Consider the following 288,358-nt stretch of genomic DNA (forward strand, 5'->3'; position numbering starts at 1 on the left):
TTGTACCGGGCCCGCCGCTTTGCCACCTCCGCACTCCAGTCCTGGTAGACCCTCACCGTCGAATTCTCCCACTTGCTGCTCCTTTCCCTCTTGGCCCACTCCAGCACTCTCTCACGGTCGCTGAGTCGCTGGAAACCGCACCAGCACCGCCCTCGGGGGCTCATTTGCTCTTGGCCTCCTAGCCATGACCCTGTAGGCCTCTTCCAGCTCCAGGGGCGAAGGGACGGCCCCTGCCCCCATCAGGGAGCTCAGCATTTCTGCTACATATCCCGGGAGGTCTGACCCCTCCAGGCCTTCTGCCAGGCCCAAGATCCTCAGGTTCTTCCGCCTCATTCGGGTATCCAGCTCCTCAAAACGGCTCTGCCATTTCAGGTGGAGTGCCTCGTGCACCTCTACCTTTCCCACGAGGACCGTGGCCTCCTCCTCCCTCACAGTCATCTCCTGTTGCAGCTCCCGAATCGACGCCTCTTGGGTCGCCTGGGCTCCCATCAGCCTGGTGGTCGTCGCATTCATTGACTCCAAGAGCTCCATTTTCAGCTCCGTAAAGAAGCGCAGGAGAGCGGCCTGCTGCTCCTCCGCCCATTTCCTCCATTCCTCGGGTGCTCCACCGGCCGCCATTTTGGTCTTCTTCCCCCGCTTTTTTTTGGGAGCTGCTGTTGCTTTCTTTACCACCCCACTCCGGGTACCGACCATAAAGTTGGTCTGGTTCTCTTCAGGGAGCCTTCCCCCACCGGGATTTGTCCTTACAGCGCCGTTGGGGCCCTCCAATCGGCCCGAAAACACCTTTGTAGCAGGAGCAGCCAAACGTGCGACTTAGCTGGTCATAGCCGCAACCGGAAGTTCCCATAACCCTTAATCAATTTATTCTTCGAAAAACTATCTATCTTTATCTTAAAAAGATTTAATGAAGGAGCCTCTACTGCTTCATTGGGCAAGGAATTCCATAGATGCACAACCCTTTGGGTGAAGAAGTTCCTCCTAAACTCAGTCCTAAATCTACTTCCCTTTATTTTGATGCTGACGTGTATTCAAAGACCGAGACCTCAAACCCAACACAAAGCTCATTGTCTACAGAGCAGCCATGATCCCCACCCTCTTCTATGCATCAGAAACATGGACAATTTACAGAAGACACCTCAAATCCTTGGAGAGATATCAGCAACGCTGCCTCCACAAAATTCTGCAAGATAGGCGTACCAACATGAGTATTCTCTCTGAGGCCAATATCCCCAGTATCGAGGCACTGGTCAAGCTCAGCCAGCTGTGATGGCCAGGCTACATTGTCTACGTGCCCGACACAAGACTCCCAAAACAAGTGCTCTACTCCGAGCTCTGCAATGTCAAGCGATCACTAGGAGGGCGGAGGAAACGCTACAAGGACACTCTGAAAGCCTCCGTAAACAAATGCAACATCCCCATTGACACGTGGGAATCGCTTGCCTTAGAACTGGAGAAAAGGCATCAGAAGTGACACCGATCACCTCGAGCCTCAAAGGGTAGAGCACGTGGAGGCCAAGCGTAAACAGTGGAAGGAAAGTGCGGCCTTTGTTTTTCAACTAACTTTTTTTTTCGGAGTTGTTTTGTTTGCGTCAGAGCAGCAGGAAATCGGAAGTCAGCCGTGGGGATTTCTGGGAAGGTGTGTAGTACCTGTATATAAGTTGGGCGGTTGCTAAACCCAAGACACTACACTTGTAGTGTCCCCCACCCTTCCACCTCCTCTAACCTAAGGGGTTGAGTGAATATCAGGTAAGCTCTTCCTTTCTTTTTCTTGCTTTATCTAGAGGTGATGTCAGGGAAGGCAATGCAATATTCCTCCAGCAGAATGTTTGAGGTGAGGGACGCCGTCAGTGTCCCTGCTGATTTCACCTGTGGGAAGTGCACCCAGCTCCAGCTCCTCGGAAACCGTGTCAGGGAACTGGAGCTGGAGTTAGATGAACTTCAGATCATTCGGGAAGCAGAGGTAGTCATAGATAGAAGTTTCAGGGAGGTAGTTACTCCGAAGAATGAAGATAGATGGGTGATGGTGAGAGGGGCTGGGAGGAAGCAGTCAGTACAGGGATCCCCTGTGGTCGTTCCCCTTAGTAACAAGTATACCGCATTGGATACTGGTGGGGGAATGACTTACTCGGGGTAAGCCATGGGGTACAGGTCTTTAGCACAGAGTCTGTCCCTGTTGCTCAGAAGGGAAGGTGGGAGAGGAGTAGAGCATTAGTCATTGGAGACTCCATAGTTAGGAGGATAGATAGGAGATTCTGTGGGAATGAGAGAGACTCGCGGTTGGTGTGCTGCCTCCCAGGTGCCAGGGTCCATGATGTCTCGGATCGTGTTTTCTAGATCCTTAAGGGGGAGGGGCAGCAGCCCCACGTCGTGGTCCACATAAGGACCAACGACATAGGTAGGAAAAGGGATGGGGATGTAAGGCAGGAATTCAGGGAGCTAGGGTGGAAACTTAGAGCTAGAACAAACAGAGTTAGTATCACTGTCTTGTTACCCGTGCCACGTGGTCGCGAGACGAGAAGTAGGGAGAGAGAACAGTTGAACACATGGCTACAGGGATGGTGCAGGAGGGAGGGCTTCTCATACCTGGATAATTGGGGCTCATTCTGGGGTAGGTGAGACCTCTACAAACGGGATGGTGTACACTGGAACAGAGGGGTACCAGTATCCTAGGGGGGAAATTTGCTAATGTTCTTTGGGAGGGTTTAAACTAATTCAGCAGGGGGTTGGGAACCTGAATTGTAGCTCCAGTATACAGGACGTTGAGAGTAGTGAGGTCATGAGTAAGATTTCAAGGTTGCAGGAGTGTACCGGCAGGCGGGAAGGTGGTTTAAAGTGTGTCTACTTCAATGCCAGGAGCATCCGGAATAAGGTGGGTGAGCTTGCGGCATGGGTCGGTACCTGGGACTTCGATGTTGTGGCCATTTCAGAGACATGGCTAGAGCAGGGACAGGAATGGTTGTTGCAGGTTCTGGATTTGGATATTTTAGTAAGCTCAGGGAAGGTGGTAAAAGAGGGGGAGGGGTGGCATTATTAGTCAAGGACAACATTACGGTGGCAGAAAGGACGTTTGATGAGGACTCGTCTATTGTGGTAGTATGGGTTGAGGTTAGAAACAGGAACGGAGAGGTCACCCTGTTGGGGGTTTTAAATAGGCCTCCGAAAAGTTCCAGAGATGTAGAGGAAAGGATTGCAAAGATGATTCTGGATAGGAGCGAAAGTAACAGGATAGTTGTTATGGGGGACTTTAACTTTCCAAATATTGACTGGAAACGCTATAGATCGAGTACTTTAGATGGGTCCGTTTTTGTCCAATGTGTGCAGGAGGGTTTCCTGACACAGTATGTAGATAGTCCAACAAGAGGCAAGGCCACATTGGATTTGGTACTGGGTAATGAACCAGGACAGGTGCTAAATTTGGAGGTAGGTGAGCACTTTAGTGATAGTGACCACAATTCAGCAATTAACAATTTACTTTAGCGATGGAAAGGGATAGGTATATACGGCAGGGCAAGAGTTATAGCTGGGGGAAAGGCAATTATGATGCGATGAGGCAAGACTTAGGATGCATAGGGTGGGGAAGGAAACTGCAGGGGATGGGCACAATTGAAATGTGGAGCTCGTTCAAGGAACAGCTACTGCGTATCCTTGATAAGTATGTACCTGTCAGGCAGGGAGGAAGTGGTTGAGTGAGGAAACCGTGGTTTACGAAAGTAGTTGAGTCACTTGTCAAGAGGTAGAAGGGGGCTTATGTAAAGATGCGACGTGAAGGTTCCGTTAGGGCACTCGAGAGTTACAAGTTAGCTAGGAAGGACCTAAAGATTGAGCTAAGAAGAGCCAGGAGGGGACATGAGAAGTCTTTGGCAGGTAGGATCAAGGATAACCCTAAAGCTTTCTATACGTATGTCAGGAATAAAAGAATGACTAGGGTATGTGTCGGGCCAGTCAAGGACAGTAGTGGGACAGTGGGAAGTTGTGCGTAGAGTCCGAGGAGATAGGAGATGTGCTGAATGAATATTTTTCGTCAGTATTCATGCAGGAAAAAGACAATGGTGTCAAGGAGAATACTGAGATACAGGCTACTGGACAGAAGGGTTCATAAGAAGGAGGTGTTAGCAATTCTGGAAAGTGTGAAAGTACTGTATGCTCAGAGACCAAACTGCACAGGGTCTGAGTGATGCAAAACTCAAACAATCACTATCAGAACAGAAAGGGTTCAGTCTAGAAATTGCGAGTGAAAAGTCCAGATCGGAAGGAAAAAGTAATTTTAACTTTTCACAAACACAAACGCTGAAATCCAGTCCAGATCGAAAGGGAAAAATAACTTGAACTTTTTAGAAAGAAAAAATGCTGAAATCCACTGTAAAATGGCGTCTGAGCACATTTCAGTCTCTGGGGAACAAAGGACGGAAATCTGCGTCTGCGCATGCACAGGAGACAGAAGCCGCGCAAGCGCAGTTAAAATCAGCCGTTTTGCGTTCTGTGCATGCGCAAGCCGCGCATGCGCAGTGGACACAAAACCGCACAGCAAAGGAAGACCATTTTGCGCATGCACAATCGATTCCTACACATGACGTCACGAGCGTCATGACGTCTGAGGACCCGGACCACGCTCACTTAAAAGGGAAATGCCCGAAAATTAAAAACAAGAAACTTTTTACCTCAAAAGACAGAAAAACGCCTGAACTTACACCAGCAGTTGAAAATAACTCTCACAACACCCTGGAACAATCAGTCTGCACCACCCAAAGTGAAGCGAACAAAAACAATTCCAAAACAAAAAAAGATGAAGGAAACGATAACAAATCCGAAACAAAAAAAGATGATTTTTCGAACAATACTACTCAGGCATGGCTGAGTTATTCAGATATGCTGATCACAGCATCAGCAACACGGTCACAAAGCTCAACACGACTCTACTCATGGTAGCTGAATCCAACACCATGGTCCCATGGCAGATCGTCGATACATTGAGTGACAGAAATACCCAAGATGAAGACGATGCCACACGGAGAGCACAGAAAGACTCCACAGAGAGAGCGATGACAGGCTCCACAGAGAGAGCGATGAAAGACTCTACAAAGAGAGTGATGCGAGCCTCTACAGACAGCTCGTTGAAAGACTCCGAAATAGGATCAGGATCAAGGAAAACCCTAAGGCTTTCTATAGGTATATCAGGAACAAAAGAATGAGGTTTTATGGGTCGGTCTTCACAGTGGAAGACACAAATAACATGCCAGTGACTGATAGAAATGAGGCTATGACAGGTGAGGACCTTGAGACGATTGTTATCACTAAGGAGGGAGTGATGGGCAAGCTAATGGGGCTAAAGGTAGACAAGTCTCCTGGCCCTGATGGAATGCATCCCAGAGTGCTAAAAGAGATGGCTAGGGAAATTGCAGATGCACTAGTGATAATTTACCGAAATTCACTAGACTCTGGGGTGGTCCCGGTGGATTGGAAATTAGCAAACGTGACGCCACTGTTTAAAAAAGGAGGTAGGCAGAAAGCAGGAAATTATAGGCCAGTGAGTTTAACTTCGGTAATAGGGAAGATGCTGGAATCTATCATCAAGGAAGAAATTGCGAGGCATCTGGATAGAAATTGTCCCATTGGGCAGACGCAGCATGGGTTCGTAAAAGGCAGGTCGTGCCTAACTAATTTAGTGGAATTTTTTGAGGACATTACCAGTGCAGTAGATAACGGGGAGCCGATGGATGTGGTATATCTGGATTTCCAGAAAGCCTTTGACAAGGTGCCACACAAAAGGTTGCTGCATAAGATAAAGATGCATGGCATTAAGGGTAAAGTAGTAGCATGGATAGAGGATTGGTTAATTAATAGAAAGCAAAGAGTTGGGATAAATGGGTGTTTCTCTGGTTGGCAATCAGTAGCTAGTGGTGTCCCTCAGGGATCCGTGTTGGGCCCACAATTGTTCACAATTTACATTGATGATTTGGAGTTGGGGACCAAGGGCAATGTGTCCAAGTTTGCAGATGACACTAAGATGAGTGGTAAAGCGAAAAGTGCAGAGGATACTGGAAGTCTGCAGAGGGATTTGGATAGGTTAAGTGAATGGGCTCGGGTCTGGCAGATGGAATACAATGTTGACAAATGTGAGGTTATCCATTTTGGTAGGAATAACAGCAAACGGGATTATTATTTAAACGATAAAATATTAAAGCATGCCGCTGTTCAGAGAGACTTGGGTGTGCTAGTGCATGAGTCACAGAAGGTTGGTTTTCAAGTGCAACAGGTGATTAAGAAGGCAAATGGAATTTTGTCCTTCATTGCTAGAGGGATGGAGTTTAAGACTAGGGAGGTTATGTTGCAATTGTATAAGGTGTTAGTGCGGCCACACCTGGAGTATTGTGTTCAGTTTTGGTCTCCTTACTTGAGAAAGGACGTACTGGCGCTGGAGGGTGTGCAGAGGAGATTCACTAGGTTAATCCCAGAGCTGAAGGGGTTGGATTATGAGGAGAGGTTGAGTAGACTGGGACTGTACTCGTTGGAATTTAGAAGGATGAGGGGGGATCTTATAGAAACATTTAAAATTATGAAGGGAATAGATAGGATAGATGCGGGCAGGTTGTTTCCACTGGCGGGTGACAGCAGAACTAGGGGGCATAGCCTCAAAATAAGGGGAAGTAGATTTAGAACTGAGTTTAGGAGGAACTTCTTCACCCAAAGGGTTGTGAATCTATGGAATTCCTTGCCCAGTGAAGCAGTTGAGGCTCCTTCATTACATGATTTTAAGGTAAAGATAGATAGTTTTTTGAAGAATAAAGGGATTAAGGGTTATGGTGTTCGGGCCGGAAAGTGGAGCTGAGTCCACAAAAGATCAGCCATGATCTCATTGAATGGCAGAGCAGGCCCGAGGGGCCAGATGGCCTCCACCTGCTCCTAGTTCTTATGTTCTTATGTTCTTATGACTAGAGTAAGATTAGGGCCAATCAAAGATAGTAGTGGAAAGTTGTGTGTGGAATCAGAGGAGATAGGGGAAGCGTTAAATGGATATTTTTCGTCAGTGTTTACACTGGAGAAAGACAATGTTGTCGAGGAGAATGCTCAGGTACAGTCGGCCAGGCTAGATGGGATTGAGGTTCACAAGGAGGAGGTGTTAGCAATTTTGGAAAGTGTAAAAATAGATAAGTCCCCTGGGCCAGATGGGATTTATCCTAGGATTCTCTGGGAAGCCAGGGAGGAGATTGCAGAGCCTTTGCCCTTGATCTTTATGTCACCTTTGTCGACAGGAATAGTGCTGGAAGACTGGAGGATAGCAAATGTTGTCCCCTTGTTCAAGAAGGGGAGTAGAGACAACCCTGGTAATTATAGACCTGTGAGCCTTACTTCAGTTGTGGGTAAAATGTTGGAAAAGGTTATGAGAGATAGGGTTTATAATTATCTTGAAAAGAACAAGTTGATTAGCGATACTCAACACGGTTTTGTGACGGGTAGGTCATGCCTCACAAACCTTGTTGAGTTTTTTGAGAAGGTGACCAAACAGGTGGATGAGGGTAAAGCAGTTGATGTGGTGTATATGGATTTCAGTAAGGCGTTTGATAAGGTTCCCCACGGTAGGCTATTGCAGAAAATACGGAAGTATGGGATTGAAGGTTATTTAGCGGTTTGGATCAGTAATTGGCTAGCTGAAAGAAGACAGAGGGTGGTGGTTGATGGCAAATGTTCATCCTGGAGTTCAGTTACTAGTGGTGTACCGCAAGGATCTGTTTTGGGGCCACTGCTGTTTGTCATTTTTATAAATGACCTGGAAGAGGGTGTAGAAGGATGGGTTAGTAAATTTGCAGATGACACGAAGGTCGGTGGAGTTGTGGATAGTGCTGAAGGATGTTATAGGATACAGAGGGACATAGATAAGCTGCAGAGCTGGGCTGAGAGGTGGCAGATGGCGTTTAATGCGGAGAAGTGTGAGGTGGTTCACTTTGGAAGGAGTAGCAGGAATGCAGAGTACTGGGCTAATGGCAAGATTCTTGGTAGTGTAGATGAACAGAGAGATCTCGGCATCCAGGTACATAAATCCCTGAAAGTTGCCACCTAGGTTAATAGGGCTGTTAAGAAGGCATATGGTGTGCTAGCCTTCATCAGTAGGGGGAATGAGTTTCGGAACCACGAGGTCATGCTGCAGCTGCACAATACTCTGGTGCGGCCGCACCTGGAGTACTGCGTGCAGTTCTGGTCACCACATTATAGGAAGGATGTGGAAGCTTTGGAAATGGTTCAGAGGAGATTTACTAGGATGTTGCCTGGTATGGAGGGAAGGTCTTACGAGGAAAGGCTTAGGGACTTGAAGTTGTTTTCGTTAGAGAGGAGAAGGCTGAGTGGTGACTTAATAGAGACATATAAGATAATCAGAGGGTTAGATAGGGTGGACAGTGAGAGTCTTTTTCCTCGGATGGTGATGACCAACACGAGGTGACATTGCTTTAAATTGAGGGGTAGTAGATATAGGACAGATGTCAGAGGCAGTTTCTTTACTCAGAATGCAGTGTGGGTGTGGAACACCCTGCCTGCAACAGTAGTAGACTCGCCAAATTTAAGGGCATTTAAGTGGTCACTGGATAGACATATGGATGAAAATGGAATAGTGTAGGTCAGATAGGCTTCAGATGGTTTCACGGGTAGGCGCAACATCGAGGGCCGAAGGGCCCATACTGCGCTGTAATGTTCTATGTAATGTTCTATGTTCTATGAAATGGAAGCATGCAAACACTCCCTAGTGAACACCATGAAGGTGTTGACCATGAAGGTCAACCCACCATATCTGACCAACCACAAGCGGACTATGAAAGTCTACAAAGCTCACATAATCAAGAAGAAGACAATGTAAATCTACACACTGTATGCAAAAACAGTGACAATGTGATCACACTCAACATACAGGAGGTGCAGGATCATAGCGAGACTGACAGATTTCAGTTTGTCTGTAGAGGAGCACAGAGTAGGGCTACCCAAGAGTCCAGAGAGACCACGTCAATTGAAATCGTGAAGATTTTGACTCCATAAGAGGAGCACCAAGAGTTTAGAGAGACCACGTCAATAGAAATCATGAAGATTTTGACTCCAGAAGAGGAGCACCAAGTGTCCAGAGAGACCACGTCAACAGAAATCGTGAAGATTTTGACTCCAGAAGAGCAGCACCAAGACCAACAAGAAAATGAAATCGTGAAGAATTTGACTCCAGAAGAGGAGCAGCAATGAAGCAAAGAAGAGGAATTAAATCCACCACAAATGACTCCAGAAGAGGAGTACAAAGGAAGCAAAGAAGAGGAATTAAATCCACCACAAATGACTGATGTCACCAGCATCAATGCAACATCAATCATTCTCACCATTCTCTAGACGAAATGTTCAATGTCACAGATACCACAAGGGACACTCGCACAAATAACTGTGACAATGACTCAAATTATCCACACGGGACACTCATTGAGCACAACAAGAAAAACAAAAACCACAAGAAGCACAGCAGAAACGAGAACAACAGCAAGAACAAAAGCACATGAAGCGCAACAAGAACAAAAATCGCAAGAAGCACTGCAGAAAATGAACAGCAACAACAAAAACTACAAGCACAACAACAAAAATTACAAGAAGAACAACAAAAACAACAAGAAGCATAACAAAAACAACAACAAGAACGACAATGAAAACAACAAAGACAGAAACGACAAAAACAGCAGCCAGAACAACAACGAAAACAACAAAGACAGAAATGACAGAAACAACAAAAATGAAACAACGACTTGTACAAAATGGTACAACTCTGCACAGGAAGGACAATGCCACAGCACACTGCAAAACAATGACAAGACTACAAACATGCCGTGGAATGAATCTCACAAACTCACATCTGCTCCAGAACAAGCAAACACACCAGCTTTCAAGGCAGATGACACACTAAATCGACACCACAAGCACAGAAAAAAAGTCCATGTCAGTCAACATCAGTGGTTCGACCATTCAAACACCTCGGGATGACGTATTGGTTACTTAAAAAACAAGAACACCGACAACATTCAAAACGTAGTTGCAATATCAATATCACCACGTCAACAACGAAAAAGAAAAAACTCAACAAACAAATTCATCAAGTTTGGACTCATAAATGTTTTTATTAAGATTGGACTCATAAATATAAATTGGCTCTGTAAAATATCCAATATCACCATCACTTGTATATATACACATATCATAAGTAATCTAACTTTTTTGGACAATTTTCTTTAACAATGTACAGAAAATATGTGAAGAAAAAAGGGGGAGGTGGTGATTGTATATCTGTGTAGATGCAATACAACTGAGCAAGCACTAGAGGGAGCACGGGAGAGATATAAATACACACGAAGAGGAAGTCAGGACCCTTCACAGGAACGGGAACTGGTAGCAAGACATAGACAAGCAGCATGGATGTAACCTTAAGTTAAGCACTGAAGAGAGAACGAACTTACAATAAAGCATCTACTTCAACTTTAAGACTATGAGCTTTATTAAGACACAAGGAACAACACAGTTCAAGAATGGGAATAGAGACGACCCCGGTAACTATAGACCAGTGAGCCTTACTTCTGTTGTGGGCAAAGTCTTGGAAAGGTTTATAAGAGATAGGATTTATAATCATCTATAAAGGAATAATTTGATTAGAGATAGTCAACACGGTTTTGTGAAGGGCAGGTCATGCCTCACAAACCTTATTGAGTTATTTGAGAAGATGACCAAACAAGTGGACGAGGGTAAAGCAGTTGATGTGGTGTATATGGATTTCAGTAAAGCATTTGATAAGGTTCCCCACGGTAGGCTATTGCAGAAAATACAGAGGCGTGGGATTCAGGGTGATTTAGCAGTTTGGATCAGAAATTGGCTCGCTGTAAGAAGACAGAGGATGGTGGTTGTTGGGAAATGTTCAGCCTGGCGTTCAGTTACTAGTGGTGTACCACAAGGATCTGTTTTGGGCCACTGCTGTTTGTCATTTTTATAAATGACCTGGAGGAGGGCGTAGAAGGATGGGTGAGTAAATTTGCAGATGGCACTAAAGCCGGTGGAGTTGTGGACAGTGCGAAAGGATGTTGCAGGTTACAGAGGGACATAGATAAGCTGCAGAGCTGGGCTGAGGTAGCAAATGGAGTTTAATGCAGAAAAGTGTGAGGTGATTCATTTTGGAAGGAGTAACATGAAGACAGAGTACTGGGCTAATGGTAAGATTCTTGGCAGTGTGGATGAGCAGAGAGATCTCGGTGTTCATGTACATAGATCCCTGAAAGTTGCCACCCAAGTTGATAGGGTTGTTAAAAAGGCATGCGGTGTGTTAGCTTTTATTGGTAGAGGGACTGAGTTTCAGAGCCATGAGGTCATGTTACAGCTGTACAAATCTCTGGTGCGGCCGCATTTGGAGTATTGTGTGCAGTTCTGGTCGCTGCATTATAGGAAGGATGTGGAAGCATTGAAAAGGGTGCAGAGGAGATTTACCAGGATGTTGACTGGTATGGAGGGAAGATCTTATGAGGAAAGGCTGAGGGACTTGAGGCTGTTTTCGTTTGAGAGAAGAAGGTTAAGAGGTGACTTAATTGAGGCATGCAAGATGATCAGAGGATTAGATAGGGTGGACAGTGAAAGCCTTTTTCCTTGGATGGTGATGGATAGCACGAGGGGACATAGTTTTAAATTGAGGGGAGATAGATATAGGACAGATGTCAGAGGCAGGTTCTTTACTCAGATAAAGATCCCCTGGGCCGGATGGGATTTATCCTAGCATTCTAGTAAGGGCGTGGAATGCCCTGCCTGCAACAGTAGTGGACTCACCAAAATTAAGGGCATATAAACGGTTATTGGATAAACATATGGATGATAAGGGAATAGTGCAGATGGGCTTTCGAGTGGTTTCACAGGTCGGCGCAACATCGAGGGCCGAAGGGCGTGTACTGCGCTGTAATGTTCTATGTTCTATGAATCTGCACTGACCCTCTGAAAGAGCACCCGACCTAGACCTACTCCCCTGCCCTGTCTCTGTAGCCCCACCTAATGTTTGAACACTGAGGGGCAATTTATCATGGCCAATCCACTAACCTGCCCATCTTTGGACTGTGGGGGGAAACCAGAGCACCCAAAGGAAACCCACACAGACATGGGGAGAACGTGCAGACTCCACACAGACAGTTGCTCAAGGTCAAAACTGAACCTGGGTCCCTGGCACTGTGAGTTAATAGTGCTAACCACTGTGCTACCATGCCCCCCCCCCCCCCCCCCCACCAGCTTCAGGTATCCGATAATGTAGTTGAAAACTGGCAGCTCTTCAAGCAACAGTTCAAACTCTATGTTTCGGCCCTGTAAGATCTTCGCTTTCCTGTAGAGATGTGGATCAGAAATTGGCTAGTTGAAAGTTATCGTGGGCTGGTATGCGTTTTATCGAGTGCTTGTACGATAATTCCTTCTTTCGAAAGAAGACAGAGAGTGGTAGTTGATGGGAAATGTTCAGAATGGAGTTCAGTTACGAGTGGTGTACCACAAGGATCTGTTCTGGGGCCGTTGCTGTTTGTCATTTTTATAAATGACCTAGAGGAGGGCGCAGAAGGATGGGTGAGTAAATTTGCAGACGACACTAAAGTCGGTGGAGTTGTAGACAGTGCGGAAGGATGTTGCAGGTTACAGAGGGACATAGATAAGCTGCAGAGCTGGGCTGAGAGGTGGCAAATGGAGTTTAATGTGGAGAAGTGTGAGGTGATTCACTTTGGAAAGAATAACAGGAATGCGGAATATTTGGCTAATGGTAAAATTCTTGGTAGTGTGGATGAGCAGAGGGATCTCGGTGTCCATGTACATAGATCCCTGAAAGTTGCCACCCAGGTTGATAGGGTTGTGAAGAAGGCCTATGGTGTGTTGGCCTTTATTGGTAGAGGGATTGAGTTCCGGAGCCATGAGGTCATGATGCAGCTGTACCAAACTCTGGTACGGCCGCATTTGGAGTATTGCGTACAGTTCTGGTCGCCTCATTATAGGAAGGACGTGGAAGCTTTGGAACGGGTGCAGAGGAGATTTACCAGGATGTTGCCTGGTATGGAGGGAAAATCTTATGAGGAAAGGCTGATGGACTTGAGGTTGTTTTCGTTAGAGAGAAGAAGGTTAAGAGGTGACTTAATAGAGGCATACAAAATGATCAGAGGGTTAGATAGGGTGGACAGCGAGAGCCTTCTCCCGCGGATGGAGGAGGCTAGCACGAGGAGACATAGCCTTAAATTGAGGGGTAATAGATATAGGACAGAGGTCAGAGGTGGGTTTTTTACGCAAAGAGTGGTGAGGCCGTGGAATGCCCTACCTGCAACAGTAGTGAACTCGCCAACATTGAGGGCATTTAAAAATTTATTGGATAAGCATATGGATGATAAGGGCATAGTGTAGGTTAGATGGCCTTTAGTTTTTTTTTCTCCATGTCGGTGCAACATCGAGGGCCGAAGGGCCTGTACTGCGCTGTATCGTTCTATGTTCTATGTTCCTGTTATTGCATATATTAAGTAACGCCAACCATGCAACTAACAATGCAGAATCTTGTCTATCTGTTTCGGGTACAAAGTAATTTTATTTGGTATCTATTGATTGATTATAAAATAAATTCTTGTTGCAGAATTTACAAGGTTCTCAGTTCAGCACTTGCCTGCAAAAGACTGCTTTGAGAATCAAATTATCCGTAGTAACATACAGATGACTTGAATTCACAATACAGTAACAGTAACGGTTTCTTTGCATGAAGCAAGACAGCTGCGTAGGTTAAAATAAATCGTAGAATATAGACTGCTAGATATTCGATAGAAGATAGCATCTCGGCAAAAGTAAAGGATGATTCATGAATAGAAAATATGGTCTAAGACCATGGCTTTTTAAGAAATTTGTTATCAATCTAAATCAACCTATTCCTTGCCCCTGTAACGCGTTGATTGATTTGAGTCAATTTTTAATGCTTTTGATTTGACCTTTAAGTTGTCAATCCATCATATGCAACATTATTTCGTCGAACTTTAAAGTAAATTTTAATGTTGCATCTATAAATTCTTTAGTAGGGTTTTATTGCAAATTGGTATGTGACTTTGGTGTTATCGTGGGCTGGTATGCGTTTTATCGAGTGCTTGTACGATAATTCCTTCTTTCGGACAATGGATAGCTCATATGAACTCTAATGTCAACCTGACCTTCAGTAGAAATGTTGCATTTGCTTAGTTTGTTGCAAGCTGCTCCTTGCAAACAGACATTCATTTTGCAGAGGCAAACAATATTAATTTTGCACAGTCATGATGGAATCCATTTTAAATGGTTTCTGGTTGAGGTTTTTAAATCAATTATTAATTCAACTTATTAATTAACCCTCTTTTACATAAATGAAATAGCTAGTTTCTTTCAGTCCCTTAGGCTGCAGGCTCAGACTGATGAAAGGCGAATTGTGTTGCTGCTCACGGTGGTAGGTCCACAAGCAATTGAACTGTATAACTCATTTGCATTCAACAATAAGGATGTTAGCAAGAGATGCAATGAAGTTGTGAGACACTATGATCGGCATTGCTCCCCCAAAAGGAATGTGACTTTTGAGCGATACTTGTGAATAAGGGCAGCACGGTGGAAGGGCAGCACAGTGGCGCAGTGGGTTCGCCCTGCTCCCTCATGGCGCCACGGTCCCAGATTCGATCCCGGCTCTGGGTCACCGTCTGTGTGAAGTTTACACATTCTCCCCATGTTTAAGTGGGTTTCACCAAAAGATGTGCAGGCTAGGTGGATTGGCCAGGGGCTGGTTTAACACAGTGGGCTAAACAGCTGGCTTGTAATGCAGAACAATGCCAGCAGCGTGGGTTCAATTCCTGTACCGGCCTCCTCGAACAGGTGCTGGAATGTGGCAACTAGGGCTTTTCACAGTAACTTCATTGAAGTCTACTTGTGACAGTAAGCGATTATTATTATTATTATTATCCTTTGATAGTTTTGTCACTGACTTGAGGCTGAAGGCCCAGTCATGCTATTTCAGCAGCCTGAAATCCATGACTAAATTGTCTTTGGTGTAGCTAATGATAAGCTCTGGGAGATGTTGGTGTGGGAGGAGGATTTGGTGCTGGAACAAGCAGTGAAGATTTACCAGGCGAGTGAGAGGGCTGCACAGCAAATCAGCACACTCTGCTTGAAACAATTTGGTGCCAACTCAAAAGAAGATGCCTGTGCCATTAATGCCGTGACGCACGTCATGAAGAAATGTGGTCTCAGTGCGGATGGCCATTTTAAGCAGCTGACAGGAGCTGCCACCTTGTGCCAAAAGTGTGACACTCGGCATGGCACATTGCAATATCCGGCCTTTGGAAAAGTCTACTTTCGATGCAGCTGTATTGGGCATTTTGCAAAACAACGTTTTGCGCATCCTAAAATGGACCATTTAAGGTCAGTAAATGTAGATAAATACTGAAGAACATTTGTTCGTCGATCTCATCTCAATCAAGGACCAGAACAAAATGATGAAAACAAAATTTTAAGAAAGAGTGAAGCGAGTAAGAACTCTCCGGAAACATCAAAACTGGATGGAAATCGATGGTGTTCATGAATAACACATAATTTCGATAAGACTTTGACATGATAATGATACCCAAGCTCCTCAGTCGGTCTGCTCTACAAAAGATGAACACGCAGCTGAAAGCCTCTGATCGTCCAGGGCTGCCGGTGCACTTCAGAATAAGAACAATAGAGACCTTCAGTGCATGTGAACTTGAGCTCTCTGTGGACGACATGAGGTATATGTCACTGTTTCATATTGTAGACATGGTCTTTGAGTCCATTACAGGAGCAGATTCATGTGAATCCCTGAATTTAGTTGTGTGACTGGGTGTCCCAGAAGACGGTGGCCAGCTGAATACTACCAATCCCTACAAGATATTAGTGCATGGCTGATAAGTATTCAGAAGAAATCCAGGTGGAGGACGACAAATCAGATAAAGAGACGGAACAGCCAGCGAGCATTCTGCAATTCTAGTTAACAGTCTTCAAGCACATGCATGTACTCAGTGGCGTGAAACAAGAGTAATAAAGCATCTGCAAGATGAGAATATGAAATGGACAGAGCATGAAAAGCCTTGGAGTTTCACCCTGGAGTTTAAATTTGAGCCCAATGAGGCGATCACAAAAATAAAAGATTCCCAGCTGCTTAAATCATTCTTAGATGAACCAGAAATCATCGGGTGCACAGGCTGCAAGATAGTCTTGAGGGAGGGCAAAAATGTGACGTTGAAAACAATTAAAATGAAACCAAAGCACAAAGGTCGAAGCACTTGCAAGAACAGTTACGAACACTACCAATTGATTTGTTCTTTAATTTCTTCAGTCCTCCTGAAGTTCCACAGCGTGGAATGTTAAGCAAATGTTTGGTAGCCAAACCTAAGGCTGATTTTGAAATTAGCAGGCTACTGCATGAACACATAATACCGTGTGCAATGTTATATTTTACAGAGAAATAATTGCAGATGGTGTTGAATCCGATGATGACTACTACGAATATATGTTTGAAAATTTTGAAGATGATGCAGAAAGGAATGGTGTGGAAGGTGAGACAGACGAAGACCAACATGAACTACTTGTGGATCTTTCTTGCAGGAGCAAAGACATGCTCAATGAGAAGGCTCAAGAAGTGCTACTCCGGTGGTTTTGACGGAATGACGAGGTGGTCATGGGGGATGCCTGGACCATGCTGGACACTGAGAAAAGCAGGAGCTCTGAGGTGGTGCACTCAAAAATAGAAGCTGCAATCAAAGCTGCTGATACCACAGAGGACCAGCCACTTGTAGTTAATATTTTCCCCTCTTCTGGACTGTGATTGAAAGATTCAACAATTTTCGTTAGGTAAGCAAAACAAAGCTTTATTTACGAACTACAACTGCAAGCAGAAATGGCTGAAACTTGGATTCGGAAGGCAGTCAAATACAAACTGCTGGTTCCTTCCCAAGTCTGCGCTGTTACAGAGAAATAGGACAATATTTATACAGTATATGAATCAAGATTAGTGAATACAGCTTGGTCAGGAATTTGATCAGAAGTAAAACATAAACAATATCATAAAACTGGCATCACCTTGCTGACCTTTGAGGACTCGGGGTCTCATATCATTATCTTGTCTTTTGATCGCATATTTAAGAAATGGAGCAGACTTGTTTAAGTATTGTGCAAGACGAGTTCTGGCCTATCTTGTCATATTTAGACTGCTTTGGGTTATGACGAGTTAGTTTTATCAAGTTTAAAGAGCCAGCCAGTTTTCGGGACAACTTGACTTTTTCTGCTTTAAATGCAGGCTTTAGGTTATGAGAGCTTGGCTTTTCTTACATTGTACCAAAAGTTGACCGGTTTTCCCAGAATGCCATTAGTTACTTCGTACACCATCACATTCCCTCCTTTCGTCATATCATGACAACGAGCTAAATAGGTATGTCCATGATACGATTGAAAATGCATTTACACAAGCAGCCAAGCAATCCTATCCCTAGTAGCATTAGTAGTAGTAGAATGAAGGCCTTAAAAATCCAATCAAATAATCCATGACCCAACCATGAAATTCACTGCCAATCTCTTGAATTTGAGCAGCCTGTCTCTTAATATGGTCGGCCAGGTTAGTGATATTTTCAGAGCCATCTGGAATATAAGTACAGCACTCCTGACCTACGATAGCGCATGTTCCTCCCTGCGAGGCTAACAGATAGTCCAAAGCCAGTCGATTTTGTAATGCCACGGTCCGACAGCCACTAGCTCAGCTGAGACCTCGGCCTGTGCCTGTCCAGTGTCCCTGGCTTCTGTTGCCGTTACGTTTGCCAGATGTTCCAATGCTGAGGCCATGTTGATCAGTTCATTGGATGCCTTGCCCGTTCCGTACAAGGGAAAGGCCATCATAAGGAACTGTTCCGTTTTAGAAATAGTCCTTTTTGCTCGCGAGGGGGAGTGCTTAAGGGTGGGTAGGTGACGCATTTGGGGTACGACATATCCCAAAAAGCAGGATCCTGTCCAATCAATGGGGAGCCACGGATATGCTTTAGTGCCGCATATGAAATAGGTTCCATTGTAGGCTGTAAAATCATCAGCTGATGCCATCCAGGGGATTGGGGATGTCTGTCCCCATGAACTGTTAGACATTATATTCCATACCCTGGACCAATCACAGTTAAACATGCCCGTGTTGGAAATGCCTGGTACCGGTCTTATTCAATCAAGTAAGGTTGCACCTACTTTGCCCCATTAATTTTCCTTTCCCTGATTTATTAAAACATATGGAACCTTGAACATTATATGAGTGGACAGTAAGGGAGGGTGGAGTCAAGGCATGATTATAGGTAGGTTGATACGAAGCTGAAAATTTAGTCATGTCATAGCCAGCAGATCTCCATATTTCCATATCCCCCCTATCTCCCCTGATCCCTGTTTGATTTTGTCATAAAATCCATTCAACTGTTTCTGTGGTATGAAAGGGGAGGGATTGGAGAGGTATTCCTTCCCTCGAATGGACGGGGATGTGGGTACAAACCCAACACTTGCTTATATTCAATTTTTCGGCATAAAGATATGACATATGTAAATAGGTATTGGAAGGCAGGTATCGTTTAGTTCCTTTTTTTACTACCGAGTGGCTATTAAGGCTAAATAGTCCAGAGAGTCCAAAAATTATACTGGAGATCTTCATCCTGTGTTCTCGTCTGGGTTGGAGACTATCTTCTTGCAATCGGATAGATGTATCCAACTGGAACGTCCTTCAAGCTTGACCGAAGTTGGTGTCGTCAGTAGTACGAGGAAGGGTCCGCTCCAGCGTTGCCCTAGTTTCATTCTGTCCCAGTTTTTCACCAACACGTGGTCTCCGGGTTTGATCACTGGATATCGAGGGACGGCTGTCCCTGTCGTTACTGGGAGATGTGCCTGGTTTACCTGTGAGTGGAGAAACTTCAGAGAAAGTGTTAATTGCTTCAAATAGTTCTGCATTTGTTCCCCCATCACATGGAGGTCTATTCCCTCTAGGGGTTTTTCATGGGCATCCCAGGGAGTCCTCATTGGCCGACCATTGACTATCTCTGCAGCTGACAGTCCGGTCCGCGAATGGGGAGTCACTCGCATGTGAACCAGTGCCAAGGGTAATACTTTTAGCCAATTTAACATAGTTTCTTCAGTTAATTTAGATAATTTTTCTTTTAAAGTTCCGTTGGCTCTTTCCACAATTCCTGCTGCCTGCGGGTGATATGCGCAGTGCAGTTGCTGTTTAATTACGAGTGCATCGCACAATTCAGTATTGATCCGAGCTACAAAATGTGGTCCATTGTCTGAGCTCACCATTTTGGGTACCCCAAAACGAGGAATGACTTCCGTTAACAACAACTTTACTACCGTATGTGCCGTACAATTAGTGGTGGGGAAGGCTTCAATCCATTTACTAAACACATCGATTATTACTAAACAATATTTATAGCACTGTGCTTTTGGAAATTCGATAAAATCAAGCTGTATACAAGCAAAAGGACCATCTGGCAAGGGAGTGGTTCCTGGAGGGCATTTAATACCTTTACCCTTATTATGTTTCATGCAAATGATGCATCGATCCAGCCGCGTTTGCGCTGCTGTATTCAAATCTGGGTGCCACCAAGTTTTTAGGAGTAGCTGTACCACTCCCTCCTTGCCAAGATGGGTACAAGAATGCAAATAATCAACAAGTACCGGCAATAAAGAATTTGGAATACAAACTTGACCAACTGGAGTAAGCCAGAGGTCTCGTGTCAAGGAGTGTGAACACCCCATTGACTTCCATAATGTTCGCTCAGAATCAGAGGCGTCCCTCTGTAAATTTTGAACTTCAGTTATCTCTGGCATGCCCTTCGTCCTTAGTGCAGGTACCTGGTTTAGAGCCTGATTAGCCCCACTGGGAACAATTAAAGAGGTTGATGAAGCTGCAGCTTTAGCAGCTGAATCAGCACGGGCATTCCCTAATGTGAGTGGCCAGGAGTGGCCACCTTCGTGTGCGCAACACATTTAATAATTGCCAATTGGCGGGGAAGCTGAATAGCATCAAGGAGATTTTTAACCCAAAGAGCATTTTGAATGGGAGTTCCCGCAGAGGTGAGAAAGCCTCGCTGTTGCTAGAGGCAGCCGAAATCGTGGGTTACGTCAAAGGCATACCTAGAATCAGTGTAACCATTAGTACTTTTATCTGTGGCCAAAATACATGCTCGAGTAAGGGCGAATAGCTCGGCTTTTTGTCCGGAGACAGGGGTCTGGAAGGCTGCTGCTTCCTGCACGTCAGTGTCGGTTACCACGGCATATCCCGACTGTGGGATGCCAAATGGGGAAATGGAGGAACTGCCATCAACATAAAAAATTAGATCTGGATTATCAATAGGGCGGTCCGTTAAATCCGGGCGAGGCGCGGTAAGGAAGTGATTCCGAAGAAAACAATCGTGTGGTGGGTCCGCAAAGTTATCGGGGGGCTGTTCGAGGAACACAGCAGGATTTAAGGTTGAACAATAATGAAAAGAGAGGTAGGGGTTTTGCAATAGTGAAACCTCATAGCAGCTCAAGCGCGCTTGAGTCAGATGCTGGGTTTGCTGAGAGGTTAGGAGACCCACAATAGAGTGCGAAGTATGCACTTGTACTGGCTGGTGAAGGGTCAGATTAGAGGCTGCCTGTGCTAACAAATGGACAGCCGTAAGAATTTGGGTGCAGGGAGGTAGACCGCAAGCTACAGGATCTAATTTCGTAGAATAGTAGGCAACCGGGCAACGCCGGTCACCGTGTTCTTGTGTAAGAACTCCAGTGGCACATTTATCAAGAACATCAACGTACAGCTGAAAGGGCCTGTCATACATAGATCGTCCTAGCACTGGGGTGGTAGCAAGGGCATTTTTCAGAGTAATGAAAGATTGCTTTGCTGAATCAGGTAGTTCAAACTTAAGAGGAGCATTTTGAGAGGAGTACGGAGTTAATTCTTTAGTATGTACAGTAACATTCGGAATCCATTGTCTGCAAAAGTTCACTAATCCTAAAAAGGCTCGCACCTGCTTGGGTGATGTAGGAAATGGGGTCTGCAGTATAGGAGTAATGCGTTCCTGAGTAAGCGAGCGATCCGTAGCACTTATTAGGACCCCTAAAAATTTGACCTGTTGTTGGCCTTGATGAACTTTAGCGGGCGGGATTACATACCCCCATGAATGGAGATGGATGAGCAGGTAAACGGTGTCACGCTGGTTAGCGATGAAATCAGGGCTGGCAAGGAGTAAGTCATCAACATATTGGATGATGGTGGAGCCACCAGGAGGTGCTAATGTCGCTAACTGGGAGTGCAATGCCTGTGAGAAAAGGGTTGGAGAATGAATGAAGCCCTGTGGGAGCCTAGTCCAAGTGTATTGCTTACCCTTAAATGTAAAGGCAAATGTAAAGGTGATTCAGGGGCGAGGGGTATCGCAAAAAAGGCATGTTGTAAATCAACAAGGGTGAAAATAGTCGCTTCCAGTGGGACATTACTAAGGATTGTCGCCGGGTTTGGGACAATAGGATGTAAGAGTTCCACTATCTGATTAATACGCCGGAGGTCTTGAACCAAACGCCATTCAGATGGTCTTCCTATCTTAGGAACTGGAAGAATCGGGGTGTTACAGGACGATTGGCATGGTATCAAAATGCCCTGTTGAAGGAACGATTGAATTATGACCGAGACTCCTTCTTCAGCCTCGGGGCGCAAAGGGTACTGCAAAATAGAGGGCAAGGGCATATCAGGCTTGACTTTAATAACAATGGGAGGGACATTAGTGAGACCAACTTCGTGTTTAGATGCTGCCCATAAATCAGGAGTCATAGATTGGACTGAACGATGGTGGTGCAGTGTGCCAATGAGGACAAATGGGCGTTTAAAATATTCTAAAGTGCCTGTAGGTAGGGTTTGACTTCCATTAAGGAAAGGATCAGCTTGCCCTCGTAGTGCAGCTGCCAGAAATCCCAAGGACTTGGCATTGTAGCCTTCGTTGACAGAAAGGGTCACGTGGGGTGACACAAGTCTCGACTGATGCCAGAGGCCGTGGAGTAAATTGACAACAAAGGCAGACCCTTCTTTTCCCTTAGCGAGGCCAACAAAGGAAATGGATTGTAGAGAACCGAGGGCGTCTTGGTAAATGCTCTCCAAATCGGGCGAGCATCCTGTATGATCGTAGCAAAGAGTGACATGTGGATTGGGAATATCTAAGGGAGGTGAAAAGTGTGAGGGATCAAAATCAATCGACCACCACTGTGGAGTAGTGAATAGGGGAAAATATCGAAGCTGGGCCTGTGGGATAGGTGATATAGTAATGCCGTTATCAAGGCAAACTATCTCCTCCTGTAAGGGACACAGCAAATCACGCCCGGCCTGGTTGACACCGAGGACGCGAGTAACCGTGAAGGGAATGCAACATTCCCGGCCTTCAAATTGAACTGAGAGTGGCTTCGTAAGTGGGTAAACAGCATCTTCCCCCATGAAACCAGCAAGTTTCACATGCTTATCAGAAAGGGGAAAGCTATGGTTCTGAATTAATGTCCAGTCTAATGTAGAAAAAGTAGCACCTGTGTCAATCAAAAAGGAGATGGGCACGCCTTCTATGTAAATCGTTGCTGTGGGCTTGTCAGAGTGGTCTGTTGAGAGGACCAGAAAGTTCGATCGGGCTAGTCAGTAGGGGTTGAAATCTACCTTGTCATCGGGTTGCTGGACGATCCCTAGCGTAGTGGCCTATACGTTGACAGTTGAAGAATGTGACATTATATTTATAAATTGTATGCGTGCAAATACCAAGCCGTGCAATGGGTCACTATATTCTCTCATCTGGACTCTATCAGGTGTTTTAGTAGCTGTGCCCAAGGATCATTAATCTTTTGTAAGACTTCCTGCAGTTTTTAGATTTTTTTTTAACAGTGGTACTAACGTTCAGCTGCCAGCGTAGAACAGAGCGATCAGGCGCAGGCTCAGAAGTTATTACATTTTGCAGCTGGTGAGCTCGTATCTGAGACAGTTCTATAAACATTCCATTATCAATGCGATGTATTACCGCTCCCAAATTGCAGAGTGTCTGTCTGCCTAATAGGGTCAGGTGTTGCTAGTTGCGGTACATCCTTCCTGGGAAGGGGCTATGAATAGCACATATTTTAAGTCAATTTCCAATGATTGATTTTGTAGGCATTAGCTATTCTTAGAGACGTATATTTTTTGTTTGTCAATTCAGAAAAGATCAACTGTCTGCTGAAATGGTTAATGTTTCCTGCAGAATCTAAGGGACGGAGAACTTGGCATGATGCCATTTACGTCATTTCACGTAATGTAAAAACTTATTCATATTCAATTACTTTTGTTCGTAAAGACACTGTGAAAGGCACTTTCTTTTAAACTGATATAGTGGGAACTAAACAACTTTGAAGAGATACAGCTTGGGAACATTTGCAAGAGGAAATATGAATGTTTTACCCTTGGTTTAAAAACAATTCGAGTATGCATTTTGTTGTCCTTCAGAAGAACCGCTTGTTATCATAATAAGGCCAGTACAACATACCAAGCAGTATTTAGTTTACATGATCTAACCTACTAAAAATCACTCAAAAGCAGTGTTAAAACATAGTCAATATTCCCAGCATGCTACTAAATTGGTAACTCATTAACTTCCCTTCCACAATTCTCTTCTTGTGGATCTTTTAATCAACACCTTTTAGTAAATTATCATGTCCTCCGTAGAGAAGGGTGGTTTATAACGTAGGGAGAACGGACATTATGTTATGAACCTGGCAGCAAGGAGGCAAGGTCAAGGTGGCTAGGGCTGTTTCACAGAATTCACAGAATTTACAGTGCAGAAGGAGGCCATTCGGCCCATCGAGTCTGCACCAGCTCTTGGAAAGAGCACCCTACCCAAGGTCAACACCTCCACCCTATCCCCATAACACAGTCACCCCACCCAACACTAAGGGCAATTTTGGACACTAAGGGCAATTTATCACGGCCAATCCACTTAACCTGCACATCTTTGGACTGTGGGAGGAAACCAGAGCACCCAGAGGAAACCCACGCACACACGGGGAGGATGTGCAGACTCCGCACAGACAGTGACCCAAGCCGGAATCGAACCTGGGACCCTGGAGCTGTGAAGCAATTGTGCTATCCACAATGCTACCGTGCTGCCCCGCGTTGTTCTCCCGTGTCAGTATAACATCACAAGGGAGAGGCTGGACTTGGGGCGGCTGCACTGACGGAGCGAGGAGTACGGGACATAGGGGAGGTCTAGGGGTCAACTCTTCCTCCTCCTCTTCCGTATCGCCTGAATCGGGAAACATCGGCATGCCAGAGCAACTGGGAGGATCTTCCTTTTGTTTAATCTTATGGGTCCTATTTGTCTGGTGAGAGGAGGTTTCTTATTGCCAAATTGCTTTTTATTGTTTTGATATTTCCTATCCCAAAGCTCACATTCCAATTTTAAAGTCTCCCAATCTTTCGCTTTACCATTCACATAATCATCAATATCTCTTTTGCTGGCGTTATCTCTCAAACTCATTAATAGTGATTGTTTGTGGCGTTTAGCGGATTTCTTTTTCGATTGTGAAATTAAACATTTCCATTTGAAACCAGCGTTTTTGTGCCAAATGGCTTCTTCTGCAGCAATGCAGTTATCAAGGTTCCAAGTTCCCCCTAGTGGCCAAATGTCGTTACCCAATTTATTGTTCAGCGCTGCAGACAATCTTCGAAAATTACGTTCTTGAGAAGGGGTTTCTGAACACATGAAAAATAGAGGGGAATTGCCCCCGGTTTCGTCTAAACATTGTCCCATAATGTCAGTTAAATGTGCCCCTGGCAAAAAAAATGTTTTAAAAAAAATCCCTGGTACATAATTAAATTGAAGGGTCCCTGACCCAAAGCTTAAGCCTGTATAAACCTGATCCAGATTAAAAATGTGATCAAGAGGTCCCTGACCTGAGGCTGACCACAATCGGGTCCCTGACCCTAAACACTCTACGCACAGTCAAATTTAGATTCGAGCACCGTCACCTGTTTAGTTACTTCCGTCAGGGATGAGGGGTCAAGCCAGCAATCCTAGATAGAGAGAAAGACCAAGGTGAATCATACCTTGTGCCGGCGTCTATCTCCTCCCTCCTGCTCGTGGCTCGAACACTTTTTTCAGTCCCCCACGGAAATTCACTCAGGGTATTGGTTTTTTGCTCGCTGCGCCAAATGTTGTAGTTAATATTTTCCCCGCTTCTGGACTGTGATAGAAAGATTCAACAATGTTTGTTAGGTAAGCAAAACAAGACTTCCGGTGGCGTAATGCGGAGCTAAGCCACACGTTCTGGCAGCTCCCGCTTTTTTTGGACTTTCGGGCTCTTTTAAGAGCCCGCAACGGCGCTGTTTCGACTTTTCCCCCGGGGGGAAACACAGCCAGTGTGCCCAGCAGCCGGTGAATGGACTGGACTCGCAGTGGAGTGGTCCAAAAATCGGTTTTACCTCAGAGAACGGCGAGAGGCAGAAAAGACAAGATGGTGGTGGGCGGGGAAGCAGCAGCGGCGTGGCAGCTGTGGGCGCAGTTGCTGCTTCAGCGCTCCTTCAAGGAGCTCAAAGCCGAGATTTTGGAGCCGTTTAAGGCCTCACTGGACAAACTGGTGGCGACTCAGACGGCTCAGGCCGGGGAGATTCGGGAGCTGCGGCACAAGGCTTCTGAGAATGAGGATGAGCTTTTGGGCCTGGCAGTGAAAGTGGTGTCGCACGAGGCACTGCACAAGAAATGGCAGGCGAGGATGGAGGAGATAGAGAACTGCTCCCGCCGAAGAATCTACGGATTTTGGGCCTTTCGGAGGGGCTGGAAGGTTCGGATTTGGCGGCCTATGTGGTCCTAATGTTAAACTCGCTGATGGGTGCGGGGTCGTTTCGTGGTCCCCTGGAGCTGGAAGGCGCCCATGATGCAGCGGAAGCCCAGGCCGAACGAACCGCCCAGGGTGGTGCTGGTCCGTTTTCACTGCTTGGTTGACCGGGAGTGCGTGTTGAGGTGGGCGAAGAAGGAGAGAAGCAGCAGGTGGGAGAACACGGACGTTTGGATTTTTCAGTGCGGAGGTGGCGAGGAGAAGGGCTGGCTTCAATCGAGCGAAGGGAGTGCTCCACAGGAAGGGGGTGAAGTTTGGCCTTCTACAGCCGGCTCGCCTCTGGGTCACGTACAAGGACCGCCAGCTCTATTTTGACTCTCCGGTGGAGGCCTGGGCTTTTGTCCAGGCTGAGAACTTGGATTCGGACTGACGACTGGGGAGTGGGGGGGGAAATGTACTTTGCTTGGAGGCTTTTGCCCATAGTGGCTGTGTTTGCTGATGGTTGTTTCCTGTTTGTTTTCACCCTTTTTGCTATTTTAGTTTTTGAGTTCTTTTGCGGTTTCTTTGGGGCTGTTGGTTATTAATTGTTGTGGTTATTTTTGTTTTTCCCACTGGTGGGTTGGGGAGTAGTTTGGGGTCCCGATGGGTCATGTGTCCGTCTTTTTCCCACGTGTTAGAACATAGAACAGAACAGTACAGCACAGAACAGGCCCTTCGGCCCTCGATGTTGTGCCGAGCAATGATCACCCCACTCAAACCCACGTATCCACCCTATACCCGTAACCCAACAACCCCCCCCCCCCCCCCCCACCTTACTTTTTAGGACACTACGGGCAATTTATCATGGCCAATCCACCTAACCCGCACATCTTTGGATTGTGGGAGGAAACCGGAGCACCCGGAGGAAACCCACGCACACACGGGGAGGACGTGCAGACTCCGCACAGACAGTGACCCAGCCGGGAACCGAACCTGGGACCCTGGAGCTGTGAAGCATTTATGCTAACCACCATGCTACCGTGCTGCCCCACGGTATTGGGCCGTGCTGGGTCGAGGGAGGGATTGGCGGCTGTGTTGCATCGGGCGGGGGGGGGTTGTGGTTATGGCGGGAGTAGCCGGGGTCAGCAGAAGTCAGCTGACTCACGGAAGCATAATGTTGGGGATAACGCAGCTAGGGGGGGGGGGCCTAGCTTGGGGGGGGGGGGGTTTGGGGGGGAGGAGGGGGGGTGCCGGGTTGTTGCTGCAGGGACTGTGAGGGAATGGATGGTGAAGGGATGGGGGTTTGCCACCATGGGGAGCGCGCTTGGGGGGTTCCCTGGGCATGTGGTGAGTTGAGGAAGGGCTATGGCTGATCGGCGCAGAGGGAAGGGGACGGCCCCTCGGGTTCGGTTGGTCACATGGAACGTGAGGGGGCTGAATGATCCGGTGAAGCGATCCCGGGTCTTGGCTCACTTGAGGGGACTGGGAGCGGATGTGGCTATGCTCCAGGAGACGCACCTCAGGGTTACGGATCAGGTGAGGCTAAGAAAGAGTTGGGTGGGACAGGTGTTTCACTCGGGGCTTGATGCAAAGAACCGTGGGGTGGCAATTTTGGTGGGTAAGAGCCTGTCGCTTGTCGCGTCCAAAGTGGTGGCGGATAGTGCAGGTCGATATGTGATGGTGAGTGGGAGACTTCAGGGGAGCGGGTGGTCTTGGTTAATGTTTATGTCCCCAACTGGGATGATGCGGGCTTCATGCGGCGTATGCTGGGCCTGATCCCGGACTGGAGACAGGGGGATTGATTCTGGGTGGGGACTTTAACACGGTGCTGGATCCGGCTCTGGATCGCTCGAAGTCTAGGACGGGCAGGAGGCCGGCAGCGGCCTCGGTGCTGAGGAGGTTCATGGATCAGATGGGAGGGGTGGACCCTTGGAGGTTTTTGGAGCCGGGGGGTAGGGAGTTCTCCTTTTTCTCCCATGTTCATAAGGCGTACTCCCGGATTGACTTTTTCGTGCTTAGCAGGGCGCTGATCCCGAGATTGGTGGGGGAGAAGTATTCGGCGATAGCCATTTCTGATCATGCTCCACATTTGGTGGACCTGGAGCTGGGGGAGGGGAAGCATCAAAGCCCGATGTGGAGGTTGGATATGGGGCTTTTGGCAGAGGAGGAAGTGTGCGGGCGGATCCGTAGGGATATAGAGGGGTATCTGGAAACCAATGACAATGGGTTGGTGCAGGTTGGGATGGTTTGGGAAGCGCTAAAGGCAGTAGTTAGAGGGGAGCTGATATCTATTCAAGCGCACAGGGAGAGGGGGTGGAGAGGGAGAGGCTGGTGGAGGAGATGGTCAGGGTGGATAGGAGATATCCAGATACCCCGGAGGAGGGGCTTCTGAGGGAGCAGCACAATCTCCAAGCGGAGTTTGACATTTTTTTTAATATAATTTTTATTGGAATTTTTTACAGAAAATATAAAACATAATGACAAACAATGAAATGCAACAAAATAACCCATAATAACTGTGACACCCCCAGACCGTATCGACGCATGTATCACATCACCCCACCCCCCCCAACCCCAATGAACAACAAAAGAACTTAAAATATATTAAAATTAAATAAACAAACATAGTCATTGTCCGCCGCCCCCCCCCTTTTCCCTCCCCCTTCCCCCCCTCACCCCCCCGGGTTGCTGCTGCTACTGTCCCTGTACCCTATCGTTGAGCCAGAAAGTCGAGAAAAGGTTGCCACCGCCTAAAGAACCCTTGTACCGACCCTCTCAGGGCGAATTTGACCTTCTCTAGCTTAATGAAACCCGCCATGTCATTGATCCAGGTCTCCACGCTTGGGGGCCTCGCGTCCTTCCACTGTAGCAAGATCCTTCGCCGGGCTACTAGGGACGCAAAGGCCAGCACATCGGCCTCTTTCGCCAACTGCACTCCCGGCTCCACCCCAACCCCAAAAATCGCGAGTCCCCATCCTGGCTTGACCCTGGATCCCACCACCCTCGACACCGTCCTCGCCACCCCCTTCCAGAACTCCTCCAGTGCCGGGCATGCCCAGAACATATGGGCATGGTTCGCTGGACTCCCCGAGCACCTGACACACCTGTCTTCACCCCCAAAGAACCTACTCACCCTCGTCCCAGTCACGTGGGCCCGGTGCAGCACCTTGAATTGGATGAGGCTAAGCCGCGCACACGAGGAGGAAGAATTAACCCTCTCCAGAGCATCAGCCCATGTCCCGTCTTCGATCTGTTCCCCCAGTTCCCCCTCCCACTTAGCTTTCAGCTCCTCTACTGACGCCTCCTCCGCCTCCTGCATAACCTTGTAGATATCAGATATCTTCCCCTCTCCGACCCAGACCCCCGAAAGCACCCTGTCACTCACCCCCCTCGCGGGAAGCGAAGGGAATCCCTCCATCTGCCGCCTAGCAAATGCCTTTACCTGCAGATACCTGAACATGTTCCCCGGGGGAGCCCAAATTTCTCCTCCAACTCCCCAAGACTCGCAAACCTCCCATCAATAAACAGGTCCCTCAGCTGTCTGATGCCCGCTCTGTGCCAACCCTGAAATCCCCCATCAATGTTCCCCAGGACGAACCTATGGTTCCCCCTTAACGGAGCCTCCATCGAGCCCCCCACTTCTCCCCTATGTCGCCTCCACTGCCTCCAAATCTTGAGGGTAGCCGCCACCACCGGACTCGTGGTATACCTCATAGGAGGGAGCGGCCACGGCGCCGTTACCAGGACCCCCAGGCTTGTATCGCCACAGGACGCCCTCTCCATCCGTTTCCATGCTGCCCCCTCCCCCTCCATTACCCACTTGCGCACCATCGACACATTGGCCGCCCAATAATACACCGAGAGATTGGGTAACGCCAGCCCCCCCCCCCCCCCCCCCATCTCTACCCCGCTCCAAGAAGACCCTCTTCACCCTCGGGGTCCCATGCGCCCAAACAAAGCTCATGATGCTGCTAGTCACCCTTCTAAAAAAGGCCCTAGGGATAAAGATGGGCAAACACTGAAAAAGGAACAAGAACCTCGGGAGAACCGTCATTTTGACGGACTGCACTCTACCCGCCAACGATAGCGGCACCATGTCCCACCTTTTAAATTCCTCCTCCATCTGCTCCACCAGCTTGGTAAAATTAAGCTTATGGAGAGTCCCCCAACTCCTGGCCACCTGCACCCCCAGGTATCTGAAACTCTTCACTGCCCTCTTAAATGGGAGTCTCCCAATTCCCTCTTCCTGATCACCCGGGTGTACTAAAAATACCTCACTCTTGCCTAAATTTAACTTATAGCCCGAGAAGCCCCCAAATTCTGCTAACAGCTCCATCACCCCCGGCATTCCCTCCTCTGGATCCGCCACATACAACAGCAGGTCGTCCGCATACAGCGATACACGATGTTCCTCCCCACCCCGCACCAGACCCCTCCATCTACCTGACTCCCTCAACGCCATAGCCAAAGGTTCAATCGCCAGTGCAAAGAGCAAGGGGGACAGGTGGCACCCCTGCCTGGTCCCACGGTAGAGCCTAAGGTACTCCGATCTCCTTCCATTGGTAACTACACTTGCCATCGGAGCCGTGTAGAGCAGCCTCACCCATTTGATGAATCACTCCCCGAATCCGAACCGCTCCAGCACCTCCCACAGGTACCCCCACTCAACTCTATCAAACGCTTTCTCCGTATCCAGCGCCACCACTATCTCAGCCTCCCCCTCCACTGCCGGCATCATAATAACAATTAGCAGTCTCCGCACATTCGCGTTGAGGTGCCGTCCCTTGACAAATCCTGTCTGATCCTCGTGTATCACCCCTGGCACAGAGTCCTCTATCCTGGTGGCCAGGATCTTCGCCAGCAACTTAGCGTCAACATTGAGGAGCGAGATAGGCCTGTATGATCCACACTGCAAGGGGTCCTTATCCCGCTTCAGGATCAGAGAGATCAGTGCCCGCGACATCGTCGGGGGCAAAGCACCCCCCTCCCATGCCTCATTGAAGGCTCGCACCAACAGGGGGCCCACCAGATCCGCATACTTTTTATAAAATTCCACCGGGAACCCGTCCGGCCCCGGCGCCTTACCTGATTGCATTTGTCCAATCCCCCTGACTAGCTCCTCCAACTCTATCGGCGCCCCCAGCCCCTCTACCAGCTCCTCTTGAACCCTTGGGAAACATAGCCTGTTCATGAAGCTCTCCAACCCCCCTCTCCCCATCGGAGGTTCTGACCGGTACAGTTCCTCGTAGAAGTCCCTAAAGACCCCATTTACTTCTGTCCCCTTCTGCACTACATTCCCACCCCTATCCGTCACTCCACCAATTTCCCTAACCGCATCCCGCCTGCGGAGCTGATGCACCAACATCCTGCTCGCCTTCTCCCCATACTCATATACCGTGCCCTGCGATCTCCTCCACTGTGTCTCCGCCTTTCTGGTGGTCAACAAGACAAATTTGGCCTGCAAACTACGCCGTTCCCCCAGCAACCCCTCCTCCGGTGCCTCCGCGTATCTCCTGTCCACATCCATGAGCTCCCTCACCAGTCTCTCCCTCGCCTTCCTCTCCCTCCTTTCCCTATGGGCCCGGATGGAGATCAGCTCCCCCCCGGATCACTGCTTTCAGAGCCTCCCACACCATCCCCACCCGGACCTCCCCCGTGTCGTTGGTATCCAGATACCCCTCAATACTTCCCCGGACCCTCCTACACACCTCCTCATCAGCCAGCATCCCCACATCCAGGCGCCAGAGCGGGCGCTGGTCCCGCGCCTCCCCCATCTCCAGATCAACCCAGTGCGGAGCATGGTCTGAAATCGCTATGGCCGAATACTCTGCATCCTGCACCTTCGGGATCAATCCCCTGCTCAGGACGAAAAAATCTATTCGGGAATAGACCCTATGGACATGGGAGAAAAAGGAATACTCCCGCGCTCTCGGCCTCCCAAACCTCCAGGGATCCACCCCTCCCATCTGGTTCATAAACCCCCTCAGCACTTTGGCCGCCGCCGGTCTCCTACCCATCCTTGAACTGGACCAGTCCAGTGGGGGATCCAGCACTGTGTTAAAGTTTCCCCCCATGATCAGGCCCCCGCCTCCAGGTCCGGAATGCGGCCCAACAAGCGCCTCATGAAGCCGGCATCATCCCAATTCGGGGCATATACATTAACCAGCACCACCTTCTCTCCCTGCAGCCTATCCTTCACCATAATATATCTGCCCTCCTTGTCCGACACCACCTCAGCCGCCTCGGACGCCACCCTCTTCCCCACCAGAATCGCCACCCCCTGGTTCTTCGCGTCCAATCCTGAGTGAAAAACCTGCCCCACCCACCCCTTCCTCAGACAAACCTGGTCTGCCACCTTCAAGTGGGTCTCCTGGAGCATAGCCACGTCCGCCTTCAGCCCCTTCAGCTGAGAAAATACCCTAGTTCTCTTAACCGGCCCATTCAGTCCCCTCACGTTCCAGGTAATCAGCCGGATCAGAGGGCAACCTGCCCCTCTCCCCCGCCGGCTAGCCATAGCTTATCGACTGCTCGCCCCAGGCCAGCTCGCCCCGCCTGACCCGTTCCCCATGGCGATAACGCCTCTCCTCTACCCCCCGGCCCACACCAGCTCCTTCCTGGCCATTCCAGCAGCAACCCGGTATCCCCCCCCCCCCCCCACCCCCCCCCCCAACCCCCCAGGCTAGGACCCCTCCTAGATGCGACGCACCCTCCATGGTACTTCCGTGAGTCAGCCGACTTCTGCTGACCCGGCAGCTCCCGCCAAACCCACCTCTTCCCGGCATGGGGTCATCCCCCTCTTGCCACACCTCCTTGGCACCGCTTCAGCGGGGGGGAAAAAAACCAATGAAGGCCACGCCCCCACCTCCGGCTCCGCCCCCCCGCCCCGCAGCGCGGACATCCAGAGGAAAGCCCGCGCTTTCATACTGCCACACCCCACCCTTCTGACGCAGCTCCTCAAAATCCAGTTTCACCCCAACCCCCAGCCCCGTACAGAAGAGAACATATAAAGCACATGCCCCCAACGTTCCCCACATACCCCACACCCACACCCAACAGACAAACCAACCCGGAAACAGAGCAAAAAGAAAACCAGCATAAAAATAACACCTGTCAAAATTGAAGAACAGCAACAGCGAAAACAGCAACGGCCATAGTGTGTCCCCAGACCCTAGTTCGAGTCCAGCTTCTCCGCCTGTACAAAGGCCCACGCCTCCTCCGGGGACTCGAAGTAGTGGTGCCGGTCCTTATATGTCACCCACAGACGCGCAGGCTGCAGCATTCCAAATCTGACCAGCTTGGCATGCAGCACCGCCTTCGTCCGGTTGAACCCAGCCCGCCGCTTTGCCACCTCCGCACTCCAGTCCTGGTAGATTCGCACCACCGAATTCTCCCACTTGCTGCTCCTCTCTTTCTTGGCCCAGCGTAGCACACACTCCCGGTCACTAAATCGATGGAACCGCACCAGCACCGACCGCGGGGGTTCATTTCCTTAGGCCTCCTGGCCAGCACTCTGTGAGCTCCCTCAAGCTCCAGGGGCAAATGGAAGGACCCCGCTCCCATCAACGAGCTCAACATCGTGGTCACGTACAACGGGAGATCCGACCCCTCCAGCCCCTCCGCCAGGCCCAGGATCCTCAAATTCTTTCGCCTCGTGCGAACGTCCAGCTCCTCCAAGCGGTCTTGCCACTTCTTGTGAAGTGCCTCGTGCAACTCCACTTTCCCCACGAGGACCACGGCCTCCTCCTCCCTCTCAGCGGCCTGCTGCTGCAACTCCCGGATAGACACCTCCTGGGCCGCCTGGGTCCCAAGCAGCTTGTTGGTAGTCGCATTCAGGGAGTCCAGCAACTCAGCCTTCAGCTCCGCAAAACAGCGCAGAAGAGAGGCCTGCTGCTCCTGCGCCCACTTCTACCAGTCCTCGGGTGTTCCGCCGGCCGCCATTTTGTCTTTCTTCCCCTGCTTTTCTTGGGGAGCTGCTGCAGCTTTTTCCTTTGCCCCACTCCGGGTGAGCACCATAAATTATAGGGAATGCTCCTCTAGACACCTTCCCCCACTGGGATTCGTCGGGACAACGTCGACTGCTGCTAGAATTCAGCTTTCATAAAGGCCCTCAAGTCAGCTTGAGACCTATAAGCTGGCCCTTCCCCCGCTTGCCTGCTTGCAGAGGCTTTTGTTTGCTGCTGCTTCCGCCCAATCTTGCACTGTTTCTGAGGGTCTGATAACCAAGAAACATACTATTCCTGGGGGAAAGTACTCCTTGAACCTTCACCTACGCCTTTTCATCGAAATTCCAACTCATGCCGCCGAAAAAAGAGCTCTTTTCTGTAACCTTGGGCAGGAGCTGTCTCTGTGTGCACACTCACTCCATGCTGCACACCGGAAGTCCTGAGTTTGACATTTTAACCACCCGTAAGGCGGAGGTGCAGTGGAGGAGGGCACAGGGGGCGGTGTATGAGTACGGGGAGAAGGCAAGTCGGATGTTGGGTCACCAGCTCCAGAAGCGGAGGCAGTTAGAGAAATTGGGGGAGCCACGGATGCAGGTGGGAACTTGGTGCGGGGTGGAAAGGACATCAATAGGGTGTTCATACCGCTGTCACTGGCGGGGAGGGTGCAGTCCGTTAAGATGACGGTGCTCCCGAGGTTTTTTTCCTGTTCCAGTGCCTCCCCATCCTTAACCCGAAGGCCTTTTTTAGGAGGGTCAACAGGAGTATTACGGCATTTGTGTGGGCGCATGGGACTCCGAGGGTGAGAAGGGTGTTCCTGGAACGGGGCAGGGATAGGGGGGGCTGGCGTTGCCCAACCTCTGTGGGTACTATTGGGCTGCCAACGCAGTGATGGTGCGTAAGTGGGTAATGGACGGGGAAGGGGCAGCATGGAAGAGGATGGAGGTGGCATCCTGTGTGGGCACGAGCCTGGAGGCGCTGGTAACGGCGCCGTTGCCGCTCCCTCCAACGAGGTATACCACGAGTGGTGGTGGCGGCTACCCTCAAAATTTGGGGGCAATGGAGACGACATAGGGGAGAAGTGGGGGGCTCGATGGAGGCCCCGATACGGGGGAACCATCGGTTTGTCCCAGGGAGCATTGATGGCAGATTTCTGGGCTGGCACAGGGCAGGGGTTAGGAGGTTGAGGGACCTGTTTGTGGACGGGAGGTTCGCGAGCTTGGGGGAGTTAGAGGGGAAGTTTGGGCTCCCCCCGGGGAACATGGTTAGGTACATGCAGGTGATGGCGTTTAGCAGGCAGCAGGTGGAGGGGTTCCCCTTGCTGCCCCCACGAGGGGTGCGGGATCGGTTGCTCTTGGGGGTGTAGATTGGAGGAGGGAGGATTTCGGACATATACCGGGTAATGCAGGAGGTAGACGAGGCCTCGGTGGAGGAACTGAAGGGTAAATGGGAAGAGGAGCTGGGTGAGGAGATTGAGGAGAGGACGTGGGCGGATGCCTGGAGAGAGTGAATTCCTCCTCTTCCTGTGAGAGGCTTAGCCTCATACAGTTCAAGGTGCTGCATAGGGCCCACATGACTGGGGCGAGGATGAGTAGGTTTGTCGGGGGCGAGGATAGGTGTGCTAGGTGCTCGGGGAGCCCAACGAACCACGCCCATATGTTTTGGGCGTGCCCAGCGCTGGGGGAGTTTTGGAAGGGGGTAGCAAGGACGGTGTCGAGGGTGGTGGGATCCAGAGTCAAGCCAGGCTGGGACTCACAATTTTTGGGGTTGCAGTGGAGCCGGGAGTGCAGGAGGTGAAAGAGGCCGGTGTTCTGGCATTTGCTTCCCTAGTAGCCCGGCGGAGGATCTTGATCTAATGGAAGGATGCGAGGCCCCCAAGCGTGGAGGCCTGGATCAATGATATGGCGGGGTTCATTAAATTGGAGAAGGTGAAATTTGCCCTGAGGGGATCAGTACAAGGGTTCTTTAGGCGGTGGCAGCCTTTCCTGGACTTCCTGGCGGAGCAGTAGGGAAATAGGCCGGCAGCAGCAGCAACCCGGGGGGCGGGGGGGGGAGAGGGGTGGGGGGGGGGAGAGGGGCGGGGGGGGGGAGGGGCGGGAGGGGGGAGAGGGGCGGGGGGAGAGGGGCGGGGGGGGAGAGGGGCGGGAGGGGGGGAGAGGGGCGGGGGGAGAGGGGCGGGGGGGGAGAGAGGGGGAGGGGGGAGGAAGGGGGGGTTTGAATCGGTGGGAGGAAGAACTGTGTACATGGGTTTGTGGGATGTGGCGGGTGTTATCTCTTTCCCATTTGTTGTTTGGGTGTTCTTTTGTTTTTTTCTTTTGTTTCTAGTTGCTTTTGAAGTTGGGTGGGTATTGTTCTTGGGGTGTTACCGCAGTTGTGTTGTTAATAGAGTTGAGATGTTTATATTTTGTAAAAATTTCAATAAAAATTATTATTTTTTTAAAAATTCAATGGGGTGTTCAGATCCTTTTATGAGGGGCTGAACCGGGCGGTACCCCCCGGGGAAGCAGGCGGGATGGACCGCTTTGTGGATAAGCTGGAGTTCCCAAGAGTAGGGGACGAGCGGGTGGAGGGTTTGGGGGGCCCCAGTTGAGTTGGAGGAGCTGGTGGAGGTGCTGGGAAGCATGCAGACAGGGAAAGCGCCGGGGCCTGACGGGTTCCCGGTGGAATTTTATAAGAAATTTTCAGATTTGCTGGGCCCGCTGCTGGTGAGGACCCTGAATGAGGCTAGGTAGGGGGGGACTCTGCCCCCGACGATGTCCAGGGCAATTATCTCTTTGCTCCTGAAGCGAGACAAGGATCCCCTTCAGTGTGGGTCTTATAGGCCGATCTCGCTCCTTAACGTAGATGTCAAGTTGTTGGCAAAGGTGCTGTCCAGGAGGGTGGAGGATGTGGTCCCCACGGTGATTCATGAGGACCAAACGGGGTTTGTGAAGGGGAGACAATTGAATGCCAACGTGCGGAAGCTCCTGAATGTTATGATGCTGGCGCCGGTGGCTGGGGAGTCAGAAATAGTGGCGTCCATGGATGCGGAGAAAGCTTTTGATAGGGTGGAGTGGAGTTACCTGTGGGAGGTGTTGCGGAGGTTTGGGTTTGGTGAGGGGTTCATTAGCTGGGTGAGGTTGCTGTACAGCACCCTGGTGGCGAGTGTGGTGATGAATGGGAGGACGTCAGAGGACTTTCGGCTTTCCAGAGGAACGAGGCAGGGGAGCCCCTTGTCTCCTCTGCTCTTTGCGTTAGCAATTGAGCCCCTGGCCATGGCGCTGAGGGACTCGAAGGGTTGGAGGGGGATTGTGCGGGGTTGGGGGGGGGGGGGGGGGGGGGGAGCACCGGTTGTCGCTGTATGCAGATGATCTGCTGCTGTACGTCGCGGACCCGGCTGAGGGGATGCCAGAGGTGCTGAGGATACTTGAGGAGTTTGGGGACTTTTCGGGATATAAGCTAAATGTGTGGAAAAGCGAGCTGTTTGTCCTGCATCCGGGGGGCCAGGAGAGGGAGATAGGGGAACTCCCGTTGAGGAGGGCTGAGAGGAGCTTTAGGTATCTTGGGGTCCACGTGGCTAGGACCTGGGGGGCTATGCATAGGCTTAACTTTTCGAGGCTGGTGGGGCACATGGAGGAGGAGTTCAGGAGGTGGGATGCGCTGCCGTTCTCGTTGGCGGGCAGGGTCCAGTCGGTTAAAATGACGGTGCTCCTGAGGTTTTTGTTTCTTTTCCATTGCCTCCCCATGTTGATCCCGAAGGCTTTTTTTAGAACGGTGAATAAGTCAATTTTGGGGTTTGTGTGGGCGCGGAAGGCCCCGAGAGTAAGGAGGGTATTTTTGGAGTGAAGAAGGGAGGTAGGGGGCCTGGCACTGCCCAACCTGTGTGGATATTATTGGGCTGCAAACGTGGCGATAATTCGCAGGTGGGTGACGGAAGGGGAGGGTGACGCATGGAAGAGACTGGTGGCATGCTGCGCGGGTACGAGTCTGGAGGCCTTGGTGACTGCCCCACTTCCACTCCCCCCGGCAAAGTACTCCACGAGTCCGGTGGTGGTTGCGTCTCTCAAAATCTTTGGACATTGGAGGCGGCATAGGGGGAAGTGAAGGCCTCAGTTTGGGCCCCGATACGGGGCAATCACCGTTTTACGCCAGGGAGAACGGGTGGGGGATTTGGGAGTTGGCACAGGGCAGGCATCAGACAGTTTGGGGACCTCTTCCTGGATGGGAAGTTCGCGACTCTGGAGGAGCTGGTGGGGAAGTGGAACCTCCTCCCTGGGAACGCTTTTAGGTATATGCAGGTCAGGGACTTTGTTAAGAAGCAGGTGGAGGAGTTTCTGCGGCTGCCGCCAAGGGGGGTGCAGGGCAGGGTGCTCTCGGGGATGTGGGTCGGGGAAGGGAAGATCTCGGCTATTTACCAACTGATGCATGAGGAGGAGGAGGCCTCAGTAGATGCGCTCAAAGCGAAATGGGAGGAAGAGCTAGGGGAAGAGATTGAGGATGGGATGTGGTCGGATGCCCTGGAGAGGGTGAATTCTTCCTCCTCTTGCGCACGGCTCAGCCTAATTCAGCTGAAGGTGCTGCACAGGGCTCACATGACGGGGGCAAGGATGAGCCGGTTTTGGTTTGGTGATGGTTGGGGGGGGGGGGGGGGGTTTGCGGCGGTGGGTTTGTTTTGTTATTTTCTTCTTTCTTGTATTGCTATTTGTTATTATTTATTTTGGGGGGAGAGTTCTTTTCTTGTTTTGTTTTAAATTGCGGGGAGAAAATTTGTTATTGTTATTAAAAAACTTGAATAAAAAATTTTTTTTTAAAAAGGTAAACAAAACAAAGCTTTATTTACGAACTACAACTGCAAGCAGAAATGGCTGAAACTTGGAGTCGGAAGGTAGTCAAATACAAACTGCTTGTTCCTTCCCAAGTCTGCGCTGTTACAGAGAAATAGGACAATATTTATACAGCATATGAATCAAGATTAGTGAATACAGCTTGGTCAGGAATTTGATCAGAAGTAAAACATAAACAATATCATAAAACTGGCGTCACCCTTGCTGACCTTTGAGGACTCGGGTCTCATATCATTATCTTGTCTTTTGATCGCATGTTTAAGAAACGGAGCAGACTTGTTTAAGTATTGTACGAGACGAGTTCTGGCCTATCTTGTCATATTTAGACTGCTTTGAGTTATGACGAGTTAGTTTTATCAAGTTTACAGAGCCAGCCAGTTTTCGGGACAACTTGACCTTTTCTGCTTTAAATGCAGGCTTTAGGTTATGAGAGCTTGGCTTTTATTACATTGTACCAAAAGTTGACTGGTTTTCCCAGAATGCCATTAGTTACTTCGTACACCATCACACTCTGACCCAGCTAGAAACAGAAGAAATCATCCCAATATGAGAGAAACTGTCTCAAGAGGTACGTGGTGACTCATTCCAGGTCTTTGAAATGAGTCCTGTAGTCAATTCCCAGATCACCGAGAACACTGAGGATGAGTAGGAACAGCAAGAAATCTTACAACACCAGGTTAAAGTCCAACAAGTTTGTTTCGAATCACTAGCTTTCGGAGCACAGCTCCTTCATCAGGTGGAGTCACCTGAGGAACGAGCTGTGCTCCGAAAGCTAGTGATTTGAAACATACATACCTATTGGACTTTAACCTGGTGTTATAAGACTTCTTACTGTGCCGACCCCAGTCCAACACCGTCAACACCACATCATAGATGAGTGGGAAGATATTGATGATGCAGACGATGACAGCAACTCTGATGTTGGAGAGTTTGACGGCTACAAGATTGAAGCAGTAGAGAACTTTGAGGACATTGACGATGAATGGGAAGAATTTGTTGATGAAGATGATGACAACAATTCAGATATTGAAGCGCTTGGCAACTTTGGAGTGACCCAGGGGAGGAGCTGATGACAATCTCATTATGCAGCTCTGTGGATCACTCATACATGCTTGAATTTGACCAAGATGACCAAATGTTAGATCATTATGACAAGACAGCATCATAATCTCCAGTGTAGGAGAACAACTGAGTGATGCTCCAGTCAGCCAGAAAGGCTGTACTGTACTGTTCTATGTTCTATGTTCTAAAGGGGCGGCACCTGTTGCCGCAGCTCCAACCTCCACCCAGGCACCAGAAAGCAAGGTGCTTCAACATTCCGTTGAGGCTGCAGAAGTGGGTGTGGTCACACAACCCAGTGATGATGTGTCAGCCCCTCAGGGTCCACCTGAAATTCTGCAGAGCTCCGAGCACAAGGTGAAGACAGTGCCATACCAGAGACTGCTAAGCCTCTACACAAACAAAGAAACTTCATCATTCCATTCTTTGAACAAAAAGAAGAAAAAGGAGAAGACTGGGAGGACTAATTCATCCCACAAACAAACTAGAAATAGACTCAAAGAGAAGCAGCAAACAGCATCATGGTAGGAAGTGCAAAAGAAAGAGGCTGGTAACGCAAGTTTGGCAATCATGGACACAGGCCTTCTAAAGGCACAGAGCAAAGAGGAGAAGAAGCAAGAGGCTGGCACGTAAATAAGTCTTTGAAGGGGCTGGCAACAGCCCAAATGATCACAGAGATGATCCCGTGAAGGAGGCACACTGACCTGTGCAAAAGAGATGGATACTCCCAGGCATTTCATGTTTACGGACACCGAGTTAAACGTATTCACATTGTTAGACATATCATGAATGTATAAAGTTAAAAGGTTAATGTTGGTTGTAAACAAATCTTAATGTTTCCTGAGGAAGAGGGATGTGGTGATATGCCTGTAAGCAATATCATAGTTGGCTGGTGGTGAGACCTCCAACCAGCAGCTGGCAATACAGACAATTATGCGGTATCAAGACAGTGGCCATGTGACAAGGCACTCCAATATAAGTGGAGGGCACATCCGGCCATGAGGAAATGGTTGTAAGACGTACAAGTGAATAGTCATGCTAGGTGTAGTTCCAGAGGAGTACAAAGAAACTCCATAATAACTTGCTCTGTAACAGATGTAATTACCATGTGTAATTCATTAAAAATCCTGGTTTGGACAAATCAAGTTGTTTGATAGATTCCTTGCTAGACATCGAACACCAAACACAACATGGTTAAACAGCTGACCTCCGGTGGTGCTCGCGAGCGGAGCGGCCCCATTGAGAAGAGGCTCCCGCTGGTCCGTGATATTTTGGCCTTTTTCGGGGGTTTCCCTGTTCTTTTTTCGAACCCGATTTCTTCGGCCTTTGGGGCCTGAGGGACGGGCATCAGGTCGGCGAGTAGCCCCGGGGGAGTGTCTGGCGGCTGGAGGAGCAGGGGGCATCGAGCCCAAAGTGAGCGGCGGGGTGAAGCTTGGCACGAGGCAATACCCGAATCCAGGACGCAATGTAGAGGAGGAGCAGAGCACATTGGGTGGCCCCCGCTGAAAATGAATGTTTGATGATATGTTTGAAGTCTGGTACTGGGGGCAAGAGAATTTTTTATTCTTGAAATTTATTTTCAAATAATTTTTTTTATTTATTTAATTTTTAATTTTTATTTTATTTATTTTATTATTATTTGTTTATTTTAAGATTGAAGAAAGAAGGAGAAAAATAATAAGTCGTTAAAGGATGTCAAAAACAGCTGTGAAGAAAGGCGAAAACGCGGGTTTGCCGTTGAATGAGAGGACCAGTAAAAGTGCTGCCAAGGTGGCGGATGCCGGACCGTGTGGTGAGGCCACACTACTTACTGTGAAAAAGATGACTGAAGTGATGGCTGTAGAGCTGGAGAAGCAGTTTGCGAGCCACATGGAGGCATTGAGGAAAGAGATGGTGGTCGCACCGAAATCATTGGTGAAGGAGGCAATCGCCACGGTGAGGGTAGCTGTGGCAAAGACATCGGCTGAGGTGAGAGAACAAGGTGAAAAGATGAAGGACGTGGAGGAGGCCATGACACAGCACAGAGACCAGTTCACCTCGATGGGGGGCAAGCTGCAGAGGGTGGTGGAGGCCAACAGAGGACTCTGAGCAAATTTTGAGGACTTGGACAACTGCTCAAGGCGGCACAATCTGAGAATTGCGGGCTTGCCCGAAGGAGCAGAGGACTCATCACTAAGATGCTGGCAGAGTTGATGGGGGAGAGCGAAGACCCCTCCCGGTATGAACTGGACCGAGTCGTTAAGGCCGAAACCCAAAGTAAATAAGCTGCCAAGAGCAGTAATTATCTTCTTCCATAAATACAACATGAAGGAGAAGGTGTTAAGCTGGGCAAAGCAGAAACGGGAGGTGCAGTGGGATGCTGAGGAATTGGTTAAGAGACATTCCAATTAGATTTTGCATTGATGTTAAGTATCCAATAATTGACACTGATTATGTAAAGGGGTTGCAGGTGGCGCTTGTGGCATGTGATGTGGTGGTAGAGTTTTGTATAGAGTGTGTTCAAGGAAAATAAAAGTGTGTGTGAAAAGGAGCAGAACTCTTGACTCTTTACCCAACAGCAGACAGAAGCTAACAGTGTTGGAGAGGATGGTTGCTGTGCAAATGTAAAGGGTTGAAAGATACAACTTTTCCAGATGAAAAAAAAATTCCGAATCAACCAAGTAGTGAGTGAGAAGGAAACAACAAATATATATGGCTGAATATAGAATAAAGATGTCTGGATATGACTATCCACCATTATTTTCTGAAAGGGGATCATACGACCAATAGAAAAGTGCAGTTGTTATGTGGAAAGAGGAAACAAGGTATGGCATTGGCTCTTTCTCTAACTTTTGAGAGTAAAATCTGAAGCAAAGTGTTTTCTAAACTGAAATTGGAAGAGTTAGACTCAGAAAAAGGTCTGGAGATTATATTGCGTTTTACGGATAAGATTTAGCCAAAGGATGACTTGTTAAGTGAACATGAAGCCGGGTGAGAATTTGATAAATTCCGTAAAACAGAGGATATCTCTATTGAGGGCTACATAATGGAATTTAGCAGACGATGCAAAAGGCAGCACAAGCACCACCTGGAATTTCCACCGTCCGTGTTGGCATTTAAGTTACTGGACTGTGCTAGAGTGACCAATATGGACAGGCTCCTAGATTTGACAGGAATTAAGTTTGCAAATGATACCTTAATCGATCAGATGATAGAAGCCTTAAAAGAAAGTTCTGGGGAAACAATCAATTCCTGTGGCTCTTATGACAAAAATGGGTCAGTCAGCAATAAAGCAGCCTATGAAAGATACACTACTGACAGGTTGGCGAAATCGTACAGCTACAAACAGGTTGTGAGAGTATGGAAGGAGATCAGACCTGGAAATTATGACAACAGAAACCTATTTAAAAACAAGAGGAGGGACATGAAGTATGGTAATAGGAAAATGAACCCCAGAAATGCCCGGGATATGATAAATCGATGTTTTCGGTGTGACTTTCAATACAATTATACTTTCAACTGTCCAACAGACAGCAGAGGGCAGCAGAGCAGAGCTAATGATAGGCTGTTCCGGGGAAATTTGCATACGTGCAGTGCGGTCAGCCTAATTTGAAGGTGGTTTGTGGAGGGGCTGTTGTCAAGTGACAGTTAAACCCGAAACACTTCCTCAGTGTTTCCCCCCCTACCTCCTCCTCTAACCAAAGAAAACCACGGTCGTTGGGAAGCGGGAGCTGGGCCTATCGTGAAGGTGAGTGAGTGCCTTTAAATTTGCTTACCTTTCAGTGGGAGCAGCCTCCGGATTCTCGGTGGGAGCAGGGGCCTGTCAGGAAGGTGAGTGAGTGCCTTTAAATCTGCTTACCTTCCAGCGGGAGCGGCCTCCGGATTTTCAGTGGGAGCAGGGGCCTGTCGGGAAGGTGAGTGCCTGTCACAAGTCGGGTGGTTGCTCAACCCGAGACAATACACTTGCAGTGTCCCCCACCCTTCCACCTCCTCTAACCTAAGGGTTTGAGGGAATATCAGGTAAGCTCTTCCTTTCTTTTTCTTGTTTTTTTTTAAATCTAGAGGTGATGTCAGGGAAGGCAGTACAATGCTCCTCCTGCAGAATGTTTGAGGTGAGGAACACGGTCAGTGTCCCTTCTGATTTCATCTGTGGGAAGTCACCCAACTCCAGCTCCTCAAAAACTGTGTTAGGGAACTGGAGCTGGAGCTGGATGAACTTCGGAACATTTGGGAGGCAGACGGGGTCATAGATAGAAGCTTCAGGGAGGTAGTTACGCCAAAGAATAAAGATAGACAGGTGATGGTGAGAGGGGCTGGGGGTAAGCAGTCAGTACAGGGATCCCCTGTGGTCGTTCCCCTTAGTAACAGGTATACCGCTTTGGATACTGTTGGGGGGGGGGACTTACCAGGGGTCAGACATGGGGTACAGGTCTCTGGCACAGAGTCTGTCCCTGTTGCTCAGAAGGGAAGGGGGGGAAGGAGTAGAACATTAGTCATTGGAGACTCCATAGTTAGGGGGATAGATAGGAGATTCTGCGGGAACGAGAGAGACTTGCGTTTGGTGTGTTGCCTCCCAGGTGCCAGGGTCAGCGATGTCTCAGATCGTGTTTTTGGGATCCTTAAGGGGGAGGGGGAGCAGCCCCAAGTCGTGGTCCACAGAGGTACCAACGACATAGGTAGGAAAAGGGATAGGGATGTAAGGCAGGAATTCAGGGAGCTAGGGTGGAAACTTAGAGCTAGAACAAACAGAGTTATTATCTCTGGGTTGTTACCCATGCCACGTACTAGCGAGTCGAGGAATAGGGAGAGAGAGCAGTTGAACACGTGGCTGCAGGGGTGGTGCAGGAGGGAGGGTTTCAGATTCCTGGACAATTGGGGCTCATTCTGGGGTAGGTGGGACCTCTACAAACGGGATGGTCTACACCTGGACCAGAGGGGTACTAATATCCTCGGGGGGAGGTTTGCTAATGCTCTTCGGGAGGGTTTAAACTAGTTCAGCAGGGGATTGGGAACCTGAATTATAGCTCCAGTACACAAGAAGATGAGAGTAGTGAGGTCATGACTAGGTTTCAAAGTTGCAGGAGTGTACCAGCAGGAAGGAAGGTGGTCTAAAGTGTGTCTACTTCAATGCCAGGAGCATCCGGAATAAGGTGGGTGAGCTTGCGGTATGGGTTAGTACCTGGGACTTCGATGTTGTGGCCATTTCGGAGACATGGATAGAGCAGGGCGAGGAATGATTGTTGCAGATGCCGGGATTTAGATATTTCAGTAAGCTCAGGGAAGGTGGTAAGAGAGGGGGAGGGGTGGCATTGTTAGTCAAGGACAGTATTACGGTGGCTGAGAGGACATTTGATGAGGACTCGAATACTGAGGTAGTATGGGCTGAGTTAAGAAACAGGAAAGGAGAGGTCACCCTGTTAGGGCTTTTCTATAGGCCTCCAAAAAGTTCCAGAGATGTAGAGGAAAGGATTACAAAGATGATTCTGGATAGGAGCGAAAATAACAGGGTAGTTGTTATGGGGGACTTTAACTTTCCAAATATTGACTGGAAACACTATAGTTCGAGTACTTTAGATGGATCCGTTTTTGTCCAATGTGTGCAGGAGGGTTTCCTGATGCAGTATGTAGATAGACCAACAAGAGGCGAGGCCGTATTGGATTTGGTACTGGGTAATGAACCAGGACAGGTGTTAGATTTGGAGGTAGGTGAGCATTTTGGTGATAGTGACCACAATTCGATTACGTTTACTTTAGCGATGGAAAGGGATAGGTATAAACCGCAGGGCAAGAGTTATTGCTGGGGGAAAGGCAATTATGATGCGATGAGGCAAGACTTAGGATGCATCGCCTGGAGAGGAAAACTGCAGGGGATGGACAGAATGGAAATGTGGAGCATGTTCAAGGAACAGCTACTGCGTGTCATTGATAAGTATGTACCTGTTAGGCAGGGAGGAAGTGGTCGAGTGAGGGAACCATGGTTTACTAAAGCAGTTGACACACTTGTCAAGAGGAAGAAGGAGGCTTATGTGAAGATGAGACGTGATGGTTCAGTTGAGTCGCTTGAGAGTTACAAGTTAGCTTGGAAGGCTCTAAAGAGAGTGCTAAGAAGAGCCAAGCGAGGACATGAGAAGTCTTTGGCAGGTAGGATCACGGATAACCCTAAAGCTTTCTATAGGTATGTCAGGAATAAAAGAATGACTAAGGTAAGAGTAGGGCCAGTCAAGGACAGTAGTGGGAAGTTGTGCGTAGAGTCCGAGGAGATAGGAGAGGTGCTAAATGAGTATTTTTCGTCAGTATTCACACACGAAAAAGACAAAGTTGTCGAGGAGAATACTGAGATACAGGCTAATGGACTAGAAGGGCTTGAGGTTCATAAGGAGGAGTTGTTAGCGATTCTGGAAAGTGTGAAAATAGATAAGTCCCCTGGGCCGGATGGGATTTATCCTAGGATTCTCTGGGAAGCTAGGGAGGAGATTGCTGAGCCTTTGGCTTTGATCTTTAAGCCATCTTTGTCTACAGGAATAGTGCCAGAGGACTGGAGGATAGCAAATGTTGTCCCCTTGTACAAGAAGGGGAGTAGAGATAACCCCGGTAACTATAGACCAGTGAGCCTTACTTCTGTTGTGGGAAAAGTCTTGGAAAGGATTATAAGAGATAGGATGTATAATCATCTGGAAAGGAATAATTTGATTTGAGATAGTCAACATGGTTTTGTGAAGGGTAGGTCGTGCCTCACAAACCTCATTGAGTTCTTCGAGAAGGTGACCAAACAGGTGGATGAGGGTAAAGCAGTTGATGTGGTGTATATGGATTTCAGTAAAGCGTTTGATAAGGTTCCCCACGGTAGGTTATTGCAGAAAATACAGAGGCATGGGATTCAGGGTGATTTAGCAGTTTGGATCAGAAATTGGCTAGCTGATAGAAGACAAAGAGTGGTGGCTGATGGGAAATGCTCTGACTGGTGTCCAGTTACTAGTGGTGTACCACAAGGATCTGTTCTGGGGCAGTTGCTGTTTGTTATTTTTATAAATGACCTGGAGGAGGGCGTAGAAGGATGGGTGAGTAAATTTGCAGATGACACTAAAGTTGGTGGCGTTGTGGACAGTGCAGAAGGATGTTACAGGTTACAGAGGGACATAGATAAGCTGCAGAGCTGGGCTGACAGGTGGCAAGTGGAGTTTCATGCAGAAAAGTGTGAGGTGATTCATTTTGGAAGGAATAACAGGAAGGCAGAGTACTGGGCTAATGGTAAGATTCTTGGTAGTGTGGACGAGCAGAGAGATCTCGGTGTCCATGTCCATAGATCCCTGAAAGTTGCCACCCAGGTTGAGCGGGTTGTTAAGAAGGCGTACGGTGTGTTAGCTTTTATTGGTAGAGGAATTGAGTTTCGGAGCCATGAGGTCATGTTGCAGTTGTACAAAACTCTGGTGCGGCCGCATTTGGAGTATTGTGTGCAGTTCTGGTCGCCACATTATAGGAAGGATGTGGAAGCATTGGAAAGTGTACAGAGGAGATTTACATGAATGTTGCCTGGTATGGAGGGAAGATCATATGAGGAAAGGCTGAAGGACTTGAGGCTGTTTTCGTTAGAGAGAAGAAGGTTAAGAGGGGACTTAATTGAGGCATACAAGATGATCAGAGGATTAGATAGGGTGGACATCGAGAGCCTTTTTCCTCGGATGGTGATGTTCAGCACGAGGGGACATAGCTTTAAATTGAGGGGAGATAGATATAGGACAGATGTCAGAGGTAGGTTCTTTACTCAGAGAGTAGTAAGGGCGTGGAATGCCCTGCCTGCAACAGTAGTGGACTCGTCAACACTAAACGCATTCAAATGGTTATTGGATAGGCATATGGACGCCAAGGGAATAGTGTAGAGGGACTTTAGAAGGGTTTCACAGGACGGTGCAACATCGTGGGCCAAAGGGCCTGGACTGCGCTGTAATGTTCTATGTTCTGACACATTATAATAGAGTGTTTGAAGCTACACATGACATGGAAAAGTCAGAAGAGGAAAAAGGTAGAGGCCGGAAAGAAGGCATTGTCCCATTAACGAGCAGTTTTCCGCCGGTAATTAGAGTGTTGGTTGCAGAATCCTTCAATTGTGCTGTATTGGACAGTGGCTGCACATCTGCTGTGTGTGGAATTGACTGGTTAAAATGCTATCTGGACTCTTTGAATGCTGAAAATCTTAACAAGGTTAAGGAATTTGAAAGTTCCACAAGTTTCAGGTTTGGGGATGATAATACTCTGTCGCTGAAAAGAGTGGTGATCCCTTGCAATATTGCCGGAGTGAATCATGTGAATCATTTTGTTAGCACAAATGTTGTATCAAGTGAGATACCTTTGCTTCTGAGCAGACCGTTAATTAAGAAAGTACACATGAAACTGGATATGGAACAGAACAAGGCAACAGTTTTTGGAACGGTGGTGGACTTACAATTTACACAGTTAGGACACTATTGTATTCCATTACTGGCAAATAATATTTCAGGTGCAGCTGTAAAGGATGTGTTATTGGCAGCTGAAAATGGGACTTTAGCTGATAAAAAGCTTGTTATATTAAAACAGCATAGGCAATTTGTGCATCTGTCTCCTCGGAGGCTGAAAAATGTATTAAAGGATGCAGGGGATGGAGACTATACTAAGCTGATAGAACAGGTTAGTGATCACTGTGAGGCTTGTAGGAAATACAGAAGGACACCATCACAACCGATAGTAACCCTACCTTTGGCCAGGGATTTAATGGCATTGTGGCCATGGCTCTTAAGATCTGGGATAGAACATAGAACATAGAACATAGAACACTACAGCGCAGTACGGGCCCTTCGGCCCTCGATGTTGCGCCGACCTGTGAAACCATCTGAAGCCTATCTGACCTACACTATTCCATATTCATCCATATGTCTATCCAGTGACCACTTAAATACCCTTAAAGTTGGCGAGTCTACTACTATTGCAGGCAGGGCGTTCCACACCCCTACTACTCTCTGAGTAAAGAAACTGCCTCTGACATCTGTCCTATATCTCTCACCCCTCAATTTAAAGCTATGTCCCCTCGTGTTGGTCATCACCATCCGAGGAAAAAGACTCTCACTGTCCACCCTATCTAACCCTCTGACTATCTTATATGTCTCTATTAAGTCACCTCTCAGCCTTCTCCTCTCTAACGAAAACAACCTCAATTCCCTGAGCCTTTCCTCGTAAGACCTTCCCTCCATACCAGGCAACATCCTAGTAAATCTCCTCTGAACCCTTTCCAAAGCTTCCACATCCTTCCTATAATGTGGTGACCAGAACTGCACGCAGTACTCCAGGTGTGGCCGCACCAGAGTTATGTACAGCTGCAGCATGACCTTGTGGTTCCGAAACTCAATCCCCCTGCTTATAAAGGCTAGCACACCATATGCCTTCTTAACAGCCCTATTAACCTGGGTGGCAACTTTCAGGGATTTATGTACCTGGATGCCGAGATCTCTCTGTTCATCTACACTACCAAGAATCTTGCCATTAGCCCAGTACTCTGCATTCCTGTTACTCCTTCCAAAGTGAACCACCTCACACTTTTCCGCATTAAACTCCATCTGCCACCTCTCAGCCCAGCTCTGCAGCTTATCTATGTCCCTCTGTATCCTATAACATCCTTCAGCACTATCCACAACTCCACCGACCTTCGTGTCATCTGCAAATTTACTAACCCATCCTTCTACACCCTCTTCCAGGTCATTTATAAAAATGACAAACAGCAGTGGCCCCAAAACAGATCCTTGCGGTACACCACTAGTAACTGAACTCCAGGATGAACATTTGCCATCAACCACCACCCTCTGTCTTCTTTCAGCTAGCCAATTACTGATCCAAACCGCTAAATCACCTTCAATTCCATACTTCCTTATTTTCTGCAATAGCCTACCGTGGGGAACCTTATCAAACGCCTTACTAAAATCCATATACACCACATCAACAGCTTTACCCTGATCCACCTGTTTGGTCACCTTCTCAAAAAACTCAATAAGGTTTGTGAGACATGACCTACCCCTCACAAAACCGTGTTGAGTATCGCTAATCAACTTGTTCTTTTCAAGATGATTATAAACCCTATCTCTTATAACCTTTTCCAACATTTTACCCACAACCGAAGTAAGGCTCACAGGTCTATAATTACCAGGGTTGTCTCTACTCCCCTTCTTGAACAAGGGGACAACATTTGCTATCCTCCAGTCTTCCGGCACTATTCCTGTCGACAAAGACGACATAAAGATCAAGGACAAAGGCTCAGCAATCTCCTCCCTGGCTTCCCAGAGAATCCTAGGATAAATCCCATCTGGCCCAGGGGACTTATCTATTTTGACATTTTCTAAAATTGCTAACACCTCCTCCTTTTGAACCTCAATTCCATCTAGCCTGGTCGACTGAACCTGAGTGTTCTCCTCGACAACATTGTCTTTCTCCAGTGTAAACACTGACGAAAAATATCCATTTAATGCTTCCCCTATCTCCTCTGATTCCACACACAACTTTCCACTACTATACTTGATTGGCCCTAATCTTACTCGAGTCATTCTTTTGTTCCTGATATACCTATAGAAAGCCTTAGGGTTTTCCTTGATCCTATCCGCCAACGACTTTTCGTGTCCTCTCCTCGCTCTTCTTAACTCTCCCTTTAGGTCCTTCCTGGCTAACTTGTAACTCTCAAGTGCCCTAACTGAGCCTTCATGTCTCATCCTAACATAAGCCTTCTTCTTCCTCTTGACAAGTGCTTCAACTTCCTTAGTAAACCACGGCTCCCTTGCTCCGTTTAATTTATTTATTTTGCATTTTGTAGACTTAGCAACCAAATTTAGTTAATCAACTATTGTACGAAGTAAAGAGAAGAGAGTAATTCTGGATGAGCTCGTGGAAAAATGGATAGGGTCAGGAATGGGACCACCCACAAAATTCCTTACAGACAAGGGGGAAAATTTGCTAATGATGAGTTTAGGGATAGGTGTGAAAACATAAATATCACAGTTATGAATACTGCTGCGGAAATCCCATTTATTAATGGTGTGTGTGAAAGAAACCATGCTGTAATAGATGACATGCTCTGGAAAATTTTGGCAGATAGACCAAATTGCAAGTTAAATTCGGCCTTAGCATGGGCGGTACATGCAAAGAATTAATTGCAGATGGTTGCGGGCTATAGTCCCTATCAATTAGTGTTTGGTAGAAATCCTCAAATTCCGTCCATTTTGGATGACCAGCCTCCAGCTTGGGAAAGGACTACAACTAACTCTGCCTTTGCTGAGCATTTAAATGCCTGTGCGGAGTCTGCACGTTCTCCCCATGTCTGTGTGGGTTTTCTCTGGGTGCTCCGGTTCCCTCCCAGAAGTCCTGAAAGATGTGCTATTAGGTAATTTGGACATTCTGAATTCTCCCTCAGTGTACTTGAACAGGTGCCAGAGTGTGGCGACTAGGAGCTCTTCACAGTAAATTCATTGCAATGTAAGTCTACTTGTGACAATAAAGATTATTTTTTAAATTACATAGCTCTAGAAAAGCTTTTTTGGAAGCAGAAGTCTCTGAAAGAATTCACAGAGCTTTAAGGCATAATGTACGGCCATCAAATACCGTTTTTCAGCAAGGAAACTTAGTATACAATAAAAGAGACAATTGTAATGAATGGAAAGGCATAGGCATAGATGGCAAAACAATTGTTTTGTAACATGGCAATCAGACTATTAGGGTACATTCATCAAGGATAATGGGTACAGATTACAAACTTTCAAATTTAGGCAGGGCAGACAGATATGATGAGGAACCAGGGTCATCTGGTGTGCACGTGTCACAGAACTATTAGGATCAGTTAAAGATATAGACACGGTTTCTGCAGAGGAACACAATACTTCTGGTAAATTAGAACGGGCCATTTTTCCAAAAGGACAACTGCCAAAAGTTAGTACAAAAGTGACATACTTGCCTAATGGGGAAATACTCAAGGAGTCCGGTAGTCATAGTTTCGTTGAGAATTTGGGGGCAGTTTCGGCAGCATATCGGGTTGGGGGCAGGGTCAAGGGAAATGCCGATTCGGGGGAACCATAGATTTGAGCCAGGGAAGTGGGATGAAAATTCTCGGAGATGGGAGGAGAAAGGAATTAGGACACTAAAAGATTTGTTTCTTGGGGGTCGGTTTGCAGGATTGAAGGAGTTGGGAGTGAAGTATGGGCTGGAGCAGGGGGGAAATATTTAGATACATGCAGGTTCGAGCTTTTGCCAGAAAGGAGATACCGCATTCATATGTTTTAGTCCAGTCCAGAGCTGGAGGATTACTGGAAGGAGGTTTTTAGGGTAATTTCTAAAGTGGTGCACGTGAAACTGGACCCGGGCCCTCGGGAGGCTATATTTAGGGTGTCGGACCAGCCGGGGTTGGAAAGGGGTGCGGAAGCAGATGTTGTAGCCTTCACCTCATTGATTACCCGAAGGCGGATCCTGTTGGGACGGAGAGCAACCTCTCCACCCTGTGCCCTGGCGTGGCGGAGGGACCTGCTGGAATTCTTGACACTTGAGAATGTTTAATCTGAACTGAGGGGAAGGATGGTGGGGTTCTGCAATTCATGTGCATTATTCATTATGCACTTTAGAGTATTGGACTGCATCGAACATTAGTGGGGGTTTGGCAGAGTTGGGGGGAGGGGGACTGTATGTGTCAATGGTAACGATGGTTGATTCCTGATTCATTTTTGTTATTTTTTTGTGTTGACATGTTTGGGGGTTTGGAGGATGGCATTGTTGTTATTGATATGGGGATTGACATTGCATTCATTACTGATTATTATTTATTGTTGGTGTGTGTGAATTTGGGAGAAAATCTGAAAAAGGAGGAGAATAAAAATATTTTTTGAGAGCTTATTTTCTGTGGTCAATTCAATCTGCAGAAGGACCTAGTCCAGCGGCACCTGCAGGAAGACAAGGTTGTTTAAAAACCTAATGAAATCTTCAGGTGAGGAGTTCTAATATTATCTAAGTTGGTCTGAGGATTCCATATTCCATATTCTAATTGAAGACAAGCATCAGGAATGACAAACCAACTGGATAGTTCAACCCTTGGTAGATCGTGGACTACAAAAACCACAAGCTCAGCAGTAGGGATCGTCAAATCGCTTATACCTCTTAATCCCTGTTATTTGTGAACTTTTCCTACCGTTCACCATGTGTCTGTCTTATGTGTGTGTTATAAGTTCAACTTTTAATCTTGTTCTAAATAACTAGTTTGTTCATGTTTTACTTATAAATCTGGTGCCTGTAACTCATTTGAGCAGTCAGGGGTTAAAGATTTCAGAGAAATTACAAATTATTGGTTAATTCACTTCTGTTAGGACCCCTTAGAACAGCATGTTTTGTCGCCAACCAGAGAACAGGCTATACTAGACCTGGTATTGTACAATGAGATAGGATTGATTAATGGTCTGAAAGTGATAGCGACCCCCAGTAGCAATGGTCAAAATATGATCAAATTGTACACTTTAGTTTGAGGGAGAGAAGAGTGCATTTGTTTAAATTTAAATAAGGACAATAATGAGAACATGAAATGGAGCTTAAATGAATTGGCAAATGAGGTTAAGATATACTGGTTCAGTGGCAGACATTTAAAGGTAGAGTTCAGAATATATGGATTCCAATGAGAATGAAAAATTCCAAGGAAAGGGCCCACTATCTGTGATTCAATAAAAATGATAAAGCCTATCAACCTTAAAAAAACAGAGGTGAGGTGGTAAGATGGATACAGAACTGGCTGGGTCACTGAACGCAGAGAGAATCAGTAGAAGGGTGCTTTTCTGAATGGAAGGTTGTGACTAGTGGTGTTCCACAGGGATCTGTGCTGGAGCCTTTGTTTTTTGTAGTATACATAAACGATTTGGAGGAAAATGTAGCTGCTCTGATTAGTAAGTTCGCGGATGACACCAAAATTGGTGGAGTGACAGATGGTGTTGAGGATTGTCAGAGGATACAGCAGGACATGGATAGGTTGGAAACTTGGGCAGAGAGATGGAGTTTAATCCAGACAAATGTGAGGTAATGCATTTTGGTTGGTCTAACATAGAGGGGAAATATACCATAAGTGGCAAAATTCTTAGGAATATAGGAAGACAGAGACCAGGGCATGCAGGTCCTCAGATATTTGAAAGTGGCAACAGACGTGGACAAGGTAGTCAAGAAAGCATACGGAATGCTTGCTTTCATTGGACGAAGCATTGAGTATAAAAACTGGCAAGTCATGCTCAGGCCGCACTTGGAATATTGCACATAATTCTCGTTGCCACACTATCAGAAGGATATGTAGGCTTAGGAGAGGGTGCAGAGGAGGTTTACCAGGATGTTGCCTGGTCTGGGGGGTGTTAGCTATGCAGAGAAGCTGATTGGACTCGGACTGTTTCCATTAGAACAACGGAGGTTGAGGGGTGACCGAATGGAGGTCTAGAAGATTATGAGGTCCATGGATAGAGTGAAAGGACAGGCACTTTTTCCCGGGGGGAGGGATCAGTCACCATAGGTTTAAGGTCCGTGGGGCAATGTTTAGAGGAGATGTGCGCGGCAGATTTTTTTCTACAGAGGTTGGTGAGTGCTGGAACGTGTTTCCAGGGGAGGTTGTGGAAGCAGAAACATTAACAGTGTTCAAAAGGCACCTTGACAAATCATGGATAGGATGGGTATTGAGGGATACAGATATTGAGGAATCTAAAGGTCCCTGGTTCAATCCCAGGTTTCGGCATCCCACCGGGTGCTGTGATTCCAGGGGCTGTTTAGCACAGGGCTAAGTCGCTGGCTTTGAAAGCACACCAAGCAGGTCAGCAGCACGGTTCAATTCCCGTAACAGCCTCCCCGAACAGGCGCCGGAATGTGGCGACTAGGGGCTTTTCACAGTAACTTCATTGAAGCCTACTCGTGACAATAAGCGATTTTCATTTAATTTCATTTTCATACAGCACAATGAAGTGCTGAGAGTTTTGGCCTGGGTTGGTATCATGACCTGTACAGGCTTGGAGGGCTGAAGGGCATGTTCCTGTGCTTTGTTCTTTGAGATTTTATAAACACCTTTAAGATCCTGAGGGATGTTGACTTGGTGGATGTTGGAGAATATAGAACTAGGGATCACTGTTAAAAATAAGGGGTCGTTAATTTAAGAAAAAGATGAGGAGACATTTTATTCTGAGGGCTTTAAGTCTTTAGAATTATCTTCCTCAAAAGGCAGTGGAAGCAGAGCCTTTTTTATTTTTACGGCATAGTTAGATTCTTGGTTAACGAGAGGCTGAAAACTTATTGAGGACAGGCAGGAATGTGGGGTTCCAATCAGATCTACCTGAATGGCAGAGCAGACTTGAGGGGCCGAGTGACCGACTCCTCTTATTTTTATTGTTCATATAGTTCAGCTCTAGCTTCCAGCTCTTTCTGAAGATTATTTACTTTGCTCTGAGTCTGCACACAGGCAGTCAATCAAGCATAGTGGGCACCAATAGTATGCACATAATCACACACAGAACAATTGAACACTGCACCTCAACCCCTCCAACTGTATGATTCATAATATTTCCATCCTTCTTCTGTTCTGAAGAGGTCCCATGGACTCAAAACGTTAACTCTGTTTCTCGCTCCATAGATGCTGCCAGACCTGCTGAGTTTATCCAGCATTTTCTGATTTTACCTCCGTTCCATTGTTAGGTTTCCGTGTGCCTCAGTAAACCCATGCAAGGGATATGAATTTCAAATCACCTCCAGAATCTCTGGAACACAGCCTTATTTAAACATTATAATTATGAATCCATCTCTTGGTTACTTGGTTGTCTCAATATCAGTAGCGGGTGAAAAAGGAACAAACACATATGTGTCAGATTGAGGTCTGGCTCTTTGAATTTGTTGATTTAATCCCCACAAATTCTTTCTTGCCCGCACGTTCTCCCCATGTCTGCATGGGTTTCCTCCGGGTGCTCCGCAAGTCCCAAAAGATTTGCTGTTAAGTAATTTGGACATTCTGAATGGTAACTTCATTTCAGGGTTAATGTCATATTTAATCGAGTAGTATTTCTCCTCGAGTGAAATTATTTTTCTATCTCTACCTTATCAAACGTCTTCATCACTCTATGGACCTCGAATAGGCCAATCAGGCACGAGAAGAAAAGTGATGAAGATTCGGTCAACCCTCGGTCTTCTCCTTTCTGAACAAAATATCTCAGTGTGGTAATCAACACTGTTGTGTATATTAGGAGAGGTGTGGTAAGGCCCTGTACTAAAGGTATGGGGATAGTCCCTGCCTGCTGGCTCTGCCCAGTAGGCGGAGTATAAATATGTGTGCTCCCTGTACAGCAGCCATTTCGCCAGCTGCTGTAGGAGGCACACATCTTAGAGTAATAAAGCCTCAATTGTATTCAACTCTCGTCTTTGTGCAATTGATCGTGCATCAATTTATTACTCTAAGATTTTCAGAAGATGGATCTCCTCATCGAGCCGGATCGCCTGCAGCTGGATCCGCAATCAAGCGATGCCAAAAAGGACTTTCAACATTGGCTTACATCAGTTCTGCACCAGACCCAATTCCAGAAGCTCAGAAGATCCAGATACTCTACTCACGGCTGAGCTCCAACACATTTCCTCTTATCCAGGACGTGCCGACCTACGATGAAGCCATCGTGCTACTGAAAGGGAATTATGCCCAGCGGACGAACATGCTCTTCGCCAGACACGTACTCTCTACTCGTAGACAACTCCCAGGTGAGTCCGGAGAAGATTTCTGGCGTGCTTTAATTCCCCTGGTCAGAGATTGTGACTGTCAGGCCGTCACGGCCACGGAACATTCAAACCGCCTCATGCGGGACGCTTTCGTTACGGGGATAGGATCAGGCCTCGTACGCCTGCGGCTTTTAGAGGGGGCCACGCTCGACCTCGCAGAAACCAAAAAGCTGGCGGTATCGATGACGGTCGCCTCTCGCAATCTTCAGGCCTACACCACCAGCCCCACCGCCCACCCCTCCTACGCATCGTGGACTCCACAGTCGGCCGCCCCACCGGGGACCCCACTCAGCCAACCCTACACCTGTGCCAGGCGCCAGGAGGCCAACCCCGGAGGCCCCCGATGTTATTTCTGCGGGTAACAGAAACACCCCCGCCAACGTTGCCCGGCCCGCAGCGCCCTTTGCAAGACCTGCGGCAAAAAGGGGCACTTCACTGCGGTGTGCTACGTCCACGCAGTCGCTGCTATTGCCCCGACCCCCCTCGCGTGCGGACAGTGGACGCCGCCATCTTCCCCTCCTCGGACCACGTGCGGCCAGTGGGCACTGTCATCTTCCCTTCCTCGGACCACGTGCGGCCAATGGGCGCCGCCATCTTTGTCAACCCCCGACACGTGTGGCCCGTGGGCGCCGCCACCTTGTCCACCCCAAGATCATCGGGCACCGCCATCTTGTCTCCCTCCACGGCACATGGGCGCCACCATTGTTCCAGGACCCGTGCCCCCAGGGCACCCCATCGTTCGACACCAGTGACAACCAGCTGCAACTCGCCTCGGTCATGATTGACCAGTCTCGTCCGCACCATCTAGCCACCGCCTCGACAAACATGAAGATCGATGGGCAGGAGACCTCTTGTCTGCTGGACTCCGGGAGTACTGAAAGCTTCATCCATACAGATACCGTAAGGCGCTGCCCCTCACAGTACACCCCGCCAATCAGAGAATCTCCTGGCCTCCGGGTCCCACTCCGTGGCGATCTGGGGGTACTGTATAGCCACGCTCATGGTCCAGGACGTAGAATTCAGAGGCTTCCGCCTCTACGTCCTCCCCAACCTCTGCGCTGTCCTGCGACTCGGCCTGGACTTCCAGTGTAACCTCCAGAGCCTAACACTGAACTACAACCCCTTACTGTTTGCGGCTTCGCGACCCTAAAGGTCAACCCACCTTCCCTATTTACAAACTTAACTCCGGATTGCAACCCGTCGCCACCAGGATCAGACGGTACAGCACCCAGGACAGGACCTTCATCAGGTCCGAAGTCCAGCGACTGCTTCGGGAAGGCATTATCGAGGCCAGCAACAGCCCCTGCAGAGCCCAAGTGGTAGTGGTGAAAACTGGGGAGAAACAGGATGATCGTGGACTACAGCCAGACAATCAACAGGTATACGCAGCTCGATGCGTACCCCCTCCCATGCATATCTGATATGGTCAATCAGATTGCACAGTACTGGGTCTTCTCCACTGTAGACCTAAATCCGCCTACCACCAGCTCCCCATCCGTAAGGCAGACCGCCCATAAACTGCCTTCGAGGCAGATGGCCGCCTCTACCACTTTCTCAGTGTTCCCTTCGGCGTCACCAACGGGGTCTCGGTCTTCCAAAGGGAGATGGACCGAATGGTCGACCGGTACGGGCTGCGGGCCACTTTCCCATACCTAGATAATGTCATCATCTGTGGCCACGGTCAGCAGGTCCACGATGCCAACCTTGCCAAAGTTCTCCACACCGCCTCTCTCCTAAACCTCACCTGTAACAAGGAGAAGTGTGTATTTAGCATGCACCGCTTAGCCATCCTCGGCTATGTGGTCCAGAACGGAGTTCTGGGGCCCGATCCCAACTACATGTGCCCCCTCATGGAGCTCCCTCTTCCCCACTCAAGTGCTGCCTCGGGTTCTTTTCTTACTAAGCCCAGTGGTTCCCAAACTATGCTGAGAAGACCCGCCCACTCATCCAGTCCTCCCTTTTTCCCCTGACGGCCAAGGCTCAACAGGCCTTCAACCGTATTAGAGCCGACATCGCCAAGGCCGCGATGCACGCAGTCGACGAGATGTTGCCCTTTCAAGTGGAGAGCAACGCATCAGACATCGATCTAGCTGACACGCTCAATCAGGCAGGCAGGCCCGGGGCATTCTTTTCCGCACCCTTCATGCCTCTGAAATTCGTCACTCTTCTGTCGAAAAAGAGGCCCAAGCCATCATTGAATCTGTGCAGCATTGGAGGCATTACCTGGCCGGCAGGAGATTCACTCTCCTCACTGACCAACGGTCGGTAGCCTTCATGTTTAACAACACACAATGGGGCAAGATCAAGAACGATAAAACCTTGAGGTGGAGGATCAAGCTCTCCACCTACAACTAAGAGATTTTGTATCGCCCCGGTAAGCTCAACAAGCCCCCAGATGCCCTATCCCGAGGTACATGTGCCAGCGCACAAGTAGACCGACTCCGGACCCTGCACGACAACCTTTGTCACCTGGGAGTCACACGGTTATACGACTCCATAAAGGCCCGAAATCTGCCCTACTCCGTCGAGGAAGTAAGGGCAATCACCAGAGACTGCCAGGTCTGTGCGGAGTGCAAACCGCACTTCTACCAGCCAGACCGCGTGCGCCTTGTGAAGGCCTCCCACCCCTTTGAACGCCTCAGCGTGGATTTCAAAGGGCCCCTCCCCTCCACTGAGCGTAACACGTACTTCCTCAGTGTGGTCGATGAGTACTCCAGATTCCCCTTCGCCATCTCGTGCCCCGACATGATGTCTGCCGCCATCATCAAAGCCCTCAACACAATCTTCGCTCTGTTCGGCTTCCCCGCCTACATCCACAGTGGCAGGGGATCCTCATTCATGAGTGATTAGCTGCATCAGTTCCTGCTCAGCAGGGGGTATCACCTCCAGCAGGACGACCAGCTATAACCCCCGGGGAAACGGGCAGGCGGAGAGGGGGAACGGTACGGTCTGGAGGGCCGTCCAGCTGGCCCCACGGTCCAGAAATCTCCCGGCCTCACGCTGGCAGGAGGTCCTCCCCGATGCACTGCACTCCATTCGGTCACTCCTATGCAATGCGACTAACGTCACACCCCATGAATGTCTCCCCCAGTCCACATCTGGGGTGTCGCTCCCGACTTGGCTTGCAGCTCCAGTACCCATACTCCTCTGTAAGCATGTACGACTCCACAAGGCGGACCCATTGGTTGAAAGGGTGCAGTTACTCCACGCTAACCCCCAGTACGCGTGGCGTACCCCAACGACCGCCAGGATACTGTCTCCCTCAGGGACCTGGCACCAGCAGGTTCCACACACACACCCCTCCAGCCTGGCGCCACCCTCCCCTCCCCCCGTGCATCCAGCAGCACCCCACAAGGACCATCCGCCCTTCCCCTGCCCACGCCCGAGGATGAAGAGGATTTCAGCATGCTCCCGGAGTCACCGAGGATCAGACCACCACCGGAATCATCGCCACCACTGCATCACTCCCAATGTCAGATCAAGGCCCCGGACCGGCTAAACCTGTAATTGGTTTGGGTCTGTTAAAGCACTTTGTACTGGACTTCAAAAAAATGTTTTTGCCTCTGTATATTAAACTTGTATATAGTTCTCCGCCACCCCCGCCGGACTCAATTTTAACAGAGGGTGAATGTGGTAATCACCACTGTTATGTATATTAGAAGATGTGTGGTAAGACCCTGTACTACAGGTACGGCGGTAGTCCCTGCCTGCTGGTTCCACCCAGTAGGCGGAATATAAATATGTGTGCTCCCTGTACAGCAGCCATTTCGCAAGCTGTTGTAGGAGGCCATACATCTTAGAGTAATAAAGCCTCAGTTGTATTCAACTCTCGTCTTTGTGCAATTGATCATGCATCACTCAGTTTATTTAGTTTTTTCTGATTTTTATAACCTTTCAATTCTGGCAATCTTTGTGAATATTTTTTGCACCTTTGCTGGGGTTTCAATAATGTTGATCCTCTAAATTAGGATAACGACTAAGCTAAAGAAAGATGCTCAAAGGTTGATTTTAAAGGCTTAAGATTGTGTTAAAATTAATTTTTTTTGTAACATTCCTGATAATGCACGATGTATTCCTTGAAAAACACCAGTGGCATTTCAGTTGATTAACAGTGATGTGATATAATGCAATGCCATTCTACATCAAGACAACAGGAGATTTAGTGAGGAGTATTTCAAGCCCAGGAACATAGCTTACAGCCATAGTCTTTAAAAGAAATGGTAAAGACAAAGTCTCCTCCTTCCAGACACCTGTGAAGATTCAAAACATTATTAATTGTGAACTCTGCAGAAAAAAACCTTACTGGGAACTATTATGCAAAGCTCAAATCTTTATGTATTGTCAATCGGTGCAATCGAATTAATAAACTGCAATTGTTGCAAAGCACATAAAAAATCTGACAGTGAATAAAAGCACCATGCCAGATTAATTATCAATCATAAAAAAGATGCCTTCTGCCGTGCCTAATTTTTGACATCTGACTTAAATCCCCAGGGCAATATTTGTGCAGCAGTGTTGGTATTTTACCTGAACTATGACATTTTATAGAAACCAAAGCAGCAGAGCTGATTAAAATTATGCTAAATTTAAGTGACATTTGTTTTTAGACAAACCATAATCTTCTGTTTTAACATAAGCGCAGTCTGAATACTAGTTCCAATGTTTAACAAGCTTATGTAGGATCCCTTTGTGCACTACTTTAGCAAGTGTTTACTTCACATAATTTAGTGAAGCACCAGGCAAAGAAATACGTTAAACGTTCATTTGGTGATATATATAACCCAAATTGAATATATGGATATCAATATTTTGGAGGTTTAATTTTTCCAGTTCTTTGTTTACTTTTCTCCATTCTCTGCTTTCACAAACTCTTATGAGTATATTTTCCGAGTTCTGCCCTCCATCCCAAAACCATCTTTTGGACAATCTCAGAGACATAGCTGCTACTTTTGAATCTTGTGCACTGAATGATATTCTGACAGGCCTCTGATGGCTCAGGCCAGTAATATAGAAGAGAAAAGATGGCTGGGTTATGGTTTCACAGGCAGTAGATGCGCATTGCCAATTTACTATTATTTGTTTGTGTGTTGACAATTGTGACCTCACCTAAAATATATACACACATATACATGTCTGGAGGGTTCTTTGGGATTGGACAAAGAGAATCTTATGATGTGACATTTTTGGATCAGTCAATAGAATCACTCCAGTCAAATAGAAAATGCTAAATTAGTTAAGTTGGTCAAGAATGGATCGTCAATGAGGATTCCTAGGAAATATTCTGGAAAAGATGCCGCCACGATCACCATTAAGGAAACATGCTATCAAGCATGCATTATTGTAACTAACATACACAAAGCACACACAGTTCTCTTGAAATATTTGTATGTAAAATAAAATGAAAAAAAAGCATCTTAAAGGCATCTTTCTGGATTCAATATTGTAGAATTTTAAAAATGAACCAAGAAACCTGCTTCAGCTATGCAGAAGTAAAGAACAGTTGCGATCCAATATAGACAAACAACATAACGGGCTACAAAGCGAAGCCGAGCAGTATCTCTGGCAGCAGCGCACCCATCCCCGATGAACTTAATGCATTCTATGCTCGGTTTGAGCAGGTAACCAACAATCCGCTGTCGAGTGCCCCAGCAGCCCATAATTCACCCATACCCACCATCACAGTTTCCGAAGTCAGATCGGCCTTCCTGAAAGTGAACCCACGGAAGGCGATGGGCCCGGACGGGATCCCTGGTTGTGCACTCAGAGCCTGCGCATACCAGCTGGCAGAGGTATGGCACAGACATCTTTAACCTATCCCTACTCCACTCCGAGGTCCCCACCTGCTTCAAGAAGACCACCATCATACCGGTACCAAAGAAGAACCAGGCAACATGCCTCAATGACTACCGCCCGGTGGCCCTGACGTCAGTTGTAATGAAGTGCTTTGAGAGGCTGATCATGAACCGCATCACCTCCATACTCCCGGAACGCCTTGACCCACTTCAATTCGCATACCGTTGCAACCGGTCCACATCAGACACCATTTCCCTGGCCCTACACTCATCCCTCGAGCATCTCGAAAACAAGGACTCCTACATCAGACTCCTATTTATTGACTACAGCTCCGCCTTCAACACCATAATCCCAGCCAAGCTCATATCAAAGCTCCAAAACCTTGGACTTGGCTCTCCACTCTGCAACTGGATCCTGGACTTTCTGACCAACAGACCACAGTCAGTAAGAATGAACACCAACATCTCCTCCACAATAGTCCTCAATACCGGTGCCCCGCAAGGCTGCGTACTCTACTCCCTGTACACACACGACTGCGTGGCAAAACTTGGTTCCAACTCCATCTACAAGTTTGCTGACGATACGACCATAGTGGGCCGGATCTCGAATAACGACGAGTCCGAATATAGGAGGGAGATAGAGAACTTAGTGGAGTGGTGTAACGACAACAATCTCTCCCTCAATGCCAGCAAAACTAAAGAGCTGGTCATCGACTTCAGGAAGCAAAGTACTGTACACACCCCTGTCAGCATCAACGGAGCCGAGGTGGAGATGGTGAGCAGTTTCAAATTCCTAGGGGTGCACATCACCAAAAATCTATCCTAGTCCACTCACGTCGACGCTATCACCAAGAAAGCACAACAGCGCCAATACTTCCTCAGGAAACTAAGGAAATTCGGCATGTCCACATTAACGCTTACAACTTTTACAGATGCACTATAGAAAGCATCCTATCGGGCTGCATCACAGCCTGGTATGGCAACTGCTCGGCCCAGGACCGCAAGGAACTTCAGAGAGTCGTGAATACCGCCCAGTCCATCACACAAACCTGCCTCCCATCCATTGATTCCATCTACACCTCCCGCTGCCTGGGGAAAGTGGGCAGCATAATCAAGGATCCCTCCCACCCGGCTAACTCACTTTTCCAAATTCCTCCATCGGGCAGGAGATTCAGAAGTCTGAGAACACGCACGAACAGACTCAAAAACAGCTTCTTCCCCACTGTCACCAGACTCCTAAATGACCCTCTTATTGACTGACCTCATTAACACTACATCCTGTATGCTTCAGTCGATGCCAATGCTTATGTAGTTACATTGTATATCTTGTGTTGCCCTATTATGTATTCTCATGTATTTTCTTGATTTGTTTAATTCCCTTTTCTTCCATGTACTGAATGATCTGTTGAGCTGCTTGCAGAAAAATACTTTTCACTGTACCTCGGTACACGTGACAATAAACAAATCCAATCCAATCCAATCCACTATGTTGGCCTTTGATGACAAATCTGTGTTAAATGCTAATGATGACAAACAAACTGAAATCCATAACAAGGCATTTCTCTGTTATTGTACTGATGTTTGTGGTAAAAATAATTGGAGTTTACTTATGGTAAAATGATGCTGATGATAAAATTTTAAAAGGATACATGTACATTCCCAATGGACATTCTGAATTCTCCCTCTGTGTACACGAACAGGCACCGGAGTGTGGCGACTAGGGGATTTTCACAGTAACTTCAGTTACAGGGTTAATGTAAGCCTACTTGTAACAATAATAAAGATTAGATTAGACTACATAAATAATTGAAGGTGATAGGACAGGTGGCGAGGGCAGTCAAATGCAGCATATAGTATTCAGGGTTTTATCAATAGGGGCATAGAGTATAGGAGCATAGAGTCATAGAGTCATAGATGTTAAGAGCATGGAAACAGACCCTTCGGCCCAGCTTGTCCATGCAGCCCAGTTTCTCTCACTAAGCTAGTCCCACTTGCCCACATTTGGCCCATATCCCTCTAAACCCACACGGTACATGTAGGGGCTGTTTAGTACAGGGCTAAATCGCTGGCTTTGAAAGCAGACCAAGCAGGCCAGCAGCATGGTTCGATTCCCCGAACAGGCGCCGGAATGTGGTGACTAGGGGCTTTTCACAGTAACTTCATTTGAAGCCTACTCGTGACAATAAGCGATTTTCATTTCATTTCATGTAACTGTCTAACTGCTTTTTAAAAGACAAAGTCATACCTGTCTCCAGCCCGTTCCAGATGCTCACCATCCTCACTGTGAAGAAATTTCCCCTCTGGTCTCTTTTGTATCTCTCTCCTCTCACCTTAAACCTATGCCCTCTAGTTCTAGACTCCTCTATCTTTGGGAAAAGATGTCAACTATCTACTTGATCTATGTTCCTCATTATTTATAGAAAGGAGGCTATGCTAATCTTATGCAGGGAACTAGTTAAGACTTCAGATTCAATATTGTATTCAGTTCTGGGTACCACCTTTGAATTCATTTACAGGATGTAGGCATTGCTGGCTAGGCCAGCATTTATTGCTCATACCTTGTTGTTCTTCAGAAGGTATCTTCTTGAACCGCTGTAGTCAGAATGGAGGAGAGTTGTGCAGGGGGTCGGGATTGAAGGCGCCAGCAACAGTGCCGCTCTCGATGGGATTGTTGTTGTTGATATGGGGATTGACATTATATTCATTCCTGCTTGTTGTTTATTGTTGGTGGGTGCAAATTTGGGAGAAAATGTAAAAAAGGAGTTAAAAAAAACTCCATATTAACTATTCAAACCAGATCCAGCCTTGCACAGGACAGCCTGCACAAATACCACCTCCAAGGGGATCTATCACACCACCCTCACAGCCGACCCAACCCCTCCACACCTTCCAGCCCAACCCGGCCCAACATTCCTCCTGGTGCGGCCCAGTCCAACCTCCACCCCAGCCCCCTCCTGGACTTATCTCCTCCTTCCCAGATTGAGCCACATCCCGGACTGATCCCCTCTTCCAGACTGAACCCCCTCCCTCCTCGACTGAACCCCGAGCTGGACAGGCCCCACTCCCAACTTGCCTCCCAGACTAAGCCCCATCCTGGACTGACTCTCTCTCCTGGACTGAATGTCCTCCCTCCTTCCTGGACCATCCCACCAAGTCTGGCATGTCCCCCCCCCCCCCCACCCCCCAATAAAAAGAGGAAATGACTTACCTCTCGGCAAACCAGTTACTCCACGGTGGTCATGTAGGGGTCCAACTTCGCTGCTCCTGTCTCACCAGTCCCCATTACAAAAGGTTGGGTGAGACAGGAGCTTAGGAATCACAGCGATATTAAGTCTGGCGAAAGTGGCGATTCGCTAGAGCTTGCCACTCTGTGGAAGTAAGGGGCCAGTGTATAGTAATGATTAAGATGACGGAACTAAAAGCAATATCTCCAAATTTGCAGATGCCATAAAACTGGGTGGGTGGGTGAGCTGTGAGGAGGATGCGGAGATGCTTCAGTCTGATTTGGACAAATTGAGTGAGTGAGCAAATGCATGGCAGATCCCGGATAATGTGGATAAATGTGAGGTTATCCACTTTGGTAGCAAAAACAGAAAGACAGACTATTATCTGAGTGGCTATAGATTGCGATAGGGGAATGTGCAATGAAACTTGGTTGTCCTTGTACACCAGTTGCTGAAAGTAAGCAGCAGGCAGTGACGAAGGTATGTTGGACTTCAGAGTGAGTGAATACAAGTGCAGGAGCAGGGATGCCTTGCTGCAATTATACAGGGCCTGGGTGAGACCACACCTGAAATATTGTGTGCAGTTTTGATCTCCTTATCTGAGAAAGGATGTTCTTGCTATAGAAGGAGTGCAGTAAAGGTATACCAAACTGATTCCTAGGATGGCGGAACTGATGTATGAGAAAAGATTGCGATGGTTAGGATTATATTAGGAGTCAGAAGAATGAGGGGGAATCTCAGAGAAACCTATAAAATTCTAACAGGACTAGACAGGGTTGATCTGGGAAGAATGTTCCCGATGTTGGAAGTGGCCAGAACCAGGGATCACTGTCTAAGAATAAGGGTTTAACTATTGAGGACTGAGATGAGGAGAAATGTCTTCACTCAGAGAGTGGTGAGTCTGTGGAATTCTCTACCTCAGAGAGCAGCTGTAGCCAAAACATCGTGGGCAGGATTCTCTGTTGTCTGACGCCAAAATCAGGAAACGTGATCGGGCAGAGAATAGGTTCTGACCAAAATCGCAGTGGGCGCCCATTTGACGCCAAATCATAATTTTCTACCACCTCGACAGTGGCGTCAATGCAGCCCACAAAGCACGTACAATAAACACAATTCTCCGCTTCCAATGGGCTGAGTTCCTAACTGCGTTAAGCACTGTGCCACCAAACTACCTACATAATTTGGATGTGCTCCTGTTGCAAGGTGCATTGTCCACATTCTGGCTGCCTTTCCATTAGTCTTCAACCTTATCCTCCCTGGTGGCAAATTTTGACAGAAGGATGAGGGAGTGGCAAAACAAACTTCATTGCATAACTTTAAAGAGTGTTCAGGAACAGAGGGACCTGGGATTTGTATTCATGTACTCAGTCCATCAGTCTACCAGCCACATGGAGAGCAGCAAGAAAAACACTTGACAAAGCTCTAGCTTTTTTTACTATAAAATGTGTATATTTCTCAGAAGACATAACACACAACTGACTGCAACAGTCAAGGTGGTGCTCACCAACACCTTCTCAAATGCTATTAAGGATGGGCCTTGCCAGCACTAACCACGTCCCATTAATGAATAAAAGAAAATCACAGCTTTCCATTTAAGCCCAACATTATTATCTGAACACATATGAACGTTTTTCACTTCAGTGTAAGGGAATGCTGAATTGTTGAATCTGCTATATTTCAGATGAGTAAAAATTTACCAAGTAAATCGGAGCAAAAGGATTGAAACGTCATTTTACACTTCCATTAATTTCATTATGAATATGTACATTTTAACTTACTGTAAAATTCAGGCACAAATCACATGAGTTTATAAAGAAAACAATTTATTCCTTATTCTTCATTCACCCAGAAATTGACCTGAGAATTTAAATAAATCTTGGATTTGCACAATTTAAAATTATTTTAACAACAATACAACACCATCTGAATTCCAAAAGTGAATATCCTTTCGGAGATCAAATATCTACTTTAGACTGAAACTCATGGTTATCTCGAGCTTTTCAGGGAACATTTCAAGTATTTGTATAAATACAGTTGTATGTAGCGTGGCTCTCGGAGCCAAACTATCTGCTTCACAGGCAATCTGTAAACCTGCACAGGCATGAAACTTGTGAGGTAGAGAGCAGCCAGGAAGATTCCAAGTGTAGTGATGCTGCCAGGAAGTGAAAAGTGAGGTTGGGTCATTTGCAGTGGAGCTTTATCTCTTCAAACTCTTCCTCACTTTAAAAGTCCTTTCTGGCACAGAACCACACCTCTGGAGCTGTGGCTTGTCAACAATACATTGCCGCAAATAAATCCCATAATTCATCGAGACTTGTTTTCTTTCTGTCTCCAATGTAAAGTATGCAGGTATTCAACACATCCTGCAACCAGTCTGGACTTGTTCTTGTTGCTATGCTGTGCTATTCACAGATGTGTAGTTTTTTACAAGGTGTCTTTTAAGAGCTTTTTCTTCAAATATGTTGGAAAACCGTTTCAGGCTTCTGTCTGTTTGATAAATGTTCACTGCAATAACAACTCAAAAACATTGGGAGAGGAACAGGGTGCCCAGGCTACATTCATGCAAAAAGAGATTAACTGACCATCAGTGTTATGTGCAAATGAAGTATTACATTTGCCCTCCAATTCTGAAGGTAATTTGCGACCAAATGTTGAGACAAATGTATTTCGAGAGAGGTTTGATACGGGGTGGCACAGTTAGCACTGTTGCTTCATAGCGCCAGGGTCCTGGGTTTTATTCCCTTGTGGGTCACTGCCTGTGCGAAGTCGGCACATTCTCCCCATGTCTGCGTGGTTTCCTCCAAATGCTCCGGTTTCCTCCCACAAGACCCGAAAGACGTGATTGTTAGGTGAATTGACATTCTGAATTCTTCCTCAGTGTACCCGAACAGGCACCGGAGTGTGGCGACTAGGGGATTTTCACAGTAACTTCATTGTAGCATTAATGTAAGCCTATTTGTGATAATAATAAAGATGGAATAAAGATTAAATTAAATATATATATATCAAAAAGAAGAGATATAAAGGATATGCTGATGGTATCAATTGATGGGAGGATGTTTGTCTGGAACAAAAATATCAACAAAGACCAGTTGGGCAAATGGCTTGTTTAGAACATAGAACATAGAAGGGAAGGAGGGAGAGCAGGAGAGCTATAGTTATTGGGGACTCGATAGTTAGAGGGACAGGTAGACGGTTCTGTGGCAGCGAAAGAGACTCACGGATGGCATGTTGCCTCCCGGGTGCCACGGTCCGTGACGTCTCGGACCGTGTTTTCAGAATCCTTAAGGGGGAGGGGGAACAGTCACAAGTCGTGGGTCACATCGGTACCAACGACATAGGTAAGAGAAGGGACGGGGATTTAAAACAGGAATTTAGGGAGCTAGGGTGGAAGCTGAGAGCTAGGACAAACCATGTTGTCATCTCTGGTTTGTTGCCGGTGCCACGTGCTAGTGAGGTGAGGGACAGGGAGAGAGTGCAGATAAACACGTGGCTGCAGGGATGGTGTAGGAGGGAGGGTTTCAGGTACGTGGATAATTGGAGCACATTCTGGGGAAGATGGGACCTGCACAGACAGGACGGTTTGCACCTGAACCAGAGGGGCACCAATATCCTGGGAGGGAAATTTGCTATGACTCTCCGCAGGGGTTTAAACTAATTTGTCAGGGGGCTGGGAAAATTAGCTGTAGTCCAGAAGCCAGTGTTGAGAGTAGTGAGGTACTGAGGAGGGTATCAAGGTCCCAGGAGTGTCACCGGCAGACAGAAAGGTGGGTTGAAGTGTGACTACTTCAATGCAAGGAGCATCCGGAATTAGGTAGGTGAACTTGAAGCGTGGATTGGTACTTAGGACTACGATGTTGTGGCCATTACGGAGACATGGTTAGAACAGGGACAGGAATGGTTGTTGGAAGTTGCGGGGTATAGATGTTTCAGTAAGAGTAGGGAAGGTGGTAAAAGAGGTGGAGGAGTTACATTGTCAAGGATAGTTTAACAGCTGCAGAAAGGCAGTTTGAGGGGGATCTGCCTACTGAGGTAATATGGGCCGAAGTTAGAATTAGGAAAGGAGCGGTCACATTGTTAGGAGTTTTCTATAGGCCCCCAAATAGTAATAGAAATGTGGAGGACAAAATTGCAAAACAGATTTTGGATAGGTGTGGAGGTCTCAGGTTCGTTGTCATGGGTGACTTTAACTTTCCAAATATTGATTGGAACCTCTATAGGTCGAACAGTTCGGATGGGGCAGTTTTTGTACAGTGTGTGCAGGAGGGTTTCCTGACACAATATGTGGATAGACCGACAAGAGGGGTGGCACATTGGATTTGGTACTGGGTAATGAACCGGGCAAAGTGTTAGATTTGTTTCTGGGAGAGCACTTTGGAGATAGTGACCACAAGTCGGTGTCTTTTACTATTGCAATGGAGAGGGATAGGGCAATAAGGCAGGGCAAGGTTTATAATTGGGGGAGGGGTAATTATGATGTGATTAGGCAAGAATTAGGGAGCATAAGATGGGAACAGAAACTGACAGGGAAAGACACAAATGAAAAGTGGAGCTTGTTCAAGGAACAAATACCGCGTGTCCTTGATAGGTATGTCCCTGTCAGGCAAGGATGAAATGGCTCTGTGAGTGAACCATGGTTCACAAAAGAGGTTGAATGTCTTGTCAAGAGGAAAAAGGAAGCGTATGTAAGGATGAGAAAACAAGGTTCAGTTGGGTCGCTTGAGGTTACAAGGTAGCAAGGAATGAGCTAAAAAAAAGGGCTTAGGAGAGCTAGGAGGGGGCATGAGAAGTCCTTGGTGGGTTGGATCAAGGAAAACCCCAAGGATTTTTACTCTTATGTGAGAAATAAAAGAATGACCAGGATGAGGGTAGGGCCGGTCAAGGACAGTCGTGGGAACTTGTGCATGGAGTCAGAAGAAATAGGAGGCGTTGAATTAATACTTTTCTTCAGTGTTCACCAAGGAGAGGGGCCGTGTTTTTGAGGATGAGAGTATGATACAGGCGTGGGAGGTAAATGTTCTGAGGAAGGATGTATTAGCAATTTTGAAAAACCTGGGGGTCGACAAGTCCCCTGGGCCAGATGGGATATATCCAAGGATTCTTTGGGAGGCAAGGGATGAGATTGCAGAGCCTTTGGCTTTGATCTTTGGGTCCTCACTATCTACGGGGATAGTGTCAGAGGACTGGAGAGTGGCGAATGTTGTTCCTCTGTTCAAGAAAGGGAATTGGAATAACCCTGGTATTATAGGCCAGTTAGTCTTACTTCGGTGGTCGGTAAGTTAATGGAAAAGGTCCTGAACGATAGGATTCATGATCATTTGGAAAGATGCAGCTTAATCCAGGATAGTCAACACGGATTCGTGAGTCTTGCCTCACAAATTTGATTGAATTCTTTGAGGAGGTATCTAAGTGTGTAGAGGAAGGTAGAGCAGTTGATGTCGTATACATGGATTTTAGTAAGGCGTTTGATAAGGTTCCCCATGGTCGGCTCATGAAGAAAGTAAGGAGGTGTGGAATGGAGGGAAATTTGGCCAATTGGATACGTAACTGGCTATCACATGGTGGTGGATGGAAAATTTTCAGACTGGAGACCAGTTACCAGCGGTGTACCACAGGGATCAGTGCTGGGTCCTCTGCTATTTGTGATTTTTATCAATGACTTGGAGGAGGGGGCTGAAGGGTTGTTCAGTAAATTTGCTGATGACACCAAAATTGGTGGAGTAGTGGATGAGGTGGAGGGCTGTTGTGGGCTGCAAAGAGACATTGATAGGATGCAGAGCTGGGCCGAAAAATGGCAGGTGGAGTTTAACCCTGTTAAGTGCGAGATGATTCATTTTGATAGAGAAAATTTGAATGCGGATTACAGGGTCAACGGCAGGATTCTGAGGAATGTGGAGGAACAGAGAGATCTTGGGGTTCATGTCAACAGATCTCTGAAGGTTGCCACTGAAGTGGATAGAGCCGTGAAGAAGGCCTGTAGTGTGTTAGCGTTTATTAACGTTAAGAGTTTAAGAGCCGCGGGGTTATGCTGCAATTATACATGACCCTGGTGAGACCACATTTGGAGTATTGTGTGCAGTTCTGGTCACCTCATTATAGGAAGGATGTGGAAACATTGGAAAGGGTGCAAAGGAGATTTACCAGGATGCTGCCTGGTTTGCAGGATAGGTCTTATGAGGAAAGGTTGAGGGAGCTAGGGCTTTTCTCTTTGGAGCGGAGGAGGATGAGTGGCGACTTAATAGAGGTTTATGAGATGATGAGGGGATAGATAGAGTGGACGTTCAGAGACTATTTCCTCGGGTGGATGTAGCTGTTACAAGAGGGCATAACTATAAGATTCAGGGTGGGAGCTATATGGGGGATATCCGAGGTAGGTTCTTTACTCAGAGAGTGGTTAGGGTGTGGAATGGACTGCCTGCTGTGATAGTGGAGTCGGACACTTTAGGAACTTTCAAGCGGTTATTGGATAGGCACATGGAGCACACCAGAATGACAGGGAGTGTGATAGCTTGATCTTGGTTTCGGACAATGCTCGGCCCAACATCGAGTGCCGAAGGGCCTGTTCTGTGCTGTACTGTTTTTGCTTTGTAAATTCGATGTAATTCTAGGTAGAAGTCTTTTCAAATTGAATCATCTTTTCAAAGGTTTTCAATTTGATGAGGCTGCAGGTGCAAGAATCTTCTTGCATGGCCTAGTGGCTGACTCAAAAATCCTGGTGTACAAAGGTATTTTAATCGAAGAATAAAATGTGAAAGTGTTATGCATTAAATACATCCCTGCTGGTAAAATGTCATGTGATCTGTAATGACATCAGCAAAGTGTTTGCCCATGCTTTACAGTTCTCCATCTTGGATTGTTTGTGAAACACCTCTTAATAAACCTCACATCGTGTTTGAAAGAATCCAGAGTGTGGGCATCTCCGTACCTTTTCCCTTGTCCTGCTATCGAGCATAATGAACAGGATACTGAACGTGTCACCTTGGACCTTATACTTTTCACCTGTGTTGTCTTATTATTATTATTTATTTTTATCATCATTTATATGTATAAATATTATAATTATTTTTATCAGACAAACTTTCCCCATCTGATGTCCGGGACCTGAAATTTACACATACCGAAGACAGGCCGAATGCAGGTAAAATTGCGCAAAATTACATTGGGGGGGCATTCCAATGCCATCGCACATGCATGCAATTTTGAGGTTGGCAGGCACAGCAGAAGCCAGAGCCACGCCCGTTGACAATTAAATGGCCATTTAAAAGATTTTTGACTGTGATTTTACGTTGCCAGAGTAATTTGTCACTCATCGCACAGGCAAAATGAGTAGGCGGGCAATTTTTTAGAAAATTGCCACGCAAGGGAGGGGTAACAGGCCCGGAGCATAAGCACTTTCACTTTATTTGTTAATTTGTTGCTGCCTTGGTTCAGCGTTTTTCCAGATTTCCTTTTGATTTCTATAGCTTTTTGAGGCTGCTGGCTGTATCTGAGGACCTCATCTTCTCTGGAAGCTTTGTCTGAGGATTGCAAAGGACTCAGCCCCTTGCGCATCTCATCTAATGGGGATAGCATACTCAGGTGATTGGATCTCATCTGATGAGGAAGAGAGGGCAGGTTGGAGAATGGGAAACTTCACTTCCTTTGGGTGGAGAGGCACAGGCTCAGTTGGTGCAGGGCCAACAGTAAGGTCAAGGCAATAGGGCCCACAGGAAATGCCATGATCCTGTGGCTAGAGTCTACAGGCAGTGCTCTGACTACCTCCGAATGTGTGATATCCAGTGCACATAGTTTCATCACTGACATTCTCTTCAGACACGTCCTCTCATTTATCCATTACTGGTCAGATGTGATCAGCCAGGCAGACATTGCAGGAGGCTTTGCGACAGTTGCTGAATTCCCCTACATTCAGGGTGCCATAGACTGCACTCATGTGGTTCTGAAGATGCCAGCAGGTGAGCGAAGAGCCTTTTGTGAATTGAAAGGATTTTCACTGCAGATCGTCTGTGATCACTGGGTACAGATTCTCCAAGTCTGTGTCCATTACCCTCGTAGCTCACTTGATGCTGACATCTAGTGACACAGGTATCAAGGCTATTTTTGACTCCTGCACAATTGCATGCATGGTTACTAGGTGACAAGGGCTACCCCTTATAAAAAATTGGCTCATGACCCTATTCTGTCACTCAAGAACAGAGGCAGAGAAGAGATACAGCAGATATATCTCCACAAGGGCGGAGGTGGGATGACCATCATGACTGCTCAAGATGTGCTTTGGATGCTTGAAACAATCAGGGAAGCATGATAGTATCCTCCAGAATGTGTCATTTATAGTCATATCAGGTTCTGGCATTGGGGAAGCTTGCTGGAGCTAAGGAAAGTGAGGTAGCTCCATGGCCAGGGAGGATGACTACAGTGATAGATCTGATGAAGAGCCCAGGGAGGAACAGTGTGACAAATGGAGACAGGCAAGAGGAACCTTCAGTGAGGCGGGGACAGCAGGGACAGCTTGATATTCCCAGCGCCATGGCTGGGAATTCCTCAGTCATTGTGGCATAGAACAAAGAACAAAGAAAATTACAGCACAGGAACAGGCCCTTCGGCCCTCCCAGCCTGCGCCGATCCAGAACCTTTATCGAAACCTGTCGCCTATTTTCCAAGGATCTACTTCCCTCTGTTCCCCGCCCATTCATATTTCTGTCTAGATGCAACTTAAATTATGCTATCGTACCTGCCTCTGCCACCTCCGCTGGCAAAGCGTTTCAGGCACCCACCACCCTCTGCGTAAAAAACGTTCCACGCACATCTCCCTTAAACTTTCCCCCTCTCACCTTGAAATTGTGACCCCTTGTAATTGGCACCCCCACACTTGGAAGAAGCTTGTCGCTATCTACCCTGTTCAATCCTCTCCTAATTTTGTAGACCTCAATCAGGTGCCCCCTCAACCTCTGACTTTCCTAATCTACTCAACCTTTCTTCATAGCTAGCACCCTCCGTACCAGGCAACATCCTGTTGAACCTCCTCTGCACCCTCTCTAAAGCATCCACATGCGGTAGAAAGGACGTTTGAGGACTCGCCTACTGAGGTAGTATGGGCCGACAGGAGCGAGAGTAACAGGGTAGTTGTTATGGGGGACTTTAACTTTCCAAATATTGACTGGAAATACTATAGTTCGAGTACTATAGATGGGTCAGTTTTTGTACAGTGTGTGCAGGAGGGTTTTCTGACACAATATGTAGATAGGCCAACAAGGGGCGAGGCCACATTGGATTTGGTACTGGGTAATGAACCCGGCCAGTGTTAGATTTAGATGTAGGTGAGCACTTTGGTGATAGTGATCACAACTCGGTTATGTTTACTTTAGCAATGGGCAGGGATAGGTATATACCACAAGGCAAGAATTATAGCTGGGGGAAAGGCAATTATGATGCTATTCAGCAAGATTTAGGATGTATAGGATGGGGAAGGAAACTGCAGGGGATGGGTACAATCGAAATGTGGAGCTTTTTCAAGGAACAGCTACTGCGTGTCCTTGATAAGTATGTACCTGTCAGGCAGGGAGGAAGTTGTCGAGCAAGGGAACCGTGGTTTACTAAGGAAGTTGAAGCGCTTGTCAAGAGGAAGAAGAAGGCTTATGTTAGGATGAGACATGAAGGCTCAGTTAGGGCACTTGAGAGTTACAAGTTAGCCAGGAAGGACCTAAAGGGAGAGTTAAGAAGAGCGAGGAGAGGACACGAAAAGTCGTTGGCGGATAGGATCAAGGAAAACCCTAAGGCTTTCTATAGGTATATCAGGAACAAAAGAATGACTAGAGTAAGATTAGGGTCAATCAAGGATAGTATGGATAGTAGTGTGTGTGGAATCAGAGGAGATAGGGGAAGCGTTAAATGGATATTTTTCATCAGTGTTTACACTGGAGAAAGACAATGTTGTCGAGGAGAACACTCAGGTTCAGTCGACCAGGCTAGATGGAATTGAGGTTCAAAAGGGAGGTGTTAGCAATTTTGGAAAATGTCAAAATAGATAAGTCCCCTGGGCCAGATGGGATTTATCCTAGGATTCTCTGGGAAGCCAGGGAGGAGATTGCAGAGCCTTTGTCCTTGATCTTTATAGAATATAGAATATAGAATATATAGAACGATACAGCGCAGTACAGGCCCTTCGGCCCTCGATGTTGCACCGACATGGAAAAAAAAAAACTAAAGGCCATCTAACCTACACTATGCCCTTATCATCCATATGCTTATCCAATAAATTTTTAAATGCCCTCAATGTTGGCGAGTTCACTACTGTTGCAGGTAGGGCATTCCACGGCCTCACCACTCTTTGCGTAAAAAACCCACCTCTGACCTCTGCCCTATATCTATTACCCCTCAATTTAAGGCTATGTCCCCTCGTGCTAGCCACCTCCATCCGCGGGAGAAGGCTCTCGCTGTCCACCCTATCTAACCCTCTGATCATTTTGTATGCCTCTATTAAGTCACCTCTTAACCTTCTTCTCTCTAACGAAAACAACCTCAAGTCCATCAGCCTTTCCTCATAAGATTTTCCCTCCATACCAGGCAACATCCTGGTAAATCTCCTCTGCACCCGTTCCAAAGCTTCCACGTCCTTCCTATAATGAGGCGCCCAGAACTGTACGCAATACTCCAAATGCGGCCGTACCAGAGTTTGGTACAGCTGCATCATGACCTCATGGCTCCGGAACTCAATCCCTCTACCAATAAAGGCCAACACACCATAGGCCTTCTTCACAACCCTATCAACCTGGGTGGCAACTTTCAGGGATCTATGTACATGGACACCGAGATCCCTCTGCTCATCCACACTACCAAGAATTTTACCATTAGCCAAATATTCCGCATTCCTGTTATTCTTTCCAAAGTGAATCACCTCACACTTCTCCACATTAAACTCCATTTGCCACCTCTCAGCCCAGCTCTGCAGCTTATCTATGTCCCTCTGTAACCTGCAACATCCTTCCGCACTGTCTACAACTCCACCGACTTTAGTGTCGTCTGCAAATTTACTCACCCATCCTTCTGCGCCCTCCTCTAGGTCATTTATAAAAATGACAAACAGCAACGGCCCCAGAACAGATCCTTGTGGTACGCCACTCGTAACTGAACTCCATTCTGAACATTTCCCATCAACTACCACTCTCTGTCTTCTTTCAACTAGCCAAATTCTGATCCACATCTCTAAATCACCCTCAATCCCCAGCCTCCGTATTTTCTGCAATAGCCGACCGTGGGGAACCTTATCAAACGCTTTACTGAAATCCATATACACCACATCAACTGCTCTACCCTCGTCTACCTGTTCAGTCACCTTCTCAAAGAACTCGATAAGGTTTGTGAGGCATGACCTACCCTTCACAAAACCATGCTGACTATCCCTAATCATATTATTCCTATCTAGATGATTATAAATCGTATCTTTTATAATCCTCTCCAAGACTTTACCCACCACAGACGTTAGGCTCACCGGCCTATAGTTACCGGGTTATCTCTACTCCCCTTCTTGAACAAAGGGACCACATTTGCTATCCTCCAGTCCTCTGGCACTATTCCTGTAGCCAATGATGACCTAAAAATCAAAGCCAAAGGCTCAGCAATCTCTTCCCTGGCTTCCCAGAGAATCCTAGGATAAATCCCATCCGGCCCCGGGGACTTATCTATTTTCACCTTGTCCAGAATTGCCAACACTTCTTCCCTACGCACCTCAATGCCATCTATTCTAATAGCCTGGGTCTCAGCATTCTCCTCCTCAATATTATCTTTTTCTTGAGTGAATACTGACGAAAAGTATTCATTTAGTATCTCGCTTATCTCCTCAGCCTCCACACACAACTTCCCACCACTGTCCTTGACTGGCCCTACTCTTACCCTAGTCATTCTTTTATTCCTGACATACCTATAGAAAGCTTTTGGGTTTTCCTTGATCCTACCTGCCAAAGACTTCTCATGTCCCCTCCTTGCTCGTCTCAGCTCTCTCTTTAGATCCTTCCTCGCTTCCTTGTAACTATCAAGCGCCCCAACTGAAACTTCACGCCTCATCTTCACATAGGCCTCCTTCTTCCTCTTAACAAGAGATTCCACTTCTTTGGTAAACCACGGTTCCCTCGCTCGACCCCTTCCTCCCTGCCTGACTGGTACGTACTTATCAAGAACATGTAATAGCTGTTCCTTGAACAAGCTCCACATATCCAGTGTGCCCAACCCTTGCAGCCTACTTCTCCAACCAACACATCCTAAGTCATGTCTAATGGCATCATAATTGCCCTTCCCCCAGCTATAACTCTTGCTCTGCGGGGTATACTTATCCCTTTCCATCACTAACATAAAGGTCACCGAATTGTGGTCACTGTCTCCAAAGTGTTCACCTACCTCCAGATCTAACTCCTGGCCTGGTTCATTACCCAAAACCAAATCCAAAGTGGCCTCACCTCTTGTTGGCCTGACAACATATTGTGTCAGAAAACCCTCCTGCACACATTGTACAAAGAACGACCCATCCAATGTACTCGAACTATATCTTTTCCAGTCAATATTAGGAAAGTTAAAGTCTCCCATAACAACTACCCTGTTACTTTCGCTCTTTTCCAGAATCATCTTCGCCATCCTTTCCTCTACATCCCAAAAACTATTAGGTGGCCTATAGAAAACTCCCAACAGGGTGACCTCTCCTTTCCTGTTTCTAACCTCAGCCCATACTACCTCGGAAGAAGAGTCCCCATCTTGCATCCTTTCTACCACCGTAATACTGTCCTTGACTAGCAGCGCCACACCTCCCCCTCTTTTGCCCCCTTCTCTGACCTTACTAAAGCACCTAAACCCCGGAACCTGCAACAACCATTCCTGTCCCTGCTCTATCCATGTCTCCGAAATGGCCACAACATCGAAGTCCCAGGTACCAACCCATGCTGCCAGTTCCCCTACCTTATTTCGTATACTCCTGGCATTGAAATAGACACACTTCAAACCACAGACCTGAACACTGCCGCCCTCCTGCGAAGTCAAAACTGTGCTCCTGACCTCTCTACTCTCAATCTCTCGCACCCCAAAACTACAATCCAGGTTCCCATGCCCCTGCTGAATTAGTTTAAACCCCCCCCAAAGAGTACTAACAAATCTCCCCCCCAGGATATTGGTGCCCCTCAGGTTCAGATGTAGACCATCCTGTCTATAGAGGTCCCACCTTCCCCAGAAAGAGCCCCAGTTATCCAGAAATCTGAATCCCTCCCGCCTGCACCATCCCTGTAGCCACGTGTTTAATTGCTCTCTCTCCCTATTCCTCATCTCACTATCACGTGGCACGGGCAACAACCCAGAGATAACAACTCTGTTTGTTCTCGCTCTGAGCTTCCATCCTAGCTCCCTAAAGGCCTGCCTGACATCCTTGTCCCCTTTCCTACCTATGTCGTTAGTGCCAATGTGGACTACGACTTGGGGCTGCTCCCTCTCCCCCTTAAGGACCCGGAAAACACGATCCGAGACATCACGTACCCTTGCACCTGGGAGGCAACATACCAAACGTGAGTCTCTCTCGCTCCCACAAAATCTCCTATCTGTGCCCCTGACTATTGAGTCCCCAATTACTAATGTTCTACTCCTTTCCCCCCTTCCCTTCTGAGCAACAGGGACAGACTCCGTGCCAGAGGCCCGTACCCCATGGCTTACCCCTGGTAAGTCGTCCCCCCCACAAGTATCCAAAACGGTATACTTGTTACTCAGGGGAACGACCGCAGGGGGTCCCTGCACTGACTGCTTCTTCCCAGTCCCTCTTACAGTTACCCATCTATCTCCAGTCTTTGGTGTAACTACTTCCCTGAAGCTCCTATCTATGACCCCCTCTGCCTCCCGAATGATCCGAAGTTCATCCAGCTCAAGCTCCAGGTCCCTAACACGGTTTTTGAGGAGCTGGAGTTGGGTGCACTTCCCACACTTGCCAACAGCCCCTCCACAAACCACCTTCAACTTAGGCTGACCGCACTGCACGTATGCAAATTTCCCCAGAACAGCTGATCAGTAGCTCTGTTCTGCTGCCCTCTGCTGGTTGCTTGCCTTTACTCAAACTCCTTGGGTCTTCTTCGCAGGTTCACCTTCAACTTAGGCTGACCGCACTGCACGTATGCAAATTTCCCCAGAACAGCTGATCAGTAGCTCTGTTCTGCTGCCCTCTGCTGGTTGCTTGCCTTTACTCAAACTCCTTGGGTCTTCTTCGCAGGTTCACCTTCAACTTAGGCTGACCGCACTGCACGTATGCAAATTTCCCCAGAACAGCTGATCAGTAGCTCTGTTCTGCTGCCCTCTGCTGGTTGCTTGCCTTTACTCAAACTCCTTGGGTCTTCTTCGCAGGTTCACCTTCAACTTAGGCTGACCGCACTGCACGTATGCAAATTTCCCCAGAACAGCTGATCAGTAGCTCTGTTCTGCTGCCCTCTGCTGGTTGCTTGCCTTTACTCAAACTCCTTGGGTCTTCTTCGCAGGTTCACCTTCAACTTAGGCTGACCGCACTGCACGTATGCAAATTTCCCCAGAACAGCTGATCAGTAGCTCTGTTCTGCTGCCCTCTGCTGGTTGCTTGCCTTTACTCAAACTCCTTGGGTCTTCTTCGCAGGTTCACCTTCAACTTAGGCTGACCGCACTGCACGTATGCAAATTTCCCCAGAACAGCTGATCAGTAGCTCTGTTCTGCTGCCCTCTGCTGGTTGCTTGCCTTTACTCAAACTCCTTGGGTCTTCTTCGCAGGTTCACCTTCAACTTAGGCTGACCGCACTGCACGTATGCAAATTTCCCCAGAACAGCTGATCAGTAGCTCTGTTCTGCTGCCCTCTGCTGGTTGCTTGCCTTTACTCAAACTCCTTGGGTCTTCTTCGCAGGTTCACCTTCAACTTAGGCTGACCGCACTGCACGTATGCAAATTTCCCCAGAACAGCTGATCAGTAGCTCTGCTCTGCTGCCCTCTGCTGGTTGCTTGCCTTTACTCAAACTCCTTGGGTCTTCTTCGCAGGTTCACCTTCAACTTAGGCTGACCGCACTGCACGTATGCAAATTTCCCCAGAACAGCTGATCAGTAGCTCTGTTCTGCTGCCCTCTGCTGGTTGCTTGCCTTTACTCAAACTCCTTGGGTCTTCTTCGCAGGTTCACCTTCAACTTAGGCTGACCGCACTGCACGTATGCAAATTTCCCCAGAACAGCTGATCAGTAGCTCTGTTCTGCTGCCCTCTGCTGGTTGCTTGCCTTTACTCAAACTCCTTGGGTCTTCTTCGCAGGTTCACCTTCAACTTAGGCTGACCGCACTGCACGTATGCAAATTTCCCCAGAACAGCTGATCAGTAGCTCTGTTCTGCTGCCCTCTGCTGGTTGCTTGCCTTTACTCAAACTCCTTGGGTCTTCTTCGCAGGTTCACCTTCAACTTAGGCTGACCGCACTGCACGTATGCAAATTTCCCCAGAACAGCTGATCAGTAGCTCTGTTCTGCTGCCCTCTGCTGGTTGCTTGCCTTTACTCAAACTCCTTGGGTCTTCTTCGCAGGTTCACCTTCAACTTAGGCTGACCGCACTGCACGTATGCAAATTTCCCCAGAACAGCTGATCAGTAGCTCTGTTCTGCTGCCCTCTGCTGGTTGCTTGCCTTTACTCAAACTCCTTGGGTCTTCTTCGCAGGTTCACCTTCAACTTAGGCTGACCGCACTGCACGTATGCAAATTTCCCCAGAACAGCTGATCAGTAGCTCTGTTCTGCTGCCCTCTGCTGGTTGCTTGCCTTTACTCAAACTCCTTGGGTCTTCTTCGCAGGTTCACCTTCAACTTAGGCTGACCGCACTGCACGTATGCAAATTTCCCCAGAACAGCTGATCAGTAGCTCTGCTCTGCTGCCCTCTGCTGGTTGCTTGCCTTTACTCAAACTCCTTGGGTCTTCTTCGCAGGTTCACCTTCAACTTAGGCTGACCGCACTGCACGTATGCAAATTTCCCCAGAACAGCTGATCAGTAGCTCTGCTCTGCTGCCCTCTGCTGGTTGCTTGCCTTTACTCAAACTCCTTGGGTCTTCTTCGCAGGTTCACCTTCAACTTAGGCTGACCGCACTGCACGTATGCAAATTTCCCCAGAACAGCTGATCAGTAGCTCTGCTCTGCTGCCCTCTGCTGGTTGCTTGCCTTTACTCAAACTCCTTGGGTCTTCTTCGCAGGTTCACCTTCAACTTAGGCTGACCGCACTGCACGTATGCAAATTTCCCCAGAACAGCTGATCAGTAGCTCTGCTCTGCTGCCCTCTGCTGGTTGCTTGCCTTTACTCAAACTCCTTGGGTCTTCTTCGCAGGTTCACCTTCAACTTAGGCTGACCGCACTGCACGTATGCAAATTTCCCCAGAACAGCTGATCAGTAGCTCTGCTCTGCTGCCCTCTGCTGGTTGCTTGCCTTTACTCAAACTCCTTGGGTCTTCTTCGCAGGTTCACCTTCAACTTAGGCTGACCGCACTGCACGTAGTCAAATTTCCCCAGAACAGCTGATCAGTAGCTCTGCTCTGCTGCCCTCTGCTGGTTGCTTGCCTTTACTCAAACTCCTTGGGTCTTCTTCGCAGGTTCACCTTCAACTTAGGCTGACCGCACTGCACGTATGCAAATTTCCCCAGAACAGCTGATCAGTAGCTCTGTTCTGCTGCCCTCTGCTGGTTGCTTGCCTTTACTCAAACTCCTTGGGTCTTCTTCGCAGGTTCACCTTCAACTTAGGCTGACCGCACTGCACGTATGCAAATTTCCCCAGAACAGCTGATCAGTAGCTCTGCTCTGCTGCCCTCTGCTGGTTGCTTGCCTTTACTCAAACTCCTTGGGTCTTCTTCGCAGGTTCACCTTCAACTTAGGCTGACCTCACTGCACGTATGCAAATTTCCCCAGAACAGCTGATCAGTAGCTCTGCTCTGCTGCCCTCTGCTGGTTGCTTGCCTTTACTCAAACTCCTTGGGTCTTCTTCGCAGGTTCACCTTCAACTTAGGCTGACCGCACTGCACGTAGTCAAATTTCCCCAGAACAGCTGATCAGTAGCTCTGCTCTGCTGCCCTCTGCTGGTTGCTTGCCTTTACTCAAACTCCTTGGGTCTTCTTCGCAGGTTCACCTTCAACTTAGGCTGACCGCACTGCACGTATGCAAATTTCCCCAGAACAGCTGATCAGTAGCTCTGTTCTGCTGCCCTCTGCTGGTTGCTTGCCTTTACTCAAACTCCTTGGGTCTTCTTCGCAGGTTCACCTTCAACTTAGGCTGACCGCACTGCACGTATGCAAATTTCCCCAGAACAGCTGATCAGTAGCTCTGCTCTGCTGCCCTCTGCTGGTTGCTTGCCTTTACTCAAACTCCTTGGGTCTTCTTCGCAGGTTCACCTTCAACTTAGGCTGACCTCACTGCACGTATGCAAATTTCCCCAGAACAGCTGATCAGTAGCTCTGCTCTGCTGCCCTCTGCTGGTTGCTTGCCTTTACTCAAACTCCTTGGGTCTTCTTCGCAGGTTCACCTTCAACTTAGGCTGACCGCACTGCACGTATGCAAATTTCCCCAGAACAGCTGATCAGTAGCTCTGCTCTGCTGCCCTCTGCTGGTCGTCTTTGTTGACAGGAATAGTGCCGGAAGACTGGAGGATAGCAAATGTTGTCCCCTTGTTCAAGAATGGGAGTAGAGACAACCCTGGTAATTATAGACCTGTGAGCCTTACTTCGGTTGTGGGTAAAATGTTGGAAAAGGTTATAAGAGATAGGGTTTATAATCATCTTGAAAAGAACAAGTTGATTAGCGATAGTCAACACGGTTTTGTGAATGGTAGGTCATGCCTCACAAACCTTATTGAGTTTTTTGAGAAGGTGACCAAACCTTCTCAAAGTTTGGATCAGGTGGATCAGGGTAAAGCGGTTGATGTGGTGTATATGGATTTCAGTAAGGCGTTTGATAAGGTTCCCCACAGTAGGCTATTGCAGAAAATAAGGAAGTATGGGATTGAAGGTGATTTAGCGGTTTGGATCAGTAATTGGCTAGCTGAAAGAAGACAGAGGGTGGTGGTTGATGGCAAATGTTCATCCTGGAGTTCAGTTACTAGTGGTGTACTGCAAGGATCTGTTTTGGGGCCACTGCTGTTTGTCATTTTTATAAATGACCTGGAAGAGGGTGTAGAAGGATGGGTTAGTAAATTTGCAGATGACACGAAGGTCGGTGGAGTTGTGGATAGTGCTGAAGGATGTTATAGGATACAGAGGGACATAGATAAGCTGCAGAGCTGGGCTGAGAGGTGGCAGATGGAGTTTAATGCGGAAAAGTGTGAGGTGGTTCACTTTGGAAGGAGTAACAGGAATGCAGAGTACTGGGCTAATGGCAAGATTCTTGGTAGTGTAGATGAACAGAGAGATCTCGGCATCCAGGTACATAAATCCCTGAAAGTTGCCACCCAGGTTAATAGGGCTGTTAAGAAGGCATATGGTGTGCTAGCCTTTATCAGCAGGGGGATTGAGTTTCGGAGCCACAAGGTCATGCTGCAGCTGTACATAACTCTGGTGCGGCCGCACCTGGAGTACTGCGTGCAGTTCTGGTCACCACATTATAGGAAGGATGTGGAAGCTTTGGAAAGGGTTCAGAGGAGATTTACTAGGATGTTGCCTGGTATGGAGGGAAGGTTTTACGAGGAAAGGCTCAGGGACTTGAGGTTGTTTTCGTTAGAGAGGAGAAGGCTGAGAGGTGACTTAATAGAGACATATAAGATAGTCAGAGGGTTAGATAGGGTGGACAGTGAGAGCCTTTTTCCTCGGATGGTGATGACCAACACGAGGGGACATAGCTTTAAATTGAGGGGTGATAGATTTAGGACAGATGTCAGAGGCAGTTTCTTTACTCAGAGAGTAGTAGGGGTGTGGAACGCCCTGCCTGCAACAGTAGTAGACTCGCCAACTTTAAGGGCATTTAAGTGGTCACTGGATAGACATATGGATGAAAATGGAATAGTGTAGGTCAGATAGGCTTCAGATGGTTTCACAGGTCGGCGCCACATCGAGGGCCGAAGGGCCCGTACTGCGCTGTAGTGTTCTATGTTCTATGTTCTGGTAATGTAGCGACCAGAACTGCACGCAGTATTCCAAATGTGGCCTAACCAAAGTCCTTTACAACTGTAACATGACCTGCCAACCCTTGTACTCAATACCCCGTCTGATGAAGGCAAGCATGCTGTATGCCTTCTTGACCACTCTATCGACCTGCGTTGCCATCTTCAGGGTACAATGGACCTGAACTCCTAGATCTCTCTGAACATCAATTTTCCCCAGGACTCTTCCATTGACCGTATAGTGGTAGTGAATTCCTGAAGTCACAGCCGGTGTGTTAGATTGCAGATCTGAGCATGACCCTCTGATTATGTACCTGAAGCTGCCTCTCCATTTCAGTTGCCACTCGGTCAGTGCTGAGGGTCAATGCAATGTTCAGGCTCCACATGGACATTCATGAATCTCTGCCAGATCGCCCCACACATCCTGCTAGACACCCAGCATTTGCTACCGATGGATAACTCCAGAGATTCATCATCTGCTTTGGACTCGGGCAGCACGATGGTGCAGTGGTTAGCACTGCTGCCTCACAGGGCTGAGGTCCAAGGTTTGATCCCGGCCCTGGCCACTGCCCTTGTGGAGTGTGCACATTGCACACTGTGTTTGCATGGGTTTCGCCCCCACAACCCAAAGATGTGTCGGGTAGGTGGATTGGCCACACTAACTTGCCCCTTAATTGGAAAAAATGAATTGGGTACTCTAAATCTATTTTTTGAAAACCTGCCTTTGACTCAACATGGTCAATCAGGGTTCGATCACCCTGATCAATAAAGTGCAATCAAGGTCCGCCACCTTCATGGTAGGGCATGTCGTTACTGCCCATGTCCGCAGGTGTCCAGGGCACGGAAGCCCTTGCAAATAAAGAAAGTAGGCACTTTTGTGTCTTTTAGCTGAGTGAAATTAACATGCAAGTACTATTGTCCCGGGATGGTTCTTTTCCTGGGTTTTGCAAGAGTCTGGGCTGCTTTTTTTCTGTTTATTCTGAGCTGCAGCCTGCTTGTCCTTGATGTTGGTTACTGTCCCAAGCATCCCTTGCCGAACACCATTTTAGGTGGCCACAATACTAACTTTCAATATGCTACAATTTTGCAATCTTTGTTTAACCAAAATAATCTGTTTACATCTACATTCATACTGTTCACTATTTTTAAGAGCTCCATTATGTTTCCTCATAATACACTTATCCCAATTTAAATATGTTTAGTTACAACTGATAAGTTGGATTGAAGAAGAATGTTTCAATATTATGTAGAAGTATAATGCAGTATTATATAGAATGCTACATAGGAGAATTAGGCAATTCAGTGTGGAGGCTAATTAACATGTTGGATGTCATTTTTGTCTCCTCGTGTAGCAATGTAGTTAAAATGTAGAGGTGGGGTAATGAATTTTCTCCCTCTTACCCAATTTTACATTCTATTCCTCAATCTAGCCTCAAGGTTAAGAGCTATGGAATGCTTCCATTAAGCACTAAATTAATTAATTCCATTATGAAATGTACTGTCAGCTGCAGCAACAAGGAATATAAATCAGAAAGTTTCTCTTCCAATGTTCAATGAGGACACTCTCAGCTCTGCGTTATGAAGTGGGTTGGCACGGTGGCAGAATGGTTAACACTGTTGCCTCACAGTGCCAGGGACCGGGGCTCAATTCCGACCTTGGGTGTGGAGCTTGCAGGTTCTCCCCATGTCTACATGGTGAATTTAAATCACCACTTTTATTAGAAATCTCCCTCTAAATCAAAAAGGGTCAAAAAGACTTTCATTCCTTGACTCTTTTGCAGACTGAAGTGTGTGCAATTCAGGTCAAACTAATATTTCAAGTTATTCCCGGTATAACCTTTATCTACAAAGAAGGTTTTATCTACTTACCACTCAGTAGCTTCGATCCTTGCTGAGGTACAGTAAAGTAGACTTTGACAATTTTGCAATAACCACTATTTCAGGTTAGAATAAATTTTTAAATATGCATGTTAAATTTTTGTGTTTTCTTTTTTTCTCTCTAATAATTTGTAATTTGTCATATATAAAATATGAAAACTCAATAAAAAACATTTATAAAAAAAAAACTTACTTTATTTTACTTCAAAAGATAACATCACACTGTCTTTACAACAAGTAAAAAAGATCTTGCTTCTGGATTTTCCATTCCGGTTTTTCGGAAATTTGTGGCCTACTTGATCATCTCTCTTTTTATCTGTGGGTGTTCTCAGTAACTTTAGAACATAGAACAGTACAGCACAGAACAGGCCCTTCGGCCCTCGATGTTGTGCCGAGCAATGATCACCCTACTCAAACCCACGTATCCACCCTATACCCATAACCCAACAACCCCCCCTTAACCTTACTTTTTTTTGGGACACTACGGGCAATTTAGCATGGCCAATCCACCTAACCTGCACATCTTTGGACTGTGGGAGGAAACCGGAGCACCCGGAGGAAACCCACGCACACACGGGGAGGACGTGCAGACTCCGCACAGACAGTGACCCAGCCGGGAATCGAACCTGGGACCCTGGAGCTATGAAGCATTTATGCTAACCACCATGCTACCGTGCTGCCCCTTTGGTCCCCTGTTCGGCTCCTGCATTCAGTCATTCCCATCTACCGAAGCAGCTCTGAGAGCTGGAAGTGATGATGGCTCTTAGCGACCCTATTTATGGACACTCTATTTATTACCCTTCTCACAGCCGTGCTGGTTACATTTTATTATCTTCAAGTAATATCTTCTGCTTATTTATTTAATTTGTTTGTCCATTGCATTAATCTAGTTTCCATCATGTTCAACAAGAGGATGTTTTAATGATAAGCACTGGTAAAAAATGCTTTGATGCTTGTCAAATCTTCGAGGAGTGATACATGTGCTTCGTCATGTTTAACCTGATTCCTGCTTGGTGTTAATTTATACCTTAGTAGACTCAACCGTTATCTTCAGACTTCCACTTTTAACTGATCATGTGAAGTTTCTGTTATTCACAAATGTACATTATTTCAGGTAATTCACTTAAGATTCTGGCAATTCTAATCAATTGTTTGCTAAACTAACTAACTTCTATAGCACGGTAGCATGGTGGTTAGCAGCAGCACTTATGCTAAATGCTTCACAGCTCCAGGGTCCCAGGTTCGATTCCCGGCTGGGTCACTGTCTGTGCGGAGTCTGCACGTCCTCCCCGTGTGTGCGTGGGTTTCCTCCGGGTGCTCCGGTTTCCTCCCACAGTCCAAAGATGTGCGGGTTAGGTGGATTGGCCATGCTAAATTGCCCGTAGTGTCCTAAAAAGTAAGGTTAGGAGGGGTTTGTTGGGTTACGGGTGTAGGGTGGATACGTGGGTTTGAGTAGGGTGATCATGGCTCGGCACAACATTGAGGGCCGAAGGGCCTGTTCTGTGCTGTACTGTTATATGTTCTAAAAGGGCAGAATACTGTTCCCTTTATGTAACTAAAAACTTAATTTGCTAAAATTTCTCTAATTTGAAAGAAAAGTGTCAGATTACAGAATAACTGTTTTAGAGCTGTTCTCTTAATGCCTGTGTGATAAAGGCTGTCAGCATTTCAAACCCTCTTTTCTGAATGCTGTTAACCCTTTGTGGGATTTGTGCTTCACAATCCAAAAATGTGTAGGTTAGGTGGGTTGGCCATGTGAAAATTGCCCCTTCGTGTCCAAATTAGGTGGGACTATGGGTATAGCCCAGGAGAGTGGGCCAAGGTAAGTCCAGACTCAATGGGACGAATGGTCTCCTTCAGCACTCTAAGGATTCTATGGTTCTAAAGGAATAGGTTCAAGTCCCAGTCTGGATTGTCACTGATGGATGCTTCACTAAAGCTGGTGCCATGTAAAAGCTGAGGCCCTATCTTTATCCTTAGGAGGAATAAAAGGGTCCCATTAAACTATCAGGAAAGGAGCAAGAGTGGTGCCCTGGACAATATTTATCTTTCAACCCATACCAATTTACCTGATCACTGTTCATGGAACCTTGTTGTGAGCAAATTGGCTGCTGTATTTCCCTGGATTACAAACAGTACTTAATTTGCTGTGGCATGCTTTTGGCCTTCTGCTGTTGTGAAAGGCAATATATAAATTCAGGTTCTTTATTATTGGTGCTGAGTTAGTTACCACAGTGCACCTCAGTACCCTGGCTGTGGAGCTAAAAAAAAATTCAACCAAGTGTTCTCTTTCCTTCTGGTAACACCTTCTGGAAAATGCCTGAGAGTGTGGTGGAGGCAGATTTAATTGAGGTTTTAAAAAGAGAATTGGATTGTTATCTTAAAAGAAAGAATGTGCAAGGAAATGGGGAGAAGGTGGAAAATGCCACTGGATAAATAATTGCTCCAACGGAGTGCTGTGGCAGATACAATGGGCCGAATGACCTTTGAGAAACACTGAATGAAAACATGATCCAGCTTAATAGTAATGCCATTCATCTAAAAGTTTGCCGAAACACTCACTGACTGTTCTCACTAATGAAGAATGTTAAACAATTGAGGCACCATAAATAATTACTAATACGTAACAAACTCTACCTCAGGAGAAGTTGGCACCTACCAAAGAAAAACAAACGGTAATTTCTGTTTCTTTCCACAGAGCTGCCTGACCTATAGAGTGCTGCCAGCATTTTCTGTTTTTATTCCAGTAAATTTTCTGGTGTTCAATTTCTACCATTTATGCTTCCTCCCTCATGCCTTGGAGAACACACAGCAGGGTCTCAAAAATTGTGTCTCTACCTGCATTTTCATGGCGTATTTTCATGTATGTCTGCCAAATCCCACACATTATTTTGCAACAAACAATTACATGACAAATGATTAATCTTTAAAAAAGGTTTAATGCCTCAATTTGGAACACAATTTCATGGGCGTTGCCAAAGCCAAATACCATGCTGTGTCTGTATGCTGCATCTAATGTTAAGTTCAATTTCATCAGTTAAGTTGTGCAGCTAATTCTGATAAATTTACTTGATTTAAAAAAAAATATTTTTATTGGTTTTCACATTATCATGTTACACATTTTGTTTGTATGTTAACTTACAAGTGTCATAACCATGCGTAATGTCAAACAAAAGCAACCGAGAAATGAAAGTTGCAGAAGGGTGATAAACCAAAGAACGAGAAAAACAAAACACAAACGAGCAAGGGTCCCTATCGTTACATTTACATGTGTTTCCCGCCCCCGCCCACCACCTGTGGTTGTGGACCCCAATTGGCCAATCTGCCTCAATTGCACTGTCGAGTGTTGGCCCTAGCGCGTATTACCCTGCATATTGCTGCTCCCTCTGGCTTTCCGTTTGCCCTTGAGCCTGTCTCCTGCAGCTATGCCCCTTGTGCCCGTAATCATTTTTAAAAATAGGCTTTTGCCCCCTCCCCCGTCCCTCTTATTTCCCCCTCCTCTTCTTCCCTTTCCTTTACGATCCGTGGCTCATCTGTGTATCACCCCCGCTCCTCCCCCCCCCCCCCCCCCCCCCCCCGTCGCTCTATTGGTTTCTGGCTGCAAACATGTTTTGGAACAAGTTGGTGCATGGTTTCCACGTTCTGCAGAAGCCCTCTTCTGACCTACGGCTGGTGAATTTTTCCTTCTCCAATTGGAGGAATTCCGACAGGTCAAACAGCTGGCCTGCAGTTTTGGGTGGTGCTGCCGATTTTCAGCCAAGCACAATTCTTTGACAGGTGATCAGGGAGGAAAAGGCTAATGAGTCGGCCAGGAGAGGGCAGCAGAGCGGAGCCGCTGATTGGCTGTTGCGGGGAAAATTTGCATCAGTGCATTGCGATCACTGTATCCAGAAGGTGTACCTGTGCAAGACACCCTGCGTGTTCAAGTGAAGGCAAGTATCCAGCAGAGGGCAGCAGAGTGGAGCCACTGATTGGCTGTTGCAGGAGAATTTGCATCAGTGCATTGCGGTCACTATATCCAGACAAGTGACAGTTAAACCCCAAACACTTCTTCAGTGTTTCCCTCCCTACCTCCTTCTCATTCCAAACAAAAGCAATCACTGTAAGGATCCCAGCCGAGTAAAGATCAAGAGGGAGATTCGAGGGTAGATAGAAGTATAAAGAACTTGAACCGTGACATCACAGCCAGCAGGTAAGTGATTGGCTGGTGACTGGTCAGTAGTTTTTCATTTCCCTGAGGTGTGTTGATCAGATAAGGTTTTTCTATTTCTAGTTTTTTATCGTGTGATTAGTAACAATTTTTCTTATTTTCCGTCTTTTTTATTTATCTATTATTTGATGTTATAGTTGGACTAAATTAAGCTTAAGATTAAAAATGGCAGGAGATCTCAGACCCATGTTATGCTCCTCTTGCTCAATGTGGGAGCTCAGGGACGTGGCTGATGCCCTGGCTCCTTCACATGTGGGACGTGTGTCCAGCTGCAGCTCTTGTTAGACCGCATGACGGCTCTAGAGCTGCGGGTGGATTCACTTTGGAGCATCCGCGATGCTGAGGAGGTCATGGATAGCATGTTTCGCGAATTGGTCACACCACAGATTAGGATTGCTGAGGGAGAAAGGGAATGGGTGACCAAAAGGCAAGGAAAGAGCAGGAAGGCAGTGCAGGTGTCCCCTGCGGTCATCTCCCTCCAAAACAGCTATACCATTTTGGATACTGTTGGGGGAGATGGCTCACCAGGGGAAGGCAGCAGTAGCCAGGTTCATGGCACCGTGGGTGCAGGGCAGGAAAAAGAGTGGAAGGGCTATAGTCATAGGGGATTAAATTGTAAGGGGAGTAGATAGGCAGTTCTGTGGTTGAAAACGAGACTCCCGAATGGTGTGTTGCCTCCCAGGTGCACGGGTCAGGGATGTCTCAGATCGGCTGCAGAACATTCTGAAGGGGGAGGGTGAACAACCAGTTGTCGTGTTGCATATAGGCACCAATGATATAGGTTTTAAAAAATGCGACGAGGTCCTCCAAGCAGAATTTAGGCAGTTAGAAGCCAAGTTAAAAAGTCGGACCTCAGAGGTAGTAATCCTGAGATTACCTCAGAAATTACATTGTAGAAATTAAAGAATAGGCAGGATGAATGCGTGGCTTGAGAGATGGTGCAGGAGGGAAGGGTTCAGATTTTTGGGACATTGGGACTGGTTCTGGGGGAGGTGGGACTACTACAAATTGGACGGTCTACACCTGGGCCGGACTGGAACCAATGTCGTTGGGGGTGCTTTTGCTAACGCTGTTGGGGAGGGTTTAAACTAATGTGGCAGGGGGATGGGAACCAAATGAGGAGGTTAGTGGACAGTAAGGAGGTAGTAACTGAATAGGCAGGGAGCAGATGATGAACGCAAAGGGACTGCTGGTCTGAATGCATTTGTTTTAATGCACAAAGTGTAGTAGGTAAGGCAGATGAACGTCGGGCTTGGATTAGTACCTGGGAGTATGAAATGAAATGAAATGAAAATCGCTTATTGACATGAGTAGGCTTCAATTAAGTTACTGTGAAAAGCCCCTAGTCGCCACATTCCGGCGCCTGTCCGGGGAGGCTGGTACGGGAATCGAACTGTGCTGCTGGCCTGCTTTAAAAGCCAGAAATTTAGCTGAGTGAGCTAAACCAGCCCCGAGTATGATGTTATTGCTATTACTGAGATTTAGTTGAGGGAAGGGCATGATTGGCAACTAAATATCCCAGAATATCAATGCTTCAGGCGGGATAGAGAGGGACCAGAATTGTGCGCAATATTCCAAGTACGGTCTTACCAACGTTCTATACAACTGCAACATGACTTGCCAGTTATTATACTCAATGCCCAGTCCAACGAAGGCAAACATTCTGTCAGCTTTCTTTCCTACCTTGTCCACTTGTGTTGCCACTTTCCAAGGTCTGTGGACCTTTATGCCCAGTCTCTCTGATTTTGCCATTTACTGTGTATTTCCTCTCTGTGTTAGACCAACCAAAATGCATTACCTCACAATTGTCCGGATTAAACTCAATTTTCCATTCCTCTGTCCAAGTCTCCAACTTATCTATGTCTTGCTGTATACTCTGACAATCCTCAATACTATCTGCCACTCCACCAATCTTGGTCTCATCCGCGAATGTATAATCAGACCAGCTACATTTTCCTCCAAATCGTTTATTATTACTACAAACAACAGAGGCCCCAGCACAGATCCCTATGGAACACCACTAGTCAAAACCTTCCATTCAGAAAAGCACCCTTCGACTTCCGGTGATGACGATATGCTGAGCAGACGCACGTTAGGTGACTCTCCTCCTGCAGACCTGAAAAACAGCCACTTTTCAACATAAAGACGCAACAATCCATTCCCCAACCTTAACAGGACAGAGGAAGGGAGAAAGCGATGAATTAGAAGCAAAAGTGCCAAAGGAAACCAATCTAGAGGCAGAACAGACACCAGGAAGAGAACAGGCCAGTGGCGGACACACTCAGAACGAACCAACCGGCGCATGAGGTGCCGGAGCGAAAGTTTCACCAAAACGAAAAGAGCAGGACAGACAGGAGCAAATACCTCCGATACCGGTGGGGGGAGAGGGGGGACTGAAAGGCATCCTTCACCAAGGCACTGAGGGAGCACCAGCAAGAAACAAAGACGGATGTAAAAGTGGACATTGAGGCCACAGTGAAGGCAGCGGTGGCCAAGACCCTGGCTCAAATACATCTCGCCCTATGCAGAGCAGAGAAGAGACTGGAAGCCCAAGAGGCAACCATCAAATAGTTGGAAAAGGCCGCAACGGACGAGAGTGATCAGATCATGGCACAGGAAAAGGAGGTGGTGAGGTTGGTCTCAACGCAAAGAATCTTTTTTTTTATAAATACGTTTTATTGAAATTTTTACAAAATACAAAATATAAACATCTTAACTCTATTAACGCCCATAAACAATGCCCCCCAGCTTCAAGAGCAACTTCAAACAAAAGGAAGAAACAAAAACAAAGAAAAAGTGAAAAGAAAAAAAAAACAAAGGAGAGAGCACCCTCCAGAAACCCTTGTACACAGTTCTCCCTCCCCCAATACTTACCCCCCTCCCCCCTCCCCTCGCCCTCTTCCCCCTCCCCTCGCCCTCCCCCCCTTGCCCCCTCACCCCTCCCCCCCCTCCCCCCCCCTCCCCCCTCCCCTCCTCTCCCCCCCTCCCCCCTCCCCTCCCCCTCTCCCCTCCCCTCCCCCCCCTCTCCCCTCCCTCCCTCCCCCCTCCCTCCCTCCCCCTCCCCTCTCCTCCCCCCTCCCCCCCTCCCATCTCCCCCCTCCCCCCTCTCCCCTCCCTCCCCCCCTCCCTCCCCTCCCCCCCTCCCCCCCTCCCTCCCCTCCCCCCCCTCCCCCCTCCCTCCGTCCCCCCTCCCCCCCTCCCCCCCTCCCCCCCCTCCCATCTCCCCCCCCTCCCCCTCCCCCCCTCCCCCTCCCCCCCATCCTCCCCCCATCCCCCCCCGTCCTCCCCCCCTCCCCCCCTCCCCCCCCCTCCCCCCTCCCCCCCCTCCCCCCCCGTCCTCCCCCCCCGTCCTCCCCCCCTCCCCCCCCCCCCCCCCCCCCCCGTCCTCCCCCCCTCCCCCCCCGTCCTCCCCCCCCCCCGTCCTCCCCCCCTCCCCCCCCGTCCTCCCCCCCTCCCCTCCCCTCCCCCCCCTCCCCTCCCCCCCTCCCCTCCCCCCCTCCCTCCTCCCTCCTCCCCCCTCCCCCCTCCCCCCCTCCCCCTCCCCCCCCTCCCCTCCCTCCACTCCCCCTCCCCCTCCCCCCCCTCCCCTCCCTCCACCCCCCCCCCCTCCGCCGGGCTACTAGGGACGCAAAGGCCAGGACCCCAGCCTCTATCGCCTCCTGCACTCCCGGATCCACTGCAACCCCAAAAATTGCGAGTCCCCAGCCTGGTTCGACCCTGGATCCCACCACCCTCGACACCGTCTTTGCTACCCCCTTCCAAAACTCCCACAACGCTGGGCACGCCCAAAACATATGGGCGTGGTTCGCTGGGCTCCCCGAGCACCTAGCACACCTGTCCTCGCCCCCGAAAAACCTACTCATCCTTGTCCCAGTCATGTGGGCCCTATGCAGCACCTTGAACTGTATGAGGCTAAGCCTCGCACAGGAAGAGGAGGAATTCACTCTCTCCAGGGCATCCGCCCACGTCCCTTACCTCCTCTTCCCACTTCCCCTTCAGTTCCTCCACCGAGGCCTCGTCTACCTCCTGCATTACCCAGTATATGTCCGAGATCCTCCCTCCTCTGACCCACACCCCCGAGAGCACACTATCCCGCACCCCTCGTGGGGGCAGCAAGGGGAACCCCTCCACCTGCTGCCTGGCAAACGCCCTCACCTGGATGTACCTAAACATGTTCCCCGGGGGGAGCCCAAACTTCCCCTCTAACTCCCCCAAGCTTGCGAACCTCCCCTCCACAAACAGGTCCCTCAACCTCCTAACCCCTGCCCTGTGCCAGCCCAGAAATCTGCCATCAATGCTCCCTGGGGCGAACCGATGGTTCCCCCTTATCGGGGCCTCCATCGAGCCCCCCATTTCTCCCCTGTGCCGTCTCCATTGCCCCCAAATTTTGAGGGTAGCCGCCACCACCACTCGTGGTATACCTCGTTGGAGGGAGCGGCAACTGCGCCGTTACTAGCACTTCCAGGCTCGTGCCCACACAAGACGCCGCCTCCATCCTCTTCCATGCTGCCCCCTCCTTGTCCATTACCCACTTACGCACCAGTTGGCCGCCCAGTAGTACCCACAGAGGTTGGGCAACGCCAGCCCCCCCTATCCCTGCCTCGTTCCAGAAACACTCTTCGAACCCTTGGAGTCCCATGCGCCCACACAAAACCCGTGATACTGCTGTTGACCCTCCTGAAAAAGGCCTTTGGGATAAAGATGGGGAGGCACTGGAACAAGAACAAAAACCTCGGGAGCACCGTCAACTTAACGGACTGCACCCTCCCCGCCAGTGACAGCGGTAACATATCCCACCTCTTAAACTCCTCCTCCATCTGCTCCACCAACATTGTGAGGTTGAGCTTGTGCAGGGCCCCCCAACGGGCCCCCCAACTTCCAGCCACCTGGACCCCTAGGTACCTGAAGCTCTTCCCTGCCTGCTTCAGTGGGAGCCTACCAATCCCCTCCTCTTGATTCCCCCGGATGCACCACAAACACCTCGCTCTTGCCCAGGTTCAGCTTATACCCCGAGAAACCCCCGAATTCCCCAAGGATCCTCATCACCTCCGGCACCGGGTCCGCCACATACAGCAGCAGGTCGTCCGCGTACAGTGACACTCGATGCTCCTCCCCACCCCGCACCATGCCCCTCCAGTTCCCTGACTCCCTCAATGCCATGGCCAGGGGCTCAATTGCCAACGCGAAGAGCAAGGGGGACAGGGGGCACCCCTGTCTCGTCCCCCGATGCAGCCGAAAGTACTCCGACCTCCTCCTATTCGTGGCTACACTTGCCATCGGGGCCTCGTAGAGCAGCCTCACCCACCGAATAAACCCCTCCCCAAACCCAAACCTCTCCAACACCTCCCACAAGTACTCCCACTCCACCCTATCGAAGGCCTTCTCCGCGTCCAACGCCACCACTATCTCCGCCTCCCCTTCCACCGCCGGCATCATAATGACATTGAGGAGTCTTCGCACATTTGTGTTCAGCTGCCTTCCCTTCACAAACCCCGTCTGGTCCTCATGTATGACCCCCGGCACACAATCCTCTATTCTAGTGGCCAGGATCTTTGCCAGCAGCTTGGCATCGGCGTTAAGCACCGAAATCGGCCTATATGATCCACACTGCAGAGGGTCCTTGTCCCGCTTCAGGATCAAGGAAATCAGCGCCCGCGACATAGTTGGGGGCAAAGCCCCTCCCCTCCCATGCCTCGTTAAAGGTCCGAACCAACAGGGGGCCCAACAGGTCCAAATACTTTTTATAAAATTCCGCCGGAAACCCGTCCGGCCCCGGCGCCTTCCCCGACTGCATGTTCCCTATCCCTTTGACAACCTCCTCCAACTCAATCGGTGCCCCGAGTCCCTCCACCCGCTCCTCTTCCACCCTCGGGAAACGCAACCTGTCCAGGAAGCGCCCCATTCCACCCTTCTCCACCGGGGGCTCAGAGCGGTACAGTTCCCCATAAAAGTCCCTGAAGACCCCATTGACCTCTACCCCCCTCCGCACCACCTTCCCAGCGCTATCCCTCACTCCCCCAATCTCCCTGGCCGCGTCTCGCTTCCGGAGCTGGTGCGCTAGCATTCTGCTCGCCTTCTCCCCGTGTTCATACACCGCCCCTGTGCTTTCCTCCACTGGGCTTCCGCCTTTCTGGTTGTCAGTCGGTCAAATCTGGCCTGTAGGCTACTCCTCTCCCCCAGCAATCCCTCCTCCGGGGCCTCCGCATATCTCCTATCCACCTGCACCATCTCCCCAATCAGTCTTTCCCTTTCCCTCTGCTCCCCCCTCTCCCTATGGGCTCGGATGGAGATCAATTCCCTCCTCATCACCGCCTTCAATGCCTCCCAGACCGTCCCCACCCGAACCTCCCCGTTATCATTGGCCTCGAGGTATCTCTCAATACACCCCCGGACCCTCCCGGCCACCTCCTCCTCTGCCAGCAGCCCCACCTCCATGCGCCAGAGCGGACGTTGGTCCCTCTCTTCCCCCAGCCCGAGGTCCATCCAGTGCGGGGCATGGTCCGAAATGGCAATGGCGGAGTATTCCACTTCCTCCACCTTCGGCACCAGCCCCCTGCTCAGGAAAAAAAAGTCAATCCTCGAGTAGGCCTTATGTACATGGGAGAAAAACGAGTATTCCCTGGCCCTTGGCCTCTCAAACCTCCAAGGGTCCACCCCCCCCATCTGGTCCATAAATCCCCTCAGCACCTTCGCCGCCGCCGACCTCCTACCCGTCCGGGACTTGGATCGATCCAATGGGGGATCCATCACAGTGTTAAAATCTCCCCCCATGATCAGGCCCCCCACCTCCAGGTCCGGAATGCGGCCCAGCATACGCCGCATGAACCCCGCATCGTCCCAATTTGGGGCATAAACATTCACCAACACTACCCGCTCCCCCTGCAGCTTGCCACTCACCATCACGTACCTCCCACCACTGTCAGCCACCACCTTCAACGCCTCAAACGACACCTTCTTCCCCACCAGGATCGCCACCCCTTTACTCTTCTCGTCCAGCCCTGAGTGGAATACCTGGCCCACCCACCCCTTTCTCAGCCGGACCTGGTCCACACTCTCAGGTGTGTCTCCTGGAGCATGGCCACATCCGCCTTCAGTCCCTTCAGGTGCGCAACTACTCGAGCCCTTTTGACCGGCCCATTCAGCCCCCTCACATTCCAGGTTATCAGCCGGATCCAAGGGCCCCCTGCCCCCTTCCCCTGCCAATTAGCCATACCCCATCCCTTGCCCACCCCCGGCCAGCGTCCCACGCTCTGCCAGTTTCCCACGGCGGCACCTCCCCCCCTCCAGCACTCCCTGCGTCCTCCAGCTCCTTCCTGACCGTTTCAGCAGCAACCCGGTAACCCCCCCCCCCCCTCAGGCTAGGACCCCTCCTAGCCGCGCCCCCCCCCCCCCCCCCCCCCCTCTACAGCACCCCCGTGAGCCAGCTATCTTCTGCTGACCCCGACGGCTCCCGCCCTACTTTCGGCTCCTCCCAATGTGGCACTGCCCCTCCCCCATAGTGCCCATCAACCAGTCCACCCTCCCCCGCTCCTGCGCGGGAAAATAAAACCCCGCCCCCTCCCTCTCCCAGCGCGGGGACCCTGCAGAAAGCCCGCGCTTTCGCCCTGCCGGGCCCCGCCTCCTCCCGGGCCACTCCCATTGTCAGTCCCCCCCACCAGCTCCCCAAACACCCCGTTTACCCCTCAGTCCAAACCCGTCCACCCAACTCCTGCTAGAAAACCAATAAAGAAAACACCCGTACGGCATCACCCCACCCACCCAACGGCCACCCCACATCATACCCTAAACCCCGCAGATACACATACAGTATAAATAAATACAGTATTCTACAGCATCTCCCATCCGGGGGACCCTCAGTTTGTGTCCAGTTTCTCGGCTTGCATGAAGGCCCACGCCTCCTCCGGGGACTCAAAATAGTGGTGCCGATCCTGGTAGGTGACCCACAGACGCGCCGGCTGCAGCATTCCAAACTTCACCTTCCGTCTATGGAGCACCGCCTTCGTCCGGTTAAACCCGGCCCTCCACCTCGCCACCTCCGCACTCCAGTCCTGGAAGATCCGCACCTCCGTGTTCTCCCATTTGCTGCTCCGCTCCTTCTTGGCCCACGGGAGCACACACTCACGATCCACAAACCGGTGGAACCTTACCAACACCGCCCGCGGCGGCTCGTTCGGCTTGGGCCTCCTAGCCAGAATTCTGTGGGCCTCCTCCAACTCCAGGGGCCCCTGGAAGGACCCAGCCCCCATCAGCGTGTTCAGCATCATCACCACATAGGCCGCTAGGTCCGACCCCTCCAGCCCCTCCGTGAGGCCCAGGATCCGTAAATTCTTCCTCCTCGACCGGTTGTCCAACTCCTCGAACCGCTCCTGCCATCTTTTATGGAGCGCCTCGTGCACCTCCACCTTCCCCACCACGGCCACGACCTCGTCCTCCCTCTCGGCGGCTTGCTGCTGCAGTTCCCGGATCGCAGCCCCCTGGGCTGTCTGGGTCTCCATCAGTTCCCTGTTGGTTACCTTGATGGACTCCAGCAGCTCCACTTTCAGATCCTGGAAGAGGCTCAGCAGAGTCATCTGGACCCACTGCTTCAGTTCTTCAAAACTTTCGCCGGCCGCCATTTTGTCCTGCGGGTCCCGATTTTTTTCAAAAGTTTTTCCTCCCGATTCTCTCCCTGCTCCGCTCCTGGTCTGCACCATGGGACCTCTGGGGAAACTCCTGGCCTCTTCCCCCGTCGGGATTTGCCTCTTAAGCTCTGTTGGGGGCCTTTAAAAAAGCCCTGAAGTCCGTTTTTTTCGGGAGCCTCCGAACGTGCGGCTCAGCTGGTTATTGCCGCTACCGGAAGTCTCGACGCAAGGGAATCTGAAGAGCAAAGTGGAAGATCAAGGGAACCGCTCGAGAATGCAAAATGTGTGGACTGTGGGCCTACCAGAGGGAATCAAAGGCAGGGTTCCCACGGTATACGTGGCCGAGATGCTGGGTAACTTAGTGGGGAGGGAAGCCTTCCCCAATCCACCAGAAATGGACAGGGCACACGAAATCCAAAGCCGGGGAGCAACCAAGGGCTGGAATAGCCATACTGCACCAGTACCAAGACATGGAAAGAATTCTGCGCTGGGCCAGGCAGACCAAGACATGGGAAGGACATAGTATTACCAAGACAGTGGGGTGGAGCTGGCCAGGAAACGGGCTGAGTTTAACAGGGCAAAAGCAGCCCTGTATAAGAATGGCGAATGCTTTGGTGAAAGAGCGAACGCAGCGGAGAAGGAAAAGCGAAGTGACAAGCGAGAGGTGTGCAGGGTAAGACGGGGAAAGAACGGGCAGTAACCACAGAGAGTGGGTGAGGGAGAAGCGAGACAGTAACTCCCGGGTGAGGGGTCACCGCACAAGCGGGAAAACTAGCACCAAGGGTATGCAGCAGAGAAGGACCACGGCACAACCCCAGCAGGGGGGATGGCGCCAGGAAGGTGGTGGTGGGGGGGGGGGGGGGGGGGGGGGGGGAATTACACAACAAGGAAGGGGGAGCAAACAGGGATAGGAGCCAGGGAAAGGGGGACAAAAGAGGGGAAAACAGGAGGGAGTAGATAAGGGGCAGATCGGGGGGGTGGGGCACATGGAGGGAGGGAAAATAGGATGAGAACGAGTAGCAGCAAACAATCCTGCTACAGGAAAAGGGCCAGGGCTATACTGATCAGCAAAAGGATGATGTTTGAGGCGACAAAGACAGCTATGGACCCAGGGGGACGGTACGTCATGGTCAGGTAGCACCAGTAGTACTCGTAAACGTGTACCCTCCCAACTGGGACACGGAATTCATTACAAAGACCATGGCAGAAATCCCCGACATAGCGACACACCGACTGATGATGGGGGGGGGGGAATTAAACTGTGTACAGGAGCCAATGACAGACAGGTCAAATCCCAAAACAGGGAAGACCTCAAACATGGTGAAGGAACTTGGTCGTTTTATGGAGCAGATGGGGGTGGTGGACCCTTGAGGGGGTGGTGGACACTTGGAGGTTCACCCACCCGGGTGAGAAGGAGTTCTCTTTCTTCTCCCAGGACGCAGCATATATACCAGGATTGAGTTCTTTGTGGTGGGGAAAACGGTGCTTCCAGGGCTGGTTAAAACGGAATACTCCGCAATTGTAATCTCCGACCACATTCCACATTACATGGAGGCTGGACACTGCCCTACTAGCTGACAAGGCTTTCAGCGAAAGGGTATCACAGGCCATAGCGTAGTCTAACCAAAATGGGGAGATCTCACCCCCACATTCTGGGAGGTGCTAAAGGTCGTGATTAGAGGGAAAATTATCACCTTCAAAACGTGAAGAGACGGAAAGGACGGCGAGGCAGCAGCTTGTCAACTCCATACTGGAGGTAGACCGTAAATACTCTGAGACCCCAACCGTAGAACTCCTGGCGGAGAGGAAAAAGCTACAAATGGACTTTGACCTGCTCTCCACGAGGAAAGCAGTGCACCAACTCCGCCAGGCATGGGGACCCTATAAGAACACAGAGGCAAAGCCAGCCGCCTGCTGGCACGCCAGCTAACATCGAACATAGACAGCTAACATCAAACATCAGGCGCCTGCTGAACGTGATAATGACCCCATCCGGGTCATTACCCAAGAGATCACCTGAGCTAATCATCTCCCTGGATGCAGAAAAGGCCTTTGACAGAGTCGAGTGGAAGTACCTCATAGAGGTACTGAAGTGGTTTGGGCTTGGAACAGGTGAAGCTCCTATGCAACGCTCCCATGGCGAGCGTACGGACAAACAACACCAACTCTCAGTACTTCCAGGTGCAGAGGGGAACCAGGCAGGGATGCCCGCTGTCCCCACTGCTGTTCGGCCGAGTGATCGAACCACTAATGATCGCTCTCAGAACAGAAAAAAACTGGAGGGGGATCCGAAGGGGAGGCAGAGAGCACAGAGTCTCACTCTATGCAGATGACCTGCTCCTCTATATCTCGGACCCACAAAGCAGCATGGAAGGAATCATCGTGCTCCTGAAAGCGTTTGGTGCCTTCTTGGGTGACAAACTCAACATGAGCAAAAGCAAGATCTTCATGGTGAACCTGCAAGGGGGAGGGGCAGCACTGGCGGGACTTCCGGTGAAACAAGCCTGACACAAATTTCGCCACCTGGGGATCTAAATTGCTAATGACTGGACGGGAATCCACAAATGGAACCTGACCAGCCTGACAGATGCAAAGATGGAACACACTTCCACTCTCCCTCGCGGGAGAGTGCTGACGATCAAAATGAACATACTGCCGAGGTACCTCTTCCTACTTAGATCTATCTCGATCTATGTCCCCAAGGCCTTTTTCAACTCCCTGGACAAACTAATCTTGGCGTTTATATAGGAAGGCGGGGGGGTGGAAGAAGGATCCAAAAGAAGGTCGTACAGAAAACAAAGTCCGGGGAGCGGGGGCTAGCATTCCCAAACCTACAACTGTACCACTGGGCGGCGACAGCAGAACGAGTAACGGGATGGATTAAGGAGCCAAAAGCACGCGGTGGAGGCCTCCTGCAGGGTGACCTCGCTCTGGGCCCCTATCCAAAAAACACTCCAACAGCCCAGTGGTGTAATCACCCTCCAGACCTGGAACCAACAACGGCAGCAATTCGGCCTGACCAAATTGTCAGACAGAGCCCCCATCTGCTCACTGACACCACCTTTAAAAGGGTGGAGACAGGAAGGGGGCGGACACTGACAGTCAGGGTCCTATACACCGACAGCAGGGTCACAACACTGACGGAAATATTTCAGCTAGTTAAGGGTAACAAACTACGGTATCTGCAGCTTAAAAACTTCCTACGGAAGGAGACAAGGTTGTACACACGACAACCACAACAGACAAAACTAAAGGAGTTACTTGGCGCAAACATTCCAGGTGAAGGAAAGTGTAGAGACATGTACGAATGACTTGTAGAGAGGGCCGGCACCATACTGGACGCAATGAGGACAAAATGGGAGGAAGACCTGAGGCTCGAAATACGGTGGGGACTGTCATGTGACAGTACCTTTAAGAAATGGGTGTTTATTACTGCAGTGATGTCAGAGAGTGGGTGGATCTGGGCTGTCTGTCAGCTTTATACTTTTCATTTAGGTTGTTTGCTGCAGGGTGCATTTTACTTTCGTTTTCAGAGCTGGATAGCTGCAGTCACAGCCAGAAGGTGTATTAGAGTCTCTCTCTATAATCTGAAGAATGTAAATCGATCCTTTGGTGTTTTAAAACTAATAACTGCTTGCAGTAGTAACTTTAACTTGATGTGCTTCTGTTTAAAGTTTAAAAAAAGAATCTTCTGGATGTTAAAAGGACAGCTTACGGATTGCTTAGTGTTGTATTCTTTGGGGGTTGTATTTGAATTAATGGTTGCTAAGATGTTCACTGTTAACTTGAATTCATAGAATAAACATTGTTTTGCTTAAAAAAAAAACTTTTCCATTTCTGCTGTACCACACCTGTAGAGTGGGCCGTGTGCTCCCCATACCACAATCTATTAAACGTTGTGGGTCAGGTGAACTCCATGATACACTTTGGGGTACTCTAATCCCTGGCCCGTAACAGGACTCTGGAAGTGAAGCACTGCATAGGGTCAACTCCACCTCCACGTGTACAAAACTCAACCTAACGCAACTAAAGGTGGTACATAGAGCCCACTTAACAAGAATCCAAATGAGCATTTTCTTCCCGGAGCTGGAGGATAGATTTGAACGGTGCCATGGGGGCCTGGCCAACCACGCCCACATGTTCTGGTCTTGCCCCAGACTTGCTGTGTGCTGGACAGCCTTCTTTGAGGCAATGTCTAAAGTGGTAGGGATGAGGGTGGAGCCATGCCCGAAAGGAGAGGCCTTCGGGGTATCAGACCAGCCAGATCTATTCATGGGGAAGAGGGCGGACGCCCTTGCCTTTGCCTCGCTAATTGCCTGCTGTAGTATTCTGCCTGGCTGACGGTCAGCAGCATCATCCAAAGCTGCAGACTGGCTGTCCGACCTCTCAGAATATCTCCAAATGGAGAAAATCAAATTCGCCATTCGCGGGTCGGACGATGGTTTCCACAGAAAGTGGGAGCCATTCACCCAACTGTTCTGGGACCTGTTTGCGGCCAACACAGGCTAAAGAATGATTAAGTAGCCAAGAGCCAGGGATAAGTAGCCAAAACATGAGAAACGAGAAGGAAGAAAGGGGTGGGGAGCAGTGCAGGGAGGTAGCTAAACTAAAATAAACGTGAACTGCAGGGAGGGAGAGGGGAAAGACAGAAGGCAAAGAACAATGTGGGGGGGGGGGGGGGGGGGGAGGGAACACAAACTGAAAGGAGAGCACAGGAAACAACAAAGCCCATAGCAAACACAACAGAGAGTAAGAAAGTACAGAAGGAAGCAACGACAAACGGCCGAAGCAGAGGCAAACGCGCAACAGCGAAAACTGACCTGGAGAAGCAAGCAACACCGGGGGCGCCACTAGGGGCTGGATGCAAATTGAATGTCACTACCAGATCATCCATGATCTAATGAAATGGCAGACTCCAGGGGCCGAATGGTCCACAACTGCTGTTCCTAAATATGATTTCCCGCTCCTGGCTGAAACAGAAATGTGCAAAGTCGCGTCTCCCGTCTAACATCAGCAAATGGAGTAGAGTCAAGGGAAGGAGAGGGCATAAATATTATGGGCCAAATTTTACCTTGAAGTAGAAGAAATTGTTACAAAATCGTTCAGACTAGAATAGTCCAATATGATTCAATCATTCACATTTCTGCCTCGCCGTATTATTCACGTACACTTTACTATATCTCCGTTTCTGCGTGTTAAAATTGCCCTGCCGAACATGAGAGATTGTGTGTGAGGCTCCGCCCCGATACCTGCACCAGACAGCCTTGGCGCTGATTGGCTGAACGTCTGGCACAAGGTGAAGACAGGAAATGAGAGCAAATCTCAGCAGATTGGGTCATCTGGGTGTAGAGGGAAAACAAAGCAGTGAGAAAGTGGGCAGGTGAGAAAGCAAGAAGAGCGGGCCGATGGAGGGCGCGCGTGAGGAAAAGTCAGAGTGAGTCGGTGCAGAGGCAAAGTTGGGAATGAGTGAGTGAAAGGCCCGGCGATAGGCTGGCAGGACAGCAGCCGTCAGGGCTGGTTGCAGGATCGTGAGGCACGGCCAAAGTAACCGGTGACTTCAAAAGATGGCGAAGTGGTTGAAGGAGTACTTTAATTTTGGAAATCACAAGACAAAAAATCCCCCTCAGCCGACCAAACCGGACTACAGCAAGAAGAAAGACAGCAACGCGTCGGCCTATCAGGAGAGCGATTTAATGAGATCTTATCGGCTGCAAAAAGAAAAGGACTTTGAAGACCCTTACAACAATGGGCCGGGCTCCAGCCTCCGCAGGCTGAGAGACATGTGCAGGGAGCAGGCAGAAGAGGACAAAAGCGCCGAGAAGCGGATCATTACGCACGCGAACCCGCTCCTATACAGGAGCCACAGTGAGAGGAAAGCGGGCTCCTCTCCCACTGCCAGGTACACATCGCCAAAACATCGGCTCGTCAAAGTAGATCGCACCCCTGATGGAGATAAGAACATCACCTGGAGCCCGAGCACCAACTCCAAGAAATTGCACACATCGGATGAGAAGAGCTTAAAGAATGACATCGTAAGCAAATATTTTACTAAGCGGCTTGCTGAAAACCGAGATTAGTTTAATCGTTCCCCCTTCATGCCAGTACGCGTCCAAATTCTGAAGTAATTAGAAAATGAGAATGTAACAATGACTGTGACTTAATTTACTGCCCCAGGTTAAAGTCCAGGGTTGTTTCGAATCACTAGCTTTCGGAGCGCAGCTCCATCATTCACCTGAGGAAGGAGCAGTGCTCCGAAAGCTAGTGATTTGAAACAAACCTGTTCTTTAAACTGGTGTTGTAAGACTTCTTACTTCATTTGCTGCGACTTTGACACAGCGATGATGTGACTTCCTGTAAATCCTTTAAGAAACGATGAATCATATTTTTTAAGCTGATATTTTATTTGGCAGTTGTGAGCGACCTTTGTGCCAACCCATCCCCTCTTACGCAATGTTTCCATGTGTTCTTGATATTACTTGGTGATTTACGTAATGTAAGTAATGTACAACAGAGGTTTCCCGCGGTAATAATAACATAGTTATTGAGGTTCAGAATTGCTAGCTCAAGTTAGGGAGTTGTGTGTGACTGATCAAGATTTTGTAAACGTTTGCCTGGATAGCGGTGCAGACTTTTCGCAGCAAGAATTATTTCGTTTTGGTTGTCAAGCTGAAGAATTTTGGATGAACTGGGAACCATATTTGTTGTTTGAAGAATCCTACGGCAGTGATCATCTTACATATTTGATTTTAATGAATGATACCAAGACCTTGAATTGTCAAAATTTCCCAAAGTACTTAAGAGGCAAAAATCACTTTTATCGTCAGCAGCCGTTAGTTCTGCGGGTGGTGACCAGAGTTCCGATGAGGACGCAACAACGTGGAGTGGTTGTTGGCAGAATATTTGAATGTGGGACCGAAACTGAAGCCTCTGTGTGGGGTGGGGCGGGGTGGCGAAGCAAAGGAGCCTGAGTCAGGACGGTAGAGAGTACATCCAGGAACGTAAGTGTGAGTGAGTGACAAGGCTATGGGGTAACGCGTTGTTCCTTGTGAAAGTTACGATTTTGTTCACCACGCAGTGTGGCAGGAAAATTCTGTTCACAACAGGTACAATTTATTTTCTTCAGCGAACTATGCTGTTGCCTTAACATTTTAGCCAGAAAAGGCTATCTTTCTTGATGGCAATCTAAAGCATCAAGGTTGCGAGTAATTCCAGGGAACTTTGTTTGCTGAAAGTTTTTGTTTTACAGCAAATAGATGTTTTATCTAATGTTAATGGTTGTGTGACATCATAATAATAATCTATTATTGTCACAAGTAGGCTTGCATTAACACTGCAATGAAGTTACTGTGAAAAGCCCCTAGTTGCCACATTCCGCCGCCTGTTCGGGTACACAGAGGGAGATTCAGAATGTCCAAATTACCAAACAGCACGTCTTTCGGGACTTGTGGGAGGAAACTGGAGCACCCAGAGGAAACCACGCAGACACGGGGAGAATGTGCAGACTCCGCAAAGACAGTGACTCAAGCCGGGAATCAAACCTGGGATCCTGGTGTACGGCCATGCTGCCCCATGGGTATCCCTGTGAGCAGCAACAGAAACCTTCTTTACAATTTGGACTGCAGCAGTTCAGGAAGGCAGCTCACCATCCTTGTTTCAAGGATAATTGGGGATGGGTAATAAAAATGCTGGCCCAGCCAGTGATGCCCACACCCCGTGAAAGGATAAAAACATATGTGTCAGTTTCACTTTGTGCCATCAGATTAAGATGGAAAACAAAGTTCCTGGCAGTCGTGAAGGTAAATAATGTTTTTGTAACATCCTTCTGGTTGCATTCACACCATGGCCCTTATTTTAATTGGGAAAAAAACTGAAATGGGCAGGGATGCTTGAGGCGAATTCCACAGAGAGCTCAGGATCAGGACTGGGCCTTATTTGAATATTCCAACACTTATTCCACCCAAAACCAATGGGACTGACATTGGGATAATTGATTCAGGATTCTTAGGTCTCTAGCATCTCAAAGGAATGGTCCATGGCATGATTCGAGCACTGGATAAAGGCTTTGGCACCAATTATAGTGTATAGAGAGAGGCAAGACTGGGGGGATCTTGAGCAGACCTTGTAGGGTCTGCTGGAAGAAGCTGTGCTCCTCCTGGCTCACCAGGAATCCTCAGAAAATGAATTGTACTTTTGCATGGGTCTCCTCCCATAATGCTCCAATTAGTGCATTCTAGACAATGTAAGCAACCCAACTTCATGTTAAATCCTGTCGCATCATTGACTTTATTGCAACATAACTTTAAAATTCAAACCAAGTTTGTCTGTAATTGGAGCATCAGCCAACTCAAAAGACTGGTGAAACCTGGTAGGAATGTATAGTGTCAGGCTGAAAAATCACAGAATTGTTATGGTGTAAAAGGAGGCCATTTAGCCCATTGTGTTGAATGAGCATTATGCCTTAGTGCCATCCTTCTCCCTGTACTCTTGCACATTGTTTCTATTCAGATAATCATCTGCTACCCTCTTGAATGCCTCGATTGAACGCCTTGATTTTACCTTGAACGACTCGATTGATTGAACCTATCTCCACCACACTTATCAGGCAGGCAGTGCATTCCAGACTTGAACCACTCACTGTGTGTAAACCTTTTTCTCACATCATATTTGCTTCCTTTGCAAATCACATAAATCTGTGCCCTTTTACCAACAAGAACAGTTTCTCCCTATCTGTCCAGCCCCTTCATGATTTTGAACACCTCTGTCAAATCTCCTCTTAGCCGCTTTTTCTCCAAGGAGAGCAGTCCCAACCACTCCATTCTATCCTCATAACAGAAGTTTTTCAACCCGGTAACTATTCTTGGAAGTCTTTTGCACTTTCTCTGATGTGTTCACATCCTTCATGCACATTGGATTGGATTGGTTTATTGTCACATGTACCAAGGTACAGTGAAAAGTATTTTTCTGCAAGCAGCTCAACAGATCATTCAGTACATGGGAAGAAAAGGGAATTAAACACAATTCAAGAAAATACATAATAGGGCAACACAAGATATACAATGTAACTACATAAGCATTGGCATCGGATGAAGCATACAGGGTGTAGTGTTAATGAGGTCAGTCAATAAGAGGGTCATTTAGGAGTCTGCTGACGGTGGGGAAGAAGCTGTTTTTGAGTCTGTTCGCGCGTGTTCTCAGATCTGTATCTACTGCCCGATGGAAGAAGTTGGAAAAGTGAGTTAGCCGGGTGGGAGGGATCCTTGATTATGCTGCCTGCTTTCCCCAGGCAGCGGGAGGTGTAGATGGAGTCCATGGATGGAAGGCAGGTTTGTGAGATGGACTGGGCGCTATTCACGACTCTCTGAAGTTCCTTGTGGTCCTGGGCCGAGCAGTTGCCATACCAGGCTGTGATGCAGCCCGATAGGATGCTTTCTATGGTGCATCTGTAAAAGTTGGTAATGGTTAATGTGGACATGCCGAATTTCCTTAGCTTCCTGAGGAAATATAGGCGCTGTTGTGCTTTCTTGGTGATAGCGTCGATGTGAGTGGACCAGGACAGATTTTTGGTAATGTGCACCCCTAGGAATTTGAAACTGCTAACCATCTCCACCTCGGCGCCGTTGATGCTGACAGGGGTGTGTACAGTACTTTTCTTCCTGAAGTCAATGACCAGCTCCTTAGATTTGCTGGCATTGAGGGAGAGATTGTTGTTGTTACACCACTCCACCAGGTTCTCTATCTCCCTCCTGTCTTCTGACTCGTTGTTATTCGAGATCCGGCCCACTATGGTCGTTTCATCAGCAAACTTGTAGATGGAGTTAGAACCAAGTTTTGCCACGCAGTCGTGTGTGTACAGGGAATAGAGTAGGGGGTTCACAGTACACAGCCTTGCGGGGCACCAGTATTGAGGACTACTGTGGAGGAGGTGTTGGTGTTCATTCTTACTGATTGTGGTCTGTTGGTTAGAAAATCGAGGATCCAGTTGCAGAGTGGAGAGCCAAGTCCTATGTTTTGGAGCTTTGATATGAGCTTGGCTGGGTTTATGGTGTTGAAGGCAGAGCTGTAGTCAATAAATAGGAGTCTGATGTAGGAGTCCTTGTTTTCGAGATGCTCTAGGGATGAGTGTAGGGCCAGGGAAATGGCGTCTGATGTTGACCGGTTGCGACGGTATGCAAATTGAAGTGGGTCAAGGTGTTCCGGGAGTATGAAGGTGCTGCGCTTCATGATCAGCCTCTCGAAGCACTTCATTACAACTGACGTCAGGGCCACCGGGCGGTAGTCATTGAGGCACGTTGCCTGGTTCTTCTTTGGTACCGGTATGATGGTGGTCTTCTTGAAGCAGGTGGGGACCTCTGAGTGGAGTAGGGACAGGTTAAAGATGTCTGTGAATACCTCTGTCAGCTGGTCTGCGCAGGCTCTGAGTGCACGACCAGGGATCCCGCCCAGGCCTGTTGCCTTCCGCGGGTTCACTTTCAGGAAGGCCGATCTGACTTCGGAAGCTGTGATGGTGGGTATGGGTGAATTATGGGCTGCTGGGGCCCTCGCCAGCAGATTGTTGGTTACCTGCTCGAACCGAGCATAGAATGCATTAAGTTCATCGGGGCGGGGTGTGCTGCTGCCAGCGATACTGTTCGGCTTCGCTCTGTAGCCCGTTATGTTGTTTAGTCCTTGCCACAACCATGGGCAGCACGGTAGCATAGTCGTTAGCACAATTGCTTCACAGCTCCAGGGTGTTGCTCTGTTTATTTGCTATAAATATGGCAGTTAATAAGGTCGCCTTTCTTAATCCTAATTATGAGTATGCTTTCAAAGTCGCCAGGTATCTCTTGATACCGCCACAAGATTTTAACCGAATACCGATCAAAGACCCAATATACCACTTAGTTAGTTCAAAGTCAATGCGACTTTATTACACACAGTTTGATCTACTCATGCACAATAACAATACAAGTTAAACTATATCTATCACTAACACCTGTACTTAACTTCGGGTGCCCACTTAGGTCAGAGGAACAATGGCCGTTGTTTGGATCTGAGGCTATTTGGTTAGAAGAGGTAACAGGAGTACAGCTAATGTCGTCTGTCTGGTAGCGAGCGTTGAACTTGAACTTACTTGTGTCTGGTGGTGCTGGTGGGAGGGTCTCTCCACTTGAGAGTCAAATCCAAGAGGCTGAACCTTTCGTGGGGGTTCCTTCTTATATTTGGAGGGGCTTCGCGCACTTTTAGGCGAGCCTTAAACTTGGTCCCAATTAATTGGGCAGCTTCTCGATTGCTGCGATCGGTCTAAGCCAATAAAAGGATGGGTGCCTTGATGGCTGGGCATGTCCTAAGTGGCCGTTGGCCTTGCTTTGTTTGTGTCTTCTTGTTGGGGTAGTGGCGCCGGACTGTCTGGGACAGTGTCAGCTACCTGAGCACTCGTTCTTTGTTTCTCGGAGATGGGCCATCAATATCTAAATCGACCCAGAGTTTTGTTTTCCGTCTGCAGACTGCCTTCCAAATATACATTCAGGCTCTGTGCCTGCTTGTTTGCAATTCATTGTCCATTTTTCCCTATAGGCTCTGCGATTTTGTATACTGAAGGTGGCCATCCCAGACTGCTACAAGGGTCCCAGGTTCGATCCCGGCTTGGGCCACTGTCTGCGGAGTCTGGACGTTCTCACCGTGTGTGAATGGGCTTCCTCCAGGTGCTCCGGTTTCTTCCCACAGTCCAAAGATGTACTGGTTATATGGATTGGCCATGCTAAATTGCCCTTAGTATCCAAAATTGCCCTTTTGTGTTGGGTGGGGTTGCTGGGTTATGGGGATAGGGTGGAGGAGTGGGCTTGGGTAGGGTGCAGACTTCTACAAATATTCGAAAAACTGTATGAGAGGCATATGCACTTTTCCAGTGTTGTGAATTATTTTGGGAAATTTTAAATCTGTAAATTATATTTTTTCTTGCTGTTCATTTGTCTCCTTCAAAATTTTATTTTCCTCTCATTCTTTCTGTAACTGATTTGACATTTAAATGTCACTATAACTCACCATTTATCACAGTCCAAATCTTCAATTCTGGTTAAGGAGAAGGTTGGTTACCTTTTCATTCATCTAAATTCCTTGTTTCCTCCACTGGGGTGTTGTTAGCTTTCAGTTTTGGGACTAATTGGGTAAAAATATTCCAAAATTCTTGACCTAAAGAGTACAGCGTTCAACTCATGATAAGCTACCACTAAGCTGCCCTGCTACAAAAAATCTGTCCAAATCTGTTTCATGCATGATCATTTAATTTTGCTTTCAAAAATGCATACGCATCAGATTTATTATTTCACATTGGTATTATTTGACTGTCAAATGTTTTACTTCATTGAGCACATATAGTAGGCTCATACTTCAGCATACGTCATAAAACAATTTTCCAGTTGATGAAAAGAATCCCAAGTCCCTTTCCAACTTGTTGCTTTTTTAAAAGTTTGTTGCATGCAAATTGGTAGTTCTGTTGTGGTGAGACTTGGAAAATAATTAATTTGTTGTAAAATGGTTCAGGGAAATCGTGAAATATTTTAATGAATTAGTGGCATCCCCACTATTGTCATCACCGTGAAGACTGATGCAAAGTAACTATTCAGTTAGTCTGCCATTTCTTGTTTCCTATTCTTACTTCTCCAGCCACATTTCCTAGTGGTCCAATGTCTATTTTTTGCCCCTCTCTTACCTTTCTATATATTGAAAAAAGCTCTTCCTATCTTTTATATTACTCGGTAGTTTGCACTCATATTTCATCTTCGGCCCCCTTATTGCTTTTGTAGTTGTCCTCTGCTCACTTTTAAAGGCTTCCCAATCTTCCTAGCTTCGCACTAATCCTCACCACATTTTATGCTTTTTCTTTAGCCTTTATGCTGTCCTTGACTTCCCTCATCAGCCATGGATGCCTTGTCCTCCCCTTGGCATGTTTCCTCCTCCTCGGGATGAATTTCTGTTGTGCCTCCCTCATAACCCAACAAAACTCCTGCCATTGCTGGTCCACTGTCTTCCCTGCTCCCATTCCAATCAACTCTGGCCGGCAAATCCCTCCTGTCTTTGTAGTTACACTTATTTAATTGTAATACCATCGGGTGTCCTTGTATGCAGATGACCTGTTTCTTTGTATTAAGGACCCAGTATCCACTATTGATGAGATAATAAAGCTACTAGGGAGTTTTGGCTCCTTCTCTGCGTACAAGTTGAATTTTGATAATAGTGAATGCTTCCCGGTTAATCCCCCTCAATGACAATTTCCCATTCACCAGCAGATCTATACATTACATTCCCAGCAAGACAAAATTAAGTCACCGCAAAATATATTTTTTCCAATTTAAATGTAAGCAGAAAAAAAATACGGTCCCTGGCAATCTGATCCAGCAATGCTAACCAGCGTGTTGCCACAGAAATTGAAATTGAGTGTCGGTTAGAATAAGAGTCCGAGAGGAATTTGAAAGACAGAGTAAAGAATGAGATGGCGAGGAATCAGTTGCAACATAACGAGAAAGGGAAATATAGGCGAACAGATTTTGAGGATTAGGAAAGTAATTATATGGGGGTAGCAGAGCTGTTGTATTAGAGTTTTCAATCCCCCGTAGATAGTTGGGCACAGAGTGTATCATGTGGGCAAATTAGTAGAATCAATCCTGAGAGGTGTGATTAACTGTCACCGAGAAGGACATGGACTAGTCAAGGATAGTCAGCATGGATTTGTTAAAGGAAGGTCTTGCCTCATAAATTTCATTGAATTCTTTGAGGAAGTGACAAGCAGGGTTGATGAAGGTAGTGCAGTGGATGTTGTGCACATGCATTTTAGCAAGGTGTTTGACAAAGTACCACATGGCAGATTGGTCAAAAAAGTGAAAGCCCATGGGATACAGGGCAAAATGGCCAACTGGATAAAATGTTGGCTTGGTAACAGCAAACAAACGGTAATAGTCGATGGCTGCCCTTGCAATTGGAAAGCTGTTTCAAGTGGTGTTCCCAATGTTTGATGTTGAGACCCTTACTGTTTGTGTTATATATTAACAATTTGGACGTGAACATGGAGCGCACAATTGGGAAATATGCAGATGAGACAAAGATTGACCAAGTGGTGGAGAGTACAGAGGATGGTTGTATTCTCCAAAATGATATCGATGGGTGGTTAAGTGGCGGATGGAATTTAACACCAAGAAGTGTGAGGTCATGCACCTAGGGAGGTCAAACAGTTATAGGGAGTACACAATAAATGGGAATATACTGAGAGGGGTAGATAAAATGAGAGATCTTGGCTTACAAGAGAGATCTTGGCTTACAAGTACGCTGGTCCCTAACGTCAGCAGTTTAAGAAGACAAGGTTGTAAAGAATGCTCTCCTCAATTGGCAGAGATATAGAATATGAAAGTAAGGATATAATGTTGGAATTGTACAAAACACTGGTGAGGCCACAACTGGAATAGTGTGCAGTTCTGGTCACCATTTTACAGGAAGGACATAATTGCTCTGGACAAGACTGCTGCCAGGGCTGGAAAGATGTAGCTGCGAGGAGAGATTGGATAGGTTGATTTTCCTTGGAACAACGAAGGATGAGGAGACTTAATTGAGGTGTATAAATCTATGAAGGGAAGAGACAGAGTGAACAGAATAAAATTGTTTCTCTTGGTGGAGAATTCCAGAACCAAGGACTTGGATTCAAGATAAGTGGCAGAAGGTGTAGAGCGGACATGAAGAAGAACCTTTTTACGCAGAGGATAGTGGGAGTCTGGAATTCGCTGCCTGAGTTTCTAGTGGAGGCAGTGACTCGAAACTCTTTTTAAAGAGTACCTGAATCTGCACCAGTGCTGTAAGATACAGTGTGATGGACCAGGTGCAGGAAGGTGGTATTAGAAAGGGCGCCCACGGGTGTCCTTGTGGACAATATGATTCTATGACATACAGATCACATTTCTTCCTTGATAATTTGTACTTGATGAGGATATCAGTAACCTTACTGGTAAGCTATATTTAAAACATGTGGCTTTATGGCTCTTCAGCTTTTAAATATTTGGAACAGTTCAGATATTTCATTTTGCTTTACTTGGCTCAGTTGGGCTGGTCACAGGTATCAAGTGTCAGCTGGAAGTGTAAATAATTAGCTTGTTAGAGCTCGGTTTCTGTCAAAATATCAGATGTAAATTTCCTCCTGTGAATTAAACTTTGGAAAGCTGCCCTCTGTACGTAGCTACTGTATAAATGACGTACACACCAATTATTTTCACAAGTGTGTGCACGTTTGTTCGTACAGTCTCTTTCTTCTCAAAGCCCCACCTTCTTGGATGCAAATGAATGAGACATCCTGAAAATTTTTACAAAGTTCACAGCATTTATTTTCTTCAAATAGCCAAATTCATGCACTGAGAGGAAAACGACTACTCAGCTTGCTCTCTGTGATATTGTCCCTATTTTTGTACACATCTGGTGTGGTTTGAGGCGTGTTGTCCTGAATTGCATTAGAATTTAATAATGGATCTCCACTAAATGTTACTGTAGTCCATACATAACCATGACTTTAAAATCTTGGATAATCCTGGACAGATAGTTAAATGTGAGGTCATGCATTTTGGAAGATCAAAGACAGGTGGGAAATATACGATAAATGACAGAACCCTTGAAAGTATTGACAGGCGGCGGGATCTAAGTATACAGGTTCACAGGTCACTGAAAGTGGAGAAGGTAGACAAGAATGCCTTCATCAGATGGGGCTTTGAGTATAAAATTTGGCAAGTCATGCTGCAGCTGTATCGAACCTTAGTTAGGTTACGCTTGGAATATAGTGTTCAATTCAGGGTACAGAAGAGGTTTACCAGGATGTTGTCTGGTATGGAGGGCATTAGCTATGAGGAGAGGTTGGATAAACTCAGTTTGTTCTCACTGGAAAAACGAAGTTGAGGGATGACATAACAGAAGTCTACAAAATTATGAGGGGCAGAGACCAAGTGGATAGTCGGGAGCCTTTTCCTAGGGTGGAAGAGTAAATGACTAGGGGACATAGATTTAAGGAGCAAGGGGAAAAGTTAGCGGAGATGTGCGAGGGGAAACTTTTTACAGGGAGGGTAGCGGGTTCCTGGAACACACTGCCGGAGGAGGTGGTGGAAGCAGGTATGATAGTGACGTTTAAGAAGCATGTTGACAAATACATGAATAGGAGGGAAGAGAGAGGTATGGACCCCAGAAACATAGGTTTTAGGTTAGATGTGCAGCACAGTCGGCACAGGCTTAGAGGGCCAATCTATCCAATCTAGCTACATCTATCGTAGCTACACTTTTCTAGCGCTGGCAACAGTCTTGTAAACCTGCTCTGCATTCTCTCCAGAACAATTATGTCCTTGTACAACCTCCGAAGTACATCCTGAACATAAATAAGACAACTTATTGAAATGTCTCTTAACCCATTACTTAACAGTCTCCCCTTCCTTGGAGGAAAAAAATAATTAGGTGAAACAAAGTTACAAGACTCAAACACACATGCAATTTCCCCCCCCTTTTTTTTTTCATTTTTGGATGAAGAAAAAAAAACAGTCACAGAAACAAGCGCACTTCTTTAACAATACCAAAATGTTTCTGTGAACTAGCCTCTCTTTTTGTCAAACAGTCTGACAATTGATAGTTACTGTCAACCCATTTAATTTTTGCCATCTCCCCTCTGTTCAACATCTGCTTCAAACTTGCGATGTCTATCCTTAACCTTTTTTCATTGACACTTTTTGTAGAGTGCACATTTTCCCACAGGGATTTATTGTCAATGTGACATTCAATAGGTATATTTCCCAAATCCCGTAATCCCAAAATTTCTGTCAGTGTCTGAGATATATAAAAAGCCGTATCCACTGCCTCAACAAGGCTTAATGTCTCAGCAGCTAAAGTGCTTTTGACCACTCTCTCCTTATTTTCTTTGTTTCCCCCACAAGAGGGCAACATTTGCCATTGTTCCCCAAAAGGAAAATTATAAAACCTCCTGCGCTTGAAACTGAGGAGCATCGCCAAGGGCGTCGACATGATGGTGCAGGATTTTTGTACAACACATTACACCTTTTTGCACAACCATTATGACGCCTCTGGTCAATTTTTTCAGCAATGTGGACTGACCTCGGGACCCTCTGCCCATCTCGCCTCAGTCGGGACCCCCAGCCTCTAAACCAGGTCCTCTTCCACCCTCGGAAACCTCAACTGATCTAGGAATTGCCTCATCCCTTCACCTCCAGCCGGGGGTTCAGAATCATATAATTTGCTGTAAAAGTCTTTAAAAATGTCGTGTCTCCTCCCCCCCCACCCCCCCCCCCCCCCCCCCCCCCGGTCCGAGACCATGTTACCCTCCCTATTCCTTACTCTACCAATCTCCCTGGCCGCCTCTCTCTTCCTACAAAGGAGGAGTTGTTGATGGAGAGGAAGAGTCTCCAGGTGGAGTTCGAATTGGTATCGTCAGGGAAAGCATTTGGCCAGTTGCATCATGTACTAGGGGCATTCTATGAGCATAGGGAGAAGGCCAACGGGTTACTGGCTTTAACAGTTGAGGCGTCAGGCTGCCTTGAGGGAGATAGTGAAAATAAAGGACCCGGGGTGGAGTAGTTTCTGATCCAGAAAGGTAAATGAGGTGTTTGAGACCTTTTACCCAGGGTTCTACACATCAGAGTGATATGACACAATTCTTGGATGGTTTGGACTTCCTGGTGGTGGAGAGGGAGAAATTGCATGGGGTGGATTCTCCATTTCGGCTGGAGGAAATTGAGCTGTATTTGCTCAATCCAGTCGAGGAAGGCTCCGGGCTCAGACGGATTCCCGTGGAATCTAATTTAAAATTTGCAACGGAGCTGGGACCACATCCATTGGAGATGTTCCGGATAGAGTGGCCGATCATACTGACCCAGGCTTCCATCCTCTCTAATCCTGAAAAAGGATAAGGATCCAGAGGGTGTGGGTATTATGGCCCATAGCTCTGTTGAATGCAAGTTATTGGCCAAGGTGTTGGCAATTCGCTTGGAGGAATGTCTGCTACTGGCAGTAGCTGAGGATCAAATGGGGTTTGTGAAGGGGCGACAATTGTCGACCAATATAAGGATACTACTGAATGTGGTGATGGCATCCCCATTGGGTTCACAGCTAGTTATAATAATAAAATTATTACAATTTCCATGGACGTGGAGAAAACATTCAATCGAGTGAAATGGAACTGAGAAGGTTCACTTCTTTGATCAGATTGCTGTATGAGGCCCTCGCTGTGTGCATTCGCCTGATAGCCCAAAGGAGGATACTGCTGGGGTGGTGGGCTCCGAAGCTGCCTCGGGCAAAGAGGTAAGTGGGACATGGTGTTGGAGTTTCTGCATCCGGAGAAAATTAAGTGTGCAATTAGGAGGTGATGAGTGATTCTATTCGTGGTGGATGCTGTTTATCTCCTTTAAGAATTGATAGTCATCAGCAAATAAATATTCATTTTTTGCAGTTCTTACAACTTTGGGAGAGATATAAAGAATAGCAATCTGCAGGTTTTTCATTATTGTTGTGTTTTTGTACTCTGTTTCGTTTTGATTTATCGGCTTTTAATATCACAACCAAAGTTCTTGCCTTTTAAGGATATATATAAAAATCTTACACCAAATACTTTTCGAACACCTCTCGCTGTGTTCATCTGCCAGTTTCTGCCCAATCTAACCCGCACATCTTTGGGCTGTGGGAGGAAACCGGAGCACCCGGAGGAAACCCACGCACACACGGGGAGGACGTGCAGACTCCGCACAGACAGTGACCCAGCCGGGAATCGAACCTGGGACCCTGGAGCTGTGAAGCATTTAGCTAACCACCATGCTACCGTGCTGCCCATGTAGATCATCTATGTAGAGAGCTTTATTTTAAATGTTTTTATTTCCAAGGAAGCCATTCGGCCATTGAGTCTGTACCAACCCTTTGAAAGAGAACCCTGGCTAAGTCCATTCTCCTGCAACCTACTAACCCCACCTAACAATTTCCAGTGCTTTTAAAACAATTGGCTACGGCAGTAAGATTGAGAAGGAACACAATCCATGCATTAAAATGCTAAGATGCTCAAATTATCATAACTATCACTTTGTACTTCTCCCTCCTCCTCGATCATTCATTGCAAAGTGGACGATGACCAATGTGATGAAATATTTCGACAATCAACAGATTATAAATAGAAAAGAATTATCCACAGTCCATTGTCTTGTGGATCTTCTCAGTCAGCTGTATCCTAACACTGGCAAACAGAAAACATCATCAATATTCGTGCTTACTGATTTAGCAAAGCGTTTGACTGTGTTAATCAAAAATCACAATCAGCTATCTCCTTCAATTAGGAGTGAGCCTGTCATTTGTACACTGGTTCTCTAACTTTCTTAACAGTCAACAACAAATGTGCTCAAGTACTTCCAGTTCAATAATGGCAAAGGCGCCAATCGCTCATAATGGATCGGGTAAGCATGTTGTGGGCAGCACGGTAGCATGGTGGTTAGCATAACTACCTGTTCTGTACTGTTCTAAAGTTGTTAATTTATTTGTTAAATCTGGGCACATATGAATGGGTATACATAGATAAAAAGCTTAAAGACATTAGAGCTGCAGAGCTGCGTCTGTGTGCTGAAGTGAAAGTAAAAATGTCTAGACTTCCTTTCTACTGATGTTGTGTTGAAATCACTTAAAGACATATCACAACAAAGTCTGTGGTGATTGTGTATCAGTGTAGATGCAATACAACTGAGCAAGCACTAGAGGGAGCACGGGAGAGCTATAAACACACTTCACAGAAGGGGGACTGGGAGCAGGGTACAGACATAAGAACATAATAACTAGGAGCAGGAGTAGGCCATCTGGCCCCTCGAGCCTGTTCCGCCATTCAATTAGATCATGGCTGATCTTTTGTGGACTCAGCTCCACTTTCCGGCCCGAACACCATAACCCTTAATCCCTTTATTCTTCAAAAAACTATCTATCTTTACCTTAAAAACATGTAATGAAGGAGCCTCAACTGCTTCACTGGGCAAGGAATTCCATAGATTCACAACCCTTTGGGTGAAGAAGTTCCTCCTAAACTCAGTTCTAAATCTACTTCCCCTTATTTTGAGGCTATGCCCCCTAGTTCTGCTGTCACCCGCCAGTGGAAACAACCTGCCCGCATCTATCCTATCTATTCCCTTCATAATTTAAATGTTTCTATAAGATCCCCCCTCATCCTTCTAATTCAACGAGTACAGTCCCAGTCTACTCAACCTCTCCTCATAATCCAACCCCTTCAGCTCTGGGATTAACCTAGTGAATCTCCTCTGCACACCCTCCAGCGCCAGTACGTCCTTTCTCAAGTAAGGAGACCAAAACTGAACACAATACTCCAGGTGTGGCCGCACTAACACCTTATACAATTGCAACATAACCTCCCTAGTCTTAAACTCCATCCCTCTAGCAATGAAGGACAAAATTCCATTTGCCTTCTTAATCACCTGTTGCACTTGTAAACCAACCTTCTGTGACTCATGCACTAGCACACCCAAGTCTCTCTGAACAGCGGCATGCTTTAATATTTTATCGTTTAAATAATAATCCCGTTTGCTGTTATTCCTACCAAAATGGATAACCTCACATTTGTCAACATTGTATTCCATCTGCCAGACCCGAGCCCATTCACTTAACCTATCCAAATCCCTCTGCAGACTTCCAGTATCCTCTGCACTTTTCGCTTTACCACTCATCTTAGTGTCATCTGCAAACTTGGACACATTGCCCTTGGTCCCCAACTCCAAATCATCAATGTAAATTGTGAACAATTGTGGGCCCAACACGGATCCCTGAGGGACACCACTAGCTACTGATTGCCAACCAGAGAAACACCCATTTATCCCAACTCTTTGCTTTCTATTAATTAACCAATCCTCTATCCATGCTACTACTTTACCCTTAATGCCATGCATCTTTATCTTATGCAGCAACCTTTTGTGTGGCACCTTGTCAAAGGCTTTCTGGAAATCCAGATATACCACATCCATCGGCTCCCCGTTATCTACTGCACTGGTAATGTCCTCAAAAAATTCCACTAAATTAGTTAGGCATGACCTGCCTTTAACGAACCCATGCTGCGTCTGCCCAATGGGACAATTTCTATCCAGATGCCTCGCAATTTCTTCCTTGATGATAGATTCCAGCATCTTCCCTATTACCGAAGTTAAACTCACTGGCCTATAATTTCCTGCTTTCTGCCTACCTCCTTTTTTAAACAGTGGCGTCACGTTTGCTCATTTCCAATCCACCGGGGCCACCCCAGAGTCTAGTGAATTTCGGTAAATTATCACTAGTGCATCTGCAATTTCCCTAGCCATCTCTTTTAGCACTCTGGGATGCATTCCATCAGGGCCAGGAGACTTGTCTACCTTTAGCCCCATTAGCTTGCCCATCACTCCCTCCTTAGTGATAACAATCCTCTCAAGGTCCTCACCTGTCATAGCCTCATTTCTATCAGTCACTGGCATGTTATTTGTGTCTTCCACTGTGAAGACCGACCCAAAAAACCTGTTCAGTTCCTCAGCCATTTCCTCATTTCCCATTATTAAAAACTCCCTTCTCATCTCTAAAGGACCAATGTTTACCTTAGCCACTCTTTTTGTCTTATATATTTGTAAAAACTTTTACTGTCTGTTTTATATTCTGAGCAAGTTACTCTCATACTCTATCTTACTCTTCTTTATAGCTTTTTTAGTAGCTTTCTGTTGCCCCCTAAAGATTTCCCAGTCCTCTAATCTCCCAGCAATCTTTGCCACTTTATATGCTTTTTCCTTCAATTTGATACTCTCCCTTATTTCCTTAGATATCCACGGTCGATTTTCCCTCTTTCTTCCGTCCTTCCTTTTTGTTGGTATAAACCTTTGCTGAGCACTGTGAGAAATCGCTTGGAAGGTTCTCCACTGTTCCTCAACTGTTCCACCATAAAGTCTTAGCTCCCAGTCTACCTTAGCTAGTTCTTCTCTCATCCCCTTGTAATCTCCTTTGTTTAAACACAAAACACTAGTATTTGATTTACTTTCTCACCCTCCATCTGTATTTTAAATTCCACCATATTGTGATCGCTCCTTCCGAGAGGATCCCTAACTATGAGATCATGAAATCAATCCTGTCTCATTACACAGGACAAGATCTAGGACCGCTTGTTCCCTCGTAGGTTCCATTACATACTGTTCTAGGAAACTATCGCGGATACATTCTATAAACTCCTCCTCACGGTTGCCTTGACCGACCTGGTTAAACCAATCGACATGTAGATTAAAATCCCCCATGATAACTGCTGTACCATTTCTACATGCATCAGTTATTTCTTTGTTTATTGCCTGCCCCACCATCTCGTTACTATTTGGTGGCTGATAGACTACTCCTATCAGTGACTTTTTCGCCTTACTATTCCTGATTTCCACCCAAATGGATTCAACCTTATCCTCCATAGCACCGATGTCATCCCTTACTATTGCCCGGATGTCATCCTTGAATAACAGAGCAACACCACCTCCCTTACCATCCACTCTGTCCTTCCGAATAGTTTGATACCCACGGATATTTAACTCCCAGTCGTGACCATCCTTTAACCATGTTTCAGTAATGGCCACTAAATCATAGTCATTTACGATGATTTGTGCCATCAACAAATTTACTTTATTCCGAATACTACGAGCATTCAGGTAAAGTACACTTATGTTGGTTTTTTTACCTCTGTTTTGAATCTTAACATCTCCAGTTTTATTCCTTTTGTTATTACTGGGCCTATTCACTGTGCTCCCCTCAGTCACTGGACCTTGTACTGTCGCCCTTATGGATTTCTGACTATGTCTTCTCTGCCTTGCACTTTTCCCCTTACTTCCTTTTGTTTCTGTCCCTGTTTTACTACCTTCCAACTTCCAGCATTGGTTCCCATCCCCAGACACAGGCAGGCAGCATTTGAGGTAGCCGTAAGAAGCTCTGAAGACAGAACAAATTCACAATAAAGCATCTTCTCCACCTTTTGAGACTACGAGCTTTATTAAGACACGAGGAACAACACATGGGTACCAAGGAGTGATTTCAGATGCTTACTACAAGACAACTCAGCTGCAGACACAGAAAGACCAAAATGGCAAGAAAAAGACATTCGACTTGGGAAGACATCGCTTATTCGAGGATGTGGCTTGGAGCCCCACCTCAGCTGGACACGACCGGCAATGTCAGAAATGTCTGGAAAAATATTTAAACAAATGTTCGATTTTTTATATCGTAGCTAATGATGTAGCAGCAGCCTCAGACGAAATTAAAATAGCAATGCTCATCGCAGGACATGAAGCTAGGAAGTATATCATGATTTAAATACTCAAAAGATGAAGACAGCAACAACTTACAAAATAACACTAAAAACATTTGAAGAGTACTGGATGGAATTTGAACAGCACGGTATGCTCAGAGCCAAACTGCACAGAGACTGAGTGATGCAAAACTCAAACAATCAAAATTAGAACCAGAAAGAGTCAGTCAAGAAATCGCGAGTGAAAAGTACAAATCAAAAGAAGAAATAACTTGAATTTTTCACAAAGCCAAAACGCTGAGGTCCGGTTCAGATCGAAAGGAAAGGTTTTTTCAAAGGTAAAGAACGCTGAAATCCCTGTAAACTGGCTGTCGGAGCACATTTTGCAGTCTCGGGGCCACAACGTAAGAAAATCTGATCTGGCGGCATGCGCAGAAACAGAAGCGCGCGCATGCGCAGTTACAATCACCCCGTTTTGCGTTCTGCGCATGCGCAAGCCGTGCATACGACAGTGGACACAAAACCGCACGTAAAGGAAGACTGATTTACGCATGCGCAATTGATTCCTACGCATGACGTCACGAGCGTCATGACGTCTGAGCATCCGGACCACGCCTACTTAAAAGGGAAAATGCCACCGAAAATTGAAAACATACGTAAAGCTGTAAAACCACATTGTTCTTGCCTCAGAACACAGAAAAAAACGCCTGAACTTAAACCAGCAGTTGAAAATAACTCTCAACACCCTGGAGCCAAGCAGTCGCACCACCCAAATGAAGAGAACAAAAAGAAATCCGAAACAAAAAAAGATGATTTGTTTTTCGAACAATACTACTCAGACATGGCTGAGTTATTCAGATATGCAAAACAATGGGATAGGGTGGAGGTGTTGACCTTGGGTAGGGGTGCTCTTTCCAAGAGCCGGTGGCAGACTCGATGTGCTGAATGGCCTCCTTCTGCACTGTAAATTCTATGTAAATCTATGTAAATCCGAAGCAAAAAAAGATGATTTGGTTTTCGAAGAATACTACTCAGATATAGAACATAGAACATAGAACAGTACAGCACAGAACAGGCCCTTCGGCCCTCGATGTTGTGCCGAGCCATGATCACCCTACTCAAACCCACGTATCCACCTATACCCAACAACCCCCCCCCCCCCCCCAACCTTACTTTTTTATTAGGACACTAACGGGCAATTTAGCATGGCCAATCCACCTAACCCGCACATCTTTGACTGTGGGAGGGAAACCGAGCACCCGGAGGAAACCCACGCACACACGGGAGGACGTGCAGACTCCACACAGACAGTGACCCAGCCGGGAATCGAACCTGGGACCCTGGAGCTGTGAAGCATTCATGCTAACCACCATGCTACCCTGCTGCCCCCGCTGAGTTATGGCTGAGTTATTTGGATATGCTGATCGCAGCATCAGCGACACGGTCGCAAAGCTCAACACAAATCTACTCGTGGTAGACGAATCCAACACCATGGTGCCATGGCAGATCGTCGATACATTGGATGACAGCAATACCCAAGATGAAGACGATGCCACACAGAGAGCACAGAAAGACTCCACAGAGAGAGCGATGACAGGCTCCACAGTGAGACTGATGAAAGACTCCAAAAGGGAAGCAAGCAAACACTCCCTGGCGAACACCATGCATGAACAAGACCATGAAGGTCAACCCGCCATATCTGAGCAACCCCAAGCAGACTATGAAAGTCTACCAAGCTCACATAATCAAGCAGAAGACAATGTACATCTACCCACTGCATGAGAAAACAGTGACAAGGTGATCACACTCGACGTACAGGATCACAGTGAGACTGACAGTTCTCAGCTTGTCTGTACAGAAGCACAGAGTAGGGCCACCCAAGAGTCCAGAGAGACCGCGTCAAATTAAATCGTGAAGAATTTGACTCCAGAAGAGGAGCACCAAGAAAGCAAAGACGACGAATCAAATCCACCACAAATGACTGATGTCACCAGCATCAATGAAAGATCAGTTCATTCTCACCATTCTCGAGACGAAACGTTCAATGTAACAGATTCCACAAAGGACACTCGCACCAATAACTGTGACAATGACTCAAATTATCCACACGGGGCACTCATTGAGCATAACAAGAAAAACAAAAGCCACAAGAAGCACAGCAGAAACGAGAACAACAATAGCAGAACAAAGCAACATGAAGCGCGATAAGAACAACAAAAATCGCAAGAAGCACTGCAGAAACAAGAACAACAGCATCAACCAAAAACTACAAGCACAACAACAAAAACTACAAGAAGAACAACAAAACCAACAAGAAGCATAACAAAGATAGCGACAAACAAAGACAGAACGACAGAAGCAGCAACAAGAACGGCAACAAAAACAACAAAGACAGGAACGACAGAAACAACAGCAATGAAACAACGACTTGTACAAAATGGAACAACTCTGCACATGAAGGACAATGCCACAGCACACTGCAAAACAATGACAAGACTACAAACATGCCATGGGATGACAACGAATCGCACAAACTCGCATCTGCTCCAGAACAAGCAAGCACACCATCTTTCAAGGAAGATGACATACTAAAATCGATACCACAAGCACAGAAAAAGTCCATGTCAGTCAACATCAGTGGTTCCACCATGCAAACACCTCGGGATGACGTATTGGTTACTTACAATAACAAGAACACTGAGAACATTCACCACGTCAACAACGAAAAAGAAAAAACTCAATGAACAAATTCATCAAGTATGGACTCATAAATATTTTTATTACGATTGGACTCATAAATATAAATTGGCTTTGTAAAATATGCAATAGCACCATCACTTGTATAGATACACATATCATAAGTAACTGTTTTGTACAATTTTCTTTAACGATGTACAGAAAATATGTAAAGAAACAAGGGGGGATGTGGTGATTGTGTATCAATGTAGATGCAATACAACTGAGCAAGCACTAGAGGGAGCACGGGAGAGCTATAAATACACAGGGACAGGAAGTGAGGACACACTTCACAGAAGGGGGACTGGGAGCAGGACACGGACACAGGCAGGCAGCATTTGAGGTAGCTGATGTTGAGGACTCTCAGGTCAACTCTCTCCTGACTGTATACCACTGTGCTGCCACCTCTGCTGAGTCGGTCCTGCAGTGAGACAGGACAATCCCAGGAATGGTGATAGTGGTACCTGGGACATTGTCAGATGAGAGTATTATGTGAGTTTGACTATGACAGGTTTGTAGCTCAGTGGGTAGCACTATTGCTTCACAACTCTAGGGTCCCAGGTTCGATTCCTGGCTTGGGTCACTGTCTGTGTGGAGCCTGCACGTTCTCCCTGTGTCTGCATGGGTTTCTTCCGGGTTACTCCGTTTTCCTCCCACAGGTCCTGAAAGATGTGCAGTTAGGTAATTTGGACATTCTGAATTCTCCCTCTGTGCACCCGAACGGTCGGCGGAATGTGGTGACTACGGGCTTTTCACAGTAACTGTAAGCCTACTTGTGACAATAAAAGATTATTAATATTAAAAGGTGAAGGTGCTAAATTGGGGGAAGGCTAATTAAAACAATATTAGGCAGGAACTGAAGAATCTGGATTGGGGGTGGATGTTTGAGGGTAAATCAATATCTGGCATGTGGGAGGCTTTTAAATGTTAATTGATAGGAATTCAAGACAAACATGTTCCTGTGAGGAAGAAGGATAAATATGGCAAGTTTCAGGAATTGTGGATGGCTAGGGATATTGTAAGCCTAGTCCAAAAGAAAACAGATGCATTTGTAAGGGCTTGAAGGCTGGGAACAGATGAAGCCCATGAGGAATTCAAGGAAAGTAGGAAGTAACTTGAGTCAAAAGGGTTAACAAGACTTTTTACACGTATATAAAGAGCAAGAGGGTGGCTAGGGAAAGGGTTGGCCCAGTCAAGTACAGGGGAGGGAATCTATGCATGGAGCCAGAGGAAATGGACGAGGTACTAAATGATACTTTTCATCAGTATTCAACGAAGAGAAGGATCTTGTGGATGATGAGTCTGGAGAAGGGTGTGTAGATAGTTTGGGACATGTTGAGATCAAAAAGGAGAGGTGTTGGGCGTCTTGAAAAACATTTAAGGTAGATAGGTCCCCAGGGCTGATGGGGATCTATCCCAGAATACCGAGGGAGGGAATTGCTGGGGCTTAATCCGAATCTTTGTATCCTCACTGGCAACAGGTGAGGTTTCAGAGCACTGGAGAATAGCTAATGTTGTTGCTTTGTTAAGAAGGGCAGTAAGGATAATCCAGGAAATTACAAGCCTTACATCAATAGTAGAGAAATTATTGGAAAGGATTCTTCGAGATAGGATTACATTTGGAAAGCAAGTGGATGTATTAGTGATGAGCCAACATGGTTTTGTGATGAGGAGGTCATAGAACATACAGTGCAGAAGGAGGCCATTCGGCCCAATCGAGTCTGCACCGACCCACTTAAGCCCTCACTTCCACCCTATACCCATAACCCAATAACCTCTTCTGAACATTTTGGAAACGAAGGCCAATTTTCATGGCCAATCCACCTAACCTGCATGTCTTTGGACTTGTGGGAGGAAACTGGAGCACCCCAGAGGAAACCCACGCAGACAAGGGGAGAACGTGCAGACTCCGCACAGTGACCCAGTGGGAAATTGAACTTGGGACCCCTGGCGCTGTGAAGCCACAGCTTAGTCATGGGCTGGATTCTCGATTTTTAGGCTATGTGAAGAGGATCCATGACGTTTTACGTGGGAAAGGGGCAGAGCATACGCAACCTGCGTAAAACAGGCATTTTGGTCGTAATAATGGATTCTCTGCCCGATCGCTGATTATGAAATCGGCGTCGGGAAACGGAGAATCCCGCCCCATATCTCACTAACTTGATTGAGGGTTTTCGAGGAAATGACGATGATGATTAATGAAGGTAGGGCAGTGGATGTCATCTACATGGACTTCAGTAAGACCTTTGATAAGATTCCTCATGGCAGACTGCTACAGAAAGTGAAGACGCGTGGGATCGGTAATGGCAAGATGGATACAGAACTGACTCAGTCATAGAATTGATGTGGATTTACCTGAGGAAGGAACATAAGAACATAAGAACTAGAGCAGGAGTAGGCCATCTGGCCCCTCGAGCCTGCTCCACCATTCAATGAGATCATGGCTGATCTTTTGTGGACTCAGCTCCACTTTCCGGCCTGAAACACCATAACCCTTAATCCCTTTATTCTTCAAAAAAACTATCTGTCAGCCAGTTGCTCCGAAAGCTAGTGATTTGAAACAAACCTGTTGGACTTTAACCTGGTGTTGTAAGGCTTCGGTCATCGGAAGACAGAGGTGCTTTTTCTTAATGGAAGGCTGTGACTAGAGGTGTTCCACAGGGACCAGTGCTGGGACCTTTGCTATTTGTAATACGTTTTCCTCCAAATTATTTATATAGAGCTGGTCTGATTAGTAACTTTGCGGAGGATACAAAGGTGAGTGGAATTGCGGATAGCAATGGAGCTTGTCAGAGAATATCACGGGATACAGATCGGTTGGAGACTTGGGTAGAGAGATGTCCAATGGAGTTCAATCTGGAACATGTAAGGTATGCATTTGGAAAGTGTGGTTACAGGTGGGAAATATACAGTAAATTGCAGAACCCTTAAGAGTATTGACCGGCAGAGGGACCTGGGTGTACAGGTCCACAGGTCACTGAAAGGGGGCAAAATAGGTTGAGAAGGTAGTCAAGAAGGCATGTGGCATGCTTGCCTTCATCAGAAGGGGCATTGAGTATAAAATTGGCAAGTCATGCTGCAACTGTACGGAACCTTAGGCTACACTTGGAGTATAGTTTCAATTTTGGTTGCCATACTATCAGAAGGATGTGGAGGCGTTAGATAAAGTAGAGAAAAGGTTGACCATGATGTTGCCTGGGCTATGAAGGCCATTAGTTATGAGGAGGGGCTGGATAAACTCGATTTGTTCTCACTGGAACAACAGAAGTTGAAGGGCGACCTGATAGCGGTCTACAAAATTATGAGGGGCATGGATAGAGTGGATAGTCAGAAATCTTTCTCAAAGGGCAGCACAGTGGCACAGTGGTTAGCATTGCTGCCTACGGCGCTGAAGACCCGGGTTCGAATCCTGGCCGTGGGTCACTGTCTTGTGGAGTTTGCACATTCTCCCCGTGTTGCGTGGGTTTCACCCCCCACAACCCAAAAGATGTGCAGGATAGGTGGATTGGCCATGCTAAATTGCCCCTTAATTGGAAAAAATAATTGGGTACTCTGAATTATTTTAAAAAAGAAATATTCTCAGGGGTGGAAGAGTCAATTACTAGAGGACATGGGTTTAAGGTGTGAGGGGCAATGTTTAGAGGAGATGTGTGAGGGAATTGTTTTTACACAGCAGGGGCAGCAGGGTAGCATGGTGGTTAGCATAAATGCTTCACAGCTCCAGGGTCCCAGGTTCGATTCCCAGCTGGGTCACTGTCTGTGTGGAGGTCTGCACATCCTCCCCCTGTGTGCGTGGGTTTCCTCCGGGTGCTCCGGTTCTCCTCCCACAGTCCAAAGAATGGTGCGGGTAGGTGGATTGGCCATGCTAAATTGCCCGTAGTGTTCTAATAAAAAAGTAAGGTTAAGGGGGGGGGGGTTGTTGGGTACGGGTATAGGATGGATACGTGGGTTTGAGTAGGGTGATCATGGATCGGCACAACATTGAGGGCCGAAGGCCTGTTCTGTGCTGTACTGTTCTATGTTCTATGTTCTATGTACAGGGTAGTGGGGCCTGGAACTCACTGATGGATGAGGTGGGAAGCAGGTACGATAATGACGTTTAAGCGGTGTCTTGACAAATACACGATTACCATGGAATAGAGGGATAAGCGCCCCAGAAGTGTAGAAGGTTTTAGGTTCGAAGGGCAGCATGGTCAGCGCAGGGTTGAAGGGTCCCTTCCTGTGCTGTAACTTTCTTTGTTCTTGTTCATTTCTGTGGGCTGGAGTCACATGTAGGCCAGATGAGGTAAGGACAGTGTCAGGAAGCAGTGTTATTTGTATCCTGGTCTTCTTAAATATTAGAAATAAGGTTTAGATTTAAGTGAGTAAATTTAGTCTTTTTTGTGTAAGAAAGGGTAAAACTCTAGTTAGATTAAGTAAATCAAAGCTATTCGTAGGTATGGGATTTTGGTTTCAGTTCAAACTGTCTCTATTGTGCTGAGAGTGTTTATAATGGGTAAAGTAAACAAGAGTTTGGGAAAGAATGAGATGTCGCTTTACAACCAGGGAACGTGATTGTTGGGTTTAACTGAAAAAAGCAGTTGGAGCTAGGAAGCTAGAGAATGAACAGCTCAGAGTCCTGCTGGACGTTGAAAGCCAAAAAATGGAGTAATGTGCAAGTCCCTGAAACTAAAGGACAGTTTGTTTAAAAACCTGAGAATGATGAGAAATTGCCAGGAATATTGAAATAAAAAGGAACAAGGAGGAACTGCAATTGGAACAGGTACTGTTGGTTGAAGATATCTCAAATTGGGAAGAGCAGAGCTGATGAGGTTGGCTGGAGAAAAGCCACATACCTGAAGCAATTGTAAGGTTTGCTGTCCTTATTTCCGGTCTTTGAAACAGCAGGGACTGAGTACCTTAGGGTTTCTGTGGCAGTTTAGATGCACGTGGCAATTCAAAACAAAGGAATGCTGAAAGGAGAATTTGGAAAGCCTGGGAGATTCTTACTCTGAAAGCTGAGAGAAAGCCTTTTTGAAAGAAGATTTTGAAGCATGTCTTTTTGAGAGTGGAGTGTGGAACATTTGTTTGATAGTTGGGGATTTAAGTACGATTGGGTGGAATCTACCACTTGATTTCAGAGTGGGATTTGTATGGCTGCATTTATCCTGGTGATTTACAGGGGCTGTATTTACCAACAACATTCTTGTGCAAGATATATTGTGCAAACCTTTTTTGGTTGTTGCAATTTATACACATTTGTGAAGATAAATGGAAGTTCAGGAGCATTGTATTAAAATCAAACTTCCATGCTTAATGGATTATTTCCCTGATTGTTAAAAGCTAATTGTCAGTCCTGTGACTCTGTTCCTCGATGTTTTTCCCAAACAAGTAGAAGTTACAGGGCAGGATTCTCCGGTGGAATCTGGAAACACAATTGGGTGGAGAATCGTTTCTGCTGCCGAAATCGCGGCATGCACCGATTTCACACCAAATCGCAATTTCCATTCAGGTAGTAATCTGCCTTCCTGTTTTTGCCTCCAAAGTGAATAACCTCAGACTTGTCCAAATATACTGCATCTGTCATTGATTTGCCCACTCGTCCAACCTGTCCAGATCATGCTGTAGGATCCCTACATCCTCGTCACAGTTCACCCTCCCACCTAACTTGGTATCATCTGCAAACTTTGAGATGTTACATTTTGTTCCTTCATCCGAATCATTAATATATATTGTGAATAGCTGGGGTCCCAGCACCGATCTCTGTGGCACCCGACTAGTTACTGCCTGCCAATTTGAAAAGGACCCATTAATTCTTACTCTTTGTTTCCTCTCTGCCAACCAGTTTTCTATCCATCTCAATACATTTCCCATGGTCCCAATTTTGCACAATAACCTTTTATGTGGGACTTTGTCTAAAGCCTTCTGAAAGTACAAATATACCACATCGACTGACTCCCCCTTGTCAACTGTACTGGTTACGAGGGCGGCACGGTGGCACAGTGGGTTAGCCCTGCCGCCTCACAGCACCGAGGTCCCAGGTTCGATCCCAGCTCTGGGTCACTGCCCATGTGAAGTTTGCACATTCTCCCCGTGTTTGTGTGGGTTTCGCCCCCACATCCCAAAGATGTGCAGTGTAGGTGAATTGGCCACACTAAATTGCCCCTTAATTGAAAAAAATGAATTGGGCACTCAAAAAAATTTTTTTTTTTAAACTACTGGTTACATCTTCAACAGAATTTTCAAGCATGATTTCCCCTTCATAGATCCATGCTGACTCTGACTGATCCTGCCACTGCTTTCCAAATGTTCCGCTATAAAGTGTTCCGCCATAAAGTCCTTGATAATGGATAGACATATGGATGATGAGGGAATAGTGTAGATGGCTTTAGAGTGGTTTCACAGGTCGGCGCAACATCGAGGGCTGAAGGGCCTGTACTGCGCTGTAATGTTCTATGTTCTATAATGGATTCAAGAATTTTCCTCACTGCCAGTGGTAGGCTTACTGGCCTATAATTCCCTGCTTTCTCTCTACCTCCCTTTTTGAATATTGGAGTGATGTGAGCTACCCTCCAATCTGCAAGGACTGTTCCAGAGTCTATAGAATCCTAAAAGATGACCACCAATGCATCCACTATTTCCAGAGCCACCTCCTTAAGCACTCTGGGATGCAGATTCTCAGGCCGTGAGGATTTATCCGCCTTCAATCCCATCAATTTTCCCAGCACCACTTCTCTACTAATTTTGATATCCCTCAGTTCTTCCCTCTCACTAAACCTTTCATTCTTCAACATTTCTGGTGTTTGATTTATATCCTCTTTTGTGAAGACAGAACCAAAGTATGTCTTCAATTGCTCAGTCATTTCTTTCCCCCGTATTATGCATTCCCCTGTTTCTGTCTGTAGGGGGCCTACATTTCTCTTTCCCAATCTCTTTCTCTTCACATATCTATAGAAACTCTTAGTGTCAGTCTTTATGTTTCCTGCAAGCTTCCTTTCGTACTGTGCTTTCCCCTTCATCTTTCTTTGCTGAATTCTAAACTGCTGCCAATCCTCAGACCTATTATTCTTCTTGGCCAATGTATGCTTCCTTGGATCGGATCCTATTTCTAATTTCCTTTGTAAGCCATGGATTGGCCCCCTTACCCATTTTGCTTTTGTGCCAGACATGTGATGCCAGTGTTAGCCTCATAACAGTCACTGACTCGGTCCGGGTGTGGCGCCAGTTTTGCTGCCGTGGAAGTCTACGAATCCTGTCCCGGGGGCAACACTTAGTCTCAGGAATGGAGAATCTACCCACCAGTCTTTCGAGCCAGGGTTCCATCAACTGGAATTGGAACTTAAGATTTCTTTCCCTAAAGGACAACAGTGAGCCAGATGGCTTTTTACAGCAATCAAAAATGGTTTCATGGCCATCATTAGACATTTGATTCCAGATATTTATTACATTCAAATTTAAATATTGGGATTTCAACCCAGCTCCATTACACTGGGTTACCAGTACAGTGAGAATACCACTGCACCACTCCCACCTCTGCCTTCCATCTGTTTTCACTTTTTTGAAACATTGCGGAAAGTTTTACTTCATTGAAGGCACTATATGAGTTTAACTGGGCAGCACGGTAGCACAAGTGGATAGCACTGTGGCTTCACAGCGCCAGGGTACCAGGCTTGATTCCCTGCTGGGTCACTGTCTGTAGGGAGTCTGCACATTCTCCCCGTGTCTGCATGGGTTTCCTCCCGGGTGCTCCAGTTTTTCCCACAGTCCAAAGACGTGCAGGTTCAGTGGATTGGCCATGTTAAATTGCCCTAAGTGTCCAAAAAGGTTAGGAGGGGTTATTGGGTTGTGGGGATAGGGTGGAAGTGAGGGCTTAAGTGGGTCAGTGCAGACTTGATGGGTCAAATGGCCTCCTTCTGAACTGTATATTCTATGTTCTGCCCATGGCAGTTCTGCCATATCAGTTACAGATATGCTAATAATTTGCATCACTTTTTGATTGTTTCAGGTTGCCATTAGAGATGACTACTCTGACCCATTTGATGCCAGAAATGAGTTGAAGAATAAAATTACCAGAAAGCGAGAAGTAGAAAATAATGGTTACATGGAACCTTATGAGGCACAGAAGATGATGGCAGGTAAGGTTAGTGTGTCCAAACTCTGCACAACAGAATAGCTTTATTTCAATGTATTTTTGTCTTCTATAGTCACCTGAGCTCCATTAAAGATTGATGCTGGCTCTTTGGTAGAGCTATCCAATTAACCCCATTCCAATGTTCTTTCTCCATATTCCTATGATTTTGTTCCTTCAGTGATTCATTTATTCTTTTTTTTTTGCATGTTACATTGAATCTGCTCCACCAATATTTTAAACATTGTGTTCCAGTTCAAAGTGGCTCACGTGTAAAACAAACAATAAAAACCTTCACAAGTCGATTCTGACTCTTTGCCAATTATCTTAAATGTATGCGTGTCCTCTGGTTAATGACACAGCTGACACTGAAAACAGTTGTTTGCTTGTCTTGAATTTGAATTCTATTAAATCTCTCCACAGTAATATTCCGATGAAAGCAAATTACTGCGGAAAGTGGAATCTGTAACCAAAAGTTGAAATGCTGGAAAATCTCAGCAGGTCTGGCAGCATCTGTAGGGACAGAAAAGAGCTAACATTTTGAGTCTAGATGATCCTTTGTTGAAGCGAAAAGACCTAGAAAGTGGGAGATATTTATAGTGTGGGGTGAGAGAATGAAAGATGAGTCATAGCCACAGAAGCCAAGGGAAAAGAGTGCCAGGATTCCATCAACTGGAATTGTAACTTAAGATTTCTTTCCCTCAAGGACAACAGTGAGCCAAACGGCTTTTTACAGCAATCAAAATGGTTTCCACAGAAACCAAGGGATTTGTGGAAAGTGAAACAAAGTTAACGTTTCCAGTACAATGTGACTCTTCTTCAGGTCTGAACATGGAACAAAGGAAAGTACAGCACAGGAACAGGCCCTTTGGCCTTCCAAGCCTGCGCCTCACCTAAAACCTTCTATACTTTATGGGTCCTTCTATTCTCATCCAATTCATGCATTTGTCAAGACACCCCTTGAATGTCATTATTGTACTTGCTGCCACCGCCTCCGGCAGCGTGTTCCAGGCACCCACTACCCTCTGTTAAAAAAACAAAAAAAAACAAAAGCAAACTCCCCTCTCGCATCTCCTCTAAACTTTGCCCCTCGCACCTTAAACCTATGTCCCCCAGTAATTGACACCCTGGGAAAAAGCTTCTGACTATCCACTCTGTCCATGTCCTTAATCATTTTGTAGACTCCTATCAAGTCTCCCTGCAACCTCCCCTAGTTCCAACAAACCCATTTATCCAACCTCTCCTTGTAGCTAATGCCCTCCAAAGCAGGCAACATCCTGTATCCTCTCCAAAGCCTCTACATTTTTCTGGTAATGTGGCAACCAGAATTGAACACTCTATTCCAAATGTGGCCGAAGTAAGGTCCTCTGCAGCTGCGGCATGACTCACCAATTTTTATACTCCCCCGGCCGATGAAGGCAAGCATGTAAGTCACCTTCTCCACCTACTTTGCCACTTTCAGTGGCCTGTAGTCCCTCTGCCTGTCACACAGTCCAAAGATGTGCGGGTTAGGTGGATTGGCCATGCTAAATTGCCCGTAGTGTAAGGTTAATGGGGGGATTGTTGGGTTACGGGTTACGTGGGTTTAAGTAGGGTGATCATTGCTCGGCACAACATCGAGGGCCGAAGGGCCTGTTCTGTGCTGTACTGTTCTAAGTCTAAGTCTAAGCATTGTTACCTGCCACAGATGCTAAACTTCAGACAATCCAGGCAGAAACCCTACGAGATGCGACACTTCAGCAAGTGATACAATGTTTACTCACTGACTGGCCATCCTGGAAACCCCTCAGGAAGATCAACACACTTGCTGAATTCCTTCACTTGGAAAAGATTAAGTTTGCCATTAGGGTTGAGGGGTTCTCCATGAGGTGGAAGGTGTTCATCGAATTTTTCAAGAAGTACTAAAACGTCAGTGGGGGTGGAGGAGAAGGCGGGCGTGGTTGGTTGTGAGATATTTAATTTGAGGAAGTGGAGGGTTATTTTGATTCAAAAACTCACTGGGGGAGTAAGTGGCGGTGTGGGACAGGAGATATGGTTGGTTACTATCATGTTACATTATTATAGTGTTATATATGTTGTTATGGGCCAGGGTTTAGAGAACCCCAAAGAGTATCATAGAATTTACAGTGCAGAAGGAGGCCATTTGGCCCATCGAGTCTGCACAGGCTCCTGGAAAGAGCACCCTACCCAAGGTCAACACCTCCACTCTATCCCCATAACCCAGTAACCCCACCCAACACTAAGGGCAGTTTTGGACACTAAGGGCAATTTAGCATGGCCAATCCACCTCACCTGCACATCTTTGGATTGTGGGAAGAAACCGGAGCACCCGGAGGAAACCCACGCACACACGGGGAGGAAGTGCAGACTCCGCACAGACAGTAACCCAAGCCGGATTCGAACCTTGGACCCTGGAGCTGTGAAGCAATTGTGCTATCCACAATGCTACCGTGCTGCCCCTAACTCCCCTATCATGGAGTTCACCTGACCCACAATTTTAATAGATTGTGGTATGGGGAGCACACGGCCCACTCTACAGGTGTGGTACAGCAGAAATGGAAAAGTATTTTTTAAAGCAAAACAATATTTATTCTATGAACTCAAGTTAACCTTTTTAAAACATACAGTGAACATCTCAGCAACCATCAATTCAAATGCAACCCCCAAAGAAAACAACACAAAATAATCCTTGAGCTTTACTTTTAACATCCATAAGACTTAAAACAAAACCTTTAAAGAGAAGCACCTCAGGTTTAAATTCACTATGAGAGCAGTTATCATATTGAAATCAGCAAATGGACATTCATAAGCTTGCAGAGATTCACACATCCTGCTGTGATTGCAGCTTCTCCAAAACTAAAATGAAACCAAACCCACCCTGCAGCAAAAAGCCTAAAGCGAAAGTAAAAAGCTGACAGCCCAGCTCCACCCACTCTCTGACATCACTGCAGTAATAAACACCCATTTATTAAAGGTACTCTCACTACAGATATTTATATACACACCCATTTCTTAAAGGTACTTTTACATGGCACCTCCCCCCAAGAAAAAAAACCCGTCAACTTCAAGGTGGCTTCATTTTCCATCTTTTCACTTTAAGAAATACACACAGTAAATATACTTTTTCATTTTAAAAAAAACCACACGCAAACAGGTATAATAATATATTCCATTTTTGTTCTTCTTCCTCCAACTGGAATCCTTCTCGATTGACAGTCTCTTTGAGCTAGAAGGTCTTTGCATGATCCGTCCATTTCTCTACGCCTTGGCATTTCTCTTTGAAAGTCAGATACTTTAGTTCAATCTGATCACAGAGTCCCTTGTAATTCTCCAACACAGGAGCATTGGTTATCACAGCTTTCAGGCAGAAAATGCCTGTGGAAACTCTGCTGTCCACTGAAACTTTTGTCATTTCTTCAGCAAGTCCATCAGTGGAGCAATCGCGCTACAAAGAATTTTCACTGAGGTTCAATCAAATCCACTCGTGCCAAGAAAACAAATGAGTTCCCTTCACCTTGAGGGTGTCGGAAACTCCTCAAGGAAAATGACTTGGGCTTTTCCAAATTCACTTTTGGCGAGGTTTACCACCAAACCCACCTTCTGAAGTCGATCGAATAACTCCATCAGATGTTTCAATGTTCTTTCCATGTCTGGCTGAAAATTACCAGATCGTCGATGTATACCGCACAATTGGGTAATCCTGAAACGACTTTGTTAGTTAACCGTTGAAATGTGGCTGGGGCGTTTTCATACCAAATGGCATAACTTTGAATTGGTATATACCATCTGGAGTCACAAAAGCTGAAATCTCCTTGGTCCTTTTGGAGAAAGGTACCTGCCAGTAACCTTTAAGTTTAGAAATTAAAGCTGATTGTCCCACTTTCTCAATGCAATCCGTTCTTGTAACTGCATTAACCTTTCTATAGTCCACACACAATGTTGGGTACCGTCTGGTTTCGGTACCATCACTATGGGTGAGCTCCATTGGTTGCAACCCACTTCAATTATGCCATTGTTAAGCAATCAATCTCTTTGTTAACTTGTGCCAATTTTAAAGGGTTAAGTCTATGGGAACGTTGTTTGATTGGAACAGCATTTCCCACATCTACATCATGTATAGCCATTTCGGTACTTCCCAATTTATCTCCACAGACTTGCCCATATGATATCAATAACTCTTTCAGGTCAGTTTGTTTTTCCTCTGGAAGGTAACTTAACAATTTATCCCAATTTTTAAGAGCATCCTCATTTTCCAATTTAATTTGAGGTATGTCAAATTCACAGTCATCTGGATTTGGTTCGTTACTTTGAGTTGGAATCATTAAAACCTCCTATTTCTCTCCTTCCCTTTCAAAGTACCTTTTAAGCATATTCACATGACACACTCGGTGAGTCTTCCTTCTGTCTGGTGTTTTTAACCACGTAATTCACCTCACTTGATTTCCTTTCAATCTAATAAGGTTCACTACCTTGCTTTCAAAGGTTCACCTACCACTGGTAACAATACTCAAACTTTATGTCCACAGGCAAAACTACAAACTTTGGATTTCCTGTTGGCTACCCGTTTCATCACATTTTGTGCAACTTTTAAATATTGTCCAGCCAATTCACCTGCTCTATTTAATCGTTCCCTAAAATTGGACAAGTCATCCAATAATGTAATTTCCGTTTTCTCACCCACCAGTTTTTCCTTAGTCAATTTATGTGGTCCTCTTACCTCCTGACCAAAAATTAGTTCAAAAGGACTGAATTTGGTTGACTCATTAGGTGATCCCTAATTGCAAACAGTACGAATGGAATTCCTTTATCCCAATCCTCTGGATAATCGTGACAATAAGCCCTCAACATTGTCTTTAATGTCTGACGCCATCTTTTTAACACTCCCTGTGATTCTGGATGCTATGCAGTTGATTTAAATTATTTTTTTCCTAAACTATTCATAACTTCTTTGAATAACCTTGAGGTAAAATTTGACCCTTGATCCACTTGTATTTCTGTGGGTAGTCCATATCTAGTAAAGAATTGAAGTAACTCCTCCATAATCTTTTTAGCTGTAATATTACGCACTAGAATGGCCTCTGGAAACCTAGTAGACACATCCATTATCGTCAAAAGATATTGATTCCCACTTTTCATTTTAGGAAGCGGTCCTATGCAATCAATTAGGACCCTTGTAAAAGGTTCCTCAAATGCTGGAATGGGTATTAAGGGCGCTGGTTTTATCACTGCTTGAGGTTTCCCTCTCACTTGACATGTGTGACATGATTGACAAAATTTAACTACATTTTTATGTAGTCCAGGCCAATAAAAATGTTTTTGTATTTTAGCTTGCGTTTTCCTTATTCCCATACGATCTCCCACTGGTACCTCATGTGCAACTTGCAACACCTCCTTTCTATACCCTACCGGCAATACTACTTGATGAACTTCTGCCCACTTTTCATCCGCCTGCATATGTAAAGGTCTCAATTATCTCATCAAGATATCACTTTTACGGTAAAAGCACTCTGGTATACACTCAGATTCCTCTTCCGTGAATGCTTTCTGATACATCCGGTTTATTTCTCCATCTTTCTGTTGGAACTTCGTCAATTTTCGTGAACTAAAAATGTCCGCCTCATCCTCCAACTGTTCTTGTTCTTTTTCAACTATCTGATGAAAAATCGTTTCTGATAATTGCACTTCAACTTCATCTTCACTCTTTGATTTCTCTTCTTGTCTTGACCTGTGACTTTGTGACCTTGTTACTACATAATCTGGAAAAATCCCAGGATAGGCGTCTTTCAACGCTTCAGTTGTCTGATTTTCCACTGGCTTACCAATCACAGTAGGCATCACCCCCACCTGTGATTCACCCCCACCTGTGATCCAGCTATATATCATTACCCAAGATAAACTGTATTCCTGGACAAGATAGTTTCTCTATTACTCCTACTACCACTTCACCACTCTTCACTGGACTTTTCAACCTTACCTGACATAATGGAACACTACTCCTCTCACCCTGAATTCCACATATTACCACCTTTTCTGGCAACATTCTTCCCAAACTACATAACTCCTCATCTCTTACCATTAAAGATTGACTAGCTCCCATATCTCTTAAAATTGTGACTTCTTTACCTGCTCCTCCTGATACACATGAGTAAACTTTACCCACACAAGTAAATTCGTTAAAGAGATCTGTCACCTTATCAATCACCTCTTGATTAGGTTGTACAATCTTTTGCACCTCCTTCTCTTCACTTGGGCTTTCCTTTACCACTTTAACAAACCCCACTGTCTTATCCTGCTTTACCACATCAGCCTTCCCAATGCTTTTCTTCAACCACCAACACTGATTTTACATGGCCTAGAACATAGAACATAGAACAGTACAGCACAGAACAGGCCCTTCGGCCCTCGATGTTGTGCCGAGCAATGATCACCCTACTCAAACCCACGTATCCACCCTATACCCGGAACCCAACAACCCCCCCCCCCCCCTTAACCTTACTTTTTAGGACACTACGGGCAATTTAGCATGGCCAATCCACCTAACCCGCACATCTTTGGACTGTGGGAGGAAACCGGAGCACCCGGAGGAAACCCACGCACACACGGGGAGGACGTGCAGACTCCGCGCAGACAGTGACACAGCCGGGAATCGAACCTGGGACCCTGGAGCTGTGAAGCATTCATGCTAACCACCATGCTACCGTGCTGCCTAGTTTTATTACAGTGAAAACATTTGAAATTTTTCATTTATTTTCCACCGTCCTGGATTTCTTTTTTAGGCTGAGGTACACTCTCCTTATTATGTCCAATCAGATCACCTTTACCTTTACCACTTATCCCCAGTTTCTGCCCCTCATGGGCTGAAACTGATGTCGGAAACCAAGCTTTGATTGACAAAGTAATTCATAATCATCTGCCATTTCTGCTGCTAATCTCGCAGTTTTAACCCTCTGCTCTTCCACATGTGTTCTCACTACATCAGGAATTGAATTTTTAAACTCATCCAAAGGTATAATTTCTCTGAGAGCTTCATACTTTTAGTCTATTTTCAAAGCCCTTATTCACCGATCAAAATTATTCTGTTTGAGCCTTTCAAACTCCATGTGTGTTTGACCAAATTCTTTCCTTATATTTCGAAACCTTTTGTCCGTAAGCTTTAGGCACTAGTTGATATGCACCTAAGATGGATTTTTTCACCTCCTCATATATGTCCCAGATACCTCCTCCGGTTGTGATGCAAACACTTCACTAGCCCTACCTATAAGCTTTGTTTGAATCAGTAAAACCCACATGTCCTGTGGAAATTTCATTTGTTTGTCTACCTTCTCAAATGAAGTGAAAAATGCTTCTACCTTCTCGTCAAATGTTGGCAAAGCTTGGGCATATTTAAATAGATCCCCACCAAGCCTTTGACTTTGATGCTCTTTCTCACTATCATCCAACTGTACGTTTCCCTTTACGTCTGCCAATTTTAACTGACTGTCATGTTCCATGGCCATTTACTAAAGTTCAAACTCTCTCTCTTTATCTTTTTCCTTGACCTGTATCTCCCTTTCTCTTTCTTTTTGTTCTGCTAGGGCTATTCTTTCTTTTCTCCTTTCTTCTCTTTTCTTTTTCCACTCTCTCTTTTTCTCTATCTCTTTCTTTTTCTTTTACCGCTCCCTCTCTTTCGTATTCAAGCTGCTTTAATTCTTTCTCATGTTCTATTAGTTTAATTTGTAACTGAATTTTTCCCATTTCCAATGAGTCAAACTGTATCTCAGGCAACTTTAAATGCTTAGCTACCACCATAACTACCTCATCTTTTTGCATTTTGTCAGGTAATGTTAACTGCAATGTTCTTGCCAAATCTAACCGTCTGCTTTTAGTCTCTGTTCGTAAGGTACTGCGTGTGACCGTCTCCACCCCCAAAAACTGCACAGTCTCTGAAAGAGCCATTCTCCACAACATACTTTAACGAGAATACCACACCTGAAAAGCAACCACAATATGCTCACCCCTCACTGTCTTTAAGTTCACTAAACCAATGTCCCTCGAGCTCCCAATTTGTTATGGGCCACGGTTTGGAGAAGCCCAAAGTGTACTGTTGCTCATTATGCTTTCCCTTAATTTGCTCTGTTTTAATTACCTTTGCTCTATAGTCGCCAGGTATATTTCTGATACCACAGGGTTCAAAGCCAAGTACTGATCAATAACTCAATACACCAGTTAGTAAGTTTGAAATCAATACACATTTATTTACACACACACAGTCAATTATTACTCATGCATAAACTCTACTCGCTAAACTACAACTATTACTAAAGCCTATACTTAGCTTCGAGTGGCCCACCAGCTCAGAGGAACAATGGCCGTTGTCCGGTTCTGATACTGCTGGCTTCGAACTGGTACGGAATAGTAGCTAGGAGCATCTATCTTGTAGCGTGCGTTGACCTTAGACTTACTTGGTTGATGCAGCTGTTAGGCAGGTCTCTCCTCGCTGAGAGCCAAGGCCAAGAGAGCGAACTGAACTTGGGAACGCTATCTTATAGTCCCTGGGGGTTTTGCGCCTTTTTGGGCGGACCCCGGACTTGGTCCCAATTAATTGGACCATGTCGCAATCGTTCCTATTTTCTCCAATACCGGAGTTGTTCCCTGATCGTTGGGTGGGCCCTATGTGGCCGTTGGCCTGCCTTTGTTTTAGCTCCCACTGGCACCGGGGAGTCTGTCCTGGTCTCGATTGTTTCAATGTTTCTTTTTGTCCCTGGAGATAGCTCATTAATATGTTAATGGCTATTGGTTTCAGTTCTGTCTGGGTTCTGCAAATCTTAAACACAGGAAACCTTGCACCTGCTTGTTTTCTCTGGTGTTGTCCATTTTTCCCTGCATTCCTTGCGAGTGTCCATTTTGAATTGGGACGTGGCCACCCCAGGTGGCTACACTAGCATGGAGTTCACCTGACCCACAACTTTTAGTAGATTGTGGTATGGGGAGCACACAGCCCACTCTACAGGTGTGGTACAGCAGAAGTGGAAAAGTATTTTTTTTTAAAGCGAAACAATGTTTATTCTGTGATCACAAGTTAACCTTTTTAAAACATACAGTGAACATCTTAGCAAACATCAATTCAAATACAACCCCCTAAGAATACAACACTAACTAATCCTTGAGCTTTCCTTTTAACATCCATAAGACCTTTAAATAGAACCTTTAAACAGAAGCACCTCAGGTTTAAATTGACGACGAGAGCAGTTACCACGTTGAAATCAGCAAATGGACATTCATAAGCTTGCAGAGATTCACACGCATCCTGCTGCGATTGCAGCTTCTCCAAAATTAAAATGAATGCAAACCCACCCTGCAGCAAAAAGCCTAAAGCGAAAGTAAAAAGCTGACAGCCCAGCTCCACCCACTCTCTGACATCACTGCAGTAATAAACACCCATTTATTAAAGGTACTCTCACTACAGATATTTATATACACACCCATTTATAAAAAAACATGTCTTAAAGGTACTCTCATATGACAATGTTACTTGATGTGTTGGGTAAGCTGGGTCTGCGAGGGCTGCTTTTACTGTGGTGGTGAGAGAGACAGGCTTCCAGCACTTGAAGAAATGCAACTCGATTTTATTGAACACTTAACTATCCATACATGCTTTAACTGTGGGTTAACACTATGCTGACTTGACTGGAGTCCCGAGGCTAACCTGACCAGACTATCTTACTACCACATGGTGTTTGTTCGAGTTGCTGCTCACAAGCTCTGACTGTCTCAGAGGCAGGATCCCGACAGAGCTGGAAAACTAGTGCCCTCTGGCTTTATAGTGGTCGTGTCCTGTCTGGTGATTGGCTGCTGTGTTCTGTGTGTTCACTGGTCATCCTGTGTGTCAATCACTGCCTGTCACAGTTTGTTTATTATTGCTCTGATTGTTTTTGTTTCTGTACCTTTTTGATATACCTTTAACAATCTCTTTTTAAAAAGATTACTTGACTGTCTTTCAAAGAATAAAGAACCAAGAAAAGTACAACACAGGAACAGGCACTTTGACTCTCCAAGCCAGCGCTGACCATGCTGCCTGTCTTGGCTAAAACCTTCTACAATGCCAGGGTCCGTATCCCACAATTCCTATCCTATTCATGTATTTGTCAAGATGCCCTTAAACGCCACTATCATACTTGCTTCCACCAACTTCTCTGGCACGTGTTCCAGTCACCCACTACCCTCTGTGTAAAAACAAAAAACTTCCCTCGCACATCTCTTCTAAACATTGCCCCTTGCACCTTCAACATCTGTCCCCTCGTAATTGACTCTTCCACTCTGGGGAAAAAGCTTCTGACTGTCCACTCTTTTCATGCCACTCAAAATTGTGTACACTTCTTTCTCAGGTCACCCCTCAACCTCTGTTGTTCCAGTGCGACCAAACTGAGTTTATCCAACCTCTCCCCATAGCTAATGCCCTACAAACCAGGCAACATCCTGGTAAACCTCTTCTGTACCCTCTCCACATCCTTCTGGTCGTGTGGCGACCAGAATTAAACACTATATTCCAAGTGTGGCCCAACTAAGATTCTCGATATCTGAAGCATGACTTGCCAATTTTTATACTCAATACTCTGGCCGATGAAATCAAGGGGCAGCACGGTAGCATTGTGGATAGCATAATTGCTTCACAGCTCCAGGGTCCCAGGTTCAATTCCAGCTTGGGTCACTGCACATCCTACCCGTGTGTGCGTGGGTTTCCTCCGGGTGCCCCGGTTTCCTCCCACAGTCCAAAGATGTGCAGGTTAGGTGGATTGGCCATGATAAATTGCCCTTCGTGTCCAGAATTGCCCTTAGTGTTGGGTGGGTTATGGGGATAGGGTGGAGGTGTTGACCTTGGGTAGGGTGCTCTTTCCAAGGGCTGGTGCAGACTCGATGTGCCGTATGGCCTCCTTCTGCACTGTAAATCCTATGATACCTTCTACCTCTTGACTACCTTCTCCACCTGCGTTGCCACTTGCAGTGACCTGTGGACCTGTACACCCAGATCCCTCTGCCTGTCAGTATTCTTGCCATTTACTGTATATTTCCCTCGTATATTAGACCTTCCAAAATACATTACCTCTCGTTTGTCTGGATTAAATTCCATCTGCCATCTCTCCGCCCAATTCTCCAACCGATGTATAACCTGCTGTATCCCCTTGACTTTCCTCATTGCTATCTGTTGAGTTAGTTTATGATGTCATCTGCACACATTCAATCAAATATGTGACATTCATCAAGAGTGCAAGATTCTACGTTTCAATGAATCCATCCTGCATTAACGAGACATTGTTCCTTTCTGTATTTATGTACTGTGTGGTGTTCAGACCTTTGCTGATTTAGCTGATGTGCCGATTTAGGGCAACAAAAAGTGGATTACAGTTGGCCTCAAATGTGCGCAGGATGTAAAACAGGAAAATTATCTACAGTTGCACACTACTTTTTCATTCTATTCGAAAGTGCACTTGCATCAATGCTCAAAAAGACAGAATTAAGGTTGGTTGTGATACCTTATGAGACTGAACAACCTATTGTGGTCAGAGATTAAAACCATTCAGGTCTGTAAGTTGCAGCAACAAAGACTTTTAATTCGAGCATACTAGGGAGACCGAGCTTGTTCTTCAACATGCCTCTCTGGTTCAAAGATATTTATATCTTTTGGTTATGATATTTCACGAAATGAGCAGCCCATACAAGTTGCAGATGTTCGCTGTTATCTCACTGGCTTGATGGCTCAAGGCTGCGGTTAAATCCTTCCAATCTGTGTTTATTGCACTTTTACTTACCCATTGCCGAAAGGCCATTAAGTGTTGTGCTTGTCAGTTCCTCACACTATCATGCCCATGTGTTGGCTTTATTTCCCATCATGTTGGGAAAGAGCTCTAACAACTACTCAAGCCTACATTGAAAGCTTATAACTACATTCACCTACTTTAAAGCTATTAATGTTCATTTCAGCATCAACCCTAATGTTGAATGATTTCAATTATCCCACACAATTAACACCTCAGAATCTCTATTTGGGTCAGGTGTACCTCTCAACAGGCATCACTGGCTTTAATATTAAAAGAGAAAGAGGAAATAATCAAATCGGAAAAAGATAGACCAATTTATTTTCTGTTTGTGGTTTTATTTCCATTTTTCTAGCCTGAATTTGTAGCTATTTGCATTAAATCACACGAGCTTCGAACAGTATGCTTGGCAGAAATTTATTTTTTTCTCTGGCTGCTTGTCTTCTTTTGCGCTCATAAGATTCCTTTCTGATTGCCAGAGATTCACAAGCAAGACAGCCAGAAGAAAGTAATTCAGCTATATGACACACCGTATGAACACGAAGGAAATTTGGTAGCCTCAGAAACAGAGAGAAATGCTGGTTACCCAAGTGAAAGCAAGTTGCCACAAGACGACACAAGGCCTGCACAGGAATATGACCAGCCATGGGAGTGGAATAAAGTTATAGTCCCAACCCTTTCAGGTACCTGTTCTGGTTGAATTTAAGATATGCCAATCAGCTGGGGGCAAGTGATCGCTTTTTCTCCCTCGCTTCTCCTGCCAAGGAGTGAACCAGTTTTGGGGACTATTGTGTCAATGCAGTTGGGTTAAATTTGAAAATACCATAAGGTTTATGTTGGTTCTGAAGAAGAGTCACAGTGGATTTGAAATGTTACCTCTGCCTCTTTCTCCATAGGGGAGATCTGGCACCATAGTTTGCCAACATTTTAGATCAAGGTTATATTAGATTAAGGAGCATCCAATCTTGTCATCATCAGAGCCACCAAGAATGAAGGATCATAAATATTTTTTTCTTGTGTACTCCATTAGAATATTGTCCAGGTATTTTCACCATGAATTAAAACAACCTTCCAGTGTTCTATGTAATTTAAACTGGGGACTAATTCATTCTTCAGTTATAGAGGTCATAGAATTTACAGTGCAGAAGAAGGACGTTCGGCCCATCGAGCCTGCACCGACCCTTGGAAAGAGCACCCGACCTAAGAGCACAACCCACACCCTATGCCCGTAACCCAGTAACCCCATTCAACCTTTTTGGACACTAAGGGCAATTTAGCAGGCCAATCCATCTTGCCTGCACATCTTTGGACTGTGGAAGGAATCCGGAGCACCCGGAAGAAGCCCACGCAGACATGGGTAGAAAGTGCAAACCCCACACAGACAGTGACCCACGCTGGGAATCGAACCTGGGACCCTGGAGCTGTGAAGCAACTGTGCTAACCACTGGGCTACCATGCCCCGCTATGAGTGTGCATGTGTATCTGTGCGGATATATAAGGATTATTTGGCAATGTTCTGCTGCTAATGTGAATAGTAATGAAGAGATGTTGGCGTTGGACTGTGATGAGTACAGTAAGAAGTTTCACAACACCAGGTTACAGTCCAACAAGTTTGTTTCAAACACTAGCTTTCGGAGCACTGCTCCTTCCTCAGGTGAATGAAGAGGTATGTTCCAGAAACATATAGACAAAGTCAAAGATGCAAGACAATGCTTTGAATGCGAGCATTTGCAGGCAATTAAGTCTTTACAGATCCAGAGATAGGGGTAACCCCAGGTTAAAGAGGTGTGAATTGTCTCTAGCCAGGACAGTTGGTAGGATTTTGAAAACTCAGGCCAGATGGTGGGGGATGAATGTAATGCGACATGAATCCAAGGTCCCGGTTGAGGCTGTACTCGCGTGTCCGGAACTTGGCTATAAGTTTCTGCGTGGCGGATTTTGCATTGTTGGACGTCCTGAAGGCCGCCTTAGAGAACGCTTACCCGGAGATCAGTGGCTGAATGCCCTTGACTGCTGAAGTGTTCCCCGACTGGAAGGGAACATTCCTGCCTAGCGATTGTCGCGCGATGTCCGTTCATCCATTGTCTGATTAGTCTCGCCAATGTACCACGCTTCATAGAATTTACAGTGCAGAAGGAGGCCATTCGGCCTCGGGATTCGGCTTCGGAATATCCTTTCCTGCACCTTATGAGGTAGACAACGCTGGCCGAGTCGCACGTGTATGTACCGCGTACCTGGTGGGTGGTGTTCTCGCGTGTAATGGTGGTACCCGTGTCGATGATCTGGCACGTCTTGCAGAAATTGCCATGGTAGGGTTGCGTGGTGTCGTGATCGCTGTTCTGAAGGCTGGGTAGTTTGCTGCAAACAATGGTTTGTTTGAGGTTGCGCGGTTGTTTGAAGTAGTAGGGGTGTGGGGATGACCTTGGCAAGATGTTCATCTTCATCGATGACGTGTTGAAGGCTGCGAAGAAGATGGCGTAGTTTCTCCGCTCTGTGGAAGTCCTGGACGATGATGGGTACTCTGTCGGTTGTGTCTCGTGTTTGTCTTCTGAGGAGGTCGGTGCAGTTTTTTGCTGTGGCGCATTGGAACTGTCGCTCGATGAGTCGAGCGCCATATCCCCTTCGTATGAGGGCATCTTTCAGCGCCTGTAGATGTCTGTTACTCTCGTGTCCTCATGTTGCTCTCCTGGTGGACCACCCACCAGGTACGCGGTACATACTCGTGCGACTCAGCCAATGTTGTCTACCTCGTACGCTGCAGGAAAGGATGCCCCGAAACGTGGTACATTGGCGAGAGCATGCAGACGCTGTGACAACGGATGAACGGACATCGCACATCAATAACCAGGCAGGAATGTTCCCTAATGAACACTTCAGCAGTCAAGGGCATTCAGCCTCTGATCTCTGGGCAAGCGTTCTCCATGTGACCGTTCTCTAAGGAGGCCTTCAGGACATGCAACAAGGTAAAATCGCCAAGCAGAAACTTATAGCCAAGTTCCGCACACATGAGTATGGCCTCAACCGGGACCTTGGATTCATGTTGCATTACATTCATCCCCCACCAGCTGGACTGGCCTTGCAAAATCATAGAATCATAGAACTCCTACTAACTGTCCTGGCTTGAGACAATTCACACCTCTTTAACCTTGCAACCATGCAAATGCTCGCATTCAAAGCATTGTCTTGCATCTTTGACTTTATCTATATATATATATATATATATATATATGTATGTTTCTGGAACATACCTCTTCATTCACCTGACGAAGGAGCAGTGCTCTGAAAGCTAGTGTTTGAAACAAACCTGTTGGACTTTAACCTGGTGTTGTAAAACTACTTACAATGTGAATAATCACCAACAAGGAACATTAATCAATAGTAGGAGATTATGTAACAGGAGCAGTCTATTGAGAACAAAGAGCGAAGAACAGTACAGCACAGGAATAGGCAATCCGGCCCTCCAAGCCTGTGCCTGTCTAAACTAAACCCTTTTGCACTTCTGGGGTCCATATCCCTCTATTCCGACCCTATTGATGTGTTCATCAACATGTCTCTTACCATTCCCATACCCCTTTGTCTCATTGATATTTAGAAATCTGCCAATTTCTGCTTTAAACATACTCAATAAATAATTCCAAAGATTAACACCCTGTGAGGAAATCTATTTCTCCTCATCTCTGTCCAAAGAGGCTTTCCCCTTATTTTGAGATTGTGTCCCTTGGTTTTAGTAACCCAACCAGGGGAAACATCTTGGCTGTCTGACCTTTTAGATATTTTGTATGTTTCAATCAGATCGTCTCTCATTCTTCGAAATTCTGGAGAATGCATGCCCAATTTCCCCAATTTCTATTTGTAAGGCAGTTCCGTAATCCTGGGAGCAATCTGGTGAATCTTCATTGTCTATGGCAATAGTGCCACAGCACTGCTGCCACCTGGGTTCAATTCTAGCCTTGTGTGACCTCTGTATTGTGTTTGCACATTATGCCCGTTTCTGTGTGGTTTTCTCCCACAGTCCAAAGATGGGCAGGTTAGGTGGATTGGCCATGTGAAATTGCCCCTTAGTGTCCAAAAGATGTTCAGGTTAGGTGGGGCATTGGGGATGGGGTGGGGGAGTGGGCCCAGGTGGGGTGCTCTTTTGGAGGGTTGGTGCAAACTTGATGGGCTGAATGGCCTCCTTCTACACTGGAGGGAATTCTATGAACGTCCATTCTTGGGTAAGGAGACAAAAACTGCACGCACGACTGCAGGTGGGTCTAACCAAGGTTCCATATAATTGAAGCAAGACTTCACTGCTCATGTGCTCATGCCCTTTTTAAACTAAAAGTGAATATTCCTAATTGCTTGCTGCATCTGCCTATCTGCTTTCAGTGAAGTATTGGTGCCTTTGTAAATCTAAATTTTCGAAATCTTAACCATTGAAGAAATATGTTGCACATCTGTTCCTTCTACCAAAGTAGATAACCTCACACTTTTCCCACATTATAGTCCATCTGCCATGTTGTTGCCCACTAACCACATCAGTCCAAATTTCATTGAAGCCTCTTTGCATCTTGCCCACAACAAACAATTGCCACCTATCCTTCTGTCATCCACAAAATTGGAAATATTACATTTGGTCCCCACATCCAAATCAGAGATATAGATTCTAAACCCCTGGGGCTCAAATACTGATTCTTGTTGTCCCTCACTAGTCACTGCAAATGCGAGAATACTTAGTTTTCTAACTGTTAACCAATCCTTGATCCATGCCATATATATTACCTCTCTCCCATATGCTTTAATTTTGCTTAAAAAAACCCTCCAGTAGGGCCTTTATCAAAAGCCTATTGAAAATCCAAGTGCACTATGTCCGCTGGCTCCCTCAGATTAATTATGTTAGTAAGATGCTCAAAAAGCTCCAACAGGGTCGTCAAACATGATTTCCCATTTATAAATCCCTGTTGACTGTTCCAAATCAGCTCATTATTATCGAAGATCTATTTATCACATCCTTTAGAATAACATTTAGCATTTTACCTATTACTGATGTCGGACCTCACTCTTTTCTCTCTCCCTTAAATAGTGAGGTGACATTTGCTACCTTCCAATCTGCAGGAACTATTCCAGAATCTATAGAATTTTGACATTCAGTCCCATTACTTTCTCCAATACACTTTTCTTACAATACAAATTTATTTCAATTCCTCATTCTCCCACGTCCCCTGCATCTCTAATTCTGGGTGATTTTTTGTATCTTCCTCAATGAAGACCGACACAAAGTAATCCTTTCTTTTTGGGTTTGTGTGCATTAAAGTAATCTACTGGATTCTCCCCAGGCCTCTGCCAGCAGCAGAGTTCCTGATGCGGCAAAATTGACCCATTTACATCTTATTAACGGGTTGGGCACTGGATTCGCCAAGCCTGCATGATTCTCTGGTCCTCTGGGCTGGGATTCATCTGGATGGAAATTGGTTCCGGTATTTCCTGCATGGCGTGGTGGGACAAGGGAGTAACGCATAAAGAACTTTACCCCAAAGCCCACCAGAGGCCCCCCTTGCAATGCAAATCTTGCCCACCCCACCAGCCCCCACCCCACACTAGAATCTCCTCCATTACAGAGACCCCCACCAGAAAACACCAGTGCTCTCACTTCCTTGTTTTCTCTGCAGAAAGCACTTAACTGCTTTTTATATGGTACAATAACTGCTATAGCTCGATGTTTATAAACATTGTGGTTAGTTTCACCATAGGGTACATGAGGTCTGGACAGGCATGGGGTGATGCAGAGAGTAAAGTGGTTCAGAGGGAGGGGTCAGTGGGGTTAGTTGTGGATTCCTGGGGTGACGTACTGAGGGTACAGATTCACTGAGGGTCGGAGGTGATGTTGACCGTTAAAGACAACAGTGGGAGTCGGGAGGATGGGGTGCAGCAATGTTGAGTGAATGAGTGCAGAGGGTTGTTGGAAGGGTTACAGCATGTGACATGGATTTGCGGTTCAGCAATGAGGGGGACATATCTATCATTATGGGGTGGGATTTCCAGGAAGTAACGGTATCTCTACATTTACCTGGATGGAACGGATGTTGATGCAGAAGTTTTATAGGGAGCTCAAAAGTGTTTCCTGGGGGCGGTCAATTATTATTCGGTGGGTGGGGACAGGTGCGGTGGGGGAGGTGTTAGACTCTACTTTAAATGTTACTATCACCATTGCTGCTCACAGCTATGCAGAGCTTCATGATAGAGATCTCAAGAATTGTTTCATCAGGGTGTGTGGAGATGCATGTCAGCACAACTGGACAACTGAAGGGGAATCCCAGCGTGTAGAACTTCCAATATTTGGGCCTTGTGACAGATGAGAAAGGCAAAGGTTCAGCATATGCATGAGACTTCTTGCACATTGTTCAGAAGGGCCCTGACTCTACATGCATCAATCTGGCAGGCAAGAGCTTTCACTCGGAAGATAGTGGGGGAGGGATGGAAGGCGAAGTGGTTTTACGGACAAATAAAAAAAACCCACATCAAACACGATTAAAAGTGCAAGAGAATTATGCTTACAGCAGTGTGATATGTGTAACAATCATTGTGTACCTGTGCAACCTCCTGTAAATGCAGACCTTATTAATTTTTATTTTGCACTTCTATGAAGTGTAGTGGAGAAGGCAGCCAGCTGACCACTTTGTTTTGTTGTTGGTAGCCATCTGGAGAGCCAAGGCCTGGAGGGCACTGGCTTACTTTGACTGATCTGCTGTGAGGTACCTGCTCCCTCTGCGGTCACAACGGGAGGATCCCATTGACATGGTCCATGTAGGTACTTGTCCCAGCAGGCAAAATGAGAAGAGATTTTGCAGAGGGAGTTTGAGGAATGAGGCACTAAATTACAACAATAGAACCTCCAAGGCTATAATCTCAAGATTATTACCTGAGCTGCATGCAAATTGGCATAGAGTACATAAAATGTGAGAGATACAAACGTGGCTCCAAACCTGGTGTGGGAGGAGTGGGTTTCAGTTCATGGGACACTGACATTAGTACGGGGGAAATGAGGGCTGCACCATTGGGATGCTGAGACCAGAATTCTTGCAAATTGCGTATCTTGGTAAATAGGGAGAGTTTTAAACTTAATATAGGGAGGAGGGAGGATACCGAGAGTGTGACAGGAAGGGACAGAGTGTACTAACATTAACGGGCCTCACGGTAGCATGGTGGTTAGCATCAATGCTTCACAGCTCCAGGGTCCCAGGTTCGATTCCCGGCTGGGTCACTGTCTGTGTGGAGTCTGCACGCCCTTCCCGTGTGTGCGTGGGTTTCCTCCGGGTGCTCCGGTTTCCTCCCACAGTCCAAAGATGTGCGGGTTAGGTGGATTGGCTATGCTAAATTGCCCGTAGTGTAAGGTTAATGGGGGGATTGTTGGGTTACGGGTATACGGGTTACGTGGGTTTAAGTAGGGTGATCATTGCTCGGCACAACATCGAGGGCCGAAGGGCCTGTTCTGTGCTGTACTGTTCTATTCTATGATTCTATAATAAAAAACAGAAAATCAGAATAAAGGGGGTAAAATGGTTTCAAAAAAAGCAAAATTACTGGTTCTTTACTTAACTGTGCAAATCATTCAGCACAAAACAAATGAATTAATGGCATAAATCGATACGATCTTATAAAACCTAGGAGCATGAGTAGGCTATCTGGCCCTTCGATCCTGTTCTGCCATTCAATATGATCATGGCTGAGCATCCATCTCAATGCCATATTATCACTTTCTCCCCATACCTCTTGATGCAATTAAAATCTTTAAAAGAAACTCTTAAATACATTTAGTGACTTGACCTCCACAGCCTTTTGTGGAAGAAAATTCCACAGGCCTTTGAAGAAATGTTTTCCCATCTCAGTCCTAAATGGTCTGCACTATTGAGACTGCCCCCTGGTTTGAGATTCCACAACCAGTAGAAACATCTTCCACACATCTTGTCTGTCCAGCCTTGTTAATTTTTTGTACTTTTTGATTAGATCTCCTCTCATCCTTTCTAAACACTAGTGAATTCAAAGAACAAAGAAAAGTGCAGCACAGGAATAGGCCCTTTGGCCCTCCAAGCCTGCACTGACCATGCTGCCCATCAACAGACCCAGGTGAAGCAATCTCTCCTCATTGGACAGTACTGCCAACTCCAAAATCAGATAGTGAACCTCCGGTGCACTCCCTCTATGGCAAGTATATCCTTTCTTGGGTAGAAAGACCATAACTGCACACAATACTCCAGGTGTGGTCTCATCAAGGCCCTGAATAACTACAACTACTTCTGAATTCAAATTGTCTTGCAAATACCATTTGCCATCCTAATTGCTTGCTGCACCTGCCTCTGCAATTTCATTGACTGATGGATAAAGACACCCAGATCCATTTGTACATCCACATGTCCCAATATATCATCCTTAAAATGATACTCTTCCTTTCTGTTTTTCACAGTGAAGTGTATAACTTCACATTTAGCCACATTGTTCTGCATCTGCCATGTGTTTGTCCACTCACGCAACTTGTCTAAATAACCTTGAAGCCTCCTTGCATCCTCCTCACAATTCCGTCCAGTTTTATGTCCTCAGCAAACTTGGAAAAGTTACATTTGGCTTCCTCGTCCAGGTCATTTATATATATATTGTGAACAGCTGCGGCCCAAGCACTGGTCCCTGCGGTACCTTGCTAATCACTGCCAGCAACTCAGAAAAAGATCCATTTATTGCCACTTTTTGCTTCCTATGTGTCAACCAATTCTTGATCCATGCCAAAATATTACTCCATCCCATGTGCTTTAATTTTGCCGAATAGCGTCTTGAAGCCTTCTGAAGTCTAAAAACACCACATCTGCAGGTCACACATAACCATTACAGAGATCTGGTTACAAGGACATCAAAGCTGGGAACTAAATATTCTGGAATATGACTTTTTAGAAGGACGGGCAGGAAGGAAAAGACAGTCGGTTAGTCTTGTTAGAACGAGACAGAAGAAATAGCAAGAAATGATCTTGAATCTGAAATTATGGATGGAGGGACAAAATAACAAGGGAAACAAAGAGTAATCTATAGGTCCCCAAACTGTAGTCCTACTGTAGGATGGAGAATAAATCGGGAGGCAATGAAGGAATTTAAGAAAGACGGTACATTAACCATGAGTGACTTTAATCTTCTTATGAATTTGGAAAATCAAATTGGCAGAGTTAGCCATGAGAACGAAATCATAGTGTATTCAGGGCAATTTCCTGGAACAATATGTTGTGGATCCAACCAGGGATCAGGGTATTTTCAGTCTGGTAATGTGTAATGAGGCAGGTTTAATAAACAATCCAAGTAAAAGAGCTCCTCTGAAATAGTGGCCATAACATGGCAGAATTTGCCATTCAGTTTGAAAGTGAAAATTTGGGTCAGAAACAACTGTGCTAAACTTAAATAAAATAATTTCAAAAGGAATGAGGGCAGCATTGGCTGGAGTGGACAAGGAAAGGTGTTTAGCAGAAAAGATGGTTGATCAGCAAAAGCAGAAGTTTATGAAAATGGCTCATGACTCACAAAGAAAATATATCCCAGTGAGGAAGAAGGAATCTGGAAAGGGGATAAATCAACGCTGGTTAACCAAGGAAGTTGAGGAAAGTATTAACCGGAAAGAAAAAACATAAAATGTGGCAAAGATTAGTGATAAACCAGAGAATTTGGAAAGTTTTAAAAACCATAAAAAGGGTGAAGACAAACTCTGGGTAAGCTAGCAAGTAATATAAAAACTTATATTAGGAAGGGTTTCTTGTGAAGCACGGTAGCATAGTTGCTTCACAACTCCAGGGTCCCAGGTTCGATTCCCGGCTTGGGTCAAATGTCTGTGTGGAGTCTGCACGTTCTCTCTCTGGGTTTCCTCGAGGTGCTCCAGTTTCCTCCCACAGTCCAAAGATGCGCAGGAGATATGGATTGGCCATGCTAAATTGCCCTTAATATCCAAAAAGGTTAGGTGGGGTTACGGGGATAGGATGGAGGCATGGGCTTAAATTGACTGCTCTTTCCAAGAGCTGGTGCAGACTCGATGGGCTGAATTGCCTCCTTCTGCACTGTAAATTCTATTCTATTGTTTAGTATATAGAAAGGAAGAGAGAACCCAAAGTGAACCCTTAGAATGGCACTAGGGAAATAATAATGGCAAACCAGGGAATGGCAGAGAGGTTAAATAAAAATGTTACATCAACCTTCACAGCAGAAGACGAAGCGAAAAGGAGAAGGCTTTTTGAAGTATGGATTTTAAAGTATGGTTATTTTATCATCTTGTCTCCTTGTAGCTCAGTTCAATGGAATTGAGAAAAGACAATCCTCTCCATTATGTGACAGACGCAGGCAATTGACGACCCCAGATCTGATTAAAAATGGTGGTCTGGAGTTCTATGAGATTATAGGAGAGAGAGTAAATCCAAACACACCACTGGAGAAACAAGTGTAAGTCAACGTTTTCTACTTCTGTGTTCTAAGCAGCCCAGTGTGTGTTTTAACCCTCCGATCAGAGAGAATGATTCAATGTACTAAAGATGCACTGCCTATATTTGCAAGGAGAGAAAATAACTTTGACTGTGGTATAGTACATTGTAGCTGTCGACATACAGTTAGCATTTGACTCCATTTATGCTGCCTGTGTTTTAGCAGGAACGGCACAGTGGCACAGTAGTTAAAACTGTTGCCTCAGTGCCAGGGACCCAGGTTCAGTTCCAACCTTGGGTAACTGTCTGTATGTGGAGTTTGCACTTTCTCCCTGTGTAGGATCTCTCATTTTCTAATAAGAGTTGAAGAGTAGGTTTAGATTGAGTTAATTGAAAAACGTAGTTGGTACAAATTCAGATATAAAAACAAAGGAGCAAAGAAAAACTAACGCCGCACTGAAGGTCAAACTTTCTTACACATGTCCACTTTTGGTAACACTCCGCCCCCCCCCCCCCCCCCCCCCCACCCCCCACCCCCCACCCCCCTCTTTGTTTCCCATTAGCTTAGTAATCCCAAGTTGTGAATCCTGATTTGGCGCACCATCTATATATTTTATAGCAGCAATTTCAGTCTGTAGTTTGTGGACCTGTTTAGCTTCTAATTGGCTTAGTGGCCTCTGCATTTTATGTCAGACATTTATATGACTTGCTGCCGGCTGCACTTACATTGTCACATTTGCGGTTTGGTTTAAAAGCCGATGTGTCACTCTGAAGTGCCACACAAGAGCCTATTCTTCTAAAGGTTAAAAGATAATGCATCACTAAGAGCAAGCAAGCGGAAAGCAGAACAGAGGGACACATTCACAGATGCCTTTGATGGTCCCTTTGTTTAGGAACAGCCTTCAACACTGGAAGCTGATACAATCCTTTAAATATAGGAAACATGCCTATTAGGTTGGGAAATCTTGAGAGGCATTGCCTTAGGAGGGGCTTGAAAAGGCTCTCGATGTCCACCCTATCTAATCCTCTGATCATCTTGTATGCCTCATTAAGTCCCCTCTTAACCTTCTTCTCTCTAACGAAAACAGCCTCAAGTCCTTCAGCCTTTCCTCATATGATCTTCCCTCCATACCAGGCAACATTCTTGTAAAACTCCTCTGTACCCTTTCCAATGCTTCCACACCCTTCCTATAATGTGGCGACCAGAACTGCACACAATACTCCAAATGCGGCCACACCAGAGTTTTGTACAACTGCAACATGACCTCATGGCTCCAAAACTCAATTCCTCTACCAATAAAAGCTAACACACCGTACGCCTTCTTAACAACCCTCTCAACCTGGGTGGCAACTTTCAGGGATCTATGGACATGGACACCGAGATCTCTCTGCTTGTCCACACGACCAAGAATCTTACCATTAGCCCAGTACTCTGCCTTCCTGTTATTCCTTCCAAAATGAATCACCTCACACTTTTCTGCATGAAACTCCATTTGCCACCTGTCAGCCCAGCTCTGCAGCTTATCTATGTCCCTCTGTAACTTGTAACATCCTTCTGCACTGTCCACAACTCCACCGACTTTAGTGTCATTTGCAAATTTACTCACCCATCCTTCTACGCCCTCCTCCAGGTCATTTATAAAAATGACAAACAGCAACGGCCTCAAAACAGATCCTTGTGGTACACCACTAGTAACTGGACACCAGTCAGAGCATTTCCCATCAACCACCACTCTTTGTCTTCTATCAGCTAGCCAATTTCTGATCCAAACTGCTAAATCACCCTGAATCCCATGCCTCTGTATTTTCTGCAATAGCCTACCGTGGGGAACCTTATCAAACGCTTTACTGAAATCCATATACACCACATCAACTGCTTTACCCTCATCCACCTGTTTGGTCACCTTCTCAAAGAACTCAATGAGGTTTGTGAGGCACGACCTACCTTTCACAAAACCATGTTGACTATCTCTAATCAAATTATTCCTTTCCAGATGATTATACATCCTATCTCTTATAAACCTTTCCAAGACTTTTCCCACAACTGAAGTAAGGCTCACTGGTCTATAGTTACCGGGGTTATCTCTACTCCCCTTCTTCTACAAGGGGACAACATTTGCTATCCTCCAGTCTTCTGGCACTATTCCTGTCGGCAAAGATGACTTAAAGATCAAAGCCAAAGGCTCAGCAATCTCCTCCCAAGCTTCCCAGAGAATCCTAGGATAAATCCCATCCGGCCCAGGGGACTTATCTATTTTCACACTTTCCAGAATTGCTAACACCTCCTCCTTATGAACCTCAAGCCCTTCTAGTCTAGTAGCCTGTATCTCAGTATTCTCCTCGACAACATTGTCTTTCTCCTGTGTGAATACTGACGTAAAATACTCATTTAGCACCTCTCCTATCTCCTCGGACTCTACGCACAACTTCCCACTACTGTCCTTGACTGGCCCTACTCTTACCTTAGTCATTCTTTTATTCCTGACATACCTATAGAAAGCTTTAGGGTTATCCTTGATCCTACCTGCCAAAGACTTCTCATGTCCTCGCTTGGCTCTTCTTAGCTCTCTCTTTAGAGCCTTCCTAGATAACTTGTAACTCAAGTAACCCAACTGTACCATCACGGCTCATCTTCATATAAGCCTCCTTCTTCCTCTTGACAAGTGTTTCAACTGCTTTAGTAACCCATGGTTCCCTCACTCGACCACTTCCTCCCTGCCTAACAGGTACATACTTATCAAGGACACGCAGCAGCTGATCCTTGAACATGCTCCACATTTCCATGGTGTCCATCCCCTGCAGTTTTCCTCTCCAGGCGATGCATCCTAAGTCTTGCCTCATCGCATCATAATTGCCTTTCCCCCAGCAATAACTCTTGCCCTGCGGTTTATACCTATCCCTTTCCATCGCTAGAGTAAACGTAATCGAATTGTGGTCACTATCACCAAAATGCTCACCTACCTCCAAATCTAACACCTGTCCTGGTTCATTACCCAGTACCAAATCCAATACGGCCTCGCCTCTTGTTGGTCTATCTACATACTGCATCAGGAAACCCTCCTGCAGGCATTGGACAAAAACGGATCCATCTAAAGTACTCGAACTATAGTGTTTCCAGTCAATATTTGGAAAGTTAAAGTCCCCCATAACAACTACCCTGTTATTTTCGCTCCTATCCAGAATCACCTTTGCAATCTTTTCCTCTACATCTCTGGAACTTTTCGGAGGCCTATAGAAAAGCCCTAACAGGGTGACCTCTCCTTTCCTGTTTCCTAACTCAGCCCATACTACCTCAGTATTCGAGTCCTCATCAAATGTCCTCTCAGCCACCGTAATACTATCCTTGACTAACAATGCCACCCCTCCCCCTCTCTTACCACCTTCCCTGAGCTTACTGAAATATCTAAACCCCAGCACCTGCAACAACCATTCCTCGCCCTGCTCTATCCATGTCTCCGAAATGGCTACAACATCGAAGTCCAAGGTACTAACCCATGCCGCAAGCTCACCCACCTTATTCCGGATGCTCCTGGCATTGAAGTAGACGCACTTTAGACCACCTTCCTTCCTGCCGGTACACTCCTGCAACTTTGAAACCTTACTCATGACCTCACTACTCTCAGCTTCTTGTGTACTGGAGCTACAATTCAGGTTCCCAATCCCCTGCTGAACTAGTTTAAGCCCTCCCGAAGAGCATTAGCAAACCTCCCCCCGAGGATATTAGTACCCCTCTGGTCCAGGTGTAGACCATCCCGTTTGTTGAGGTCCCACCTACCCCAGAATGAGCCCCAATTGTCCAGGAATCTGACGCCCTCCCTCCTGCACCATCCCTGCTCTCTCTCCCTATTCCTCGACTCGCTAGCACGTGGCACGGGTAACAACCCAGAGATAATAACTCTGTTTGTTGAAGCTCTAAGTTTCCACCCTAGCTCCCTGAATTCCTGCCTTACATCCCTATCCCTTTTCCTACCTATGTCGTTGGTACCTATGTGGACCACGACTTGGGGCTGCTCCCCCTCCCCCTTAAGGATCCCGAAAACACGATCTGAAACATAGCTGACCCTGGCACCTGTTCCCACAGAATCTAACTATGGAGTCTCCAATGACTAATGTTCTACTCCTTTCCCCCCTTCCCTTCTGTGCCAGAGACCTGTACCCCATGGCTGACCCCTGGTAAGTCGTCCCTCCCAACAGTATCCAAAGGGAACGACCACAGGGGATCCCTGTACTGACTGCTTACCCCCAGCCCCTTTCACCGTCACCTGTCTATCTTTATTCTTTGGCGTAACTACCTCCCTGAAGCTTCTATCTATGACACCCTCTGCCTCCCGAATGATCCGAAGTTCATCCAGCTCCAGCTCCAGTTCCCGAACACAGTTTTTGAGGAGCTGGAGTTGGGTGCACTTCCCACAGATGAGATCAGCAGGGACACTGACGGCGTCCCTCACCTCAAACATTCTGCAGGAGGAGCATTGTACTGCCTTCCCTGACATCACCTCTAGATTTAAAAAAAACAAGAAAAAGAAAGGAAGAGCTTACTTGATATTCCCTCAAACCCTTGGGTTAGAGGAGGTGGAAGGGTGGGGGACACTGCAAGTGTATTGTCTCGGGTTTAGCAACCACCCGACTTGTTAAAGGCACTCACCTTCCCGACAGGCCCCTGCTCCCGCCGAAAGTCCGGAGGCCGCTCTCGCTGGAAGGTAAGCAAATTTAAAGGCACTCACTCACTCACAAATGGTCAAAAGATAACCCACTGACTGCCATGTCTCAGTGTCACCAGTTATGTTGATCAGATAGTTACCCTCTCCACGTGAGGTCGTTCCCTCACAGAAGGAGAATGAATGGGAGGTGTTCTGGAAGATATACCACTCGGGCATTTCAGACGCGTTAAAGGGGATAGGTCTAAAGGGAATGCATCCCTTAGAGTGGATGGGAATGTAAGCACATACCAACAGCTGGAGAGATTGGAGTCTTTTGGCATACGTATCGGACATGTAAAGGAAGGTGTTGACATTCAACTCCTTGGGAACTTGTCGGGGCACAGCATAGCTGGTATGGTTCGTCAGGGAAAGCAAGGAATGCAAAAATGTTAAAGGCAAGCAACGGATATAACAATAATCTTAAACATATTGGCAAATAAGAATGATCCTTTTAACAGAAAGGAGTTTTAATCACAGTGTGCTTGTTTAATGTGAGATGCGTGAATCCAAGCTTTCTTCCCCTGGACTTTAACAGCTGCTTGGGTGGTCAGTAGCACCTGAAAGGGCACTTCCAACTTGGCATCCAGAGGTCCTTTATGTATTTTCTCAGATGTTATTGTGTCCTCCTTCTTGTGGATCTCCCCAGGTTGCCAATACCTATTGAGAAGCACAGCTAATAGCATTTTTTAGATTCTGACAATATTCTAGTGACAATCGGCTTTTCGCAAATCAATGGTTCCTGGCAGAGACATGGGTCTCCCTGTTACAATTTCAAATGGACTTAGACCCGTAGTTCTATTCGGAGTTCCCCTAATACTGCACAGGACTATTGATCGTGCCTGGGGCTACGGTATTTCTTCCTGATGATATTTGACAAGTAATTGCGTCAGAGTTTGGTTCATTTGTTCCACTTGCCCTGACAAAAGTTGGTGATGAGGACAATGCAAGTCCCAGGTAATGCTTCGTAATCTATTGGCAGACTACACCTGTAACGTGAGATTCCTGGTCAGGGTCAATGCTTGTCAGGGAATATAATCTTACATAGGGCCATGGCCATATGATTGGCTGTGGCCCTTCTAGTTGAGACATCTTCCATCGATCGTGAGAACTTGTCGACCATCACAAGGACGTTGGTGTATCCTTGAAATGGAGGGATGGCGGAAGGGAGAGAAAGTCGACCTGCAAATGGTGGAATAATTTGGCAGGGGGCTCCGTTGGGGCATTACGGTAGCACAGTGGTTAACACAGTTGCTTCACAGCTCCAGGGTCCCAGGTTCGATTCCCGGCTTGGGTCACTGTCTGTGCAGAGTCTGCACGTTCTCCCCGTGTCTGCGTGGGTTTCCTCCGGGTGCTTTGGTTTCCACCCACAGTCCAAAGAATGCAGGTTAGGCGGATTGGCCATGCTAAATTGCCCTCAGTGTCCAAAAAGGTAAAGTGGGGTTACTGGGATAGGTTGGAGGTGTGGGCTTAAATTGGCTGCTTTTTCCAAGGGCCGGTGCAGACTCGATGGGCTGAATGGCCTCCTTCTGCACTCTAAATTCTATCAGTCTATGATTACCGTGATAGGTCAGGGGTTATTTTTCTGGCCGATCACACAGCGGTCTGCGACAAACTGGGTGTGTTTTTTGAATCCCCGACCCCACCAGTTTTTCTGGAACCATGTCGTCATTTGATGCCGGGCCAAGTGCCCCATGAGTGCATCTGTTGTGCTAAAAAGGGCATCAATGCTTGTGGCGCGACTGGCTTGTCAGTACCTCTTTGTCTCCAGATGCCTTCATCACATGCTTAATTTTTGGCTCAATCCATGTCCACTGTTGCTCTTGAGAGCAGTTGCCTTGCATTGTCTGTCGGTCTCGAGTTAGACTGATTGCTCCCAGTCTGCATATTTGTGTTGGTTGCTCCGGGGAAGTGCATTGTGAGGCGGCTTCTTTGGCTGCCTGCTTGGCTCAGGCATTTCCTTGTGCTTCTGTAGTATTTTCCTTCGTAAGGGCCTTGCACTTCAAAATGGAAACTTCGTGGGGCAATTGAATGGCTTCGAGTAAGTCTTGTACCTCTTTCCCATTTTGAACAGTGAGAAATCCTCTTCTCCGCTCTAACTGGCCAAAGTCGTGAGCAACTGAAAGCTGTACCTTGAGTCTGTACAGATGTTAGCTGTCTGCCCTTTTGTTATCCGGCATTCCTCCACCAGGACCCATAACTCAACCCTTTGCCACAATTTCATGCAGACTTGTGACCGACCATCCTGCTTTTCGGATGCCATTGTCAACAAAGGAGGAGCCGTCTGTAAACAGGATCAGGTCTGGTTTGTGCAATAGTTCCTCTGCTGCCAAGCTCGACTCCTCTATTTTGTTCATGATCTCCAGACAGTCATGCTCCTCTCCTCCCCCCTCTTGCTCCTCAGGAAGCGGGAGCATAGATGATGGGTTTGCTGGGCTAGCCCGGACAATGTGGAGATGAGGGGCTTCCAGGATCGCCATCCATCTTGTCTATCTGGCTGCAGTAACCTGGGATACCCTGTTAATTGGCAGCAAAGTGTGTATGGCATGGGGGGACTTGACGGTAAGCTTTTATTAATCTTTATTATTGTCACAAGTAGGCGTACATAAACACTGCAATGAAGTTAGTGTGAAAAACCCCTAGTCATCACATTCCGGCGCCTGTTTGAGTACACGGAGGGAGAATTCAGAATGTCCAATTCACCTAACAAGCACTTTCGGGACTTGTGGGAGGAAACCGGAGCACCCGGAGGAAACCCACGCAAACACGGGGAGAACGTACAGACTCCGCACAAATCAGTACCATATCCACAGTGGCCATCACAGTCCAACACATGGCTTCCATGACTCGAAGGCAACTTTCCCATCCGAGGGCCACTGCGTCCAGTTTTCCCGAATAGTACTCAATGGGTCTCTGCTGAATCCCATGTTCTTGAGCCAGTATTGCGGTCATAGAGCCTTCTTTCTCATGGACAAACAAAGTAAATAGCTTCCCTCGTTAGGGCTTCCCAGAGCCTGTGCCAAATATGCCTTTTTCAGATTTGTGAAGGCCTCTAGTTCTGCTATGAGGGCGACTGCTTCCTGATGTCAGCTTCTCCTTTAAGAGGTCATTCAATGGCTGAGCAAGCTGTGAGCAGCAGTAGATCTAATTTTGCTTAAAGTTACACCCACCCAAAAAGAACCTGAATTCTTGGATAGCAGTGAGCTGTTTGGCAGCCCGAATGGCTATGGTCTTATCCTGGGTAAGTTCTCTCTTTCCTTTCAAAATCTTTTGCCCCAGGTGCACAACCTTTTCTTGGGCAATTTGTGCTTTGGCGATGTTGGTTTTATGTCCTTTCAGGTGGAGGTGCAGCATAGTATGTAGGTCTTGTTTGTGTTGTTCTTCCATGTTGGACAGAGGGGAGGAGCCCAGTGGTAATAGCTATGCTCCAGATGTGGTACCAAATAAGGCAACATTTCGACCTAACCAAAATGTCCAACGTGACCCCCATCTCCAACAACCACAGCTTCACACCTGCACTAACAGACAGCACCTTCAAAAGGTGGAGACAGGACAAGAGGACTCAGATGGTTAGGGAAATGTACACAGACAATAGTTAGCAACCCTAGGGAACTCATGGAGAGAGGCTCCAGCTTCCAAGAGGTAATCACCTGAGAGACATTCAGGTCAAAAGGTTCCTCTGCAAGGAAACAACAATATATCTCCAGATACCAGGATACTCATTAGTAGAAGAACTGTGGAGATAGGGGGAGGACTGTGGATCGAAACACTGTGAAGGGCGAACTCACCTGCACATGCTGAACCTATTGCAGCAAAAAGTGGTGCACAGAGAGCACCTAAGCAGAATTCGAATGATTGGATTCTTTCCAGAAGTGGAGGACAAATGCGAGTGGTGCCAAGCACACCCACATGTTCTGGTCCTTCCTTGTGGGTTTCTGAATGACCTTCTTGAATCAATGTCCAAGTGTGAGAACATAAGAACATAAGAACTAGGAGCAGGAGTAGGCCTCTGGCCCCTCGAGCATGCTCCACCATTCAATGAGATCATGGCTGATCTTTTGTGGACTCAGCTTCACTTTCCGGCCCGATCACCATAACCCTTAATCCCTTTATTCTTCAAAAAACTATCTATCTTTACCTTAAAAACATTTAATGAAGGAGCCTCAACTGCTTCTCTGGGCAAGGAATTCCATAGATTCACAACCCTTTGGGTGAAGAAGTTCCGCCTAGACTCAGTCCTAAATGTACTTCTCCTTATTTTGAGGCTATGCCCCCTAGTTCTGCTTTCACCCGCCAATGGAAACAACCTGCCCGCATCTATCCTATCTATTCCCTTCATAATTTTATATGTTTCTATAAGATCCCCCCCGCATCCTTCTAAATTCCAATGAGTACAGTCCCAGTCTACTCAACCTCCTCGTAATCCAACCCCTTCAGCTCTGGGATTAACCTAGTGAATCTCCTCTGCACACCCTCCAGCGCTAGTACATCCTTTCTCAAGTAAGGAGACCAAAATTGAACACAATACTCCAGGTGTGGCCTCACTAACACCTTATAAAATTGCAGCACAACCTCCCTAGTCTTAAACTCCATCCCTCTAGCAATGAAGGACAAAATTCCATTTGCCTTCTTAATCACCTGTTGCACCTGTAAACCAACTTTCTGTGACTTATGCATGAGCACACCCAGGTCTCTGCACAGCAGCATGCTTTAATATTTTATCATTTAAATAATAATCCCATTTACTGTTATTCCTACCAAAATGGATAACCTCACATTTGTCAACATTATATTCCATCTGCCAGACACTAGCCCATTCACCTAACCTATCCAAATCCCTCTGCAGACTTCCAGTATCCTCTACACTTTTCGCTTTACCACTCATCTTAGTGTCATCTGCAAACTTGGACACATTGCCCTTGGTCCCCAACTCCAAATCATCAATGTAAATTGTGAACAATTGTGGGCCCAATGCGGATCCCTGAGGGACACCACCAGCTACTGATTGCCAACCAGAGAAACACCCATTAATCCCCACTCTTTGCTTTCTATTAATTAACCAATCCTCTATCCATGCTGTGACTTTACCCTTAATGCCATGTATCTTTATCTCAACCTTTTGTGTCACCTTGTCAATGGCTTTCTGGAAATTCAGATATACCACATCCATTGGCTCCCTGTTATCTACCGCACTGGTAATGTCCGCAAAAAATTCCACTAAATTAGTTAGGCACGACCTGCCCTTTATGAACCCAGGCTGCATCTGCCCAATGGGACAATTTCTATCCAGATGCCTCACTATTTCATCCTTGATGATAGATTCCAGCATCTTCCCTACTACTGAAGTTAAGCTCACTGGCCTATAATTACCTGCTCTCTGCCTACCTCCTTTTTTAAACAGTGGTTTCACGTTTGCTAATTTCCAATCAACCGGGACCACCCCAGAGTCTAGTTAATTTTGGTAAATTATCACTGCATTTGCAATTTCCCTAGCCATCTCTTTTAGCACTCTGGGATGCATTCCATCAGGGCCAGGAGACTTGTCTACTTTTAGCCCCATTAGCTTGTCCATCACTACCTCCTTGGTGATAACAATCCTCTCAAGGTCCTTACCTGTCATAGCCTCATTCCTGTCAGTCACTGGCATGTTATTTGTGTCTTCCACTGTGAAGACCGACCCAAAAATCCTGTTCAGTTCCTCAGCCATTTCCTCCGCTCCCATTATTAAAACTCCCTTCTCATCCTCTAAAGGACCAATATTTATCTTAGCCACTCTTGGTTTACCCTTGCACCAGGGAGGCAACAGACCATCCTGGAGTCTCAATTGCATCCGCAGAACCGCGTGTCTATTCCCCTTATGATTGAGTCCCCTATCACTATAGCCCTGCGATTTTTCTTCCTGCCCTGCTGCGCAGCAGAGCCAGCCATGGTGCCATGAACCTGGCTGCTGCTGCCTTCTCCTGATGAGCCATCTCCCTCAACAGTATCTAAAGCGGTATATTAGTTTTGCAGATAGATGACCGCAGGGGACACCTGCACTGCCTTCCTACTCTTGCTCTGTCTTTTGGTCACCCATTTTCTATCTCCCTCAGTAACTTTCACCTTCGGTGTGACCAACTCACTAAACCTGCTATCCACGACCTCCTCAGCATCGCGGATGCTCCAAAGTGAGTCCATCCGCAGCTCCAGAGCCGTCAAGCGGTCTTAACAGGAGCTGCAACTGATCACACTTCTTGCACGTGAAAGAGCCAGGGACAGTGGACGTGTTCCTGAGCTCCCACATCACACACGAGGAGCATGACACGGTTCTGGGACCGCCTGCCATGTCTTAAACCTTAGGTAAACTTATACAACTACAATTTCAAAAAACGAAAGAAAAATAAATAAATTAGACAATGAAAAGAAAATTACTTAACAGTCACTTACCAGGGTTAAAAGCACCTCCTCCCCACACAGCTTCGAATTCCCACCTAGCTTCAAATTCCCAAACTCACTCTTGGTTGTGCCTCACTCTGGCTGTGTCTTCTCTGGCTCACTGGGAGAACTCACCCAGGGTCTCAGATGCTCCCTGGTTCTCTCCCTTTCCTCAGCAGAATTAGACTTGCCACTTACCTTTCCTGATTACCTCACTGCACCAAATTACTAAATTCCAACTTCCCACTCTGGATGTGCTCACTCCGGCTGTGTCTTCTCGACTTGCGCAAAGCTTACTGAGTGCGCTTTCTGTCTGTCTTTTATACAGACCTCAGCTAACCAGCATGACCCACACTACCTAAACTTCAAAGAGAAGACTACAATGTGCACCTTTGTGCCCCTAAGCAGGCCTCAGGTGACTGACAGATAATTGCCTCTCAGCAATTAGGGTGGAGGCAGCTTCAGCCAATCAGACACTAATCTACACACTGCACTTTTAACTGAAAAACAGCAGAATTAGACTTGCCACTTACCTTTCCTGATTACCTCACTGCACCAAATTACCAAGTTCCAACTTCCCACTCTGGATGTGCCTCACTCCGGCTGTGTCTTCTCGACTTGCGCAAAGCTTCAGAGGGTGGAGCCATGCCCAAAAGTGATGGTCTTTGGGGTCTTAAGAGTCTCAGAGCAGCCAGAACTCTTTATGGACAGTGGAGCAATGCCATGGGACAGAACAGAAAAGGAGAGGGGGGCAAGGCGGAGGAAGGGGGCAAAAGCACGCAAAAGGAACGCGAGGGAGAAACAGGAGGGTCTGAGGGCAATCTAAGACCCAAAACAAGCTGTAAATAGACGCTTGGATTTGATTCATTGTCACATCTACCGAAGTACAGTGAAAAGTATTTTCCTGCGGCCGAGGGAACGTACACATTATATACATAGTAAACAAAAAAGATTAATTGACAGAATACATTGACAAATGGCACATCGGCAAACAGTGATTGGTTACAGTGCGGAACAAGGGGTCAAACAAAGCAAATACATGAGCAAGAGCAGCATATGGTGTCGTGAATAGTGTTCTTCCAGGGAACAGATCCGTCCGAGAGAGAGTCGTTGAGGAGTCTAGTAGCTGTCGGGAGGAAACTGTTCCTATGTCTGGATGTGCGGGTCTTCAGGTACCTTCTGCCTGATGGAAGGGTCTGGAAGAACGCAAATTCCTGAGGCAACGGGAGATGTATACGGAATCAATGTGAGGGTGGCAAGCTTGTGTGATGTGTTGGGCTGAGTTCACTACACTCTGCAGTTTATTGCGATCTTGGGCCGAGCAATTTCCCATACCAAGTTGTGATGCAGCCGGATCGGATGCACTCTATTGCACATCTATAGAAGTTTGTGCGAGTCGATGCGGGCATACCGAATTTCTTTCGTCTCCATAGGAAGTAGGGACGTTGGGAATACATGTGTTGGCCATATTGGCGAATGTAAACTATGCATGTTGACTACACATCTACCACAGATCTACAGAAGATGCTTGTGAATTTTGGCGTTGTTTTGCAATTTATAACTGATCAATTGTTGGATAAAAAATATGAAAACTCAGTAAAAGAATTTCAAACAACCTTTATTTCAAATGCACCCTCAGCCCCCAATGAGTTATTGTTCTTTTTTTGGAGATTTTGCCTGAACTCTATCCTCCAGGCTAAATTCGGGAAAATGAGGCTAAGTCTGTTTTGCAAACGACAGCCCATCAATAGTTCCGCCAGAGCAACGCCGTCGTGGAATGTGGAGTAATCCTACATGACAAAAGAAATGTGAAATCTTGGTATCCGAGGAGGCCGGCGACTGTTTCCTCATTCTGGCTTTTAATGTCTGCACAGCGTGCTCCGCCAAACCCATTCATTGACGGGTGATATGGTGCCAATTTTATATGTCTAATCCCTTTGAAAGATGGAACTTCTGGAATTCCATGCTGGTATATGTGGTACCGTTGTTTGAAACAAGGACCATGAACACAAAACATTAGCGTAATTGCTTGACGGTCGCAAAAGATGTAGTGGAATGCACTCCACAGCTACTGCGCTGAATTCCCCACAGGTAAAGCCATGAGAGTCCCACGCCGTCGGGAACTCAGCCGGTCGGGTGCGGAGCATCGGGGGGGGGGGGGGACCTCCGGCAACGTCCTGAGGCCGTCGATGCAGCGTACTGCTGGTAGTACACTGCTTTGGAGGGGACAGAGCATTGCAAAAGAGCGCCGCCCCCCCCCCGATTTCGTCGGAAACTGGGATTCTTCGGCTGATCACCGAACACGATTTAGCCGTTGGCGACAAGAGAATCCTGCCCCATACGTTTAGTTTTTGACAGAATAGGGTATTTTTGTGTCCAAGACCTGATTTGTCTTACGGACACCAGTAATGTCTCCAAGACGTTTGCCATCACAACTTCCTTGGGTACCAGAGGGGATTAGAGTTAATCGATAATGGGAATGGCATATCTAGAGTAATAGCTAATCATCCCCAAGCAGGACTTCAATTCCATAGTGTTTTTCAGGGTGGACATTTCTCTGATGGTCTTTATCTTCTCCATTAGGTGCAACTCTTTTGCAACAACCCTGTAGCCCAAAGAGGTCATTTTTCCCTTTGCAAGTGTATGCCAGTGTTCGAGAACGGTAGCACAATGGTTAGCACTGTTGCTTCACAGTGCCAGGAATCCAGGTTCGATTCCCGGCGTGGGTCACTGTGTGGAGTCTGCACGTTCTTCCCTTGTCTGCGTGGGTTTCCTCCGGATGCTCCGGTTTCGTCCCACAAGTCCTGAAAGACACAATGTTAGGTAATTTGGACATTCTGAGTTCTCCCTCCATGCACCCAAACAGGCGCCGGAGTCTGGCGACCAGGGATTTTCACTGTAACTTAATTGCAGTGTTAATGTAAGCCTATTTGTGACATTAAAGATTATTATTACAAGTTGACTCATGTTCTTATCCCAAGGAACTGGTAATCAGGACATCATCTAAATAAACGGCACCTTTGGGCAGTCCCTGAAACAGATTTTCCATGGTGCGTTGAAAAATTGGGTATGCTGATTATACCTCAAAGACACCACACAGCTTCAGTAATCAATGTATAACACTTAATGAATTCCCCCTTTCAACTGTTCCAATTCAACAACAAAATCCAATAAACCAAACACCCCTATTCAAGGGTGTGGCCCAGCACGCTGTATTCTCACTTGAATGGGACTGGTCTTTTTTCCGAAATTCTGAACCAGTCTCTGAACCAGCAGATTCACACTCCTTCCGGAAAGCAAACTATATATTTTAAGTTACCAAAGCAGGTACCCACGACCTGTTTACTTCTGGAAACATTTTTAAAATGAAAATATAGAAAGACAGGGAATACTTCTTTCTCCTCGAGTTCACAGCAGTCACAGCAAATGAAACCAAAACATCTGACACAGCCACAGCCCAGCTCCACCCACACAATGGCATCACTGAAGCCATGTGATAAGACGAAAACCTTTATTGAAGGGACACTCACATGACAATAATCATACAAATCTTTCAGCATGTTGATGGGTAAGGCACTCGGAACGCCTCATCTAACTTCAGTTGCAAGTAAGCATGGCTCATGTCCATAAGACCACAAAGACATAGGAGCAGAATTAGGCCACTCGGCCCATCAAGTCTTCTCCGCCATTCAATCATGGCTGATATTTTTCTCATCCCCATTCTCCTGTGTTCTCCCCATAACCCTTTAGTTATGGATCGTCCCTTTAGTTTGAGATGGTTTTAGTTTTTCCTACAAGTGGAAACATCCTCTCTACAACCACTCTATCCAGGCCTCGCAGTATCCTGTAAGTTTCAATAAGATCACCCATCATCCTTCGAAACTCCCAACGAGTACAGACCCGGAGTCCTCATACGACAAGCTCTTCATTCCAGGGATCATTCTTGTGAACCTCCTCTGGACCCTTTCCAAGGCCAGCACATTCTTCCTTGGGGACGGGGCACAAAACTGCTTTATCTTCCCCAGTTTGTCCCGGAAGACCTCTGAAAACTTTTGGATAACTTCATACAATGCCCCCTTGCCCAGTTTGAATAGTTTCACCCAATTAAATGTTATGTTTGGAGTCAGTCACATTGAACTTGGACTATGTCCATTTATGACAAGTGGGAGCCAGGCTGACTGCCACCCATAAGCTACTGGGGGCACCGTAGTCCCCTTGATTTTTAGCACCTCTCCTGTATCAATGGCTAATTGGGACGCAGTGTTCTTCAACCCAAAGGTTGGACCTCGTCCTGTAAGTAATGATAAATTTGTTCACCTGTAACGGTTGCTGAAGCCCTGGTGTCTACTTCCATCTTTAAAGAGCATCCTTGACAAATAGTATTACAGTTATTGCAGCAACTCTACCAACGTTGACATGGTTCAACATCAACATTCAACATCATGATCAGTTGACTGGTATTCCCCCATACTGTAATCAGCTGCCAATTTGTTTTTGTCCCCTTCCTGGCTGGCAGACTCTGTTTGTCTCTGTATCAATGCCTCAAGTGGCCTCTTTTACCATATCGGAAACACTCGGCCTCTAGGATCCTGCACCTGTCTGGGGCGTGACTACTCCACAATGAAAACACTCAGTAAAATTTGTTGTCCAATCAAGGTTGCGGCTCCAGCACCAGTTCGCTCCACGGGTGAAGCTTCCCCTATCTTAATTGTAAGCTTTGTTCCTGGTGCTACTATTTGTGGCCCCTTGCTGCAGCTGTGAATCTCGTCCCCAGGTACGCTTTGCAAGTCCTGGGCACCTTTCTTGGCCCCTTCCCTGGATAAATTATTTCCGTTGCCCTTTTTAAGTCCAGCTCTGATTCCGCCAGAAATTATTTCTGAATAGCCACTTGTTCACCCCACATACCAGCCTGTCGCATAACGTGTCATTCAAATACATCCCAAAATCACAATATTTCGCTAACTTCCTCAAGCTGGTCATAAAAACTGCAAATGGATTCTCCTGGAGCCCTCCTGAACTTATACCGCTGAAGGATGATAGAGCATTTCGAGCGATAATGACCTTTAATTCCAAAAGATCATTAAATGATTTAGACTCGGGGGGTGGGGCCTCGGAGATGTCAAGCGAGTTTTTACACTAGACATTTGGGTGTCACAGGCCATGAGCAAAATAATTATTTGGCTTTTGTCCCCTTCTATGCCGTTTTCTCTGAAAAAATAACGTATACGCTCCACAATTGCACACAATCTGCATTGAAAGACTCGAGCTTACAAAAAGTGGCATAATGGTGCTCCTCCTGCTGTGCTCTGGAAATAACTAGGCACCAGATCTGGAAACCTTAATGTAGTTGTCCTGCAATCGGGTCCCTTTTATAAAAATGTTTTTTATTGGTTTTCACATTTTATGTTGCCCATTTCAGTTTGTAAGTTAAATTACAAGCCACCCCCCTCCCACCTGCTCTACTGGTTACTGGCTAGGTCTTGAAAAAAGTTGGTGAATGGCTTCTACGAACTGTGGAAGCCCTCTTCTGACCCGTGGTTGTCAAATTTTGGGTCTTCTCCATTTGGAGGAATTCCAACAGGTCGGACAGCCAGTCTGCAGCTTTGGGTGGTGCTGCCAATACACCAGTCGGGCAGGATTCTCTGACAGACGATTATGGAGGCAAAGGCTAGGGTGTTGGCCCCCTCCCCATAAAGTGTTCTGGCTGCTGTGAGACCCCGAAGACTGCCAATTTCTGGCATGGCTCCAACCTCACCCCGAGAAGGCTCTGAACTTCTTTAGGAGCTTCCTGATCCCTTCCATGCTGGCCTGGGGGTATAGAACATAGAACATACAGTGCAGAAGGAGGCCTTTCAGCCTATCAAGTCTGCACCAACCCACTTAAACCCTCACTTCCACCCTATCCACATAACCCAATAATCCAGAAGGATGTGGAGGCTTTATAGAGGGTGCAGAAGAAATTTACCAGGATATTGCCTGGTACAGAGGGCATTAGCTATGAGAAGAGGTTGAATACACTTTGTCCGTTCTCACTGGAACGAAGGAGATTGAGGGGCGACCTGATCGAGGAGTACAAAATTATGAGGAGCATAGACAGAGTGGATAGTCAGAGTCTTTTTCCCAGAGTAGATGCGTCAATTACTCGGGGGAATAGGTTTAAGGTGTGAGGGGCAAGGTTTAGAGGAGATGCATGAGGCAAGTTTTTTTACACCGAGAATAGTGGGTGCCTGGAACCTGCTGCCGGAGGAGGTGGTCGAAGCAGGGACGTTTAAGGGGCATCTTGACAAATACATGAATAGGATGGGAATACAGGGATACAGACCCCGGAAGTGTAGAAGATTTTAGTTTAGACGGGCAGCATGGTCGGTGCAGGCTTGGAGGGCTGAAGGGCCTGTTCCCGTGCTGTAATTTTCTTTGTTCTTTGTACAATCTCTCCTAACCTTTTTGGACACTAAGGGCAATTTCGTTTGGCCAATCCACCTAACCTGCACATATTTGGAGTGTGGGAGGAAACCAGAGCACCCGGAGGAAACCCACGCAGACACTGGGACAACGTGCAGACTCTGCTCAGTAAGTGGCCCAGTGGGGAATTGAACCTGGGACCCTGGCGCTGTGAAGCCACAGTGCCAGCCACTTGTGCGACCGTGCTGTAGATGTGGAGGAGGAGATCATCCACGAAGAGTGACACCCTGATGTTCTTTGTCTCCCCTCTGGATACCTCTTCAGCCTTTCACCATTCTGAGAGTGATTGCTAGTGACTCGATTGCCAGAGTGAACAACAGCGGGGACTCCTGTCTCATGCCTTTGAGCTGGAAGTACTCGGAGCTGGTGGCGTTAGTCCATAGGCTTGCCATGGAGTGTTGTACAGGTGTTTCACCCAAGCAGTGAACCCTGACTCAAGCCCAAACTGCTCCAGTACCTCTATGGTGCTTTCACTCAACTCTGTCAAAGGCCTTTTCTACGTCCAGGGAGATGATTACTTCTGTGTTCTCTTCCCGGATGGGGTCACTATCTCGTTCAGCAGGAGCCTGATGCTTGATGTTAACTGCCTGCCCTTGACCAAGCTCATCTGGTCCTCCGTGACCATCTCTGGGACGCAGCTCTCCAGCCACTTAGCTAGGGTTTTTGCCAGGATTTCTACATCTTCGTTTAGTAGCGAGGTGGGCCTGTAGGACCCCTACTCAGTAAGGTTGTTGTCCTTTTTAGGTATCAGCGATACTGAGGCTTATGCTAGTCTGGGCGCCAGGGGGGCCCTAACCAGCGAGTCTGCGAACATCTCCCACAAGTGCAGGGCCGGTGCTGTTGCAGATTCTATTATAGAAGTCTGCTGAGAATCCATCTGGCCCCGGTGCCTCCGCTGCCTGCAAGGAGTTGGTACTCTCCATGACCAATGGTGCTTCCAGATCCCGTCTCCTATATTCCCCCTCGACCGACATGTCCAGTCCATTGAGGAACTGCTTCATCCCCGAGTCTCCCTCTGGGGGCTCGAAAGTTGTAACCCTCACTCGAAGGCCTCGTTGACTTTTTCAGCTGGGCGACTAGCCTGCGGTTATTGCCCCTAACCTCAGTAGTTCCCATGTGGCGGCCTGCTTTCTCAGCGGGTGGGCCAACAGGTGGCTGGCTTTGTCTCTATGTTCGTAAAAGGACTCCTGTGTTTGATGGAGTTGGTGCACTACTTTCCTCGTGGAGAGCGAGTCAAAGTCCATTTGTAGGTTCCTCCGCTGTACGGTCGGGGCTGCAGAATACCGCCAGTCCACGTCCAGTCTGAAGCCAACCATGTTTTGCCTGCTGTTTTCTCCTTCCTATCTCTGCATACTTTGTAAGCAATAAATTCTCCCCTTCTTACTGCCTTCATCACATTCCAGAACGTGCCGGGCGAGACCTCCCCTTTCTGGTTGTTGGTAATATAGCCGTTTATGGCCTGTGACATCCTTCAGCAGAATACCTTATTGGCATGGAATACCTTATTTGGGCAGCACGGATAGCACCGTGGCCTCATAGCGCCAGGTTCACAGGTTCGATTCCCCGCTGGGCCATTGTCTGTGCGGAGTCTGCACGTTCTCCACGTGTCTGCATGGGTTTCCTCCGGGTGCTCCGGTTTCCTCCCACAGTCCAAAGACGTGCAGGTTAGGTGGATTGGCCATGCTAAATTGCCCTTAGTGTCCAAACGGTTAGAAGGGGTTATTGGGTTAAGGGGATAGGGTGGAAGTAAGGGCTTAAGTGGGTCGGTGCAGGCTCGATGGGCCGAATGGCCTCCTTCCGCACTGTGTGTTCTCTGGACGGCCGTGTCTATCCTCCATGGTGGGTGTTGGGCCCGGCCCATCTCCAAACTCATAACAAAATCACAGAATTCTACAGTGCAGAAGAGGCCCTTTGGCCCATCAAGTCTGCACCAACGCATGAAAGGTGCTGATCTGCATACCTAATCGCACTTGCCAGCACTTGGCCTACAGCTTTGAATATTTGGCTGCCAAGTACTCATCCTGGTACTTTGTAAAGGATGTGAGACATCCTTGCCTGGTATGGAGGGCATTAGCTATGAGGAGAGGTTGAATAAACTTGGTTTGTTCTCACTGGAACGAAGAAGGTTGAGGGACGACCTGATAGAGGTCTACAAAATTATGAGGAGCAGAGACAGAGTGGATAGTCAGAGACTTTTTCCCAGGGTAGAGGGGTCAATTACTAGGGGGCATAGGTTTCTGGTGCGAGGGGCAGGGTTTAGAGGAGATGTGCGCTGCAAGATTTTTTACACAAAGGGTAGTGGGTGCCTGGAACTCGCTGCCGGAGGAGGTGGTGGAAGCAGGGACGATAGTGATGTTTAAGGGGCACCTTGACAAATACATGAATAGGATAGGAAGAGAGGGATACGGACCCTGGAAGTGCAGAGGATTTTAGTTTAGACGGGCAGCATGGTCAGCGCTGGCTTGGAAGGGCCTGTTCCTGTGCTGTACTTTTCTTTGTTCTTTGTTTATCCCACCACTACCACCCTCCCAGGCAGTGCTTTCCAGGCCGTTTCCACTCTAGGTAAAAATGTCCTCATGCCCCCGAAACCTTCTACCCCTCACTTTGAACATGTTCCCTCGTAACTAACCCTTCATCTAAGGGGAACAGCTGCTTCCTATCCATCTTGTCCATGCCCCTCATAATCTTGTACACCTCAATCAGGTCAACCCTCAGTCTTCTCTGCTCCAGAGAAAACAAGCCTGTCCAACCTCTCTTTTTATAACTTAAATGTTCCACCCCAGGCAACATTCTGGTGAATCATTTCTGCACCCCCTCCAGTGCAATTGCATCCTTCCTATAATGTGGCAACATGAATTGCACACAGTAGTCCAGCTGTGGTTTCACTAAAGTTCTATACAGCCCCATCATGACCTCTCTGCTTTTGTAATCTATGCCCTGATTGATAAAGGCAAGTGTCCCATATGCCTTTATCACCATCCTATTAACATGCCCTTCTGCCTTCAGAGACCTAGGGGCAAACATGCCAAAGTCCCTTTGTTCTTCGGAACCTCCCAATGTCAGACTTTTCATAGTATATATATTTCCAAAGTTTGTCACCTCTCACTTTTCAGGGTTAAATTCTATCTGCCAATTAGCCACCCATTTAACAATCCCGTCTATATCTTCCTGTAACCCAAGACACTCAACCTCACTGTTAATCACCCGGCCCATTTTTGTGTCATCCACAAACCTACTGATCGTACCCCCACATAGTCATCTGTGTAATTTATTTAAATGACAAACAATAGGGGGTCCAGCACGGATCCCTGTGGTCTGCCACTGGACACTGGCTTCCACACTAAAGCAGCTGTCTATCATCACCCTCTGTCTCCTATTGCTAAGCTAATTATGAATCCACTTTGTCAAATCCCCCATGTCTCTTAATAAGCCTCCCATGTGGGACCTTATCAAAGGCTTTGCTGAAATCAGTGAAAATGACATCAACTGCACTACCCTCATCTACACACCTGGTTACATGCTCAAAAATTTCAATCCAATTTGTTAGGCATGACCACCTTCTGGCAAAGCCATGCTGACTATCAAATCTTGCCTCTCCAAATGGAGATAGATTCTCTCTTTCAGAATCTTCTCCAGTAGTTTACCAACTACTGACTTGAGAATCAGTGATCTGTAGTTGCCTGGCTTCTCTCTGCAACCTTTCTTAAATAGTGGGACCACATTAGCTGCTGGTCTCTGCACCCCCTCCAGTGCAATTGCATCCTTCCTATAATGTGGCAACATGAATTGCACACAGTAGTCCAGCTGTGGTTTCACTAAAGTTCTATACAGCCCCGCATCAGTTCTCTGGCCAGAGAGGAATTAAAAATTTGGGTCAGAGCACCGGCAATCTCCTCCTTCGCCTCCCACAGAAGTCTGGTACATAATTCATCCAGACCTGGAGATTTGTCCACTTTTAAGCCCGTCAATACCTCCAGTACCTTGTCACTCCCTATGACAGTTTGCTGAAGAACCTCACAATCTCTCTCACAGAGTTCCATAACTACCTCCTCATTCTCTTGGGTGAAGACAGATGTGAAATATTCGTACAACACCCTATCAATGTAGGATGTTGAACACCCATAGATGCCCCCTTGGTCCTTTCCCTCTTTATCCTCTTCCCTTTGATATACTTATAGATTACCTTGGGATTTTCCCTACTTTTACCAGCCAGAGCTTTCATATATCCCTTCTTTGCTCTCCATCCTGCTCCATTCGGCACTTTTTGTACTCCAGTAATGCCTCTGCGGAGTTTATCCCTTGAAAGCCTCTCTTTTCCTTCTTATTGTATCCTGAATGTCTCTGGTCATCGATGGTTCTTTTGGTTTGTTACACCTTTTTATTACCCTACCCCGTTTCATCTTTGAATATTCCCCCAATTGCTCTTCTATAGGTTTCCCCACAATTACGTCTTTCCAGTCTACCTTGGCCAGGTATAATTTTGTTAAAATCTCTTTTCCCCCAATCCAAAACCTTTTTTTGCAACTTGTCTATTTCTTTGTCCATAACAAATTTAAATTGAACCATGTTGTGGTCGCTATCACTAAAATGCTCCCCCACCAACACATCAACCAACTATCTGGCTTCATTCCTCAGAATTAGGTCCAGACTGCACCATCCCTTGTTGGATCCTCTACCTATTGAGCTAAAAGGTTCTCCTGTATACATAATAATAATATTTATTGTCACAAGTAGGCGTCAATGAAGTTACTATGAAAAGCCCCCGGTCGCCACATTCTGGCGCCTGTTCGGGGAGGCTGGTACGGGAATTGAACCCGCGCTGCTACCTTACAAGCCAACTGTTTAGGCCAGTGTGCTAAATCAGCCCCTCTGTGCTAAACCAGCCCCTCATTCCAAGAACTCCACTCCATCAAAGCCTTAACATGATGGCTATCCCAATTAATTTTGGGCAAGTTGAAATCACCGAATATAATTACCCTCTTATTATTTTTATAGCCCTCCACGAATAGCACGCATATGTGCTCCTCAATTTCCCGCTGACTGTCTGGGGGTCTATAATAAACACCTCTCAACGTAGCTGTCCTTTTTTATTCCTAACCTCTACCCACAAAGCTTCATTTGATGCCCTTTCCAAGATATCATATCTCCTTACTGCAGTAACTGCCTCCTTAATTCATATTAATGCAATGCCTCCTCCTCCTCTGTCTTGCCGCTTGCCTCCGCTACTTTTTTTTAAAATTTAGAGTATCCAGTTCTTTGTTTTCAGATTAAGGGGCAATTTAGCGTGGCCAGTCCACCTAGCCTGCACATCCCCCACACACGGGAAGAATGTGTAAACTGCATTCAGTGATCCGGAGCCAGGATCGAACACAGGATGGCCGTGAGGCACCAGTGCTACCCATTGCACCACCGTGCCGCCCTGCTACCACCACTTTAACCATAGAACATAGAACATAGAACATAGAACAGTACAGCACAGAACAGGCCCTTCGGCCCTCGATGTTGTGCCGAGCAATGATCACCCCACTTAACCCACGTAACCCGTATACCCGTAACCCAATAATCCCCCCATTAACCTTACACTACGGGCAATTTAGCATGGCCAATCCACCTAACCCGCACATCTTTGGACTGTGGGAGGAAACCGGAGCACCCGGAGGAAACCCACGCACACACGGGGAGGACGTGCAGACTCCACACAGACAGTGACCCAGCCGGGAATCGAACCTGGGACCCTGGAGCTGTGAAGCATTGATGCTAACCACCATGCTACCGTGAGGCCCCATGGCTATCAACTTTATGGATTTCTTGAGCTACTGGAGTTCCTGTGTTAGGGACTCCCTCCATTCATCTATTGGGGTGAGGGGGTCCCGCTTATGGTCTTGTTGTCCATCCTGTTCAGGTGCGGCTGGGACCATGTCATCCCATGTGTTTGCCATCCCCTCGGTCCTTCTCTCCAAGTTTTTGCTGCCTTTGCCGTCTTTTTGGCTCCTGGAGTTGCTGCCACTTGGCATGTCATGTCCTTATGGTGTTGGAGAAGGTGAAGGGTTTTTCTCTTGGTTTTAGAGGGCTATTTCAGGTTTAAAGCGCCTAAATTCGAGTGTCCAGGAGGAGAGCCACCTTTCGTGCATCCGCTCAGTACATCCCCGTCACCGGAAGTCCAATTGGGTAGTTCTACCTCATTGCCAATATAGTCACAGGAATTCTAGGCAACCATCAGTGGATAGCAGCTACAGACAGTTTATTTAGACCCAAAAACTATTTACAAAAAGTAGACAGGAACATTACAATACTAGTTAGCGACTCCAACTCTTCTCCCAGACTGGACCTGTTCTTCAGGTTTTAAAGGCTCCAGCCTGCTGGAATCAAGCATGCTTTTCCCCGATTCGTCAGTGTATCACGTGGTCTCCAATGTTTGCCAAGGCCTCAGTCGGCGGGGTTACGTGACCCTCGAAATTTGCCCTAAAAGTTGCATTCTATAATATGTAAGGAAGTAGCGAGAGAGGTGGTGGATGCACTGGCAGTAAAATCTCCCAACAATCCTTAAATTCTAGAAAAGTCTCAGAGCATCGGAAAACTGCCAGTGTAATACCCTCCTCAAAAAGAGATGGAGGTAAAAACAGGTTACTGTAGGCCAGTTGGATTAACATCATTGGGAAAACATTTCAGTCCATTATAAAGGGCGCCATAGCAAAGTATTTGGAAATACGTAGTATAATCAAGCAGAGTCAGCACGTCTTCATGAAGGGGAAATCATGCCTGATTTTATATACTTTGATTTCCCAAAGTAATTTGGTAATATACTGCACAAAAGGCGACTTACTAAGATAAGAGCCCACGGTGTTGCGGTAGTATATTAATATGGATAGAGGATTGGCTAGAGGAGGGGAATTATTAGGATGGCAAACTGTAACTATTGGAGTGCCACAGGGATCAGTGCTGGGGCCGCAATTATTTACAGTAAATTAGTGTACTATTGCCAAGTTTGCTAATGACACAAAAATAAGTGGGAAAGCACTGGTGAGGATGATATAAAGAGTCGATGGTGGGATATAGACAGGTTAAGTGAGTGGAAAAAAAACTTGGCATATGGATATCACAATTAGGAGAATGTGAATACCTTAAACCAAGGGTTTCTCCTTTGGCAGTAATGTTTTGCCCATTTTCTCTCATAGATGGTATCATGGGGCCATTGGCAGAACAGATGCAGAAAATCTTCTACGGCTGTGTAAAGAGTGCAGCTATCTCATCCGAAAGAGTCAAAGCAACAAGAATGATTACTCTCTTTCACTGAAGTAAGAATGGAATCATGCCAAAAAATTGACTGTAATTGCAGATCAGGTTAGACACAGGTACAAATGACTGTGATATGGCCAGTGATATGGCCAAAGTGTGTGGTCGGGAATCAGACCAGAATTTGGGGTCTGTCTGGATTCATAACAGATTGGGAGCCCTTTGTTTTTTGAATTCATCAACGGATACAAGTGCTAGTAATTGCTAAAGTTAAGGCTAACCCGATTTAACAGTGAATTTTATTATACTTATTGATGCTTTGTCAAAGCTACAACTTTTTTGGAGATGGGTAATCTCCCCATGTATGATTTGTACCAATTAACCAAGGTTAATAATGTCAGCAAATACATTGTGATTAAAAGGAGAGAGCAGATATAATTCAAGTAATAGCACAGCATCTGACATTGGCAGAGGAAAAGATTACCCAAGTAGTATGCAGCTTAAGTTGGCTAGAATCATAGAATCCCGATAGTGCAAAAGGAGGCCATTTGGCACATCAAGTCTGCACTGACTCTCCGAAAGCCTACCTAGGCCCATCCTATCCCCTTAATCCCTTAACTTTTTGGACACCAGGGATAAGTTAGCATGGCTAATTCACCTAACCTGCACATCTTTGGACAGTGGGAGGAAACTGATGTACCCAGAGGTAACCCATACAGACACGGGGAGAATGTGCAAACTTCATACAGTCAGCCAAGGTCAGAATTTAACCTGGGTCCCTAGCTCTGTGAGGCAGCAGAGCTAACCACTGTGCCAATGTGCCATTTGTTCAAATTCAGTTACAAATAAAGCAGCTTGAGATAGAAATGGGAGAGAAAAACACTCAAACTTTAAACTGAGGAAATTGATCAAAAGGGGACGAGGGGACATAGCCTTAAATTGAGGGGTAATAGATATAGGACAGAGGTCAGAGGTGGGTTTTTTACGCAAAGAGTGGTGAGGCCGTGGAATGCCCTACCTGCAACAGTAGTGAACACGCCAACATTGAGGGCATTTAAAAATTTATTGGATAAGCATATGGATGATAAGGGCATAGTGTAGGTTAGATGGCCTTTAGATTTTTTCCATGTCGGTGCAACATCGAGGGCCGAAGGGCCTGTACTGCGCTGTATCGTTCTATGTTCTATGTTCTAAAAGACATGGAAAATGAAAATGTAAAACTTCAAACTAAGCCGCAGAGAGAGATGTTAGCACGGGAGGAAAGAGAAAAGGAAGTAGAGAAATAATATCTTTGGTAACAGGATGAAATAGATATTATAATAGTTGGGTGATGTAGCAAGTCCCACTTGGTGCTTTGATATAGCTAATAATCTTTGTCTGGTGCCCAAATGCACTGAGCACAGAGTTGAGAGATTTTTTATCTTGTCTGGAAAAACGACTGCACAGCTAAAGTGGCAAAAGGGCACATGGACTTTATTTGACAGAGCATTTTGGAGGGGAAAGCAATTAATGTTTATTCTAGCCTTTCAGAAGAGCATCCTCAAATTATGAGACAGTTTAAACTCTGATGCTAAATTCTTCGGAGCATATTAATTAAAATTTCAGGCTTGGAAAAAAAAACAAATTAGTGTTTGTAGAAATTGTCAGGGAGAAAGAAATGTTGCAGCACTGGTGGTTTTGAGTACAAAAACTTGGAACAGAACTCTCAAATAAAAATAGAAGATTTCCAAATTAGCATCCCAACCACCATTGGGTAACGCCTGGAAAACTACAAGGTTTCTAAAGCAGCAGTTCTGGAAGGTGAGTATGATGATCATGTAGGCAGCTCGTGGGGGTATTGTATTTGTATTTGTAATCTCAGAGGGAATCTGGAGGAATAGAACTGAACCTGGCTTTAGGAAATAAGATAAAAACTATCCGGTCAATAAAAATTGAATTCCAAGCATAAAAGCGAGCAGAAAACCAGTATGCTTTTATTGCTCTGTAAAAGCAAATTGTTGGAAACTCCACGTCTGTGACAGCCAGAGGGACACTTGAGGATCGAAAGGGGCAGCACGGTAGCATGGTGGTTAGCATAAATGCTTCACAGCTCCAGGGTCCCAGGTTCAATTCCCGGCTGGGTCACTGTCTGTGCAGAGTCTGCACGTCCTCCCTGTGTGTGCGTGGGTTTCCTCTGGGTGCTCCGGTTTCCTCCCACAGTCCAAAGATGTGCGGGTTAGGTGGATTGGCCATGCTAAATTGCCCGTTGTTTCCTAAAAAGTAAGGTTAAGGTTAAGGGGGGGGGTTGTTGGGTTATGGGTATAGGGTGGATACATGGGTTTGAGTAGGGTGATCATTGCTCGGCACAACATCGAGGGCCGAAGGGCCTGTTCTGTGCTGTACTGTTCTATGTTCTATGAAAGAAAAAACTTGTGATAAAATGATAGCAATTGTGCAATTGCAAAGTGTTCCCGCAGTAATAATATAATAATAATATTGTATTATTATTAGTGAGGGAACACTTTGCAATTGCTATCATTTTATCACATGTTTCCTTTACTGGTGTAGTCTATTCTTTATTCTTTGTTATTAAAATGATAGCAATTGTGCAATTGCAAAGTGTTTCCTCAGTGCCTACTACAAAATGCCACTCTCTGGAAATAACAGGTCTTAGTATCTACAGTAGAAGGATTCCCTTACTCCTCCAACAAAACAAGAAAACAAATTAATATTTTGCTGATATGATTTGTGTTCCAGATGGTTTGGTAAGAGAAAATATATTGATCAGGGTATTTCATGGGACTTACTCATGGGAGTTATGAACATGTTCCCTTGGATAAGCTGAGGAAACTTTTGACAATCTAATGAGCATATTGAAAAAATCTTAAGGAACATTCAGCAACCAGGGAGGAAAGATTCCAAAGTAACCGGCATTCCTATGAGGAGCTGATGAATTTGTATATGTTGTCACGGCACATTGGGCTAGTACCTCATCTCCAGCTTGGAGTTTCCTGGACCTGGCATGTTTATCTGCCCACATTTAATTCTTCCTCCCAAAATCTTTAAATGCTCCTGGACTACCTGACAAGCTCCTGTGAGTCTTTCCACAAACGTGGACATGTAATCCAATATTGAGGACTCATCTTTTTGTCTTAGAAACTTCTCGCTCATCAACTTTAATACTTCATGGTCATGGACCAATACAAATGAGTGAAAACCAAATAGTTTCTTTCAGAGAATCCCTGCTGGCTAATAGTAAATACAACCAATCCCTTGTCCCAATCTCTTGGATATTCATTTAAAAAAAAAAAATTTTATTGGCATTTTCAATATTTATAAACAATTATATACATTGTTGGCTGTGTTTATTTACTGTATTATACAGAAAGGTTTATTCATGGGACTTAATCTAGAAAGGTCCTTCCCTTAATTTCCCCTATGCACATTCTGCTGCCCTCTGGCTCGGCGTGTGGTCCCTCCCTCCCTCTTTTCCCCTCCCCTTGTGTCTCCTCTAGTCATTTTTTTAGGAGGGAGGGTGTTTTCTCCCCTTCCTTTTATTCCCCTGTCAACTTCCTCCCTCCCTCCCTCCCACATTGTCCCTTTTGTGTCCCCCCAGCCTTTTTTCCTCTTTTCCCCTTCCCCCGGGTTGCACGCTATGGTTCCCCCCATCTTTATTTTTTTTCCTCTCCCTTTTCTTTCTAGCTTTCCCGTTTTCCCCATCTTATTCATTGCTGATGGCCTCAAACAGGTTCTGGAACAGGTCAACAAACTACCCCATGCGTTTAGGAAGCCTTCCTCCGACCTTCGGATGGCATACTTAATCTTCTCTAGGTGGAGAAATTCCGAAAGGTCAGCAAGCCAGTGTGCCGCTGTGGGTGGTGCTACTGATCACCAGCCGAGCAGGATTCTCCAGCGTGTGATTGGGGAAGCAAAAGCTAGGGCATCAGCTCTCTTCCCCTTGTGTAGCTCTGGCTGCTCTGATCCCCTGAAGGTTGCCACATTTGGGCATGGCTTCACCCTCACATCTTTGGGCATTGCCTTGGAGAAGGCTGTCCAGAGTCCAGCAAGTTTGCGACATGCCCAGAACATGTGGGTGTGGTTGGCCGGACCCCTCTGGCACCGTTCACATTTTTCCTCCACCTCCAGGAAGAACCTGCTCATTTGGGTTCTGGTCAGGTGTGCTCTGCACTCCACTTTGAACTGCATTAGGCTTAGCCTTGTGCAGGAGGAGGTGGGAGTTGGCCCTGCTCAGTGCTTCGCTCCACTTCTGTCCCCAGTTTATCCTCCCATTTTCTGTCTGGTCTCGTCCAGTGGTGAATTGGCTCCGTCCAGTAGCTGTCCATACATTTTCCCACATAGTCCCCCTTCTTTACTGTCCGTGTTTATCAGGTCCTCTAATAGTGTAGTTTCTGGGGCCTCGTGGTACACTCCTGTCTCTTTGCGGAGGAAGTGCTTTATTTGCAGATATCTCATCTCCTGTCATGTCGGCAGTTTCCACTCCTCCATCAGTTCGTCCAGTGTCGTTAGTCTGTGACCTACGTAAAAGTCCCTAACTGTCAGTGTGTCCCCATCCAGTCTCCATTGCCTGAAGGTAGAGTCTAGCATGGCTGGGGAATTTGTGATTGCCGCAGATGAGAGCTGTGGGGGACATCCTAGTCAGCCGAAGTGCTGTCTTAATTGGGCCCACGTTTTCAGTGTGGCCACTACCACTGGGCTTGATGTGTATTTTTACCGAAGGGGATGGGATGCTGCTGTAGCCAAGGCGCGGAGGGTCGTCCCCTTGCAGGAGGCCTCCTCCGTCTGTACCCACTCTGAGTTGGGTTCGTTTAGCCATCCCCGCATGCTTTCCATTTGTAGTACTGCACATTTGGTAAAGCCAAGCCACCTTTGATTTTCCTCATTTGCAGTCAGTTTGGGGACTCTCGGGTTCTTACCCCCCCCCCCCCCCCCCCCCCACCCCCCCCACACACACACACACACACACACAGACAAACGCCATGATTAGACTGTCAATGCTTTGGAAAAATGCTTTGGGATAAAGATTGGTATGGATCTAAAAAGGAAGAGGAACCTCGGCAGCACGTTCATCTTGATTCTCTTGGATATTCATGGGAATGTGTCCTAAATGGGCAGTATTTTCCGTCAGCCGACGCTAAAATTGGGAAAGGCGAATGGGCGGAGAATCGTTTTTGACGCCAAAATTATGGTGGGCGCCTGGTTCATGCCAAGTCACAATTCTACGGTGCCTCGACAGTGGCATCAATGCATTCCACTCCGCACGTACAGTAAAGAGTGTTTGCCTATCATTAGCGGGCCTGACCTGGTATTATCTGTGGCCTCCGTGATGCACCATCTCCACTGGGGGGAATTCCCAATGGCGGGGTTCACTTTTGCTTTTAAAAATTGTGGAACAGGCGCCGAGGTTCATGACAGAGCGAGAGGAGAGAGGACACAGAGAGGAGTGACTGTGGATTGCTGGTCCTGACACTTGCTGGGCTAGTGGAGGTGGGCCCTGCCAGGGTTTGGTCATGGGCCGGGTTGAACCCCCCTTCCCCTATACCAAAGCCCCAGCCGTCTGCCACCTGCCGGCAGGGCATCATGCTGCCCGCTCAAGGATAACACCCTACAGGGGGCGCCATGCGGGGACTGCAGAGCGTACCACTGGCAAGGGCCTTGCAAGCCAATGGTCAATGGTACTCTTGGCAGCAGGGACGGGCACCAGGGCCAGAGGCCCCCAGACTGCTGGCCGCTGACGGTGGGGGGTGGGGTACATGACGAGGCAGAGTTCGCAGTGCCGACCGGCGCCACCGTGTTGATGGACCTGGTTGGGCACGGGTGTATGCACCATGCTAACATCAACCCCTGCAGACAATGGATATTGAAATACAGCCAGCAATGGCGGCCTCCCTCCTCGTCGCCGCAGCTCTGGGAGATGCTCTGCCGCTGTACAAGCTGGAACTACTCGATCAAGAGGAAGCTGCGACAGCGGAGCCTGCCCCAGAGGAACAGGAGGCAGCTGCTGAGGGTGGAGAGCCAGCCGCCCAACAGACTGAGGAGGAGGAGGAAGTGCAAATGAGGTGCCGCAAGAGGCCTCGCTTGTACCGGCAGTGCCTTTCATTCGAGGACCTGCCGGGCAGGGTGACAATGTGACATATCTGCAAGATCATGGCCCACCCGGCACAGCGGGGGACTGGAGGACACCCGCTCCCACTGGCCGTCAAGGTGACGGTCACCCTGAGCTTTTACGTTTTCCAGGCGCCGAGTGGGGACTTGTCGGGGATCTCACAGAGGTCGGTGCATCCGAGTCCTCATGAGCAGCCTATATCCCAGTCAGCACAATACATTCATTTTAATGTGGACCGAACCCACCAGGATGGCCGGGCATGGGGGTTTCTGCCATCGCCAAGATGCCCCGGGTCCAGGGGGTGATTGACGGGATGCACGTCACCCTTTGAGCACCTGCAGATGCCGGTCCACTCTTCACAAATCGAACGGGGTTGCACTCGATCAACGTGCAGCTGGTGTGTGACCATGAGATGCGTATCATGCACGTCTGCACCAGATACCCGGGCAGTGTGCATGGCGCGTTCATCCTGGCACATTCTACGGTTCCATGCCTCTTCGAGACACCTTACCCGAGCTGTGGTCATGGCTGATGACGCCTATCCCAAAGCCACAGACCTATGCGGAGACCCCCGCTACAACAACGCCATGCAGCGACCAGGAGCATGATGGAGCATTACTTCGGCATCCTGAAGATGCACTTCAGGTGCCTGGACCACTCTGGTGGGGCCCTCCAGTATGGCGCTGGGACGGTCAGTCACATCCTGCTGCGTCCTCCACAACATGGTGCAGCAGAGGGGCAACGTGATGGAGGAGGAGGATGAACTCAAAGTATCATCCGATGAGGAGGATGCGGGGGAAGGGCGAGGATGGCTGGGACATGGGGCCTGGGCAGGCACGGAAGACCGCACAGGCCGCACAACTTGTGTGCCAGGGCCAACATAGACTGAACGCTTGGATTGCCTCCAGATTCGCTGTCTAGAGGGGGTCTGGCCAGAGGCATGGACACTGAACCCAGCTCCATCCCACCCGCCCCTGCCTGCTACTCCTCCGTGATAGATTTGTCCCACAGCACGGGCTGTTGGCTCTGGGTTGGCTGTAACTGCAGTTATGGTCCATGGATGGAGGATGATGACAACCCGCTCTGTGATGAGCTCTGGTTTGACAATGTCTGACCCCTTGCCCATGGTAGCACTTTCCAACATCGAACTGGGTGATCCCTTCATGTGAGCTGATCATTCCAGCACATGGTCCCATCGAATCCCTGGGGTGCTTGGAGGGCGGGGTTGGGGGAGGGGAGGTTGGTTGAGCAGTGGGCGCTGGCTGTACTGCAGTCCCTGGGCCAAGCCAGCTACCAACTTCCGCTTACTCCACACCCCCTCCGTGGCCAGCCCGTTCCAGCCTACCCCTCATACCCATCTGACAGAGCACCAAGGCAGTTTGTAACATTGTGCACAGGTGTTTAGTGTGAAAATATATATACAGATTCATGCCCCAGCTCCCTAACACTGAGCCGTACCCTGCACCCGTGCCAACCTAACTGTTGTCTAATTTTCTGGCCTTACGGGCCCAACACTACACCTAAGAGGATCCCTAGACGGTACATCGGGAGTGGAAGCTGCCTGCTATGATTCCCGTCATGTGATCTGGGTCCCTTTGGCGGCCATCTTCTGGGGCAACCAGGCATGAATGGCTCTGGATGCTGCTCGGGTGTCCAGGTAGCGTGATGACACCCTGTTCAGCCTGCTGCCGATGTGTTGTGCCAGGGACAGGAGGGAGGGGGAGGGGGTTTCCGAGGTGCTACAGTGTTCCGGCACCTCCGCTGCAGGAGTCACCGGCACGGGCCCCAACATCACCTCCTCCCCCGGGATGCCCGATGGCCCCGGGTTACTCCATGGGACAGAGGTGCAAGCAGAGCTAACGCCTGAGGCTACCCCGCCAAATGGCACTGCCAGTCCTGGAGGTTCGCTGGCATCTCGGCCAGGCTGTGCATGCTCATGGCCATGGAGCACAGGGCGTGGACCACATCAGCCAGTGACTGTGCCACCTCCCTCTAGGAATGGACCACCTCCCTTTGTGTCTGCTACGTGCCTGGGCAATGCTGATGCTCTTGGCCATGGTCCACTATGATTGGGTATGCTCAGGAGCGTCGCTGCAATGTCCATGTGGCCCTGGCACATGGCTGCTTGTCCTGTCTCTCTGCCACCGCCTGCACAGAATGCCCAGACTTAGACATGCTGATCCATGTCCAAAACCCTCTCCTCCAAGGCCTCCACCGCAGATGCCATCCGTGCGGTGTTAGCCTGGGTGGCACGCATGGCCGGCACCACTTCCTGCTCCTGCATGCGGTTGGACCCCTCCAACTGCACCTGAAGGTACTGGTTGGTTGCCGGCAATCACTCATGTAGTCTCTGGTTCTGTGACTGCATCTCCACGATTGATGGGACTGTCTGTTCCAGAAAACCGAAACCCGTGTGGACAGCAGCTAGTCCATGGTGTCGACTCGCCCTCCTACCTCCACCTGCTGTACCAGAGCATGTGTATGGTACGTACCAGATAGTGCCCCAGGAGCTTCTTAACTAACATGCCCAACCAAGGTAAATTTCTCTGGGATGTGGAGTGTGTTGGAGACAGCTGTGACGGGAAATCTGTGTCATTCCCGGACTTGAACTCCAGGGTGTCTGGGGATTTGGGTCGATGGCTCCCATCCATGTCTGTTTCATCCATGTCGCTGGTTCGCTCCTGGGGTCCGGCAGTGGGGGGAGGGGGACACCAGAAGGACCCGCCCCAACACCAGCTCCTGCAAGACACAAGAGAACATAGAACATAGAACAGTACAGCACAGAACAGGCCCTTCGGCCCTCAATGTTGTGCCGAGCCATGATCACCCTACTCAAACCCACGTATCCACCCTATACCCGTAACCCAACAACCCCCCCCTTAGCCTTACAGAAGGCATATGATTATACCAATGTTTGGGAGGGGGGGGTGGGGAGTAGGGGTGGGTGTGTGGGTGCAGTGGGGTGGTGGTGGGTGACATGTACCTTCAAAAACCGCAACTCAGCGTGGTCTCACTACTTCGCCCGATGCAGACCTCTACCCTGGCGACTGCCCTTTCCTTAGGCCCGCCGACCAGGTATAATAATAATCGCTTGTTGTCACAAGTAGGCGTCAATGAAGTTACTGTGAAAAGTCCCTAATCGCCACATTCTGGCGCCTGTTCGGGGAGGCCGGTATGGGAATTGAACCCGCGCTGCAGGCATTGTTCTGCATTTCAAGCTAGCTGTTTAGGCAGTCCCTGTGCTAAACCAGCACCTGCAGGTACATTGCCCTCTGCAGCGGTGAGAGGCTACAAGTCCAGCAGTCCCCCTCCAGTCTTCTCCTGTGCCCAGCGGTTACGGGCGCCCTTCACCTGGGTTGAGGACAGGGAGGAGAAAACCGAAAACGCACAGTGTTAGACAGTCCAATGCATGCAGCCCAGAGTGTGGGTAGCTGGTGGCTTCAGTGGCCAGGACAGCTGGCCATGGCGCCTGGTATGGATGCCGGCATGTGGCACAGTGTGGGGGTTTGTCTGCCCACTGGGTGGGGGCGGGGGGGGGGGGGGGGGGGGGGGGGGGTGTAGGGATGCGGGTAGTGTAACATATTATGGGCCAGGGTTTAGAGGACCTTAAAGTGGATTGTGGAGTTCACCTGACCCACAACTTTGAATAGACTGTGGTTATGGGGAGCACCTTATAGGTGTGATGTAACAGAGATTTACAGTACAAAGAAAAGTACAGCACAGGAACAGGCCCTTCGGCCCTCCAAGCCTGTTCTGACCATGCTGCCCATCTAAACTAAAATCTTCTACACTTCTGGGATCCGTACCCCTCTATTCCCATCCTATTCATGTATTTGTCAAGATGCCCCTTAAACGTCACTATCGTCCCTGCTTCCACCACCTCCTCCGGCAGTGAGTTCCAGGCACCCACTACCCTCTGTGTAAAAAACATTTGCCTCGCACATCTCCTCTAAACCTTGCCCCTCGAACTTTAAACCTATGCTCCATAGTAATTGACCCCTCTACCCTGGGAAAAAGTCCAGGCAACATCCTGGTAAATCTCGTCTGCACCCTCTCTAAAGCCTCCACATCCTTCTGGTAGTGTGGCGACCAGAATTGAACACTGTACTCTAAGTGTGACTTATCTAAGGTTCTATACAGCTGCAACATGACTTGCCAATTTTTATGCTCAATGCCCCGGTCAATGAAGGCAAGCATGCCGTATGCCTTCTTGACTACCTTCTACACCTGTGTTGCCCTTTCAGTGGCCTGTGGACCTGTACACCTAGATCTCTCTGACTGTCAATAGTCTTGAGGGTTCTACCATTCACGTATCCCTACCTGTATTAGACCTTCCAAAATGCATCACCTCACATTTGTCCGAACTAAACTCCATCTGCCATCTCGCCGCCCAAGTCTCCAAACGATCTAAATCCTGCTCTATCCTCTGACAGTCCTCATCGCTATCCGCAATTCCACCTACCTCTGTGTCGTCTGCAAACTTACTAATCAGACCAGTTACGTTTTCCTCCAAATCATTTATATATTCTACGAACAGCAAAGGTCCCAGCACTGATCCCTGCGGAACACCACTAGTCACAGCCCTCCAATCAGAAAAGCACCCTTCCATTGCTACTCTCTGCCTTCTATGACCTAGCCAGTTCTGTATCCACCTTGCCAGCTCACCTCTGATCCCGTGTGACTTCACCAATCTGCCATGAGAGACCTTGTCAAAGGCCTTACTGAGGTCCATATGGACAACAACCACTGCCCTACCTGCATCAATCATTTTTGTGACCTCCTCGAAAAACTCTCTCAAGTTAGCGAGACACAACCTCCCCTTCACTAAACCGTGCTGCCTCTCGCTAATATGACCCCTTGATTCCAAATGGGAGTAGATCCTGTCTCGAAGAATTCTGCCCAATAATTTCCCTACCACCTACGACCACTAAGGACCACTACGGCCTGTAGTTCCCTGGATTATCCTTGCTACCATTCTTCAACAAAGGAATAACTTTGGCTAAATTAAAACAATGTTTATTTATGAAACTAGCTAACACTTTATAAACCCACAGTAAACATCTTAACAACCAATAAATTCCACAAAGAATAGAGTACCCGAGAAGTAACTCTTAATCTTGCCTTCCAATATCCATAAGACAAAAAAAAGAACCCTTTTACAGAAAGACATCAGGTTTAACTTCTCTGCTGAGTCATGTACCACTTTGAAATCCCCAAATGAATTGAAGTCAGTCTGCAGCCTGCAGAAGGAGTTCCTTACAGCTGCGTGCTTTGCCTGCAGCTATCTAGCTCTCAAAACAAAACTAAAACACACCCTGTAGCTGCAAGTCCAAAGCGAAAGTAAAAGCTGACAGACAGCCCAGCTCCACCCACACTCTGGCATCACTGCAGTTCTTAAAGGTATATCCACTACAGCTATTCTATAAAAACACCCATTTCTTAAAGGTACTCTCAGATGACAAATGGGTATGTGGGACAGGGGCTGGGGACAGGGGCTGGTGCCAGGGGTACTGTGCTACCTGGCCGCCCGAAGGAAATCATGCAGTTTTTTTTTGCACTGCTGGTCGCTTCGGATGGTGTTGCTCACAACACTGGCAACCTCCGCCACCTGCGTCCAGGCACAGTGAATGGCGGCAGCTGGCAGCCTCCTTCCCTGCCCAGGGTATAGGGTTGCATGCCTGTCTTCCACAGCATCTAGCAGGGTCTCGAGCTCGGCATCCATTAAATGGGGTGCTGCTCTTCTTACTGCTCTCTGTTGGGTGCAATGGTGCGTGTGTGGGGAATTAAGTGTGTATATGGGTCGACAGCTTGTCAGCCTCCTGAGTGTTAATCACTAACCCGGCAAATCCCTTCCCGTATCTCATTGGAATTGATTTTCCTGACCACGAAAAACGCATGTTGATTGATGCCTGAGTTTTCCAAATGTCCTGCCATTGTTATCTTGTGCTATCCTGGAACCCTGTAATTCCACGGTTCCCAAACTTACTTTTGGGGGTTTCCAGCTGAATCCGGTCGGAGTGAGGACAGAGTGACTGCTGGGTAAGTAGTAAAGATTTAAATTGTTTGCGCGGTCCCATAACAGCTGATTGCTGTTATAGTGCGGAGCGCAGTGGTTGCTGGTTAAGTGTTGTATTTTTACCTGTATTTAAGTTGGGTGGTTCCTAAATCCGAGACACTCCACTTGTAGTGACCCCACCCTTCCACCTCCTCTAACCTAAGGGGTTGAGTGAATATTAGGTAAACTCTTTCTTTCTTTTTCTTGTTTTATCAGCAAGCTATCCTAGAGGGGATGGCAGGGAAGGCAGTGCAGTGTTCCTCCTGCAGAATGTTTGAGGTGAGGGATGCCATCAGTGTCCCTGCTGATTTCACCTGTGGGAAGTGCACCCATCTCCAGCTCCTCAGAAACCGCATTAAGGAACTGGAGCTGGAGCTGCCTACTGAGGTAATATGGGCTGAAGTTAGAAATAGGAAAGGAGCGGTCACGTTGTTCGAAATTTTCTATCGGGCCCCAAATAGTAATAGAAATGTGGAGGAAGAAATTGCAAAACAGATGATGGATAGGTGTGGAGGTCTCAAGGTAGTTGTCATGGGTGGCTTTAACTTTCCAAATATTGATTGGAACCTCTATAGGTCGAACAGTTCGGATGGGGCAGTTTTTGTACAGTGTGTGCAGGGGGGTTTCCTGACACAGTGGATTGGCCGACAAGAGGGGGTGCCACATTGGATTTGGTACTGGGTAATGAACCGGGCCAAGTGTTAGATTTGGATGTGGGAGAGCACTTTGGAGATAGTGACCACAATTCGGTGTCTTTCGCTATTGCAATGGAGAGGGATAGGACCATATGGCAGGGCAAGGTTTATAATGGGGGGAGGGGTAATTATGATGCGATTAGGCAAGAATTAGGGAGCATAAGATGGGAACAGAAACTGTCAGGGAAAGGCACAAATGAAAAGTGGAGCTTGTTCAAGGAACAAATACTGTGTGTCCTTGTTAGGTTAGTCCCTGTCAAGCAGGGAGGAAGTGTGAGGGGACCATGGTTCACAAAAGAAGTTGAATGTCTTGTCAAGAGGAAAAAGGAAGCGTATGTAAGGATGAGAAAACAAGATTCAGTTGGGTCACTTGAGGGTGACAAGGTAGCAAGGAATGAGCTGAAAAAGGGCTTGGGAGAGCTACGAGGGGGCATGAGACATCATTGGCGGGTAGGATCCAGGAAAACCTCAAGGCTTTTTACTCTTATGTGAGAAATAAAAGAATAGTAAGAAGTCTTACAACACCAGGTTAAAGTCCAACAGGTTTGTTTCAAACACGAGCTTTCGTAGCACTGCTCCTTCCTCAGGTGAATGGAGATGCCAGACAATGCTTGGAATGCGAGCATTTGCGGGTAATCAAATCATTACAGATCTAGAGATAACGGGTGATCCCAAGTTAAAGAGGTGTGAATTGTCTCAAGCCAGGACAGTTGGTAGGATTTTGCAAGTCCAGGCCGGATGGTGGGGGGTGAATGTAATGCGACATGAATCCAAGATCCCGGTTGAGGCCGCACTCATGCTTGCGGAACTTAGCTATAAGTTTTCGCTCGGCAATTCTGCGTTGTCGCGTGTCCTGAAGACCGCCTTGGAGAACGCTTACCCGGAGATCAGAGGCTGAATGCCCTTCACTGCTGAAGTGTTCCCTGACTGGAAGGGAACATTCCTGCCTGGTGATTTTCGCACGATGCCCGTTCATTCGTTGTCTGGCATCTCTGACTTTGTCTATATAAATGTTTCTGGAACATATCTCTCCATTCACCTGAGGAAGGCAGCACGATAGCATGGTGGTTAGCACAATTGCTTCACAGCTCCAGGGTCCCAGGTTCGATTCCCGGCTTGGGTCACTGTCTGTGCGGAGTCTGCAAGTTCTCCCCGTGTGTGCGTGGGTTTCCTCCGGGTGCTCCGGTTTCCTCCCACAGTCCAAAGATGTGCAGGTTAGGTGGATTGGTCATGCTAAATTGCCCTTAGTGTCCAAAATTGCCCTTAGTGTTGGGTCGGGTTACTGGGTTATGGGGCTAGGGTGGAGGTGTGGGTTTGGTTAGGGTGCTCTTTCCAAGAGCCAGTGCAGACTCGATAGGCCGAATGGCCTCCTTCTGCACTGTAAATTCTATGACAAAGAAATTCTATGAAGGAACAGTGCTCCGAAAGCTCGTGTTTGAAACAAACCTGTTGGACTTTAACCTGGTGTTGTAAGACTTCTTACTGTGCTCACCCCAGTCCAACGCCGGCATCTCCACATCACAAATAATAGAATGACCAGGGTGAAGTTAGGGCCGGTCAAGGACAGTAGTGGGAACTTGTGCATGGAGTCAGAAGAGATAGGAGAGGCATTGAATGAATACGTTTCTTCAGTGTTCACCAAAGAGGGGGGCCATGATTTTGAGGATTGTGTGATACAGGCGGGTAGGCTGGAGGAAGTAGATGTTCTGAGGGAGGATGTATTAGCAATTTTGAAAAACATTAGGGTCGACAAGTCCCCTGGGCCAGATGGGATATATACTAGGATTCTTTGGGAGGCAAGCGATGAGATTGCAGAGCCTTTGGCTTTGATCTTTGGGTCCTCACTGTCCACGGGGATAGTGCCAGAAGACTGGAGAGAGGTGAATGTTGTTCCTCTGTTCAAAAAAGGGAATAGGAATGACACTGGTAATTATAGGCCGGTTAATCTTTCTTCAGTGGTCGGTAAATTAATGGAAAAGGTCCTGAAGGATAGGATTTATGACCATTTGGAAAGATGCAGCTTAATCCGGGATAGTCAACACGGATTCGTGAAGGGTAAATCTTGCCTTACAAATTTGATTGAATTATTTGAGGAGGTAACTAAGTGCGTCGATGAAGGTAGATGATGTCGCATACATGGATTTCAGTAAGGGGTTTGATAAGGTTTCCCATGGTCAGCTTATGAAGAAAGTAAGGAGGTGTGAGATAGAGGGAAATTTGGCCGATTGGATAAGTAACTGGCTATCACATAGAAGGTGGTGGTGGATGGAAAATTTTCAGACTGGAGACCAGTTACCAGCAGTGTATCACAGGGATCAGTGCTGGGTCCTCTGCTATTTGTGATTTTTATCAATGACTTGGATGGGGGTTGAAGGGTGGGTCAGTAAATTTGCTAATGACACCAAGATTGGTGGAGTAGTGGATGAGGTGGAGGGCTGTTGTAAGCTGCAAAGAGACATTGATAGGATGCAGAGCTGGGCCGAAAAATGGCAGATGGACTTGAACCCTGATAAGTGTGAGGTGATTCATTTTGGTAAGAATAATTTGAATGCGATTACAGGGTCAATGGTAGGGTTCTGAGGAATGTGGAGGAACAGAGAGATCCTAGGGTTCATGTCCACAGATCTCTGAAGATTGCCACGCAAGTGGATAGAGCCGTGAAGAAGGCCTATAGTGTGTTAGCGTTTATTAACAGGGGGCTTGGGTTTAAGAGCCGTGGGGTTATGCTGCAACTGTATGTGACCCTGGTGAGACCACATTTGAAGTATTGTGTGCAGTTCTCGTCACCTCACTATAGCAAGGATGTGGAAGCATTGGAAAGGATGCAAAGGAGATTTACCAGGATGCGGCCTGGTTTGGAGGATAGGTCTTATGATGAAAGGTTGAGGGAGCTAGGGCTTTTCTCTTTGGAGCGGAGGAGGATGAGAAGTGACTCAATAGAGGTTTATAAGATGATGAGGCGGATAGATAGAGTGGACGTTCAGAGAGTATTTCCTCGGGTGGATGTCGCTGTGACAATGGGGCATAACTATAAGGTTCAGGGTGGGAGATATAGGAGGGATATCTGAGGTGGTTCTTTACTCAGAGAGCGGTTAGGGTGTGGAATGGACTGCCTGCTGTGATAGTGGAGTCGGACACTTTAGGAACTTTCAAGCGGTTATTGGATAGGCACATGGAGCACACCCGAATGACAGAGAGTGGGATAACTTGATCTTGGTTTTGGACAAGGCTCGGCACAACATCGAGGGCCTAAAAGCCTGTTCTGTGCTGTACTGTTCTATGTTAACCCCTACAATGCAGAAGGAGGCCATTCGGCCCATTGAGTCTGTACCGACCCTTGAAAGAGCACCCTACCTTGTTCCACTCCCCCACCCCATTTATGTAACCCTATCTAACTTCACATCAAATCAATAATAAATCAAATCAAATCATCTTTGCACACTAAGGACCATTTAGCATGGTCAGTCCACCTAACCTACACACCTTTGAATTGTGGGAGGAAATCTGAACACCCAGAGGAAACCCACGCAGACACACTCCACATAGATAGTCATCCAAAGCTGGAATTGAACCTGTGTCCCTGGCACTACGAGGCAGCTGTACTAACCACTGCACTATCCTCAGCATTTCCCTTCGATATTCGGGGGTACCACTATCTGATGCTAACTGTCCACAGACCTATGAGGATGTCTCCACTTCCTTATCAGTACTCTGTTCTTAATGTTATAGCACTCCCCTTCAGCCTCAACTTCTGTGAGAGCTCACTGTGCAATTCTGTAACTTTGGGTCTGCCTCCTGGGCCTCAATGAAGTCCTACCAAAGGCTTCCTCTGAATTTCCATCATCCTCAAGGATAGTTTTGGCTATTTAACCATCAGATGGTGGCATGAATTCAATCTCTGATGCTGGACTTTGTTTCGCCATTGGCCTGGTCACCACCCATGATGGAGAAGTATCTGGAAATTGTTTCTGTAACTGTTTTGTCTCCTCATCTTCCCTCAGACTCTGTAATCAAGAATGAACTACAACCTTCACTCCTGCCAAATTGTTCCCCAAAAGTAAGTCCACTCCATCAACTGGTAAATTCTTAACCACTCCAACAATGCCTGGACCTCCAATTGTACTTTATACAATGGCTATATTCTCCACTTATCCCATTCATTACACCTTAGCTTTCATTGATTTCTCTAGAGGGAAAACCAAATCCCTCCAGTTAGACAGTTTGCATAGCATCTGTGTTCCTTAAAATAGTTCAGAGTTTGGTTGCATAATTGAATGAAAATGGGGTGATCGTCCCTGAGACAAAAGCCCTGCATGATTACAATTTATCATCTACCTCAGTCGCCACACCTGCGCCTTCAGTAGTGTTTACCTCAGGCCTGTTAGTTCTAACTAGAGCTACAGTCTACCCTTTAGTTTTATCCACTTTTCTTCTCTTTTCCGAATCCTCCTCATGAACCCCAGCAAGTCTGATGGGCTTTCCTCACAACTTTCAAAATGCTGAACGAACGAGTCCTAATTTATTTTAATGATAACATTTCGGCCTTCGAGCCCCCCCCCCCCCCCCCCCCCCCCCCCCCCCCCACCCCCCCACCCTCAGTGCCTTTCTTCCTGTCTGAGCAGGGAATCTCAGAATATTGCGAGTTACCCATTCCTTACCTTGGCTACATGCTTTCCTTTCACTCTCCCATTTACTATCCTTTTCAAAATTATGAGGGTGACGGAACAAACCTTCAAATTATTTATGGATCAGCTGATAATCATCAGCCATCATTGCTCTTTGTCTGGGAGGCACGATGGCGCAGTGGTTAGCACTGCTGCCTCACTGCGCCGAGGACCCGGGTTCGATCCTGGCCCCGAGTTATTGTCCATGTGGGGTTTGTTCATTCTCCCCATGTCTGTGTGGGTCTCACCCCCACAAACCAAAGATGTGCAGGGTAGATGGATTGGCCACACTAAATTGATCCTTGATTGAATTTTTTTTTTTTAATTGCTTTTGTCTCGCTTGTCATAACCCTTTGGACTTTAACACGGTTATTATCACAGAAAGTAGGTTATCCTTAAATTCTTCCAGGAGAATGATTTCTCTGAACCTCAGATGTGGTTTCAGCTCCCAGTGCTCGTGTGCACCGATTAAACTTCTGCCTAACCCAGTCAAACTCAACACAAGTCTGTTCCAGCAGTTTCCTTTAATTCTGAAACTTTTTCCGATAATCCTCTGGAACAAATACATATACACCTCGAAATAACCTTTTTTACCTCATCATAATCTTAAACACCCCCTCTGACAGGGATGCACAAACCTCCTGTGCCTGCCCTGTCAATTTACTTTGCGTGGATAATGTCCACTTTTCTCTTGTCCACTCCATTCCTTCAAGAATGCATGTACACCCCTTTCCTTATACTTTGGTAGAGACTGTACACATTTAAACATATCCCCATTTGGACTTTCGTCAACTTCTGCTTTAACTTCCCTCCCTCCATTTCCCCTCCCTTCCTAATCGTTCATTTCCCCACCCAATTTCCTCATTTCAATGTCCCTTTGAAAAGCGGTTTCTTCCTCTTCTTCCCACATCTTTACTTTAAAAAATTCCTTCTCGTGCTCGAACAGCAGCTGTATTATCCAGATTGGTTTCCCCAACAGAAAGTGCTTCAGGACTACTTGTGCGTTGGGCTCTCCTACCTTTCTAAAAAGCCCAAGCACTCAACTAATATATCATATATCTCTGTCTTCCTAGCTTTAGCCTCTACTTTTAATTCACTTGCCATTCAATTAACTTGTCTTTTCATAGGCCTTATAAATAAGGGGATCAGGGGTTATGGGGAGAAGGCAGGAGAATGGGGATGAGAAAATATCAGCCATGATTGAATGGCGGAGCAGACTCGATGGGCCGAGTGGCCTAATTCTGCTCCTATGTCTTATAAATCAAAGACCGGTTGTCCAACTAAAGAAAGGCCTGAGCAACTTTCAGAGTCATCCTGTCAGGCTATTACAAACCTGGTGCCTCTTTAAGATATATTGTACCCCAAATTGTCATTGTCTATGATTCCAAACATCCCTGAGACTGAGCCCTCAGATTATTTCTGGATACCGGAGGCAGTCAATTCCAGCCTCACTGACCTGGCGTCACAACACAGGTGAAATTAGATTTTATATTAATACCCATGGCTTTGGTTGAGATAAATTGACTACAGGTCCCCAGGTTTGTCAATTTAACACAAATAACTTTTATTAACAGTAATTATAATTAAATAGGCAGAAAATGCAACTGGCTATCTACTATCCGATTCCCAACTTTCCCTTTCTAACTCGTCCCACTCTCTCTCTATTATATACACACGCACCAACAAACCTCACAGGAGGAAAGGGGTGGTTGAGAGGTAAGGAAAATGTCAAACAAAACTATAAGGATCTTTGATTCAGGTGAATGTCTTCCAGTTTATTTCTTCCTCAAGGTTTAGGCCTTCAGTAGGTTCTTTCTTTTCCTTCAGCTTGTAATGATCTTCATTGCAGACTCAGAGACAGCTAGCAACCAGTAGCACAGAGAGGGAGAAAACAAAGCTCCTCTTCTTTTATAAGACTGCAACAGGATCTTGACCAATTGGAAAATCTCAGCAGGTCTGGCAGCACCTGCAGGGAGAGAAAAGAGCAAACATTTCATAGAATTTACGGTGCAGAAGGAGGCCATCCGGCCCATCGAGTCTGCACCGGTTCCCGGAAAGAGCACCCCAACCAAGCCCACACCCTATCCCCATAACTCAGTAACCCCACCCAACACTAAGGGCAATTTTGGACACTAAGGGCAATTTAGCATGGCCAACCCACCTAACTTGCACATCTTTGGACTGTGGGAGAAAACCGGAGCAACCGGATGAAACCCACGCACACACGGGGAGAACGTGCAGACTCCGCACAGTGAACCAAGCCGGGAATCGAACCTGGGACCCTGGAGCTGTGAAGCAATTGTGCTAACCACTAAGCTAACGTTTTGCCCGGTTTCGAGTCCAGATGACCCTTTGTCAAAGCTATAATACAGAGAAAGTGGATAATATTTATACTGTGGAGTGAGAAAGAGTCATAGCCACAGAAACAAAGGGAAATGGGGTGCTAATAGCCACAGAAACCATGGGGAAAGAGTGATAATGGCAGTCCCCAGAGAGAACAAAAGATGTGAAAGGCCAAACAGCAGGGAAACTAACATCAGAGGGTAAACTGTGACTGATGTAGATGTGGGGGGAGGGGAAGGGGGAAGCAAAGGAGAGAAAGGGAAAGGAAAGGTGGATAAGATGGGGGAGGGGGGAGTTAAATATAAATAAAGAAAGGCAAGAGAGAAATAAATGGTAAAAGACAGGTAAAATGAGATGGATGAAAACAAATGGGTCGAGGTTGGGCAGAGCTAATTATCTGAAGTTGTTGAATTCAGTGTTGTACAGGACATTGGTGAATAAATATTAGGAACTGATTTTGGAGGAAGTTGGTTCGATTGGCTAACTGGCAACTGGTGGGTTGCCTGGCCAAAACCAGTTCCTAATATTTATTCTGTGCTGACAAGTCTTCACTCCAAAGTACAGAACCTAGGCATATGCTCTTCTGCTTAAAGGCACATTCTGATTATGGGTCCACGGACCACAAATAATAAAAGAAAAGAAATGGGAACCATAAGACATAGAAGCAGAATTAAGCCACTTGGCCCATCGAGTCTCCTCCACCATTCAATCATAGCTGATATTTTTCTCACCCCCATTCTCCTGCCTTCTCCACATAACCCCTGATCCCCTTATTAATCAAGAACGTATCTATCTCTGTCTCAAAGACACTCAGTGATTTGGCTTCTGTGGCAAAGAGTAGTTCCACAGATTCACCACCCTCTGGTGGAAGATATTCCTCCTCATCTAAAGGAATCTTTAGTCTGAGATTGTGTCCTCTGGTGCTAGTTTTTCCACCAAGTGGAAACATCCTCTCCATATCCACTCTACAGGCCTCGCAGTATCCTGTAAGATTTACTAAGATCCCCCCTCATCCATCTAAACTCCAATGACTACAGACCCAGAGTCCTCAACCATTCCTCATATGACAAGCTCTTCATTCCAGGGATCATTCTTGTGAACGTCCTCTGGACCCATTCCAAGGCCAGCACATCTTTCCTGAGATATGCGCCCCAAAACTGCTCACAAAACTCCAAATGGGGTCTGACCAGAGCCAAAGACAGCCTCGGAAGTACATCCCTGGTCTTGTATTCTAGCCTTCTTGACATGAATGCTAACATAGTATTTGCCTTCCTAACTGCCGAATGAACCTGTATGTTAACCTTAAGAGAATCATGAACAAAGGACTCCCAAGTCCCTTTGTGCTTCTGATTTCCTAAGCATTTCCCCATTTAGAAAATAATCTATGCCTAAATTCCTCCTTCCAAAGTCTCTCACTTTTCCACATTGTATTCAATCTGCCACTTCATTTCCCACTCTCCTAGCCTGTCCAAATCCTTCTGCAGCCCCCTTCTTCAATACTACCTGTCCCTCTACAGATCTTTGTATCATATGCAAACTTAGCAACCATGCCTTCAGTTCACTCTTCCAGGTCATTAATTTATATTGTGAAAAATTGTGGTCCCAGCACAGATCCGAGGCACACCACTAGTCACTGGCTGCCATCCTGAAAAAGACCCTAAAAGGCCCTTGTGGGCAGCATGGTAGCACAGTGGTAAGCACAGTTGCTTCACATCTGTGGGCTTCACATTAGGGGCAGCAGGGTAGCATGGTGGTTAGCATAAATGCTTCACAGCTCCAGGGTCCCAGGTTCGATTCCCGGCTGGGTCACTGTCTGTGTGGAGTCTGCACGTCCTCCCCCTGTGTGCGTGGGTTTCCTCCGGGTGCTCCGGTTTCCTCCCACAGTCCAAAGATGTGCGGGTTAGGTGGATTGGCCATGCTAAATTGCCCATAGTGTCCTAATAAAAGTAAGGTTAAGGGGGGGGTTGTTGGGTTACGGGTATAGGGTGGATACGTGGGTTGGAGTAGGGTGATCATGGCTCGGCACAACATTGAGGGCCGAAGGGCCTGTTCTGTGCTGTACTGTTCTATGTTCTATGTTCTATCTCCAGGGTCCCAGGTTCGATTCCTGGCCTGGGTCACTGTCTGGTGGATTGGCCATGATAAATTGCCCATGGTGTCCAAAAAGGTTAGGTGGGGTTACTGGGTTATGGGGATAGGGTGGAGGCGAGGGTGCTCTTTCCAAGGGCCAATGCTGACTCAATGGGCCGAATGGCCTCCTGCACTGTAAGTTCTATGGTACTCTATCCCCACTCTCTGCCTTCTGCCAGTCAGCCAATCCTCTATCCATGCCAGATCTTACCCTTAACATCATGGGCTCTTAACTTATTTAACAATCTTCCAAGCGCCACCTTGTCAAAGGCCTTCTGGAAATCTAAATAAATCACGTCCACTGGTTCTCCTTTGTCTAACTTCCTAATTACCTCCTCAAAGAACTCAAACAGACATGTCCTCCCTTTGACAAAGCTGTGCTGACTCAGTCCTATTTTATAATGCACTTCCAAGTACTCCACAATCTCATCTTCAAAGTACTCCTCCCTCCTGTGTTTGCAGTTACCCTTATTTAATTGTAATACCGTAACATCTGACTCCAGCTTCTCCCTCTCAAATTGCAGGGTAAATTCTATCATATTGTGCTCACTGCTCCCTCAGGGTTCCTTCACCTTTAGTTCCCTAATCAAGTCTGCCTCTTACACATCACCAAATCCAAAAGTGCCTGTTCCCAAGTGGGCTCTACCACAAACTGCTCCAAAAAATATCTCTTTAACATTCCACAAATTCCTTTTCTTGGAATCCACTGCCAACCTGATTTTCCCAGTCCACCTATATAACAAAGGAAATATACAGGAAGGACTCTAACAAGGTGTTCTGCAGAATTTCAATATAAACGTAATGAGGAAAACTGATGTCTCAAATAATACCAAACCCGAAATATTTGAGACTCACATAAGCTAATCCCAACATTTTGCAATTCTATCCATGCCAGATCTTACCCTTAACATCATGGGCTCTTAACTTATTTAACAATCTTCCAAGCGCCACCTTGTCAAAGGCCTTCTGGAAATCTAAATAAATCACGTCCACTGGTTCTCCTTTGCCTAACTTCCTAATTACCTCCTCAAAGAACTCAAACAGACAGTCCTCCCTTTGACAAAGCTGTGCTGACTCAGTCCTATTTTATAATGCACTTCCAAGTACTCCACAATCTCATCTTCAAAGTACTCCTCCCTCCTGTGTTTATAGGAGGAATGAGGAAAACTGATGTCTCAAATAACACCAAACCCGAAATATTTGAGACTCACATAAACTAATCCCAACATTTTGCAATTCTAAGACTGTGAGGGAAGACTACTAAACAGGAGTCATAACACTGAAAAATGAGTATCTCTTCTGTTAACACAATCTTTTATTTAAACACAGAATCAATCAGATTAGCCGCACAGTAATAGCTTTCCAATTAACAGTTAAAACAGCTCTTAATTAAAAGGAAGAAAAAACTCCCTGTAGTACATCTGCTACTATCTATTCCAATTAAGCAACCCAATACATTTCATATGCCACTCATAAATAAATAAAATTAACAATCAGGGTTACTTGCTACTCTGTGCAGACTTTTGGAGAGATAGACCCTTTCAGGAACGACCTGAAAATCCTTCTGTCCTGTCAAAATCAAATCGGATGGAAAGGCATTGACAGACCTGGCTCCTCCCATTAACTACATCATCTGTATCCCGACCATAAGGCATTCTCCTATCTCCTCCCACTCAGATGTCCCATGATGTCCTTTGCTAGGACTAAACCCAATCACTTATAAATGATCTGCGCCACAGGAAACCTCCTAAACATAAACAATATTCCATTAGCCATCTGTATGTAAAAAGTAAATGGTTAAAATCCCAGCAGCACGGTAGCATGGTGGTTAGTATAAATGCTTCACAGCTCCAGGGTCCCAGGTTCGGTTCCCGGCTGGGTCACTGTCTGTGCGGAGTCTGCACGTCCTCCCTGTGTGTGCGTGGGTTTCCTCCGGGTCCTCCGGTTTCCTCCCACAGTCCAAAGATGTGCGGGTTAGGTGGATTGGCCATGCTAAATTGCCCGTAGTGTCCTAAAAGTAAGGTTAAAGGGGGGTTGTTTAGTTACGGGTATAGGGTGGATACGTGGGTTTGAGTAGGGTGATCATTGCTCAGCACAACATCGAGGACCGAAGGGCCTGTTCTGTGCTGTACTGTTCTATGTTCTAATTATTATCACCTTTATGACCACTTTAATCACAGCTTTAGCAGACATACTGCCTGTATGTATTTGAATCTAGCGTTGTTAATAACATAACGACAACAAAATATAAAATATATATAACAATTTCCATCACACTGTTGAATCGAATCATGTGGACAGTTCACAAAAGCTCAAAGATAATTTAAAACCCCAAGAAGATTGGAGTGGTGTGGTTTGTGAATTGTGTGGAAGACTTTTTTTTTACAAATATCTTTATTCTCTTTTTTCACATTTTCTCCCAAATTTACACCCACCAACAATAAACAATAATCAGTAAGAAATATGTCAATCCCCATATCAGTAACAGCGATCCCATCCTGCCACCAAACCCCAAACATTAGTCCGCATGTTCACATAAATAAATGACGAAAAGGAATCGGGAATCACCCACAGTCACCATTAACACACACAGCCCCCCTCCCCCCAACCCACCCACCCACCCACCCCCGCACCCCAACTAATGTTCAATGTTATCCGGTTCTTGAAAGTGCATAATGAATAATGCCCATGAATTATAGAACCTCTGTGTATACCACTTCAGCTGTATCAGCCCCAACCTCGTCCACAAGGTGGAGGCGTTCACTCCCTGGAGCACCTCACACCAGAACCCCTCCTCCATATCCTTTCCCAACTCTTCCTCCCACTTTGCTTTGATCCCTTCCAGTCATGCCTTCTCCTTTTCCAAAATAGCTCCTTAAACCGCCGACACTACCCCCTTCTCCAGTCCCCCTGTTGTCAGCACCTCCTCCAGCAATGTGGAGGCCGGCTCCACAGGGATGCTCTGTATCTGCTTTCTGGCAGAATCTCGAACCTGCATGTATCTAAACATTTCCCTCTGCTCCAGCCCATACTTCGCTTCCAGCTCCTTCAATCCTGCAAACCGACCCCCAAGAAACAAATCTTTCAGTGTCTTAATCCCCTTCTCCTCCCATTTCCGAAAATTTCCATCGCACTTCCCTGGCTCAAATCTGTGGTTCCCCCGAATCGGCATTTCCCTTGACTCTGCACACAACCCGAAGAGTTGGCGAAACTGCCTCCAAATTCTCAATGAAGCTATTATGACCGGACTCCCTGAGTATTTCCCCGGGGCCATCGGGAGTGGCGCTGTTGCTAGTTCTTTCAATCCCAACACCCTGCACAAACTCTCCTCCATTCTGATCCATCGGGTATCAACCCCTCTGACTGAGCTCCGCACCTTCTCCATATTTGCCGCCCAGTAGTGATACATCAGGTTCGGATGACCCAAGCCCTCTGCCTGCCTTCCCCTCTGTAGCAACACCTTTCTAACTCTGGCCACCTTCCCTCCCCATATGAACAAAGTAATCATTCCCTCAATCACTCTGAAAAAAGCCTTTGTCAGGAAAATCGGCCGGCTTGGAAAATAAACAGAAATCGCAGTAACACATTCATTTTAATCGCCTGCACCCGACCCGCCAGTGACAGTGGGAGACAATCCCACTTTGCCAGATCAGCTTTCACTCTCCCCACCAAACTAGAAATGTTTTACCTGCGGAGTACCGGTTGTACCCCCCTCCCCACTCCCAGGCAACCTGGACCCCCAGGTACCTAAAGTGAGTTCCTGCCCTGCGGAATGGCAGCACCCCCCCCCCCCCCCCCCCGCAGGTGGTTTGTGGAGGAGCTGTTGTCAAGTGACAGTTAAACCCCAAACACTTCTTCAGTGTTTCCCCCCTACCTCCTCCTCTAACCAAAAAAAAAACAATTACTGTAAGGATCCCAGCTGAGTAAAGATCAAGTTGGAGACTCGAGGGCAGGTAGAAGTAGAAAGAAATTGAACATTACCTCACAGCCAGCAGGTAAGTGATTGGCTGGTGACTGGTCAGTAGTTTTTCTTTTCCCTGAGGTGTGTTGATAAGGTAAGGTTTTTCTATTTCTATTTTTTTTTATCGTGTGATTGGTAACAATTTTTCTTTTTTCCCCCCGTTTTCATTTATCTATTATTTGATATTATAGTTGGACTAAGTTAAGTTTAAGATTAAAAACGGCAGGAGATCTCAGACCCCTGTTATGCTCCTCTCGCTCAATGTGGGAGCTCGGGCATGGCTGATGTCCGTGGCTCCTTCACGCGCGAGAAGTGTGTCCAGCTGCAGCTCTTGTTAGACCGCATGATGGCTCTAGAGCTGCGGATGGACTCACTTTAGAGCATCCGCGATGCTGAGGAGGTTGTGGATAGCACATTCAGCAAATTGGTCACATCACAAATTAGGATTGCTGAGGGAGAAAGGGAATGGGTGACCAAAAGGCAGAGAAAAAGCAGGAAGGCAGTGCAGTTGTCCCCTGTGCTCATCTCCCTCCAAAACAGGTATACCGTTTTGGATACTATTGGGGGAGATGGCTTGCCAGGGGAAGGCAGCAGTAGCCAGGTTCATGGCACCGTGTGGCTGTGCTGTACAGAAGGGCAGGAAAAAGAGTGGAAGGGCTATAGTCATAGGGGATTCAATTGTAACGGAAGTAGATAGGCAGTTCTGTGGTCTAAAACGAAACTCCGGAATGGTATGTTGCCTCCAGGTGCACAGATCAGGGATGTCTCAGATCGGCTGCAGAACATTCTGAAGGGGGAGGGTAAACAGCCAGTTGTTGTGGTGCATATAGGCACCAATGATACAGGTAAAAAACGGGATGAGGTCCTACAAGCAGAATATAGGGAGTGAGGAGCCAAGTTAAAAAGTCGGACCTCAGAGGTAGTAATCTCAAGATTGCTATCAGTGCTACGTGGTAGTCAGAGAAGAAATGAAAGTATAGGCAGGATGAATGTGTGGCTTGAGAGATGGTGCAGGAGGGAGGGGTTCAGATTTTTGGGACATTGGGACCGGTTTGCGAGGAGGTGGGACTACTACAAATTGGACGGTCTACACCTGGGCCGGACTGGAACCAATGTCCTTCGGGGTTGTTTTGCTGATACTGTTGGGGAGGGTTTGAACTAATCTGGCAGGGGGATGCGAACTAAATGAGGAGGTTAGTGGACAGTAAGGAGGTAGTAGCTAAAGCCTGCAAGGAACGAGATCATGAAGTCAGCGTGACTAAGGGGAAGAGTAGGCAGGGAGCAGATGATAAACGCAAAGGGACTGGTGGTCTGAGGTGCATTTGTTTTAATGCAAGAAGTGTAGTAGGTAAGGCAGATGAACGTCGGGCTTGGATTAGTACCTGGGAGTATGACTTTATTGCTATTACTGAGTCTTGGTTGAGGGAAGCGCATGATTGATAACTAAATATCCCAGGATATCGATGCTTCAGGTGGGATAGAGAGGGAGGTAAAAGGGGTGGAGGAGTTGCATTACTGGTCAGAGAGGATATCACAGCTGTGCTGAAGGAGGGCACTATTGAGGACTCGAGCAGTGAGGCGATATGGGCAAGAGCTCAGAAATAGGAAGGATGCGATAACAATATTGGGGCTGTACTACAGACCTCCCAACAACGAGCGTGAGATGGAGGTATAAATATGTAAACATATTATGGAAAGATGTAGGAGCAACAGGATATTTTAATTTTCCCAACATTGACTGGGATACACTTAGTGTCAGAGGTCTAGATGGAGCAGAATTTGTAAGGGGCATCCAGGAGAGTTTTCTAGAGCAGTATGTAAATAGTCCAACTCGGGAAGGGGCCATACTGGATCTGGTGTTGGGGAATGAGCCCAGCCAGGTGGTTGAAGTTTCAGTCGGGGATTACTTTGGGAATAGTGATCACAATTCCATAAGTTTTAGAATACTCATGGACAAAGGCGAGAGTGGTCCGAAAGGAAGAGTGCCAAATTGAGGGAAGGCCAACCATACCAAAATTCAGCAGGAGCTAGGGAATGTGGATTGGGAGCAGCTGTTTGAAGGGAAATCCACATTTGATATGTGGGAGGCTTTTAAAGAGAGTGATTAGTGTGCAGGACAGACATGTCCCTTTGAAAATGAGGGATAGAAATGGCAAGATTAGGGAACCATGGATGACAGGTGAAATTGTGAGACTAGCTAAGTGGAAAAAGGAAGACAGACGAAGCTTTGGAAGAATATCGGGAATGTAGGACCAATCTGAATCGAGGAATCAAGAGGTCTAAAGGGGTCATGAAATATCTTTAGTAAACTGTTGCTCGTTTTGCTAAGTGTGCTTCACACTTAATTGCTCTGTTTTATAACCTTTGCTCTAGAGTCGCCAGGTATCTTTATGATACCACCACGAGGTTCAAGTTCAAGTGCTGATCAATAACTCAATACACCAGTTAGTAAGGTTCAAATCAAAACACATTTATTATATACACAGTCAATCGCTACTCATGCATAAAATACTACAGAACTAGACTATTTCTACCACTTAGCTTCGGAAAAGGGGCCCACTAGGTCAGGGAACAATGGCCTCTCGTTCGATCCAGAGTCTGCAGGCTTCCAGCTGGTATAGACAAAGGGTTAGGAGTGCCTATCTAGTAGCGTGCGTTGACTGGACACTTACTTGTTGGTTCAGCTGCTCGGCAGGTCTCTGTCAAGGGTTGTTTCGAGCTGCTGTGAGTCCCTGCCAAGAAGCTGTTAGGCCGGTCTCTCCTCGCTAGGAGCCAAGTGCCAAGAAGATCGATCTGAACTTGTGGACTCTATTTTATAGTCCCCAGGGGCTTTGCGCCCTTTTGGGCGGACCCCCGTACCTGGTTCCAAGTGATTGGACCATGTTCCAATCGATTGGTTTGATTTCCCCAATACTGGGGCTGTTACCTGATCGCTGGGCAGTTCCTAAGTGTCCATTGGCTTCTTTTGTTTTGGCTCCCGCTGGCGCCGAGGAGTCTGGCTTGGTTTCGATTATCTTAACTGTTGCTAATTATTCCCGGGGATCGCTCATCAATATGCAGATGTTCGTCAGTTTCAGTGCTGTCTGGTTTTCTGCAAGTTCTAATATACAGCAGATTTTGCATTCTGCTTGCTTCCCTATACCTGTCCATTTTTTCCTGCGTTCTTGGCAAATCTCCATTTTAAAGTCGGGAAGTGGCCAACCCAGGTGGCTACAAAACAAGGTTAAGGAAAATCCCAAAGCCTTTTATTCATGTATAAGGAGCAAGAGGTGACTAGAGAAAGGGTTGGCCCACTCGAGGACAAAGGAGGAAAATTATGCATGTACAGAGAAAATGGGTGAGATTCTTAACGAGTACTTTGCATCGGTATTCACCGAGGAGAGGGACATGACGGATGTTCAGGTTAGGGCTAGATGTTGATTACTCTAGGTCAAGTCGGAATAAGGAGGGAGAATGGGTTGGGTATTCTAAAAGGCATTAAGGTGGACAAGTCCCCAGGTCCGGATGGGATCTATCCCAGGTTACTGAGGGAAGTGAGAGAGGAAATAGCTGGGGCCTTAACAAATATCTTTGCAGCATCCGTGAACACGTGTGAGGTATCGGAGGACTGAAGAATTGCTAATGTTGTCTCTTTGTTTCATAAGTGCAGCAGGGATAATCCAGGTAATTATAGACCGGTGAGCCTGACATCAGTGGCAGGGAAGCTGCTGGAGAAGATACTGAGGGATAGGATCTATTCCCATTTGGAAGAAAATGGGCTTATCAGTGATCGGCAACATGGTTTTGTGCAGGGAAGGTCATGTCTTACCAACTTAATAGAATTCGTTGAGGAAGTGACAAAGTTGATTGATGAGGGAAGGGCTGTAGATGGACTTCAGTAAGGCATTTGATAAGGTTCCCCATGGTAGGCTGATGGAGAAAATGAAGTCTCATGGGGTCCAGGGTGTATTAGCTAGATGGATAAAGAATTGGCGGGGCAACAGAAAGTAGTAGTGGAAGGGAGTTTCTCAAAATGGAGAACTGTGATCAGTTGTGTTCCACAGGGATCCGTTCTGTGACCACTGTTGTTTGGGGCACAATAGCGTCATTTAAGATGTATCGAGACAGATACATGTATAGGCAGGGAGCAGAGGGATACAGATTCTTAGAAAATAGGCGACAGTTTTAGATAGAGGATCTGGATCAGCGCAGGCTTGGAGGGCCGGAGGACCTGTTCCTGTGCTGTAATTTTCTTTGTTCTTTGTTCACCCCTGCCCCCACCCCCGGCGAAGACACCACAAAATACTCACTCTCTCGTCTAGATTTAGTTTGCAACCCGAGAAAGACCCAAACACCCGAAGCAGCTCCAATATTCCCCCTATCGACACACTCGGTTCCGACACGTATAACAGCAAGTCATAGGCATATAAGGACACCCTATGCTCTATTCCTTTCCATACCCTCGAACTTCTTAATGCGATGGCCAACAGCTCAATCGCCAGTTCAAACAGCAGGGACATCCCTGCCTAGTCCCACGGTGGAGAGAAAAGTATCTTGAGCTGGTGTTGTTGGCAGACACTCACCCTTGGCTCCTTATATAATAGCTTTACCCAGTTCACAAATCTTGGTCCAATCCCAAACGGCTCCAGAACTGCCATCAAGTACCCCCATTCTACCCGGTCAAACGCTTTCTCAGCGTCCAGTGCCACAACCACCTCTGATTCCTTCCCCTCCGCCGGTGCCATAACGACATTCAACACACTTCTAACATTTGAAAAGAGCTGCCTCCCTCTGAAGAACCCCATCTGATCTTCACCTATCACCTTCATGAGGCACTCCTCCAGCCTATCCGCCAGTACCTTCGCCAATACTTTTGCGTCCACATTCAGAAGTGATATGGGCCTCGACGACCCACACTCCGTCGGATCCTTATCTTTTTTTCGCCACAGGGAAATCGATGCCTGCCCCAAAATTTGTGGCAACACCCCCTTCCCTATCGCCTCTTCAAACATCCCCACCATCAGTGGTGGCAGCATATCCTTGATTTTTTAAATAACATTCCACTGGAAACCCATCCGGCCCTGCCACCTTCCCCGACTGCATCCTCCCAATAGCATATTTTATCTCCTGCTCCACTATCGCTCCTTCTAATGTAGCTCTGTCCCCCTCCCCTAACCTCAGGTACTCCAACCCATCGAGAAAGTCCTGCATCTCCCGGTCTCCCCCAGGTGGCTCTGACCTGTACAACCTCTCATAAAATTCCTCAAAGACCTTGTTAATCAGATCCGGAGCTATCATCAACTTCCCTGCCCTGTCCCTCACCTGAACAATTTCCCTTCCTGCTGCCTCCCTCCGGAGCTAACCTGCTAACATGCCTTATCTCCATGCTCGTAAACTGCACCCCTTGCTCGTCTCAATTGGCGCACCACCTTCCTGGTAGTTAGTCGGTCAAAGCTCGCCTGTAGTTCCTTCCTCTTTTCCAACTTCGCTGAGTCCTCATCTTCTGCATAACTCCTATCTACCTCCAACATCTCACCTATTACCCTTTGCTGCTCCAACCTCTCCTCTTTGTCCACACTGGCCTTAAACAAGATCACCTCACCCCTCACCACTGCCTTTAGAGCCTCCCAGACAACTTCCTTTCGACACCTCACCCAGACAGTTGAAACCTACATATTCCTCAATTACCGTTTCAATTTTGTCACAGAACCCTTGGTCCCGCAAAAGTCCCACATCTAATTTCCAGCCCGGTCTCTGCGCTACCCCCTTCTCCAGTACTATATCCTCTCAATGCGGAGCATGATCTGATACTGCAATTGCTGAGTATTCCGACCCTTTAACCCCAGCCAGCAAAGCCTTCCCCACCACGAAAAAGTCGATCTGCGAGTATACCTTATGGACTGCAGAGAAAAATTAGTACTGCCGTTCCCTCGGGTGCCGAAACCTCCAAGGGTCCACCCCTCCCATTTCCACCATTAGCCCAAACAGTGCCTTTGCCCCCCCCATTTGATGGGACCAGCGAACACGGCCATGACCTGTCCAACCTGCACCAAGTTCCAGTTCCCCGCCCCCCCACTATCAGTTCATGTGTGTCCAAGTCGGGATGGCCCCAAACACCTTCTTTGCGAATCCCACATCGTCCCATTTGGGACCGCATATACTTAACAGTGCCACTAACCTCCCCTCCAGTGCCCCTGCCACAATCTCGTATCTACCCCCCCTGATCTGCCATTCTCCATCTGAGAACGTACTCTTTTGCTGACCGTTACCGCTACCCCTCGAGCCCTTCCATCAAATCCAGAGTGAAACACCTGACTAACCCAACCCTTGTTAAGTCTTGCCTGGTCCTTCACCCTCAAGTGAGTCTCCTGCAGCATTGCTACGTCAGCTTTCAAACTTTTAAGATGTGCAAGCACCCTTGGCCTCTTGACCGGATCTCCTAACCCCCTCACGATCCACATGACTATCCTAACTGGGGGTCTCTCACCCCCCCTACTCACCCCTATCCATTATTATGCCTCCCTCCCAAAAACTCCCCCTACATTTTCTCTCAAAGAAACATCTCCCAGCGTCGATCCCTTCCCCCCGCCCCCCCCCTCTTGCTCACCTCATAGGCCCATCGAAACCTGCTAACCAGGCTCCAATGTCCGCAGCCCTCCTCTCACCTCACCTCCGTTCTCTCGCCAACTTTAGTTAGCTAGCGGGGTGGCTCCCCCTGCCAAGGTATACCGTCCCTTCCCACCCAGTCCCAGAGGGAAAAAAACAAAAACAAGAATCCAACACATACAATTCACTAAAATAAGAAAAAGCCATCGCAACACAGAATGCCAATCAACCCAACCAATAACTTAAACACTGTAACAATGTGAAGTGAAGTAAATTACAATACATGTCAATGAAAAGAATGTTATAACTGTTATACATTTTCCACCTCCCCAATCTCAGTCCACAGTCTCTCTTCGGGCTCTGCTCCTCATGTCTGTCCCAAGCCTTCTGCCTTCGCAAACGCCTCAGTCGCCTTCGCCGTCTCGAAATAAAAGTTTTTGCCGTTATCCTTGTTGGGACCCCCATGTTGTACAGTGCTGCCTTCACGCGACCGAACGCTGCTCGTCTTTTTGCCAACTCTACCGTCAAGTCCTGGTAGATTCGAACTCTAGCACCATCCCACTGCACCTCGCGCTTCTGCTTCGCCCAGCTTAAAACCTTCTCCTCGGTATTGGGGAATGATCCCGGCCAGGTGGTTGATGTTTCAGTCGGTGATTACTTTGGGAATAGCGATCACAATTCCGTAAGTTTTAGAATACTCATGGACAAGGACAAGAGTGGTCTGAAAGGAAGAGTGCTAAATTGGGGAAAGGCAGAGTATAACAAAATTCGGCAGGAGCTAGGGAATGTGGATTGGGAGCAGCTGTTTAAGGATAAATCCACATTTGAAATGGGGGAGTCTTTTAAGGAAAGGATGATTAGAATGCAGGACAGACGAGAGATAGAATGAGAGATAGAAATGGCAAGATTAGGGAACCATGGATGACGGGTGAAATTGTGAGACTAGCTAAGATGAAAAAGGAAGCATATGTAAGATCGAGGCGACTCAAAACAGATGAAGCTTTGGAGGAATATCGGGAAAGTAGGACAAATCTCAAGCGCGCAATAAAAATGAGTACTTTGCATCGGTATTCACAAAGGAGAGGGACAAGATGGATGTTGAGGCTAGGGATGGATGTTTAAATACTCTAGGTCAAGTTGTCATACGGAAAGGGGAAATTTTGGGTATTCTAAAAGACATTAAGGTGGACAAGTCCCCAGGATCAGATGGGATCTATCCCAGGTTGCTGAGGGAAGCGAGGGCCGAAATAGCTGGGGCCTTAACAGATATCTTTGCAGCATCCTCGAGCACGGGTGAGGTCCCGGAGGACTGGAGAATTGCTAATGTTGTCCCTTTGGTTAAGAAGGGTAGCAGGGAAAATCCAGGGAATTACAGACCTGTGAGCTTGACGTCAGTGGTAGGCAAACTGTTGGAGAAGATACTGAGGGATAGGATCTATTCACATCTGGAAGAAAATAGACTTATCAGTGATAGGCAGCATGGTTTTGTGCAAGGAAGGTCATGTCTTACAAACCCAATAGAATTCTTTGAGGAAGTGACAAAATTAATTGATGAGGGAAGGGCTGTAGATGTCATATACATGGGCATTTGATAAGGTTTCCCATGGCAGGTTGATGGCAAAAGTGAAGTCGTATGGGGTTCAGGGTGTACTAGCTAGATGGATAAAGAACTGGCTGAGCAACAGGAGACAGAGAGTAGTGGTGGAAGGGAGTGTCTCAAAATGGAGAAGGGTGACTAGTGGTGTTCCACAGGGATCCGTGCTCGGACCACTGTTGTTTGTGATCTACATAAATGACCTAGAGGAAGGTATAGGTGGTCTGATTAGCAAGTTTGCAGATGATACTAAGATTGGTGGAGTTGCAGATAGTGAGGAGGACTGTCAGAGAATACAACAAAATATAGATAGATTGGAGAGTTGGGCAGAGAAATGGCAGATGGAGTTCAATCCAGGCAAATGCGAGGTGATGCATTTTGGAAGATCAAATTCAAGAGCGGACTATATGGTCAATGGAAGGGTCCTGGGGAAAATTGATGTGCAGAGAGATCTGGGAGTTCAGGTCCATTGTATCCTGAAGGTGGCAACGCAGGTTGATAGAGTGGTCAAGAAGGCATACAGCATGCTTGCCTTCATCGGACGGGGTATTGAGTACAAGAGTAGGCAGGTCATGTTACAGTTGTATAGGACTTTGGTTAGGCCACATTTGGAATACTGCGTGCAGTTCTGGTCGCCACATTACCAGAAGGCTGTGGATGTTTTGGAGAGGGTGCAGAGGAGGTTCACCAGGATGTTGCCTGGTATGGAGGGTGCTAGCTTTGAAGAAAGGTTGAGTAGATTAGGATTGTTTTGGTTGGAAAGACGGAGGTTGAGGGGGGACCTGATTGAGGTATACAAAATTATGAGAGGTACGGACAGGGTGGGTAGCAACAAGCTTTTTCCAAGAGTGGGGGTGTCAGTTACAAGGGTGTCACGATTTCAAGGTGAGAGGGGGAACGTTTAAGGGAGATGTGCGTGGAAAGTTTTTTACGCAGAGGGTGGTGGGTGCCTGGAACGCTTTGCCAGCGGAGGTGGTAGAGGTGGGCACGATAGCATAATTTAAGAGGCATCTAGACAGGTATATGAACGGGCGGCAACAGAGGGAAGTAGACCTTGGAAAATAGGAGACAGGTTTAGATAGAGGATCTGGATCGGCGTAGGCTGGGAGGGCCGAAGGGCCTGTTCCTGTGCTGTAATTTTCTTTGTTCTCTTTCATGCAGTACTTTTGGAAGCAGATAATTACTGCTCTTCGCAGCTCACCCGGGAGGGGTTCTCACCCTCCCCCATCAACTCCACCAACCCCTCAGCGAAGTACTCTGTTGGCCTTGGGCCCTCTGTCCCTTCGGGCAAGCCCACAATTCTCAGATTGAGCCGCCTCGAGCGGTTCTCCCAAGTCCTCGACCTTTGCTCTGAGTCCTCTGTAGACCTCCACCACCCTCCGCAGCTCACCCCCATCAAGTTGAGCTGGTCGTGGTGCTGCTACACGGCCTCCTCCACTTCGTTCACCTTCTCGCCCTGCTCTCTCACCTCGGCCGATTTCTTTGACACAGCTACCCTCACCAGGGTGATTGCATCCTCCACCAATGACGTCAGTGACCGTCTTCTTCCTCAAAGCCTCCATGTGTCTCACAAACTGCATTTCCAGCTCCACAGCCATCACCTTGGTCATCTTCTCCACCGTAAGCAGTGCGGCCCCACCATTCTGTCCGGCCTCCGCCATCTTGTCAGCGCTTTTGCTGGTCATCTCTTTCAACGGCGAGCCCGCATTTCCTCCCTTCTTCGACGCTGCATTTAGCATCCTTTAACGACTTCTTATTTTTCCTTCTTTTTCCTTTCTTTCCCTCTTCAATCATTAAAAAAAAATTCTTCCTTCAAGAAAAAACTTTCAAGAACTTTCTTTAAAACTTCTTTCTCTTTTTTATATTCCTCAAGAATTCCCCTGGGACTGGACTTCAGTCTTCTCAAAACATTCTAGGCAGTAGCCACCCGATTTGGAACATCTCGCCTCCATCATGCCCTGGCTTCGAGCCTGCAGCCTCGTCCTCCATTTAGCTCCGCCCCCACTGCTCTGACCGCCGCGAGCGCTGGGGCCGACGCCTCAGCTCCAGCCGCCCGACACGGGTTCCTCGCCGGTTTTCATACCGGCCCCGCTTGACGCCCGGGACGGCCCCAAAGGCCGACAACAATCGGGGGAGAGCGAAGAATCGGGGAATCCCCCAAAAGTGCCGCAAATATTGGCCACCGGCGCGAGCTCGCAAACGCCACCGGAAGTCCCAATTGTGTGGAAGACTTGATGGCTGAAAATTTCCTACCTCGGCCAGATTTCCCACAGTGGTGGTGGTTCGCCAGTGCCTGCTAGCGAGAACCTGCAGCTTGGGTCAACTTCAGTGGAACCAGGAGATCTTGCCAGCATGGTCGGGCTGGATAATCCTGCCCAAAGTGTTATAAAATAATGTCCAGATTAAGAGGAAGTTGACATCACTTGAAACAAATTCAGTAAGAAAAGTTCTGAATGTGAAACTGCAAGTATCATAAAATGTTTCATTTAGAACATAGAAGATAGAACAGTCCAGCGCAAAACAGGCCCTTCGGCCCTCGATGTTGTGCCGAGCATTGCCCGAAACCAAGATCAAGCTATCCCACTCCCTGTTATTCTGGTGTGCTCCATGTGCCTATCCAATAACCACTTGAAAGTTCCGAAAGTGTCCGACTCCACTATCACAGCAGGCAGTCCATTCCAACCCTAACCACTCTCCTGAGTAAAGAACCTACCTCGGACATCCCTCCTATATCTCCCACCCTGAACCTTATTGTTATGCCCCCTTGTAACAGCGACATCCACCCGATGAAATAATCTCTGAATGTCCACTCTATCTATCCCCCTCATCATCTTTTAAACCTCTATTAAGTCGCCTCATCCTCCTCCGCTCCAAAGAGAAAAGCCATAGCTCCCTCAACTTTCCTCATAAGACAAACCAGGCAGCATCTTGGGAAATCCCCTTTGCACCCTTTCCAATGCTTCCACATCCTTCCTATAATGAGTTGACCAGAACTGCACACAATACTCCAAATGTGGTCTCACCAGGGTCATGTATAGTTGCAGCATAACCCCGCGGCTCTTAAACTCAAGCCCCCTGTTAATAAACGCTAACACACTAGAAGCCTTCTTCACGGCTCTATCCACTTGAGTGGAAACATTCAGAGATCTGTGGACATGAACCCCAAGATCTCTCTGTTCCTCCACATTCCTCAGAACCCTGCCGTTGACCCTGTAATCCGCATTCATATTTTTTCTATCAAAATGAATCACCTCGCACTGATCAGGGTTAAACTCCATCTGCAATTTTTCAGTCCAGCTCTGCATCCTATCAATGTCTCTTTGCAGCCGACAACAGCCCTCCACCTCATCCACCACTCCACCAATCTTGGTGTCATCAGCAAATTTACTGACCCACCCTTCAGCCACCTCCTCCAAGTCATTGATAAAAATCACAAATAGCAGAGGACCCAGCACTAATCCCTGTGGTACACCGCTGCTAACTGGTCTCCAGTCTGAAAATTTTCCATCCACCACCACCACCACGAGATAGCCAGTTACTTATCCAATTGGCCAAATTTCCCTCTGTCCCACACCTCCTTACTTTCTTCATGAGCCGACCATGGGGAACCTTATCAAACGCCTTACGAAAATCCATGTATACGACATCAACTGCTCTACCTCTGTGACCACCTCTGCCTCCCGAATGATCCGAAGTTGATCCAGCTTCAGTTCCCTAATGCGGTTTCTGAGGAGCTGGAGATGAATGCACTTCCCACAGGTGTAATCAGCAGGGACACTGACGGTGTCCCTCGCCTCAAACATTCTGCAGGAGGAACATTGCACTGCCTTCCCTGCCATCCCCTCTAGATTAAAAAAAAAGAGAAAGAGAAAGAAAGAGCTTACCTGTTATTCACTCTACTCCTTAGGTTGAAGGAGGTGGCAGGGTGGGGGACACTACAAGTGTAGTGTCTAGGGTTTAGGAACTGCCCAACTTAAATACAGATAAAAATAAAATAATTAACCAGCAACCACTGCGCCCCATATAATAACACCGCAGGGAAAAGAAAACTACTTACCAGTCACCAGCCAATCACTTACCTGCAACTGTGATGTCATGATTCAACTTCTTTCTACTTCCTCCTGCCCTCAAGTCTCCCCCTTTATCTTTACTCGGCTGGGATCCTGACATTTTGTTTTGGAATGAGGAGGAAGTAGGGAGGGAGACACTGAAGAAGTGTTTGGGGTTAAACTGTCACTTGACAACAGCTCCTCCACAAACCACCTTCAAGATAGGGTGACCGCAATGCACTGATGCAAATTTTCCCCGCAACAGGCAATCAGCAGCTCCACTCTACTGCCATCTGCTGGATGCTTGCCTTTCACTTGAACATAGAGGGTGTCAGGTACACATTCTGGATGCAGTGACCTCAATGCTCTGATGCAAATTTCCCCTGCAACAGGCAATCAGCAGCTCTGCTCTACTGCCCTCTGCTGGATCCTACTGCCCTCTGCTGGATTTGAAGGTAAAAGGCATCGCAATGACATTCTATGAAGAGCTACAGGGATTTTGATTAGGTAGAAACAAATTGTTTCCACACAAAGCAGTGTTTTTGAACTATCACAGTTGAATTTAGGAAATTAACCTTTACTTATTCATTCAGGGCATGTGGGTATCGCTGGCTAGGCCAGAAACTATTACTCATTCCTAATTACCCTTATGGTGGTGAGCTGCATTCTGTGAACAGCTGAAGTCCATGTGATGCATGTTCAATCGCAATGCCGTTAGGGAGGCAGTTCCAGGATTTTAACTCGGTGACAATTAAGGACTGGTGACATATTTCCAAGTTAGGGTAATGCGTGGCGTGGAGTGGAACTTCTAGGTGGCAGGGTTAAAATGGGATTACACCATTGCTAAATCCCAGTGAATTGTGGTTGGTCATTCTTTGCAATTTTGCTTATTTACAGGAGCAGCCGAGGTTTTATGCACATGAAACTGACCAAAACCAAAGATAAATACATCTTGGGAGAGCACAGTCTTCCATTTGACAGCATTCCCGAGGTCATACACCACTATATGAACAGGAGGCTACCCATTAAAGGAGCAGAACATTTGTCACTTCTCTACCCTGTAACAGTGCAAACACTATAATTTTTTCCCCCAGTTCAGTTTCCTTCCTGTGGATGGCAAATTAATTGAATATGCATGATGAATTGAAAACTTTAAAATGCATGGATTCAGCATCATCAAGTGGCCCAGCCCAATTGTGTACTTGTGTTCTATTTGTACGCCGGTTACTGCGGACTAAGATTTTTCGGACCTGCTCATAGCAGGTTCCCCGTCCGTGTGGCCTTCAAGCCATGGAAAATGCCAATGCATTTGGTGGAACCGAAGAATCCCACCAGCAGCCAATGGTGAACCACCTCCACTGCTGGAAAACCCGTCCTGTGTTTTCTTGTGTGAACAATGTAACGTTTGTTTTGTGGTCCTGGTGCATGAAAACCGTTTTGTTCAAAAAAAGCACCTAATGTACAAATATAATCAAATGTTTGAAGTACAAAATTGTTACTGACATCTCATTAATCTGCTAAAATATTTAACTACTTCCTTATTTGAGGTTAATAAAATTTATACAGTATAATGTGATGCATAATTTGTGATTATTTATGAGTATCTGTAAATACTGTGGCTTAATATATAAATATATTTTTATCACTTTTGCTACAGTGTAATGAAACCTTTGGAGTACTCCATCATGCTTTTTAGATTTAGACAAAAAAATATATATTTAACTTTCTGTTAGGAATTGATATTTTTCTTTATTTATGGATTATCGACAAAAAGAAAATATATTCATAACCAAGGAGGAACATTCATTTATTTAGCACCTTATGCCCTCTGCACAAGCCATACTGCAGTGAATTCCTTGCAGGGTATAATCACCCTTTCCTTTTATTGTACTCAAATACAGTCATCAATTTGTGCACGGAAGGGCCACACCAACTATGACGTAATTAACCAAGATCTTTTGTTGCCAATGTTTAAAGCTGAAATGTTGGTCAAGGCATCTTTGAAATATACCCTGTGATCTTTTATGGCCATCTTGAATGACGGTAATATCTCATCTCAAAGTTAGCACTTCCACCAACACAGCATCCTTTCAGAACTGAAATTATAATTCTAGGATATGTGTTGAAATTTCTGGAATTGAATTCGTTACTGACTCAGAGGCAAAAGTAATATTAATTAAATGTTGACTGAAGTTCGCTAATTGTGGAGAGATTATGAAAAAGGGAAAGACTCGGGTTTTGATTTGACTAATTTGATTTCATTTCTAATTCAATCAAGTTTCAGATAGGTTGGAGGGCGGCATGTTGCACAGTGGTTAGCACTGAGTCTGCGCCTCTGAGGACCCTGGTTTGAATCCCGGCCCTGGTCACTGTCCATGTGGAGTTTGCACATTCTCCCCATGTCTGCGTGTGTTTCAGCCCCACAACCCAAAAGATATGCAGGTTAGGTGGATTGCCATGCTAAATTGCCACTTAATTGGAAAATAAAATTGTGTACTCTAAATTTATAAAAAAACGTTTCAGATAGGTTCAAATTTTCATATTTTGTATGTTTCAGTGTTCGAATGGAGAGGATTGCAAGGGATTACATACCGTATACTGTACAGAAACTGAAGCATGCCATTAGTCCCAACTAGTCCGTGCTGGCATATATGTTACACTCAAGCCTCCTCGCTTCTTAATGAACTATCAAAGTAATCCTCTATTCCCTTTTCCCTCATCTTGTCCAACTTCTCCAGAAGTGCATCTATACGTTTTGTGTGTGTGGTCTGTGTTTGTGTAAAGTAGTTTCTCCTGAATTTTCTATTGGACTTCTTGGTAGCTATATTGTATTGATAGCTTCTAGAGATATTTTTCCCCACAGTTGGATATCCACCCTATCGGAATAATAATTTTAAAGACATTTTAAAGGTCACCCTGCTCTTTTTTTTAAAGAGTCTGATCAAAGCCCCAAATAGCTATGTATATTGTTTGAAAAGTAAATGTTTATGTGGCGTTATATTACCATTTGAAGAATGTTATTGAATATAACTTTTCAACTGAAAGATACTGTCACAAAAAGTAAAGAATAAAGATGAAACTGCACTGCTATTTATATGGCCCACTGTGTTCATGTTCTACTTTACTTTTCCAGGTCTGTTTGAAATTATTTCCTATCACTTTCTATGCGAACTACAAAACTGGATTACTTTGAATGCTTGCATCATTGTGATTGTCCTCAAGTATGCAGAACTTAGGGAAAAGCTACTTCTTAAAATTCTACAGTTCCAACATAAAAGAATAGAAAATTGGAGCTGGAGTAGGCCACTCAGCCATTCATTATGATCATCCAACTCAATAACTGTGCCAACTTTCCCGCCGCACCAATATTCCCCCCCCCCCCCCCAATATTTTTTGACGGCCTTTAGCTCCAAGAGCTATATCTAACACCTTCTTGAAATCATACAGAGCAGGATTCTCCATTAGCCAATGACGAAATCGGAAAAAAGTGATTGGACAAAGAATCTATTTTGTCGCCGAAATCTCACCAGTGGCCGGGTTCATGCCAAATCGCAATTCTCCGGTGCTTTGACTGCGGCGTCAATGTCTTTCAGTCCGCATGTACACCAAACACTCTTCGCATATCCTTAGCGGGCCTGACCCGGCATTCTCCGCGGCCTCCGCAATCCTCTGCCTCTGCGGGGGGTAGGGGGAGGGAGATTCCCGAGGGCAAGGTTCACTTGTGCTTTTAAAAATCAGGAAACAGGTGCTGTGGCTGATGAGGTAGAGAGAGGAGGTGGGCCATGCAGAGGCGCGACTGTTGGGGGGTTAGGGTGTGGCCAGGGGACAGGTGTAGGGTTGGAGTGACCCACAGAACTGTGATGTTGTCCAGACATAAACTGCCATTGCTGCAAGGCTGCACATCCCATTGACCACCCACCATGGCCTGTGGTTGTGCAGAGTAACACCAGCCATATAAATGCCCCCACCCTCCTACCCCCATACCCCAGCCCACCAAGCACGCACCTTACCCTCTACCAAACCACCGCCTCCCCCCAACCCCCCCCAAAACTAGCCGCCACTCGCTGGTAGAGCAACATGCGGCCCGCCCAAGGGCATCACCCACAGTGGCCACTACAAAGGGTGGGCCAGGTGGGGGCCATGGAGCTTACTGATGGAGTGGGTAGTGCCTGCTGCCTGTACTCCTAGCAGCAGAGATGGGTGCCAGGATCAGAGGCCCTCACAGGGCTGGACATCGATGGGGCCAGAGGGCAGAATTCCAGGGGGAATGGCCGGGTGTCAGGAGGGGGGTGCAAGGGGGCCATGCAGGGCAGCGTTTGAAGTGCTAACCGGGGCCATTGTGCAACCCGGTGGATCTGGTTGGGCATGGCGGTTTGCCTTTCACCCCCTGCAGGCAATGGATAATGGAATCCAAACAGGAATAGTATTTCCTTCTAGCTGCTGCAGCCCTGGGGGTGCTCGAAGACTGTATGAGCTGGAGCTCCTCGCGGAGGAGGATAATGCAGCAGCAGAGCTTGCCCCAGTGAAACGATAGATAGTTTTTTGAAGAATAAAGGGATTAAGAGTTATGGTGTTCGGGCCGGAAAGTGGAGCTGAGTCCACAAAAGATCAGCCATGATCTAATTGAATGGCGGAGCAGGCTCGAGGGGCCAGATGGCCTACTCCTGCTCCTAGTTCTTATGTTCTTATGAAACAGGTGACACTGGTGAGAATGGAGGCCCTCTGCCCAACAGCCCAAGGAGGAGGTCGGAGGAGGCACCACATCAGGTCTTGGATGTTCCAGCAGTGTGTGTCAGTCGAGGACCTGCTGGACCGGGCATGCCATTGAAGACACCAGCTGAGCAGCATAGCAGTGTGACATATCTTCCAAATCATGCTGCACCTGGCACAGTGGAGATATGGGGGAGGGTACCCGCTTCCAGTGGCCGTCAAGGGGACGGTCACCATGGACCTTTATGCCACAGGGTCTTCCACTTGAGCCGTGAGCGCTGGCTGCACTGGGGTCCATGGCCCAAGGCCCCCCTTCCCCGACCGGTTGCATCAGGCTGAGCCCGGCACAGGAGGAGGTGGTGTTGAATCTATGCAGTGCCTCGATCCAGAGTCCTCTCCCATCTCCATGCTCAATTTCTCTCCCCTCTTTTATCTGGTCTCGTCCAGTGGCGTCCTGACCTTTACCATGAGCCTTCTGTATATCTCACCATTCTTGTCATCCCTTAACCAGTCCAGCCCCATCATCGTGTAAGGAATGTGTGCATGGGTCTTTGCGGGAACTTTTGTCCGCTTGCTGAGAAAGCTATGTAGCTGAAGATATCTGAACCCATTCCCTATCGGGAGTTCAAGCTTCTCTGTGAGTTCTCCCAGGGTCGCCAGTCTGCCACAGCTTTCCTCCGTCCCCTCCCCACGTCTCAAAGGAAGCGTCTGTGTGGCTGTGGTAAAGATGCATGCACACAGAACATCTAGTTCTTTGACTAGCAAGATAGTTTATTAACAAAATGAACACGTGGAAAGGTAACTGACGCATGATACATGATATAGTAACAAATCTATGAAATCAGTAAATTCTCTGAGATCTACTTCTAGTGCGACTGTCCACTAGTACGACTTACTACTAGCTGCCAAATATCTTGAGTCACATGGTGGATCTCTAACGTCACCTGCTGTTTGGAGGTCGTACAGATCACTACATAAATTGATGTACACGTGCATATCACCACAACCCCCTTCCTTTGGAAGTTTTAACATTAATAAATGTAACTGTGCTTTACAAAACATGATATGCACGATGGCTTTAAGCATGTATTGTACACAGTTCATTGAAAGGCGTAATAATTTTAAGCATGTGCCTTGTACACAGTTTATTGCACATTCAAAGCAACATGTTCTTGTCAGTCTTCTGAACCTTGAAGGCATACTTGATCTTGCTTCACCTTTCAAAAGTTCTGGGGCGCGATTCTCCCGACTTACGAAAAATCGGGAAATCGGCAGGAAAAACAGGGACGTTTGACGACGGTCGGGAAGGGTCCATTTCCCGACGTATTCACTTCCGGGAAATGGGCTAGTAACGCGGCCGCGTCAATTACGTGCGCCATTACGAAGCAACGCGGCGACGACACGAACACGCCCACGTGACGCAGCCCGACGCCGTAAAAAGGCGCGGGCGAGCACAGAATCTGTCGGCCATGATGTCGCAGCCCAGGAGAGCTGCCCCTCGGTTTGTAGAGGCTGATGTTGACGCACTGCTTGATGCCGTCAAGCAGAGGAGGGGCATCTGCCCGCGTAGAGGGCATCGCCAACCTGCCAGCGCGGTACGCCAGGCCTGGCGTGAGGTGGCTGCTGCCGTTAGTGCTGTGGGGCAGACCCCTCGCTCTGCAGAGCAATGTCGGAAAAAGCTGCACGACCTCACCAGAGCTGCCAGGGTAAGTGCCAAGAGGGTGCCCCCTGGTCACAACCATCCCTCCCCCCTTAACTTAATCACCCACCTGCCACACTGGCACGGGGGGTTGGGGGATTGGTGCAGAATTATTTGAGGGTGGTCCACAAAGTTGTCACAGACCCAGCGCTCTGGCCTCCGTGGAGAGATGCAATGGTCTTATGACAACTTCACCCCCAAACTGTACCAGTATCTGAACGGACTGCTGATACCTGCCGTATTGTGACGATATACCTATGTCCCCTCCCCCAACAGGCCAAGTCCGCTCACAACACCCGTGAGCGGCACAAGACTGAAGGGGGTTCGCCCAACCTGCACCCCCTCACCACGTTTGAGCAGAGGGCACTGGACCTTGTGGAGGGGTCTGGCACCCGGGAAGTCGCGCTATGCAAGGTTGGCGGATCTGCAGCAAGTGAGACAACCCTCCTTGACAAACACCCACCCCTCCCCCATCCTATCTACCTTCACACACCCTGCCCACTTGGACACCTGCCCCATCCTCTGTCCCTTCACACACCCTGCCCACTTGGACACCTCCCCATCCTCTGTCCCTTCACACACCCTGCCCACTTGGACACCTCCCCCATCCTCTGTCCCTTCACACACCCTGCCCACTTGGACACCTCCCCCATCCTCTGTCCCTTCACACATCCTGCCCACTGGGACCGTCCAGCGGCCTGCCGAGCAAATCTAAATAACCCGTCTCATTCTCTTCCCTAGGACATGATGCCGAACGACCAGGGCCGTCTGGCTGCAGACGGACACAGGCATCTGCCCCCACCTCACCTGGGGACGAACGACAGAGGGCGCCTGATCAACGGGGAGTCCCATCCTCCCCAACTCAATCTGCGGAGCAGGACGCCCAGAGGGTGGCGATACCACAAGCCACAGAAATGGCCAGCGATAACCCTCCAGACTCTGAGCGGCCCCACACCATAGAGGAGGCGCTAAATTGCGACAACCTCGGGCTTGCGGCACTGCTATCTCCCACACCATCCACCATCCCACAGACACTCACCCCGGCGGGCCTATTTAGTGATGAGTCTCCTAGGTCACAGTCTGGTCCGCACATCACAGCTGAGCAGGTACAGCAGGTGGAGGTCGGAGCAACCGAGGGCCTGGACTCGCGGAGGCCAGACCAGGCCCAGCATGCAGCTGGCTCCCAGACGTTTTCGGAGTTCCTGGAGTTTCTCAACCCACCCGCACAGCCGATGCCTAAAGAAACCCAGGGAAACAATGACGGGATGAGGGCTGTCTTCCAGACTCTGCAGACGCTGTTAGAGGAGTCGAACCGCGTCCACGAGCAGGGAGTGGTGCCGCTCATGGCAGAGACCCAGGCCGACACCGCACGGGTGGCATCCGCGGTGGAGGCAATGGGTGAAACGGTTTCTGCGATGGGTCAGGTTATGCAAGGCGTTGGGGATAATGTGCACGCGTCATCCTCGGCCCTGGACAGGGTTGCCCTCTCACAGGCAGCAATGTGCCAGAGGCAAAACGACATTGCCGGCGCCCTGCAGGCCTTGGCCCAGTCTCAGCAGGTCATGGTCCAGTCTCAGCACGCCATGGCACAGTCACAGCAGACGATGGCACAGTCCCAGCAGTCAGTCGCCGAGAGCATCATGCCTGATACATGTGCTGGATGGTGTCGTGCACTCACAGGTTGAGGTCGCACAGTCCCTGGCGGGAATGTCTAACTCCCTGGACTCCGTGTCTGCAAACCTTCGGATCCTGGTCGATACCGTTGCAGGCCTCCAGGACTGGAATCGCCAGGTGTCGGGGGCACGGCGGGGCACCTCCCCGCTCGCACCTCTGTCCCAAAGTGAGGCCCGGGGGCCACCGGGCTCCCCGAGGGAGGAGGAGGTTTCGGGGCCCGTCTCGGCCTCCCCCCGTCCCATCCCTGGTGCATCGGGTGGGCAGCAGGAAGAGCAGGATGGCACAACGTCACCCGAGACGCCCGCAGAGCAGCCTGGCCCATCAAGGCCGGGTCGCCCCAGGAAACGCTTAGCCAAGGAGAAACGAGTCGAGGGGGACGATTCACAGCAATCCTCCTCCACTCCTGCTGTATCATCTGGGGAATCACTGAGACGTAGTGGTAGGGCCCGTAAGGCAACTAAGATAGACACTGAGTAAATTGGCACAGTTTAATTGTAGGGGCTAGGGAACCTGTAAATTATTGTTAACATTAAACGCACAGTTCCACCTTACTTGTAATACCGTGTGATTGTTCCACAGCCACAGGAATCGTGATGGTGACCGAGTGTCGCTGGGGTTGACAAGCGGTGAAACTTCAGTGCCGGGTGTGCAGTCCCTGCCCCTCCCCCCCCCCCCCACCCCCTCCCACAGCTAGCCCACGCGGGCACGTGATGGAGTGTCCTTGACGAACTCAGCGGCCACCAAGGTGGATGGTTCAGCTATTGCCATGGGTCAGACTCTCTCTAACGATTCTGAGCTCACAGCTCATCGCAGAGCGGGCTGTCATCATTCCACATGGCACTGATCACACCCGCTGACACAGCCATCAATGTTGTGCCATACCGTCTGGACCCAGTGGTAAGGGTGATATCGAAGTGGAGCACTGTACACTGAGAGGGGGTGGGGGGTGCTGTGGTGGTGGCAGTTGTGTGTTGACCCTCTGCACGACTAGCGATGCAGGTGGTGGTTTGGTGTTCAGCGAGGACGTCACATGCGACGCGTGAACCGTGCTGCCACCAAGGCGTCGCGTGCCCGCCGTCCTCGCCGGGTCCGTCGTGCCGTATGCTGGACATCACCAGCACCTGGGTCGTGTCTGCGTACTGCACCCGCCACTCCGCCAGCCTCCTCCTCCTCCTCCCTCTCCTCCTCCTCCTCCTCCTTCTTCTCCTCCTCCTCCTCTGTGCTGGCACCACTGCCACTGGCTTCTCCCTCCGCCTCCTGCAGCAGGTCATCTCCCCTCTGCATCGCGATATTGTGCAGCGCACAGCAGACCACAACAATGCGAGCGACCCTGTCGGGCTGGTACTTCAGGGCCCGTCCAGAGCGGTCCAGGCACCTGAATCTCCTCTTCAGGAGGCCAAGGCTGCGCTCCACCACACCCCTGGTTGCTGCATGGGCCTCGTTGTATCGTGTTTCCACATTTGTCTGAGGCCTCCGTATAGGCGTCATCAGCCAAGACCTCAGCGGATAACCCCTGTCGCCTAGCAACCAGCCCCTCAGCCGGGGGGGGGGACGTCCCTCAAACATCGCAGGGATGAACGACTGCGCCAGTATTCCCTCTGCTGCTGCAGAGTCATGCACACTCCCTGGGAACCTTGCACAGACGTTCATAATCCTCGTGGGGATCGCATACCACCTGGATATTCATGGAGTATGTCCCCCTCCTGTTTGTGAACACGTCCCTGTCCCCTGCAGGCGGGCGCATGGGGACGTGAACACAATCGATTGCCCCCTGCACCCTCGGGATCCTGGCCACGCTGGCAAATCCACGAGCTCGTGAGTCTTGACTTGCTTGGTCCTCGGGAAAGGTGCTGTAGATGTCAGCGATGGCATAGAGGGCGTCGGTCACATCCCAGATGCACCTGTGCACCGATGACTGGGAGATCCCGGAGACGTCCCCGCTCGGAGACTGGAAGAATCCGGTAGCATAGAAGTTAAGAGCGACCGTCACCTTGATGGCAACCGGGATCGCGTGTCCTCCCCCCGTTCCACGTGGGGCGAGGTGCGCCACGAGGTGACAGATATGTATCACCATCCGCCTACGCAGCCGGAGTCTCCTCCTGCAGGTGATGTCCGTCATTGTTAGGAAAGAGACCCGGACACGGTACACCCTCGGCCTTGGTCGTCGCCTCTGGCGCCGTGGCTGCACACTCACTCTCTCCTCTTCCTCCTCCTCCTCCTCCTCCCCATGCTGCTTGACGACTGGCAACTCCTCGGCCCTTCCCTCTGCTGCTGCAGCTGGCCCTGCATCCACTGCGGGTTGTGGGTGTGAATGCTGCTCCATCTCCAAATGCAGTGCAGCGGCCCCAACCACTGCGCAGAACATAGCCATTCTGTTCACAGACATTGTGCTAACCTACAGAAGGGTGGTGGGGGCAGAGAAACGGGACATGTTAGACGGAGGTTAGTCGACAACTCGGCAGCCGCCAGCCACGGGATACCTGTGTGTCCCAGTGGCCTGGACGCGCTGCTGACATGCGGGCAGCCTAACCCCAGGTCACTTTCTGCATCCAACGGGCAGTTAACTACGTCCTCTTCACCGGTGCGTCAGTGGCCTTTGTCCGTAAGCCACATCTCCCCCACTCCCCCCTCCATCTCCCCCACTCCCCCCTCAGTCTCCCCCACTCCCCCTCCATCTCCCCCACTTCCCCCTCCATCTCCCCCACTCCCCCCTCAGTCTCCCCCACTCCCCCCTCAGTCTCCCCCACTCCCCCTCCATCTCCCCCACTCCCCCCTCAGTCTCCCCCACTCCCCCCTCCATCTCCCCCACACCCCCCTCAGTCTCCCCCCTCCATCTCCCCCACTCTCCCCCATCTCCCCCACTCCCCCCCTCAGTCTCCCCCACTCCCCGCTCCATCTCCCCCGCTCCCCCCTCAGTCTCCCCCACTCCTCCCTCCATCTTCCCCACTCCCCCCCTCAGTCTCCCCCACTCCTCCCTCCATCTCCCCCAGTCCGCCCTCCATCTCCCCCACTCCCCCTCCATCTCCCCCACTCCCCCTCTCAGTCTCCCCCACTCCCCCTCCATCTCCCCCACTCTCCCCCACTCCCCCCTCAGTCTCCCCCACTCCCCCCTCCATCTCCCCCACTCCCCCCCTCAGTCTCCCCCACTCCTCCCTCCATCTCCCCCACTCCCCCCTCAGTCTCCCCCACTCCCCCCTCCATCTCCCCCACTCCCCCCCTCCATCTCCCCCACTCCCCCCTCCACCTCCCCCACTCCCCCCCTCAATCTCCCCCACTCCCCCCTCCATCTCCGCCACTCCCCCCGCTCTGGACCCCCCCTCCCGCTCTCAGGGATGCCTTCCCCGTTGTGGCCAGACTCGAGCGGTGCGCTGAGCGGTGCGCTAACCTCCTGGAAGCAGTCGTCAGCGAGCACGACTGGTTGATGAACTTAAAAAGCAGGTGTGTTTCACGCCGTGTAAACAGTGCGCGATTAAGTCGGGGCTTCGGCCCATCCGGGCCGGTAAATAGCAGGGGGGGGGGCAATTAGTTGCGATTCTGGTCGTGTCGGGTGCGTAATAGAGGCGTTTGGCGGGAATGGCGACTCGGAGTTTGTGCGGGGTTCGGAGAATAGCGGGAGGGCGTCGGACCAGCGTCGCCGTAAAAATTTGCGCCGCCCGCTATTCTCCGCCCCGTCGTGAGTGCGGAGAATCGCGCCCCTGTTTTCTGGCTGGTCTTTCAGACACCAACTCTTTCAACCTTTTGAAGTGATGCTTCCTACTCCGTGTTCTTTAATATTGGCCTTATTACCGATGCTCGTGTCTTCACTGTCACGGCTGCTACTCGGTCGACCAAATGTGTCCTCGACTGTCCTCTTTCATAGAACATAGAACAGTACAGCACAGAACAGGCCCTTCGGCCCTCGATGTTGTGCCGAGCCATGATCACTCTACTCAAACCCACGTATCCACCCCATACCCGTAACCCAACAACCCCCCCCCCCTTAACCTTACTTTTAAGGTCACTACGGGCAATTTAGCATGGCCAATCCACCTAACCCGCATATCTTTGGACTGTGGGAGGAAACCGGAGCACCCGGAGGAAACCCACGCACACACGGGGAGGACGTGCAGACTCCGCACAGACAGTGACCCAGCCGGGAATCGAACCTGGGACCCTGGAGCTGTGAAGCATTCATGCTAACCACCATGCTACCGTGCTGCCCCTTTCCTTTCCTTCTCTTTTGAATAATATGCTCTTTCCACCTCCTTCCCTTCTTCGCTTTATCCATGATGTTGGTGCGGGTCACACTCACATCTTCCTGTGGACCTGGAGCCTCATGTGACCTACTGGTCACAGCCAAGGGATTAGCTGTTTCTCGATCTGCAGCTGTAATAGCTGTCTCTGGATCTTCTACAGTGAAAGCTGATTGTGGCTCTTCTACCACAGTAGCTGATTCTGGATCCTTTGCTGGATTGAGGAGTTTCGGTTGATCCATAGTGTTTGCACTTGAACGCTTTACTGCATGCCCATCAACTGGTGCGGCATCCAATGTCGGCATACTTTTGATGTGGAGATGCCGGCATTCCACTGGGTGGGCACAGTAAGAAGTCTTACAACACCAGGTTAAAGTTCAACAGGTCTGTTTCGAATCACTCGCTGTCAGAGCACAACTCCTTCTTCAGGTGAATGAAGAGGTGTGTTCCACAACCACTTCTATAGACAAATTCAATGATGCAAGATATTTTGAATATGAGTCTTTACAGGTAATTGAGTCTTTACAGGTCCAGACCTTGCAACGACGCGAGGGATAATCACAGGTTAAAGAGGTGTGAATTGTCTTTAACCAGGACAGTTGGTAGGATTTTACAAGCCCAGGCCAGTTGGTGGGGGGTGCATGTCATGCGTCATGAATCCAAGGTCCCAGTTGAGGCCATACTCACGCATGCGGAACTTGGCTGTCAGTTTCTGCTTTGCGATTCTGTGTTGTCACGCAGCCTTGGCAAACGCTTACACGAAGATCAGAGGCTGAATGCCCTTTACTGCTGAAGTGTTCTCCGACTGAAACGTGTCATGTTAATGTCACTTTAAGAAATGTTTGTCTTCTTAAGTGGCTGCAGTGAGCTCCATTCAAACCACGCAGATGTGTGTATTGTTCTCTCTCTTTGCAATCTAAAGAATGTCTCCAGATCATTTGATGATTTCAAAGTAATATCTGTTTTTGTAAGGAATGCAAACCTACTGTCTTTGTTAAAAATGTTTTTTTAAATTATGGATGTTGTTTGGAAAGTTATTAAGAGTTATCTACAGAGTATTGTGTCTTTTTGGGGGTTATCAGGGTTTGTAGTTGATAAAACGGTTTACTGTGTGTTTAGAAAATGTTAACTGGATTCATAGAATAAACATTATTTTTGTTTAAAAATACTTTTAGTTCTCTGTTGCATCACACCTGTAAAGTGGGCCCTTGTGCTTCCCATAACCAAAATCTATTAAAAGTTGTGGATCAGGTGAACTCCATAATATATGTTGGTGTTCTCTAAATCCAGGCCCATAGCTTTGCGCAAGTCGAGAAGGCACAGCCAGAGTGAGGCACATCCAGAGTGGGAAGTTGGAACTTAGTAATTTGGTGCAGTGAGGTAGTCAGGAAAGGGAGAGAACCAGGGAGCATCTGAGACCCTGGGTGAGTTCTCCCAGTGAGCCAGAGAAGACACAGCCAGAGTGAGGCACAACCAAGAGTGAGTTTGGGAATTTGAAGCTAGGTGGGAATTCGAAGCTGTGTGGGGAGGAGGTGCATTTAACCCTGGTAAGTGACTGTTAAGTAATTTTTCTTTTCATTGTCTAATTTATTTTTCTTTCGTTTTTTAAAATTGTAGTTGTTTAAGTTTACCTAAGGTTTAAGACATGGCAGGAGATCCCAGACCCGTGTCATGCTCCTCGTGTGCGATGTGGGAGCTCAGGGACACGTCCACTGTCCCTGGCTCCTTCACATGCAAGAGGTGTGTTCAGTTGCAGCTCCTGTTAGACCGCTTGACGGCTCTGGAGCTGCGGATGGACTCACTTTGGAGCATCCGCGATGCTGAGGAGGTCGTGGATAGCACGTTTAGCGAGTTGGTCACACCGCAGGTGAAAGTTACTGAGGGAGATAGAAAATGGGTGACCAAAAGACAGAGCAAGAGTAGGAAGGCAGTGCAGGTGTCCCCTGCGGTCATCTCCCTGTAAAACTAATATACCGCTTTGGATACTGTTGAGGGAGATGGCTCACCAGGGAAAGGCAGCAGCAGCAAGGTTCATGCCACTGTGGCTGGCTCTGCTGCGCAGCAGGGCAGGAAGAAAAATGGCAGGGCTATAGTGAATGGGGACTCAATCGTAAGCGGAATAGACAGGCGGTTCTGTGGACGAAATCGAGACTCCAGGATGGTATGTTGCCTCCCTGGTGCAAGGGTCAAGGATGTCTCAGAGCGGCTGCAGGACATTCTGGGGGGGGAGGGGTGAACAGCCAGCTGTCGTAGTGCACACCAACGATATAGGTTAAAAACGGGATGAAGTCCTACAAGCTGAATTCAGGGAGTTAGGAGTTAAACTTAAAAGTAGGACCTCAAAGGTAGTAATCTCAGGATTGCTACCAGTGCCACGAGCTAGTCAGAGTAGGAATGTCAGGATAGATAGGATGAATGCGTGGCTCGAGAGATGGTGCAAGAGGGAGGGATTCAAATTCCTGGGGCATTGGGACCGGTTCTGGGGGAGGTGGGACTAGTACAAACCGCATGGTCTGCACCTGGGCAGGACTGGAACCGATGTCCTAGGGGGCGGTGTTTGCTAGAGCTGTTGGGGAGGGTTTAAACTAATGTGGCAGGGGGATGGGAACCGATGCAGGAGGTTGGAAGGTAGTAAAACAGGGACAGAAGCAAAAGGAAGTAAGGGGGAAAGTGTGAGGCAGAGAAGCCATAGTCAAAAATCAAAAAGGGCGACAGTGCAAGGTACAGTGACTGAGGGGAGCTCAGTGAATAGGCCCAGTAATATTAAAAGGAATAAAACTGGAGATGTTAGGATTCAAAACAGAGGTAAAAAAAAACAACATAAGTGTACTTTACCTGAATGCTCGTAGTAATCGGAATAAAGTCAATGAGTTGATGGCGCAAATCATCGTGGATGACTATGATTTAGTGGCCATTACTGAAACATGGTTAAAGGATGGTCACGACTGGGAGTTAAATATCCGAGGGTATCAAACTATTCGGAAGGACAGAGTGGATGATAAGGGAGGTGGTGTAGCTCTGTTATTTAAGGATGATATCCGGGCAATAGTAAGGGATGACATTGGTGCTATGGAGGTTAAAGTTGAATCCATTTGGGTGGAAATCAGGAATAGTAAGGCAAAAAAGTCACTGATAGGAGTAGTCTACCGTCCACCAAATAGTAACGTTATGGTGGGGCAGGCAATAAACAAAGAAATAGCTGATGCATGTAGAAATGGTACAGCAGTTACCATGGGGGATTTTAATCTACATGTCGATTGGTTTAACCAGGTCGGTCAAGGCAACCTTGAGGAGGAGTTTATGGAATGTATCCGCGATAGTTTCCTAGAACAGTATGTAATGGAACCTATGAGGGAACAAGCGGTCCTAGATCTTGTCCTGTGTAATAAGACAGGATTGATTCATGATCTCATAGTTAGGGATCGTCTCGGAAGGAGAGATCACAATATGGTGCAATTTAAAATACAAATGGAGGGTGAGAAGGTAAAATCAAATACTAGTGTTTTGTGTTTTAACAAAGGAGGTTACAATGGGATGAGAGAAGAACTAGCTAAGGTAGACTGGGAGCAAAGACTGTATGGTGGAACAGTTGAGGAACAGTGGAGAACCTTCCAAGCGATTTTTCACAGTGCTCAGCAAAGGTTTATACAGTAGTCCCCCGTTATACCGCGCTCCGCAATATGGACCCCAACTGTCAGTTGTGTCAATTTCAGCGGCCAGCTGATTATTTCAGTGAGAGCAGCTTCCCTCTCTGGATCAAAGTGAGCCGGCCGCTGAAATTGACACTGCCGGCTGCTCTATCCCTCCAATCAGAAACATTAAAACTTAAAAGTTGGATTGGAGGGAGAGAGCAGCCGGCAGTGTCAATTTCAGCGGCCGGCTCACTTTGATCCGGAGAGGGAAGCTGCTCTCTCACTGAAACAATCAGCCGGCCGCTGAAATTGACACTGCCGAGGGGGGGGGGCGGGTGTTGGGGGGGAGAAGAGGGGGGGCGGGTGTTGGGGGGGGGGGAGAAGAGGGGGGGGCGGGTGTTGGGGGGGGGAGAAGAGGGGGGGCGGGTGTTGGGGGGGGAGAAGAGGGGGGCGGGTGTTGGGGGGGGAGAAGAGGGGGGCGGGTGTTGGGGGGGAGAGGAGGGGGGCGGGTGTGGGGGAGACACCCCTGTGGGTGTGGGGGAGACCCCCCTGGGGGTGTGGGGGAGAGAGGGTGGACCTGCGGGTGTTGGGGGAGAGAGGGGGGCCCTGCGGGTGTTGGGGGGGGGAGAGGAGGGGGGCGGGTGTTGGGGGGGAGAGGAGGGGGACAGGTGTGGGGGAGACCCCCCTGTAGGTGTGGGGGAGAGAGGGTGGACCTGCGGGTGTTGGGGGGGAGAGGTGGGGGAGCGGGTGTTGGGGGGGAGCGGGTGTGTGGGAGACCCCCCTGTGGGTATGGGGGAGACCCCCCTGCTGGTGTTGCGGGAGAGAGGGGGGCCCTGCGGGTGTTGGGGGGGAGAGGTGGGGGAGCGGGTGTTGGGGGGGAGCGGGTGTGGGGGAGACCCCCCTGTGGGTATGGGGGAGACCCCCCTGTGGGTATGGGGGAGACCCCCCTGGGGGTGTGGGGGAGAGAGGGTGGACCTGCTGGTGTTGGGGAGAGAGGAGGGCCCTGCGGGTGTTGGGGGAGAGAGGGGGGCCCTGCGGGTGTTGGGGGACGGGGGAGGAGAGGGGGGGAAGGGGGCGAGCCGGAGGGTGTGGGGGGACAGGGGGGCGAGCTGGACGCTGTGGGGGGAGAGGGGGAGAGGGAGCGAGCCGGAAGGTGTGGGGGGAGAGGGGGCGAGCCGGAAGGTGTGGGGGGAGAGGGGGCGAGGGGGCGAGCTGGACGCTGTGGGGGAGAGCAGGAGGGTGTGGGGGAGAGGGGGAGAGGGAGCGAGCCGGAGGGTGTGGGGGGAGAGGGGGCGAGCCGGAGGGTGTGGAGGGAGAGGAGGCAAGCCGGAGGGTGTTGAGGGGGAGAGGGGGCGAGTCGGAGGGTGTGGGGGGAGAGGGGTCTAGTTGGAGGATGTGGGGGGAGAGGGGGCAAGCCGGAGGAAAAAAAAAGAAATTGACACTGCCGGCTGCTCTCTCCCTCCAATCAGAAACATTAAAACTTAAAAGTTGGATTGGAGGGAGAGAGCAGCCGGCAGTGTCAATTTCAGCGGCCGGCTGATTTCAGTGAGAGCAGCTTCCTTCTCCGGATCAAAGTGAGCCGGCCGCTGAAATTTTAATTGGATCCACGATGGGGGTTTTAAATTTATTTTAAAATCTATGCTAGCGCTTCCCATTGTGAGTCTACGGGGGTCTGACCTCTCCCCCCGCCCCCCGTAGACTCGCAATGGGAAGCGCATGCATAGATTTTTAAATAAATTTAAAACCCCCATCATGGATATCCGCGGCTCGGATACAACGTGGGTGGCTGTCTTGGACCCCAACACCCGCGTTATAAAGGGGGACTACTGTACCAATAAAAAGGAAGGATGGTAGAAAGAGGGAAAATCGACTGTGGATATCTAAGGAAATAAGGGAGTGTATCAAATTGAAGGAAAAAGCAGACAAATTGGCAAAGACTAGTGGAAGACAAGAGGACTGGGAAATCTTGAGGGGGCAACAGAAAGCTACTAAAAAAGCTGCAAAGGAGAGTAAGATAGAGTATGAGAGTAAACTTGGTCAGAATATAAAACAGACAGTAAAGGTTTATACAAATATATAAAGTGGCTAAGGTAAATATTGGTCCTTTAGAGGATGAGAAGGGAGCTTTAATAATGGGAGATTTCATGTTACAGTTGTATCGGACTTTGGTTAGTTCACATTTGGAATACTGCGTGCAGTTCTGGTCGCCACATTACCAGAAGGATGTGGATGCTTTAGAGAGGGTGCAGAGGAGGTTCACCAGGATGTTACCTGGTATGGAGGGGGCTAGCTATGAAGAAAGGTTGAGTAGATAAGGATTGTTTTTGTTGGAAAGATGGAGGTTGAGGGGAGACCTGATTGAGGTCTACAAAATTATGAGAGGTATGGACAGGGTGGATAGCAACAAGCTTTTTCCAAGAGTGGGGGTGTCAATTACAAGGGGTCACGATTTCAAGGTGAGAGGGGAAAGTTTAAGGGAGATGTACGTGGAAGGTTTTTTACGCAGTGGGTGGTAGGTGCCTGGAATGCTTTGCCAGCCGAGGTGATAGAGGTGGGTACGATAGCATCATTTAAGGTGCATCTGGACAGATATATGAACGGGTGGGGAACAGAGAGAAGTAGACCTTGGAAAATAGGCAACAGGTTTAGATAAAGGATCTGGATCGGCGCAGGCTGGGAGGGCCGAAGGGCCTGTTCCTGTGTTGTAATTTTCTTTGTTCTTTGTTCTCTTTGTTCTTTGAGATGAGGAAATGGCTGAGGAACTGAACAGGTTTTTTGGGTCGGTCTTCACAGTGGAAGACATAAATAACATGCCAATAACATAACAGCACAGAACAGGCCCTTCGGCCCTCGATGTTGTGCCGAGCCATGATCACCCTACTCAAACCCACGTATCCACCCTAGACCCATAACCCAACAACTCCCCCCCTTAACCTTACTATTAGGACACTACGGGCAATTTATCATGGCCAATCCACCTAACCCGCACATCTTTGGACTGTGAGAGGAAACCGGAGCACCCGGAGGAAACCCACGCACACACAGGGTGGACGTGCGGACTCCACACAGACAGTGACCCAGCCGGGAATCGAACCTGGGACCCTGGAGCTGTGAAGCATTTATGCTAACCACCATGCTACCATGCTGCCCAACTGATAACTGATAGAAATGAGGCTATGACAGGTGAGGACCTTGAGAGGATTGTTATCACTAAGGAGGTAGTGATGGGCAAGCTAATGGGGCAAAAGGTAGACAAGTCTCCTGGCCCTGATGGAATGCATCCCAGAGATGGCTAGGGAAATTGCAAATGCACTAATAATTTACCAACATTTACTAGACTCTGGGGTGGTCCCGGTGGATTGGAAATAGCAAACGTGACACCACTGTTTGAAAAAGAAGGTAGGCAGAGAGCGGGTAATTATTGGCAGGTGAGCTTAACTTCGGTAGTAGGGAAGGTGCTGGAATCTATCATCAAGGATGAAATAGCGAGGCACCAGGATAGACATTGTCCCGTTGGGAAGACGCAGCATGGGTTCATAAAGGGCAGGTCGTGCCTAACTAATTCAATGGAATTTTATGAGGACATTACCAGTGCAGTAGATAACAGGAAGCCAATGGATGTGGTATATCTGGATTTCCAGAAAGCCTTTGACAAGGTGCCACACAATAGGTTGCTGCATAAGATCAAGATGCATGGCATTAAGGGTAAAGTAGTAGCATGGATAAAGGATTGGTTAATTAATAGAAAACAAAGAGTGGGGATTAATGGGTGTTTCTCTGGTTGGCAATCAGTAGCTCGTCGTGTCCCTCAGGGATCCGTGTTGGGCCCACAATTGTTCACAATTGACACAGATGATTTGGAGTTGGGGACCAAGGGCCATGTGTCCAAGTTTGCAGATGACACTAAGATGAGTGGTAAAGCGAAAAGTGCAGAGGATACTGGAAGTATGCGGAGGGATTTGGATAGGTTAAGTGAAAGGGCTACGGTCTGGCAGATGGAATATAATGTTGACAAATGTGAGGTTATCCATTTTGGCAGGAATAACAGCAAACGGGATTATTATTTAAACAAAATATTAAAGCATGCCGCTGTGCAGAGAGAACTGGGTATGCTAGAGTCACAGAAAGTTGGTTTACAGGGGCAACAGGTGATTAAGAAGGCAAATGGAATGTTGTCCTTCATTGCTAGAGGGATGGAGTTTAAGACTAGGGAGGTTATGCTGCAATTGTATAAGGTGTTAGAGAGGTGACACCTGGAGTATTATGTTCAGTTTTGGTCTCCTTACTTGAGAAAGGACGTACTGCCACTGGAGGGTGTGCAGAGGAGATTCACTAGGTTAATCCCAGAGTTGAAGGGGTTGGATTACGAGGAGAGGTTGAGTAGACTGGGACTGTACTCGTTGGCATTTAGAAGGATGAGGGGGGGATCTTGAAATGAAAAAAAAAGAAAATCGCTTATTGTCATGAGTAGGCTTCAATGAAGTTACTGTGAAAAGCCCCTAGTCGCCACATTCCGGCGCCTGTCCGGGAGGCTGGTACGGGAATGGAACCGTGCTACTGGCCTGCTTGGTCTGCTTTAAAAGCCAGCGATTTAGCCTTGTGAGCTAAACCAGCCCCTCTTATAGAATCTTATAGAAACATATAAAATTATGAAAGGAATAGATAGGATAGATGCAGGCAGGTTGTTTCCACTGGCATAGCCTCAAAATAAGGGGAAGTAGATTTAGGACTGAGTTTAGGAGGAACTTCTTCACCCAAAGGGTTGTGAATCTGTGGAATTCCGTGCCCAGTGAAGCAGTTGAGGCACCTTCATGAAATGGTTTTAAGGTAAAGATAGATAGTTTTTTGAAGAATAAAGGGATTAAGGGTTACGGGGCGCGATTCTCCCGACTTACGTAAAATCGGGAAATCGGGGGGAAAAACGGGTTCGTTTCACGACGGTCGGGAAGGGTCCATTTCCCGACGTATTCACTTCCGGGAAATGGGCTAGTAACGCGGCCGCGTCAATTACGTGTGCCATTACGAAGCAACGCGGCGACGACACAAACACGCCCACGTGACGCAGCCCGACGCCGTAAAAAGGCTCGGGCGAGCACAGAATCTGTCGGCCATGATGTCGCAGCCCAGGAGAGCTGCCCCTCGGTTTGTAGAGGCTGATGTGGACGCGCTGCTCGATGCCATCGAGCAGAGGAGGGGCATCATCTGCCCGCGTCGAGGGCATCGCCAACCTGCCAGCGTGGTACTCCAGGCCTGGCATGAGGTGGCTGCTGCCGTTAGTGCTGTGGGGCAGACCCTTAGCTCTGCAGAGCAATGCAGGAAAAAGCTGCACAACCTCACCAGGGCTGCCAGAGTAAGTGCCAAGAGGGTGCCCCCGGTCACAACCATCACTCCCCCCTTAACTTATTCACCCACCTGCCACACTGGCACGGGGGGGGAGAGGGATTGGGGCAGAATTATTTGAGGGTGGTCCACAAAGTTGTCACAGACCCAGTGCTCTGGCCTCCGTGGTGAGATGCAATGGTCTTATGACAACTTCACCCCCAAACTGTGCCAGTATCTGAACGGACTGCTGATACCTGCCGTATTGTGACGATATACCTATGTCCCCTCCCCCAACAGGCCAAGTCCGCTCACAACACCCGTGAGCGGCACAAGACTGGAGGGGGTTCGCCCAACCTGCACCCCCTCACCACATTTGAGCTGAGGGCACTGGACCTTGTGGAGGGGTCTGGCACCCGGGAAGTCGCGCTATGCGAGGTTGGTGGATCTGCAGCAAGTGAGACAACCCTCCTTGACAAACCCCCACCCCTCCCCCATCCTCTGTCCCTTCACACACCCTGCCCACTTGGACACCTCCCCCATCCTCTGTCCCTTCACACACCCTGCCCACTTGGACACCTCCCCCATCCTCTGTCCCTTCACACACCCTGCCCACTTGGACACCTCCCCCATCCTCTGTCCCTTCACACACCCTGCCCACTGGGACCGTCCAGCGGCCTGCCGAGCAAATCTAAATAACCCGTCTCATTCTCTTCCCTGGGACGTGATGCCGAACGACCAGGGCCGTCTGGCTGCAGACGGACACAGGGCATCTGCCCCCACCTCACCTGGGGACGAACGACAGAGGGTGCCTGATCAGCGGGGAGTCCCATCCTCCCCAATTCAATCTGCGGAGCAGGACGCCCAGAGGGTGGCGATACCACAAGCCACAGAAATGGCCCGCGATAACCCTCCGGACTCTGTGCGGCCCCACACCATAGAGGAGCTGCTAAATTGAGACAACCTCGGGCTTGCGGCACTGCTATCTCCCACACCATCCACCATCCCACAGACACTCACCCCGGTGGGCCTATTTAGTGATGAGTCGCCTAAGTCACAGTCTGGTTCGCACATCACAGCTGAGCAGGTACAGCAGGTGGAGGTCGGAGCAACCGAGGGCCTGGACTCGCGGAGGCCAGACCAGGCCCAGCATGCAGCTGGCTCCCAGACGTTTTCGGAGTTCCTGGAGTTTCTCAACCCACCCGCACAGCCGATGCCTCAAGAAACCCAGGGAAACAATGACGGGATGAGGGCTGTCTTCCAGACTCTGCAGACGCTGTTAGAGGAGTCGAACCGCGTCCACGAGCAGGGAGTGGTGCCGCTCATGGCAGAGACCCAGGCCGACACCGCACGGGTGGCATCCGCAGTGGAGGCAATGAGTGAAACGGTTTCTGCGATGGGTCAGGTTATGCAAGGCGTTGGGGTTAATGTGCACGCGTCATCCTCGGCCCTGGATAGGGTTGCCCTCTCACAGGCAGCAATGTGCCAGAGGCAAAACGACATTGCCGGTGCCCTGCAGGCCTTGGCCCAGTCTCACCAGGTCATGGCCCAGTCGCAGCAGTCAGTCGCCGAGAGCATCAACCGCCTGACACATGTGCTGGATGGCGTTGTGCATGCACAGTCCCTGGCGGGAATGTCTAACTCCCTGGACTCCGTGTCTGCAAACCTTCGGATCCTGGTCGATACCGTTGCAGGCCTCCAGGACTGGCATCGCCAGGTGTCGGGGGCACGACGGGGCACCTCCCCGCTCGCACCTCTGTCCCAAAGTGAGGCCCGGGGGCCACCGGGCTCCCCGAGGGAGGAGGATGTTTCGGGGCCCGTCCCATTGACTCCATCACGGGACGTCCCAGAATTCTCGGCTTCCCCCCGTCCCATCCCTGGTACATCGGGTGGGCAGCAGGCAGAGCAGGGTGGCACAACATCACCCGAGACGCCCGCAGAGCAGCCTGGCCCATCAAGGCCGGGTCGCCCCAGGAAACGCTTGGCCAAGGAGAAACGAGTCAAAGGGGGCGATTCGCAGCAGTCCTCCTCCACTCCTGCTGTATCATCTGGGGAATCACTTAGACGTAGTGGTAGTGCCCGTAAGGCAACTAAGATAGACACTGAGTAAGTTGGCACGGGTGAAGGGCACAGTTTAGTTGTAGGGGCTAGGAAACCTGTAAATTATTGTTAACATTAAACGCACTGTTCCACCTTACTTGTAATACCGTGTGATTGTTCCACAGCCACAGGAATCGTGATGGTGACCGAGTGTCGCTGGGGTTGACGAGCGGTGAAACTTCGGTGCAGGGTGTGCAGTCACTTCCCCCCCACCCCCTCCCACAGCTAGCCCACGCGGGCACGGAATAGAGTGTCCATGATGAACTCAGCGGCCACCAAGGTGGATGGTTCAGCTATTGCCATGGATCAGACTCTCTCTAATGATTCTGAGCTCACAGCTCTTCGCAGAGCGGGCTGTCATCATTCCACATGGCACTGATCACACCCGCTGACACAGCCATCGATGTTGTGGCATACCGTCTGGACACAGTGGTAAGGGTGATGTCGAAGTGGAGCAGTGTACTGAGAGGGGGTGGGGGGGGGGTGTTGTGGTGGTGGCAGTTGTGTGTTCACCCTCTGCACGACTAGCGATGCAGGTGGTGGTTTGGTGTTCAGCGGGGACGTCACATGCGACGCGTGAACCGTGCTGCCACCAAGGCGTCGCGTGCCCACCGTCCTCGCCGGGTCTGTTGTGCCGCCTCCTGGCCAGCACCTGGGTCGTGCATGCGTGCTGCGCCCAGCACTCCGCCAGTCTCCTCCTCTTCCTCCCTCTCCTCCTCCTCCTCCTCCTCCTCCTCTGTGCTGGCACCACTGCCACTGGCTTCTCCCTCCGCCTCCTGCAGCAGGTCATCTCCCCTCTGCATCGCGATGTTGTGCAGCGCACAGCAGACCACAACAATGCGAGCGACCCTGTCGGGCTGGTACTGTAGGGCCCCTCCGGAGCGGTCCAGGCACCTGAATCTCATCTTCAGGAGGCCAAGGCAGCGCTCCACCACCTGGATATTCATGGAGTATGTCCCCTTCCTGTTTGTGAACACGTCCCTGTCCCCTGCAGGCGGGCGCATGGGGACGTGAACACAATCGATTGCCCCCTGCACCATCGGTATCCCGGCCACGCTGGCAAATCCACGAGCTCGTGAGTCTTGACTTGCTTGGTCCTCGGGAAAGGTGATGTAGATGTCAGCAATGGCATAGAGGGCGTTGGTCACATCCCGGGTGCACCTGTGCACCGATGACTGGGAGATCCCGGAGACGTCCCCGCTCGGAGACTGGAAGGAGCCGGTAGCATAGAAGTTAAGAGCGACCGTCACCTTAGAACAGTACAGCTCAGAACAGGCCCTTCGGCCCTCGATGTTGTGCCGAACAATGATCACCCCACTTAAACCCACGTAACCCGTATACCCGTAACCCAACAATCCCCCCATTAACCTTACACTACGGGCAATTTAGCATGGCCAATCCACCTAACCTTGATGGCAACCAGGATCGCGTGTCCTCCCCCCGTTCCACGTGGGGCGATGTGCGCGACGAGGTGACAGATATGTATCACCGTCCGCCTACGCAGCCGGAGTCTCCTCCTGCAGGTGATGTCCGTCATTGTTAGGAAAGAGACCCGGACACGGTACACCCTCGGCCTTGGTCGTCGCCTCTGGCGCCGTGGCTGCACCCTCACTCTCTCCTCTTCCTCCTCCTCCTCCTCCTCACCATGCTGCTCGACAACTGGCAACTCCTCAACCCTTCCCTCTGCTGCTGCAGCTGGCCCTGCATCCACTGCGGGTTGTGGGTGTGGATGCTGCTGCATCGCCAAATGCAGTGCAGCGGCCCCAACCACTGGGCAGAACATAGGCGTTCTGTTCACATACATTGTGCTAACCTACAGAAGGGTGGTAGGGGGCAGAGAAACGGGACATGTTAGACAGAGGTTAGTCGACACCTTGGCAGCCGCCAGCCACGGGATACCTGTGTGTCCCGGTGGCCTGGACGCGCTGCTGACACGCGGGCAGCCTAACCCCTGGTCACTTTCTGCATCCAACGGGCAGTTAACTACGTCCTCCTCACAGGTGCGTCAGTGGCCTGTGGCCGTAAGCCACAGGGCAAACAGCGGCCGTGTCCTCGTGACCGGCACGCCATGGCATGGTGGCAGACATTTTGTTACGGGGTTGGACGGGTCACTCGCTCACTCTCTACCTAACACCCCCCCCACTCCCACTCCCCCCTTCCATCATCCCTCCACCTCCCCCACTCCCCCCTCCATCTCCCCCACTCCCCACGCCATCTCCCCCACTCCCCCCTCCATCTCCCCCACTCCCCCCTCCGTCTCCCCCACTCCCCCCTCCGTCTCCCCCACTCCCCCCTCCATCTCCCCCACACCCCCTCCATCTCCCCCACTCCCCCCTCCATCTCCCCCACTCCCCCCCCTCCATCTCCCCACTCCCCCCTCCATCTCCCCCACTCCCCCCTCCATCTCCCCCACTCCCCCCTCCAACTCCCCCACTCCCCCCCGCTCTGGACCACCCCTCCCGTTCTCAGGGATGCCTTCCCCGTTGTGGTCAGACTCGAGCGGTGCACTGAGCGGTGCGCTAACCCCCTGGAAGCAGTCGTCAGCCAGCACGACTGGTTGACGAACTTAAAAAGTAGGTGTGTTTCACGCTGTGTAAACAGTGCGCGATTAAGTCGGGACTTCGGCCCATCCGGGCCGGTGAATAGCGGGGGGGGGGGGGGCAATTAGTAGCGATCCTGGTCGTGTCGGGGGCGTAATAGAGGCGTTTGACGGGAATGGTGTCTCGGAGTTTGTGCGGGGTTCGGAGAATAGCAGGAAGGCGTCGGACCAGCGTCGCCGTAAAAATTTGCGTCGCCCGCTATTCTCCGCCCCGTCGTGAGTGCGGAGAATCGCGCCCATGGTGTTCGGGCCGGAAAGTGGAGCTAAGTCCACAAAAGATCAGCCATGATCTCATTGAATGCTGGAGCAGGCTTGAGGGGCCAGATGGCCTACTCCTGCTCCTAGTTTTTATGTTCTTATGTCTTATAAGAAATTGGAGGCTCATCCGGGATAAAAGTCTATCTTTCAGGATTGAGTTGGCTCAGTGAACTTAAAGACTGTGAGGGGTGAGCATATTTGTGTTTGCTTTTCAGGTGTGGTATTAAGTCAGGAACATATTGTGGACAAGGGCTGTTTCAGATGCTCTGAAGTTTTTGGGAGTGGAGGAGGTCACACGCAATACTTTGCGAACAGAGACAAAAAGGCTTTTAGATTTGGCAAAAAATTGCAGTCAGCGTGACCTGACAGCACATGAAAAGAAGAGGTACTCACAGCGGTAGCTGACCATTTAAAATTGCCTGAGATACAATCCAACTCATTAGAAGTGGCAAAAATTCAGTTACAGATTAAACAACTGGAATAGGAAAAAGAATTAAAGCAGCTTGAATACGAAGCTTTGTGCAAATGAAGGAGATCCATCCTGAGTGAGTGAGTCAAATCCAGAGTGGGAATTGGAACTTGGTAATTTGGTGCAGTGAGGTAATTCGGTGCAGAGTGGGATAAGGTGCATTTTCCTACCGTTTTGTTCTCTTTCTTCTGGCCTGCAACTGTTAATCTGCAGGCAGAGAACCAGCGAGCATCCGGGGAAGGTAAGTGAGGGGGGGGGGGGGGGGGGGGACTGTAAGTGACATCACAGAAAAGCTGTGACCTGATTGGCTGGTTGGGAATCTGTTAAATTTGCAAAAAAAAATCTAATTGATTAACTAGATAGTGGAGTAACTAAACCTAAGGGCAGAGAATGGTATTTAGCATTTAATTTTGCAGTAAAATCATCTAGCGTCAGGGCCACATCGTTAATCGTAACTCAATCGAACAATAATTTGTGTGTTTATTTTAAATTAATTAATTAGTGCTTAAATGTCACTCAGCAGGGTGCAGCGCTCGAACTGTGAGATGTGGCAGATCTGTGTTGGTCGTTCTGAGTTAGTGTGTTTCACACTTCTCCAATAGAGGCAGTGTGCTTAACACTCGTTTGGCTCTGTTTCTTATTTCTATGCTCTGGAGTCGCCAGGTGCCGTAAGAGACACCGTCACAAGTGCTAAGGTCAAGTTCAAGTCAATGAAGTCATTCACCGATTAGTAAGTCCAAAACAATTAGAGTTTATTATAACAATTATAATAAATTCTCATGCACACGCTAAAAGACTAACTTACTTCTACTATTAAACAACTAATACTTATCTAAGTAGGAACAAGCAAGGTCAGGGAATAAGGCCTTTGTTCCTTTCTAGTCTGCAACTTCTGTTCGCTAATAGTCGGCAAGAGTATAAGCAATGCCTGGGTCACGTAGCGATCGTCGTTGGCACTTACTGATCGATGGTTGCTGCTCGACGGCCAGTGATAAAAGACAGGATCCGGGGGCTGGAGTCGGAGGCCGGAGACAGAAGGCAACAGACCAAACCATGTGCGGGACCTTCTTTTTATAGGTCCCAGGAGGTCTGTGCCCCGTGGGGCGGGCTCCCTCACTTGCTGGGGATCGATTGGGTCTTTCCCCAATCAATATGATTCGAATCCCCCTATCCTAGGGTCGTTCCTTGATGGCTGGGGCGGTTCTTAGGGCTTATTGTCCTGGTTTTGTTGGCGCCATCATGCCTGCTTTGCTATAGAAAAGTATCAATCGATACTTAAGTGTATCTATTGTATCTGGGACTATCCCGGTATCACCTCATTAGTATGCAGATCGTTTTCCCATTAACATCGCTGCCTGGACTCTGCAGCTGTGGGGAAACCGGTTTTTACGAGTGTCTCACTGTTGAAAGCTTCTGCAAGCTGTTTGTCCTGGACTATGTCCGTTTTTCCCTGCAGTCTTTGCAGTTCTCCATTTTGTATACTGGTGTCCATTTTAGATGGCTACCCTCCCTCCTTGTGATCCTCACGATAAATTGTGAAGGATCACCTATGCACGGTTCCTCTATGTTCCTTTGAGTTCCTTTTTGGGTTCCCTGACCTTAGCAAGTTCCTGGGCGTCTACTCTGTCCTTAACTATGGCAAAAAAATTTAGCTCACATTTTCTACTTGGCGCTATGTCAAAGGGGACATGCATTACCAATAATCGGGAACCTCTACCTATCAATTACTACTCTCGTCTTACTTTAAACATTTCATCACAGTCTAAAGCCTTATTCAATCATACCACAGTACATCTCGCTTTCTGACTCGGCAGTCGAGTTCAGAACCATATAATACATCCGTTCCATTTTTATTTACAGATCGTTAATAAATAAATTTCTCATGCATCAAGGGGTTGAGGGGATTGGTGAAAACCGAAAATAGGGGATTGAACTCCGTAAATGGTTGAGGGGCAGGAGCGGGAGGCTCTCCTTTTCCATTTCCTCAACCTGAGGGTCTGCACTATGATGCAGAGAATTGCAATCACCAAAAGTGATTCAATTATATACGACATCGAGTTCCAGGTCATGAATTTGGTGCACCAGGTCTGAACCTCGCTGATCATCGCTGAGCACGGAGAAGTCGGTGTGTGGAAAACATTAACGGCGGGGGTCATGGGGGAAACGTGGTTTGCGTCTACATGCAAAAATACAACAACATTTAATAGTAATAGGTAGGCTTCCATCGTGGTCTTCTTCTCTTCCTTTTGTATGGCTGACCTTGCCGTGATCCCTCCTTCGACTGTTCGAAAGCTATGGGAACAAGCACATTATCTGTCAATACACAGTTTAATATCTGTAATGCTAGTGTATCTGTCCTCTCATTCCAATTGTCCCTTAAATGAATGGCCAAGTCACTCCCTGTGACTCCCCTCATTTTTTTTTTCAAATGCGAATTTAGGACCAGACATACACCTAACAACTTTTCCACTGCGAGCCATCTCGCAGGCTTTGCGATTTACCATCCGAATGTTCCTGGATGTAAATAGCATGTGGGATGGCTGCCGAAGGAATACCTAAAGAAAAATTAAACAAAATTTTGAACAAAAAGGTCGAATGAGTTGCGTATGGGCCGCTACGGGTAAGATTTGTATGGGATCCCCGGGTAATGCGTGCTGTGCCGTACCCGAGCTTGGCTGACCAAAAGGGGGTTCTCAGACAGGGCGGGTCCTCAATGCCGTTTCGCCACTGCCTGAGCAACCTGAAATGAACGGGCAAGAATGTATTCGTCGTGGAATTGCAGCCTCTATTCACAGAATAGAGGGGCACCTGAAAAAAACAAGGGCGGAGCCAAGATGCTCCAACATCTTAAAAACAGATTACAAGTCGTGAACTTTGTCAGTTCACCAGAGGATATCTAACAGAAGTTCTCAGAGATATCTGCGGACAAGCTATTGTGTATGTGAGGCGGTCACAAGCTTTTCAGCTGAAAAGACAGTGATCTGATCTCCAATCAAACCCTTAATATATTAAAAAAAAACAAACGTGCAGGTTCCATCAGAAAGGATATCGCTTCCCTCAAGCGGTTCCTCTGTTACATCATCTGGACACCTCACTTCTCTTCTTTCTCTGTGAACAGGGTCACAAAGGAATTGCCGTGTCGGGAGTCAGACATCACGTCTTCCTCTTCTCCCGGATCCCATACTCTTGTATGGATCAAGCATGCAATCTGTGCATTATGTGACCGGGGGTCACTCTCATCATTGCGGACAAGTCGCCAAGAATTGTCCCTGTGCCAAAACGTGTAGTCTAAATTTGAAGGGGCATTGTCGGGGTTGTCGGGGTCGGGTGGTGGGTCTGGGTGTGGGTTTGGATATTTAATGTAGGTGACCTCCATGGGGTCACTGGAGTCGGGGTCGTAGTCACTAATGTGGGGGCTGTAGGGTTGAGTGCTGTGGCTGTCCTCATTGTCAGAGTCAGTGTCGCTGTCTCTGCTGCGGCAGCTTGTGGGCGTTCCGGGGCGGAGTCGAGGTTGAGTCCGATGAGGAACTGGTCTGTGAGGGGGAGGGTGGAAATGTGTCTCTTGTGGGCGGAGCGAGATGTTCTGCTGCGTCCAGCAGGACATGGTATGTGTAGTTGGACTGTGTTCCATAAGCCTTTAACTGGTTGATATGAAACCACGCAGTCTTACCATTAGGGTATTTTATGCTGTAAACGGAGGGGCTGATTTTGTCCGAAATGGAATACGGGCCGGAAAATTTAGGAGCCAAAAACGTGCTGGGGTTATAAACAGATAACATAACCTGTTGCCCAACCTGAAATTCCGTGGGGTGTACATTCTTATTAAAACAAGCTGTGCTCTGTTTTCGTCGCTTGCCGAGGGTTACTGCGGCTGCTAACTGTGCAGACCTCACAGTCTCAACTAAATCTTTGACTGCCTTCTCATGTGTGAGGGCTGTCACTTTGGGGCTAGTCATGTCCAGTCCAAAAAGGAATTCTGTCCCTTTCATAGGCCGTCCGGTCATGAGTGTGTGTGGGGTGAATCCTGTGGATGATGAAACTGTGTTGTGGATGAACATTAGTGCGAATGGGAGTACTGAATCCCAAGTCGAATTGTTCTCCTCTACCATCTTCCTAAGGGTCGATTTTAGGGTCCGAGTCATGCGTTCTACTATCCCGCTTGACTGGGGGTGATACGCAATGTGGAAATTTTGTTTTCTGCCAAATATGGTCAGGACGTTCTTCATGACCCGTCCTGTAAAGTGAGATCCCTGATCTGACTCTATACTTCTGGGGAGACCCCATCTCGTAAAGATGTGATGGGTCAGGATATTTGCAGCTGTCTTAGCTGTGTTGGTTCGTGAAGGGAATGCCTCTACCCATTTGGTAAAGGTATCTATTACTACCAGAACATATTTGTAGCCATTCCTGCAAGGGGGCAATGGTCCTATAAAATCGATCTGGAGGTTTGTCCAGGGGCCATTAACTGGGAGAGTGTGGCTAAGTTGTGCCTTCTTTGAGTACCTCTCTGGGTTATTTTGTGCACAAATTAGACAATTGTCGATGTAGTGTGTGACATCATTTTGTAAGTTTGGCCACCAACAGAGTTGTCTGAGGTGTCTTGTGGTCGGGTCGATCCCTTGGTGTCCATGACTGTCATGGAATAAGGCAATCATTTGATTCCTATCCTGCTCTGGAACCACATACAATTTGTCTTTAATGATCACACCCTCATGTGTGGTCAAAGCGTGTCTGAACCTATCATATTGTGCCACAAAGTTTCCTTTAAAAATCTCCCTGAGATCTCCGTCCCCTTTCTGTGACTATTAAATCCTTGATGTCTGTCTGTGAGACCTGAACTGCACTCACAGGGGCGCTAGCTGGTGAGCTAGCTGGGGGTGTCCAAAAGTGACCTCGCCTGGAACCTGCTTTTGCCAGTGCGGCGGCTTTTACATTTCCAGGGAGGGATGACCTATGGTGACTCCTAACTTTAATTATGCCAAAAGTCCTATCCTTTGCCTTTTCTAGGATATGGCGGAGTAATGGGGCTGATGGAAGAGGTTTCCCGTCTGCGGAGACAAAACCTCATGTCCTCCACAGGGGTAGAAAATCGGTCAAGCTGTTGCAAACATATAAGCTGTCTGAATATATGTCTGCCGGGCTGGGAAACGAATCTGGGTGGTCCACTATGTATGCGATGGCCGCGAGCTCTGCTGCCTGCGCGCCTAAGTGACCTGGTAATTTTAATGCGATTTCTTCTAGTGCATGACCCTGCGCTTCCTCAACATGGATCCCGCATCCAGTGATGCGTTCTCCATCTAAACCTGTAGATGAACCGTCCACGTATATTTTTAATGGGGCACACGTGTCTGTGTGCTGGGGGCTCTGGCTTGAATTTCCTATCTTTCTGGAGGGTGTCTTTGCTATGAAGGGTCCAGTGTTGTGTAGGGGTGCTACAATCTCACATTCATGGGGCTGTCCTGGATACTGGAGGTTGTCTGCTAAAAATGTGTGTGTCCTGGTCCATTTAACTGTTATGTCCCGTCCTTGTAACAGTAACGTCCATCTAGCTGCTCTTATCTGGCTCACTGAACCGTCCTTCAGTCGACCGTAACTGTGTGGGGGTGTGCTCGGTCAAAATAGTGATGGGATTGAGTCCGGTAATGTACTGAGAAGTACTGAACTGCCCAAAAAACTGCTAGGAGGTGCCTCTCGCAGGCTGAAAATCCTTGCTCTAAGGGGTCTAAACGTCTGGAGGCATAAGCCACGGGTCGTAGCTGCTCGTGCCGTTCCTGGAGGAGCACGGCCGAGAGGGTCAGATCGGTGCTCGCTACCTCTATTGCATGGGGGGAGAGTTGGTCTGGGACACTAAGGGCTTTCTTTAATTCTTCCACAGCCTCTGTATGCTGCGGAAGCCATTCCCATGGGGCTCCTTTCTTAAGGAGGTCTGAGGGTGGGGCTGCCCATGTCGCGAATCCATCGATATGGTTCTGACAGTAACCAACCAGTACTAAAAACGACCGGAGGGCTGAAACATTCTGGGGAAGGGGCAATTTGACAATCGATTCAATTCTTTTGAACTCGATCTCGCGTTTGCCGTGCGTGATGACTGTACCCAAATACATCAGTTTGTTTTCTAATATTTGGGCCTTCCTGGGGTTAACTTTACATCCGATTAAGTTCAGAAGTTCCAGGAGCTCGGCCAGAAGCATAATGTGCTCTGCCTTGGTGTCTGTCTGCAGTAATAGGTCATCCACATACTGTACCAGACATTCGGGTCGGGAAAATTTTGCTAAACCATTTGCCAGCTGTCGGTGGAAAATGGAGGGTGAATTGTGGAATCCTTGTGGGAGGCATGTCCACGTATACTGCTGTCCTTTAAATGTGAAGGCAAATTTGTACTGGCACGCCTTTGCCAATGGGATTGACCAGAAGCCGTTGCTAATGTCCAATACCGTGAAATATTTGGAGTTGAGTCCCTGTTTGAGCATGGTCTCGGGACTTGTTGCTACCATGGGGGCTACTGCTGGGGTTACTTTGTTGAGTTCCCGATAATCGATGGTTAGACGCCATGATCCGTCGGGCTTTCTCACTGGCCAAATAGGTGCATTATTGGTCGAGGCTACTGTCCTAAGTATCCCTTGCTCCAATAAGCTGTCTATTACCTTTCCAATTTCTCCCTCTGCTTCTAGGGGAAATCGGTACTGTTTCTGTGGTCTGGGGTCAGGTCCGGTAACTTGAACTTGTCCAGTCATTCTGCCGTAGTCGTGCCGGTGACTGGTGTAGCCACTGTAGCCACCTAAAATGGACACTGAACTAAACAAAATGGAGAATCGCTAAGACTGCAGGGAAAAACAGTTTAGCCAAGGCAAGCAGCCTGCAAACACTCATTAGCATTTTGCAAGCAGCAAAACCAGTTTCTGGCCAGGTGGAAGATCTCAAACCAAAGGTGATAATGGCAGAACGTTTTACATACTAATGAGCAGTCCAGATCTAGGCACACACAATGGCAACATTTGGGTTTGAATAAGATACTTGAGTGGATGTCCAGACAGAGCGGCACCAGAAGTATCCACTATAGAAACCGCCCCCACCATCAAGAAAGACCCTCACATTGGAGGAATTCAAAAGATATCGATTGGAAGCGATCCAATCGATACCTGAAGGTAAAGCCCGCCCAGGAAAAGGCAAGGACATTGGGGACCCCTATAAAAGTAGACCCCCACACATGGTCCTGTCTGTTGTTTTGTGCTCCGGCTTTGACCAAGAACTCGAACCTGTATCCTGACTCCAGCCGTTGAGCACCAGCCGCCGAACCGTAAGTGCCAATACGACGCTCGCTACGCGAACCAAGTCCGCTAGACCCCCAGTGACCAGCATGCTTTCTGAAGGTTGCAGATCAAGACCGGGACGAAGGCCTCGCACCCTGACCTTGCCTGTTCCTGTTTAGTTAAGTATTCTGATTGCTTAGTTAGTCATAGCTTAGTCCCTTAGTGTGTGCATGCGTATTTATTATAATTGTATAATAAATATTGATCGTTTGGAACTTACTAATCGGTGTATCGTTTTATTACTTTGAACCTGACCTTGGAATATTTGTGAGGTGTCTATACGGCATCTGGCGACTCCTGAGCTGAAAATACATATACAGAGCCTAGTAGTGTTAAGCACACGGCCTTTAAACGGAGGCAAGTTAATACACTCCAATAAACGCGTTTTGCACCCATAGCAAAACGTGCAACATTTAGTGGCGACATCCTGACGGGACACGGTTACAAGTGGTACCCCCACTCCGTCGAGGACCCTGAAATTTGAATTAGAAATCTGGTAAAGAAAAAGGAAAGAAATCACAAATATTCAAGGTGTTCAAAGGAATAAACGTAATTCGGAAGTGTGTTTAGTGCATGCGTACTAACAGGGTTGTAAGGAAAACCTGAAAGCATTTTTGTTGCGACAAACTTTCGGTAGTTTTGTGAACGGAACATAGCGTAAGCCTTACCCGTTTCGTGAGACATAACCTCAACACCCCCTGTTCTAAATTTAAAGTGAGTCAGAAAATGGCCATGCAGGCAATGGAACGCCTCATGAACCCAGAACGGTTTGTGGTCGCAGCGACCAGCAGTAGCCGGGTAGGTCAGTGTCCCATGTGGGAGCTGGAACTCCGCAAATATCTGCAAGGAAAGGGATGGCCCCTTTGGAAAGAGTTTTGTTTGAATGAGGAGACAGGCCCCGGAAGTATAGGACATACTTGGTGGGTGAACCTCTCTCAAATTCACAAGAAAAATATGAGTAAAGCACGTAAGCCGATGACGATTGTGTCCTGTTTGGCACAATTGCGAGGCACAGAGGAGGTCGTTCAGACGCTCCGGGCAGAATTAGAAGAAAGAAATAGAATGAGTAAAGTGGATGTCAGGGACATCGAAAAGGAAAACATGGATCTTAGAGGGAAGTTGGCAGAGAAAGGTAGAGAGGTGGAAGATGCCAAGAGGGCACATCAGTCTTTTCTAGCCCATCTCAGCAGTTCCCAGACCCAGTACGAAAAGGCCTATCAGGACGTGCAACGTGCCGTCCTGATAAGAGAAGAATCAGAGAAGCAGGTAGAGGCTTTGCAGAGGCAATGCTCTGACCTTAAAGCAGCTTTGAGAGCACTCCATGCTGCCACCACAGAACAAAGGCAAAGTACAGTAGATCACGCGAAATGCAGGAAGCAGATTGCAGAGCTGCAATCGCTGCTTTCGGTGCAAAATGGGTTTCAAAGCACCTTTGGAACGCAGTTAGATGAGGAGAATGCCCCAGACTGGAAAGAGTTTTTTTTTTTTTTTTTAAATTTAGATTACCCAATTATTTTTTCTATTAAGGGGCAATTTAGAGTGGCCAACCCACCTACTCTGCACATTTTTGGGTTGTGGGGGCAAAACCCACGCAGACACGGGGAGAATGTGCAAACTCCACACGGACAGTGACCCAGAGCCGGGATCGAACCTGGGACCTCAGCGCCGTGAGGCGGTTGTGCTAACCACTAGGCCACCGTGCTGCCCTGACTGGAAAGAGTTAAGTGAGACCGCGCAGCGTTATGTTCAGGGAACATGTGCGCCAGCAGCGCAGCAGAAAAGGCAAGCACCCCAACCCCCCACAGTTACCATTCCAATGAATCCAGTCACCACCCAGAGAAAAGCGACCATAGAAGGCGCACCCGATATAACTTACACCACCCCCTTAACTGTAACCCAACTCAGGGACGCGTGTGAAAAGATCACTCCGTTTCTCCCCACCGCAGACCCCCACCAGTTTTTCGCAAAGGTAAAGCAACAGGCTACCATGTACGGCCTGGACGAGAGAGAGCAGGTTAAACTCACAGTTCTGAGTTTAGACCCTATCGGTTGTTGCAGCCCTCCCCGACCCACAGAATGTTGGCGGAGGCACCCTAGAGGAAATGCACACCTCCATTTTAGATGCCATAGGATATAATCGAGGTGACCCCGTAGAAGGACTTAATAAGTGCCGGCAGAAGAAATCCGAGCACCCCACAGCATTCGCCGGAAGGCTGTGGATCCAATTTAACGCCGTATTTGGCGATTTAAATAGAGCCCATTTGAACCGTGAAAATATGGTTAAATGGACGCGCACCATAATTTCTCATGCAACAGAAGCAGGACAGAGCGCTTGCAACAGCTATGACCCCTCAGAGGAGGCCCATAATGAGAAGTGGGTCCTGAAAAGATTGTCCCGCGCTTGGGAGCAATCAGTTCAGGGCAGAGGTAAAGTGAAATCCCCAGAAGAGGCTCAGGCTGCAGCAGACATACAGGCAGTGAGAGAGCACCAAAAACCCGCGTGGGTGAATGAAGGAAAGAGCAGCCCTCCACAGAAGTCGCAGGAATGCTACAACTGTGGCCAGTTAGGACATTGGGCTAAGGAATGTAACGCACCCCAGAGATCACAGAGAGGCCAGCAGACAGGCACTCTGAACAGGAATAAAGCCAAACCGATCCATAGTATAGGGATCCAGTCAGGACAGACCAATGTGGACGGAACGGACTGACGGTGTTCGGGCTCCCCCACTTGGGTCTGTGACACACTATGGGATCCATCAGGAAGACCGGTAGTCACGGCAAAGTTAAGAGGGAAGCCCATAGAGTTACTTTGGGACACAGGAGGCTCCCGCACCACAATTAACTCCACCACCACGGCACAAGCAGACACGTGGCCGACCACCTCCACCATCACACTTAGCGGGTTCACAGGACACTCGCAGCAGGGACATATCACAGCACCCGTAGCAATCCAGCTAGGGAACATTTCCACCAAACACCCCGTTGTTTTAGTAAATCTTCCCCGGACAGCAGAACACATCCTAGGGATAGATTTTATGAATGCCCATAGCCTGTCGTTCGACCCAGTGAACCAATGTGTCTGGCGAATGGCAAGATCGGACAGAGCACCCGCTACTCTCACAGTAGGAGAGTACGCTAACAGGATTAGTGCAGTAGGAGAATATTCATTTGACCCGACTACACTAAACACGGACAGACAAGTTAAGGCAGTACTCAACAAACATAGGACAGCATTTGCCAGTCACCGGCATGACTGCGGTAGAATGGCTGGACAGATTCACGTTACCGGACCTGACCCCAGACCACAAAAACAATATAGATTTCCCCTAGAAGCAGAGGGAGAAATAGAGAAAGTGATAGGTAGCTTATTGGAGCAAGGTGTGCTTAGAACAGTAGCCTCGACCAATAATGCCCCTATTTGGCCAGTGAGAAAGCCCGACGGATCATGGCGTCTGACCATTGATTATCGGGAACTCAATAAAGTAACCCCAGCAGTAGCCCCCACGGTAGCAACAAGTCCCGAGACCATGCTCAAACAGGGACTCAACTCCAAATATTTCACGGTTTTGTACATTAGCAATGGCTTCTGGTCAATCCCATTGGCAAAGGCGTGCCAGTACAAATTTGCCTTCACTTTTAAAACACAACAGTATACGTGGACATGCCTTCCACAAGGATTCCACAATTCCCCCTCCATTTTCCACCGACAGCTGGCGAATGGCCTAGAAAAATTTTCCCGCCCCGAATGTCTGGTACAGTATGTAGACGACCTACTACTGCAGACAGACACAAAGGCAGAGCACATTACGCTTCTGGCCGAACTCCTGGAACTTTTAACCGAGATTGGATGTAAAGTTAACCCAAGAAAGGCCCAGATTTTGGAAAATAAAGTGATGTATTTGGGTACAATCATCACGCACGGCAAACGCGAGATCGAATTCAAAAGAATTGATTCGATTGTCAAATTGCCCCTTCCCCAGAATGTTTCAGCCCTCCGGTCGTTTTTAGGACTGGTTGGTTATTGTCGGAACCACATCGACGGATTCGCGACAAAAGCCGCCCCACTCTCAGACCTCCTTAAGAAAGGAGCCCCCTGGGAATGGCTTCCGCAGCATACAGAGGCTGTGGAAGAGTTAAAGAAAGCCCTTAGCGCAGCACCCGCGCTACAAGTCCCAGACCCACTCTCCCCATATGCAATAGAGGTAGCGAGCACAGATCTGACCCTCTCGGCCGTGTTACTTCAGGAACGGCACGAGCAGCTAAGACCAGTGGCTTATGCCTCCCGACTGTTAGACCCAGTTGAACAAGGATTTTCAGCCTGCGAGAGGCACCTCCTTGCTGTCTTCTGGGCAGTGCAATATTTTTCGTACATTACCGGACTCAACCCCACCACCATTTTGACCGAGCACACCCCCACCCAGTTACTCCTAGACGGTCGACTGAAGGACGGTTCAGTTAGCCAGATTAGGGCAGCTAGGTGGATACTACTTTTACAAGGACGGGACATTACAGTAAAACGGACCCGCACACACACATTTTTAGCCGACAACCTCCAATACCCAGGACAGCCCCATGAATGTGAAATTGTAGCCCCCTTACATAACACAGGACCCTTTATAGCAAAGACACCTCCCAGGAAGATAGGGAACCCAAGACAAAGCCCCCAACCCACAGACACGTGTGGACCACTGAGGATATACGTAGACGGTTCATCCACAGTTTTAGAAGGTGAGCGTATCACAGGATGCGGCATCTATGTCGAGGACGCGCAGGGGCGCGCTCTCGAAGAGATAGCTTTAAAATTACCAGGACACTTAGGCGCGCAGGCAGCAGAGCTCGCGGCCATAGCTTATATAGTGGACCACCCCGATTCTTTCCCCAGCCCAGCGGACATATATTCGGACAGTCTATATGTCTGTAATAGTTTAACAGATTTTCTGCCCCTGTGGAGGACACGAGGTTTTGTCTCCGCAGATGGGAAACCCCTTCCATCAGCCCCTTTACTCCAACACATTTTAGAGAAAGCGAAGGACAGGACCTTCGGCATTATCAAAGTAAGAAGCCACCATAGGTCATCCCCCCCTGGGAATGTAAAAGCCGACGCACTGGCTAAGGCAGGTTCCAGGCGAGGACACTTATGGACACCCCCAGCTAGCGCACCAGCTAGCGCCCCTGTGAGCGCAGTTCAAGTCTCACAGACCAATATTAAAGATTTAGTAGAGGCACAGAAGCAAGATGAGGATCTCAGGGAGATTTTCAAAGGCAACTTTGTGCCACAGTATGACAAATTCAGACACGCACTGACCACACATGAGGGTGTGATCATAAAGGATCAGCTTTATGTGGTCCCGCAGCAGGACAGGAATGAAATGATTGCTTTGTTCCATGATGGACACGGGCATCAAGGGATCGACGCAACCACGAGGCACCTCAGGCAGCTCTGTTGGTGGCCTAACCTAAGGACAGATGTAAGTCACTACATCGAGAATTGCCTTATTTGCGCCCAGAATAACCCGGAGAGGTATTCTAAAAAGGCACAACTTCGGCATACTCGACCAGTTAATGGCCCCTGGACAAACCTCCAGATCGACTTCATAGGACCATTGCCCCCTTGTAGGAATGGCTATAAATACGTTCTGGTGGTCATCGATACCTTTACCAAATGGGTAGAGGCATTCCCCTCTAGAACGAATACAGCTAAGACAGCTGCAAAGATCCTGACCCACCACATCTTCACGAGATGGGGTTTACCCCGTAGATTTGATTCGGACCAGGGATCTCACTTCACAGGACGGGTCATGAAGAACGTCCTGACAATATTTGGCATAAAACAAAATTTTCATATTGCCATTCACCCACAGTCCAGCGGGATTGTAGAGCGCATGAATCGGACCCTAAAATCTACGCTTAGAAAAATGGTTCAAGAGAACAACTCCACATGGGATTCAGTGCTCCCATTTGCACTCATGTTCATCAGAAATACAGTTTCAACTTCCACAGGATACACACCACACACACTCATGACCGGACGCCCTATGAAAGGTACAGAATTCCTTTTAGGACTGGACATGACTAGCCCCGAAGTGACGGCCCTCACACACGAAAAGGCAGTTAAAGACCTGGTTGAGACTGTGAGGTCTGCACAGATTGCAGCCGCAGTTCAGCTAGGGAAACGCCGTAAACAACGCACAGCTTGTTTTAACAAGACCCTTCACCCCACAGAATTCCAGGTTGGGCAACAGGTAATGCTATCTGTATACAACCCCAGCAGTTTTTTGGCACCAAAATATTCCGGACCATACTCAATTTCGGATAAAATTAGCCCCTCAGTTTATAGGATAAAATATCCTAATGGTAAGACCGCGTGGTTCCATATCAACCAGCTAAAGGCATATGGAACACAGGCCAACCATGCACACCATGTCCTGCTAGACGCAGCAGAACACCTCACCCCACCCACTAGAGACACGTTTCCACCATCCCCCTCACAGACCAGTTCTTCATCGGACTCGCCCACGACTCCGCCCACTGACCATGACAGACCACGCCCCGAAACGCCCACAAGCTGCCGCGGCAGAGACAGCGATACAGACACTGACTCTGAGGACAGCCACAGCACACCACACTACAGCCCACATTGCAGCGACAATGACCCCGACTACAGTGACCCCATGGAAGTCACTTACATTAAAAACCCAGACCCACCACCCGACACCGACGACCCCGACAATACCCATTCACTTTTGGACCCAACACTATGGCACAGGGACAATTCGTACCGACTTGTCCGCAACGATGAAAGTGACCCCCGGTCACACAATTCAAAGATATCATGCCTGATCCACACAAGGGTGTGGGATCCGGGAGAGCAGGACGACACGGTGTCTGAATCCCGATACGGCAACCCCTTTGTGACCCTGTTCACAGAGACAGAGGAAAAGTGAGGTGTCCAGATGATGTAAAATAGGAACCGCTTGAGGGAAGCGATGTCCTTTCTGATGGAACCTGCACGCATGTTTGTTTGTCAGTTTATGTTTGTTTGTTAATATGTTAAGAGATTGATTACAGATCTTTTCAGCTGAAAAGATTGTGACCACCTCACACACCCGTTAGCTTGTCCGCAAATACCTTTGAGAACTTCGGTTCGCAAACCAACCGTTTGATTGGAGATCTTTTCAGTTGTAAGGATTGCGACCACCTCGCACGCACGTTAGTTTGTCTGCAGATACCTCTGAGAACTTCAGTTGTATCCTCTGGTGAACCGACACGGTTCACGACTTGTTCCCTGTTTTCAGATGAAGGAGCATCTTGGCTCCTCCATTGTTTTTAGGTGCCCCTCTATTCGGCGAATAGAGGCTGCAAATCCATGGCAAACACATTCTTGCCCGTTTACTCCAGGTTACTCAGGCAGTGGACAAACGGCACTGAGGACCCGCCCTGTCTGAGAACCCACTTTGGTCAGCCAAGCTCGGGTATGGCACAGCACGCCCTACCCGGGGATCCCATTCAAATCGTACCCGTAGCGGCCCATACGCAACCCATTCGACCTTTTGTTTCCAATTTGTTTTCATTTTTCGTTAGGCAGCCCTTAGGCCGCCATCCCACATGCTATTTACATCCAGGAACATTCGGATGGTAAATGAGCAAAGCCTGCGAGACGGCTCGCAGGAGGAGAGTTGTTAGGTGTATGGTGTTCATTAAATTCGCTTTTGAAAAAAAAAATGAGGGGAGTCACAGGGTGTGACTTGGCCAGTCATTTTTAATGGGTCAATTGGAATTGAAAGACAGATACACTAACAAGTACGGATATTAAGCTGTATTGACAGATACTGTGCTTGATCCCATAGCTTTCGAAGGACGAAACAGAGATCACAGCAAGGATCGGCCATACAGGAGGAAGTAAAGAAGGAGAACGAAGAGAAGATAATGGAAGCCCACTTATTGCTTTTAAATGTTATATTTGTATGTGTGGAAGCAAGACACGTTTCCCCCACAACCCCCACCGTAAATGTTTCACTTACAGCAACTCCCCAGTGCTCAGCTCTGATCAGTGAGGTTCAGACCTGGTGCACAAAATTTATGACATGGTACTCCATGTCATACGTGATTGAATCACTGCTAGTGATTGCGATCCTCGTCATACTCGTACAGACCCTCAGGTTGAGGAAGTGGAAGAGGAGAGTCTCCCGTTCCTGCCCCTCAACCGTCTATGGAGTTCGATCTCCTATTTTTCGGTTTCATCAATCCCCTTTGCCCCATGATGAATAAAGCACTGTGTGAATAAACTAAAATATACCCATGTATTATATTGTCCTGAACTCGACTGCCGAGTCAGGAAATGTTATGTGATGTGGTATGAATGGATGAGGTTTAGTCTGTAATGAAATGTTTAAGGTAAGATAAAGATAATTGTGATAGGGAGAGGTTCCCAGTTTGTGGTAATGCATGTCCCCTTTGACATAGCGCCAAGTAGAGATGTCAGTTAAAAAATTTTTCTTCCCATAGTTTAAGGACAGAGTAGACGCTCAGGAGCTTGCCGAGGTCAGGGAACACAAAGAAGGCAACCCAGATGCACTCAAGGCAACGTACATAGGTGATCCTTCACAATATTTTGATTGTGAGGATCACAAGGAGGGAATGTAGCCACTGTAGCCACCTAAAATGGACACTGAACTAAACAAAATGGAGAATCGCTAAGACTGCAGGGAAAAACAGTTTAGCCAAGGCAAGCAGCCTGCAAACACTCATTAGCATTTTGCAAGCAGCAAAACCAGTTTCTGGCCAGGTGGAAGATCTCAAACCAAAGGTGATAATGGCAGAACGTTTTACATACTAATGAGGCAGTCCAGATCTAGGCACACACAATGGCAACATTTGGGTTTGAATAAGATACTTGAGTGGATGTCCAGACAGAGCGGCACCAGAAGTATCCACTATAGAAACCGCCCCCACCATCGAGAAAGACCCTCACATTGGAGGAATTCAAAAGATATCGATTGGAAGCGATCCAATCGATACCTGAAGGTAAAGCCCGCCCAGGAAAAGGCAAGGACATTGGGGACCCCTATAAAAGTAGACCCCCACACATGGTCCTGTCTGTTGTTTCGTGCTCCGGCTTTGACCAAGAACTCGAACCTGTATCCTGACTCCAGCCGTTGAGCACCAGCCGCCGAACCGTAAGTGCCAATACGACGCTCGCTACGCGAACCAAGCCCGCTAGACCCCCAGTGACCAGCACGCTTTCTGAAGGTTGCAGACCAAGACCGGGACGAAGGCCTCGCTCCCTGACCTTGCTTGTTCCTGTTTAGTTAAGTATTCTGATTGCTTAGTTAGTCATAGCTTAGTCCCTTAGTGTGTGCATGCGTATTTATTATAATTGTATAATAAATATTGATCGTTTGGAACTTACTAATCGGTGTATCGTTTTGTTACTTTGAACCTGACCTTGGAATATTTGTGAGGTGTCTATACGACATCTGGCAACTCCTGAGCTGAAAATACATATACAGAGCCTAGTAGTGTTAAGCACACGGCCTTTAAACGGAGGCAAGTTAATACACTCCAATAAACGCGTTTTGCACCCATAGCAAAACGTGCAACACTGGCAAATGCTGTCCTGTGTCGGTTTAGAACTGCCCTAACTTGTCTGTCTGTACTAAGCGTGGTCAAGTCGAAACAATAATCGCCTACTGCGCTAATCCAATTTGCATACTCTCCTACTGTGAGAGTAGCGGGTGCTCCGTCTGATTTTGCCATTCTCCAGACACACTGGTTTACTGGATCGAACGACAGGCTATGGGCATTCATAAAATCAATACCCAGTATGTGTTCTGCTGTATGGGGTAGATTAACTAAAACAACGGGGTGTCTGGTGGAGATGTTCCCTAGCTGAATTGCTATGGGGGCTGTAATGTGTCCCTGCTGCGAGTGACCTGTAAATCCGCTGAGTGTAATTGTGGATGTGGTCGGCCACGTGTCTGCCTGTGCTGTGGTGGTTGAATTAATTGTGGTGCGGGGCCCTCCTGTGTCCCAAAGTAATTCTATGGGCTTCCCTCTAACCTTCGCTGTGACTACCGGTCTCCCGGATTGGTCCCAGAGGGTGTCACAGACCCAAGTGGGGGAGCCCGAACACCGTCAGTCCGTTCCGTCCATTGGTCTAACCTGACTGTATCCCTATACTATGGATAGGCTTCGCTCTATTCCTGTTCAGAGTGCCTGTCTGCTGGCCTCTCTGTGATCTCTGTGGGGCATTGCATTCTTTTGCAAAATGGCCTAATTGACCACAGTTGTAGCATTCCTGTGACTTCTGTGGAGGGCTGTTCTTCCCTTCGTTTACCCATGCGGGGTTTTGGTGTGCTCTCACTGCCTGAATATCCGCTGCAGCCTGAGCTTCCTCTGGGGTCTTTACCTTAACTTTGCCCTGAATGGATTATTCCCAAGCGCGGGACAATCTTTTCAGAACCCATTTCTCATTATGGGCCTCTTCTGAGGGGTCATAACTATTGCAAGCATTCTGTCCTGCATCTGTGGCATGGGAGATTATGGTACGGGTCCATTTAACCATGTTGTCACGGTTTAAATGCGCTCTGTCTAAATCACCAAAAACAGCAGTGAAATGGATCCACAGCCTTCCTGCGAATGCTGTGGGGTGCTCTGTCCTCTTTTGCTTACATTTGTTTAGGCCTTCGACTGGGTCTCCTCTATTGTACCCTATCGCATCTTAAATAGATGTATGCATCTCTTCGAGGGTGCCTCCTCCAACGTTCTGTGGGTCGGGGAGGGCTGCAACTACTGATGGGTCTAAGCTCAAAACAGTGAGCTTAACCTGCTCTCTTTCGTCCAGGCCGTACATGGTAGCCTGCTGTTTCACTTACGCGAAAAATTGGTGGGGGTCTGAGGTAGGGAGAAACGGAGTGATTTTCTCACACGCGTCCCTGAGTTACGTTACAGTTAAGGGGGTGGTGTAGGTGATTTCGGGTGCGCCGTCTGTGGTAGCCTTTCTTTGGGTGGTGACTGGGTTCATAGTTGCGGGTGCTATCTGATCTGTGGGGGGTTGGGGTGCTTTCTTCTTTTGTTGCGCTGCTGGCGCACATGTTCCCTGAACATAGCGCTGCGCTGTCTCACTTAATTCCTGCCAATCTGGGGAATTCTCCTCATCTAACTGTGTTCCAAAGGTGCTTTGGAATCCATTCTGCACTGAAAGCAGCGATTGCAGCTCCGCAATCTGCTTCCTACACTTTGCATGGTCTACTGTGCTCTGTCTTTGCTCAGTGGTGGCAGCGTGGAGTGCTCTTAGAGCTGCCTTTAGGTCAGAGCATTGCCTCTGCAATGCCTCTACCTGCTTTTCTGACTCTTCTCGTATCAGGACTGCACGTTGCACATCCTGATAGGCTTTATCATATTGGGTCTGGGAACTGCTCAGATGGGCTAGACACGACTGATGTGCCCTCTTGGCATCATCTACCTCTCTACCCTTCTCTGCCAGCTTCCCTCTTAGCTCGAGGTTTTCCTTTTCGATGTCCCTGACATCCACTTTACTCATTCTGTTTCGTTCCTCTAACTCTGCTCGGAGCGTCCGAACGACCTCCTCAGTGCCTCGCAATTAGAACATAGAACAAAGAACATAGAACAGTACAGCACAGAACAGGCCCTTCGGCCCTCAATGTTGTGCCGAGCCATGATCACCCTACTCAAACCCACATATCCACCCTATACCCGTAACCCAACAACCCCCCCCCCCCTTAACCTTACATTTATCAGGACACTACGGGCAATTTAGCATGGCCAATCCACCTAACCCGCACATCTTTGGACTGTGGGAGGAAACCGGAGCACCCGGAGGAAACCCACGCACACAGGGGGAGGACGTGCAGACTCCACACAGACAGTGACCCAGCCGGGAATCGAACCTGGGACCCTGGAGCTGTGAAGCATTTATGCTAACCACCATGCTACCCTGCTGCCCTGCCAAACAGGACACGATTGCCATCGGCTTGCGTGATTTACTAAGATTCTTCTTATGAATTTGAGAGAGGTTTTCCCACCAAGTATGTCCTATACTCCCGGGACCTGTCTCTTCATTCATACTAAACTCATTCCAAAGGGGCCATTCTTTCCCTTTTAGATACTTGCGGAGTTCCAGCTCCCACACGGCACACTGGCCTACTCTGCTACTGCTGGTCGCTGCGACCAAGAACTGCTCTGGGTTCATGAGGCGTTCCATTGCCTGCATGGCCATTTCCTCCTTCTGTCTTAATTTGGAACAGGGGATGTTCAGGTAATGTTTTAAAAGACGGGTAAGGCTTTCGCTATGTTCCGCTTAAAAACTCCGGACAGTTTGTCACAACAAAAATCTCTCAGGTTAACCTTACAACCCTGTTAATTATGCATGCACAAAACACACTTCCGAATTATCATTATTGATTTGAACTCCTTGAACACTTGTGATATTTCCTTTTTGTTCCAATTCAAATTCCTGGGTTCTCTCGGAGTGGGGGTGCCACTTCTAATCGAGTCCCGGCAGAGTCTGCCACTAAATGTTGGTCGTTCTGAGTTAGTGTGTTTAACACTCCTCCAATAGAGGCAGTGTGCTTAACACTCGTTTGGCTCTGTTTCTTATTTCTATGCTCTGGAGTCGCCAGGTGCCGTAAGAGACGCCGTCACAAGTGCTAAGGTCACGTTCAAGTCAATAAAGTCATACACCGATTAGTAAGTCCAAAACAATTAGAGTTTATTATAACAATTATAATAAATACTCATGCACACGCTAAAAGACTAACTTACTTCTACTATTAAATGACTAATACTTATCTAAGTAGGAACAAGCAAGGTCAGGGAACAAGGCCTTTGTTCCTTTCTGGTCTGCAACTTCTGTTCGCTAATAGTCGGCAAGAGTATAAGCAATGCCTGGGTCACGTAGCGATCGTCGTTGGCACTTACTGATCGATGGCTGCTGCTCGACGGCCGGTGATGAAAGACAGGATCTGGAGGCTGGAGTCGGAGGTCGGAGACAGGAGACAACAGACCGAACCATGTGCGGGACCTTCTTTTTATAGGTCCCAGGAGGTCCGTGCCCCTTGGGGCGGGCTCCCTCACTTGCTGGGGATCGATTGGGTCTTTCCCCAATCGATATGATTCGAACCCCCCTATCCTAGGGCCGTTCCTTGATGGCTGGGGCAGTTCTTAGGGCTTATTGTCCTGGTTTTGTTGGCGCCATCATGTCTGCTTTGCTATAGAAAAGTATCAATCGATACTTAAGTGTATCTATTGTATCTGGGACTATCCTGGTATCACCTCATTAGTATGCAGATCGTTTTCCCATTAACATCGCTGCCTGGACTCTGCAGCTGTGGGGAAACCGGTTTTTACGAGTGTCTCACTGTTGAAAGCTTCTGCAAGCTGTTTGTCCTGGACTATGTCCATTTTCCCCTGCAGTCTTTGCAGTTCTCCATTTTGTATACTGGTGTCCATTTTAGATGGCTACACCTGTGACGCTTCCAGTGTTCCGGTCGACTACATCTGCAGCAAGTGTAACCAATGGCAGTCTCCCAAGGACCACTTGGTTCGGTTAGAGCAGCAATTGGATGCTCTTAGGAGCATGCAGGTGGTGGAAAGCTTCATAGATAGGAGTTATAAAGATGTGGTAACACCCACGGTGCAGGCAGAGAGATGGGTAACCTCTAGAAGGGGCAGGCAGTCAGTGCAGGAATCCCCTTGTGTCTGTTCACCTTTCGGAACAGTTGGACACTGGTTGAGAGGAACAGACTATCGGGAAAATAGCACCAGCCAGAGCAGTGGCACCACGGCTGGCTCTGATGTTCAGCAGAGAGGGTCAAATCGCAGAAGAACAATATGAAAATGAAATGAAATGAAAATCACTTATTGTCACGAGTAGGCTTCAATGAAGTTACTGTGAAAAGCCCCTAGTCGCCACATTCCGGCGCCTGTCCGGGGAGGCTGGTACGGGAATTGAACCGTGCTGCTGGCCTGCTTGGTCTGCTTTAAAAGCCAGCGATTTAGCTGAGTGAGCTAAACCAGCCCCTGCCCTATTCATAGGGCACTGTGTAGTCAGGGGCACAGATAGACGCTCTGTGGACACGAAAGAGACACCAGGATGGTATGTTGCCTCCCTGGTGTCAGGGTCTAGAATGTCTGTTTGCCCTCATCCTGAAGGGGGAGGGCAAACAGGCAAAGGTTGTTGTACATATTGGTACTAACGACATAGGCAGGAAGGGGCATGAGGTCCTGCAGCAGGAGTTCAGCGAGCAAGACGGAAAGTTAAAAGACAGGACATATAGGGTTCTAATCTCGGGATGACTCCCTGTGCCACTTGCCAGTGAGGCTACAGCAAGATAGAGCAACTAAACACGTGGCTAAACATCTGGTGTTGGATGGAGGGTTTCCATTATCTGGACCACTGGGAGCTTTTCCAGGGCAGGTGTGACCTGTATAAGAAGGACGGGTCGCATCTAAACTGGAGAGGCATAAATATCCTGGCCACGAGGTTTCATAGTGACACACGGGAGAGTTTAAACTAGTATGGCCCAGGTGGGTACCGGAGCAATTGGTCAGAATGTGAAAAACTTGAGGGAGAACTAGGGAATAGGGCCAGTATGGCTTTTGAGGAAGAGCAAACAGGGAGATGTTGCTGAAAACAGTGGGACTGGTGGCCTGCAGTGCATATGTTTTAATTCAAGAAGTACAACAGGTAAGGCAGATGAATTTAGAGCTTGGATTAGTACTTGGAACTATGATGTTGTTGCCATTATAGAGACTGTGTTGAGGGAAGGACAGGATTGGCAGCTAAAGTTCCAGGTTTTAGATGTTTCAGGCGGGATAAGAGGGGCTACTGGTTCGGGAGAATATCACAGCTGTACTGCAGGAGGTCACCTCAGAGGGCAGCAAGGCTATATGGGTAGAGATCAGGAATAAGAAGGCAGTCACAATGTTGGGAGTTTACTACAGACCACTCAAAAGCCAGCAGGAGAAAACGCAACCCAACGAGTACAAGCAACAGGGTTGTTGTGATGGGAGACTTTAACTTCCCCAATATTGACTGGGACTCACTTATCTGGACCACTGAGAGCTTTTCCAGGGCAGGTGTGACCTGTATAAGAAGGACGGGTCGCATCTAAACTGGAGAGGCATAAATATCCTGGCCACGAGGTTTCATAGTGACACACGGGAGAGTTTAAACTAGTGTGGCGGTGGGGTGGGTTCCAACTAGGGAAGAGGCTATACTGGACCTGGTATTGGGGAATGAGCCCGGACAAGTGGTAGAAGTTTCAGTAGGGGAGCATTTCGGGAACAGTGACCACAATTCAGTAAGTTTTCAAATCCTGGTGGACAAGGATAAGTGTGATCCAAGGGTGAATGTGCTAAATTGGGGAAAGGCTACTTATAACAATATTAGGCGGGAACTGAAGAACCCACATTGGGAGCGGATGTTTGAGGGTAAATAAACATCTGACATGTTTTGTTGGCTTTCAAATGTCAGTTGAAAGGAATTCAGGACGGGTATATTCCTGTGCAGAATAAGGATAAATAGGGCAAATTTCAGGAACCTTGGATAACGAGAGATATTTTAGGCTTTGTCAAAAAGAAAAAGGAGGTACTTGTCCGGGCTAGAAGGGTGGGTATAGACAAAGCCTGTGTGGAATATAAGGAAAGTAGGAAGGAACTTAAGCAGGGAGTCAGGAGGGGTAAAAGGGGTCATGAAAAGTCATTGGCAAATAGGGTTAAGGAAAATCCCAAGGCATTTTGCACGTACATAAAAAACAAGAGGATGGCGAGGAAAGGGTTGGCCCACTGAACGACTGGCGAGGGAATCTATGTGTGGAGCCAGAGGAAATAGGCAAGGTACTAAATGAATACTTTGCATCAATATTCACCAAAGAGATGGAATTGCTGGATGTTTAGTCTGGAGAAGGATGTGTTGATAGCCTGGGTCACATTGAGATCCAAAGAGACGAGGTGTTGGGGGCCTTAAAAAATATTAAGGCAGATAAGTCCCCAGAGTGTGAAGGGGTCTACCTCAGATTACCCCAGAAGGAGATAGAGAGGAAATTGCTTAGGCCTTGACAGAAATCTTTGGATCCTCACTGTCTTCAGGTGATGTCCCGGAAATTAGGGAAATTACTGGAGAGAATTCTTCGAGACAGTCTCTACTCCCATTTGGAAGCAAGTGAACGTATTAGCGAGAGGCAGCATGGTTTTGTGAAGGTGAGGTCGTGTCTCACTAACTTGATAGAGTTTTTCGAGGAGGTCACAAAGATGGTTGATGCAGGTAGCACAGTGTATGTTGTCTGTATGGACTTCAGTAAGGCCTTTGACAAGGTTCCTCATGGCAGATTGGTACATGGGATCTGGGGTGAACTGGCAAGCTGGATACAGAACAGGTCATAGAAGGCAGAGAGTAGCAATGGGAGGGTGCTTTTCTGATTGGAGGGCTGTGACTAGTGGTCTTCTGCAAGGATCAGTGCTGTGACCTTTGCTGTTCGTAGTATATATAAATGATTTGGAGGAAAATGTAACTGGTCTGATTAGTAAGTTTGCAGACAACACAAAGGCTGGTGGAATTGCGGATAGTGATGAGGAATGTCAGAGGATACAGCAGGATGTAGGTCGTTTGGAGACTTGGGCAGAGAGATGGCAGATGGAGTTTAATCCGGACAAATGTGAGGTAATGCATTTTGGAAGGTCCAATGCAGTAGGGAATATACAGTGAATGATACAACCTGTAGCCACCTAAGATGGACGCTGGGCTAACAAAATGGAGAACTGCTAAGGCTGTAGGGAGAAAACAGTCTTAGCCAGGACAAGCAGTCTGCAAAGGCTAATTAGCATTCTGCACGTATCGAAACTAGTTTATGGCCAGGTGAAAGATCTCAACCAAAGGTGTAAATAGCAAAACGCTTTGCATAGTAATGAGGCGATCCAGATCTGGGCCCACACAATAGCAACATTTGGGTTTGAATGGATACTTTGAGTGGACGCCCAGACGGCACCAGAAGTATCCATCACAAAAGACCCTAGAGACCACCCCACCCATCGAGAAGAGACCCTCAGATTGGAGGATTTGTAAGACATCGATTGGGAAATGACCCAATCGATACATGGCAGGTAAAGGCCCGCCCCGAAAAGGCACGGACATTGGGGGACCTATAAAGATAGACCCCGCACATGGTTCTGTCTGTTTTGCTCCGGCCTCGCTGTCTGTTGTTGCTCCGGCTTGCTGTTGTGCTCTGGCTCCGTTGCTGTTTTTGTGCTTTGGCTTGGACTGCTGTTTTGACTCCGACTCCAGCCTCCAGATCCTGTCTTTCATCACCGGCCGTTGAGCACCAGCCATCGTTCAGTAAGTGCCAAACGACGCTCGCTACGTGACCCCGGCATTACCTATACTCTAGCCGACTATTAGGGAACAGAAGGTGCAGTCCGGAAAGGAACAAAGGCCTTGTCCCCTGACCTTGCTGGTTCCTACTTAGATAAGTATTTAGTCGTTTAAATAGTAGAAATAAGTATTAGTCTTTAGCGTATGCATGCGTATTTATTATATTTGTATAATAAATATTAATCGTTTGAACTTACTAATCGGTGTATAGTTTTATTACTTTGAACCTGACCTTGAAATACTTGTGAGGTGTCTAAATACGACACCTGGCGACTCTGAGCTGAAAATACACACACAGAGCTGTAGTAGTGTTAAGCACATGGCCTTTAAATGGAGGCGTGTTAATACACTCCAATAAACGCGTAATACATTCAAGTAAAATAATTCAACATTTAGTGGCGACATCCTGACGGGACGCGGTTACAAGTGGCACCCCCACTCCGTCGAGGACCCTGAAATTGGAATTAGAAGTCCAAGTAAAGAAAAAGAAAAGAAATCACAGGTAATCAAGGTGTTCAAACGAATAAACGTAATTCGGAAGTGTGTTTAGTGCATGCGTACTAACAGGGTTGTACGGAAAACCTGAAAGCGTTTTTGTTGCGACAAACTTTCGGGAGTTTTGTGAACGGAACATAGAGTAAGCCTTCCCCGTTTCGTGAGACATAACCTCAACACCCCCTGTTCCAAATTTAAGTGAGTCAGAGAAAATGGCCATGCAGGCAATGGAACGCCTCATGAATCCAGAATGGTTTGTGGTCGCAGCGACCAGCAGTAGCCGAGTAGGTCAGTGTCCCATGTGGGAGCTGGAACTCCGCAAGTATCTGCAAGGAAAGAATTGGCCCCTTTGGAAAGAATTCTGTATGAATGAGGAGACAGGTCCCGGAAGTATAGGACATACTTGGTGGGAGAACCTCTCTCAAATTCATAAGAAAACCCTTTATAAAGCACGCAAGCCGATGGCAATCGTGTCCTGTTTGGCACAATTGCGAGGCACAGAGGAGGTCGTTCAGACGCTCCGGGCAGAATTAGAAGAACGAAATAGGATGAGCAAAGTGGATGTCAGGGACATCGAGAAAGAAAATATGGATCTTAGAGGGAAGTTGGCAGAGAAAGGTAGAGAGGTGGATGATGCCAAGAGGGCACATCAGTCTTGTCTAGCCCATCTCAGCAGTTCCCAGACCCAGTACGAAAAGGCCTATCAGGACGTGCAACGTGCCGTCCTGATAAGAGAAGAATCAGAGAAGCAGGTAGAGGCTTTGCAGAGGCAATGCTCTGACCTAAAGGCAGCTTTAAGAGCACTCCATGCTGCCACCACAGAACAAAGGCAGAGTACAGTAGACCATACAAAATGCAGGAAGCAGATTGCGGAGCTGCAATCGCTGCTTTCAGTGCAGAATGGGTTCCAAAGCACCTTTGGAACACAGTTAGATGAGGAGAATTCCCCAGACTGGAAGGAATTAAGCGAGACAGCGCAGCGTTATGTTCAGGGAACATGTGCGCCAGCAGCGCAGCAGAAAAGACAAGCACCCCAACCCCCCACAGATCAGATAGTTACCGCACCAATGAATCCAGTCACCACCCAAAGGAAAGCGACCACAGAAGGCGCACCCGATATCACCTACACCACCCCCTTAACTGTAACCCAACTCAGGGACGCGTGTGAGAAGATCACTCCATTTCTCCCCACCGCAGACCCCCACCAATTTTTCGCAAAAGTAAAGCAACAGGCAACCATGTACGGCCTGGACGAGAGAGAGCAGGTTAAGCTCACGGTTCTGAGCTTAGACCAATCGGTAGTAGCAGCCCTCCCCGACCCACAGAACGTTGGCGGAGGCACCCTAGAGGAAATGCACACCTCCATTTTAGATGCCATAAGGTATAATCGAGGTGACCCAGTAGAAGGACTTAACAAGTGCCGACAAAAGAAAACCGAGCACCCCACAGCATTTGCAGGAATGCTGTGGATCTATTTTAACGCAGTTTTCGGCGATTTAAATAGAGCCCATTTGAACCGTGAAAACATGGTTAAATGGACGCGCACCATAATTTCCCATGCCACAGATGCAGGACAGAGTGCTTGCAATAGCTATGACCCCTCAGAAGAGGCCCACAATGAGAAATGGGTCCTGAAAAGATTGTCCCGCGCTTGGGAGCAATCAGTTCAGGGCAGAGGCAAAGTAAAGTCCCCAGAAGAAGCTCAGGCTGCAGCGGACATTCAGGCAGTGAGAGCGCACCAAAGCCCCGTGTGGGTAAATCAAGGAAAGAACAGCCCTCCACAGAAGTCGCAGGAATGCTACAACTGTGGCCAGTTAGGACATTGGGCTAAGGAATGTAATGCACCCCAAAGATCGCAGAGAGGCCAGCAGACGGGCACTCTGAATAGGAATAAAGCCAAACCGATCCATAGTATAGGGATCCAGTCAGGACAGACCAATGTGGACGGAACGGACTGACGGTGTTCGGGCTCCCCCACTTGGGTCTGTGACACTCTTTGGGATCAATCCGGAAGACCGGTAGTCACAGCTAAGGTTAGAGGGAAGCCCATAGAGTTACTTTGGGACACAGGAGGGTCCCGCACCACGATTAATTCCACCACCACGGCACAGGCAGACACGTGGCCGACCACCTCCACCATCACACTTAGCGGTTTCACAGGACACTCGCAACAGGGACACATTACAGCACCCGTAGCAATCCAGCTAGGGAACATTTCCACCAAACACCCCGTCGTTCTAGTAAATCTTCCCCGGACAGCAGAACACATCCTGGGGATAGATTTTATGAATGCCCATAGCCTGTCGTTCGACCCAGTTAACCAGTGTGTCTGGCGAATGGCGAGATCAGACAGAGCACCCGCTACTCTCACAGTAGGAGAGTACGCCAATCGGATTAGCGCAGTAGGCGACTATTCATTTGACCTGACTACACTAAACACGGACAGACAAGTAAAGGCAGTATTACACAAAACAAAGGACAGCATTTGCCAGTCACCGGCACGACTGTGGCAGAATGACTGGACAAATTCACGTTACCGGACCTGACCCCCGACCACAGAAACAATACAGATTTCCCCTAGAAGCAGAGGGAGAAATAGAGAAAGTGATAGGTAGCTTATTGGAGCAAGGTGTGCTTAGAACAGTAGCCTCGACCAATAATGCCCCTATTTGGCCAGTGAGAAAGCCCGACGGATCATGGCGTCTGACCATCGATTATCGGGAACTCAACAAAGTAACCCCAGCAGTAGCCCCCACGGTAGCAACAAGTCCCGAGACCATGCTCAAACAGGGACTCAACTCCAAATATTTCACGGTATTGGACATTAGCAACGGCTTCTGGTCAATCCCATTGGCAAAGGCGTGCCAGTACAAATTTGCCTTCACTTTCAAAGCCCAACAGTATACGTGGACATGCCTTCCACAAGGATTCCACAATTCCCCCTCCATTTTCCACCGACAGCTGGCGAATGGTTTAGAAAAATTTTCCCGCCCCGAATGTCTGGTACAGTATGTGGACGACCTACTACTGCAGACAGACACAAAGGCAGAGCACATTACGCTTCTGGCCGAGCTCCTGGAACTTTTAACCTCAATTGGATGTAAAGTTAACCCACGAAAGGCCCAGATTTTGGAAAATAAAGTGATGTATTTGGTACAGTCATCACACACGGCAAACGCGAGATCGAATTCAAAAGAATTGATTCGATTGTCAAATTGCCCCTTCCCCAGAATGTTTCAGCCCTCCGGTCGTTCTTAGGACTGGTTGGTTATTGTCGGAACCACATTGACGGATTCGCGACAAAGGCAGCCCCACTCTCAGACCTCCTTAAGAAAGGAGCCCCCTGGGAATGGCTTCCACAGCATACAGAGGCTGTGGAAGAGTTAAAGAAAGCCCTTAGCGCAGCACCCGCGCTGCAAGTCCCAGACCAACTTTCCCCCTATGCAATAGAGGTAGCGAGCACAGATCTGACCCTCTCGGCCGTGTTACTTCAGGAACGGCAAGAGCAGCTAAGACCAGTGGCTTATGCCTCCCGACTTTTAGACCCAGTGGAACAAGGATTTTCAGCCTGCGAGAGGCACCTCCTAGCAGTTTTCTGGGCAGTTCAGTACTTCTCGTACATTACCGGACTCAACCCCATCACTATTTTGACCGAGCACACCCCCACACAGTTTCTCCTAGACGGTCGACTGAAGGACGGTTCAGTTAGCCAGATTAGGGCAGCTAGGTGGACACTACTCTTACAAGGACGCGACATTACGGTCAAACGGACCCGGACACACACATTTTTAGCCGACAACCTCTAATATCCAGGACAGCACCATGATTGTGAAATTGTAGCACCCGTACACAACACAGGACCCTTCATAGCGAAGACATCCCCCAGGAAGATAGGGAACCCAAGACAAAGCCCCCAACACACAGACACGTGTGGCCCGCTAAGGATATACGTGGACGGTTCATCCACAGTTTTAGAAGGTGAGCATATCACGGGATGCGGCATCTATGTCGAGGACGCGCAGGGTCGCGCACTCGAAGAAATAGCGTTAAAATTGCCAGGTCACTTAGGCGCGCAGGCAGCAGAGCTCGCGGCCATAGCATACATAGTGGACCACCCCGATTCTTTCCCCAGCCCGGCGGACATATATTCGGACAGTCTATATGTCTGCAACAGTTTGACAGATTTTCTACCCCTGTGGAGGACACGAGGTTTTGTCTCCGCAGACGGGAAACCCCTTCCATCAGCCCCTTTACTCAGCCACATTTTAGATAAAGCGAAGGACAGAACCTTCGGCATTATAAAAGTTAGAAGCCACCATAGGTCATCCCCCCCTGGGAATGTAAAAGCCGACGCACTGGCCAAGGCAGGTTCCAGGCGAGGACACTTGTGGACACCCCCAGCTAGCGCACCAGCTAGCGTCCCTGTGAGCGCAGTTCAGGTCTCACAGACAGACATCAAGGATTTAATAGTCACAGAAGCAGGATGAGGATCTCAGGGAGATTTTTAAAGGCAACTTTGTGCCTCAGTATGATAAGTTTAGACACGCTCAGACCACACATGAGGGTGTGATCATCAAGGACCAGCTTTATGTGGTCCCGCAGCAGGACAGAAATCAAATGATTGCCTTGTTCCATGACGGGCATGGACATCAAGGGATCGTCACAACCACGAGACACCTCAGGCAGCTCTGTTGGTGGCCTAACCTAAGGACCGATGTAACCCATTACATTGAGAATTGCCTTATTTGCGCCCAGAATAACCCGGAGAGGTATTCTAAAAAGGCATAGCTTCGGCATACTCGACCAGTTAATGGCCCCTGGACAAACCTCCAGATCGACTTTATAGGACCATTGCCCCCTTGTAGGAATGGCTATAAATACGTTCTGGTGGTAATTGATACCTTTACCAAATGGGTAGAGGCATTCCCCTCAAGAACAAATACAGCTAAGACAGCTGCAAAGATCCTGACCCACCACATCTTCACGAGATGGGGTTTACCCAGAAGTATTGATTCGGACCAGGGATCTCACTTCACAGGACGTGTCATGAAGAACGTCCTGACCATATTCGGCATCAAACAAAACTTTCATATTGCGTACCACCCACAGTCCAGCGGGATTGTAGAGCGCATGAATCGGACCCTAAAATCCACACTTAGAAAAATGGTTCAAGAAAACAACTCAACACGGGATTCAGTGCTCCCATTTGCACTCATGTTTATCAGAAATACAGTTTCAACTTCCACAGGATACACACCACACACACTCATGACCGGACGCCCTATGAAAGGTACAGAATTCCTTTTAGGACTGGACATGACTAGCCCCGAAGTGACGGCCCTCACACATGAAAAGACAGTTAAAGACCTGGTTGAGACTGTGAGGTCTGCACAGATTGCAGCCGCAGTTCAGCTAGGGAAACGCCGTAAACAACGCACAGCTTGTTTTAACAAGACCGTACACACCACAGAATTCCAGGTTGGGCAACAGGTAATGCTACCTGTATACAACCCCAGCAGTTTTTTGGCACCAAAATATTCCGGCCCATATTCAATTTCGGATAAAATTAGCCCCTCAGTTTACAAGATAAAATATCCCAATGGATAGACCGCGTGTTTCCATATTAACCAGCTCAAGGCATATGGAACACAGTCCAACCATGCACACCATGTCCTGCTAGACGCAGCAGAACACCTCGCCCCGCCCACTAGAGACACGTTTCCACCATCCCCCTCACAGACCAGTTCTTCATCGGACTCGCCCACGACTCCGCCCACTGACCACGACAGACCACACCCCGAAACGCCCACAAGCTGCCGCAGCAGAGACAGCGATACAGACACTGACTCTGAGGACGGCCACAGCACACCACACTACAGCCCACACTGCAGCGACTATGACCCCGACTCCAGTGACCCCATGGAAGTCACTTATATTAAAAACCCAGACCCACCACCCGACCCCGACTACCCCGACAATACCCATTCACTTTTAGACCCACTACTCTGGCACAGGGACAATTCGTACAGACTTGTCCGCAATGACGAAAGTGACCCCCGGTCACATAATTCAAAAATTTCATGCCTGATCCACACAAGGGTGTGGGATCCGGGAGAGCAGGACGACACGGTGTCTGAATCCCGATACGGCAACCCCTTTGTGACCCTGTTCACAGAGACAGAGGAAAAGTGAGGTGTCCAGATGATGTAAAATAGGAACCGCTTGAGGGAAGCGATGTCCTTTCTGATGGAACCTGCACGTATGTTTTGTTTGTCAGTTTATGTTTGTTTGTTTCAATGTTACTGGTTCAGTTGGAGGCTGGACACCTTCTTTTCAGCTGAAAAGATTGTGACCACCTCGCACGCACTTTAGCTTGTCCGCCGATACCTTTGAGAACTTCGGTTCACAACCCAATGGTTTGATTGGAAATCTTTTCAGCTGTAAGGCTTGTGATCGCCTTACACGCACACTAAGTTTGTCCGCAGATACCTCTGAGAACTCCAGTTCACTGTTCTCAGATGTTGGAGCATCTTGTTTTTTTTAGGTGCCCCTCTATTCGGCGAATAGAGGCTGCAAACCCACGGTAAACACATTCTTGCCCGTTTAATCCAGGTTACTCAGGCAGTGGACAAACGGCACTGAGGACCCGCCCTGTCTGAGAACCCACTTTGGTCAGCCAAGCTCGGGTATGGCACAGCACGCCTTACCCGGGGATCCCATTCAAATCGTACCCGTAGCGGCCCATACGCAACCCATTCGACCTTTTGTTTCCAATTTGTTTTCATTTTTTGTTAGGTAGCCCTTAGGCCGCCATCCCACATGCTATTTACATCCAGGAACATTCGGATGGTAAATTAGCAAAGCCTGCGAGACGGCTCGCAGGAGGAAAGTTGTTAGGTGTATTCTGTTCATAAAATTCGCTTTTGAAAAAAAAAATGAGGGGAGTCACAGGGTGTGACTTGGCCAGTCATTTTAATGGGTCAATTGGAATTAGAGGACAGATACACTAACAAGTACGGATATTAAACTGTGTATTGACAGATACTGTGCTTGATCCCATAGCTTTCGAAGGACGAAAGAGGGTTCACAACAAGGATCGGCCATACAGGAGGAAGAGAAAGAGAACGAAGAGAAGACCATGATGGAAGCCTACCTATTACTGTTAAATGTTATATTTGTATGTGTGGAAGCAAGGCACATTTTCCCCACAACCCCCGCCGTCAATATTTCCCTCACACCAACTCCCCCGTGCTCAGCTCTGATCAGTGAAGTTCAGACCTGGTGCACAAAAGTTATGACATGGTACTCCATGTCATATGTGATTGAATCACTGCTAGTGATCGCAATCCTCTGCATAATCGTACAGACCCTCAGGTTGAGGAAGTGGAAAAGGAGAGCCTCCCGTTCCTGCCCCTCAACCATCTATGGAGTTCAATCCCCTATTTTCGGTTTCCACCAATCCCCCCAGCCCCTTGATGAATAAAGCGCTATGTGAATAAAAGATACCCATGTATTATATTGTTCTGAACTCGACTGCCGAGTCAGGAAATATTATGTGATGTGGTATGAATGAATAAGGTTTAGACTGTAATAAAATGTTTAAGGTAAGATAAGGATAGTTGTGATAGGTAGAGGTTCCCAGTTTTGGTAATGCATGTCCCCTTTGACATAGCGCCAAGTAGAGATGTCAGGTAAAAAAAATTTCTTCCCATAGTCAAGGACAGAATAGATGCCCAGGAACTTGCCGAGGTCAGGGAACACAAAGAAGGCACCCAGAAGCACTCGAAGCAACGTGCATAGGTGATCCTTCACAATTTTATTGTGAGGATCACGAGGGAATGTAGCCACCTAAGATGGACACTGGGCTAACAAAATGGAGAACTGCTAAGGCTGTAGGGAGAAAACAGTCTTAGCCAGGACAAGCAGTCTGCAAAGGCTAATTAGCATTCTGCACGTATCGAAACTAGTTTATGGCCAGGTGAAAGATCTCAACCAAAGGTGTAAATAGCAAAACGCTTTGTATAGTAATGAGGCGATCCAGATCTGGGCCCACACAATAGCAACATTTGGGTTTGAATGGATACTTTGAGTGGACGCCCAGACGAAATGGCACCAGAAGTATCCATCACAAAAGACCCTAGAGACCGCCCCACCCATCGAGAAGAGACCCTCAGATTGGGGGATTTGTAAGACATCGATTGGGAAATGACCCAATCGATACATAAGACCATAAGACCATAAGACATAGGAGTGGAAGTAAGGCCATTCGGCCCATCGAGTCCACTCCGCCATTCAATCATGGCTGATGGGCATTTCAACTCCACCTACCAGCATTCTCCCCGTAGCCCTTAATTCCTCGCGACATCAAGAATTTATCTATCTCTGCCTTGAAGCCATTTAGCGTCCCGGCCTCCACTGCACTCCGCGGCAATGAATTCCACAGGCCCACCACTCTCTGGCTGAAGAAATGTCTCCGCATTTCTGTTCTGAATTTACCCCCTCTAATTCTAAGGCTGTGCCCACGGGTCCTCGTCTCCTCGCCTAACGTCCACCCTTTCTAAGCCATGTATTATCTTGTAAGTTTCTATTAGATCTCCCCTTAACCTTCTAAACTCCAATGAATACAATCCCAGGATCCTCAGCCGTTCATCATATGTTAGACCCGCCATTCCAGGGATCATCCGTGTGAATCTCCGCTGGACACGCTCCAGTGCCAGTATGTCCTTCCTGAGATGTGGGGCCCAAAACTGGACACAGTACTCCAAATGGGGCCTAACCAGAGCCTTATAAAGGCTCAGTAGCACATCGCTGCTTTTATATTCCAACCCTCTTGAGATAAATGACAGCATTGCATTCGCTTTCTTAATCACAGATTCAACCTGCATGTTTACCTTTAGGGAATCCTCGACTAGCACTCCCAGATCCCTTTGTACTTTGGCATTATGAATTTTCTCACCGTTTAGAAAGTAGTCTATGCTTGGATTCTTTTTTCCAAAGTGCAAGACCTCACATTTTCTCACGTTGAATTGCATCAGCCATTTCCTGCACCACTCTTCCAAACTGTCTAGATTCTTCTGCAGCCTCCCCACTTCCTCAGCACTACCTGCCTGACCACCTAACTTCGTATCATCGGCAAACTTCGCTAGAATGCCCCCAGTCCCTTCATCCAGATCATTAATATATATGGTGAACAGCTGCGGCCCCAACACTGAACCCTGTGGGACACCGCTGGTCACTGGCTGCCATTCCGAAAAAGAACCTTTTATCCCAACTCTTTGCCTTCTGTCAGACAGCCAATCCTCAACCCATGCCAGTAGCTCACCTCGAACACCATGGGCCCTCACCTTACTCAGCAGCCTCCTGTGTGGCACCTTATCAAAGGCCTTTTGGAAATCCAGATAGACCACGTCCACTGGGTTTCCCTGGTCTAACCTACTTGTCACCTCCTCAAAGAATTCTAACAGGTTCGTCAGGCACGACCTCCCCTTACTAAATCCATGTTGACTTGTTCTAATCCGACCCTGCTCTTCCAAGAATTTAGAAATCTCATCCTTAACGATCGATTCTAGAATTTTACCAACAACCGAGGTTAGGCTAATTGGCCTATAATTTTCCATCTTTTGTCTTGATCCTTTCTTGAACAAGGGGGTTACAACAGCGATCTTCCAATCGTCTGGGACTTTCCCTGACTCCAGTGATTTTTGAAAGATCTCAACCAACGCTTCCGCTATTTCTTCAGCCACCTCTCTCAGAACTCTAGGGTGTAGCCCATCGGGGCCAGGAGATTTGTCAATTTTAAGACCTTTTAGCTTTTTTAGCACCATCTCTTTTGTAATGGCAACCATACTCAACTCAGCCCCCTGACCCTCTATAATTTTTGGGATATTACTCATGTCTTCCACTGTGAAGACAGACGCAAAGTACTTATTAAGTTCTCCAGCCATTTCCTCGTCTCCCATCACTAGCCTTCCGGAATCAGTTTGAATTGGCCCAATGTCTACTTTGGCCTGTCGTTTGTTTCTTATGTATTGAAAGAAACTTTTACTATCATTTCTTATATTACTGGCTAGCCTGCCTTCATATTTGATCCTCTCCTTCCTTATTTGTCTCTTTGTTAACCTCTGTTTGTTTTTGTAGCCTTCCCAATCTTCTGATTTCCCAGTGCTTTTGGCCACTTTATAGGATCTCTCTTTTTCTTTGATACATTTCCTGACCTCCTTTGTCAGCCATGGCTGTCTAATCCCTCCCCGGATAATCTTTCTTTTCTTGGGGATGAACCTCTGTACAGTGTCCTCAATTATGCATACAAACTCCTGCCATTTTTGCTCTGCTGTCTTCCCCACTAGGGTCTGCTTCCAGTCGATTTTCGCCAGTTCCTCTCTCATGCCCTCGTAATTACCTTTATTTAACTGTAACACCATTACATCCGATTTTGCCTTCTCTCTTTCAAACTGCAGACTGAACTCAACCATATTATGATCGCTGCTTCCTAAGTGTTCCCTTACTTTAAGATCTTTTATAAAGTCTGGTTCATTACATAACGCTAGGTCCAGAATAGCCTGCTCCCTTGTGGGCTCCATGACAATCTGTTCCAAAAAGCCATCTTGTAAGCATTCCATGAATTCCTTTTCTTTGGATCCACTGGCTACGTTATTTACCCAATCCACCTGCATATTGAAGTCCCCCATGATCACCGTGACCTTGCCTTTCTGACATGCCTTTTCTATTTCCCGGTACATGTTGCGCCCCTGGTCCTGACCACTGTTAGGAGGTCTGTACATAACTCCCATTATGGTTTTTTTGCCTTTGTGGTTCCTCAATTCTACCCACACAGACTCCACATCATCCGACCCTATGTCGTTTAGTGCCATAGATTTAATTTTGTTTTTAACTAACAAGGCAACCCCACCCCCTCGGCCCACCTTCCTGTCTTTTCGATAGGTTGTATATCCTTGGATGTTTAACTGCCAGTCCTGAACCCCCTGCAGCCATGTCTCTGTGATGCCAACCACATCATAATCATTCACGATGATCTGTGCCATTAGTTCGTCTACTTTGTTACAAATGCTACGAGCATTCAGGTAAAGTGCCTTAATGCTAACTTTCTTATCATTACAGATATTGGAAGTCCTAAGATGTCCAAAGTTATCCTTCCTTTTTGTTGAATTCCTAGTCTGCCTCAAGCTTAAATCCACCTGCCTACATGTTATCCTCCTGCGTATCTTGCCATTTAACTCCATGCTCCCTGTCGCTTTCACTTTCCCTTCCCCCCAACTCAGAAGTTTAAAGTCCTACTGACCACCCTATTTATCCTCTTCGCTAGAACACTGGTTCCAGATCGGTTCAGGTGGAGACCGTCCCAACGGTACAGATCCCCCCGGTACCAAAACTGATGCCAATGTCCCATGAAGTGGAATCCCTCTTTCCCACACCAATCCCTTAGCCACGTGTTTACTTCCCTAATTTTCTTGTCCCTATGCCAATTGGCACGTGGCTCGGGCAGTAATCCGGAGATTATGACCCTTGAGGACCTGTATTTCAATTTTCTTCCTAGTGCTTGATAGTCCCCGAACAGGTCCTCCACCCTAGCTTTACCTATGTTGTTAGTCCCAACGTGGACCACAACAACTGGATCCTCCCCCTCCCGCTCCAATATCCTTTCAAGCCGGTCAGAGACGTCCCGCACCCTGGCACCGGGCAGGCAACACCCCATGCGAGACTCCCGATCCGGCTTGCATAGGATACTATCTGTCCCCCTAATTATAGAATCCCCTATAACAACTACTTGTCTTTTTACTCCCCCCTCTTGAATGGCCTTCTGCACCATGGTACCGTGGTCAGCTGGCTCATCCTGTCCAGAGCCCTTTTCCTCATCCATACAGGGAGCAAGAGTCTCATACCTGTTGGACAAGGTCAAGGGCTGAGGCTCCTGCACTCCTGAACTCAGGTTCCCCCTGCCTGCCTCACTAACAATCACACTCTGAAGTCCCTGATCACTTACTGAATGTGAATTACTTAATCTCCCAGGTGTGACTGCCTCCTGAAACAAACTGTCCAGGTAACTCTCCCCCTCCCGGATGTGCCGCAGTGTTTGAAGCTCAGATTCCAGATCATCAACTCTGAGCCGGAGTTCTTCCAGCAACCAACACTTGCTGCAGATGTGGTCATTGCCATTCACAAGGGGAACAGCCAGCTCCCACATCATACAGCTACAGCACATCACCTGCCCAGCCATCTCTGATTAGTTAATTAATTTATTACTTTGTATAAATTTCAGTTTAAAAAAAAACTTGGATACCTCTGCTATAGTCTTTTTCAACCTAGTTCTGGTTAACAAATAAGAAAAAGAAAAATAATAATGTAATAAGGCATTCACCTGCTCACCCCAATGGGTCTTATTATTAGGTTAGAGGAGAAGGGCGGGTGGGAGATACTACATCCGTCGAACTCCTTGGGTCACTGATGCAGGTGCACCATCAACTTACGCTGACCGCACTGCACGTATGCAAATCTCCCCGGAACAGCCAATCAGAAGCTCTGCTCTGCTGCCCCCTGCTGGATGCTTGACTTCCGTCGAACTCCTTGGGTCACTGATGCAGGTGCACCTTCAACTTACGCTGACCGCACTGCACGTATGCAAATCTCCCCGGAACAGCCAATCAGAAGCTCTGCTCTGCTGCCCCCTGCTGGATGCTTGACTTTCCGTCGAACTCCTTGGGTCACTGATGCAGGTGCACCTTCAACTTACGCTGACCGCACTGCACGTATGCAAATCTCCCTGGAACAGCCAATCAGAAGCTCTGCTCTGCTGCCCCCTGCTGGATGCTTGACTTCCGTCGAACTCCTTGGGTCACTGATGCAGGTGCACCTTCAACTTACGCTGACCGCACTGCACGTATGCAAATCTCCCCGGAACAGCCAATCAGAAGCTCTGCTCTGCTGCCCCCTGCTGGATACTTGACTTCCGTCGAACTCCTTGGGTCACTGATGCAGGTGCACCTTCAACTTACGCTGACCGCACTGCACGTATGCAAATCTCCCTGGAACAGCCAATCAGAAGCTCTGCTCTGCTGCCCCCTGCTGGATGCTTGACTTCCGTCGAACTCCTTGGGTCACTGATGCAGGTGCACCTTCAACTTACGCTGACCGCACTGCACGTATGCAAATCTCCCCGGAACAGCCAATCAGAAGCTCTGCTCTGCTGCCCCCTGCTGGCCTTTTACTGGCAGGTAAAGGCCCGCCCCGAAAAGGCACGGACATTGGGGGACCTATAAAGATAGCACATGGTTCTGTCTGTTTTGCTCCGGCCTCGCTGTCTGTTGTTGCTCCGGCTTGCTGTTGTGCTCCGGCTCCGTTGCTGTTTTTGTGCTTCGGCTTGGACTGCTGTTTTGACTCCGACTCCAGCCTCCAGATCCTGTCTTTCATCACCGGCCGTTGAGCACCAGCCATCGTTCAGTAAGTGCCAAACGACGCTCGCTACGTGACCCCGGCATTACCTATACTCTAGCCGACTATTAGAGAACAGAAGGTGCAGTCCGGAAAGGAACAAAGGCCTTGTCCCCCGACCTTGCTGGTTCCTACTTAGATAAGTATTTAGTCGTTTAAATAGTAGAAATAAGTATTAGTCTTTAGCGTATGCATGCGTATTTATTATATTTGTATAATAAATATTAATCGTTTGAACTTACTAATCGGTGCATAGTTTTATTACTTTGAACCTGACCTTGAAATACTTGTGAGGTGTCTAAATACGGCACCTGGCGACTCCAAGCTGAAAATACACACACAGAGCTGTAGTAGTGTTAAGCACATGGCCTTTAAACGGAGGCGTGTTAATACACTCCAATAAACGCGTAATACACTCAAGTAAAACGTGCAACAAACCCTCAAGGGTATTGACAGTCAGAGCGATCTAGGTGTACAGGTCCACAGGTCACTGAAAGGGGCAACACAGGTGGAGAAGGTAGTCAAGAAGGCATACGGCATGCTTACTTCATTGACCGAGGCATTGAGTAAAAGTCATGTTGCAGCTGTATGGAACTTGAGTTAGGCCACACTTGGAGTATAGTGTACAATTCTGGTCACCATACTAACAGAAGGATGTGAAGGCTTTAGAGAGGGTGCAGAAGCGATTTACCAGGATGTTGCCTGGTATGGAGGGCATTAGCTATGAGAAGAGGTTGAATAAACTCGGTTTGTTCTCACTGGAACGACAGCAGATCCCTCATCTGATAGAGGTCGACACAATTATGAGGGACATAGACATAGTGGATAGTCAGAGCCTAATTCCCAGGGTAGAGGGGTCAATTACTAGGGGGCATAGGTTTAAGGGGCAAGGTTTAGAGTGGATGTACGAGGCAAGTTTTTTACACAGAGGGTAGTGGGTACCTGGAACTCGCTAACGGAGGAGAAGGTGGAAGTAGGGACGATAGTGACATTTAAGGGGCATCTTGACAAATACATGAATAGAATGGGAATAGAGGCATACGGACCCTGGAAATCCAGAAGATTTTAGTTTAGACGGGCAGCATGGTCGGAGCAGGCTTGGAGGGCCAAAGGGCCTGTTCCTGTGCTGTATTTTTCTTTGTTCTTTGTTCTTTGAAAAGAGGAAAAAAGAACAAATATCCCTAGTTGAACAACAAGAAAAAGAGAGCGAGTTTGAACTTCAGAAAATGGCCATGAAACATGACAGTCAGTTAAAATTGGCGGATGTGAAGGGTTAGGTACAGTTTGAAGATAGTGACGAAGATAAAGAGAAAGAGCATCATTGTCGAAGGCTTGGTTGATAGCTATTTAAATATGTCCACGCATTGCCAAGGTTTGATGAGAAGGAAGTAGAAGCCTTTTTCATTTTATTTGAGAAGGTGGTTACAGGACATGTGGGTATTACTGTACAAACAAATCTGGTCAGTAGGGCTAGTGAACTGTTTACATGACTATCGGAGGAGGTATCTGGGCCCGATGAGGAGGTGAAAAAATCCATCTAAGATGCATATGAAGCCGACAGACAAAGGTTTAGAACTTTAAGAGAAGAACCTGGACAAAAATACATGGAGTTTCATAGATTATCATAGAATTTACAGTGCAGAAGGAGGCCATTCGGCCCATCGAATCTGCACTGGCTCTTGGTCAACACCTCCACCCTACCCTAGACTCCGCACAGACAGTGACCCAAGCTGGAATTGAACCTGGGACCCTGGAGCTGTGAAGCAATTGCGCCATCCACAATGCTACTGTGCTGCCCTTTAGAGAGGGTGCAGAAGCGATTTACCAGGATGTTGCCTGGTATGGAGGGCATTAGCTATGAGAAGAGGTTGAATAAACTCGGTTTGTTCTCACTGGAACGACGACAGTTGAGGGGCGGCCTAATAGAGGTCGACACAATTATGAGCGAGTTCCAGGTACCCACTACCCTCTGTGTAAAAAATCTTGCCTCGTACATCTACTCTAAACCTTGCCCCTTAAAACTATGCCCCCTAGTAATTGACCCCTCTACCCTGGGAAAGAGTTTGAAAGGATCAAACAGAGTAATTTTGGTAGGTGGATAAGGGTTTTGAAAATAGACCAAATGTATGAAGCTGTCAGAGAAATTATACTTTTGGAGGAGTTAAAAATTCAATTCCTGATGTAATGAGAACTCATGTGGAAGAGCAGAGGGTTAAAACTGCGAGATTAGCAGCAGAAATGGCACATGATTATGAATTAGTTCATGAATCAAAGCTTGGTTTCCGACATCAGTTTCAGCTTGTGAGGGATAGAAACTGGGGAAAAGAAAAATACTCAAATGGTAGAGGTAAAGGAGATCCGATGGGAGATAATAAGGAGAGTGTACCTCAGATTAAAAAAGAAATCAAAGAGGGTGGTAGAGAAACAAAACGTTTCAAATGTTCTCACTGTAATAAACTAGGCCATGTAAAGTCAGTGTTGGTGATTGAAGAAAAGCACTGGGAAGGCTGATGTGATAAAACAGGATAAGTCAGTGGGGCTTGTTAAAGTGGTAAAGGAAAGCCCAAGTGAAGCGAAGGAGGTGCAAAAGATTGTACAGCCTGATCAAGAGGTGATTGATAAGATGGTGCCAGATCTCTTTAAATAATATACTTGCACCAGAAGGAGGAGATAAAGAAGTCACAATTTTAAGAGATACGGGAGCTAGTCGATCTTTGATGGTAAGAGATGAGGAGTTGTGCAGTTTGGTGGTAATATCTGGAATTCAGTGCGAGAACATTAGTATTCCATTATGGAACATAAAGTGCAGAAGGAGGCCATTCAGCCCATCGAGTCTACACCACCCCACTTAAGCCCTCACTTCCACCCTATCCCCATAACCCAATAACTCCTCCTAATCTTTTTGGACATTAAGGGCAATTTAGCATGGCCAATCCACCTCACCTGCAGCCTTATGACTGTGGGAGGAAACCGTAGCACCCAGAGGAAACCCATGCAGACACGGTGAGAATGTGCAGACTCTGCACAGACAATGTCCCAGGGGGGAATTGAACCTGGGACCCTGGCACTGTGAAGCCACAGTGCTATCCACTTGTGCTACCGTTGTGCTTCTATAAGGTAAAGTTGGAAAGTCCAGTGAAGAGTGGTGAAGTGGTAGTAGGAGTAAAAGAGAAACTATCTTGTCCAAGAATACAGTTTACCTTGGGGAATGATATAGCTGGATCGCAGGTGGGAGTGATTTTGATTTGATTTATTGTCACATGTTCCGAAGTGAAGTGAAAAGTACTTTTATGCGGCCAAGGAACGTACACAGTATGTACATATTAGACACAAGAATAATGACAGGGAATAGTGACAAATGGTACATCGACAAATCAGTGATTGGTTACAGTGCGGAAAGGGGCCAGACAAAGCAAATACATGAGCAAGAGCAGCATAGGGCATCGTGAATAGTGTTCTTACAGGGAACAAATCAGCCCGAGGGTGAGTTGTTGAGGAGTCTTGTAGCTGTGAGGAAGAAGCTGTTCCTATATCTGGATGTGCGAGTCTTCAGACTTATGTACGTTCTGCCTGAAGGAAAGGTCTGGAAGAAGGCAATGTCGAGGTGGGAGAGGTCTCTGATAATGCTGTCTGTCTTCATGAGGCAGCAAAAGGTGTATAAAGAATCAATGTGGGGGTGGCAAGTTTGTGTGATGCGTTGGGCTGAGTTCACCACACTGCAGCTTCGTGCTATCTTGGACTGAGCAGTTGCCATACCAGGCTGTGATCCAGCCGGATAGGATACTCTCTATCACACTTCTGTAGAAGTTTGTGAGAGTCGATGCAGACATGCCAAATTTCTTTAGATTCTGCAGGAAGTAGAGACGTTGTTGGGCTTTCGTGACTGTTGCATCAACATGAGTGGACCAGCACAGACTGTTGGTGATGGTGACCCCAGGAACTTAAAGCTATCCACCAACTCCACTTCAGAGCCATTGGTGCAGACGGGAGTGTATGTCGTGCTGCGCTTCCTGAAGTTAATGATCAGTTCCTTGGTCTGTCCAACATTTAGAGAAAGGTTGTTTTCGGTACACCATGCAACCAAGTGATTAATCTCCCTTCTGTGGTCTGATTCATCGTTGTTTGAGATGCAGCCCACCACAGTCATATCATCCGCAAACTTATAGATTGAGTTGGAGTTAGATCTTGCCACGAAGTCATGGGTGTATAGGGAGTACAGGGGAGGACTGAGCACGCATCCTTGCGGGGCTACGGTGTTGAGGACAATTGTAGAGGAGGTGCTGTTGCCTATCCTGGCAGATTGTGGTCTGTTGGTGAGGAAGTCGAGGATCCAGCTGCACAGAGAGGGGTCAAGTCCAAGATTGCGGAGTTTGGTTATTAATCTTGTTGGTATAATGGTGTTGAAGGTGGAGCTGTAATCTATGAACAGCAGTCTCACATAGGTGGTTAATAAGCCAGTAGAAAATCAGACAACTGAAGTGTTGAAGGACGAATATCCTGGGATTACTCCGGATTGTGTCGTAACAAA

At 47.7% G+C, this 288,358-nt stretch overlaps 1 protein-coding gene and 1 long non-coding RNA gene across 7 annotated transcripts; one reads left to right on the forward strand and one right to left on the reverse strand.

Moving 5' to 3' along the window:
* Positions 1–92,518: 92,518 nt before the first annotated feature.
* Positions 92,519–104,490, reverse strand: LOC119970176. The gene is made up of 3 exons (XR_005461554.1): positions 104,260–104,490; positions 104,009–104,158; positions 92,519–92,683 (listed from the first exon to the last, which is right to left on the reverse strand). It is a non-coding gene; the product is annotated as an uncharacterized LOC119970176 (long non-coding RNA).
* A 54-nt stretch (positions 104,491–104,544) lies between these two features.
* Positions 104,545–221,598, forward strand: LOC119970175 (SH2 domain-containing adapter protein B-like). Of its 6 annotated transcripts, none has more exons than XM_038804364.1 (6): positions 104,549–105,220; positions 133,181–133,310; positions 145,575–145,778; positions 155,382–155,535; positions 180,262–180,427; positions 221,056–221,598. In XM_038804364.1, exons 1-5 carry the CDS (start codon positions 104,753–104,755, stop codon positions 180,383–180,385), a joined length of 1,080 nt encoding a protein of 359 aa, XP_038660292.1. In that variant the 5' UTR covers positions 104,549–104,752; the 3' UTR covers positions 180,386–180,427; positions 221,056–221,598. The 6 variants fall into 6 exon arrangements, with proteins under 6 accessions (XP_038660294.1, XP_038660292.1, XP_038660289.1 ...); XM_038804361.1 differs by having other exon boundaries at positions 180,262–180,381; positions 219,396–221,598; XM_038804362.1 differs by having other exon boundaries at positions 180,262–180,381.
* Positions 221,599–288,358: the final 66,760 nt, after the last annotated feature.

The sequence above is a fragment of the Scyliorhinus canicula genome, chromosome 8, assembly GCF_902713615.1.
Source record: "Scyliorhinus canicula chromosome 8, sScyCan1.1, whole genome shotgun sequence".
NCBI lineage: Eukaryota > Metazoa > Chordata > Chondrichthyes > Carcharhiniformes > Scyliorhinidae > Scyliorhinus > Scyliorhinus canicula.

What these genes read in the sequence shown, in the direction of transcription:
- LOC119970175 (XM_038804361.1), top strand. Translation starts at nt 104,753, where the DNA reads ATGGCGAAGTGGTTGAAGGAGTACTTTAATTTTGGAAATCACAAGACA. An exon ending in TATAGTCCCAACCCTTTCAG is followed by an intron (nt 145,779 to 155,381) that starts GTACCTGTTCTG and finishes GTCTCCTTGTAG; the next exon opens with CTCAGTTCAATGGAATTGAG. An exon ending in ACACCACTGGAGAAACAAGT is followed by an intron (nt 155,536 to 180,261) that starts GTAAGTCAACGT and finishes TTTCTCTCATAG; the next exon opens with ATGGTATCATGGGGCCATTG.